We start from the raw sequence: 267,632 nt of genomic DNA on the forward strand, positions 1-267,632 counted from the left end.
TCTGCCTTTTAAAAACGTCCGACCGTGTTAGTGTGAACTGAGAGCGTTTCGTTATAGTGTTAGAAGGTCACAATGAATGTGTGATGTGTAAAATATTCTACAGCACCATAAACTGTAGTAAGGAGAGTGTGTTAAACTTTGTGCCCCTCCTGAAGATTTCACCTGCCTTGAAAGAAAGCAAGGTCTTAAGTTCGAGTCCCGGATTGGCCAGAGAGGGGAAAAATTATACATAATGATGTCATGTTGTACTGCATCGAGCTCTCAAAATGCTACAGACCATTTCTAGAGTTCAGTGGCTTCATATGCACGAGATGCTCTGATTAATAACGATGCTGAGAGTAGTGAGGGTTGGCCTTATGCCACCGTACTGCACCACCTGATCAAACTGAATTAAACATATTTAGGGAATGATTAACGTAATTGTACATTAGGGACAGGAATCACCAGGGACAACACAATACGATATTATCACAATGTCTGCGGCAATTCGATTTATATTGCGATTCTGTAAGTATCACGATTTTATAAATATTACAATTTGATATTACAATTTTTGCGTTTCTGTTACAATTTTAAGACCTTAAACCTGTCCACCGTTACCTTTATCATAATTTCACAACTTAAAAAATAAAATGTAACCCATTCGTCATTGCTTTAGTTTTCTTATTTTAAAAAAAACAAGGGCAGTATAACTTTAAATAACTTTAAATACAAGACATTTGGCTTGTAAGTAAATGAAACACAGAAGCTACATTTTTACTGAGCAGTGCGTATCTCTGTTAAGTCATCCTCCATTGATGTTTCTAAACGTTTCTATGTTAATAAACATGCATGGAGCTGGATCTCCCCGTGATTGGTGGGTTTCCTCCAGGTGCTCCGGTTTCCTTCCACAGTCCAAAGACATGCAGATTAGTCTGATTGGCGTTCCCAAATTGGCTGTAGTGTGTGAATAAGCATGTGTATGACTCCCTGGCACCCTGTCCAGGGTGTCCCCCACCTTGTGCCCCAAGTCTTTATAGGGTCTTTATATTTGAAGGGAATAAAACGGTATAGACGATGAGCGAGTGAGTGGGTATTTTCCCCTCTCTCTCTCTCATTATATATATTATATGTACAACTTTTTCGACTAACAGGGCCTATTATTTTATTTTTGCATTTTTATTGCTGAATTTAACTCTATTTTAATCTTCGTCTTAATCTTTGTTATTGTTAAGGACAACAGATGGAGCATTCTCAGAGAGAGGCCTATATTAAATCAACCAGGCCATTTATTTGACATATTTTTTCACTTTCATGTGGAGCAGCATTTTTTTCAGCAGAGGAAAAAACCCCGTTCTTATGCATATAATACTGGACTTAGATTCTGGTTTAAACATATTTACAGTGAAAATATACATTTTGGCACGACATACTGACTTGATGCTGTTCCTCACTCGAGCTGATCACACACACACACACACACACACACACACACTACAGGCTTAAATTTTAAGGCTGTGAACTGAGACATGCTCATGCTTTCTTCAAACTCCGCCCCGAGTCGCTTCTCGATGCCGCTGTAGTCTGTAAGTATCATTGCTGAATTGCTGTGAACTCAATACACACACTTGACTCTAAACAGATGAATGCGTTGAGACGAAATTATGTGCACCTTAAATGATGCCTATATTAGTGAACATCTATAACTGGGCTTCCTGCAGCTCTACCCCAATCTCCAATCTTCTCTCCTGTTCGTTTTATTGTCGAGCGACAGTGCGAGATTATCTCCATCATTTAAAACAGTGCGTCTCTGATCTTCACATCTTCTTTGATGCCGCCTTGAAGGTTATCTTGTCAATTTTCATACAATCTTTCATTAATATCAAAATAACTTTTAGATTTTTTTTCTCTCCCTCTTCTTCAGAAGGCCGCGTCCCGTTCAGGCTTTTCAAAGGTCCGATTATCATTCATGCAGCAGCGTGAGCAGGAGCGGTCGGATTAATTCTGCCGAATAAATGGACGAATGAATGAATGAATATTGCTATTAAGGCTCGTCCCGTCTCAAGGACAAAAGCCGGGGGGGAATAAGGCCTTCCTCGGTGTTGTCTCGCCCAGACTCCTTGAGATGAAGTCGCATAATCACGGGCGTCCCTTTTCCCTATTCTGTATAACCGTGGTATTTAAATATTCATCCGCACGACCGTCAGGTGAAGGAGGAAATCCTGTGATGGTCGCACTCGCTCATCCTCAGCCCCTAGTTTTTGTTGTGTGTTTTATTTTTCTTGTGAGAAGTCTTGCACCTGAAGAGGTAAGATGCTAAATCGCCAGATGTGCGGCCATCTTGTGGCCTGCATGTTTTTTTTTTAATGTTTAGTTTTGATGAAGCACCCCGGCCACGTGGTGTTTCTGCACTTCACAAACGGCTCGTCGCAGGAAAGATGGTGCAGCGGTGCGGTAGGCTCGGCAGGGCAGCCGACTATAAATCACAGACGGGTAAAGGGTTTTTAATGCAGCACTCTGCGCTCGCAACCTCCATTTTCTGTCATGGCACAGTAAAAGATGAGAGCCCCCGGGGGAACGGCAGCTCCTGACGCGGCTGCGCTTTAAGCTCTGGGTCACGCCGTTCGCTCCTTAACGGATAAATGCAGAAATGCATGCAGGGATGCGACACAAACCCAAGCACAGAGCTCCACGTGAGGACACGAGCATGGCACTCGTCAATAAACATAAGGGCACAAAATATGAGGTGTAAAGTTCAATGCGGCTTGTGTGCCGGTAGCTAAAATAGATTAAATGTAAATAGATATACATATCTGTATATTAATATTTTTTAATCTGTAAAAAAATTATGAATTACAAAGTAAATAAGGCTTTAATTTGTAAAAAAAAAAATGTGTCTAGTGTAGTAAAATTATTTGCAAGAGCAAAATAAAAAAAATAGTAAGATTATATATATATTTGTGTTGAATCATGCACACACAATGTTGAATAGTTCTCTGATTTTTTGTTAGATTTTTAAAAAGTTTTTTCTTTTTTGATTAAATTTTTTATTAAGCTTTATTCCTTTCTTCATAACTTTTATCTTTTTTAAGTGGCTTTATTCAATATAAATATTATTATTAAAATATATTATGATGATTATTATTATTATTAATAATAATAATAATAATAATACAGTATCTCAGAAGATATAAATGAGAGATATCGGAATTGGGTTTTTATTTAAAAATAAAGAAACCTTTAATTATTTAACTAATTAGCAAGTGTAATGTGTAGCTTTGTACCGCTTGCAGTTTTACCAGAAAACACAAGCCGTGATGATTAATGAGAAATAATAAGATTAAAATTAATATAAGATAATTAATATCAAATCTGCTGTCGTTTCAGAAGCAGGAAGTGGTGGAGGTGTGTGAGACGCAGCTGCGGCGCGGAAAGCAATCAGCTGGAGAATATGGAGGGCACTCAGGAGCGAGCGCGGTGTCGCCACACGATAAAAGACGAGTCTACACACGGAGGATTAGAAGACGTTCATCTTTCAGGTACAGCCCTTATGCAGGTGTGTTAATAAACGCCGCAGAGCTCCGGTGATGTGCAGCGGTGTGATCGTCTCAGACAGCGGAGAGAGCTAATAACACAACGTCACACCTGATTTTACTTAATAACAACAACAGAAAATTTTATCATCTTAGCGTCGCTGCACAATATACTAAATAAATAAATAAAAAGGTGACGATGATCACGATTATATAAATAAGAACAGCGTTATTGTTTTCCCTGGTGAAGTTATAAAAATGAAAGAAAAAATTGAACAAAACAAAAAAAATTATCAGTAAAGAAACAGTAATGTCTAATCTATTTAACTGTAATAATCGTGATTATTCTCACCAGAAAGACACTACTACAAATACTACTACTACTACTAAAAAAAAACAAGAAAAATCTAAATCAGACTAGCAAATAATGGGAACAGTGCCATTAGTACTAATATTGAAAAAAAATAAAAAACTGTTATGATCATAATGAGTATTACTTTTCCTCCTAACAACATTACTGCAGAAGACCCGCCCTTCTCTGTGTCTCTTGCACGTTCCCTGTGCATCTCCTGTACGTCAATCGTACACACGTCCTGCGCATCTCGCGCAATTCTACGCGTATCTTACACTTCCTCATCTGCACATCCCTTCATCACCTATGCATCATCTCACAGTCTCCTTGCTTGTCCTTATGTTCCCAGCATGTCTCCTACACGTCTCCCTATCTTCTCCCACATGTCTCCTCTGGCTTTATGGTCCTAGCTGAGTTTTTCTGCTGACTTCATTCGATTCAGTTCAGCGTAATTGAAGGTGAAACGCATGATGTATGGAACATCACATGTGCAGGAGAGCCCCTGGCTCTCGGGTTCATCATTTACTCAGAGACACACACACACACACACACACACACACATATGCTCTTACACTAAATAAATAAATAAATGAATAAATAAATAGCATCGCATCATTTCGGGGCAGGAGATTTATATATAAAAATCAGTTTTTTCTTTCTGGTGCATGTTTTTGCAGGTTGAAAAATTTGCAAACAGAACAGATTTTATTTATTTATTTTTTTCTCCCCTCGGTGTCTCGGGTTAATCTCGTGCAGACGCGTCGACTTCACCGCTTTCCAGCAGGGAGTTCACAAACAGGCACATTTCGCACTATGGTTTCTATGGAAACGGGGAAATGATTTCCTCAGAAAGCCGAAGATTTGGCGTTAAAACATCCAGCGGGATGTTGTCATTATGTTTCAGGTGAACTGCGGGTTAGGAATTTTTTTTCCCTTCTTTTTTTTTTTCCTGGGGCTCACACTGAGCTAGCATCCTGCCACGACATAATATCATCAACCTCCACCGGGGCCGCGCTAATTCTCCGCGCTGTGTACGGACGCCTTGCGTGTTTTTTCTGTACTTCCATTCATACATTTTTCACTAAAAATCAATGCTTAATGTGGGCTAATATTATTTAGGAGTGATGTTTAGGATGATAAAACACACACATGTATATTCGAAACAAAATTTAGGTAAGAGTGGTTTATTATTGTGTGTAACCAGAGACAAAAAAAACAAAATGCTAATTCTGCTAAGATTTGGGAAATATTAAAATGTCAAATTGTTGCTCTATGGTTTGTGTAAGATGGCATGACCGAGAGCGAGAGAAAAAAAGGCCACATTCCTCCACACGCGAAGCTTCAATCGAATTCAGGAAAAGTTATCAAAACTTTCAAAGCACTCGGAATCGTCTTAAGTCGCAGGAAATTCAAGGGGACATCTGGAAGGATGTCGGCAGATTATTCGCAATTTTGTGTGCATTAGACATCAATGAGAGGGCAGCGCCGGCGCTGGCTGGAACCCGTCTCACCTCGGGCTCATTACAGCGCAGACGGACTCGTAAATCCCCCATAATTCCTGCCTGTGGTTTCCCTCCTCGCTGCTATACCATGAGCGCAGGAGACACTGTTCACTCAGGTATGCCATCTCACTTTTTTTCCCCTAGACTGAAAAGAGAAGGGAAAAAAAAATAAACTTAAAACACACACACACACTGACGATGAGGATTAGTGCTGCACAATTCATCTCATAAAAACTGCAAGTAAATAAAAATGCCTTGTAATTATTTAACCGCAAAAGGCTGCAATTTATTACAGGTAACGCGCATAATCATAAACATAAGAATTTATGTAGTAGTTGATAATGTATAATAAGATAATTAATTAAAAAATCATAATTAGTCAATAAAATTATTTTGCGGTAATAAATAAATATTTGCAAACATCTTAAAATGAAATATTTAGTTCAAAATATTTAATAAATACATTTAAGTTAAACATAACTATATTACATCATTTACCATAACTATATTTATATATTAATATGATAATTTACAAGATTATCTATTTCCTGATTTAAACTGCAATAGTTATCGCAGTTTAAATTTTAATATGCATCAAAATAATCTATACTACACTATAATGTGGATTTTCGACCAAAGCGTGCTGCGGCTCAAATCACGTGATGCATTTAGTTAAATCTTTCAGGACGTGTTTATGTTGACGCTCTCATTCCGATTTGTAAACAATAACACGTGCAATCGTTAAAGATGATGTTTGATTTTTTTTTTTTTAAACCACCTCCAGAGGCTTAAAGCTCTTTTCTATCTTCACAGCATTTTCTGGAAGTTTCCAGGTTATTAACTATAACTTCGGAACAGGAATGCCCAGGGCTCAGTCCATCCGATATTATCACGATATCCAGCTGCTGATTAAATTTGTCTTGCGATTCTTTTAGTATCATTATTTTAAAAATAGCAAAAAAAAATTTTTTTAAAAAACTCATACATAAACATTCATTCAGTGTGATAAATAGTGAAACGCTTATATGACTAGCTGTGACCTAAAAAGAAAAAATATTTCTCTACCAGTGAGAGTACAATTAAATTGAAATAGAATTTTCCAATAAAAGTACTAGAGATGAAAAGAATAAGAAAAGAATAAGAATATTTTTTTCTGGTTTATTATTGTAAAATTATAAAGAGTCTGGCTGAAAATTTTTACAACATTTACATTTATATTTATGTATATTAGGTTTGTTCCGAATGTTACAATTCTAAACAAACTTAGTAAATAATTTGCTCCTCCCACACCGATATGTTAATGTGTGAACAGTTTAGTGTTGAAACATAAATCGCAGTTAATTTATGTATTTTAACTCCACCCCCCCCCACCCCACCCCAAATTTTTTATACCTATAAATAGATGAAGTATTCTTTAATAACAAATGAAAGAAATACTTTAAAAATAAAATCACTCTGATTATACTGTATGGGAATAACACACTTGAGGACATGCTGTTACAAGAAAATCATCACCAACGAGTTAGTAACTGCGATCCTGCTTCAGCACTTCGCTCCATTTCTAACACTTTTCCTGTAACAGTACGAGGTGACTTTTACTCCTCACTTTTTGTGTATTTTGTCTGTAGACATATATATATAATTTTTTTTTCTTTCTTTCAATCTGGTGTAAATAGTTTTTGGCATTCAGAAGGTGTAAGGTTTTGCCAAGGCGCTGTAGTGCTTCAGGGTTTGTGCTATGTGTAGAAACTCCAACACCGGAGAAAACGGTGAAAAACCAAGCAAGACATCAAACTTTCAGAGATCCTCACAGGGCATCTATATTTAGTGCAGGTAAAGTCAAAATTCAGTTCAGCTCGGCTACAAAAGCTAAATGCCATCGCTACCAGGACTGAAGCGGATCCTCGTTACTTTTAGCCTCTGAAAGAAATCAGATGAAGAATGTAGGAAGGGATGAACACATTTATTTGTCAAGGTGGTGCTCTTATGAAAACACATTGCTTTTTTTATTTATTATTTTTATTTTAAGAGTTTTTGAATTTTATACTCACATTCGAACGTAACTTTTTTCCTCCCTGTTTTTATCGCTACCTGACATCGTCGTCTCATCAGCCCTGACAAACCGCTGATCCTAAAAATATACAAGTTCTGTCTGAACCCATTCCCTCAATCACTCCGTTATTATGTCGTCTGTTCTGCAGCAATTCCAGCAGTGCATGCATAGGAAAAGTAAGAACCTTCAACCACCGAAGGAACTCTTCAAGGAACAGCATTAACTGTAGGTTCATTACCCGCTGTGAATTATGGGTAGCCCTGTTTTTGGGCACTGTGCTCAGTTTTCCATTTGATTCTTCAGCACTAATTTTGTCTCAAGCAGCTACACAGTATTTCTTATAGATTTTGAAGGATTAAAACCTACTCGAAATATTTAATAAACTCAGAAATGCTGTGTAACTTGTGCAACTAAACAGAATGTCGTGAGCCCTTACAGAAAATATGTAAAGAGGATGGTTGGGGTTGCGGGCGTTCCGATCAACGCTCTACCCTTAGGGATTCCTCGGTTTGGCCTCAAAAAAAACAACAACAACATAAAAACAGGTGTTCAACATTTTTCACAATAATTTGTGCTGCGTTTAATTGCTAAGGATTTTTTTTTTGTATAAAATGTATTTATAAAGGAAACAATCAGATTTTTAATACTTGTGGAAAAAAAATCTCATTACATTCCAAGAGACATTAATAAAAGGTATAACAGAGTGGGGTTCATAAAGGATGTGAGAAGAGGGGAAAAACAATGTATAATTAAAATAAAAAGAAATTTGTGCAATCTTGTAAAAACTTGACCTTTGACCAGATTGGGGTGAGACTTTTATCCGGGTCAGTGTAAGATGCGTCATCCCTAGGCAGTTTTCCAAATAATGTAATATGATTTAGTTGTTTTTAGAAGCATTCTTTATTTTTCTGCCCTCTTTATTTTTTTTAAAGAAAATTACCAAAAAATAACAAGCGGCAATTTGCTCACAAGCTTCAGTTAGATTAGTTATACTTTTTTTTTTTTTGTCTGACAATTTTCACATCGTGTTATAATTGGTTCTAAATATTTGGTCTCCATGTGTGATTGGTTAAATCTTGTGTGAAATGCAAGCCAATCGTAGAGCATGAAGGCGGGATTTAAACACTGTTTCTTTAGCACAGCTTATCAAATGCAATTCTTTTTATTTATTTATTTATTTATTTTTATTAATTATTGAATTTCACTGGTCACTTTAAACCATATTTAGGTATCATTCAAAGTTATTTTTTTAAATAAAGTTTTTGGTTAATGCTAAGGACAATTTTTCAAGTAAAGACTTGTCTATCAAATTAACGAAGGGATCAGATCTTAGAGTGGAGGAAACACCCACTTTGGTGTGGGAAGGTTAGGATTTTCAACAGTGCCATTAAACTTAGAAAGCTACTTTGAGAACCTAAAGAACTGACAAGAAACTTTTTTTGCCCCAACAGGGCATTAAATTTTAAAACAAAAATGTGCACGAATAAAAGCCGATCTGCACGGATTTATCCTGAGTTCTGACGCCCCCATGTCTTACTCACTACTTCTCCCAGTCTCACCTGCAGGATCCTCACCCACACAACACACACTTACCCAACTTAAAAAGAGCTATCATTGTGTAATCAGGTATTATACAAGTATCCGAGAGAAAATAAAAAGAAAGAGGAAGGAAGAAAAGAAAAAAAAAGAGGAAGGAAGTCAAGCGGCATGTGTACATCCTGCGCTGAAAAGAAAGCGAAATGTCAAAGACATTTGTGATTCATCATTATGAGTGTTGAATTACAGTAATCCTTTCACGTCCGGGCTGCATAAATGCGCATTAACGTAATGTACGCAGCGACGAGCGCGCGTTACAGTCAAACCTTTCCCGTTTGTTAAAACATAGCCGCGTGCGTTGCTGAGACAAACCTGCAGTAAGAATATACTGTATATCACTTTTTTTATTATTCTTTTTTATTTTTATTTTATTTATTCCCTACGAGTTTTTTTTTTTTTGGTGGATGTGTTTGGAAATGATGGGAGAAGACATTTCAGTGGAAATCTTTTAATCCTGAATGAAAACAAAGGCTGCAGTGTCGTGTTTGGCGTTCGCGCATTAGCATAACAAGCTCAAAGCAAGACTTCGGCGCTCTCTTTGTCGAGGAACTTCAGGAGAATAATTTCAAAAGATGCACAAAACAGACCACGGGCTCCTTCCCGCCCGGAGTCGTGATTGATTGCCTCCGAAATCAGCAATTAAGGCCATGCGATCAAAACAAGGTGGGAGTTTCCAGCAGGCCTGAGCCCACTTGGGTGCATTTTGCTGGAGGCATGGCTCATTGGAGAAGGTTAACGCCAGAATAAATAACCGTCTTTGCTGTTATTATTGGGATTAGTGCATGGTATGGGTTAAAGGGGAAAAAAAAAAAAAAAAAAGCACAGACCTACTAGGGTTGGTTACAGTTTACTGGCGTCTTAAGAAGGCCAAGGAGATTACGCCGTCAATCCATACACCCAAAAATACTCCCCCTTTCACACACACACACACACCCTGCATCCCACATCCCATCCCATCATGGCCTCTCCTTGATCTTGTGCAAATTTCACACTTCACCGGGGACGCAAACGTGCAGGCGCTCAAGCTGTTTTGATGTTTATTCATTTGCGCCGTCTGCAAACGCTGGAGAGGAAAAGTGGACCTCTGATACCCGAGTCCCCCATCAAACTTTAATGAGCAGGAATAAATTAGCCACTGAAATCGTTTTAATTTGAAACTAAGCATCATCGAGTTCGTCTCTCACGTCGGCCTTTCCTTGCATATTTCATGCCGACAAAAAGGCACAAGCTGGTGTCTTTCATCAGCGACGTCTCCGGGGATTCAAACACAAGTTCAGGATATGGTTACCGTCGACGACTTGTTGTGAAGAAAAAAAGAAATCAAATAAACAATTACTGAAAAAAATATGTAATAAATAATAATAATCATCATCATGTTTGCTGCATGTGCGCCATTTCTATTTGAAATTTGACTGGCTGTACGGCGGAGACCTCGGCGCCACATATGGGACACGTAAAGAAGACGTCGGCGGCCGTATGGCTTTTGATGCAGTAGTAGCAGAAGACGTGGCTGCACCCTATGCGGTGCGGCATGACGGGCCACTCAGAGCAAATCCCGCACTCTGAGCGTCCGGCAGACTCCGCCTCCTGGCTTGAATGATCGGAGGAGGAGAACAGTGCCGACACGCGGGTCTTCAGCTTCCACACGTTGATCAGCGGCAGCAGAAAGATGAGGAACTCTGCAAAGCCGTGCCACAGCAGCTCCCGGTTCATGTACTGGAAGTTGATTCCGCGGGCGCCCTGATCCCGGACGAATACCGGCCTCACTCCGAGCGTCCTCTCCGTAAGGGTGGGGAACGTCCCGCTTTGGAGAAAGAGCATGAAGTTGAGCAGGCTAGCCAGTTTAACCGCGCTGCTAAGGAACGCTAGGGCTTGCCGTGCTTTCTGGAGGCCCGGCTGCGCTCCATGGCTGAGAAACAAGCTGTGAGACCGTTCCTTCAACCACTTCTCGCCCACCGTGAGCAAAGCGTACCACAGTTTCTGCTTCCTGCTCAGGGATCTGTATTTCTGTCCGGCGATAAGCGTGTTGTGGTAGCGGATGTTGAGGAGCGCCTGGCCCACGGTGGCGCTCTGGGAATACACGGTGAACCTCCATACGAGGAGCTGCAGCAGAGCTTTGAGCTCCGGCTCCACGCGGGTCAGCAGGCCCGGTTTAAAATGCTGGAAGCAGCGCGAGAACTGCGTCCAGACGAGCTGCTCCAGGGCGTCGTCCAGCTCGAACGCATCCAGCTGGCTGATTCTCAGGACGCGAGATGGCGCGGTCTCACTTCCGTCTTCGGCTGCAAACAAACGAAGCAGACGAGTTCGGGTTATGTGCTTTCTGCAGTTCACTCGATATCGCTTTTTCATATGTTAAAAAAAAAAAAAAAAAGCCCGTCCTAAATTCATCTTAATACTGTCCCCTCTGGAGCTTCAAGCTGAGGACAAAATCACATCACAGGAGATTATCCCTACAGCGCACGCCTGGCACGCCGGTAAACAGGCGCCGTGTGGAACCGCTTCACTTTGACGGCTTTTCTATACGATCTAAGAACTTTTTAACGGAATATTGGAGCGAGTTTATCTCTTTTAAAAGCAGCGGAAGCACTTGGGCCGGGGCCCAAGGTGGCCACCTCTTCTCTTTGTGTGCATCGATGGATGGGATTAGGACAATCTCAGACATAAATGGGCTTATAGAAATCAGGGAAGCGACTAAATCTTTAAAGAGGGAAAAAAAAGCTTTAACTGAAATGTTGATAAAGTCGTGCATTTACATATTCATGAGTATAGAGTGTGTATAGAAGTGGGGTGGGTGAAAACATGAATATGTGCATTATAACCCTGCATCACTGGTCATATTTCCATAATCCATCCCGTATGAACATGCACAGGGAAAAAACTTAACAAAACTTTAAAATCTTATCATAATTAACTTGAAAAGCTCAGCTATGTTGTGTGACATTCCTGGCAGTATAGAACATTTATAACATGTAACGTGCGTGTAGTTTATTACAATTACAAACAATGTAGTGTACAATGCATTATAAAGGTGTAGCAATGCGCATAAGTAAGCAAAACACTTGAATTGGATCTATGACGCACACATGGTGCCGTAATATCAGGTTACACAGATGCATTATAAAGCATACACAAGTCCTTGGACCTGTACAAGGTCACATAACTTCTTTTTTTTTTTTTTTACGTATAAAACTTTAAAACCCTTGGCAAGTGTTTCAATTCACATAAGACTTGACTAGATGCGTTATAAGCAGTAATAAGCACTTATTTATCCAACACCGTTAGATAAAAGCGTTATACAGACATAACACTGTTATGGATACGCTGATGTCAAAATCAAGATATTTAAACATGCATTATGAGCGCTGCAGCAGCTTATGGTATATTTAGACACTATGCATAAAATAAAATAACAGTAATTACACGTAATGTAATGCATGCCTGGCAAAGCATGAATACACTGTGTGACGTCATGATAGGGTCATCAGAAATAAATAAATGCGTTATAAACACCATATAGCAGAGTTTTTCCCCCTTTGTTATAACATCCTGTTTTTAATGTGGTTTAACAAAAAATACAGAATTTTATACAGAATAATATTTAAATAGATAAAAATGCTCCTAAAGCTTTAAGGGTACAGTAGGTGTAGTATTTATCATGCTTACTACCTGGCAGCTATAGTACACTTTAATCCCTCCTTAACATATTGTGATTCTTTTTTTATTCTTTGTGGCTATTCATGTATCAGCACATTGACTCCAAAATCGATTAAAGACAAACAAAAAATTATTTATATACTATGTTTGCACTTAAAGCACTAAAATGCCGCTCTTTAGTGTGAATAACTTAGAGCGCATCAACAACAGGATTATAGAGGAACAATATACACTACTAATGTATTTGTTTAATTAATTTTTAAATACATGATTAGAGTTACTGTGTTTCATTACTGAAACATGAATAGGTACGAACAAATCATTTGCAATCTTCTAAAGCAAAATCTCCAATATATATATATATATATTATGGCATTGAAATATAAGATTATGATACTGAGCAAATGCACTAATTGAAACTTTCTCGGCTGGTTCAGTTTTTTCCTAAAATAAAGTGCTCCCTGTTACTTTTTCCCTCTGAGACTACGGTATGAATTTTTTTTTTTTTTCTGCTTCTACGAAGCGTCCTGCGACACTCTGAGGATGGCGGTAATGACGTAAGGGTGGAAGTACGCCGCACCTCGCTCTGACAGGTCCGCCAATCTGGTCCCTAAAATCAGCCGGGATTCGACCACGTGACGGACAAACGCTTTCGTGTCGCAGCACTCGGGAGCCCGCGCATGTTAGTTTGACTTTGACGGACCCGAGTCCGATCAGCTGGTTATTAATAGAACCAGAAACCAGCAGACAGATCGGTGCATCTTTACTCTGGCGATGTGGTAGAGCTGTAGTACAGTATAGCCCAATCCCAATTCTACCCCTTACCCCTTCCCCTACCCCGTCCCCTACCCCTCGCCCCTTCCCCTTGTCCCTTAAAACGAAGTGGAAAGGGGAAGGGTTAAAATATTTCCCCTAAGAAATGGGACACCACTACAACACTGTTATACGTCATCATACGTATCCGTTCATTTACATGTACACATACAGTATGGCCGTAAGCAAAACAAACAATGCATTATCAAAACCTCGGCAAACTGCCGTGCTACTGAACTTTCATATTTGTTTGTAGCATGTAGTAAAGTGTATATGACATAAAAATATATTTTTGTAATATTGCGCAATCGGCGCTATCCGCTAGCAAACTTTAGCGGTTTTTTTGCAAACGTTTTTTTACAAAACATCACCATAAACACAAACACAATACTAAAATTAATATACATATAATAAAAACTTGTCATAAAAATCCTTATTAATGGCAAAAAATCGTTAAATTTACGAGTCTGCTTGCTCGAGTGAGCGGCCATCTTGAAAATTTTGTTAGCCCTTCGTTTGAAGTGAGGTCCCGAAAAATCTTCGTTTCGAGGGCTATCTGGCCCTTCCCCTTAGCCCTACCCCTCCAACGAAAAGAGAAATGAGACACCCCTACCCCTTCACGTGAACGCGCCAAACGGAGGGGTAGGGCTAAGTGTAGGGGTAAGGGGTAGAATTGGGATTCACCTTATATGTTATGTTCACGGTATCAAATCTCTTCTTCATAGCCATTTTTAGAGTCTTTAGACAAATTATACAGTCATGTTTTTTTTCCCAGATATTCTGAAAATCAGATAGTGAACCTGGTGTAGTGAATTCAACCAAGTCATAACATTATAACATATTATTATACTTCATGCTTAGGTTTAGCTCTTCACCGCCAGTCCACTCTGAGAGCTCGGGTGTCCCCGTCATCGATGTCCTCGCCTCCTTCTTCTTCTCCCTTCTTCTTCCTTTCAAAGGCTTTTATTAAGCAGTTTACAAGTTATGAATGAATATGTTATATTTGAGAACATATTATTGACAGCGACCTATCAATAGTAATGTGACTATTGTCAAGGGCCTGTCAATATTAATGTAATTATGATTTAGAGGATCACGCAGACGTTAGCTGGGGCCAAGTACCATCTCCTACAGGCCCGCGCTATCAATACCGGGATTACTATTGACCTGTTCGCTCCGACTCAAAAGCGGTTGCCAAATATATAACAACTAGACACTTTTGTCAATGTGCGCTGCCTATAAAAATTAAGCAGTTGAATTTACAGGGCTTCAACTGGAGAGCTGTAGATAGAAAGAGAGAGGGAGAGAGAGAAGAAAAATCCATGTATCGTTATGTAATCATCAAAATTCACAATCGATCTACGTGTTTGCCTCTACTGTAATCAGACGACCTGACCTACATAGGAGAGAGCTGGGATTCAAACACACGCGCTGACCACTGGGGGTGAAAAGGTACAATGGTGGAGAGAGAGAGAGAGAGAGAGAGAGAGAGAGAGGAACAGAGACCCTTGGTTAAAGTGGTGTGAGAGTAAAAGTGCAATTAGGCGTCGCTTTAGAAAAAATTCGCCCCATCTTGTTTCCTTCTGATGCGTGTACTGAGAGGACACAAATCTGAATTGTAGGCAAACCCAGGCTTTAGGTGATGAAACTGATGAGGAGCACGTACTGTATACACTCGATGGCAGGTCAAGGGTGGCGTTAATTGAGACACGACTTGAGCCGCCGCGTCTCGTTTTTTAAAAATTATTAAATTGTATTTTTTTGGTACTGTTTAAGCTTCACTGTGATCCAAAACCCCAGCGTTGGTAAAACCCGCGGCTTTCTGTAGGACGGGACGTAAAATCGTTGATAGAGGAAGTGAAACTTGAATATATGGCGACTTTTTTAGCGATATGACTCCAATTTATATAACGATGCGATATACGAGCAGCGTCATTACACCTTTCATTTCGTGCGCGTGCCGTTAATCAGCACGTTCGTGCCTTTTAATCTGCGATGTGCTCATTTTATTTCGTCTTGGGCTTATGCATCTATGATGACTCCCACGGCAGCATATCAATTCCGTAATGATAAATAGGTCAATTTGAAACTTTTTAGCTGATGTCATCTCTGGTTGGTAAATTACTCCCCGCGTGTCCATACTAATTGTGCCATCATAAAATATGAATGTGAACAAATGTACCGAGGGGGTCCGAGGCGATGCGTCATGCTTTATCGAAGCGGCCCTATTTCCCTAATTCCTAATTGTTCGAGCTCTCGCACAAGCAAAAGTTAATGTTTGAGAAACAGCCTTTAAAGTGAGTCTGACACAAAGATATGAGCTTTGCTTAATCTAGTTTGCGCGGGACATAAATAATTTAAGCGAATTAATTGATTTTGTGAGTACGAAGGTGGAAGATGCAAAGCCTACGTGAGTAATAAGTACAGAAGTTTGCAGGAAAACAACTTAAAATCTCATGAAAGATTTAAAGGCTGAGGCAGCAAGAATGACTGCGAAAGACGGTTAATAAAGGAGAAGACGGCGAGGCCGTGATTTTATGGAGTGAAGACTCTTTATGCTCTGCTGATGCGAAAAAAACAAAGATGGACGTCTAAGGTTTCGTAAGGCTGAATAAAACGTATTTATAACAGTTATAATGAACAATGTGAAATTAAAAGAGAAATATTGCATTGTTTCTTAAAGTTTGAGGAAAAAAGAAAAAATCCACAATGAACCTCAACTTAACGGTTATATTGATGAAAGTGTTGTTCTTACTGGTAAATCATCATATTTTCTTCATAGAATTTAAAATGAAACCTTGTAAGTCACGTGACTTTAATAACTAAATTGAAAATCTGCAATGCTGGAACGCTATGTTATTGAATTTACCTCCATAGATGTGATAACCTGGTGATTCAGTACATTCAGGTGGTCACCTGACTTCATTTTATTTCCACATAATGTTACTGAGTCTAGACCTGAGTAACTGAAGCAACCCCAGATCATAACACTGTCTCCACAGGTTTGTACAGTGGACACTATGCATGATGGGAGCATCGCTTCATGCGCTTCCATTCTTACCCTGACACGCATATCACTCTGGAATAAGGTCAGTCTGGACTCATCGGGTCACATGACCTTTTTCCATCACCCCAAAGTCCAGTCTTGATCTCTTGCAAACTGAAGACTTTTTTCTGATGCGTCTCACTAACAAGTGGATTTTTACGGACACAGCAGTTTATTCCTAATCCTGTTGTGAGTTCTCTTCACATTGTGTGTGTGTGTATGAGAATGCTCATACTCTTAATATTAAACACAGCTCTGATTTCTACTGTTCTCAATGTAATTAATTCCACAAAGTTGAATCCTTCCAGCTTTCAGTAATGTTTGAAGGGTTCTTAACCAAGTTCCTGTCATTTAAAATCTCCTTAGTTGTTTTCTTTGCTTGATACAGCCTAATAATTTTTGTTGTTGTTGGCCAGGCAATGTATAATAAAGGGCAGAACGGTTGCATTTCTAAAAGTTAAGCTACTTAAGCATGTGTATACTAGAATTTTTTCTATTGAGGTACTATTTTAATTCCTCACTCACTGTCTATACCATTTTATCTACACACAAACACGCCAATCAGCCAAATATTATGAGAGGAAACCGGAGTACCCAGAGGAAACCCACCAAGCATGGGGAGAACACACACACACTGAGGCATCGAACCTGGACTGTAGAGGTGCAAGGCGACAGTGCTGAGCACAACGCCATTGTGACGCCTACTATTTTTTATTAATCACAGTTTATTAATATGAATTGTTATAGAGGCATAATTAACCAGGACCACTATGCTCCAAACCCCATTATAGCAATTACAGATATCCATAATTACCTAAGTTAACTAACTGCAAAAAAGAAATAAATTATTAAACTTTAAATCATAATTAACCTTATAAAAAGGTAAAAGCTAAAAGCCAAGCAGTGTAAATCTGTTTCTGACTCAGGGAAGGTAAATTAGCACCTGCAGCAAATTAGGATCTGATTAAAATACAAACGTTAAAACACTGTAACACTCTGTTTACCAGACTTATATTAACAATTATAATATATATATATGTAAAGCATGCGGTGTCGTGTGTGTGTGTGTGTGTGTGTGTGTGTATGAGATTATTTACCCATTTTTAAGACCAAGGACTAAACTCGACACGCTGAAATGATACACCGTCTCCCATTTCCGGGTTGCTTTCCCCGAAACCCCGCCTTGAATCTTAGCAACCAATCGTGGCGCACGCTTTATCCACGTGACCGTTTTTACGCAGCCAATCACGTGTCGCGCCGGAGTCCGCGAGGCAAAGACGAATTTACAGAACACTGATCAGCTTGTGCGTTGGGGGCGGAGCTGAGTTCTCAACCGAACGCGTCATGGTGTTAAGTTAGTTTGTCAGATTGTGTCCAATCAGCGAGATGACCTTCGTGTGTGATGCTTAGCTCAGCCAATCATATTTTACCAGAGGCGGGATTTTTTTTTTTTTTTTTTTTTTTTTTTTTACGAGACCCGGAAGGACGCCGTTGGCAAGCCAACGACAACGACAAATATTGACAGGATTGTAAACAAGCAGTGAAAAATGATTAAATGAAGATGGAGAAAAACACCGGTTCATCAGTGAAATCAGTGAAACGTTTGTTGAATGAGTTCCAGTGTGTGTACGGCGAGAAGCTCAGGCGCCTTGAGTGTGAAAGTAATGGCCCCCAGGAGGAGATTTTGCGGGTAGGTGAAGATCCGAAACCAAAACAACAACAAACAAAGGTTTTGTTTTTTCTCGATTGTTCTTTGGATATTAAAGCTAAGAAATAAACATCTTACACCTAATGTGTGTTAAAAAGTCCGTTTGTTTGTTTATTTTTTTTTTTGTTTAAAAAAACAGTAATATTTCAAACGATTCATTGAAGTGAGTCGACTCTTTGAGTTATTACACTAAATGATTCGAATCTTTTGAGTCTCGGTTCGTTAAAATTGATTCGTTCATTTTTATTTATAATATCTTTATCATAAATAGTTTGTCTTATTTCATGCAAAAGTTAAACATTTTTAGCAGTATTAAAACATGATATTGATTCAATTAAAAAAAAAAAGTTTTTCATTTACATAATTATTTAGATTTGTGTAAGAAGATTTTTTAAAGATGTTTTATTAATCCTAGTTGCAATATATGAATAGCCAAAAAGGTATTGAAAAGTGATTGAGTCCTTACTCAGTACTACTTCTTTCTTTATTTAATCAGATGCTTTTAATCAGATTGGCTTGTAAATGTTTAAAAAATACTGGCATCCTCGATTGCTGAGAACAGAGTATGGCCGGATAATTGATCAGGATATCAGTGTTATATTACAGTGTCATATTGTGAAAAAAATCCCCCAATCCAAGGTAATGTATTATGCTATATGCTTGTTGTGAATCATGGCGATAAATATGCATGTTTAAAAAAAAATAAAGAACTGGATAGAGTCATGAGAACCTTTACCCCCCAAAATGGTTTACTCATGAACATGTGAAGCATTGTTATAAAACATCTACAGTAACTTCTATAAAATCTAACACAAGTCCAACAACCACCAGTGTTTTGGAAATCGCATCTGTAATGGAAACTTCTATGAATTATGGAAAGTAATGGATGTGTAAAAATTCATAAGTATCTAGGATCTCGCGATAATTTTTTAGTAAATACAAATTGCAGTTTTTGTGCAGTTTGTCTATTTAAATGGCCTTTAACAGGTCGTTCACGCTCGAAAGCCATCCAATTGGGCTAAATTAAAACAATTCTGCAAAGAAGAGCGGGCCAAAATTTCTCCACTGCAATGGGAAGGACTCGTTACCAGTTACCTCAATTGACAGTTATTAGGTTTAGGGGGCAATTACTTTTTTACATAGAGCCAGGCAGGTTTGGATATTTTATTTTTCTCCCCGTAATAAATAAAATCAACATTTAAAAATTGCATGTTGTATTTATATATCTTTGTATTTAAATTTGTTTTAATTATCTCAATCGTTTAAGTTTAACAAATATGCAAAGTGAAAAATCAGGAAAGAGTTAATAGCCTATTTAATCTGATGTGATGTGATTGGGTAGTGGGCGGAGTTTAAAGCATTCCTAGTAGAAGTATCAGATAATGAACGAAACGGAAAATTAACGGGTCATGTCAGAGAACTGATAAACAAACAGAATTTCTGTGTTGTATTAAAATTTAAGGTGTGCATCGATTCACAGCATCTTCCTGCTTAAGCAGGTATAACTACAGCTCTGGTCTTTGTTGACGCAAATTCCAACTGTATATCATTTTTATTTATTCTGATTCCAATGTATGTTTCCTCCAAGTATTTTTTTTAAACACGTACCACGGCCATGGCCTTACTTTTAAATGAAGGATCTTTGTGAAAAGATTTTATCCTTGAACTCGGTGTTCCGGTTGTTTGGCGTGAATGAATCTTGGTATACAGGAGCGTCTCAGTTACATGTCTGTCTGTCTGTTTGTAGATGAAGGTCCGGATCCTGCACTCATATGTAAACGACCTGAGCGACCAAAATCGCGTGTTGGTCCACACTGTGGAGGATCTGGAGAAAGAAGCGAGCGAGAAGGTCGCCGACTTGAAAGCGAAACTGCAGACTTCGAAAGAAGGCATTAACGTGAGCCACGTGTTTCGCGTACGCCGTCAGGTTGCAGCCCTTTGTGTGCAAGCTGTGCCCTGACTCGTGCAGGCTTCAGGAAAGAAAATAAAAGCGTTTAAAAATAAATAAATAAATAAAAAATTGCTGTGAGGATTGCATCCATATGTTAAGTGACACGGGCTGTTCATGGGCAGTGGAATAAAGGCTCGCTTGGCCTTCCAGGTAGATTTAATCATACAGAGTGCTCTGTGCATTAATGATGTTTTTTTATTTTTATATTTATTTTTTATCACAGATGTATTGGCCACTTTAACCCGTTACTTCGTGTTTCACCTTTTGTGTTTGTTTTACAAGGTTATAAAGAGCTGTTAGTCTTCTAGTATTTATTAAAGTCAGTCCACATCAATAGTCGGCTATGATCAAAAGCTTCAAATAAAATAATGTAAATTAAAAGTAGTAGCAGTAAAAACTGATGAACCAAAAGAATGAAGAAGAAAAAAACACACAACATTTTTCACTTACATGCTACTGTATAAAGTGAACTTAAAAAAAAATTTTTTTTAATTATTTTTATTTTTTTTATTATTATTATTATTTATTTTTCTTTAGTTCAGGAGTTGCAGATTGATTTCTCTTTATTCATAGAAAGCAGCATTCACACTTTAATTACCAGCGTTTAAATTTTAACCCCTCACTCAGCACAGCGCTAAAACCTGACGGCCTGTCAGCACTGAATAATAACTAATATCGTCATGTGTACTTCATGGTGGTGTAGCTTCGGTGAGCTTTGCTTTCATATTTGCCTAAAAGGTTTACTTTAAAATCGAAACACTGTCTGGCCAAAAAAAAAAATCACTTTTCAGACAGGTATTGAGTTAAGAGCTGTCCAAGACATTATGAAAGCCTGGAAAATGTTGAAGCGTCGAATTTAAGAAACGTGGCCCGAAATATATCATAAATGGGGTGTGACTTAAATGCCTGGTGAAGTAGGTTAAAAAAAAAAAAAACCCACACACACACACCCACACAATGTGATGAGAACTCACAGGATTGCATTCTTCTTAAGTAAGATTCATCAGAAAAAGAAAAAAAACACCCTAATTCGTTAGGGAGCATAAAGGTTGGATTTTGGAGCAATTGGGAGAAGGTCATGTGACCTGATGAGTCCAGATTGAGCCTATTCCATGGAGGCATTGTTATGATCTATGTTATGATCTTCAGTCACTCATGTCTAGACTCAGCAGCATTATGTGGCCATAAAATGAAGTCAGCTGACGACTTGAATGTACTGAATCACCAGGTTATCACGTCTATGGAGGTTTTCTTTTCTGAAGTGCGCAAACGTGTGTTGATGCTGTACTCAAAGTTAAAGGCACTTTTAAGTACTCCTAGAGTGTGTACCAATTTTTTTTATGTCTGTTTTTATTTTATTTGTTAATTTTTTATGATTATCAACACCTCAGCCCTCTTTAATCTTTAGCGCCGCTCCCTCCCCAAAAAATGCACATAACATTTTCTTCTAGTGTCTGACGTTTGTTAGCTCATTTTTTGGACTTGAGCTACATGAGTGAAATTTCTCACCCAGCATTGTTTAAAAAAAAGTCGATACTTAAATATTAAATATATATATTGCATTGTGCGTGCTATTTCATTTTAAGACTTTTTGCTGAAGACTGAAAGGCAAGAGGCAGCTGGTTAAATTTGAGCGTGCACGAAACGTCCTGAATGTTCATAATAAAAGCTTCCAACATCCATTCTTAAGATCTTCACTGTGTTGTGGCCAAATATTCTTTGTTCACTAACAGTGTTTTGATATAAGTTTGATATAAAAGACTTTCCTCCCTTGTAGGCCAGTTCTTTTTTTGAGAGACACGAGAACGTCCTGAGAAGAGGACTTCTTATTTCTTATTCTTATTAAGATCCCCTTATTTGCTCAAAAACATTTATTTTAAATGCCCACTCTGAGCAAAGTGCTATCTGCCGCCTTGTGCATACAAGCTCACGCACCTTCACCTTGGCTAGCACTACGAATATATTTTATTAACACATTCTTTATAACTGAACAATATTTTAATGAAACTTAAAGTTAGATTGTCTTTTTTACAACACTGTAAAGCCAAAAAGATAATAAATGAAGAGCGCAATGTTTTAAAAAAAACTTTTGCTAGTTTGCTCCATTCTCCTCGTAGCTCCAGCGCAACTCGAAAAAAACCCAAAACGTCACTCTCTCCACCATGTCTCTTGTTTATTAATAGCATGACATTCAAGCGACGTCCGTATGTCCAGCGCTTTTAGCCGAAAGTAATCCCGTTCCATGGATTGTAAGATGATAAAGAACTCGGTAGTATTTGCACTCCTGCGAGTTCATTAACTAAACGACTCTGTATCCGCGCGCGTACGGGTGGAATTTATTGTAGACTCTCATATTCATATTGCTCGATGGGCTTTTCTGTTAATCGCTGGAATTAGATTGGAGGAAAAACTGCTGCTCTTCTGTCCCACGAGCACATTAGCCCGGTGTCCCTTGACTGTAGTAACCGTCACTGTAATGTACATAATTGCAAATTGAATAGATTCAGAGGATTAAATGCTGCTTATACGGCTCTCGAAATGTAAAGAAATGCATCGCGCAGTGTAACACGAGAAGCAAAAAAAAAAATGCAGTGATTGAATGCCGCCATTGATTGAATTTCAGATTTATTTGCGCATTTTGCGTGGTTAGGATGTAAAGCAGTGGGGTTTTCACCAGTCAGTGCTGTCATTTTGCATAGAAAATGTACCGAATAGATGCGCTCCTTTTTAAACTTTATTAAAATAAAATTGGACTGTTCATACCCAAGAGATGTTTATTTTGCTTTTACAGCAATCTCAGATGTGTTCCATTCTTCTTATATGCAACAGTGCTTACAATACATTTGGTGTTACAGTAATGGTTATAAAACGTTCGTGACAAGTTCTCGCTTATGTTATAGCAGCTGTAAACATCTGTTTCTTCACCGGCCTCTTTCTTCTCTTCCCCTTTTACTTAAAATTGATGAGAATGTTAACGAGAAACCACAACGACTAAACTCCTCTGTCTTGAAGCACTCGCACTGGAGACTCCTTCCAAATGTTTAATGTCTCCTAACATATCTTCACCGTATCAAAAATTTTATATTTACACCTCATGTTACTATAGAAATAATATTGTATCAAAACTAGTTAATTTATATGATTCTTTCAAAAATTAATTATCAACTTTTGACTAATCAGGTTCTAGAATCCAAAAGCATCGAATGTGATGGCGCCAGAGCTCAGGCAAGCCTGTTTGCTAGGCACGGCCGGATTTACAGCCGTGTGTAATGGATGAAGCAGAGCGTTTCTTTTCCCTCCTGCAGGATCTGGACCATAAGAGGACACGCCTCCAGGATGACAACAAGCGCCTGAGAGCTGAGATTCAGCAGCTGAAGGCTGACACTCGAACCCTTACGCGAGTAATCCAAGAGGCTCAGCGCGCACAAGGCCTGGACGTGAGTCATATATTAACGTTTCTTCATCTGTTTTTTTTTTTTTTTTTTTTTAAGATCCTAAAGTTGTAGGGTGGCCCCTTATTTATTTTTTCAAACCTCATTTTCCTCCCTCGAGCTCAGGGTTCTTTAATTCCGTCCTCACCTTGGCCGGTCTCCTTTGGGCATAAGGGATCAACCGCGGCGAGGCTTTGATCCCTCGAGCCGTCATGGGGCCTCATTTCCAGCCCTGATGCCGCTCGCCGGGCTCCACTTGACCCCCGCGCTCCGGAGGGACCCTCCAGTCCTTATTCCCCCCCCCGCTCCCACTTCTCCACTTTACTCCCTAAAGCCCCTTTCTCCAGAACACCTCCAGAATCTTCTTCCAATCAGGATTCGCTCCAATTCCTCAGCTTTGCCTTTGATCTTTATAGCTCTGCTCCTGCACGCAATCAGGACGGGGCGAAGACGGGATGTCAGTTTAGCATGCTAGCTCCGAGTGCAGGAGGGAATAAGAATCGCTGCTGTCGTTTTAGAGCCTAGTGTCTTTCGTAGAAAGAAGTCTTGGAATAATTTGGAGTGTATGTCGGGTCTGCAGGTCAGTTCAGGATCGTTATTTGGTCAGCCATGCCAAATCATGTCTGATAAAGTTATGAGCGTGCTCAGAGGAGCAGAGGTGCTGTAACGTGATTTGGGGCTGCAAAAGCCAACCTACATTTTTGTAAAGTTGGAGTCGGATGCATCAGTGCTGAGAACAACTAGAGCTGAATTTATAACCCTACATACTTTGGTATGAGCGATCCAATGTTGTTTGCGCTACAAATAAAGTCAGATTCTGTTGCATCACACGACCAGTGTAAAGCCGTGGCTGCTTTTCCATGAGCCTAGGACCGCTGCAGGGGAAAAAAAAGGTCAAGCCAGGTCACTCACTCGTGCTTCGCTAGCACTACCGCGAACGACTTTGAGTGATAATTGATCAGCTTCATTACCATATTAAGTCCTTAATGCAGAGTAGGGCAGCTTTAATTAATGCCGGGTTTGATTTCTGAAATAATGAACTAATTAGGCTAATTAAAATCAATAGAGGCGCCGATACAAGGTTAGGCACGGGCTCCTCGCTGGTCTCTATCAGCGCGCCGGCCGGAATCACCAGCTCAGTAGTAAAAGAACCTAGCGCTGATTTACAGCCACTCGATGGTCGTTAGTCGGAATAAATTGCTCGTAGGAGCCAAGACAGCATTATTCAAGCGCAGGATACTAAGTGCATTGTAAGGTCAGCAATAAGGGCAAACTTACATATGTAGTTGAATGCCCTTGTAAACCCTCGTTAATATATCAGGTCAGAGCGGTTGGGGACGACGTACTGTATCTCCGAATACACATTTCTCTAACCGAGCCACGGAAAGGAGGTCTAATATGCAGTAATAGCAGGATATTAGCGGCACTGGAAACTCACGCACGGCCCAGGAGCTGTTTTTAGGTGCAGGGAATTAATAAGAGCCTTCTATAGTATTGGAGGGGAAAAAAACGTAGTAAAAACATGGACGTGTGTTTGAACTAAAACATTAAAAGGTTTCAGATGAATTGATAATTTAAATGAATCATAACTTTCTTTTTATTGAATTTTTGCATTTTTTTGTGTGTAAATTCAGCAGCCATGGTTATTGGGTCATTATTTTTTTTTTTACTGTGTGTTCTATAAGAAATGAAACACTACATGTTGTGCTATTGTAGAAAAATAACAAAAAATAGTTTTTTTTAATTAAATGAAATGCCGTAAATGACGTTATGACGTCTGTTCACCATGGCCCCGCCCACTTCTGGAAGCCCATGCGAAAGCACACACACAAAACCAGTCACGGAAGCACTTTTATTATGCCTTTTATTTTCACACGCTTGTTTTTCTCTTAAATACGCTACGAAGTCCATGACGACATACTGCATATGAAAACAATCAGCAGAACAGAAGCTTTCGATTACACTTTTATCTGTGTGACAAAGCATCAGGTGACCTTCCTGTTAATATCTTGTCTCCGAAATACACCTAGAACCTAATTATCAATGAAAATACTGTACAAAGTCACATGACTGCAAAAGATCAATCGGGACTTAAATAAACATCTCCTTACAGAAAACTTCACCGCACCAGCGATTAAACACCGTTTTTAATCCGTGTGCCGTACCAGTCCCCCATGAATGAGCTGTTGCTATGGAAACAGAATCAGAGCTGCTGTTACAGAAAATGAATCAAGCCGTCCCGACCAATCAGGAGACAGAATTCACCAGCGCCGCGGTATTACAGAGAGTTATTACGAGGCCACCTCTGAGCTCGGTGCTTGTATTAATCTGACGTGTCAGTCAGCCTCGACGTGCCATTTTCATCCAGACGCCAGACGCTTTCCTGTCGGCTGCCGCTCTGGCCGGTGGCCTGAGCTCTGACGCCTTTTCCCGCTCCTCATTATATTCCCTCTCCGTGTTTCAGCCATATTAATGTTCAAAATGGCCCTGAAAAGTAATTTGCGTGATGCAACATCCATGTTTGGCCCTGTTATATATTAGCACACCCATACCCAGCTGTGTCGTTTTTTTTTTTTTTCTTTCCCTCCTCTGTACGCCAGTTGACCATTACTTTAATAGTATTTTTTTTCTCTCCCTCCTCTTCAGCTTTAATGATTGAGTACTGTTTGTGTGAGCTTTTGCCGTTCCTCTAACAAATTAGTTTACTGTGGTCATAACCTTCAAAAAGCTCATTACCATAAATTGCATGGCCTTTCATAAACCCGAGAACCGCATTGTGACGGATCACGAGCGGGACCTCGCTGCGGACACTGCTAGGGAATTAAAACCTCAGTTTCCTGTACGTTTATTAATCAGCTAATGTTTTTTTTTATTTTTTATTTTTCATTCGTCTTATTAATTTTCGCTCAATTACGGGAAGCAGCTAAATGGGCGAGGGTGTGCACAGGTTTGTGAGGCTTTTTACAGGCCTGCGGGTGTCGTAACTTTAGAGGTAACAGGAATACGCACGTACAGTATGAAATTGTGTCTTTAGTCATGCAGTAGTTAGAGTATACGAGCGCCTCGTCTGACTTTTCTGTTCTTGGAGACGTGACGGCTTGCGTGTAATAGTAGTGCAATAAATCCCGCTATTCAGGTTTTGACATTTTTGGTTAAAAAAAGAAATCGCTCAGTTTTATCAGCATCTTCAGAAAAAGCCTGCAGACTTCAGATTTACAATTTAAAACGTTCATTATGACTTTGAAATTTTTTTTTTTAATAAACTTCCACTTTCTTGATGTTTAAGATTTTCTATAGAACTGAATTCATGGTGTCCAGTGCTGTCTGAAAGGCCACACTCAGAGCCTCATGTTGCAAAGCACTCTTAGTTCCCGCTTGGCCAAACATCTGTCTAATCTCCAGACTGGTTTTGTGCAAAACCAGGAAAAGGTTCGATTATCCTCCCAGACACACAAGCTTCTATCATGTACACTCTCAGTTCCAGAATCAGTGATTCCTCCTAGGCCAAGCATTAAATCTAGAAGTGTAAATGTACAAGGGGCGTTCAGGTCAAACCGGGACTTCAGACTACCCCTGACCCTGTAGATGTAGAACTGATTCACTTTAACAAAAGACTTCTGACCTCTGTCAAAGGTATTTTCATGTGCTTGGATCATTAAGGGAGTTCCTGGGAGGCTGGCGTTCCAGATCATGGCTCAAGCGGCATGAGAAAACGTTCTACCTTGATGATGGTGTCCAAGCCCTAGTGAAACACTGGGATGAGTGCATGAGTCTAAAAGAGGATTATATACTGTAGAAAAATAAGGATTGTTTTTACTGTTATTCTGCACAATCAAATGTCCTGGTTTGACCCTTTTGTTGTTTAAATCCTGTTTGTGTGTGTGTGTGTGTGTGTGTGTGTGTGTGTTAATTGAATCTAGGTTTGACACAGTCTTTGCTATTTGTATGCTATTTTATTAGTGCCGTTAGACGCTTATTGAAGTCACAAGTTGGCTTCAACTACGGAAACTATGGACGACCTGAGTTTAAAAGTCGCGCAACTTCATATACACGCGTTAATATTTCCCCGCAACGTTTTCGGTGAAAGTGCGCGCGTTTATTGGATTAAAGGCGGGTTAGGTCATATCATGGCGCATCGACGCCTCTCAGAAGTGCGTTATTTAAATGACGTTAAGCTTTTTAAGGAGATTCAGAAGGTAAACCACAGAGTCTGCGCTGTTGGTTACGAGCTGCAGATCCACCAACAGGGTTATGGAATTTAATTTCAGTTATTGCCTCTCTGGAGCAGCCAGCTCGATTTTTATAATTTTTATTTTATTTTTTCCCTGGCCGTTTAATTCCCCTCGGTACACGCGGCTTCGTCTACACCGGCTCACTCCTCTAGACACTAATAGCAATTGTGCACCTTCAGTGAACAAGCCTTCCTTCAGCTTAGGCATGCAGCTTAATTAGCCTACACACATACTACACACACACACACACACACACTACACCTGCTGTAGCTGTAATGCTGCATATTTATCAGCTCATATGAAACTGTGATAAGCGTCTCACTTTTGATCTGTCTCTGTTTATGCATCCTTCATCTTTTTTATTTTTTTCATTTTGTCGACCCAGAAAGCAGCCGAGCGCTACGAGCCTTAACAGCGAAGTCTCCGAATCATGCATAAAATATATATCATAAAATGCGCAATGCTGCAACATCCGTGTGTGTGTGTGCGCCCGCGTGTGTGTAGCTGCTAAACGTTTTCGACTGACTGACCGAATCAAGAACGCGCTCCTGTCTGCCTGAGCAGGTCATGAAGGGGGGAGAAAAAATAGACCCGATGGCATGGGGACTTGACCTGCGAGTAATTAACATCCACATTGATTTCCTTCTCCCCCCGCCCAGAGTGACCTCTGTCACCGCACCCCCCGAACACACACTCACATGCCCATATTTCAAGTCCACACAGACACACACACACACACACACACAGAGCCCCATATTTCACTCCCGCACACGCTCCCCTAATATTTCAGCAGCCTCAAATCCCCAGCTCTCCAAAGACAACACCAGGCGAGGCAGCAGAAGACTAATTAGATGTAGTACGCCGCTGACCATGTGAGCCGTCCGTATGTTTTATTCACTGAATTTATTTATACAGTGAAGTCTCTAACATCCGTCTTCCCGTGTTTGGTCAGCGACTTTGTTATTCCGGCAGGAAGTCTTCACGCTCTCTTGCGCCTCGGTTCTCTTCTCTTCTTAAAGACGTGTGGCACAAGGGCGTTTGGCGATACCCCGAAAAATCAACCGTATCACGATAGCGCAACACGTCTCTACTATTAAACGATACTTAACAAGCACAGAAAAAACCTTAACCCTGCTTGGTAATATAGTGTTTATTTTTCGCTTTTCTGTCACATACAGGTTGTTATAATGCGCTCGTAAATGTAAGGAGTCTCCAGTGTCAGAGGAAAATCTGTAACATTGTTGGATCATTGTTGGATCAAAGGAATTTTATGCTTCCTGCGCTTTTATTAACTTAAAAAAAAACGCGTTCTAAGAGAAATAAAAGGCGGTGCATGTGTTTAATGTAAAATAATAAACCCTAATAAATAAAGCAGCAGGTCACAGTGTTTTATTAATTACTTATTAATAAACCAGAACAGGATACATAAATAAATTCCTTTAGATATATGGCTTTAAACAGCAGCTATTTTTTTTCTTCTTATAAGTGATCAAAGTCAATTTATTATATATATAAAAAAAATAAATAAAAAAAAAATATATATATATATAATATGAATAAACATGGTATTCCATAAAATTTTGTATTCAGGATAACAATACTAGTTTAAAGTTTATATAATATGTTAAATCACAAAATATATCCAAATTTACATCCATACATCCTCACTGTTGATTTTAATAGGATATTTTTGCACTTGCACATTTACTGTATGCAAGAAGGTGGCACGGAGGTGTAGTGGTTAGCACTGTCGCCTCGCACCGCCAAGGTTGGGGTTTAACTCCCACCTCGGGTTTGTTTGCATTGTGCTTGGTGGGTTTCCTCCGGGTACTCCGGTTTCCTCCCACAGTCTAATGCACATTGAGTTAATTTTTGTTTTTTAATTGCCTGTAGTGTGTAAGTGACAATCGGGCGTTGAGCTGGAAACTGCCACAAAAACGACAGATATATACAATATCTTCTGTGTGGGGAGTATCGATGGTATGGATGATACGTGGACGGACCAAAATACCAAAAACACAGTAGCGCAGGTATTACAGTATCTTATCTTTGTGACTTTAACCGTGCCATGGCTGCTCATGTCTGATTTGGGCTGATGTGAGTATTTAACAAACAGCTGGATTTGCACATTTCTTCTCTTTTTGTCAGTCTGCATTCAGTTTTTTTCTATGTACAGTAGCATCTAAAATACTGTATTCATTTATATAATGTACAGTTACATTCTGCTCATTTTGTCTCCTTAGGACTGTTTGTGTAACTTGCTGCTGCGGTAACACAATAATGTCCCTCCCGGGATCAATAATGTTTAAATTTACATTTAGGCATTTGGCAGATGCCCTTATCCAAAGCGACTTACACAAGTGCTTAGGTTTCTATCTATCTATCCATCTATCTATCCATCTATCTATCTATCTATCTATCTATCTATCTATCTATCTATCTATCTATCTATCTATCTATCACACACACATGGTTCTGCAAACTGAGACACATTATTCATAAGCGAGATCAGACAAGAAAGTAACTCGAGTAATCATGCTTTACAACTGTGGTAAGCAGAAAAGCAACTCAAAGTGCACACTATATCAGATCTTGAGGTGGGTATGGTACACCAGCCCGAAGAAAACACCAGGTTCCTCTCCGTTCAGCCAAGAACAGGAATCTGAGGCCATTACCGGAATAAGCTCATTGAATCTGAACAACTGAAGACCGGGAAAAGATTTATCTATTTTTTTCTAATCTTTAGTTGTCTATTGGGCGAGCTTAGTGTGTGTGTATGTGTGTGATGGCCTGTAATGGATGGAGAGTGTATACAGTGTTTTTAAAAACCTTTAAGCCTTGCATGGTTAGAAATCAGGCAGTGAACTTGTCCAGTGATGTAGATAAAGGGTCGAGGAGATCGACAAGGGTTTGGTTCATCAGCAGAGAGCACGGCCGTGTCAGTGTCTGAGTCAAAGTCTTGATTAAAACCCCGTTATGGAAATGAGACATAAGAGAATGCAATTATCTTAATTATATTTCATGAAATTGTCTCTTATTACTTCCACATCTGCCTGGAGTTTCTCTCCCTCAGGTCTGCTTTATTTAAGTCTGCTGATCATGGGCACTCGCTGGCAGTCTCATGTTATGTGTGTCTGTGTGTGTGTGTGTGTGTATGTGTGTGATGGGTATTACAGGTCACAGAGCTCACATTAAGGACACAGACACTGGAGAGCACCACAGGCCGAGCAGCTCACAGCGGTCAGCTCTCGTAAGTACCTGTGGTTTTGGTTTTGTTTCGGTTTAAATACACGCTGGAAAGTCTTGCAGAATGAATGAAACTTTTAGTGTGAGCTGCGGTTGGAAAACAATCAACGACTGGGACGTACAAGGAAGCAGAAGTTACTGTTTCCATGGCAACGCCACATCGTTCTATGCTTTTTTTCCCTTTTAAACTAAAACAGGATACTAGCAGTTACACCAAGTCCCCTACATACGAATGAGTTCCGTTATGTGAGCTCGTTCATAAGTCTAATTTGTTTGTAAGTCCAACAAACATTGCCTCAGTACTAGGATACAAACACAATTGCCTATACACAGTATATTACGGTACAGTGTTCTTTAGGATCCTCCGATGGTTGAAGGAGTCATGCTAAATGAACAAGCAATGTCTTTACACCTCACTCTATTCTCTTAATTATTTTAACTTTTGTCTCCATCGTCATTGGCTGGCGATTCTTAGCAGTTCCATCTGCTTCATCGCCGCTGCTTTTACGCCTGATTCTGGACATCCTGGCATGCTCGCTGCACCCACGTGAAAATGTGTTCTAACTTCCGCGATTGCACACGAGGCCGCATGTTTGTATTTTTGAAAGTTCATAACTCGAATGTTTGTATGTAGGGGATCCAGAATTACTGCATTTTGTCTTAACGAAAAAATGTGGCATATGTTTGCTTGTTGCATTTCATGCAACAAAAATGACCCAAATGACGATGAGTTTTTTTTTTAGTCTGGTTCATTCGAGGTTTCTTCCTCATTGCTTCCCAAGAAGTTTCCCTTTACCCCCTTTATTTATTATTATTTTTTTAATTAAAGTCTCCAAAAAAAAAAGTGGACTCCATATTAACTTAAACACATTTCCCCTTATGTACCTTATATTTACGGTCGTGCTATCCGTTATCACCCAGATGAGGATGGGTTCCCCACTGAGTCTGGTTCCTCTCAAGGTTTCTCCTTGTTGCCATCTCAGGGGGTTTTTCCCTCAGGACGGTCGCCCCTTGGCTCGCTTATCAGAGTGTCAAAGTGATTCGTTATAGTTGATATGTTTTCATACTTGTTCTAATTTAGTGCTATAATTTTTTTAAAATTTTGTACATCTGCTTTGCTACAATGACTTTTGTTAAAAGAACTTTACAAACACGATTGAATTAAGTTGAATTAAAATTAACCTTCACCTCCAGCTTGCTCATTAGGCACAAACTAATGAATCTGTCTGTTTATAATCCATATCCATAATTTAAATTTCTGCGAAAGCAAAGTTAAATTGTTCTAGAAACTTCCATTAGAATCGAGACTTTGCAAAACCTCATAGCTTAAAACTAAACCCTGTTTTGTGTAATAACTATCTTTTTTCTTTGGGACTCTGATTATACAGAAATAATGCAACACCAGCACAGTGTTAGTCTATTTGAATAATAAAATTTGACTTTTGAGTAGTAGTGAAAAAGTTTTAAATACATCGTGCAACACCAGCGTAAGAGCAACTCCTTGCAAACTCGAGCACTGCAGGATGAAAAAGAAATCCTTGCTACTGCATCAGTATTATTATTATTATTATTATTACTATAATTATATAATTAATTTTACCTGCAGAAAGTAAAATTCGCCCTTTTCTCATTGTGTACAGTGTTTCAAGCTCTCCTCCTATAACACCTCACTTTTAGTTCTCATTAACCTTTTTTTTTCACCACAAAAAAGTTTTTCACCCCCAAAACTTCTCTCTCTCTCTCTCTCTCCTTCTCGACGAGCCACAGCAGCGCTAAAGCACACGGATAAAAAGGCTTTCGCTAACACCCCCGTCACCCCCCCTCCCCGTCACCCCCTCTTCGAACCCGAGGGACAGACGAGCGCCTTCAAAGAGGAAGGTGTTGTACCAGGAGGCTGCTGTGGCACACCGCTGCCTGAGCCTCGTGTCCCGCGGTTTACGTTCTCACAGCCGGCTCCCAGGAAGAGCCTCGGCGCCTTCAAACATCAGGAAATAAATAAAAAATGATAATACGAATAATAACCGTGGCATCAAATCATGTAAATATGAAATGTAGGCAGCATCCCTGCCACCAGCGTCAACATTAAAAGGAACAGATTGAAATGATCCCCGGCGGTGCTTTCGCTGCGGTGGGTGATGGAATTTCACTGTTTTTTTTTTTTTCTTCTTCTTCTTTTTTTTCCTCCACTTTCCTATTTGTTTTGTTTATCTAGAGAGTTATTTATATATTTACGATAGCTCGGGTAAGTCAAAATAATGATTTATTGATGTCAGGTTCAGTTAAGCTACTCGTCAACGATTTCACTTTTTTATTTATATATTTACTTATTTCATGCTATTTTTTTTTTTGTTCAAAATCTTTGGCCAAGACGTATGCGTGTATGTAAATCAGCATCGTATTTTTATTTGTGTTGTTGAGGAACACCAGTTTTTTTTTTGAAAGGGGTAAAACCTTACATGTTGTGCTGTTTTAGAAAAACAATTAGTGAACAAATTATTGTTTTTTATTTCTCTCATGCCACAACACTTAACTGAGCACTACAACCTTTATTTCTTAAAGAAAACTGAGTCTTTTCTCAAAAATGTTATATATATATATATATATATATAAGTGTATAGGTATATTTAGTGCCTGTTTAAATATCTTGATTATTCACCTCTAACAGCACGTCCTGAATGTTTTTTATTTTTTAAAACTCAAGGTTCAAGGTTTTCTGTATTGTCATTATACAGGTACAGTGAGATTGAACACGATGGCATGATGGGGTGATACTTGTGTAAGCTGACAATGTACAGTCGGACCACTCTTAAAAACAGCAGCACAGAATATTATTTATATTATTTTATATAATTTTATTTTATATATATATATATATATATATATATATATGTATATATATATATATAATTATTATTAAGGTGCTTACCCAACGTGTCATATAAAACTAGTCATATAACTATTAAAACTACTCACTCAAAAACAAAGACTCAAGTGATAATAACACACACACACACACACACACACACACACACAACTTCTAACAACTAAGCAGCAAAACATACTTTTCATACGTTTAATAATTTGGAACATCCGCAATGCAAGTTAGTTCCTGCTCTCAGAGACATTACAGTGGCTATAAACATTTGTTCCTCTATCTCACTTTCTCTCTCTCTCTCTTTCCCTCTTAAGATTAAAGATTCAAAGGTGCTTTATTGGCAAGACAAATGCAGACATTCGTATTGCCAAAGCTCAGAAGAAAGTCAAAAGAAAAAAAAAGGGAATAGATCGATCAAAAAAGGAAGGAAAAAAAGTAGTAATTAAAAAAGGAAAAAAATAGACAGAAAAAAGAAATAAAATATAATAGTTTTTTTCTCTACATCTCTTTTTCTTGATTTCCCTTTCTCTCTTTTTCTCTCTCTTTCCTTTCCTCTCTCTCACTATATCCCTCTCTCTCTTTCAAAGTTACCAAGAGAATAAACACAGAAGTGCAGCGTATGGAGTACACTCCTGTGTCCCGAAGATGTCAGAAAGTTACAGCTGTGCCTCTGACTATTACAAATCCCTGACACTAGAGACTCCTTCCACCGACTCCTTTCACTGACTTCTTCCACTATAGCTGTTAGCACACTGTAGCAATGTTTACGGGTGCATTCACGTAACCCCGCACTGCTGTCAGAAGTGATTAATCATAAGGTATAATAATCATAATGTATAATAATCAGAGTGGTAATAGTAGTAGTAATAATAATAATAATAATAATAATTATAATAATATTGATGATGGTGAATTGATTCCCACTGCAGCAGCACTTTCAGTCCGTCACTTTCAGCCTGAGATGAAGCGGTAAGAATTAATGGTTGTTTTATTTCAGTAACTGTTCGAACACGTCTGCGTGTGAAAGTGAGAGATTTGGCTCTCGCTAACGGCGGCTCTGTGGGCGGACACAAGTTTCTTCTCATTTCTATCGACTTTTACAGGTTCTGGCCTTCTGCTATTAGGGATGCAAACAGATCAATACAGTACAGTGTGGCCAAAGTGCAGACATGAGCGACTCCTGCACACGTGCTCTCTCTCTCTCTCTCTCTCTCTCTCTCTCTATTAGGATTCAAAATGCACGATTCAAGGGTGCTTTATTGGCATGACAAATATGGACATTTGTATTGCCAAAATCCAGAAATAAGTCAGAAGAAAATAACAGGAATAGATAGATTAACAAAAAGAAAAAAGTAGTAATTAAAAAAGGCAATTAAAGAGAAAATCAAAAATATAATAGTATACACTCACTTATTGTCTACACTGCATTATCCCCTATACATGGTCGCTGTGGGCCTGGGGCATGGGGCCTATCCCAGGGGACTTGGGGTACAAGGCGGGGTACACCCTGGACGGGGTGTCAATCCATCACAGGGCCATAATAGTATACAATATAATAATAATAATAATAATAATAATAATAATAAAAATATATTACAGAGTATTAACAATATATACAATACAAAAGCATACATATTTAGCTCTGCAGTCAAAGAAAGCAGGAAGTAGGAATAATAGTAATAATAATAATAATAATAATAATAATCTTTCTTTCCTTCTGTTTGTCTTTATATACCTTTTTTGACTTATCTGTTCATTGCCCTCTCTCTCTATTTCTTTCTGCCTATTTAAATTATTAGTTTTCTTTGAAAATCATAATCATTGTAAGCTTATAATTAATTAATTATAATCTGTCTACATCGCTTGTTGTTTTAATTTGCTTTGCAAAATCGTTAATACAGTCACGCAAAATAAGCCCATTTTAAACTTTGTATCTCTCTCGTTCTCTCTCTCGTTCTCTCTCTTGCTCTTTCTCTCTCTCTCTCTCTCTCAAAGTTTAAAGTTCAAAGTAGGCTTTATTTGCGTGACAGGATTAACAACGTTTCCAAAGCAAATAAAAAAAACAACAATAAAAGGCACTAACAATAAAAGACAATAATAACACTAAAATACATAAACAAGTGTAATGAAAGAAGGATGTTATATTTATGAATTGAAATAAATTACTTAGCGGTAAAAAGTATTAGAATAGATAGTGTTGGATTAGATTTGATTCGATTCGATTAGATCGGGCTCGTTAGTGTTTCTCGTATGATGAAGAGTGGATATAAGCGTAGCCACAGCCGAGCGTGTTCCCTCACGTTCCCCTGAAACACAGCGGAGTTGCTCTCAGTGCTCAGAAAGGAGACGTTTAGGATGACGTTTAGACGTGAATGTATAGAAATATTTGTGTCTGATCTGTTTTGGACATCTGAAGTGTGTCCCAGGTCCTACTTCCTGTAGCTCAGAGTGTGTGCAGAGTCCCTGTCCTGGGGGTTTTATACGTTTTGGTGTGTTTTCCATTCTCAATTTATAAACTGGGATGTTTATAACTGTCTTTTTATATCTCTCTGTGTCTCAGTTTAAACCAACGAGCTTTTGTATCTCGCTCTTTCTCTCTGCCTTTTTCTGTCTCTTTATCTCTCTTTCTCTCTTTTGGCTCTGTCTGTTATTTCCCCTGTCTCTCAATTCAGTTCAGTTCAATGAGCTATCTCTCTCTTTCTCTCTCTGTCTTTTTATATCACTCTGTCTCACTCTTTCTCTCTCTCTTTATGACTTCCTCTTTTTCTCTACTGGCTTTACCTGTTCATTATCCTGTTTCTCTCTCTCTCTCTCTCTCTTTCTGTGACTTTTTTTATTTCCCTTGCTCTATCTGTCTCTCTTTCTCTCTCTCTCATTTAATCCTCTCTCTTTCTCTCTTTTTCTCTTTTATTTCTCTTTCTCTCCCTCTCTCTTTGTCTCTTTACCCCCTCCCTCTCTTATTTTTCTCTGTTCAGAGTAGATAACCAGTATCGTGTCAGTGAACTCTGAGTATGTATACACACACACACACACACACACACACACACACACACACACACACGCACAGGGTTTTATTTATATATTTCTTTTAAATGCTTTTAGTCAGTCGAGTCACATAATTAACTGCGTCTGTGATGCCGCACTCCTCAGGTTCCAGTCTGTAATTAGTACAGTTCGCCATTCATTTATTTACAACTAAGCATGAAGAAATATTACACATATATGATTGAAATGCCATTAAGTTAGAATCATAACAATTTATTAATATTTGTATTTATTTAAACCATACCATTTTGATTTTCACTTTTTATTTATTTAAATAACAACTTAGAATTAGTTTGTTTTTTGTTTGTTTGTTTGTTTGTTTATTTATTCTATTCTATTTGTTTTTCCCAAATTTGTCAAATACTTTCATTGGCAAGTGAATAATAAATATATCTAATGTTATGCCACAAAGTTTTAGAATCGTGAGTTATTTGTTTACTTGTTTATTTGTTGAAACTGGTAAGTGATTACACTTAAAAAAAAAAAAACTTTTTTAACTTTTTATGATGATTTCCAGCCCTGTGCGTCCATCTACTGTATCTCTCTCTCTCTCTCTCTCTCTCTCTCTCTCTCTCTCTCTCTCTCAGATTGTTAGTTTGTTCCTGTGTGTGCCCGGCCAAGCCGTTGTGTTCAAAAGCAACAGTTCTTTTGCTGTGCAGCTGAGCAGTTCCCCCACCCCCATACAAACACACACACTCTCTCTCTCTCTCTCTCTCTCTCTCTCTCTCACACACACACAGGTACACGTACACATATCGCTTATCGAGTGCCTCCCAGCTGTAAAGTTTTGACGTGTGTCGGATGGTTGGAGCGGCGGAGCAGCTGTCAGGCTCGTTCAGCAGCAGTCTGTGCGATGGCACCGTGCCAGCTCGTACCATCTGTGCTCCTGACATTTCCTTCTAATTAACACGAGGGTTAATTGTTGTGGCAGCGTGTGATGTCGTGCCTGACATTACCCCAGGGAGACGCGCACAAGTGGCAGAGCGGCGAAGTGGCGCGATGCGGCGGCGCGGTTAATGCCATGCGCTTAGCAGTTGCAGAACGGTTGCGTACGCTGGCACAACGGCTGGGGGCAGGTGGGGGTAGGGGTGTGCAGCGGGGGGTGTTTCGGGGTTGCTTTTCTTTCCCTTTGTGATGAATTATACCAGGCTGCTGTAATGATGTAGAAAGAATTGGGTTTGGGGAGGCACGGACCTCAGCCCGGGGGCAACTGGTAAGGGGAAATGATTTGCATGTTATTACTGCATATTCATAACTAATTGTGTTAGGCTTCGCTAATAGAGCAGAGTGACAGTATGAAAAATCGCGGCGGCGTTTTCACGGCCAGCGGAGCGCACCGCCGCTACCCTCTCGTCTCGTTTCCTGTAATGCACGACGTCGAGCCAGCGATCATTAAGACACTTAGCTGCTAAATATAACAGGTTGTACCATCTGTCAGGGCGACGCCACGTAATCTATTAAGTGCTCTAATTTTATCCCGCTCCACAGATGCCATTTTTTAAACGCCGCTTTTAGCGTGGCATGTCATAACGGAGAAATTGTGTTTCGCGTTCTTGAGACGTATTAACCGCTAACGTGCGAAAGTGTGCGAATTGCACCAGTAATTGTGAGGCAGTTGTAATTTGTTTGCAGAGCGTTTTTTTTTAAGTTGATTTGTTTTTGTATTTTAAGAACAAGGTCAAATGGGCTGCTTGTTTTCTTTTACTTTATTTTATTTATTTAGTTGAAAAGTTAAAAAAGTTTGAAAGCTGATAAAATGAACAGGAATCTAAATAAAATCCTATTTTATGACTTTTGAGCTTAATTCATTTCCGGGAGTGAACTGCTGATGGCCGGTGTGGTGACTTTTTGGCCGGCTTCAGCTCGTGATGTGATGGATGTGAGCAGATGCATGTCACGATGAATGATTAATTGCGTATCGTGTTGGCATCAGAGGTGGCGTGACCACTGATGTGCTGACATCTCTCTCTCTCTCTCTCTCTCTCTCTCTCTCTCTCTCACTGTCGAACACAAACACACTCACTCACACACACATGCTATACAGATGGGCTAAATGGATGCCCTGTGGGTGCAGGAGTCGATTTGTGTGCCTCCCTCGGCCCCTAAGCTCCACTGGCTGCCTGTCAGGGGTGTGTACTGTGTACTGTGTGCCGTGAAGGCGTCCTGCCCTGTGTACCGAGGCTGGACTTTTTTTTTTTTTTGGTGTTGCACAATCTACTCCCTGGTCCTAACCCTGCCCCTGCTCCTTGCCTGTTCTTCTAACCTTGGTCCTGCTCCTAAGCTTACTCCTACCCTTGTTCCCTGCCCCTGCTTTTACCTCTCCTACCCCTTCATTCCACTTCTACCTCTGTTAACCCTTACTTCCCCCTCCAACCTTTCCTACCCCTGCATCCTTCTTCTATCTCTACTCCCTGCATCTGAATCCTACTGTACCTCTCCTGCCCGTCATTCTCCCCTACTTCTCCTACCCCTGTATTCCACCCCTACCTCTCCTACTACTGCATCTGTTTTCTACCTCTCCTACCCCTGTATTCCACCCCTACCTCTCCCTACCCTGCCATCTCTCTCCTACCTCTTCATCCTTCACTTACCTCACCTTCCCCTGTCATCCACTTCTTATTTCTCATCACGCTATCCTCTCCTACCCCTGCATCCCACTCCGACCATCTTCTGCCGCCCAATACTACCTCTTCTACCCTTGCTTCATTCTTCTCCCACTATCCTGTTTCCTGCATTCCTCTCCTAATCCTTGCTCCATGCAACCATCCCCTAAAAATACCCCCTTCACCCCGCTTCCTGCCCTTGCTCTGTCCCCTGCCCCTCTGCTCCTGCCCTTCGCATTCTGAAATCAGTTGAGAACACTATTGTTACTTTCTTTTTTTTGTTTCTTTACACTTTTTCTTTCCCTCACCTATTCTTCTTTCCATGCAGTCCAGGAGTCCGAGTCCCTGACTACAGAGTCATGAGCATAGACTACAGAGCTGTTTTTTTGTTTTTTTACCCAGCATGCAACAGCCATTCAGTGCCTTACACAGATTTTTTTGTAAAACCTGACTTTTAGAATGTCATATTTTATTTACTGTGCTTTTATATTCTTTCATTTGAACGTAGCAGATTTTTTTGTCTCCTGAGAAACGCTCAGGCCATAATATGAAAGAATGCTAAAAAGAACATTCCGTCCCTACAAACTTTTGTCTTTGATGAAGTCCTCCAGACTCCAGCGTCTGCTCTGAGCAGCACCTGCGATTCCTAAATCCTCAATCCTCAGCTGTTCTTTTCTTCTTCTTCTTCCTGATGAGTGCCGAGCGTCTTCCACGGCGGCGTCCCTCGGCATTTTCTTTGCTTTTTTTGTGACACGTTTATCCATCACCGTCTGATGGCACAGGACGACAGGCAGGTGGGGGGAAAAAAAGGTTTTTCATGTTTTTTTTATAAAGTTAGATTTACATATTCAAATAAAAGCACGGATTAGCGTGGATTTGTTTTAGAAATATAGTTTTTGCAAGAGTGTTTAGACAGGCGTTTTTACAGGCTGTAACTGCTGATGGCACGGTGCTTGACAGCTGTCGCTAGCAGCTCAGCAGATCTCGTCAGGAAAGTCGGGCCGCCTGCCTGCTCTGTCAGAGAAGTTTACGAGCGACTCGAGGGCCGCACGCTACTCAGAACCTCGGCGGGAGATGAGGAACACGGGCTCAGCGGGTTCCTCAACCTTCAACTAGCGCTCCGTCGGTTCATTTCCCTCTCTCCTGCCGCCCGGTCTCGCTGGATCAGCTGTCCAAAACCTGCCAAAACACCCGACAAACCTTCGCCTGTTTATCGCTGCTGATGAGCGTGACATTGTTTTTCGTTTTTTTTTTCTATTTTACTGATTCAGACTGCAGGAGATTTTCTCCATAGAACAAACATGATGAGGGTGACTTCTACATTAAACACAAATGTACACAATTGACAATTAAACTTTGCACGATATGATAAAAATAACAATATTATGATACTTTAACTTTTTCTGCACATTTATCACAATTTTAATCAAGTTTGCTGAAAGTTCATCCAAAAATTTTAAATGATACTTCTATTTTTACTATAAAAATAAGGGCAAATATATAGGAAACTATATAATAATATCAATTTATTTAAATAGACGTATACTAAATATAAAATCTACTGGGGAGAGGAAAAACTACTGTATATAAATTGTAAATTTTTTTAAAGATTTTTATAAATTCATCAAGCAAATATAACAATAAATTAGCTGCTTAGTTAATTAAATATGTGCCCAAGTGGTTAATATCCAAGCAGTAAATGACATAAGACTAAAAAAAGGTTGTTTACTAAAACATTTTTCTTATTAAAAATGACTGCCAATAATAAGCTAAACAAACAAATAAACAAACTAACTAACAAATACAAATTTCATACATAATTCGTAGTTTATTTATATAAGTAAAATGTATTTTACACATCTAAGCCACATCTATGAAGAAAAGCATGAATGAGGATGAATAAGCAAACAAACAAAAACACAAATAAATGAATAGATAAATAAATTAAAACATTTTAGGACTTGAAAAGCTCTGAGCAAAACTTAACATTAAATGCTTTTTTTTTTTAAACAAAGAGTTTGTAATTATGATTTAAAATAAATAAATAATTTAACACTAAAAACAAAGGAAAATTGTAAATCAGTACAAATTAAAAGGATTAAAAATGTGATTACCCGCATCGATCTTAATTGTTAATGAAAATAATTTATTAAACAAATACTGAGGAAAGGGACAAATAAGGACAGTTCTGTGAAATCTTAAATACAATTAATCTTAAATATCTGGAGTTTTTTATGCAAAACTTGTCAATGATTAAAAAAATAAAAATGAGAGAAATCTGTACAAAAAACTAAATTAAATATAATATGTTAAAGCAGAGTTTTAGTAAAACTGGCGAGAAAGGAAAAACTTAATAAAAAAAACACCTATATTTTAACATTAAAAAGTTTTAAGCATAATGAAAACTAAATGTAACTATCTAAAAAATAATTAAACTTTACAAATGATGAAAAATAGCACACAATTTGTGATTTTTAAATTATTTTAATTATTGTAAAAATTTTGTGTGTTTAATATTAAAAAACAGTAAAAAAAAAAAAAAACTTCCTGCCATATTTTAGACAAGTGTATTGTATATTGTAAATATTGCGTGTAATTCATCATAATGTCGTTGTTATATAACGTTCTCGCCCTGACTTACCAGTGCATCAGCTGTCTTTATTTATCGTATCGTGTCGTGTGTTTACTGCATGTCACAGCCACTATTCTGTTTGTGTGTGTGTGTGTGTGTGAGAGAGAGACATTGCGTATGACATTGTGACAGTAATGATGCAGGATGGAGACTGAAGAATTGGAGAACCCACTCAGAATTAGCCTGAGTAAAGTACGCTCCAGCCACTGCATCATATTCGTGGCTCGAGAAAAGAAAAGGAGAGGAAAAAAGAAAAAAATCATCCAGAGTACACAATGCAGATCGGGACATTCATTAGGTTCATTAAGGTTCATTAGGACCTTCTCGTTAGAGGCTCATCACCTTCTGAAACCGCAACCAAGCCGTGAAAGGTGTCATTAGGGAGAAAATAAAATCACATCTGGAACAGTTTCGTTCTTTCCAGGCCAGATAATGGCTTCTGGGTTTTGTTTTGTATTTTTTTTGTTCTCCCTACAGTATAGTCCACGATTAGTAACTGTTTCATAAGGGACACAGATTTTACATTTCATTTTCACCTAATGTAGACTAATAATCATATTATTATTATTTACTGAAAGTAATTTTTTATTATAAAACCATAAGGGTGTATTTACAGTACGTTTTCCTGTATCTGTGTTGTTGGAAGCAAAAATAACATGGAGTGTACGTGTTTATCTTTTAATATTTTAGTATTTAGGCAAACACTAATCTTTACAGAACAGGATGTTCTCGTTTCATGTGGGGGAAGTTTTAAAGCAGTTTTTAGACTTTTTTCATGTATAAATATATACATATATATATACACTTCTTGCAAGTGCTGAAAATGCGAGTGGGAGATATGACAAACATTATGGTGCTTGAAGACATTTCTGTGATCTGTGTGTATTGATGCCCACTGATCAGCCCTGGCAGAACAGACCCGACTGTTAATCTTACTCCACACACTTTCCATAGGTTTGAATCTCTGGTAACTCAAACTTAGTCTGCTTTATCCATTCCACACCAGGCTTGAATGTGTGTTTGTCCTGTTGGAACATCCATTTTGTCCAAGCTGCAACAATCTAGCTGATGATTTGACGTTCTCGGATTCTCCCCCTTCCTCATTGAGGATGGAAAAGCCCTAACGTGTGATGCTCCCACCACCATGCTTAACGGCTGCTTCAAACATACCTCTAGCTTTTTTGTTTTTGCCCATGGGTTTAGTCAAACTTGAAGGTGTCGATTTTGGAGGCTAGGCTTCTTTTTTTACTGGTTGGTTTCAGATAACATAGTTATCTGAAACCAACCAGACAGTCAGTACATTTTCATCAAGCTATAATTAGAGCTCGACTAGGGCATTTAATTGGACTTCTGTCCTCGCCCCGGTAAACATGGAAGGTAAAACGATGTATTGGCCAAAATACAGAGTTCAGAAAACTTCAAGAAACCAGTTTGAGATGATCACTTTGTGACATGCCACGTTATCGTGATCATGATCAGGAACACAACTGGGGTAGGCTGTGACATTTAAATCATGCTCAAGTGGTACTAAGAAGCTCAATGTGTGGCAAAAAAATGTACCACCAACACCAGCCTGAAGCGCTGATACAAAGCAGGATGGATTCATGCTTCATGAGTTTTGCACCAAATTCAGAATGTTGCGGCAGAAATTGGGACTCCTCAACGTTTCCCCCATCTTCTGTTGTCTGAAGTTGGTGAGTCCATGTGAATTGTAGCCTCAGTTTCTTGTTCCCAGCTGACAGGAGTTCCTCGAGTTACCGTTGCCTTTCTATCAGCTTAAACCAGCCTGACGATTCTCCTCTGACCTTTGGGCATCAACAAGCGTTTCTACCTAAAGAACTGCCCTTACTGGGAATTTCTCACTTTTAGTCTATTCTCTGAAATGGTTGGGTTTAAAAATCCCAGTAGATCAGCAGTTTCAGAAATACTCAGACCAGCCCGTCGGGCACCAACAACCACACCACGTTCAGATTCACTTAAATCACCTTTCTCTCTCATTCTGATGCTCAGTTTGAGACGTCAGTGCCGGTTTATCTGAAATCATTAATTACAAAAATGTCAAATCTACAACTGGAGTCTCTTTCCTGGTACAAATCTGTAGTCCAGCTCCACAGAGCTTAACATCACACCCATAATGCCGTGTAGTTCTCAGGATGTAAATTTGAGGATGTGTTTGTTTTTAGCTAAGGACATTCCATTAAAACTAATGCAAATGAATTCACTGATGCTGAGCTCGCCCATGCTCTGAGGCTTTTTGTTTAGTTCAAATGTCACTTTTATAACGCTCTACCCGACTATAACACCATTTCGAGAGGCATGGTTGGTGTTATTTTTAGCCGTTACTGCTTTGTGTGTGTGTGTGTGTGTGTGTATATACAGCGTATATGTACAGTGTCTTCTTAACGTTTTGTTTTTTTTTTAGATCTGAAGGTTGTTTTTAATATTCTCCGTGGCCTTTTCCCTCGCAGGCAGCAGGCAGGCGACCTTATGAAGGCTCAGGTGGAGGATCTGCAGAATCAGCTGAAGACCAAAACCAGGATTATTCAACGTCTGGAAGAGGAAATTAAGATGCTTTTGTCTCACAGAATCCAGGAGAAGAATGAGGTAGAGAAGCTGCTTCACCTTCACCCCCCCCCCCCCCTCTATTAAACAGAAGCACGCTGTAGCAGCGGCGGAGGCGATATTACTCGCTGCGTTGCGCCCTGAGCTTTGCATGTGTTATGTATTACACAACGCCCGCCGCGTGTGACGAATCGCTAACACCGCCTGCCCCGGAGGTTCCAACTTCTGCCTGATTTTTTTTTTTTTTTTTTTTTGGTATTTTTTTATACTCCTTCCCACTCCTCCTTTAAAGTGTCATTAAATTAAACCTCACGGCTGCTTTATTGTCTGCGGCATGTGCCTTTACAAACTCTGGCTTTCTGTTTTTATTATTATTATTTTATTTATTTATTTATTTTTTAGAACGTTGCAATCTGAACCTGTCGATACAGATACAAAGAAACATGGGCATTTCTTTTACATTCCTGAACTTGTGTGTGTTTTGTGTGTGTGTTTTGTTTGTGTGTGTGTGTTTTGTTTGTGTGTGTGTGTGTGTGTGTGTGTGTGTGTGTGTGTGGTTGCAGGGCAGCAGGGTTGCAGGAGCTCTGGAGGAGATGTGTAAAGAGGTGTGTAAGCAAAGCGTGGTACAGAAGCGAACACATATACATACACACACACACACACACACACACACACACACACACTGAGCAGGTTAGTTCGCCTTTTTTCTTCAAGCTTTCTTATATAAATAAAAAAAAGTATTTACACCCACTCTGATCCGCTGTGAGAAACACATACAGTACACCAAGACGCGGGCTGTCTGTCTGTCTGTCTGTCTGTCTGTCTACAGTATCTATCTGTCCATGTTTTTATTTATTGACCTCTCTTTTAATTTGTCTGTCTCAGTCTTATTTTTTCCATCTATCTATCTATCTATCTATCTATCTATCTATCTATCTATCTATCTATCTATCTGTCTATCTGTCTGTCTGTCTGTCTGTCTGTCTGTCTGTCTGTCTATGCCTTCCCTTTTCCCATGCATAGCAGCTATAAACAGTCCATTACACAGTGTAGGACTGTACAGTAATTTTCTATGGATTGAGCGATACACAGCTGGTTAACTTTGTTCCCTCGTTATTTTCTCCATAACGCTCCAAACTTCTTTGTCTTGTGGACAATCCGCGGTAAGTGTAACTGTAAATGGATGAAATGCTTTGCCCTGTTGTGCTTTAATTACTACAGTAAGATGTTGTTACACAAGCGAATCTCTGATGTATGAGAGGAATAAAACACTTCAGTGTTACTGGGACATAACCAGTGTAAAGGCGGTGACTCGGCTTCACACCACCGTCTCGCTGATCACTTTCACATGACTTTTTTTACGATTTATTCCTCATGTCAGGATTTTGTGAACATTTTGCAGCTTGCTTAAAAAATAATAAGAAATGTACAAATTATTGTTTATTTTTTAAAATAACTTTTGTTTTTAATTCTGTCAATGATAAAAGTAATTGTAATAATTATATTAATTATGATATAGTTCTTATAGTATAATGTAATATTTTTCATAATTATATATTTATGATTAGAAGTTATTGCGTTGTTTTGGTTCTTAAAGACTTTAATCCAGTTCAAGCGCTGAGTCCAACAGGTTAATAACTCTAAGAGCTCAGTAATTTAAACACTAACCTAATGAAGACACTCTGCACTCCTGACCTCGCTGTGACAGCTGTGACCTTATAAACACCATGTTTTAGTAATTGGATCATAACGCATCATAGTGTGAGGCGAGGACGAGCCCTGAGTGACACCTGAGTGTAACTCATTACAGTGTAGAGGGAAGTAAAGGCGAGCAGCACAAAGTGTAAAAAGAATAATGAGGGTTAGATGTGATCTAATCGTAAAGAGGGAGTCCTGGGATTCAGAAGGCTATAGGAATACTTTAACTGGGAATACTGGGAATCTTCTGAAGACAAAAACACTGGCAATGTTTAAGTGGGAAAAACCTGCATACAACCAAGACTTTCTTATATTTGTTAATTTCATTTGTTTTTTTTGTTTTTTTATATTTAAAAATGCTTGTCAAATTGTTGTTTGATTCAAACTTCTCTACACTACCCACAATGCCATGTTGCAGGGACGCAGTGGGATTTATACCAACCCTTTCGTGGTTTATATTTTATGCTAACACTGTCTAAGATCGCTAACTAGCTGAGTCAAGTGTCTGCAGTAACTCAACAGAAATGTGGCGTCTAGAAATCTGAAACTTCTGCTTTGTGTGTGTGTTGAAGCCTTTACTTCATACCCTTTTAGTTTATTTCACTCCTCCTCCAAACACCCAAGTTTTTCAGTGTCTATTTAAATGAGCTAATGCTGAGCCACGCCCCTTCTGAGAAGCGACAAGCCGGGGGAGGGGCTCTCTTATATGAGGTCACAATAGGGGGAAAATCTAAACGGCCTGTTTAATCCTCAATATGAAAATTAAAAAAGGAAAGGTTAGACGCACTGTGGAGACCAGTCTTAATGTCTAAACATGTCTAAAAAAAATAAAAAATTTACCCTAATGGCTTCCCATAATCACAGCGCGGTTTCCCAGCGATGTGTGGTTGCGTGTTTAATAATATAACTATAAGACGACCGAGGAAACATCACCAGGTGTGCTGAATGGCATGTTTCATTATTAAAAAGCTTCTAGATGATAGTTTGAATAAAACTAATGTTGTGTGCTCGAGCTTCCTTCAAGAGGAACTTGTTTTACCAGAAGTCATTAAAAGTAAGATCTGAACGTTGGCCCAAGTCCCAGTGGCTCTTAGTCGTTGATTTGGGGTTTGAGCCCCGCCATCGGTGGGTTGCCATGCCCCCGTACTACCCAGCCACTGCATGCAGTGATTAATCACAAACCAGGACTTTAGTTCTTCAGGATGCCTGCGATCCAAACTTCCACTAACTTCTTGTATGTAATGTTTTCACGGCTGTGTTTCCCTTTAAATCCCTTCAAAAAGCTTCCGCTCCTCCCCGAGACGAGCCCCGAGCGCACGTGCTGCAGTTTTACAGTAAATTACGTTTGTGCTCCGATAGAAACAGGATCTGAAATTTTCTCCCGGTTGACAAATTTCTACTGATGTCTCATTTACATTTAAATGTAGTCATTTAGCAGAAGCGTATTTCAGCAGCGAGGAGCCAGGACACTGGAGTAATGAGATCTCGCACTATGAGCGTGCTTAGAGCTCGGAGAAGGACACGACAGTCGCACTGAAGCCGGAGTCATTTATCCCAGCGGACCGCTCATTACTACGCCGTATATCTCACACTTGTAATAAGTGACAAATAAAGCAGAAAGGGAGCGTGTGCTCATAGACGAGTGCGTCGGAGTTGATTATTTTCCTTAACACTGTGTTCCAGAGTGTTTTATTTTACTTGCATCGTAAAGACGTTCAGACTTCATGATTATTAGTTTTTTCCCTTTCCTTCGGTCGTCCCTCCTTTGGGTCTTCACTACACTTTCATACCTGTAATATCACAATAAATTGCATCATGATATCATTTATCACAATATCGATGTTTTAAACATCACATCACCCAGTTTTAAACCGACCCCGTAAGACTGATATACACACTCCGGCTTTTACCCTCACAGCATTTCTTTTATTTAAAACAAAACGGCATAACATTCCTTAAAACGGTTAAAAAGTGTTTTTTTTTTCTCTCTCTAAGCAGCTTTTCTCTCGATGAACGGATCTGCAATACCTGCGGAGTACGAACGCAGTATTACGACCTCTAATTCTATTTCAGTGCTCAGTCTTTGACGCAGAGCCTTTAACCGAGCCTGGATTTATCTGCGCATTTTTAAAGGCCAACAGATAAACATTTTTAATGTTGCCTTCGACCGGTAATGAGAGCAGAAAGAACGGAGTAATGGAGGTGAATAATAGCACCGCATCCTTTATGCAACTTCCTCTGACCTCATCAGCGGCTCCATTCACGGCTCCGAGTAACACGCACAAGGATACAAGTGCTCATAACACAGATTATTACGTGGAACGAACCTGACAGTCCGCACTAATTATCTTATATTATGAGGGGAAGTAAAGAAAACTGTAAAAGTAATGAAAACCCGGTGTGATGAGGATTACTGCGACAAGATGTCATCACAGTACTGCAAATGTTTGCACCTTGAAGACGGGCTAAAAGACAATGTGACACATATTTCTTCACTGCTTGTTTTGTTTTGTATGAGAGATTTAATAATCTGCCATCCGGCCTTTGGCTTGTTCATGCTGACAGGAAAATAAATCCTTGGTTATTTTTCGCATAAAAAAAAAAAAAACTAAAGTGGTTTGAATAAAGCAAACAAACTGAGATGTACCAGTGGTCTACTTCATAAAGCAAGAACTGAAGTGAGTGTCTCTGCTGCTCTTCACCACCGAGCACATGCACATGGTGTTTACATAACATCAACTCAACTTTATAATCAGTTTAGTTACAGGTAGTAACTCGAAACGTAGATTTACAGTCCCGAATTCATTTTTGTAAGAGTTCCTGGTCTTGGTAATGAGACTACACAAAAACAAGCTGTTTTAATTAGTGCTGTCGCCTTGTACCTCCAGGTTCTAGAGTTCGATTCCCACCTTAGGTGTGTGTGTGATTGGAGTTTGCATGTTCTTCCTGTGCTTTATGGGTTTCCTCAGGGTACTTGGTTTTCCTCCCACTTTCTATCCATCATTAAAATCAGCTTAGTTTGTTAGCAGTGCTTGCTAGTTAAGCCTGAACAGGCTAACATTTTTTAATGCATTTTTTTAATAAAAAAACTTTGATAAAGCCAGGAGAACCGCTCACAAATCCATATTTACAAAGTTTGGCGTATTTGTGGTTGTGCTTGGTGCTAGCATTTTTTTGGCACTAGCATTGCCTGGAAAATAGAGACGTATACATACGTATACAGTCACAAAGTGACGTGACTCTCTAGCCCACGAAAAAACAAATCAGTTTTTAGGAGGTTCGCTACTAAACCGGCACTAACACCAGACATGAACTAGCGCCTGGTTCACTTTATTAGAAAAGGGGTGCGAAACATTACATCATAATCTGGATTAAGAGATTTGTATAAGTTAAACATACATAAAAACTATGTAACCAACCCTAACTGTTTCCATATTATTTTAAAGAAAAGGTGTACGGTGTCTTAAATAAATAACATAAAATAGTATTTAATATAAAGTAATATCTTGATTTAATAATAGAATTTATATCTTAAATATATTTAATTGATCTTAATTTATATTAGAGCAAAATAAAAGATCAAGCTTGTATAAATGTTTTTTTTTTATTACACTGATTTTGTTTTTACTTCTCTGGGCACTCACGTCTGACAGGTGAAATGTAAAACCTTTATTTTCCTCCTGCTTCATTTTTATAATATTACACCAGTAGCATCTCCGCCTGGAGTCCAGGCCCTACGGTATTTCTTGAGACTTTGCGTCTCGACTTTTAACCGAATGTTGCACCAGATTTGCCTCATCTGTTAATGCGAACAGGGTCAGCGCTTGAATGGATGAGTTCTATTCCCCACGTGCACCTGAATGCCAATAAAACTTTAAAAATGCATTAAAAACAAATTTGAGTGCCACGAGGTTCAAACCAATCGCAATGCCTTCTGTCGACACCGATCCCTCGAGGTACTTGTGCGTTTTATGATTCCCCGACTTTCAGACTTGCAGTGCAGGGAAAAGGTGATGTTCCTCCTACGTCTTATAAAAAATTAAATCCGAGCCAAAACAAACAAGCTGGCCGGCTCGTACCGCAATCACGTCGTCTGGCAAATTGTCCAAATTAATCAGGAAAGTATTGATCGGGAAGCGGTAGCGCTGCCACGTGTCTGCATATTAATATGAAAAGGCCATTTCGTCCCCCGTGTTTAATTTCTTTATATCTTCATAATTGATTAATGTTCCATTGTGAAGAAGAGATGAATAATTTATAAGTTCAATAGCCTTTGGCTAATGAGAAAATGCTTAATTCCAGACAACGTGTTTTATGAGAGCACCATGCAGCCGATACCGGTGACGTATTAAACGTATCCTCCGCGTCGGCCTCCTGGACCGAGACTCGAGTCAGCTCCTGGATAATTACGCTAAAATGGAATAATGATAATGAAAGATTGAGGAGATCTTGTTGAAAGAAAGCAGCTGATTGTTAGCATCTGTTGTATTGAATTGATGAATGCGTGTTGAGATTAACACCCACCATATTTCTCTCTCTCTCTCTCACACACACACACACACACACACACACATACACACAAACACAATCTTGTTGCCAGTCTGCCTTGTTGAGCCTTATTGAAAATGTGCCAGGAACAAAATGGAGCAAATTGAATAAACAGCACTTATCCTTAACAAGGAACGTAATTAAATATGCAAATAACCGCAATAATATCGTTAACCTTGGCAACGCGTCAGGGACTCTCGAACGCACTCGTGCATCAGGATCAAAGCTTGGAAGTTTGCCAGCACGTTGTCACACGTCTGTTTCCTTGCTTTTATTCCCGCATTTAAATGAACTCATAATACCGCTAATGAATCCCTTTTGTGCTCAGTTTGTGTACCTTGTAATCGTAATGAGGCGCGAATATCATTAGACTCGAACGTCATCAGCTGTTCCACGTCTGCTTGCTTGTTTATTTATTTATTTACCGTAATTCCGGGCTGTCGTGGCGTCCTCAGAGAGGTGCCACTCACTCACCCGCTAATTAATCCATAATGTGGCCTGTTGGGACTCTTTTCCAAGCTTGTCACGGTTCCAGCTTTTCTCTGGCACTGGCACCTCGTGCTCTTCACTTCACTCCATCGCTCTTTTCCCTGCAGGATGTTGAGAGTGGGACGCAGATGCCCTCTTCAGAAGAGACGCTCTTGTTTTTTTTGCCCCGCTAAGAGCTCTCTCTAATCTGCACAACGGCGAGAGCTAATTTGTATTTGCATTTAAATAGACGGCGTAATTTTCATCAAGCTGAAAGATGATTGAGCCACCACGGGCTACCATTCGAGTAATATATTGATCTTATTAGCAAGTGCTCGTTAGCTACTGTTTATGAGAGCTTTTGTTGTTCTTATGTAATACTAAAAAGATTTGTTTAGATTTTGAAAATTTTTCACATTTAAAAAAAAACATGACATAAAAAAAAAGAAAAACAGCTTCATTTGTAATTACATGAAATTATGATATTTCTATGTCAGGTCAAAGTCTATTATGGCATATCACAATATTTATATACACCAAGCAACCACCTGCCTAATGTAAGATTGTTCCCCATGTGCCCCCCAAAGCAGCCCTGACTAGCTGAGACCTGCACTCCGCTAGTCCCCTGATGGTGTGTGTGTGTGGTATCTGGCACCAAGCCTTCAGTAGCAGATCCTAAATCCTGAGTTGTGAGGTCGGGCCTCCATGGATTGGACATGTTTTTCCAGCGCATCTCACAGGTGCTTTATAAGATTGAGATCTGGAGAATTTAGAGGTCTGGTCAACACCTCAAACTCTTTGTCATGTTCCTTAAACCGTGTGCAGTGTGTCAGGGGGTATTATCCTGCTGATAGAGGCCACTGCCATCAGGGAACACCGCCTCCATGATACTTGGTCTGCAGCGATGTTTAGGTAGGTGGTGCGTGTCAAAGTAACATCCAGATGAAAAGCAGGACCCAAGTTTTCTCAGCAGAACCCAAGGCATCACACTGCCTCTGCCGGCTCGCTTTCTTCCCATAGTGCATCCTGGTTTCATCTCTTCCCTAGGTAAGCAATGCACACACACACCTGCCATCCACATGATGTAAAAGAAAATGTGACCCATCAGACCAGGCCTTCTTCTTTTTCCATTGCACTGTGGTCCAGTTCTGATGCTCATGTATGGACTGGAATTTCCTACAGTCTACCTAAGACCCCAATGACGAATTGGACTCCAAATGAACTTAAAGACATCATCTGTTCGTGGACTGAACTTCCAGCCTCCTAACACACAGTATGACTGTAAACAATCCCTACTTTCGGACAAGTCACCCAAATGGGGACGGGTTCTGTTGAGTCTGGTTCCTTTCAAGGTTTCTTCCTATTGTAATCTCAAAAAGGGTTTTCCTTTCCACCTTCGCCCTTGGCTTGCTCATCAGGGACAATATGATTTTTTTGATTCATACACATTTTTCACATTTCATAATTTTCTTTTGATTAAGTAAAGCTGCTCTGCGATATTGACAGTTGTTAAAAGCGCTACACAAATAAAATTAAATTGAATTGTGTCTGTTGTTGGTGCTTCTGGTGATGGGCACAGGTCAGTATTGGCACCCTGACTGGGTGTGCAACAAACTATGCAACAAACTACAATGCACTGTGTGTTTTTGACTCCTATCTTTTGGAGTCATCCACTTTTTTAGCACTTTGTGCTACAGTAACTCTTCTGTGGGATCGGATCAGATGAAGTAGTCTTTGATATCCACACATATAAATGAGCCTTGAACCTGCCTTGAGCCCATGAACTTATCGACTGTCCTTCCTTGAAGCATTTTTTTTCCAGATCCTGACCACTGCAGATCAGGAACATCTCAGAAGACTTGCTGTTTTGGAGATATGCTGATCCAGTCATCTTGACATCACAATTTGGACCATGTCAAAGTCACTAACCTCCTTACACTTGCCTATTTTTCCTTCTTCTAAAACAACTATTTTAAAACCTGACTGTTTACTCGCCACTCCTTGACCGGTGCCAAGATAATCAATATTATTCATTTCATCCTGGCAGCGGTTGGTGGTGTGGTTGATTGGTTGTTGTATATATACTGTATATAAAACAATAGCAATTTGGTTTAATAGTAACAGCCCAAATAGAAAGAGAAAAAAGTATAACTGATGATGCAGATTTTTATTTTTCTCATCTGAAGCACACTGTGTAATTTTATAAAATTATTTCTTGCCTCTTTTCACGAACCATTGCCATACTGTATTTCTGGAGTCAGCAGCCTTAGGAGCAGGGATGTGATAATGGTGATGTCACAAAATAAAGAGGGGCGTGGGAAAACATGGCTTTGTAAAATTTTCAAAGACCAATTTTTCAGAATCTAAGCTTTTCGGAAATGCTAAACAGCCAAAAGTAACAAAAAGAAAGTTTGGAAAGTTGTTAGGTTGTATTATTTGAGGTAAGCAGGTTTTCAGCATCACAGGAACAAACAATATGATTAAGTGACTGCTTTTGAGCACCGCTGTCCTCTCTCAGAGTGAGAGAGAGCGAAAGAGAGAGAGGAAGAGAGAGAGAGAGAAAGAAGCACCGCTGTCTCACTCAAATCTTGAGGAGGTTGCAATATTTTAATCCCATTTCTGCCGTGTCGCCTTCGCTCCTGGCCACTTTGCATAAGAAGTGTCCATTACGCTCACTAATGGCAACGTGCGCTTGGAACCGAGCTGGAGGTCCGTGCATTAGAGGCTAAAAAGCACACCAACATGGCCTAATGGGAGCGCGTCGCCATGAAACGATAATTCATCAGATTTGCTGATTCGTCAATCCTGCGCCCCAGTCTGATTGTGTGTGTAAAATGATCTGGCCTCTAATTACAATCCATCTCATCCGAATTGCAAATGGAGGTGTCCAGCTTAAGTAGAGGGAAAAACAGATTAACTTTAAATATTGTCGCAGGACGGGAAGCAAAAGATGAAATAGCATTCGAAGGCACGCCATTAGTCTAAGTGGTTTACTTTAAAAGTGATCCTAATGTCTCGGAGCAGCCTTACTTAAATCACACTTTGACTTTAACCTGTAAATAAGCGCTAACTGTTTTGCACCTCAGTTGGTAGGCTAACGTTAAAAACAGTCACTATAAGGTTAAAAACATTTAAGAAAATATGGAGCAGGAACCAAAAAGAAACCAAGAACTGTGGTCCTCCCACCCTCTTTGTAGTGAAAACACACCCATGTGATGTTCCTTGTTGTGAGCTCCAGAGAAAGCTTGCTGAGGGAGACGAGAATGGTCCAGAGTTTTTAAGAAGGTGTCTGTGGTGGAAATGTGGCAGCTTTCAGCCTGCTGTCTGAGTTGCACAAGAAGGTTCTTATGGTGAAAATACCCTGGAGCTTCTGCGCTCCTAAGTTTCTGGGCTCCTAGAAGGATTCTTTCATTACAAATAATGTGCAAGTCCCTGAAACTGATAGAAAGCTTTAGTGGAAAAGGATCAATTATAAATTTATCCATTCTTAAACGTTTCCATTTTAGAATTGCACTTGTTTCTGGATTCCTGCAAAAGCCTTCTGAGATAGACATGCTGAATAGTTTTGTGAAATTAAATTAATGTGACTTCCTAAAAAGGGGAACTTGTGGTGGAAAACACCTACTGTCTTGGGTTCTTGAGAACATTCAGAGGCCCTGTGGTGGAAAAATACCTGGATGCCCTATGTTCTTGGGAAGTTTCTGGGCTCCTTTGGTGGAAATATGCCTGTTTTAAGTTTTAGTGTTCTTAAAATGTTCCTACTGTATAGTGGAAATGTAACTACTGTGTAAAATCCTGTAAAAGATGAAAACAGTGGTGGAAATGTTTCTCTTGGAAAGAATTAAACTTAATTGCCATGTAAAAAAAAATCTGAGATAAATATACTGTATGCTGGGCCACTAGGAACATGTGTGGTGGGATCATGCCAGTTTCATGTTTCTGGCTTTGTGAATAGGTTCCTAGATTGACATTACCCCTGCTTGGTGAGTTCTTTAAGAAGGTTCATGAGGTGGAAACATACTGTACCTGGATGTCCTGGGGGTTCTTCAGAATGTTTATAGTTCCTGATGTGAAAACTTACCTGGATGTCCTGGGTTTGTAAAAAGGTTGCTACAGTATGGTGAAAGTGTACAGTACCTGCTGCGTAAGCTCCTAAAAAATATGGAATCCTCTGGTGGAGACGTCTCTTTTTCATCCCTTCATTTGCATCTCTTTTTTCAAGGGTTCATAATGTGGAAACCTACCTGGATGGCTTGGTTTCTTCAGAAGGTTTAGGGTTCTTGATTTGAAACCTACCTGCATGACCTGGGTTTGTGTGAAGGTTGCTATGGTGGAAGTGTCCCTGCTACGTAACCTCCTGAAAAAAAATTCTCTGGTGGAAACATTTTTTTTGGGGGGGAAAAATGGATATCCACTATCAAGTATAACACATTCATACTAACCATCTGGAGTATTAGTGCGTTAAGTTCTTTTTTTCTGCTTTTTATTTCTTTCATTTTTATGCAGAATATTACATTTTAAATCATAAAAAGTGGGATGGGTTATGTTAACGTTGGATAAACATGATGATCAACATCTTCTTTCCACATCACCTTATCATCTCCAGCTTCTCTGGAAAAAAAGACACTCTTATCTCTGCAGCTGAAAAGGTGTGCCTGTTCCACAGAGAACCTGGTTGTTCCTTACATGTGATTAAACCAATCCTGCATTATGAAATGTTTTGAGGATGGGGGAGTTGAGAAAAGATGGAAGAAGGGATGGGATTGGGGGGTGGGCGGGCAACACGTTCGTCTCTGTGCCACATGTGTTATTTTTGAAGAATGACAAGAGAAAGTCTTCAGCGTGCTCATGTTCCAGGAAATGTGGTGTTAAAGCACGAGACATGGCGTACATCAAACCCTCGTCATGTCACACATGTACTCGGAATCATGCTGGAATGAATATTAATGAGAGCGGAAACGATCCCTGGGAAATGTAGCTTAGCGACGTAGCTCAGCTGGCACTGAAGGGGGGAGGATGAAGAGGAGGAAGAATTCCCAGGTCACCAGCTTTGGTTTTTCTATCTAGCTTGTTTATATATATATATATATATATATATATATATATATATATATATATATATAAATATTAGAAATAAAATCAGATAAGCCACGCCTTCTTAGTTATGGGGACAACACAAGATTTAAATCTAATGACAGATTGAAAATTTTTATACTGTATTGTGATGCCATTTTGTAAAACATGTATGTTTAAGGAATTTTTTTGTATATATTTTTTACAATAATATCACAGGTGGGTTTTTTTACCCTAAAATTGTCTAATATTTTATCGTTAATGAAAATAATAATTCATTAAATAATCAGATTTATTAATTGCGGAGCTAAATTTAGATTTAGAGCCTCTACAGAAACATGGCTGATGATCACGGCTCTACCTGGTCGACTTTATCAAATTTTCAGAATTGATTAATCATATTAAAAAAATAAATACACTAATTGGCCTTGATATGTTTACATCTAGCTTTAATTAACTCCGAATTCACTTCCAATTCACGATGTCTTCGTCGCATCGGCAAAGCCTTATTGATTTATGCGATTCTGGGTTTATCTTGTCTTTTGTACATAAAATTCACATCTGCTGTTCAAATGGGAAACGGTGCCATCGATTTCCTTAACTTGAGCCCAAACGCTAAAGATTTTTGGATAAGCTTTCTCATTACTTAAGCCAAAATCAATAAGGAAGAGCATGTTTTAATGAATGAGCAGTTTGAACAGCACGCTGCAGATACGCGCCCCGGCTTCATCCAGCGCTCCACCAATCGATCATCAAGGTTTCTTAAGCGAGCTCCAATTGGTTGACATTGTGGTTTTCTTTTTGTGTCAAAACACTCAGTGTTAAGAAAAAAAAGGAAAAGTCAAAGGAGCTGCAGAGGGGAAAAACAAAACAAAAATAACGTTTCCCATTCAGACTCACGTGAGGCTGAGGACTCGGTTATTAAGACCTGCGTGAAATAAATGTTATTGCAGATTATATGATAAATCTTTATTGATCCTGAGGAAAATTTCTGATTGCAGGTTATACTGTATACCCAATGTCAGGAATTGATGTCAGGTTTGTCAATTTAAATCAAATTCAAATCAAATTCAAATTTTATTTGTCACATACACAAACATTTATGTACATGTTTTTTTTTTTTTTTACTTTTAAGGTAATAAATAAATAAATATTACACTGTAAACCCGAATAAGTTGGCAAAACTCAAAAAAATTGAGGTAATCAGTTACATCAATTTTTTTAAATAATGATGTTTCCAGTTTTAAGTAAATGGAACTATGAGTTTTTGAGTTTGTTGTACTCATTTTTTTGTTGTTGTTGCAAATCAAATTAATTGTTGTTGGTCTTTCGGCTGCTCCTGGCAGTGGGTCGCTACAGCAGACAATCCGTCCCGCACACAAGCTTGGAACAGGTTTTACACCAGATGCCCTTCCTGACGTAACCCTTCCATTTTATCTGGGACGGGCACTTCATCCAGTTGTTGGGAATCGAACCCGGGCCTTTCACATGGCAGGTGAAACACCTACCACTGAGCCACCAGTGCCCCATTGCCCTGATGACGTCAGACACAAAATCGCTAGTCTGAAAGATTTTAAGTTGGTGGAATTTTAAGGTGACAGTTACTGTTACTTAAGTACTTAAAAGATACATAAAATAAAATTTGTTCAGCTAACTTAAAAGGTGTCATTTCTACAAACTCATAAATACCAAAAAGTTCTAAATACTCATAAAGGGCTATTAATTTGAACTAATTGTAATTATTTAAGTTAACAGTACTCAATATGTTTAATTACTTTGAGCATTAGGGTTTACAGTGTAGAAAATTCTTTTAGTGAGAGCACATGTGTTTTGATGTTTAAAATACAAAATGTTATGTTTGAAAACAAAAACAGAACATTTAATATTTAAATATCGCAGTTTAAATCGCAATCACAATATGTATCAAAATAGTTGCAGGGTCATTTTTTTAAATCAAATCACGCAGCTCTAACATACACAGACTTGTCTCTGAATTCTTTCCACCTTCTTAAAGTTGTAGTTGTATGTAAACAAGTGCACTCGCAACCTCAGACCTCGTTAAAAAAGTATTTTACTCCAAATAATCACAATAATCATTTTAATGCCTAAACATTTAAGCGATGATTAAAATATTAATTTGGTTACAAAAAAAAAAATCTTCTAACATGAGAAATCCTCTCAAAATTAATGTTTTAAAATAAGTTTCAATGAGGAGGAAGTAAATTTTACATGCGCACTTTTAACAAGTGTCTCCAAAAGTTGGCTCATTATAATTATTAATGAAGAAACACATTTGACTCAGAGCTGAAAGGAAAGACAAACAACCAAAAAGTAACAGATTTAACAGATAAAAGAAGAAACACAAAGTGGTACTGGACATTTTTTTTTCTTTATAGCACAGCAGTTTGGAAGTTGGACGTCATTTGATTTTAACACATTTCCAAGAAATTTGAATAATTAAATATGATTCATACTCCTACTGTATATGTCTTCATATTTATTTTGTATCTTTACAGTTCCAAAAAGTGTTTGTGTGTCACATTTCATTACACACATATGTGTAAATCTTGCATAAGTCAAAAAAAAAAAATTCTTAAACGGAATCCGTCTTTAAATTTCCTTTTCTATACCAGGGCTGCACAATTTGATTAAAAAAAAAAATCATATTTCGATTGTAATTTCAAACAGGATGTTTACCTATTAAATACATCATTTATTATTTAGTCATATTTATTCAGGCCAACAGAAAATAATGGCAGACATGATCTGTTTATTTATCACTTCAAGAGTTATTTATAAAAATCCTTCTGACAAACTCTACATAAATTCCTGACTATGTAAATATTACCTGTAATAAATTGCACAGGTCCATTTTTATGTGATTAATTACCTGTAACAGGATTTATTCATAAAATAAAAAAATGTCTAGTAGTATTAAATAACTTTTATTCCTACTAATTATTATCCAATATGATTCTTTTGTAATTATTACTATTATTATTATTATTTATTTAAATTCTGGTAAATTGTTCGTCCCCAGATTCAGACCAGGAGTAGCACACCCCGTCATGCTGTTATATCAAAACAATCAGTGACAGAATTGTTGTAATGAAGCGAGCTCACTCTCACACCACCAAAGTTTAACATTCAGAAATGTTTAATCTCTCTTACACTACAGCAGTTTGATAGCAATCATTAAAAACATTTATTAAAAAACACATCATATTTTTTTTTATCTATTTATAGTTGCATTACACAGTTCTCATTTATGTTACAGCTGGTTTATATGCACTCGTTCCCTCACCCGCCTCTCTCTCTCTTTCTCTTCTCTCTCTCACTTGAAGTTATTAAGATGAAAAAAGAGCAGCTTGTCACGTTAGCAAGAAACAATAAGAACAAAACAAAACGTGAACTCATCTCCTAAAATTTTTAACCTTTACCTACAACTAGTACAAAGCTCTGACACTGGAGACTCCTTACAGACTTAATACATGCTTTTATGAAATGTTTTTTATAGAAAATAAACAAATAAACAAATAAAAGCTCCACCTGAGCAAACATACAGAAGAGGATGAGGGCCAGCATGTTTAAAAAAAATTGTTTTCTTTTTTCTCATATAAATGATCTGCATCCTTAGATTAACATTAGAACTTTATTTATTTATTTATTTATTTATTTATTTAATCCTCTTTTGTACTAACATACCAGTTCACACTATGGATGAAATTATAAGTACAATCTATTTCAGGTTGTCATTAATTGATGTTTTAAATGAATTGTAATGAATTAAGTCTTTAATGTTTTGACTTTGCACATGTCATGATTTTTATTTTGTCCTCCAATCTCTCCTACCTGTGTTAGAAGGTTATTAAGAGTTAGTAACTTTGACACGTGATTGAGGTGACCCACATCAAATCAGAGTAATCACCACACACACGCACACACACTTGAGGATCACTAACCATTTCCTAAAATCGTCTCATTTGTGTGTCTCACAATTTCTATTTCTAAGTTCGAATAAACAAAATCGTCGGCGTTAAAGACCGTCTGCGTTCTCAGGTATAAAAGCGAATTTCATGAATATGGAAGAGCTCGAGAAGTTTCACAGCAAGAGGGAGAGAAAAGAAGGAGAAACGAAAAGAATCAAAGCCTTTTGTTGTATGTCCTTTTCTCGTGTAAAGTTTGCTTTAAATGTCATCCATTAGCATATGAACTTTTAAATGAGCTTGTTTGCTCAGTGATCCTGGCATGTAAATACAGATATCGAATGCGTGCGTTCCAGTTATCGGGGCTCCGGCGATGACACCCACGGCCTCCGCGGCTCTAATTAAAGCACAGCCAGGGATATCCCTCCTGTCTAAATACTCCTTTTGTGTCTGTTTTTTTTTTTTTTTTTTTTTTTTTAAATACACCCGATTCTCCAACATGAATATCCGATACTCTGCCAGGGAAATGATCCGAGTCGTCCTGATTTAGGCGGCCGTGATTGACAAGCGTCACTCCCTATATAAAACTCTTCATGCATTATTCACATGCTCACCTTTCCCCTGTTGTGGAGTGTTTTTTTCTTTCTCGCTCTCTGTGTATTCTTCATTTCTTTTTCTTTTTTTTTCTTTCCTCAGTGTTTGGGCCGGTGATTAGAGATGAAGAGACAGAATTTCTCGGTTGCTTATTGCTTACACTCTTTATTTACAGCTTGACAAAATACAATGTGGACAAAATAAATCTGAATATTGAAGATATTTTCAATTCTTATGGAGGTCACAATAATGGTAATGTAATCTCGAGTGTGTACGGAATGATGTCATGTACGCATCTTACACATCTTTCTTTCTTTCCTTAAAAAAAAAAAAAAATCCCAATATGCATCTTGCACGGCGATGTATGAATTTACAGAATGCAAATAAAGTCATCTGTGGTACGAAGCAAAGGGAACAGACCCTGAACTCATGACTTATCGAATTAAATATCCGATTATTTCTCTCTCAAGGAGTGACTGAGTGAGTGAGAGAGAGAGAGAGAGAGAGAGCAGTAAAAAGAGAGAAGGAAATGACATTACATTACCCGTACCTTCACTATATAAAAATGATTTAATGTGCACTCTGCTCTCAGCATCATTGACTTGCGCTCCGGTGCTGCATACTGTACGTACGTCGCTATTTCTTTTTGTTTGTTTCATTCCCGTCATCAGGAAGTGTTCGAAACAAAGACAAGGGGGGGAAAAAACCCTCACCCAGATTACCTGCAGCAGGATGGGGGGGAGGGGGGGGGGTATTTTTGAGATCTCGACATGGCTCAGGCTCACATGATAAACACGGCAATTGATCAAATGCTACAGTGGCATAATCATGTTTGTTGTAGCACCGAATTCTTTAACCTTTGAATGACCCGGCAGAATGCCAGCGCCCCAATCAGAAAACCTAATTGAATCTCCTCCGTGGGCTTCCAGAGTTATGAAAAAAAAAAAAAAGAAATTAAATTGAAGGTGAAATATGTTTGCATTTCCGAAGCTTTGAGTCGTCCTTCTTTTGTGTCTAAAGACGTGGAGTGCGGAGAGGGACAAATAAAAGTACACCCCTGTTTCTTATTAACCCTCGAGTCAGTGGTTAGGAGTTTTTTTTTTTTCAGCAGAAAAATCTGATTCGATTTAATGTTGACTTCTTAGAAAACACAGGGTGACAAACAATCTGGTTCTTGGATAGCATGGAACGAGCAGGGTTCACCCGATTAAATATCATCACCATACCCAGGGGTTAAGTTCCTAGAGCACCCACAAATAAATTCCTATTTTTATAGTTTAAACCCTAAATTTTCCTAATTTACAAATTCAGCTTAATACATTAATACATTATCCTAAAAAAAACAGGATGTAAAGGTAAACCCGTACACTGTACAGTACTGTACTGATGTGTCTCCCGCTGTGCTAGAATGTAAAATTCAGATGTTACCCCTCTATATTCGCACTCATCCTGGACATTCATGGACACTTATGGACACATTTATATTTTCATTTCTGGATCATTGCACAAGTCACCTTAATAAGACACTTTTCTTGCATATTTGCACACACCCCAGTCAGTTTTCTTCATTTTTCTCTTAATTTACACTAAATTTCTATATTTTCTATATGATGCTATATTGTACAGAATGTCCTTATTTGTACAAAATATTTTTATTGTTATCCTAGTTGAATCAATTTTCTATTGTATTTCTTTTTAATTCATAATCATTTCTTATCTATAAGCTTTTATTTTTTAAGGTCACTGGCGGTCGTATAAACATTTCACTGCATGTCGTACTGTGTATGACTGTGAATGTGACAAATAAAATGAAAGAATTTGAATTTATGTACTGTAATTCATGCAAGCGTGTTTTCTTTGGTTCACGCTGTTGTTTTCTTTGGTATCAGTTCTGTAAGGTAAACACAGTAATAATTCACCATCACAAGCCAGGGTTTTTACCTCTTTGGTCGCTTTGTGTTCTTCTTACAGTAATAAAACAGGTACACATTATTATACTTTATAAGTAGCCTATATTTAGCTGAATTTACATTAATATTTAATTTACATTTATATTTATGTAGTTATGTATACAACATTTAAATTATATCGATCTTTTATTGATAGTTTAGCGTTAAAACATATAAAAATTTATAAAATAGCTTGAAAAAATTATGGTGGATATTTGAGGTTCCCGTGAAACTGCGGGGGTTTCGGTGACCAACTATTAGTTAGGTTGTAAGGAAACATCTGCAAACGACTGAGGCCACGTGGGGGTCGACTGTACCTCATCATATGCATTGGTTCAGGAACTAAAAACAAAAAGGGAAAATTGATATAAAGTTTAATATTTACGGAACTATTAATATCCTCCAGTAATTAGGATGGTGGTGATTTTATTTTTTCGATATTGCGTGCTTTAACAGGTAAAGTTTGTCTCCAAGGTGGAAGAAAAGCCCTGAAAGAATATTTCAGACCCGGTAATGAAGCAAAGACGTGATCAATAAAGCGATTAAGACGGGCGCCCGTGCTCGTCTCATCGGCGCATGAGTCTGAAATATGCGTTCAGCGTCGTGTCAGGACTGGATTTCTTAATGAAGGGTCAAGAAACCGCTAGCTGGCGGTTGGAGGGTGGGTTGACCCGACAACCAGTACGCTGACTTTGTTCATGACACCTCTGCATGCTTTTCGATGGTCCAGGCCTGGATGTGATCGACTGTCTTCGTCTTTAGGTCCTCTAGAATTTGCTTAGTCCATGTTTTCTTGTTTTTTCACAAAAAGTTGTCCATTCTTGGTGAAACGGGGGCTTAGTGGTCACTTCACACATCTAGAGCTGGAGGTTTTAATCCCCCCTCCAGTGTGTGTGTGGAGTGTGAGGTTTGTTCTACCCATACGTGGTGTGTTTTTTTTCCAGGTTCTTTGGTTTCCTCCAACAAATCCAAAGACATGCACTGAGTGATGTTTTTTTTCTGATCGAGTGTGTTGCAGTGGTCATGTGACGTCCAGGAGCCGCTCTGCCGTACGATCGGTTTATACGAGCGTCTCAGAGCAGAAACAGCAGTACTTATCCTTTATCCCACACAGCGCTGCTGCATTCTGGATTCCGATTGGTTCAGCTTTATTTATAATTAATGCGCTCTTTCTAACATGTTACCGTTTCTATGGCAACAGCTCCTTCACAATCGCGCATGCATAACAGCATGACACACAAACTTGTTGTCATAGTGAAGTTTCCGTCTTCATCTTTTTCCTTATATTATCTGTAACGTTTATAAAAGCAGCCTGCAGTGTCGACTTGTTTTATGGACCAAAAGGATCAAAGTAATTTATATTTAATAAATAAAAATAACTGTGGTCAAGTTGCTTTGATTTAACGGGAATAAAACCCCTCAGGAGTAAAAAAAAAAAAAAAAAGAAAAAGAATACGAAAGCAACTTTGTCGCTGATTGTTTTCCTTTCACAGCATGGCATTGGTGTGTGAAAAGCCTTTGGTGTAAAAGTGAAGCTTGTTTTTATCTAAATTGAAAAATTAAATATAAACGTTTTTTTTTTTTTCTTTTATTGTTATCGTGCCTCATGTGATGTTTTTTTGTTTTTGTTTGTTTGTTTTGTATCCTTTGTTTGGAAAGTCATCACACATCTTTTTTTTCTCGCTCACATGTCAAGGACAAACACACGAGTGTTTGTGTGAATTATGAAAACAATAATCATGTGTGCAATAAAACTGCTAATGGGCTTTAATTGGGATTGATCTGCAGCTTAATGATTATTAACACCGCCTGACACTGACATTATGACTGCCTCGTCCTCCTCCTCCTCGCTGTGTGTGTGTGTGTGTGTGTGTGTGTGTGAGTGTGAGACAGAGAGGGAGAGCAGCAGGGGCAAGACGCTAGTAAATAGTGAATTGTGAGATGCAGCCAGGCTTGTAGAAAATAACTGTTTGAGGAATGGCGCTCGACGCCAAAGCTGTAATTTTGACAGGTGGCAAGGTGTGGCGTGGCACGCGGCCGCCTCGTCTCTCCGCCACGCTGATGAATGACTCTAATTAAGGGGTGAAATCAAGCGTGTGAGGATGGGGGAGCGCTTTAGCTCGCCGTTTGGGGCTTTTTCTCCTTCTGACGCTGCACTCATCCATCCGAATACCAGAGCTCCTTCCTTCCTTCCTTCCTTGCTTCGTTCCTTCCGGCTGGCTGGAGCTGAAGGCGAGCGGAGGCGGGGCCGAGCGTCACCGACGTGGTCGCATCGTGTCATCCTCATGTGCTTCTGTTTTCTCTGACCTTCATCAGTTTTCATTTACTTCTTTCTTTTTTTTTCCTTAAAGGACACCTATTATGCAAAACTCACTTTTTATGCAAGTTTAGATGTTCAGGTGTGTCTCCAGCTTTGTCCCCTATTGTGTCCCCTTGCTTAATGCTCAGCTCCACCCAGTTCTACCTAGCGCTGCCGTTCTCTGGACGCCACTTTTAATAGCTAAAATAAATACGGCTAGAATATAACGAGAAGCAGCTTACTGCTAAAGGCTAACCTAGCAATTTTTAGCCCTTAAGACGGGCTACGTCAGCTGTCAGCGGCTAACCACTAATGCCTAACGTAGCATTCCTCAGCCTGGGTGTGCTGTAACTTTAATGTCGCTAAATATTACAGATGTCATTGTGAATCAATGATCTTTCACACGTGTTTTTTTTTTTATTTAGTTTATCAGAAATGCAGAAAGGAAATGCTCAATAACGTCCCAAACTCATTGGTTGAGTTCTGATTGCCGAGGACAATGCACTTTTTCAAAAGGGTGTTTAGAGGCAGTTTACTTCACGCTACAGACACTGAAACAGCGGGTTTGGAAAAGGAGTGAAAATCAAGCATCCAGAATAAAGAATCTGAAGTGTAGGTCAGCAGGAACATTAACCTTTTGGAGAGCTCGAAGAATTCGGATACATTGACATTACAAGTCACGTCGTTCAATTCCAAATCTTTGGTCAGATCAGATTTGCATGTCATGAAGGTTCACAATTACAAGTTGTTTTTATCTGACTTTAAAGTAAATGCACCTGTCCTCAGGAAACGTCTTTGCTCGCGCTGTCTGGGTTAAAACATGTCATATTTGTGCGACAACAGATGCAATTTTACAAACAATATCCTTGGGGTGTTGCTCTGAAGGACGGCAAGCAGTTTGTCGGCTGTATCTGTTGAAGTCCAGAAGAAGGAAGAAAGCCAGACGCCTCACTTTAGCTCTTTCAGGGCAGTGGTGGCTCAAAGCGGTTTGGAACAGCTCGGCCTCTTCGTTTTTTCCCCTCATGTTATTTCTGCATTGTTTAATGTCGTATTCAGTTTTTATATTCCTGTTCTCACTTGCGCTACAGCAGCTATAAACAGGCGTTCGCTCACCAGCCAGGCTTCTTTTTTCTCTCTTGTTTTTTTTTCTCCTTCTCCTCCCTCTCATGATATTACTCTCTGTCTTTCTTTTCCTCATCTGGCAAAGCTTAAGCTCTGAATCCCCTACACACACACATACACACACACACACACACACACACACACAGGAGAAGAGAGCCACCAGCTGGAGTCTGGCCGCATGTCATGCCACCGTGTCAGTCCGAGAGACACCTCGCCTCCGTCTGCTCCATCTCTAACAGCGTCTGCGTGTTAAGAATGAATAATTCACGTCTCCAATCAGCACCGAGGCGCTCACTCATTTAGAGGACACATGAAAAATTCACAGCTCGCCCGCGTCCGCTCTAATTTCTCTAATTGTAATCCGGCTCAAGAGCACTGGGGGGGGGGGGGGGGGGGTTTAAGTCAGAATTTAAAACGCACCCTGTTTATGTTAATTCCGTCCCCGAGAGCTGCGTTGCTCTTCATTTGCTCGTGTCCCCCATTTCTCTCTCTCTCTCTCTCTCTCTCTCTCTGTCTGATTTACGTGCGGGTGTGCGCGTGCGTCTTGCTAGGCTAATATTTATAGCGCTGTGTTAGGCACGCAGGACTGAGGAATTAGTTTGTTGATGACTGCTGTATATCACAAATCATGCACACATTACAGGGCTGCTAATGCAAATCCGTCCTCTCTCTCTCTCTCTCTCTCTCTCTCTGTCTGTCTCTCTCTCACACCACAAAATGCCTCCCGTCTCAGTCCCCCCCACCCCCTCACCCCAACCGTGTCCCGGCGGCGTTCCGGAGGCCTGCCTTAATAACGGCGCGCTCGTTTTTGCGAGATAATTTGACGAGAAAAACGTGACGTCTGTCCTGCCCGTGCTTCTTCTTCTTCTTTTTCTTCCCTTCCCGCGTGACGTCTCAGAGGCGAGCTCGTCGCTTTCAAAAATCAAAGCTAAACAGGTCATCGATCATCAGAATTTGTGTCTGGACGAGTTGTCTGAGCACCGGGATGATTTATGGGGCAAATCGACAGAGTCAACCGTGCATGTTTCTGAGATTTTTTTTTTTGCAGTCTTCAATTAAACCACTATAAACACACACGATGAAGCTCTAAAGACAACAAACGTCCTTTTTTTTTTTTTTTTTTGGCATTAAGGAAGTAATGACACTAGAAGTTATGTGACTCGCTCAACACAAGTGCCTGTTTCTGATCAACCACGAGCACTAATTTACTCGTCCTCCACTCCTTTCTAAACGTCTCAGAAAATTAAGACAAGATGTCAACTGTCCTGTATGACTGACATTCCTTGTTATTTCTCTCTTTTTGAATCATTTGCACTTCCTGCTTGTAGAGCACACATACACTGATTTTCTTCTTTGATAAACAGATTTTTTATTTCATCAAGGTGTCTTTCTTTGCATCGCGTGCACCATTGGGGGGATGTTGGCGGTGGGGGGGCCTCGGTTATTAGGCGATCATCTGTCCTCCTCTTCCTCCCTCATCACGCGCAATCGTCTCGCTAACAAACCCGAGCAAGACGCAAGCCGGGACGTTTGATTTCTTTTGTCCCGCTTTATCGACGAAGACGCACCTGAGAGATATCAAATCGAAGAGCCCAATTACCTCCGTGCTGGTCAAGGAAAACTCGCTTTGATGCTTCGCTTAGGAGGATTTAACACGTCAGGAGCGGGCGGCCGCGATTACTCAGAAGGAGAGAGTTTACAAATCATTACGCGATACAGAGATGTTTCATTAGTCTTCAGCATTTTCTTCTTTTTTTTCTGTTTCGACAACAGCAAAGATCTTTAGACATCTTAAAAAAAGTTCTCTGGTGAGAAAAGACGAAGAGGAGGAGGAAGAGGAGAAGGAGTGCGGCGAATGGCACAAGGTTATTCAGAAATTAGAAAAGAAGAACTGATTTGATTTTCACCCTTAAAAAAAACAGGGTGGGAAAGAATGAAGACCTTGGCGTTGGCTGAAGAGAGAGAAAATTAATCAGCGTGCCGTCTCCAACGAGCCCGTAGTTAATCATAGGGTTCAGCATTTTATTCAGAAAATGATATATCTGCTGCAAATTATCATATCACAGCGACTCACTCCCCCTCTCGCCGCATTTTGTCATTCGAAACGGAACCTTGATTAACAATATTTTAGGTGGGGCGGAGCGAGAGGGAGAGAGAGAGAGAGAGATGAAGGGAGGGGGGATAAAAGCAGCATTAATATTACATGCATTGTGTTGAGGGTTCATCTGAAACTGTCTCGACTCAAACTGTTCCTTTATCTATTTATTTATTTGTTTGTTTGTTTATTTGTGGGAAGTCGCATGCAACATTTAAACATGCAACTTCTTTATTCTTTTTTTCACACAATCGATTAGTACAAATTTCTAGAATGCAACGATTAAAGCCATGTAATTTAATCAATACTTTGTTGTTGTTGTTAGCTACTGTAAGTTTTTAAATCAAGAAAACTTAAGAATGTACAAAACCTATAAAAATTCACTGTAGCCTTTGCAGAAAAGAGAAAATTTCAACATCTTAGGCAAATACTCGTGTTTTGCAAGCGTATCGCTTCTTCTTCTTCTTCTGGGTTTTACAAGCTGCTGTTGCAATGCCGCCACCTACTGGACTGGGGTGTGGAGTAAAAGAATAGCAGGAGAAGAAAAAAAAAGATCACAGCTTTGTATGAGACATTTAAACCATCAAGAACACAACTTGTTCCAATGCGCATTAGTTTTTCTATAGGAGCTAAAGTGGTTTATTGCTCTTACACCTCAGCAACTCACATTTAATTGTGTTTATATTCATATATACAGCTCTGGAAACAGATAAGAAAGCACTGCAAAATAATCAGTTTATCATGTTTTTTTTCTTTCTTGTGCATGTGTTGGTTAGATAAACAGTTTATTGTTATTATTATTATTTGTGAACTGCTGACAATATTTCTCCTAAATTTAAAATATAACTATTGTTATTTAGAGTGTATATTTAATAAAGGAAATTACATCATCAAAACACATCAAAATAACCCATCATCATGCAATATTTGCAGTGCTTTAATAGCTCTAATAAAACCAAATGCAAATAATTTGTAAACAAATTGTGTTAATGCTTTGGCTAAATAACATAAAGAAATCAGTATTTGGTGGAATAATAACCCCGATTTGCAGTTACAGCTTTCATGTGTTTTTGGCTTTCCACCAGTTTGTCACATTGCTGTTGGGTAACTTTATACCACTTTTTTTTGTCTTGCAAAAAAGCAAACAGCTCGGCTTTGCATGATGGTTTGTGACCCTCCATCATCCTCTTGATGACGTTCCAGAAGTTTGGAGTAAATTGCAGTGCTTTCTTATTATGTTAGATGTATATATACTGTTCAAAAAAAAAAATGGAACACTTTGGTCCCGGTTTGACTTGAACCATGCATACACATATGAGGGGTGTTCAAGTCAAACTGGGACTAAGCGTTTTCCTGATCTCACGTATATTATAGCATCTGTAGACCCGCTTGTCTTGTGTCTCTGTCTTGAAGTTAATAAAGAAAAATCGCAGCTTGTCGTGTTACCAAGAAACCGTGATGAATCGTGAACTCCTCTGTCAGATAGCACCTGGACATGTGTCTGACTTTCAGCACAGACAGACAGACAGACAGACAGATAAATAGATATTTTAAAATAATTAGACATGCTTGTTTTAGAAGTTTATTTTTGTTGTTTAAAAATAAACAAATAAATTAAAATAACATTGCGGGAGATGACCCATGCTTTTACAGAATCGACTAATAGGAAAACAGAATATAATATTTTAAATGTATGTGAAGGATGAGATAAATGTGCAAATACAGGCAATGAGGATTTATCAGTGGACAAACATGCACTAATTGTTCAGATGTGTGTTTGACCTGCGGGCGGTTTGAGGAACAGATGAACGTGTTCGAAGTGGGCCAGAACTGGGCCGTAATAATTTCTGTATCTGGTTTCTGTTCTGAATTCAACATTGCTGCAGTCATGAACAGCCTCACAGCCAGAACCTGCTGAGTTCTAGCAACCAGGAGGAAATTCTGTAGTCTGAGTATGTGGTTGTAAATTTATTTAAAGTTTCCAAATATTTTGTGTAAATCTTTCCCAGACATGCAGTACTGTAGTAAATGTTTTCATGCTTCACGTCATACAGAAGAAAGCTGAAGTCAGGATTAGTGTGTTTATCACTCATGTCTTAAACATTTTTAATTTTGACACTTTTTGGAAAAAAGAGGATCAGACAAGGCGGGATAGCAGAAGACAGAAAACAGCTGTACAGGATGAGTTACTTTTGCTAACTGGATCAGGACAAAAAATAAATAACTAAAAAATTTCCAAAACAAACCTGTAATGTGTAACAAAAAAAGTTAATATTTTTTTTTAGATGTACAGAATACGACATTTGTAGCGAAGCTCATCTCATGGATCTCAATGCTAAGTTGTATAACGTGAGCAGACGGTCTTGATTAGCATGCTAGAAAACAAACGCGCGTGTGAAAGCTTTCTTGCTCCCTCTGCTGATTTAAAGGTTTGGTGGCTTTAAAAGGAGAAATAAAATAACGTGCCAACCCCCCCAAACCAGACGTCCCTCTTCTCGTACGATCAGATGAAAGATGAGGCCGGTCTCCATCTGGTAACCTGATGAAAAATACAGGTTCTTTTTAGCCTTGATTTACTATCTGCATCACTGCCAGGAGACTGCCCCCCACTGCCTCCCTATTGCCCCCCCCACCCCCCTTCTCCCCCCGTACCCTTCATCGAGCTCCATTCATCTCGCTCATTTTCACCAAATTTGGTTCCAAACCGCTCCTTCCACTCAGATCCCCGCCGAGCCCCCGGTGCATGCTGGGTAGGGGCTGCTAGGGACAGACGGGTTGAGTAGCAGGCCTGCAGCGGGGGGGCGTGACATCCTGAAAGTGCTTTTGTGCCCAGTTCCTCCATTTTATTTTATTTTATTTATTTTCTCCTCTCACTCCGTCATTTTGAATTCTCCTCACGCCTGACGCTGATCACTCTCCCTCTCTCTCTCGACGGACGGTTTGCTTCGTATTGTGGACGTTCGAGTCGTGGTACTCGCCGCCGCCGCACTGTGAAGTCCAGATGTTCGTGCGATCTCATGGGGAAAGGACAGGAAGGAAAATCTGGAGGAATCCTCGGCCTCCCAAATTTCATGCATCACCATTCATGTGTCTGGGAAACGTCGTGTGTGTGTGTGTGTGTGTGTATGTGTGTGTATACGTACGTGATACTCACTCGGCCCTTCCTGGATAAATAAATAGCAGATGTCATTCAGATCTGTTTTTTTTTCTTCTTCTTTCCCTTCTTTCATAGTCATCAGGAGGTCCTGTTTTCTTCTTTTCTCATTTCCTTTATAGTTTGAACACATTTATTTTATGGCTCATGATTGATCATATGCATGTTGTACAGTTAGACAGATTCACAAACATACACAGGATCAATCGAGGTACTTAAACACACGGACGTGGCAGAAAATTAGACAAGAGTTGCGTCAAATCCTGCAGCCTTCGAAAGTCCGGAGAATTTAACCTTTCTGAAGGTTTTTTTTCTGAACTCCTTTTCTGAAGGTTTTTTTTCTGAACTCCTTTTCTGAAGGTTTTTACCCTACGTCTTTTAGTTTATTTAGTTTATAGTATAGTTTCCCCAAAACTATAATATAAATTTATACGCCGATCCTCAGTGAGCTCTCTATCATCTATTGATAATGCAGTATAAATGTTTGAGGATGGATCATTTAAATATTTGGCATTGTTGCCTCATTTTTTCCACATAATCTCCCGTTCGTCCTTTCAACTTGTGGCACTTTAAAGGTTTTTATTTGACTCGCCCTCGTAAGAGAACGTGAACCAGGTGCTACTTCATGTCTGGTGCTACAGTAGTTCAATGCTGGTTCAATAGCGAACCTCTTAAGAACTTGCTTTGTTTTTCCATGGGGTAGAGAGTCATGTCATTACGTCACATCACTCTACGTCTCTACTTTCACAGCAAATACATGCTAGCGGCAAGCACAACAACAACAATGGCGAACTCCAGCATGGATTTGCGAGCAGTTCTCCTGGCTTTATCTTTACTAGAAAGCATTTGACCTGCCCACTGCATTTGAGTCCAAAGATAGTGGTCACAAACGTTAAGTTGATCATGATAATCCCGCCTCCCCAGCCCCTGGTGTAAGCGGTTCTTTGTTTTAGCCCAGCAAAGTGTTGGTCTGGTGCTGCCATGGAACCAGTTTTTGTGTCTGGGGGCCGGTGCTTGGGCACGAGCTCCGAAATACAGTAGTTTTGGAAAAACTTGCACGCCTTGGTGGAAAAAAGGGTATAAGTGTTGTAATGTGAAATATGGTTTAACACCTTTTGAGTTCCTGGTGGTGCAAACATGCAGTAACTTAGATGCAGCTTTTGAATATTGTTTAGTTTCTCTTGTGTCCCAAAAACAGCCCCTGGACTCCATTAGAGCTCTAAAGGTTTGTGTTGTATCCGGCACCAAGCCGTCAGTGGCAGTTCCTTCAAGTTCTGTAAGTTGCAAGGTCGGGCCTCGATGGATCAGATTTGTTTTTCCAGCACTTTCCATAGACACTCAATAGGATTGCGATTTTGAAGAACTTGGAGAGCGAATCAAAACTTTGAATTCCTTATGTTCCTCAAACCGTTCCTGAACAAGTTGTCAGGGAGGACTATCCATGCCATCAGGGAACACCGTCTCCATGATACTTGGTCATTAACAATGTTTAAGGAGGTGGTACATGTCAAAGTCACATCCACATAATCGACAGGCCTGATGGTTTTCCAGCAGAACATCGACCCAGAGCATCATCACTTCCTCCGCCGGCTTGCCTTCTTCCCATAGTGCATCCTGTTTCCTTATGGGGCGACCAATAATTCTGGACCCAGTCACCCAGTCATTTCAGATTGATTAGGATTTGGTCAGATGCAGTGGGTTAACCATTCCCTGATCCACTAGCGAAGTCTTTTTTTCTTCTCCACACACTGGTGCATGGTTGGCGGTATTTTATTGAAGAAGCCATCCAAACTTGGCGATTAGCCGAGAATCCGGATATGGAGGGAGGAGGGGAAGGAGGAGGAGGGAGAAGGAGGAGGGAGGACCTCCGGAGCAGCTGGGAAATTACAACCTGGCTAATTAAATTAGCTGCGTTAATTAATTCATATCTGTAGCCAAAAGAAGAGGGCTTGTGTAAAGAAGTCATTAGCCTAATTACTTAATTAATTGTCTGTAGCAGCATCCCGTATTTCGCTGCGTCTTCATTATCTGATGTCTGGCCTTGGCAGCGCTCCGGCGTGTTTGATGAAGTCTCGGGCGTGCGATAATTCCTCCTTGTCATGCTCTGCTAATGGGGCGTCACAGAGGTGCCATATGGCCATGTTTGCACACGGGTACCTGTTGAAAATGTCACCTGCTGCTGCTACATCAAGTGTGTGTGTGTGTGCGTTGGGGAACATTTCAGTCTGCGTGACGCGACCGTGTGTTAGCGAGACGATTTTCTTAGCATTGCGGTTCTTCTTCTTCCTGGAGAAATAAAGTGTCTCTGAAGTCCTGACGTGTGATCAGGGCAGTGGTTAGCAGATGCATTTGTGTTTCTCTTAAGTAAAACAAAAAAAAAAAAAGAAAAAAAAAGTTTATTGTTGTAACAGTATATCGTGAGGGGTTTTAGTTGTTTGTCCACGAGATAAGTTTGCGCTTTTCTCACCGGCATCTCTTTTGTTTGTCCTTTTAAATTGGAGAAAGAAAAAAATTAGCTTGATATGATGCAAAGGGTAATCTCTGATAAATTCAAACTGCAGCTTTATGTCTGACTGTAATAATGACGTATCAGTGTCTCAGATTTTTTTAAGTTAGAAAGTGGACACTTTCATAACTTCCGATGCACAATTATCGTTACATAGGTTTTAAAGAAGTTTTTTCGCTTACGTGTTTGTTAAACAACACAATTTTTTTTTCTTTCCAAAGTATGTTTATTCACATCTCGAGTTAGCAGGCGCCGGGTACGTATAAACTTATTTAATCTGTTTGCATTGTTCTCGAGCCGGAGGACAGTTTTTCATTGCGGCGGAGCGGAATAAACACGGCACCGCGCTCGTTTAGGACATTAGCATGCCATATTGAGTTGGATGTATTAACGTCCTGGGGACATCGGGCTAACTGCACTTTTACGAGCGGCTGCTAAAAACAGAGCGAGTTGATGTAAGGGAGGGAGGGAGGGAAGGAAGGAGGGGATGCGGGATGGTGTTGCGGCGAGGACGGCAATTGGATAGAAATTGATTAAGATTGCGTGTCCGGTGCAGACTGGGCTCAGGAAACCGAGATACAGGGCCTTAATACCCAGGGCTCTGGTTCCAGTGTCAGCTCAGATTCTATTATATATTCAAGTGATACCTTGTGCTTGTGCTGCTGAAAGCTTAAAAAGCTTCTCTCCGCCTCCCCCCACGCCTCAATCCGAATGCCATCGGCTGTGGTTTCCAGGAAAAAAAGCATTACATTTGTCGTTTATAGAGTCTATGTGTCCAAAATAATCTCCCCCCCCCACCACCACCACCACCAACATCCTCCTTTTATCTCCATCAACACAGGAAGCTAATGGATCGTCAAACTCGATGCGATTGTTTCTGTGGCTCAGGGATTGAAGCTTTTCTGTTGACGCAGGAGGCGTCAGTTTTATTTCACAGCGTAACGGCGGGCGCATAAAGATGCCGGGTTTCAGTCGAGCGATTCGCGTCGCCATCGCCATTTTTGTCCTGAAGCATCCAAGTAAATCTCAGATCGCTCTGGAAAGCGTGACATGAATTGTACTCTGCGTGTGCACTAAGAGTGTTAGCGGTTGTTTATTGGCATATCTGTATGTGCAGAAGAAACACGAGGAGGCGGGGCTTAAAACGGATTTTATTCTTTCATTTATTTATGTCTATAGCGCTTATCCTACAGGGTACAGGGTCACAGGAGGCCTGGAGCTTAAAACAGGAGACTCCAGGCATGAGGCAGAGTCAATTCATCGGAGGACACACACACTCCAGGCAATTTGGGAACGCTAGGAAGGGAGGAAACCTATGAAGCACAGGGAAATCATGCACACTTCACACAGACCCCGAGATGGGAATCGAACCCTCGACCCTGGAGGTGCAAGGCCACAGTATTAACCACCACGTCACCATGCCGCTAAAACGTTTTATTTTTTTATTTTTTTTAAATAAATATATTATATTAAACGTGAACTGGACCACTTTGCCTTCAGAAACACTTTATTAATCCCAACTGGGAAATTTGTCCCATAATACAATAGTAATCAATATCGCAGGAGCTTGAGTGTTACTGAAAATGAGCACGGCTGTGATTTGCCGTGCCGCAGGTAATCACAGGTAATCATTGGTAATCACAGCCGTGCTGATGGTCAGTGCAATACAGACATGATACTGTTTTACGCAACAGTTCTATAAGCCAGACATTAATATCTGGTGACATTTCAGATACAACATAACTAAAAAAAAAAAAAATCATGTTCAATCGTTCCCAAAGAAGCCACAGCTGGATGAAGCATTGTGTGTTGCCATGGTAACCCAAATACTACTGACTAATTGCCTTTTGTAAGTGTAGTAACTAAATGTGAACTTGTGAACCAGAACTGCTGTATTAAAGACAGTACAACAGGAGATGGAAGTGGAAAATGTAAAGCACATACTGGATATTATGTAGGTAAAGAGAACAATCGTGCAGAAAGGAGGTTTATTAAAACTGAAGAACTGAAATTATATTTTCAAGGTAAAAACATATAACATACTATATAAACCATAACCTCCTTTAACTACAGAAAACTTCCTGAAATCCTTCATTCTAAGAGCTCGTGTTAAAGTTTCATGCCTTCATCCTTGTAAAGGAAATTTCTCTCTCTCTCTCTCGCCCGCCGCGTCCATTGTTCCTGCGCCGCTGCCTTCCATTCAGGGCGCTGACCACGTTTAAGCAGGAGCGCAGAAAACACTCTAATGGATTAATTATGTTGAAGGCTGAAGCTCTGTCTGGCTTCAAGCTGGACGTGTTATCAGAGAGCGACTTTATTAAAGCTGAGCTCAATTTGCCTTCAGATTGCGTCCTTCAAGTCTGTAAATACGCACCTTCCCGTCAGAATGACTTTTTTTTTAAACTTTATCTGTAAAAAAACACTCTTGTTTTTGGAAAGCCTGTTAAAGCCTTTTTGTAAAGGAATTAAAAATTCACTCACCTACTTCCTGTCACTTTGGACTACTTAGGACTTTTAAGAATGTCCTTGAAAATCTGTTTAATTTATTACACACACACACTTGGTTTCTGCCAGACGCCGTAAAGGCTGGTCTCATTCACATCGTCCTGCTCTGCCAGATTGACGTCTTGAAAAGACTGAGAGCTTTACCTCGCCGTGGATTTAAGCGATTCTTTCTCCCCGAGTCTCGCTCCGTCTCAGGATTCAGAATGGGGACTCAATCCAGCACCGAGCCGGACGCACAGCCTGAGCAAATTCCCCCAGGGAGACTCTGATTGGCAAAGTAATTAGTTTATTATGCCCTTTGTAGATTCTTCCTCCAGCTGAAGTTCTCCAATATAATATTTAGGATTAAGTTCACTATATTATTATTATTATATTTTTTTGGGAAATGGAGCAATCTGATATTCTATTTCTGAGTTCTCCCTTTCAGCAGGGTCACCTTAAAAGTTGCGTCATCTGAAGGAATTTTTCAGGAATCAGGACTAGAGTACCAGCGTCAAGGGTATTAATAGTTAAAAGTTTTCAGAGTTTCAGACGTGTTTCCTTACCATTCCTGAGATCTTCCTGCTGGTCCAGTGCGAGCTCATCAGGTTGCTGGGTGAACTTCACGGTGGGTAGTTAGTTTACAGAATGTTGCTTGAGGGCCACGCAAATTTTTGTCACCTCATTCCTCAAACAGACTACGCAGGTGGTTTATACTTCCTTGTGCTTCCTTTGTTGTGTGAAGCTTTGTAAAAGTACTTGCTGCTTTTGTAGCTTAGCTAGCGATCCCTCCGTGGTCATCCTCTCTCAACTTTGAAACATTTCTGTATTTCTCTAAAAGTTTTGTCTCCTAGTGAGGCCTTATGTTTTAACACAGCTACGTTTTCGTTGCAGACTAGGCATGCATAATTCTGGTTTATTGTTAAAAGCGCCATACTAATAAAACTGAATTGAATTGATTCATAACTGAATCATTTTGTTCCCCCAGCTCAACTTTTTAATGCTCGTTGTTACAGTAACAGATGACAAGGCTCCCACTCTCACGACCTGCTCTGGATGGTTTTTAGTCCCCTCAGTCCCCTCAGACTCAACAGGTGACACTGCGACCTCAAACCTCACTCGGGTCGATCACATGACAGGATGAAGCACACTCGCACTACACAGGGGTTTCAAAATAAAAGCAAATTCAGATCATTTCATTCTATATAATAAAAATAATAAATAGTAAAATAGTGTGGTTTGTCTTTGACCTCGCAAGCCAGACAGAACCGTACATTAGTGTTATAAGTTTGGACACGCCTTCTCTCATGATGTTCAGTGTTGTTGAACAATGCTGAAGGAACCTGAAGCACCGTTTCCTCTGAACAGTTGAGATGTTGAGATGCTGCTTGAGCTCCATGATGTGTTCCTGACGGCTTTAATCTGATCTGCTGTGTGTTTAATTGGTGCTTTCTGAAGCTGGGAGGACTTCCTCTTGCGCTCTGAGCGTTTGATTATTTTGTTTTTGCGACTGCACCTGATGCTTCTTGTAGTTGTCCAGATTTCCTGAGCTTCCTGTCTTACTGTCATGAGCAACAGCACTAGTGTTTCTCTGGACTTAATTTCACCATTCCGTGTGTGCTATTTCCTAGTTTTGTCTTCAGGACTGTTCTACAAACATATAATGTAATTTTGTTCACAGTAGTTTTTGTTTTAAATATTAGTTGTTTTTCTTGAATTCCATGCACCTGGACTCCGGGCCAATAGTTATAAAAGTGTCTAGTTTTCCCCCCTCTGCATTTAAAAGTGTTTTCTCCGAGCATCACGTTCAATCTTCGCTCTGCATCTTGATGAAACAAGAGACCTCTTTTTTTCCCCTTCTTGACGGAACCCAGTTTTAAATCCTGCCTGTTTTGCGCCGATGAATCCTGCACCATGTTTCAATAATACGCTTGTTTTTTGTTGTTGTTGTTTTTTTTCCTTCTCTCAAACACACTCCCATAAGCATCACTTTAATGGACAGAATGTACGAAAACACTTTAATCTCTCGTTCACACAGATACCGTTGTCACAGAAGCGCAGTTTTACCGTGTCATCGCCGGCTCACGCTGCACAACTTAAAAAGGAGCAGGTGTTCAAAACCCGCCGCTGTTGTCAGAAATGTTTGGCTGTTTTAGCTATCAGAAGAAGCAGGTTTCCGAGCTGGGGGCTGTTTGGAAGTGCAGGGCTTTTTTTTTTTTCTTTTTTTCCTTTTTTAAACTCTTCCCCTATCCTGGAATTCCCAGTTCACCTGCTAGCGTATGAAAGCGGCGCTGATGTTCCTGCGTTCTTTGTTCCATGAGGTCTGTAGACCTGACAGTGATGTGAAGTGATGTGACGAGCGTTGTTTTTGTCAACGGAGCCGATTCCTGACACGTCTAAATATTATTATTATTTCTCATTCTTTTACAGAATCGTGAGAATTACATTACTTAGAAAATAGGTGAGAGATTTCTGGAGAAGGTATTTATAATAATAATAATAATAATAATAATAATAATAATAAATGTTAGCGCTTAACATTGTATTGTTCGCTAATAAATTCAGTTGATATTTCACACATGGGAACTCTCTCTATGAGAGACATTATAATGATGTTTTTTAATAATTAGACTATTTTAGTTGTTAGAACCCAGTTTTTTTGTTCAACTTTTATAATAGACACACATGTCACTTTAAAAAAAACATTGAGATTCTTTTTAATATTCTTTTATAATATTTCTATAGTATTCTATTTAATATATCTATCTATTTATTTATTTGTTTTTTATCCTATTACTTCAATTCCCTGCCAGATGAATAACATTTTAAAGCAGCCGCAACAGAAATCCTTCAGTGTAAAATATTAAAGGTTCAGGGACAAAATGATGAAATGATTATTTGTTTCTGGTAATACACTTGAAATGTAAAAAGTTAGTACTGAAATACGGTGCGGGTGTTGCCCAGGTCGAACAAATGTTTTTGTTTAATTTGGTTATTTAATAAAACACAATAATACAATACACACTTTTGTTGGATAAAAACACAGCAGCACCTGGAATGGACAAATAAACTGGAGGAGGAAATGTTCTGAAATTGGATTGATTATCCATAATTGTAGGCAATGCATGAAAAAGTTAAAGTCATTTTAAAATCATAAATAAAATAAGTGATAAAAGAGAGGATTTTATTATTACAGTGGGTGTTGAAGTCAAACTGTAACATTTGATTGTACAGAATAACAGAACACAGTTCTGAGCATAAAAACTTCCTTTATTTCTCTTTATAATCCCCTGATACACTAATGCACTTATTCCAGTGTTTCACGAGAGCTTGGACATCACCAAGGTGGAACGTTTCCTCAGTACGCCAAGTCATGAACGGACAGCCTGCTATATGTCTGAAACGCCGGCCTCCTGGGAACTCCTTTAATGGCTTTTTCACGCATGTATTTCAGAAATGTCTTGGAGTGAATGTAAACGTCAGTGGTTTTACACCATCATTTACGAGAAAAGTCCTGGTTTGACTTGAACGCCCCTCATCATAGTGTTTTTTTTTTTTTGCTTATTGTTGAAATCTTTAGCAAAACAATAAAAGGCTTCTTCTCTTATTTTTTTACAACAGTAGTTGCCACACACACATATGACCAGCACACACTCCACACCCAGTGAAATGAGGTAAAGCCCCGCCCACTTCCCCCCCACGAGAACACGCCTCATTTTAATCGCAGCAGCGATGCTCGATAACGAGCCGGGCTCTGTCCCGCCGAGGATTCTGGGTTCTCGCGCTTCATTTAAATACGTTTTAGCGTCAACGTGTGAGAAGGATGAATCTAAGTTCTCATGGCTCTCCCTGAATAATAAATGAGAACATTAAGGAAGCATACTAATGATGATTATAATTGGGTTTGGTTTCTTGCTTTAAGCGTTTTCTTTTCCCCTTTCTTAGGGACGTTTCGGTTCTTTTTTTCCGAGCGCTTTGTCCTTGACAAAACAAAGTCGTTTGATTTTAACTGCCGCTGATTGCGTCTCGTAGGCTAACTCTTTTCTTACTCTTTCTGCTTTTTTTTTTTCTTTGAAAGTGCGGTCAGCTCCTTTACTTTAATAGCTTCACCAATGTGTGATGGAAAAGTGACCACAATCACCAGATCAAATTAAATAATAATAATAATAATAATAATAATAATAATAATACCCTTCAATAATTGATGCGTGCGGTATGAATAGCGGAGCGGCCGCCGAGTAATTTTGCGATGAAGTGTGAAAGCGTTGATCGATGGAGTGTGTTACTGCAGGATCGCTCCCAGTATTGAGTTGTGCATCGAAGGCCCGCGTGAAACTGCAGCGGTGGGAAAAAACCCTGCATCTTTATTTACACGGGACCTGAGAACGCGACGCGATGCGTTTATTCTTCTTTCTTTTTTCCTACCTTTTCTTTCTTTTTATTTCGTTATCCATTAACTTTCTTCCCTCTTTACTGTTTTCCTTCTTTCTTTTCTTTCACCTGCCTCATTTCCTTGTTTTTAATTCTTCTTCCAACTTTCTTTCTTTTTCACTTCCAGGCATCTGTCTGTCTCTCTTTATTTATTTATTTCTATCTGTATTTTATTTTGGCCCTTTTCTCTTTTTCCTACTTTTGTTTTTCTTTCGTCCTTTTTTTCCATCTGTAATTTACTGTCATTTAATCGTCTTTGTTCTTTTACACTTTTTTCATTTCTCTATTCATTACTTTCTTCTTTCTTTACATTCTGTTTTCCTTCCACTTTTCTTTCATCTTTCCTCCCAGCTTCATTCTTGTCTTTGATGTTTAATTCCCCTGACCTGCTTGTGTTTTATTTACAGTGTGCGTCTTCCTTCCTACTTTCTTTTTTGCTTTCTTTAGTCCCTACTCTCTTTCCTCCTTCATTCTTTCCTATTATTTTGTCCTGCACTCAGTCATTCTCATCCATACACCTGTCTTTCCTTCTGCCTGCATAGATTTTTTTGCTTGTCTCTTATTTACAGATGTGTTCTCGAAGGATGTTCGACATATTTAAAGACAAGTTTTAGCCTTTAATAAATAAATCCACCTAAAATCTCACTTTTTGAGTTCCTTCATTTTGTCATTCCTTTGTTCTGTCACATTAACAGACTCCTTTGTCCGGAAGATGTAAAAAGATACAGTGTGACTGTTATAAAGCGCTAACACTGGAGACTCCTTCCTTCAGTATTAAGTAAACCTCATCCTGCAATGTGACCTCATAAAGGTGCTTATGGCTGCTACTCGGAGCCTAAATGTTAGAATCAGTGTTATTGGAAAAGGCAGCGTTTTTTTGTTTCACTGTTAAACTTCAAAGCCTTGTTATATTGATTTGTAACGACACTCAGCTCCTATCTCTCTCTCTCTCTCTCTCTCTCTCTCTCTCTCTCTCCCTGTCTCTCTCTCTCTCTGTCTCTCCCTGTCTCTCTCTCTCTGTCTCTCCCTGTCTCTCTCTCTGTCTCTCTCTCTCTCTCTCTCCCTGTCTCTCTCTCTTTCTCTCTCTCTCTCTCTCAGCGGCAGATCAGTGAGGAGAAAGTTAATAGCCCAGGTTTAGACGCCGGCCTGCTCCAGTCCAAATTACAGGAAAGGACAGAACAATCTCAACAGCTGCGAGATCAAATTCTCAAGCAGCAGGAGGGTTTAAGTAGGGCGAGGCAAAGTCTCCGAGACACCAGCAGAGCAGCTGGCAGTGAGGTAAAGACGGCGCTCCGTCCGGCCGTGCCCCTCCTTTTCCTATTTTTCAATCCTTCTCGTTTCTTTTTAATTCTGATCTGCACGAACAAAATAATAATAATAAGTGCAAGTTTCTGAACCTGCTCTCCATCCCTCAGAGCGCAGAGGTGATGACCTCCCAGGACGCGGCTTAGCCGAGCCGATCAGGTTAATTTGACACGATCAGAGGTCGGAGACGCCGCCAATCCGCTTTGGTGTTCCTCTAAAGAGCCAGATTATAGTTATTATTATTATTTCACTCCCGATGGAGCTCAGAGTTTAAGACGGGTTAACTTAATTTTCTCAAATGTTTATCCATACAGATGTTATTCTTCTACAGTTCAAAAAACACATCTGTTTAACCTAATAACCCCTGGAAAAAAATGTAATCCGTCTGAAACAAAGTCTGCCATAGGTCTTGATTAATTAGGTTAATTTTTTTTAAAGCAAGCAGCGCGGTGGTTAGTCTGAACCCCGGCCGCGTTCCAGCCCCGACATCTGCTTCTGCTTTAGAGAGAAAAACCTCGTCTCTGATCTCATATGTTGAACTACTGTAACTTTGCCACTGTCCATTTCCTGTCGGAGGGGTAAAGGACGGGGGCGGGGGGGAACGGGGGGAGCAGGGGGGGTGGGGGCGGTGAACAATAATAGGTTTTGTTTCAGTGAACTTCCTGCATTAGTGCAGCTGAACAAATAGCTTTAACACTTCAGTTTGAAAGAACTCCTCCGTCTGCGGTGTTTAGCGAGCGCTCAGATATTTATTGCTTTGGAGGCTCAGGATCGAGGCACTCCCCGTTCCCCCTCGTCACCGACTCGACCACGTCACTTCATTTATTCATTTAAAAGTTAAAACAAGAGTTTTTATTTTTAAACATTACTTTTTAGCTTAGCTAAAACTTTATCTCTTTGTTTTTGTCTTTTTTTAATGTAAAGTAAGAAGGAGTGTATTGAGTGTATATGAATCATCTAACTGTCACATGTTCTGACTACCTGGGATTCGAACCCACAATCTTCTGGTTACCACAAACACATTAGCTGCATTTATTCATTTGTTTGTTGCATTCACTTCTTTTTTCTTCCTTTTTTTTACTTCCTGAATTTTTGTCTTTTCTTTCTTTCTTTCTTTCTTTCTTTCTTTCTTTCTTTCTTTCTTCTTTCTTTCTTTCTTTCTTTCTTTCGACTTGCCAGCATTTTAGACCCTGGCCTTCCTTTCTTTTTTCTTCTTTTTTTCCTTCCTCTACTATTTACTGTCATTGTTTTCTCTCTCTTTTAAAAAAGTTTTTTTCTTAATTTTGTCCATCTTTATTTTTTCCTGTTCCTTCCTTTGACCTGCTTCAATTTTTCCTCCATTTCCTAGTCATCTTCTGCCATTTTCTTTCTTTCTTTCTTTCTTTCTTTCTTTCTTTCTTTCTTTCTTTCTTTCTTTACCTACTTCATATTTCTTTCTTTTTTTTACTTAAAAAATATATATATATTTCCTTACCTTCTTTGTAGCTTTATCTTTCTTTCTCCTTCCTGACCTGCTTTTATTTGTTTTCCATTTCATCACATCTGTTACTTCCTTCACTTCCTACATTTGACCTGATGAACTTTTGTCCTTGATTTAATAATTTTCATCTTTATTTTTTTTCTTCCTTTCCTCTTTTTTTTTGTATATGTATACTATGTAGTCTCCTTCCTCTTAATACGTTTTTATTTTGTTTATAACATAATCATCTTCCATCTTGCTTTCTTTAATTGCTGCCCTTCATTCATTCATTTATTTATTCTCCTTCATGTTACTGGGTTCTCAGAAGCTCTCAGAAAACGGTTCTTCTTGAAGTAATTAAGCAGATAATAACGAGCAGTGAGTTGGAGTTTGTACTGCACGCCGATCCTGTTAACACTTTCGGGAGGTTCATGTTCTTCATGGGTTCTTCAGGGGTTCTTCAGGGGTTCTTTAAACGATTCATTACGAAATATGGTTTCAATAGGAACACCTGGCTGATAGGAAACACTTTCCTTTTGTGTTTTATATAGAATCTACAGATATTTTTAAATGAAAAGCGTCTGTTCCTGGAGCGTATTAGACGAGAGCAGGCGACAATAAGACGGTTAGTTTCTGTTGAAGTTGTCTTTCTTGTTGTGGACAGAGAGAGGAGTTCCATCCGGTACAGTACAGCAGTACAGCAGCAGCAGCGGTGGCGGCCATGATGGATTCACTACCCACAATGCACCGCACCTGTCTTAGTAACTAGAGTGAGAAGATCAACTTGTTGTGTGTGTGAGAGATGACTTTGCACTTCTTATTTTACACACACACACACACACACCCTTCAGTACTAAATCTCTGCAGTCTAACTGTCGCTACACACTGATATCTCACAGCGAGCTCATGATAAAGGCGCTCTTTTTTTTTTTTTTTTTTTCGGGCATCAATATTGGATGTGTTTGACAGTCGCTCGATTTGTTTGTCGGCTGGTTTCATATCACACTCATTCCCTCTCTTCTCTCTGTTCTCTTTACGGAGCGACTGCACGTCAGTTGGGATTCTCTCTGTCAGCGTTTGAAGCGGGCGGAGACGCACCGGGGAGACGCGTACGCAGCCGATTGATTTTTAAAAATACCTCCTCCTCCTTGATTCCTGTCCGTAATGCTCCTCCAGTCTGCTTATTCCCCTCCGTCTGAAAGCGGGGGGGTGACGGAGCCAGTCGAGCCGCGACTCACTGCTTCCGCTCCTGACACTCCTTTTCCTTTAAGCGGGGGGTAAATAATCAACAAAATCTGGATCCTGTCACGGAATGACAACGGCTCCTGACGAGCGCGGTTCATAAACCTAACCCACGTTTACGTTTATTTGACGGAGAACCCCACTGCTCTGAAGCACGCTCGTACGATCATTCTGCGCTGCCGAGTTCTGGATGCTGATTGGTCAAGAAGGGGTTGATTAGTTTTCTAACACAGCGGCTCTAAGAGTAGTGTATTTGTTTATAATGAATAAGCCTGTATAGTATGTTAGGGTTTCTATAGCAACAGACACACAAATCGTCCATATTGGGAAGTTTACTGTAAAATAAATGTTTATTTATTAAATGTTTGACATTTATAGACAACGGAGTCTTCAGCATCAGTGCTTTTGCAACAATCAGACTTAAAGCTGTGACCTGAAGTATTGAGATAACTTCAGGACAGACGAGTTTACACTTCTTTGTGATTTCTCAGTAACTGCACTTAACAACTAGTGTTTTTTTGTTTGTTTGTGTTTTATTTTTATCAACTCTTATTTGAGGAAACGGCTGTTTATGTTTGCTGTAACCTAACTGTGGATGTAACATGTTTCGTTGATGTTACACAACCTTAAATCTGGCTATAAATTGATAAACAATTATAATGCTCATTAATAAATAGATGACTTGCCTTGTTATGAGAGAAATAAAACACATTAGGAGGTGCGTTTTAGGATGTGGTGAAGCTCGAACCCCTGACCTCACGATCAGCGACCCAGAGCCTCAACCACCCGCGCCACCGCTGCACTTAGCAGGGATGTGCTGTTACAGAAAAATAGTAGCAGTAACTTCATTATTTTACTACAAGGCGTGTTCAAGTCAAACCCGGATTTGTGATTATCAGAAATTTCTGGCATAAAAGCGATTGCCATTTACAGAAGACTTCAAGTACAATACAGTGCACATTGCAAACGTTTTTAAACAGTCCGTGAATGACAATCCCGGCTGAGGAACCCACTGCGGAACTTTCAGCGCCTGATCCTTAAAAAATCGACGGATTACTTGTTACAGAACTTGTTGAACTGTACACGCGATCATTCACCAGCACCACTTGCACGTTACAAGAACTCTGGAAGTTATCACCGCATCTCACCTGCACGTCCCCCTGACCTTTTCCACATGCTATTAAGGGAGTTCCTAGGAGGCCATGTGAATCAGACAGACAGTCCGGTCATGGCTCTGGCATACTGATAAAACTCGTATTAGTGTAGTCATGCGTTTATATATATATAGAGAGAGAAATAAACTGTTCTGTTAATCAGAAGTCCCGGTTTGACTTGAACGCACCTTATATATATGAACGTGAAAATCTCAGCTTCTACTACAGCAGTTTTCCAAATATTGCACATTTGCGTTAATTAAACAGTCCTATATCCTTATTTCTTAATTCTTATATTGTCCGATGTCCATGAAGTTACAAATTACATCCAGTCCTTACTTTTATTCCTTTTTAATATATTACAGAATCACAATATCAGCGTAACGCGATCTCATCTTTCTGTTTTCTTCAGTTTAAAATCCGAATTTGGCTTCATATGCTATTTATCCTTAGCACTTAACAAATTGCGCTGCTTTCCTCTGACATTTCATCTGAGCGTCGTTAAACACAAAGGTGGTATCGAGGTGTGTAACGGCGACCCGACACGCGCGCGCTAGGCTCTCTCCGCCGCTGCGCTCGCATTATTAACAAGCTTTAAAAGCTGCTTTGTTTTAGCGTCCCGCGAGCAGCTGCGCTCGCACCCCGGCGTGTTCGGGGCCCCCATGCAAGGATCCGATGCGGTTAATGTCAGCCGGTGTGCAGCGGCGCGCATCGGATGTCAGCTTTGTGAGATGATGCCGCGATGCGTCCTGTTAAATGTGCTCGGATAGAGTGTAATGCAGTATATTATGCATGCATGAAATGTACAAACACAATGGAATTATGCACTGCTGATATGATGCGCGTCTCTCCAGAGCTCTCTCGTACACGCAAATATTTCACCTGCCGTTATTTATTTATTTTATTTATTTTTTGCCACAGGCCACATTATGCGCGGCTCTAATGTGTCACGTGTTGACACGTGGCATACATCCCGCGCGTGTGTAGGTTAATCTGAGATATTTATTTGTTGACCCACTTTGTGACTGTACTTCACTACATCTTTTAAGCACTTTTGAAGTTTTCACTTTTTCTTTATCCTCGTGTTTATTTGTCCTCTATATATTATTTTTACTTTAAGTAAGTCTTAAGGTTCAAAATGGCTGTAAACAGTTTGATTGAAAATTCACAACGAATCTAATATTTACAGCCAAAACATGGTATCGGTGCTAAAACGTGTCTCACCTACAGTAGGTAAAAAAAATATTGTCACATAGGATCATACTGTATAACACCATTTTTCATGATACTTAATGTTTTTTGCATGCCTCGTTTTTTTGTAAATATGCTACACATTTACATTTTTATCAGATGAAACGAAACACATTTGCTTAATACAATTTTAGGCCCTTTAATGTTGTAGTAACTTTTTTGAATTCAAATCTTTCAATAATCTTAAATGTCATTCAGATGAAATTAGATTTCACATAAGAAAACATAAACCGGATAAAGTGTATTATTCTACAGAAAATGCAAAGACATTACAAAATGAACTTGACATGGTTACGGACACTACAGTTTTTTTGTGGATAAAATCCTTAATTTTGCACAGCAAGTTGAATCAATAAATTGTACAGGTCACACTCTTCTAGAGACTGACACCAATTTTAGTATCAATACTCATAAATAAATAAGAGTAATTTGCATTTTAAATTATTATTGTTTGAAGTGAGACAGTATAACGCTAAAGAATTGACATTTTTGGGGCCACATATAAAATCATCTCAACACATATAAAATCATCTCTCCAAAACGACTGAAATTAGCAACTTGAAATTTTTAGGGAAGCACTTTCATGTTGCATAAACTTCAAATGTAGCACACACACACACACACACACACACACACACTTTCTGTATTAAATGTATAAAATAAAAAAAATAATAAAATCAGCACCAGTACTGTGTTTTTCCCGTGAATGAATGTGAGAAGAAAAACTCGCAGGTGAGGGTATTTGTGAAACACTCTTACAGTAAAAAGGGGGATTTTTGAGGTTTGTGCAGTCGCGATATTTTAAATATTTTTTATTTACTGTATTTATTTTCTATTTTATTTTATTAGAAAATCATTAATGTGTAATTTGAAAAAAAAAATAAACTATTCATTTTGTATCCCATTTTTTAAATGTTTTTTTTTTTTTGTTAGGAATTTTAAGATTTAAAACATTTTAGATTTTAAATTTATATATATACATTTGGTTAAGGCAACACTATATGCTTTAAGGTTCAAGAAGTTTATCACACACACACACACACACACACACAAAAGCTCCTTGTTGAATGAAGCTCTTGACCTTGTGGATGCTGCAGTTGAAAATAAACGATCGTGAACTTTTTTGTTTATCATTAATACATTGTGAAATATGTTGTAGAGTTTTATAGCAAAAGAACATATGACAGTGTTGGTGAATATACTGGACAGGGTGGAACAAAAAGTCTGGATCCATCTGCGAAAAAATAAACTTATTTAAATGTTTATAAGTGAGCAAATGTTCATTTGTAGAACTTTAAACCACTTACTCCTTATTATATCTTCTACATTTCACAACTCTATTCTTTGTGAATTTTTTCTATTATTCACATACGTAATGTATATATATTTGTAGATTTGTATCTATTCATAAAATCTAGGCTTAGAGCACTTGTAGGCTGAACTGCATTTTGTTTCTGTCTGTCTACTTTGGTTGGGCCCTTGAGCGAGGCCCTTAACCCTTAACTGCTCAGATGTATAATGAGATAAAAAATGTAAGTCGCTCTGGATAAGGTCATCTGCCAAATGCCGTAAATGAAATGATAAATGATTTATTAACATTTCTGACCTGGTGATTCCATGAAGAGATGATTTCCTCCTTTAGTATACAGATTGTTCTTCTGATTCGGATTACTGACACTTCAGATCAGCCTGAAGTTCTTTTCCATCTTTGTTTTAAATCTTTTTATTAAAACCATTTATTCTTCTTCTTATTATTATTATTATTATAATTATTATTATGCTTTTCTGTAAATGTATAGATTAATATTGGCAGTGAATATTAATTACAGTCTCGACCTGAAAATTCTGCTGATCGTACAATACTCTAAAATTATGAGCGATTTTTAAAGGAAAATTTCTTCTAAGTTGCTTTGATGTATAAATAATTTAGTTAAAAAAAAAAAAAAAATTTCCGAATTGTGACGTCTACCCTGAACAACAGTGTGGAGTCGGCGTGAGGTGCAGGTCGCACGCCCTCGCTGCTTAGCCCCAGCGTTGAAGGCCTGGGCTCCAGACAGATGGCCAATACAAAAACATTTAGGGCCAGTTTACGATTGATCCTGACCGTGTTTGCATAGGCCACAAAAGCAATTATTCTCTGAATATAGCTCTGCGCGGGCGGCCAAAAGCAGACAGAAACGCCAGGAATTAGCGCAAATTGCAGACTTTGGCGCGTGGTATTGGATGACAGGTTAGCCTTTAATGAAGGAGAAAGCAGGGGTAATTAAATCTGGACGGGGCTTTTGTGTGGCCCCGAGCAGGCACAAGAGGAAAGAAAGTGGCAGAAACGGTCCGGCGTGACGCTGCTCTGTCATTCGAAACCGTTCTTCATGAGCGCGGGGTGAAGGGCGAGAAGCTATCTTAACTCCATCAATCCTGCGGACAGTTACAAACGACCTTTCACTTTCCATAAAGGCGCCACGTGCGCTGAGCGGGAGCGACGTTTTTCTGAGGTTTAGCTGATTTTTAGGGGCGGCATCTGTACACACGCTTCATTCTCCTTTCTCTGATTTAAATGAAATGTGCATGTAAAGAGGCTCAACACGTTAATAAACATTCCTAAACCTAAATTCCTAAAAATGTTTTTTTTTTTTTTTTTTCAGATAGAATGGATTATTTATTTTGTAAAAATTATATGTTTTGTTTTAAAAAGAGATTTTAGTTTTAAAACTTGTTTTCTAAACTTTCTCGGTTTTGTGCCTCCAGGTACACAAGACCACAAGACACAAGACAGAAAGCAGGATGTCTGCAGCTCAGAAGCGACTGCACGAGACCAAAAAGCAGCTTGCAGAGTTGAAAAACGAGGTGGTGATCCCTGTGCATCCATCTGTCCACTTACTACTCGTCCATCTAATTATCCACCCTCCCAACGATCTCACTGCTCATCTGTCCAAACACTACCCATCTCACTGTTCATCCATTCATCCATTAATTTTACTACTGATCCATCCATCCATTAATCTCACTATTTATCCATTTATCCATCCATCCATCCATCCATCCATCCATCTACCCAACCATCTCACTGTTCATCCATTCATCCATTATTTTACTACTGATCCATCCATCCATTCATCTCACTATTGATTCATTCATCCATCCATCCACCCAACCATTTTACTGTTCATCCATCTATCCAATCATCCATACATCTATTCAACTCACTACTCACCCATCCATCAATCCATCCCTCTAGCCACCCAACTATCTTACTATTCATCCATCCTTCTATCCACCCAACTCTCTTACTGTCAATTTATTCAATCATCCATCCATCTATCCATCCACGCAATCATCTCACTATCTGTTCATACATCCATAAATCAATCCACCCAACTATCTCACTACTCATTCATTTATCCATCTATCCATCAATCCATCCTCTAATTTGCACAACCATCTGCCCAACTGTCCATCCATCCATAGTGTGGACACTGCCCGTCCATCCATCCATCCACCCAACCAACCGTCTCACCATCCATCCATTTGCGCAACCATCTGCCCAAATGTCTATCCATTCACCCATCCATCCATCCATCCATCCATCCATCCATCCACCCAACTCACTACTCATTCACCCATCCACTCAGTCCCCTCGGTACTCATACTGTTTAAACTCATCTATAAAATCCTCAGTCAATCAACCCATCTATCCATCCATCCATCCATCCATCAATTATCGTAGTGTTCATTTTGTTGTACAGTTAGAATGAGGCTGTGCATGTTTGTGTATTAAGTGTGAACAAAAACAGAAGGAGGTTGAGAAGCTGACAGAAGAGTCTACAAGGTGTGAAGGGCTGGTGAAGGAGAATGCTGAGGAACTTCAAAAAATGACCTCCGAGAAGAGAAACCTGGAGCTGGAGCTCGCTGTGATCTCTGAGAAACACAAAACGGCTCAACAAGAGGTCTGTCTGCTCACACTACCGAACATTACTGCAGTCTTACACCAACTCATCATCATGACACCTTCCATTACTCAGGTGTCCAGCCGAGATCAGGTGATTCTGCAGCTGAGGGCGGAGCTTCGGGTCTTGGTGGAGAAGAACCAGGGAGTACAGGAGGAGGTGAGAGAGAGGGGGGGGGGGGGTGTTGTATGTGGAGTTTTATATATAGAGGTTTAAATCTTTTAAGCAGTTTTGTCATCATTATACTGATGTCAGCTGTTTATATAGAAAAACCCTGAGCTGGTTGCAGGAGGCGCTCGCAGGAAGAGGAGGAGGAAGGGGAGGAATGTGTGAAGCTCCCCTGACCCTCGTGCAGCTCATCGCCGCCCGCTTGTTTACTGATTTATGAAAAATGCATGAGTGTGTTTGGAAGCTGCAGAATAATTTTCAATATTTAGCCAGGCTATGAATACAGATGATGTTGAACTTTTGTGCATTGCGGTACCATGTGTATGTGTGTTGTGTGTGTGTGTGTGTGTGTGTGTGTGTGTTGTGTGTAGCTGGGGCTGCAGGAGGCTGAGGTCAGCAGGCTTAATGAGAAGGTGAGGAAGCAGCAGGCCCGCTTACAGGAGCTGAGCGAGATGTGTCGCCACGGAAACGCCCGGATGGACCACGAACAGCAAAAGACACAGCAGCTCCAGAGTCAGATACAACTCGCCCAGCAACAGGTCAACACACACCGCTGGTCACCGGGTACACACTCAGCGCACCAAGGGACGCGACTGAGCATTTGTGTAGCAATGAAAAAGAAAGTCTTTATTTTAAAATCGCATCTATTAATTAAATAAATATAAATCCACGACGCCAGGCGATCCTCCTGCTCTCTGTGTCTACAGAAACTGATTTGAAATCATCTGGAGCCGTTTTTATATCATAATTGAACAAACATCTTAATTAACTTAGTCATTAATTATTAGTACTTTATGCTAATACATGCAACAGGATTCTATAATAATATGAATTAAGAGCGTCACCAAATCTGACACAAGCTCCGCCCCTTGTCTATGTTGCATGCTCTTCATTTATATATTAATATAAAATTGGTTCATTTTTTATACCACACTATACTGTATCACAGCAATAAAAAGCATAAGACGAAATGCTAGTTAGAGTTAACTTTTAGATTCGTTTGATTTTTCTAGTTTTGAAGAATGATTTATTTATTTATTTACATTTTTGTAGTTGCTTTAGTTTGTAGTCATCATCATACATAGCTAGTTATAAATTGGTTTAGGGTTTATTTCCCTTTTTTTTTTTTTTAATCGGGAATGTTTTTTGGTTGGTAAGTTGGTTAATGTGAGAGTTATTTTGTTAGTATAAATTGGTATTTTATTTAGTAAAATTTTGTTTGGTCACTTGTTAGATACATGGTTATTTATAGTGGGTTACTTTTAGTTATTTATAATAAAAGTAATCCGTTAAAAAACTATACGTTTAGTTTTAGTTAGAGAGCTGGTTAGTTTATCAGCACTTTGGGCTTGTTAGTTTTTATAAGTTATCAGTTTTTAGTTGGTTTAATTGGTACTTTTTTTTGTTTTTATTATATTTATTTTATGATTCATAATTTTTGTAAGTAATCCAGTTAGTGTTTGACTCACAACATCAGACCAGTACGTAGGTGGAGTCGAACCTGATTCAGCTCATCCAGCCTGGGTAGAGGTGACCCACAAATCCAGCGGGTGGAGACACCAACACACCAGGTGTCTTTTAGGCTGGATAAGAGTGTATTCCATGTTGTGTGTGTAGACCTTCTTTCCAACTAAGCAGAAGCCACACCTGATATGTTAAAAACCAGGAATATCTAATAATGAGCCCACCTGGTCGGAATGAAAGCCTGCACCACAACGTCCTTTTCGTGACCCGGTTTGACACCCCTGTTGTCAAGCATATCATGTGTGTTAGAGTCAGGGTTTTCCGAAGGCATTGGATCAGGTCCAGATCCAGGCCCTGGACTGGACTCATTAAGGTTCAGTTGCATGCATTTAGGTAAAGACTATACTATCTAATATCCACCGATCAGCCATAGTATTATGATCATTAGGTCCCCATTTTTCCACCATAGCAGCGATGCACTGTGTTCTAATACCGTCCTATTGGACCCCACATTAACCTTTTCAACAGTTTGAGCTACAGACGCGCTTTGATTGTGTACTACTACACGGGCCAGGCTTCACCCCCCCCCCCCACGCATCACTGAGCCCTTGGCCATCCATGACTCTTTCGCAGGTTCACCGGTTTTGCTTACTTGAAGCACTTTTGTTATGTCCTGACCACTGCAGACCAGGGACATCCCACAAGAGCTGCAGTCTTGGAGTTGCTCTGAACCATCACTTCACAAATTGTGACTAAACAACTCTAAAACCGCAGCTCTTGTGGGATGCTCCCAGGCTGCAGCGGTCAGGGCATGACATAAAAGTCATGGAAGAAGGAAAACTGGTGCACCAGGGATTGAAGCTACAAGAGCTACGGTAGCCCAAATTGCTGAAAAGGTTAATGCTGGTTCCATAGAAAAGTGTCAGAGCACACAGCACGCCACTGCTTTGGCAGCAAAAGGGTCGGCCTGCTCAATACTATGTGGGTGGGCCTAATGTTAGAGCTGATGGATGTATTGAAACACTAAGTGTGACTTTTGCAGGGCAGTAGTGGCGCAAGCGGCTGAGACCTTGTTTGTAATCGCCGTGGTTATAAGTCTGGTAGAAACTAATTTCTCCGTGTCGCATTAAGCTGAAGCATCAGACCGAGCGTGCAGAGCGTCTCCAGGGCGACCTGACCACCGCACGGCTGGACCACGCCTCCGACGCAGACCGCTGGACTCAGAGGAACCTTCTCCTGCACAAGGAGGTCCAGCAGCTCCAGGAGCAGAACGTCGAGCACACACAGCTTGTCAGCCAACTCCGAGAGAAGCTCAGAGAGGCCGAGCTCACTCAGAACCTCGCTCAGGAGAAGGTACAGTAAACCTATAGATAGACAGACATGTGTACATCAGGAAGTAAAGATTATAGCCCGGAGTGCTCGCTCTGGTTCCTCTTCAGCTACTTATTTTTAAACACTTTTCAGCTTCGGTATAACTCTGCGTGGAATATTTCCCTGCAGGATGAAGACAGCTGGAACCTTTTAACCTACTTTATTTTTTGGGGGGGAAAAAATATCGCTGCTGTTTTTTTTGTTTTTTTTTGACTGGAATTAGGGCAGTTTGGTGCACATTTTGGTTTTAATAGCGACTACTGGAAAATCAGACGCGCCTCGTTCAGTTTCCGGCGCTGGCTCTCAGACAGTCATTAAGCTCACAGCACCATGTGATGAGCACAAAAAGGGAAAAAAAAAAAAGCAGATAAATTTGACACAGCAGCCCCAAGGTCAGCTCGGCGCCCCTCTCCGTTAATCAGCCAATGGAAATTACCATTTTAATCACAGGTTCTTTATTACAGTCACAAGAGGAGCATATCAAAGCCATTATGTACTTTCTGAGTCATTTATCAAAGGAATGAGAAAGGGGGGTTCCAAAAAGCGCCAAAACATTTCAGCGGCGATGTTGTAACATCATCAGGCTGTGAGGTCACGAAAACAGCGTCGACGTCTGGAATGCCAAATATTCCAAATAAAATGAGAAGCAAAAATAAGAATGGTGCGGGTTCGATCAGCGTGGTTACGTTTGACTCGGATAGGCTTTAATTGTGTCTGTTTTGTGTCTGTGTCGTCTCCGCGGCATTCATCTGCTCTGAAAGCACGGTCGCAATGTGTATCGTTTACACCAAAATACCTTTTATTCTCCGCATTCCTTCCAAGGTTTGAAAAAAAAAAAAATAGGTCAAATAACACAGCCAGGACCAGTAATATGTCACAAATGTCTAGGATTCTTGCACAAGTCTGGAAAAAGTTTGGTGCTTCATTTACAGTAATCTGGGAAATGTTTTGGAAATATGATTAATGTCTTGTTAGAAAAAGAATGGAGGAAAAAAAGGCCAGCGCATAATTTTCAAGACACTAAGGTTCTAACTCCTTAAAAGAGCAAACACTCACCAGCCACTTTATTAGTTCACCTGCTCATCCTGGTTTGGACCTAATTTTGCCTTTAGAACTTAACCTAATTCTCTTAGGTTCAATAAGGTGCCTCCTCCCAACTTCTTTAGAGATTTTGCTCCGTATTAACATAAAAGCGTCAAACAGTCGCTGGAAATTTCTTGGCTGCACATCCATGATGCAAATCTCCCGAATAGAGGTGCTCTATTGGGCTGTGACCTCACTGTCATGTTCAAGACATCAATCTGAGATGATTTTACTGACTGTAGCTTCGTGACATGACATGGTCGTAAAGGGATCTACATGATCTGGAACACTACTCAGGTAAGCTGTGGCATTTACCCCCGGGGGTCAGGAGTAGCTCAGTGGTTGAGGCATTGGACTACGGTTTGAAAAGTCCCATGTTCAAATCTCATGACCACCAAGTTGTCCCTGTTGGTCCCTTAACCCTTAACTGCTCAGATGTACATAGGATGATAAGGGCGTCTGACAAATGCCTAAATCAATGTAAACCATGCTCGATTGGTACCAAGAGGACCAAAGTGTGCCAAGAAAATCTCACCCCCACAATATTACACCACCACCAGCCTTGAACCGTTGATACAAGGCAAGATGGATCCATGCTTTTATGTTGTTTAATACCAAATTCTGACCTGATCATCAGAATGTGGCAGCAGAAATCGAGACTCATTGACGTTTTCCCAGTCTACTGTTGTCCAATCTTGGTGAGTCCATGTGACCCATAGCCTCAGTTTTCTGTTTCTAGTTGAGAGGAGCAGAACCCAGTGTGGTCTTCTGCTGCTATAGCACATCTGCTTTAAGGTTCGACGTCCAGAGACGCTCTTCAACATTCCTCAAGTTAATGTTGCCTTTCTATCAGTCTTCCTATAAATTTGCAAAAAATAAACTAGACAGAGGTAAATCACAAATCTAGAATATTGACTGTAGACAGAAACTAAATAAATAAAAGTAATTAAAAAGACTTGATTTTGCGTGACCTTCAGGTCACAGAGTGCGAGGAGTTCCTGAAGAAGCGGGACGCTGAGATCAGAGTCCTGAATCAGCAGCTAAAGGAGATCCAGGACGAAGTGCGGAAGAGCAGGAAGTCGTCTCAGAGCCACCGTTCTGCACTGGAGATCTTCAAACAGAAATACACGACGGCCATGGAGAAGGTCCATCAGCTGCAGGTCCGAGTCCAGAGAGCGGAGGAAGAGGCGTCGCTTTCTCAAAAACAGGTACGGTGTTTATAATGCCAAACAATAGAAAAGGAAAACTAAACTGGTGTTTGTGCTGCAGCGGCATAACATGAAATAAAAATCGAAAGCATCCACACAAAAAAATCCTTCTTAATGTATTTGAGTTTCTGACTAGAGACCTACTTCAAGGCATTAACAGAGACAAGAGGAACGTAGGATTAGTGCAGAGGTTATAAGCACCTCACATGATTATCCCGTGTCAATCGGTTGAGCCTGTGACTGGACATCTAAAAGGAAACGTACTGCAGTTGGACTACAGATTAAAGATTAAAGCATCTGTAGAGAAAACGAAGAAACAGTGTTTAACAAGGATAATATGCAACAATAGAGATGAATGCAATATAAAAAATCAGACATCGTACAAAATAGAACTTAAAATACATTGTGGGTTATTTATAACAAAGCGCTCGAGTCCAAATCCTTGTTAAGACCCAGTGGGTGCAGTGATCCTAAAGTGTGGATCCAAAAAATAATCATTCTGGTATAACTTCCTGTCCACGTTTAGGCTAACAGGTTAGGTTCCCTTTATGGTTAACCAAAATACATGGATCTCTAAGACACTGTAAGGGCTGGAGGGCAAAATAATGTCTAACTGAATAATGTTTTTACCTTTTTAAACACTTTTTCCAACCGATAGGTCAGATCTAGACTTATAAAGTGGTAGAGATAAAGCATTATGGTACGAGTCATCTACATATTGAACCAAATAGACCCTTTCTTAATGAAGTTATCAAATGAATTTCTATAAAATTTGCTTTTAAGTAAACCATTAAGAGTATAAGAGCTCTATTCTGGACAGTGCTGGCTAAAAAAAACTGTTCCTATCGGTTTCCTTTCCTTGCAGCATGGTAAAGAATTTTCCATCGTTTAAGTAAATCAACATATCAATAAGGGATATTAGTTTGAGTCATAACGAACAGAGAATGTTAGATAAAACCATTTAAACAAATTCCAGCAGTTCATCAGATTTGAGTAAATCCGTTATGTTAGCGGTTGTAATTGAGGCTCATGCGCTGCCTCAAGTGCGTACGCTGTATAATCTCCATCACGTATACTGGTATACTGGTTCGGGTATATTCCTGACTTTCCTGTGTGTACACAACCAGTCAAAAGTCTGGACACACCTTCTAATTCAATGTTGTTGTTTCTTTGTTTAGTGATTTATTTTCTCCATTCTAGAACAATACTGGATTCTTTCAAAACTGTGAAATATCACATATGGAATTATTTAATTATTAAACAACAACAACTCTGGAGGAACAGTATCGTGTCGAGTGCATTTGCAAAACCCATCGATGATGAAACTGTTTCTCATGAAGATCTTCCCAGGAAAGCAAGACCCAAACTGAGCTCTGCTGCAGAGAAGAAGTTCATTTAGAGTCACCAGCCTCAGAAATCACCAACTAACAACCAGCACCTCAGATTAGAGCCGTTATGAAGCTTTAGAGAGCAGAAGTAGCAGATATACATCTCAATATCAACTGTTCAGAGGAGATTATTGTGTGTTTTAGAGAAACGCCTTCAGTGTTGTTATATAGAGTGGAGAAGGAAATAAAAACCCGGAAAGATCATGGAGGTCATGGAGAATGGGCGTGCAGAGGTTTCCATGTTGCAGGATTGAATTTTTAAATTGCATCATGATCCCACTTTTCTCATTTGATGACATCACAGTTTCTCCCAACCACACTGTGTCTGCATGGTTCTACGATCCTCATATGAAGATTACTCTGAGTTAAACCTCTTCCCAGAACTTCAGTAGGTATCAGAAGCTAATAAATGAACGGTGAAGAGAAATTACAGCACACACACACGCGCAAACACACACGTTGTTTGATTGAGATTGAGATCTTATAATTCAAACTTGGCATCAGGTTGCAATTTAAATATAAAATAAAAATGAATAATCATTAAGATCGTGTAGTTTTTTCTCCTGGAAGGTACCATCTCATTCTGCTGTTATGTGTTTTATGAGGTGTGTGTGTGTGTGTGTGTTTGTGTTTCAGGTTATAGAGGCCCGAGCAGAAGTTTGCACTTTACGAGCTGAAATATCGAGTCTCGAGTCTCGCTACGAGCACAAAGCGAAGCAAGCGGCGCTCTCGGAGGAGGCGATGGAGCTGCTCACAGACGAGCTTCAGGCAGCGCTGGACAGCCTGAGGAGCCGAGAGGAGAGAAACCTGCGCCGCGAGCAGGAGACTGAGAAACTGCGAGTCACAATGGAGCGTCAGCAAAAACAGGTCTGGACTTTTTCTCTGTCTCTATTATTCTCCCTCTTGGTTATTCAGATCATCCTCACGTCGAGTTCAGCGTCTATATCAGGCTTCATTAAGAGCCGTTAGCGAACGTAATCAAATACGTATTGTTTGAAGGGAAGCATAAGAAAAAAGAAATAAACCCACATTTATTATTTTTTTTAAACATCTTTTTAATCATTCTCATGTCTGGAAATGAACTTTTTTTTTTTTTTTTCTCCAAGTGCACAAATTTAATTTGTACAAACGTAACTGCAACGTACAAGGTCAAGGCAGTGGAATTAAATTTTTAATCAAATAACACAATATGTGTGTGTGTGAGCTGGTGTGTTTTCTGAAAGCAGTTTGAAGGATGACTGTTTTTTTATTCATTATTACGTTCAGTAATGAGTTTGAGTCTCGAGCTGCGGCAGAGGGACGTGAACACGAGTCGCTCGGTACTCGAGTGCCTCTCAGCTCTGCGTCTCCTTTCACTCGAGGGCCCTGTGTGTGTGTGTGTGTGTGTGTGTGTGTGTTTTTTTTAATCCTCAAACTTATACACTTTAAGAGTGAGTTCATATACCAGTGTTAATATTGATATTAAAAACCTTTGTGTTGTTTCAGTTTCCTGACTTTTTTATTAAAGTCGCTTATTATTGGGAAGTGTTTTAAATGACTTGTGAACCTCGCTGTTAATTCACTTACTTGCGTAGAGCTATTGGGTCGATTATACTCCTGAAAATTAATAATAGCGCTGCTGATAGACTTTATAAGCCATGCACTTATTAATGCTACCTTTATCTCTGACTGTAACTGAATACGAACACATTGTGGTAGCAAAGTTGTGACAGGAAACGGGATCCCGCTGGAACACCTTTATAAAAAAACTTTATTCACTCATTTTTAAGTTAATTTTGTGTATTTATTTCAGAATAACCTAAATACAGTATTATGGGGAGGTACTAACATAAATAAGTGTATTATTCTGGAGATAAAAAAATAAAAAAATAGTCTCAGAGCAATTATGGACCGGTGTGATGGAGCCGAGGATGAAAACTGTCTGAGCCTTGTGGGTTAGGCCACGCCCACTTCAGATTTAAATCTGAATTTTAAATCATATTAAATCATATTATAAAGTCTCCTGGACTTAAACAGCTTTATCTCATAACCTTTTAAACGTCTGACTTTTTCAACTCAGAATATAGCTCAGCTATTTATTTATTTATATTGTTTGTTTGTTTGTTTATTTATATACTTTCACCAGGTATTGTTTTTCTAAACTTCCAGGGTTTAGTAATGTGTTGGACAGTTTTTAACCCAATTCCAGTGATTTTACAGTAAATCTTCTTAATTGTTTTATTTGCTTGATCCAGACCCTTTTGAAACAATGCCTATTTTCCACTTTTGTTTTTCAGCCTTTACACCAATTGTTTGTTTTGTGTCCCCTGCTGTCTGTGGTTTTGACCTTTTATGGTGTTTTTCATGTATGTTGAAAAAAAAAAAAAAAACGCAAAAAAACTACCATATAATGTCAGAAACACGCTTTCCATGTTTTGATGGTTCAACATACACACCAAGTATGAAAAAAAATTGTTTACGACAATTTTTGTAAATCCGACCTACAGTAACATTTCAAACTATTGCAATATAAATAAAAAGAACAAATGAGATCCATTCCCTCTAATGGCTCAGCTTTACAGGAACACCTGGACCCTGGACTTGGGTTAACAATATAACCTCATGTCATGGTCATGGTCTGGACACGCCCTCCCGAGCTGTACTAATAATTAAAAGTTTTTGTATCCGATACCTCGACGTGCCTTTGTAACATTTCCCGCTATTCGCTCAGGCTGTAGAGCCGGGATTAAATTTGACAAAAACGTACCGAGTCAATGCGATTGACTCCAATTACGGTATGAAAGGACGCTGAATATTCAAATGAGAGGAGCGAGTGATCGGCAGCCCGACGGAGAATGGAGGTGTGGAGCGATGCCAGAGGAAAGAACCACCCCTTCATTAGCACCTGAGGTGAAATAATAGGCTCTCATTCACCCAGCAGTAGACATGTGTTCTGGTGTGAGAACAAACCCCCCGGTGGGCCATTTTCCTTTTTTTTTTTCTCTCTTGTTGTCAGGTCTCATCAGTAGCCATTGGCACACAGTCAAGGCTTTGAATAACAGGGCCACATTAAGAGGCTTGAATTAACATGATCACGCATAGACCAGCTCAATAACGAGCCACAAGGTTTCACACATCAGCGTAATTAAGCTAATTAAATAATAATGGACACAGATGCAAATTCCAGATTGATAGAAGTGGGCCCTGGGTGTAATTCCTATCTAGTACGTGTTTGCTAAATGCTCAAGGTTTTAAGAGGCAGCCACGGGCTTCTACAAACATCTGCAGCTAAGATATCAGAATCTTCACATCGTAGCCACGTGCCGTGGGCATACAGTACAGTAGCAGACTTCTGGAGACGAAATCTCGTACTCTAAGGCATTCTTTGTTCAGTCTTGAAAAAACAAAACAGAGTTTTTTTTTAAACAGAAGCTGAAATCCTGTTACCCATCATCCTCCTGTTAGCACCCTAAACCCAGGGGTCGTCACCCATCTTGGCCATCATGGAGCTTGGTCTTGACATCTTTCTCTAAATGTGAAATAAATGTCCACAAAGCTTCCTACAACTGTCCTTGATAAACCCTTACCGTTGATCTTGCGGTACCCCTCAGGTTGAGAACAAGGTGGCTCTGGTGGAATCTGAGCTGCAGAACACACTCCTGACTCTCCAAACCAGAGCGCAAGAACTCCAGGAGCTTCATGAGGAGATCCGGAAAGTGACTGAGGAGAAGAACCTGAAGGAAAATGAGAACCAGGTGATGAGGAATGAGCTCAAGGAGCTGGGGCATCAACTTCAGCAGATCCTCTCTTTCTTCACAGATGCAGGTACGTTCTGATCAATCAGAATCAACTAGTTAACATTACAAACCCCCAGTCCTGGGGTTCTAAGTGTGTGTGTGTGTGTGTGTGTGTGTGTGTTGAGCAAGTTGTCCTGGCACTCTAAGTGTGTGATCACATGACAGCGTGATTGGCATGTCTCATTAGCAGCTTGCTAATAAAGTCACTCTGGTGCCATGGCCTGACACCACTCTGCATACAAAACTCACACACACACACACACACACACACACTCCTAAAAACTAACACACGCTGTCTGACACACTGACTGCTACCCTGTCCACCCTTGCGCCGCTGTCGGATCAGCAGCGTTGTACCGAGATAGTGTTGCAGTCTGCATAATAGATCAGACACACAAGTGACCTGGATGTAGAACAGATCTGACTTTAAAGCGCTAAAAAGATGAGACAGACTTTAAATACGCACATCGCTAGCACGGTTACATCTTTCCAGTTAGCCGAAAACTAAATCCAACATGGCCGTTCCAGTTTAGCGCCACCTAGAGGAAATAAAACGTCATAGGTGTTTCAAAATGGCAGCCGACCCGTATGGAACGCTGGAGCTGCGAATCAGAGGCAGACTGTTTGAGTTTTTGGGCATTGTGATTTTATTAATTCGTAATAAAGCCTCTATATTTCTTACAGATTATTATTGTAAAAACTAAAAGCGGCCTATTTAATAAAAAACAACAACGACTGCTAATACAGAAGTCCTGCTGGTGTGTGTCGACAGCGAAGTCTTCAGATATCAATCTGTGCATTTGCGTTGTTCGATGTCAAGTAGAACCAGTGTTATCATTACTTTTAAAACACATCGATTTTACAGGAATAAAGAAATGGCGCAAAAATGTCTAACACACCAAATGCACGTGTTAATTATTATTTATACTTTTGTTCATAGTAACAAGTTAAAACTAGCAAAAACAATCATTAAAAACATGATCATATGCACCTGTTTTATTTCCTCGTCTATACGACCCAGCCATATTTGTATAGTTATTTGTATATTAAAGAGATATTTTGCTGTATTATACACAATCCTGACTCTTACACATATACAGTATTTATTAAAACATAGTGATGCATAGGCTAAGAATGCTCCAACTATTTTCTGTAGTTGAGTGTGTAAATATCACATCCCGTACTAAACGATAATCTGTTCTTCCCGCCAATCTTCTGCTCCACACTCCAGTCCAGTAGGTGGCGATATCGCACCAACTGTGCATGAACTGTGAGGAAGCGGCAATCCTCTCGCAAAACTCTCTTCTCCAAGTTTTCACAGAGTCACAGATTTCACCATAAAAGGGCCGCACTTTTTTTAAGGCCAAAAGAAACTATGCATACTGTAGGTTTATATTTGTAAACAAGTCTAACGTCCACTAGTGGCGCTAAACTAGACTGTAGACTATTATCACTTAACACTTGACACAGCAGGCGACGCCCCAGACTGAATCAAATGGAATATTAAATCGCTGGCTCACAATTTTTCCAATCAAATCTGTCTATTTAAGACGACTTTTTTTTGCATATTTGTTACACTTAAATACTTAATATTTTACTAAAATGATTTAAATGTTATATTATTATATTTATTCTATTATATAGAAATCATGGTTCCATCAACTATGGCAAGTCATCCATCTCCAAACACACACACACACACACACACACAGACCTGAGGTGAGATTTGAACCCTGAACACTGTATGTGTGAGGCGACACTGTGAGCCGACTGTGAGCCGACTGTGAGATGACTGTGAGACGACACTGTGAGACGACACTGTGAGACGACTGTGAGACGACACTGTGAGATGACACTGTGAGACGACACTGTGAGACGACTGTGAGACGACACTGTGAGACGACACTGTGAGACGACACTGTGAGACGACTGTGAGACGACAGCGCTAATCAATAAGCCACAGTGTAGCCACCTGCCATAATTAAGGATAATGGCAAAATTAAATATTAAAATTGTTACCAAGTCACGTTGATGTAAATGATCAAACACGCCTGTCTGATTAATTCAATTAATCACTAATCGACCTTTTGACTGATCACCGTTCTGCTTCATCTCTTCACCCAAACCCGTATCCCTGGTCCCAGTTCCTGCACAGACTCACCTGAACGGGAATGCGGACAAAATAAGAGGATTTGTACCGGCGGACGTAATGTCAAAATCGTGAGGCTCCACTAACGGAAGCCTATAAATATTTTGCATGTGTTGATTGCACCAGCGCTCGCGGGATTGCAGTCGCTCGCGGTCGACGTGTCAGTTCGGAAAGTACCGCGTGAGTAAGTAAGATAAGATTGGGATATATTTACTCTCATCCTGGTTGTACTGAGAGCAGAGGTTACTTAAGGGCATGTCAGGTTTAGGATGCGCCCGTTTCACCTGGCTATGTGTGTATGTGTGTGTGTGTGTGTGTGTGTGTGTGTGTGTGTCTGGCTTTGTGTGTTTGGTTTAGCTGAAGCTGACATGCCCCCACTTGGCTGTACATGTTCAATACACACGCACAGGAACTGTGCAGCTCACCTTAATGATGCTTGTGTGAGTGTGTGTGTGTGTGTGTGTGTGTGTGTGTGTGTGAGGGGTAATGATGCGGTGCCGTGCTGCCTGGCTTGGCTGTCTGTAGAGAACTCCTCATTTGCAGTCTGGGAGGCCTTTGTTGTTGATGCGCACAGTGTTGTTACGCAGCCTGGAATGTCTCATTAAGAATTAACGTGGGCATCCTTAGCAGGCGACAGGCAGAGATCACCCTGCGACATGCACACACACACACACACACACACATAAACGTACGTACACACAGCCCTCCAGCCTGAGCGCTTTAATTATCAGGAGTTATCTGTCCCCCTCCCCTGCCTTTGTCCTCGCAGTGCCGGTTATGATCTGATTCTGAAGCATGCCGAGCTGCCGCGGCCTCACCTGGCACCCTCGCCTCCTCATTACCTTGCAGCTCCCACGCTCGGCTAAACACGCCAGCTGCTTGGGTGCTAGCTTTGGGAGGTTTTTTAAAAAAAAAAAAAAACATTTTAATGGTTCGATTTTTAAAGCTGTGCAAGGATGAAATCTTTTTTCTTGAAAAAAAAAATATTCTCCCCCCTAAAAAAGTCTTTCCTGGGACGAGGCCCTGAGGTTGCCAAAGCAAGGTATCACATCCCAGCTTTTCCAAAGAACAGCTCAGCGTCTTCATTCCTGGGCGCCAAGGCAACAGTTTCACTCATGCACGATCTCTCCATGCTTTCCTCCTCTAACATTAAGGTCTACTCCTCCATACCACATATTGATCTCCGAGGGTGCTTAAAATGTAAAAAGGTATCGGTGCGGTGCAGGGTTTGATTGGAATCGGTGTTGACCATGCATAAGTGATGGATTTCATTTGAACCTTTTTTTTAAAATAAAAAAAAAAGAAAAAGAAAGAAAGATGTTCCGCGAGAGTTCAAGTGGCTGATTGAACCGTACGAAGACAGAAGGACTTAAAAAACGAGGGCGACCTGTCGAGGAACCATGGCAGACTTCAACAACGGGGGGTTAAGAGACCGTCTCGCGCTTCAGCCACTCAGCCGAGCCCTTGGCATGGATGAATGGAGTGCTTAAGAGAACAGAGGTCCTCGCCACGCTTTGTGTCTCCCCCTCATACACATCCTCTCTCCAACGTCACCGCTGGCCGTCCTACGGCTAATCGATGAAGGACGGAGCTTTTCTCATTGCTTAGATTTTTTGAGCTGTCGTTATTTATCTTCATTTTTTTTTTTTTTTGCAAATTCCCGACCTACGTACCGTGATGTACACCACTCCATCGTTTTTATCATTTCTCTCCTGCATCCGATTTGGCCTCGGTGACCTGCGCCGTGGCTGCTCGAGGTGTTTGTTTTGTGCCATTACACACAGCTCTGTGATTTAAAAAAAAAAAAAAAAAAAAAAAAGAAAGAAGACGAGGAGGAATAATGCATTATGCACCAGAATATAACTTAATGCAGCAGAGCTCGGCGTCCGTCCCTGCAGAAGAGAGCCGAGCGCCGATTGGCCGGCGGTGACATGATTTACGAGGCCGGGGTTGTAGAGGTTGCTATGGATAGAACCTTCAGGAAAATGATACATCGCAAAATAATTACAGAATGCTTAGCGCGCTAGTGTAGAATCTTTTTTTTTTTTTTTTTTACATGCAAATGGCGCTAATGCAGAGAAAAGTGAAAAATGGCAGACGGATGGCGAGAGAGGTGTGCTGAATGCTCAAAATACAGGACAGGCCCCACACACACACACACACACACACACACACACACACACACTGTATGTGCAGTTTTTTTCTTTTTTAGATTAGATTTGTACGATCATACAATTCTTTAAAAAAAACAAACAAACAAACATGATTTTCCTGATTAGCAAACCCCTCCTCGTGCTCATACGGAGCGATACAGCAAGGCCATAAATTTTCATTTCTGTTTTTGCCCCGAAATGCCGCCCCCTCCTTCAAGCGAGCAGCGACATCCTATCCCTTTCACTGAGAGGTATACATTTTAAAGATGATGGAATTATCAGTGAGATCTCTCTCTCTCTCTCTCTCTTTCTCTTTCTCTCCGCCTGAAAACCCGGGAGTGGACCCGAGGAAACTCTTTTCCAATACAACTAGATTACTGCGGATAATTGTGTTACACGGAGTATCGATCGAAAAATTGTTGTACTCAGGAAACATCTAAACACACAATTTCTGGGCTCGTTTTATTGCTATCTATCCTACAACGCATCTCCTGTATTTTTTTTTTTTTTTTTGTATTTTATTTTTACTTCTTTTTTTTTTTTGGGGGGGGGAGACGCCGAATGAAAAAGATATGAATCCTATTATTATGAAGAAGTATCGTAATGAAAGAAAATCTCGGGTTGGAACATCAGAGAAATTACTTCTTTACAAGAATCTATTGATCACTTTATATCAAAGGAGTATGTTTGACATAAGATTACCTGCCAGTTTGAACATTAGGTACACTGTGTTATAGCCCGGGGCAGTTGTAAGTCTGCCAAAGGGATTGTAAATAAGGCAGCAGCTGTGTGCGAGCGCCTCTGGCTTCGAATCAAGTCGAGCTCAGAACCCAGGCGAAGGTACGGTACAGTAAACCCGAGCTGATGCGGAGGATTTTTTTTTATTTTTTACGTTCTTTTATATATATATATATTTGGTTCTTTTTTGTTTGTTTTTTTGTTTTAAAATCCTGCTTTTCTCCACGATGACACCTACAGGATGTGACCACTATCCTGTACTCCAGACCTTCCACATGCTTTCCACTGTATAAAAAAAAAACATCCAGAATTAAACACGCTTCTCTCATCCCTTCACGCCTCCTTTATCAGCTTTTAGATTCCAGCCATACATTATTCCATCACGCTAAGCTCTAAACTTTTACCTGCATAATGCAAAAAAAAAAAAAAGCAGAAATAATAAATAAATAAACTAACCATATTTGTTGTCTTTACAACGATTAATTGCTCTTCAGCATCTCTCTGCTCGCTCCCAGGATGCCCCGGTGTTAACGGGGTTATATCGGATTCATACCTTGGATGTGATCTTTATTTTAATTTATTTATTTTCTTAACCGAAGCTGAATTTTAAGCACCTCTCTACTTCATGTTATTGATTTATTTAGATATACTGTATAACTTTTTTTTCTTTCTTTCTTTTTTTTTTTTTTTTTTTTTTTTTTTACCTCGAGGTTCTGTAATCTAGCCGAGGTGGGCTCGGCGTTCTCAGGCTTTGTATGTTGTACGTTGTTAAATATTTAGCGATTTCTGGTTGCCTCTTCAATTTCCTGCGGCTCCAATTTAAACAGTTTGGGCCCTGCAACGCCATAAATAAATCATGTTTGACCGTGGATTTTTTAGCATTCACTTTTAAGCAGCAGTTCTCCCTACCAGCCATATATAACACGCTATTTAGAAGAGACTGAAAGCCCTTAAAGCTGTGCTGCGCTGGATCCATTACACTCAGCAGCTCAAACTAAAGGGAGCTCTACTTACAAAAATAACACAATCATCTCTGCATTCAATAATCCCCAGTCTGAGACTCGGTTCTGACTGGAGTCTGTGTTTTATTAGATCTATTTCAAAAAATTATCCCTCACTTTATATCAAACGTAAAGGTACAACGCTGCTCCGGTTTGTTGGCTGAAAGTAGGTGTTTTAAACACACACTCAGTACACTCACTATAGGAACGCCAGAACAGTGCTTTTTTTTTTTTTCTTCCTCTTCCTCTTCTTCTTCTGCCATGATAGATGTACAAAAGAGAGACAGAGAGAGACAGAGAGAGAGAGAGACTCGGTTGTATTCTTCAGCGTTTAAGGTTTGAGTTCAGGTTCAAAGTAAAGACTGCCATCTATTGTCCGAGACTGGAAGTTATTCCCGCTTTGTGGCAGAGGCACAACAAAAGAACCGGGCTTTGAAAATGTATGAGCGTGGACAAATATAAATCTTAATAATATAGGATTTTTGCAAAACAGCATTCTGGTGGAGGAAAATGTTTTCGTTGAGGTACAAGGATATCATTTCTAGTCTTTGTCCGGAAATACATATCGCTGCTGGCTCGGTGTGGGTTTCGCAGCACGGCCACAAACACTGAAATAAAAGATTTCTGCATGAATCTCAAGTCATGTGTTATATTTGTTATGGATACAGAACTGAATTCAACCACGGATCTACATTTGTGACAATTTCCACAACTCAATATTTATTATTATTATTATGATTATGATTATTATTATTGTTATTATTATGTGTAGCGTATTTTTTAATACTAATAATGGACTACACGTGGCTTCACGTTTCATCTCTCCATTGCTCTTTTTCCTCCTCTCCAGCTGATACTGTACATCAGCAGGACGACAGCGCTGAGTTCTTACCATCATTCATTAAGAAGACGGAGACGCAGCTGAGCAACAGTCCTGAAGAGAAAGAGGACGACCTCCAGCTACAGTAAGACACAGAGACACCACAAAACCACCTGACTCGCCCAACCACAGTAAGATACTGTACAATGACCCGTAAAAACCTCCGACCCGCTCAGCTACAGTAAGATACAGCCACACCATAAACCCGCCAACTTCCCCAGTCACAGTAAGACACAGCGTCCTGCAAAACCATTGACTCTCCAAGTCACAGTTACAGTTACAGTGAGATACAGCGATGCCCATTGTCTCTCCATATATAACATATATAATAATAATTACAGTATGTAATAAGAAATAATACACAGTTTTGTTTTATAACAGTTTTTTATTCCACCTTCCCATCAGAATGAATCCCATGACCCCCGGACCGCCCTGTAACTGGTGGAAATCCGGCGCGGTCGCCGGCGATCTGTAGATTGTTGGCCGGGAGAGCGTCAGGTCCCGCAGCGTGTTTCCTCGTGTCTTTAAACAGCATCTGAGTGTAATCTGTGTACCGTGTGCGTCAGCTCCGAACCAGCATGCGCTCGTGTAACTAGCGCTTTGCCCTTTGGAGTATTTGGTTTGATCTTCGCTTTGCTGCCTGACTTCATCAGTTTTATTTGAAAATTCATTCATGTTCTTTCTGTTTTTTTGGAAGTTGTTAACATGGCGCACCCACAGGTGGCTCGACGGGGTTCCGGGTTCTCCCACCATGAAAAAAACACAGATTATTAGTCCAGATGACTTTCAGCTGTGTGTGCGTGTGTGTGTGTGTGTGTGTGTGTGTGGGAAACCCCTGTTATTTAACCCTCCTGTTCTACTTTGTGTCATCTGATAAACTGTAAACTGCCTTCCTTCAGTTACAGCGTTGTGTTCTTAGCCTGCTTGTCAAGCCGCGCACGTACCGCTCAGTCAGTTTGTAGTAACACAATTTATCTAAAATTTAAACCGGATTAAATCCCTCGCGGTCCTACACATCAAGCCGGCAGTCACGTTTCCGCCCCAAAATGAATCAAACACATCTGTCACAGACAAATAATAAACTAATTAGCAAAAGTAAGCATACAAGTAGCAAGATGTCTGTGTGCTGTGTTATCTTGTTCTTTTTTAAGGAACAGAATATAACTTAAACCTTGCTAGTTAGCTCGTTAGTAATAGCTCGTTAGCTCGTTAATAAGGTTTCGGTCATTATTTGGTCATCTTCTAACAAAAGCTTTTAATGTTGCACATCATGTATGTGTAAGGGTTCACTATGAGACATCACGTTCCCTTCAGACGTCTCACGAAGGAGATATTTTTTCATGAAGGCTGTAACATAAATGACAGATTTGGGGACGTAATCGAAGAAAAGTGTCATTTTTAGTTTTGTTAGAAGGCGTTAATTATGGAAGGAGTCTCCAGTGTCCGCGCCGGTGAAGCTGTTGAGTGAACGAGCGTTTATAGCTGCTATAATTTAACGTTAGAGCATCATGGTGCGATTCATCACTATAAAAAATGTAGCTGCGTCCCAAATAAAGGTAATAAAAACATTAAGTGTCCTAGTCTACTATGAATAAACAGGTGGAGATGAAACCTGCCTCTGATTGGTCCACCGACCCTGAAATATCGTTTAATATTCCCAACCCTCCTCTCCATGCCTTTGACAAAAGCCGACCAAAGTTAGCTCCGAAACCCAAAATTAGCTCCATTTCTGCTCCTGTAATTATTCATACTCTATGATTTAACCTTTCCCCCGTGGCCTTGATTGTGGTTGAATAGGCATTTGCGCCCTGTGTATTTAACTCCTTTTTTTTCCCCCTTCGCTCAGGCGCGTGGTATTTGACTGCACTAATGCAGGCGAGAGGCAGAGGAGCGCGTGTTCGCACCCCACGGAACGTCCAGTGGAGGTTGTGGAAATTGTAATAATTTGTTGTATTGATCCTTTCGCCACGGCAGTCGGTTCCCATTGTGGCGGAGCAGAAATAGACACTTCATCGATTGCCTCTTTACTGCCGCACTTCCCGGCTTGGGAACGAGGCTTCCTGCCACCGCAGGGCCCATTGTCCCTCGCACCTGGAGATTTAAATGACCTCTGATTTAAAAGGGGAAAAAAGGACAGGGGTGAACAGGTTTTAATTCTGTTCTTATGTGCTTATTTATATTCATTTCGTGTACTTGAATTAGTCAGCCAGGTATGAATAGTGATTTTACTACATTACCATAAAGCAAATTATATAGAATATGGAATATTGTAAGCTGGGAACGTTTCTTTTTTTTCTTTTTAATTTAAAAAAGTGAAACTCATGTATAGTCCACTGTATATTCATTACATGTCAAGTGAAATATTTTAAAGCTTGTTTATTTTAATTTTGATGATTGCATCTTACAGCTCATAAAAATAAAAAAATCCACTATCTCAAAATATTTATGACGATTGATCAAAAACCAAAATTATAATAATAATAGATTTGCAGTACTTGGTCGGGGCTCCTTTAGCATGAATTACTGCATCAATGCGGCGATCTGCCCGTGACACTGCTGAGGCGTTACTGAAGACCAGGTTGCTTTGATAGCAGCCTTCAGTTCGCGATCAACAAATCGTTCAGTAAATATTGTACTTTACATGTAATGAATCTAGAATAAATGAAAGATTCACTTTTTTAATTAAATTAAGTTAGGATTTAAAAAAATCATGATATTCTTATTGTTTAAGATTCACGGTTTATCCAAGTATATATTTATAATAATTGTGATGTTTGTCTACAGCTGAACATTAAGGATCAGGATCATCATATTATAATAATCAAATCATAAATAATTTAATTAAAAAAAATAATATTCTGTTTTTATAGTCTGTTTTATAGTTAATTGTGTTTAAAAAGTAAATTTTATTCAGCTTTTCTATTACCATTACCATCATATTTGGTAATAACTTGGTAATAATATTTGGTAACAGCCTTCAGCAAAACGGAGAAACTTGTATCAATTAAATTAAAATATTAAAATGGGCAAATTTCATTATTTTTATTGCATGTAGGCCCTCTATTAACATTTTTCTTTCCTACATTGCATCCCATTTTGATACTTTAAATTTAAAAGATTAATTTCTTTTATCAATACACCATTTAGTCTGTTCTGTTTTAGAAAACTGAATAAGCAGGATACAGTCAAACAGTGTATCTTACTAAAGTAAAAAAAAAACAGTTTATATCTCCCTTTCTGATTAAAAATAAATATTATTTATGATTATTTTATATTATTCAGTAGTTAATTGTGGGACGAATTTGATCCTTAAAACTACAACAGATTGTCAGTACAAGCCTCATGATTAATCTACTTTTAAAACAAACTGTTATTTATAGAAGTTTAAGTCTGATTTCCACTTAAAAACCATTGGAGTGCGCAAACTTTTGCACTTAACAGTACATCAGTGTTCAGAGTAAATCAGACAGAGTCCAGATTTCCTTTGCAGCAGGATGCGGATGTTTAGAAGTCTTTAACGGTGCACACTTTGTAAGGATCCCTGCGTGTCGCAGGTCGACTGTAGAGAAGCTCAGAGCCGAGGCCGGCGTCTTCCTGAGATCTCTGAGGAGCGCTGAAGAAGAAGCAGCACTGCAGCGGAGACTCGCCTGGGAGGCGGCGGGAGAAAGAGACGAGGCCAGAGAGCAGGTGAGCATCTCCTCCTCTCTCTCTCTCACACACACACACACACACACACACACTTGCTTCCGTATAGCCTCTGGCCTCTCACAACACGTGTCACACTATGAACGGGCATAAAGGCCAGAAAAATCATCTCTCACACTTTTCACAAAGGTCAGGCGTGTCTGAAGCCCAGCATTCTCAGAACACACACACACACACACACACACACACACTTGTTTATTTATATATTTATTTATTTATTCCTGTACTCCACGCCGCCCTCCTCTAGCATGAATCACAGAGAGACTTGAGGAAAGACAGAACACCTAATGAATGTTGCGCAGGTGCCAATAATTCTGGTTTAGAAACTTTACTGCAGATTTTCAGTTACGCACACGAAGGGGAATGCGTGAAGTACACTTTTAGGTCTATTCTTGCTTTTTTCCCCCTCCCCACCTTAACTAGCCTGACCTTTGACCTGTGAATTCACAAACGTCGATCCTCTGTAGCTTTAAAGCCGATAAAAAACAGACAGGCGAGGGTTTTGCTCGAGCGTCGATAAGCAGGTTCAGCGCTTAGAGTGCAGGTTAAAATGAAAACAGACGGTTAATATATTTATACTGTACAGTATATTATATAATACTGTCTCAATTCAGACTTGTACACCTCAGACATTCAAGCATCTGCATCTTATTAAATAAAATGTGATAAAATCTGTAGATATTATTAACATACTTTAACGTTGACATTAAAAAAATGATCACATGGAGCCTATTAACCCGGGCAAGATTTCTATTAAGTTCTATTGAAGATTTGATTAATTACAAAGCTTGTAATTAATATGGAGCATCGGTGCTGCAGATTAGGTCATCGTTAATGTGCATAGAAATAGAAATATACATATTGCAATGGTCATTCAAGCCGACCCGGGACTTGGGATGAAATTTCTGGTAAATGAAGGCGTAAAACTGGCGATTAACAGTTACAGAAGAGCGATTGAAGGGTGCAAGCGTGTTAGAGAAGTCCATGAACATCTCCACATCTCCAGTTCATGACCTCGCTCCAAGCTATTTCTACTCCAATGTTTGGAGTTCCTGGGAGGCCGTCGTTTCAGACATGAAGCAGGCAATCCGATCATGGCTTCGTCGTACTGAGAAAACATTCTACCGTGACGGTATCCAAGCACTCGTGAAACGCTACGGTCAGTGCATCAGTGTAGCGGGAGATTATACGGTGATCTGTTTTACTGCATCAAAAGTCCTGGTTTGACCTGAACGCCCCTCGTAAACATCTCTTTTAAACCCAAAGTTGAGAAGCTCTGGCTCATACGCTCAGTCCAAACTTGTACACACTGAACCATACATCATACATCTCGTGTTCGTGACTCACTCTGGGTTTCTGTTATAAAGTTCAGGTTCTCTCCCTCCGCAAGTTTTTTTTTTTTTTTTTCCTCGTTATCAATGTCGGCACGTCCGTTAGCGCGGCGCGTCGTGTGGCGGCACCTCGTTCTAACACACCAGGATTTCGACTTGTAATATTTCAGAACGTCTCGCACGTGGGAATCAGATTGGATAACACGTCGTCAGGTAGGAACCTCACAAAAGCCTGGAGACTTAATTAATCCAGGTCTGAGCGAAGTTCTTTGAAATCATTTAAATTCCTCTCAACTTCCTCTTCATCTTCTCCTCGGCGCGGCAGCGAGGTGAATAATTCAGGCCCGTCTTGGGTCTGTAAGGTGGGTTAAATACGGCGTACGCTTCACAGAGCTAAAGCCCGAGGAGCAGGAGGGAGCTTAAGCACGACTGATGCCCGACATCAGGATCATTTTCATGTGTCGTTTGCTCCCTGACGAGCTCGGGCTAATTACGACAGGTGTCATATCGACCACCCGGCGCTCTGATCAACCCCGTGCTCCGTCACCTCAGAAATAAAGAGCGAGACGGAAGGCTAATCAACTCCCTCACACCTTCACCTCACACCGACACTTACTCCAGTTTGCAGAAGCCCATAGCCTTTCATTTGTGGGTTAAAAGAAGACAAAAATAAAGAAAATTCTCTCTTTTTAGCCAAGACTTTGAGTTTAACTTCACGGGGCAGTCGTCAGATCGAGGCCAGATGAAGCACTTTAATACTCCAGCGCAGGTCAGAGCAGCTCAGGAATCTCCCGTAGACGGCTCAATCGAATGCACGCCGTCCATTTAGTCCTCGTTTATTCCCGAACATGGTCCATAACCGCACTTATTTTAGGCAAAATTGCCGTCTGTGTCGCGAACAAATCGCGCTAGGGAAGCCTTGAAAAAAAAAAAAGATAAAGCACCTCCGTGTGGCCAATCAAAGGTTTTAAATACTAAAAACAGCAGCAGGCGTTGTAGGCGGTAAGAGTAAATCCATATTACAAATTGCTTTTGTGAGCTCCGGATGAGCCGCCGATTTTTCCGTATTGAACTTTTGTCCCATTCAGTGGCCACAGTGGGGAAAAGATACTGATCCTCTACAGGATCAATACAGGACCAGGCTTCAGTGAGCAACACACACACACACACACACACACGCAGGAAGACTGAACACATCACTCTACTGCTGCTCTCAAACCCCGTTTCCACTTATCAAAAAATATTGGCACCCCAAGCCTTGAATTAAAATTTATTTATTTTTCCATCAGCACAAAATGATTAAAGTATTTTATTGTATTTTTTTTTATCAGTACCGCCTGATCCGGAACTAATGGTACTCAAAGGCACCGCTAAGCGTTAACTGGATTACGCAAGCTTGTAAAAACCTAACCATACCCATATGCGGCTCTTCCTTAAACTTGTTCCAGCACGACTGTGAAATCCACAAAACCCATGAGGAGTGAAAGTACGAGTGTCCTACTCAACCCCACTAAACCATCACCTTTAGGTTGAACTGGAACTAGGGTTCAGTATCAGTACAGTATCTGATCTCGATAATGCTCTTGTAGCCGAATGAACAGTCAGCTGACTTCATTTTATTGCCCCATAACGTTACTGAGTCTCGACCTGAGTAACTGATCAACCCCAGATCATAACACTGTCTCCAGAGGCTCGTACAGTGGACACTATGCATGATGGGAGCATCGCTTCATGTCCTTCCCTTCTCACCCTGACACGCCCATCACTCCGGAATAGGCTCAGTCTGGACTCATCAGGTCACATGACCTTTTTAATTGCTCCAAAGTCCAGTCTTTATGCTCTCTAGCAAAATTCTTTGATGCAAAAGTCTCTAGAAGAGTTCAAAATTCTTTTGGTGTATTTTTAGTAATAACATAGGAGTCAGTAAATTAGTATTAGTATTTTTTTTACAGAGCTCCTATAAAATATGTGTAACGTATTCGTGCTGCTGATCGTATAATATAACCTGCACCGGTAACGTTATAATAGCGATAAGAGTACATCTAATATGTCACAATGGGCAAATGTCTAATTTAAGGTCAAGGATTAGATTTCGTTTTGTTTTGTCTATAATGATGATGTCATTACTTTAAAGTTAGTGAAGATCGTGCTAGTACTAAAACCGCTGTTCTGTTGGTTCTTCTTCTTGCCTACTCCCGTTCCTTCATCACTCGCCGTTCGTTCCCGACACGACGCGCCGGTGTAGATGAGCTCATTATGTGTAATTTTCTATAAGATCATCAACATAAGCAGTGATGTACATTTGTTTGTGTCGCCTCATTGCATCGGAGAGCTGAACTTGACGTTGGTGTTAATTGATTAGATTTTCAAGGTTTTTTTTTAAGCATGGGAAACGAAGGGCTGAATGTGTCGCTCTCACATACACACACACACACACACACACTCAGTTCCTCGCTTTATCTTCATGATGGCATCATTACCGTGAAGAGTTCGCGTCAGCCGTCAAATTAGCGCGGCGCGTTTTTAATGATCCGCCTCATGTGCCAAATAAAGCGTGCCCATTGGCTCATTATTGATCTTCATTTGAGCTGATTGGTGCCACTTGTGGAAATCTGAAAATCCTTTGGTAATGCACAGCAGGACTCGGGTAAAAAAAAAAAAAAAGAGACAGAGAGAGGAGGATAGATAGAGAAAAGACGTATGAGCTGAATGTATACATTATTAGGCAGCTGGGGTCCTGCGTCCTTCAGTCTACTATAACACCAAGAGGCCGAGGGGCATCGTAAAAAAAAAAAAAAAAAAACACTTGTCCCAGTGAAACGACCACGACAAGGCCATTATCAGCTTCTCAGCTCCACTCATTACACACACACAAACAGAGCCAGGAAGAAAAGCAACATGGTGCAGCGCTGCTTAGATAAAAAAACAATCTGGATGATTTGAGCAATTAAAGCACACGAAAGTGTTTTCTCGTATCCTCTCTCTCTCTTTCCCTCCAGTCCATCACACTTGCATCGAGGATGTTATTGCGGAGGTGAGCATTAAGAAGGCCCGCAGTTTGAGAGCGCGCTTAACTGCAAATCGACACAGCGAGATCACCACCTGTTTTTAATATACAGTAGCCGCGGAGTGCTTTCTCCTTAATCATCGGCTAACAGCGGCGACATCCTCCTCCGATTTTACTCTCCTCAGATACTTTTAATTAGCTCCTTATATTAAAGCTAACACACACGCGCGTGAATCGTGGAGGCGTACTCGCTCCGGAGGTCGCTCACCGCCCGTAATCCAGAGCAGGGAGGAGTCATGCTAACATCGTGTTCTCTCCCACGCCCACCTCCCTCATCCTCCTCCCCTCCCCCCGCTCGTTTCCATCTTCATTTATATTAATTTCACAAATCTCTGCGGACGAGCAGGAGGTGGCGGCGGCGGCGGCGGCGTCCACCCGCCCTCGTCTCGTTACACACCCCTGGGACTGGTGTTTTAATTTAGCCCGACTTCAGTGTAATAAAATTTTATATCAGTCTTTTATTAGGTGTTAATATTACACCAGCGCTCCCTCCACTACAGCTTTATCTAATTGCTTTCATTAGCACCGCAGGAGACGCCCGGGCGAGGACTCCTTCACTCGCTCGCTCACTCGCCCGCTCACTTTATTCTTACCCTTCCGTGACGAAACACACCTTATGTAAGCCATAAATATATACGATGACGCGCGCGCATGTGTGTGTGTGTGTGTGTGTGTGTGTGTACACCAAGCTGCTTAAAAGCCTGAAAACTCTTACACTTCCGACTCATTCTTTAGGATCGCTAATGTGAATTTTTTTTGCACGGGTAATAAATAAACTAAATTTTCATGATGGTGCTAAAACTACTAATGCACTAAGACCAGTGTGTTTAAAGAAAGAGTCAATATCCAGTGTTTAATAAATAATCACAAATATCATTAATAACTATTTCTCCCATCACACAATTTATCTTGGTTTCCTTTTTTTTTTTTTTTTTTTAATTAAAAGTATGCTTTGGTTGTTAAGCAACATCACGGACCATGCTTGTACGATGGCTGTAGCGTGATGTGTGCTCGGTCTTTGGTCATGGTGGTCATGGCGATGCTCTCGGGTGTCAGGTGTGAATCGTTTATTTATGTTAAATTCTATCATTTTAAAGAACTTTTCCCTCCATCATTTATGAGATTAAGGAGGAGTTTGTATCTCCACTGGTCTCACAATCACGTGGCTCTGATGGTGTCGGGATACCTCACGTCGTTTAGAACGTCTAATGTGACCAGAACTAGAAATTTGGATAAAACTTGAACCTTAAATCTTTTTTTTTTCAGTTTTTCTAATTTTCTAAACATTAATACAATGTTTCATATTTTTTCTCTCTTTCTGTCTCCCTTTCTTATCTTTCTGCACTACCTCTTATAGTCTGTCTCTATCTCTTTCTATATCTCTTCTGTCTTTCTATGCATCTTTCTCTCTCTTTTTGTCTCTATCTCTCCTGCGTCCTCTCTTTATCTTTCCATCTGTCTTTCTCTGTGTATCATTGACTCATTGTCTCTGACTGTCTCTCTCAAACACCATATCTCGTCTTCTCTTTCTTTCTGACTTTCTCTCTCCCTCTCTCTCTATCTTGCTTTTTATCTCTCATTCTCACCCCTAACCTCCCTCTCTATCACCCCACCTCTCTGTTTATCCATGCCACTCTTTCACTCTCTCTCTCTCTCTCTCTTACAGTTTTTTCCTTAGTGTCTGTCTGTCTGTAATTCTCTCTGTCTTTCGTCTCCTTTTCACCTTTCTGTCTTTCTCATTCTCAGTCCTACTCTATCTCTGTCTATATCTCATTCTCTCTCTCTCTGTCCGTCTCCCGGCTCCCTCGATCTAGCTTTCGTCTTTCTGTCTCTTTGACTTTCACTCCTAGCCTCTCTCTCTCTCTCTCTCTCTCTCAGTCTGCCTGTCTGTCTGTTTATCTCTCTTGTCTTTCTGTCTCCCACTTTCCATCACTCACTTTCACATTATGTCTATATCTCGGGCCTTTTGTCTCTCCCTATCGCTCGTCTCCCCCTTTCTCTCCATTTCTCCGTCTCTCTATCTCTTTGTCTTTATCTCATGCCCTCTCTCTCTATTGCTCTTGTCTTTGTGTCTCTCACATTCACTCCTAACCTCTCACACCATCTGCCCCCCCCCCCCCCCCCCTCTCTCTCTCTCTCTGTCTCTCTCTGAGGATGGAAGTGACCTGGCGGTGGACGATTATGGCTGTAGAAATGGTCAGGCTTGATGAATCTGAAGGAAATTGGCTTTGAAATGGCCTCATCTGCTCCGGTCAAAGCCATTACTTGATATATTTTATAAGTGGATTGTGAGTGTGGCTAAATTATTTTAGAATTACCTCGTCCGGCCCGGCGTCTCGGCCGCGTGTCTCTCTGTGTGGTTTAATCACGGTGAAAGCCGTTTCTGAGTAAATTGTCGAAGTAATATTTTAATGATCAGGTCACTTTAACACGAACATTACAGTGCGACTGTAAGTCTGTTTCCATTCAGCATCCTGATTTATATTTAAACACACAACACGACCCAACAGGCTTCTTTACGACAAGACGAAGCCGCGGCCTTGAAACGTGCTTAATATTTCACTGAGTTCTGCTCTCGAGGTAACGCAGCTGGACCAGTTCTGTGATTTGTCGAACAGATTTTTTACAGGATAAAGAAATACAGCGTAGAAAGAGCTGAACTGCGGCGTTTCTCGCAGGGTTCGTATACTGTACACACTTTACAGCAAAGAATCACAGCTCACCGATATCTAGAGCTCGGACACTGAATAACAAACCAGATAAAAGAAATAAATGAAAGGACAAACCAAAGAAAAAATGTTACATTGGCAGCAGAATCCCTTGTGAAATCTTGTTTTTTTTAATGTGTTTGACAAAAATGTTTTAATAAATAAAAAGTCATGTTATTATTATTATTATTTTTTTTACATTTCTAACTACTATTTATTACTTACTTTTTTATTCTTATTAAGTATTTTGGATTTAAAACTATTATTATTATTATTATTATTATTATTATTATTATTAAAACAATAAGCATTTTTTGTTGGACCTTTTGGGATATTTTAATAAAGACATTAATACAATAGCAAAGAAACAACATACAATAAAGTAAATTGTAGCAACAAAAGAAGGGAAATAGACTATTAAATTATTGTGGCAAATGTAATTACTTAATTTATTTATTTTTAAAGATGATGATGGTGATTATTATTATTGTTGTTATTGTTATTATTAAAACAATAATCATGTTATGTCAAACGTCATGGTATGGAAAATGAAATATAAAAAAATACATTCTTAAATAATTTAAAACATTACATTTAATAATATAAAAAAAATAAAAATAAAGTACCTTAAATATATATTGTTTAAAATAAGACTATTAGACTATTGTGGACAATTTTTATTTTTGTTAAAATGTTTTTATTATTATTATTATTATTATTATTATTATTATTATTATTACTGAAACAATAAGCATGTTTGGTTAAAACTCTTGGCATATTTTAATAAAAATATGATATAAAAAGTATAAAAATAAAGTAAAAAGAAGAATAAGACTATTTCTTTATCGTTGCAAATGTAAATAATTTATTTATTTTTTGTAGATTATTATTATTATCACCTACACGGTGTATATATATATATATATATATATATATATATATTTTTTTTTTTTTTTTTTTTTTTTTTGAGGATGATTAATCCTGCACGTTGTCCTCACACCTTATTGTCCTTGTTAGTGGATGCCTTTATATTCACCTCTTACTGTACGGTTCAGTTAATTACATCACAGCGTCTCTCACACACGTCAAATCAATAACAATGTTCTGTTTGGCGTAATAACAGCCATGTGACATTGAACTGAAGTGTAGTTTCAATGTCCTTCATGACCAGACGAACAAAACCTGATGTTTACGTCTCCATAGAGCTACAAACACCGATCAGCCAGAACACTGAAAGCAGTGAGAGGTGAAGTGAAGAACATTGATTATCTCGCTACAGCAGCACCTGTCAGGGAGTGGGACACAGTATACTAAACACCAAGAGAGCAGTCAGGTTTAAAGTTGATAAGTTGGAAGCGGGAAAAATGGGCAAGCGTGAGGACCCGAGTGGCAAGAAGGGTCTCCAAAACAGCGGGTCTGGTGGGGCGTTCCCGATGTGCAGTGGTTAGTACCTGCCAAAAAAAGTGCCTATAGAAAGCACAACAACATGGTGATGGGCAGCAAAGGCTCATGTAATGATGCAGAACCAGATCATGGAGAAATGGAAGAGATGGCACCAGGATGCATTATGAGAAGAACCACAAGGTTGTGAGTCCAAACCTACAATGTCAAGGCACATAAGAACGCAAGCACTATTTCCTATTTTATGATGTTGTGGTTTTTCATAAAACTGCATGGCGAAACAAGTTCTTACGCACAGAAGTTGAACTAAAACCAAATTTCAATGAAGACAAATTCGGTTTGTGTCCAAAATTCAGGGCTAAATAAGAAACACCGCCCCCTTGTGGTGTGGAGAAAGATTTCCTCTAAACAGGTGCAGAGCGTTCCCGCGTACATGCCGACCATCAGTTCTCATCCTTGTGGGTGACTTTGGACTAAAGAAGTCACGTGACATGATGTGATGCGACGTGGTCCTCAGCCAGCCTTGACAGGCACGATTCATCGGCGTGGGTTTGGCGTGTCAGGACCGTAACCCTGGATTGCGCTCTTCTTTGCTTTCAAGTGGCTTCACTTCTTGAAGCGCGCTCCGAAGGAATACAGCTTAAGCGTTCGTTATACCTTTTCACCCTTCACCTCCGAACACTCCTACACTCACTCGATCTTGACTTTTTTTTTCCCCTTTTCTTTTTTTTCTAAAGTACTGCGACATTTTTTTTTCTTACTTCACAGCGTGAAGGTCGTGTCTTAAGTTTGAATGTGACACGCTGGAGTCCTGTATAGAACATTCTCCATCATCTTCACTGGCTTCCTCATCCTTGAGTCTTATCAATTGAATGGAATGGAATGAAACCTTTATTATTCGTCAATATGACATGATTCACTCTGTAGACTTTTTTCGTCTCTGTCTCTCTCTGTTCACCAACACCATCTGCGCTCCGAGGGTCAGCGTGTGACACAAACCGCTACCGTATTGATGAGGTGCGAAGTTCCACTGGTAGTTTGAACACAATCCTGTTTTTCTCATCTAGAGAAATCCTATTGTCGTGCGGTTCTTTATGCATCCTTCAGCAATCAGGAAGCAGCTTTTACCGTAGCCTGTTTACTGTGAGCTCCTGATTGAAAAACACTCATCTCACAGTGATTGAAAAAAAAAAGAAAAAAAGAAGCCGTATGTATGAAAGCGGAAGGGCTGATTGGAGAGCCGGGCCCCGAGGAGAGCACTCTGGGAAGGGCATGCTGGACTTTGGGTAAGTAGAGGGTGCTTAATTACTTTTCCCCAACGTCCTCCAAGCCATACCTTATCCCCCCATCTCGGTACGAGCCATTAGTCATCGGAGAAGTGCCGTTATTAAGGCATTAGACGACTCGTTGCGGCTGCTCTGGAAATTGTTGCCGGTACCGATGCAATTAAAGAATCCATTAGTATTATTAATAAGGACTCACGTGTGCGCCGGTGGACGGTGGTTTAATATGTAATTACGCTGCCGTTATAAGAGACACACACAGAAAGTGGAATAGGCCTTGCCTTGTTCAATCACGTTTCCTACTCGTCAAACTCGCATATTTAATTCAAAGCCCTTTTTAAATAAATATACATATTTAACCGATACATCATCCAGAGGACATGTTAATTAGTGCGATGATGAATTCTTAATGCCAGCTTTAACAATATATGTGAGCGTTATTATTACTAATTCCGGGCTAGTACACGTGGCACGTTTTTTACACGAGCACCGCAGGCTCTTATTTTCGTTCAAGCGATTAGAGAACGCAGGGCTGTGGTGTTAACGCGCTTTCCGTTAGCTTCGTTTATTAATTTTTAATGTTACTTTTATTAAGCGCAAATTGCAACACACTTCACTGGACAAAATCCGCTAACAGGTTCCGTATTAGTCCGTAACTATGGGGTGTTACAGTAGTATGTACAGTCGTTTGATGGGGAAAAAAGGCAGAATGTTTTGCGGAGAGACTGCGATGGACAGCGACTGTAACCGTGAAAACGAGTCACTAAGGAACAAGTTTTTCTTAGTTAAGAAAATGAAAAGAAGTGAAGAAGTTTACACACTCAGTTTATTGTGTTGTACGACGGCAGTGGGTCCATTAGGATCAGCGTCCAAACACTCCAAGACGTTAAATCAGAAGTGTTTCAGCCCCGTTTGCTCCAAATTCATTAAAGGAATCTAATCGTTAGCGAGTGCAAATGTCATTCCAATTCTCAAGACGTAGAAAATGTGAAATTGACTCGTCCAAACCTCATCTTTCTGGAAAAGCCTTAAATACCGTAGTCGGAAGTGTTTCAGCTTAATTTATTTCCTTCTAGCCATCGTAACATTACTGTTAAAGAACCCAGAGAACCCTAAAGACGATCCGCTACGCAACGAGACGGTTATTTCTACGAGTGTAGACTCTTATGTTGTACATACAGCTATTTCTCTGATTTGCATTTTGAGTGTTTTAAATCCAGGTATTTCGCTTCAATAAAACACAAACCCTGTGTATATAAATATGAACAGCTCTACGCTCTGAAGGAAAAAAACTAAATCAATAAATAAAACCTCCTGCTTGTGTCTCTTTCCTGATCTGTCCCCTGCGTCTCCATCAGTCTCCTGGAGTGAGACTATAAGAAGTGCAGCAGCAGCAGCAGCGTCTCCTCGACCTGACGGGGAAGACATCGCTTAGTCGCTGATCTCAGAGGACGTGTTATATGATACACGATGCATGTTTATTTTGGGGGGATAAACTAAAATTTCCCCTAATGTTTGTCTGAGCTTTTTCATCATCAGTTTGGGACGTGTGTTTTGTGTGTATGTGCTTTTAGTTCCCATAATGCACTGGGATGTTTACTGTACAGAAAGATACTGAGGCGGTGGCTCCACTGACGCACTTGGCGGAACCTCGGGAGGAGCTTGGGTGTGTGATGGAGCAGCTTGGATTGTGATGGAGGAGTTTTTGTGGTGAAGGAATGTACTGGATGGATTATACAGTACTGAGGTGCTGGGATACTACAGTGTGCCAATTAGTAGCTTAATTTGAAGATGATTATTAAATCCAGCACATAACTACATACCATACAGTAATGTCTTATATAACATTTTGATTTTACTTACAGTATGTATCATATGTGTGAGTTGACTCATAAATGATTCGAATCGTTTGCAAAATGACTCAAGTTAAATTTAGAAAGATTTTACACATGAAACACAGCTTGCTTTTTTTTCTTTGATGATACCTGCAAAATGTCTCGGACTCTGATATCAATTTTGTAACACACACACACACACACACACACACACGAAAATCAGTCTACTTCCTATTAGGAGAAACAATCTAAATGTTAAGTAATGAGCGTCTCGGCTGGTAACGAGGCCCGCGGCACTCCGGCTCAGGGAAATTATTCCCGCTGAGGTTTTGTAAAAACTTCCATTGTTCACTCTGACATACACACACACACACACACACACACACACACACACACACACACACACACACTACACACACACATAGAGAAACAAGGCAAGCCTGTGCAATTTAAAGCATTTGCAGGTCTCTGCATTTCTTACCATTTCACGTTTTCTTAATCACAGCCAAGAGATTATTATTTTTTTTTTTTACATTCCTTAATGACAGGTAATTAATGTCGTTAAGATCGCCCAGAGAGTGCTGCGAGAGTGCAGCATCAGACTGAAATGCCACTTTTTGAAAAATTACACTTTTTTGTTCTTTCTCATCTTCCTTGATTGACTTAATGTACTTTTATTCCATTCCTTTTTCCAGCGCCATTAGTTTCTTCTACTTTCTTCTTTTTCCTTATCTTTCTTTCCTTTTCTTTCTTGCATTTTCTTCTTTTTTCTTCTTTCTTTCTTTACCTTTTCCTTTTTTACCCTTCTTTTTCTTTCCTTTCCTTTCTTTTTCTTACCTTCTTTTTCTTTTTTTCTTTCTTTCTTTCTTTCTTTCTTTCTTTCTTTTTTTACCTTTTCCTTTTTTACCCTTCTCTTTCTTTTCTTTTCTTTCTTTTCTTTTTTTCTTCAGTTTCTTTCCTTTTCCCCTTCTTTCTTTCTTTCTTTTTTTGCTTTTCTTACCTTTGTTTTCTCTTTCTTTCTTTCTTTCTTTCTTTTTTCTGTCTTTCTTTTCTTACTTTCTTTCTTTCTTTCTTTTCTTACCTTTTCCTTTTTACCCTTCTCTTTCTTTCCTTTACTTTCCTTTCTTTTCTTTAGTTTCTTTCCTTTTCCCCTTCTTTCTTTCTTTCTTTCCTTTTTTGCTTTCCTTACCTTTGTTTTCTCTTTCTTTCTTTCTTTTTTTCTTTTTTCTGTCTTTCTTTTCTTACCTTCTTTTTCCCTTTCTTTCTTTCTTTCCTTCTTTCTTTCTTTCTTTTTCATTTCCTTTCCTTGTTTTTATCACTCGAATTCTCCCTCACTCCTTCTCTCTATTCTCTCTCAATCAGCTAGTAATGTATTGTCCTCCCTCTCTCTGGTGCGTTACTATTTACATCTCGCCGATGTGTTTGCATTCATCCGTCTCACGCTCTGCTCGTTCTCTCCAGCGCTCACGTTGCGTTTTTATGCCTGTATTTATTTCGGCTTCTCGGCCGCTCATAAACACCATCCTGAGCTCCGCGGCCTGCAGACGCATTCGTAACACATTAGTGCGAGCGATCTGAGAGGCCTGGTTTTGGTTTAGTGTCTCGCTCCCTGTCTTTTTCTTTTCTTTTTTTTTTTGAGTGAGAGAGGGAAAGAAAAAGAAAACCCTCTATTTAATGTTATGTGAGTAAAAACTTGGATTCCAGAAAAATAAAGGGGGCTGAAGGAGCGTGTAATTGAAGTCACCTGATTAGAGGTGTGTCCCCCCCGAGAGCAGCGTAAAGCCTGGTGAAGGAGTAAACATGAGACGTGGGAAAGCTGCAGGCGTCTCTCTCAGCATACTGAACCAATTAATCACGTGTAGAGGGAAGGAGCGATCGTAGGGAGGGAGAGAAAGACGAGAGCGGATTCCTCACACAGGTGGGTGGTGACTCTCTGTGTGTGTGTGTGTGTATGAGAGAGAGGAATTTGGTTTACTTTTATAATTAAATAAAAATAAAACACACAAATTGCACCACTTTTTGTTTCAATCATCTGCAAGAGTTTTAGAAATTTTCAGAATTTTTTAAGTTAAAATATATATATATTTTTATTTATTTATTTTGTTTTTTTTTTTACACTAAAATGATACTTAAGGAACCCAAAACTATTCCTTGACATTGATTACATGAAACATTGAGCTCAAATCTGTCTCTTTTTCCGCCCGTCATTCTCTGCAGTGTCTAAACGTCAGGATAAATCAAACATCCAACAACAATAAACGACAGCACGGTCTGATAAAGTGATGTCACTGTTAGCACATGGATGATTATTTGAACATTTTATTTCTCTTATACCACAACAAGTCAACTGAAATTACAATTAAATCATATTAATGATATTCGTTTTGCTGAGTGCCATCAGCTTGGCGACAAATAAGATGACTTTTGCCGATGCAGGTGGCCGACGGTGGTTCATTGTTGTGTGACTCAGACAGCGATATCCAACCCAGCTAAAGCTACAGGGGAAAGATCCGATAGATCGCAACAACATGAGCAGGTGGTGGGAGTATTTCTCATAGAAAGAGTCACAGAGAAAGACCAGAGATACGCAGTTTGTAAGATGCTTTAAGAACACATTATATAAGAAAGAAGTTTATACTTTGTTTATCCAATTAGTTTTGCATTTCATTTACAAAATCTAAAAAATTATTTTGTTGGGCTGTGTAAGTACTGAAGACTTCTTTTTGTGTAGTTAGCTGCATAGGAGGCTGAAAAGACCCGAGCTTTAATTTTGCATAGTTATAATTTTTGTGACCTGATAAGTATAAACTCTAAGCATTGTCTTTAACCATGAAACTGTGTTTTGGTTTCTACTAACTAGTGTATTGCACTTTTGCTACCATAGATAATGCCATAAAGTGTCTAAGTTAGACAGAATAAAGTAAAAGGTGCTGCAAAACCCAAAAAATGAAGAGGACGCAAAAAAAATATCTGTCATGTAAAACACAGTTTCTCTTGGAAATGGAAAAAAATGCACAATATTTTTAGCAAACATTGATGCATAGTTACTTCTCATGGCATAAATTGAACAAAAAAAAAAAAAAAACATTATTATGGCAATGTGCAAAAGTTTGGAGAAAAAAAGAAGCACTTTTTTTGAAAACTATTAAGCACGGCGGTGGATCTGTCATGCGTTGGTGTTGTGTTGCAGTCAGTGGCACAGGAAGTATTGCACAGGTGGAGGGAAGAATGGATTCCACTAAATACCAGCAAATTCTGGCAGCAATCATCACACCATCTTTAAAAAGCTGAAGCTGAAAAGATGATGGCTTCTACAACAATAATCCTAAAAATACCTCGAAATCCACGATGGAGAACCTCAAGAGACGCAAGCTGAAGGTTTTGGAAGGGCCATCACAATCCCCTGATTTAAACATCATTGAAAATTTGTGGGTGGATCTTAAAAGAGCTGTGCGTGCAAGACGACCAAAGAATACTACAGAACTTGAAACCTTTTGCAAGGAAGATTGGGAGAAAATTCCAAGTAGAAGAATTGAAAGGCTTTTAGCTGGCTATAAAAAGCGATTGCTGGCTGTGATATCTGCCAGAGGAGGTGTTACTAAGTACTGATTATGTAGGGTGCCCAAACTTTTGCACCGTGCCACAATAATGTTTTTACTTTTTATCTTTGTTTAATTTATGACATAAAAAGTAACTATGCATCAATGTTTGCTAAAAAATATTGTGCATTTTTTCCATTTCCAAGAGAGACTGTGTTATAATCTTTTCAATTAAAAAAAATCACCAAAATCTGTTGTTTAGGGTGCCCAAACTTTTGCATAAGACTGTTTATGTATATATATATATATATATATATATATATATATATATCCTGGGGACCTGAAGCCTATCCCAGGAGGCTTAGGGCACAAGGCAGGGTACACACTGGACAGGGTGCCAATTCATCAAAGGGCACACACACTTATTCACACACAACGGGCAATTTTGAGAACACACACACAATTCATCTTAAAAGAAGCAAACTTTATGAATAAATTGCATAATTATTCTTTACTTGCACTTTGTAAAAACAACAAAATACTAAAATTATAATTGAATGTGTGTGTGTGTGTGTGTGTGTGTGTGTGTGTGTGTGTGTGTGTGTGTGTGTGTGTGTGTTGTTCCTCTCTCACACACAGCTGCAGCTGCTAAAACAAAATCTAGAGGAAACCCAGACAGAAAACTCTCACCTCCATCAGGAGAGAGAACAGCTGGTGACCAACATCAACCTCTGGATCACTGAGCACAGGTAAACACAATGACTGTACACACACACACACACACACACACACGCACACAATAGCTCAATGGTTATGGCACTGAACTACGGTTCAGAAGGTCCCAGGTTCAAATCCCACAGCCACCAAATTGTCCCTGTTTGGCCCTTAAACGAGGCCCCTAACCTTCAAAAGTTTAATGAGATAAAAATGTACTGTAAGTTGCTCTGGATAAGGGTGTCTGCCAAATGCCTAAATGTATGTAGTGTATGTACGAGGCTCTCAGTCTGTATAAACGCTTCTGCCAAATGCCATAAAATGTGAATGTAAGCACAAACGGATAGAAAGTATGACTCCCTTTTATAATCAGTGTTGGAGGAAGTTACTTTTTAAAGTAACTAATTACATTACAATATTACAGTTATTAAAAAGTAATCAGTTACATTACAGCGTTATCTTCTGATAAAAGTAACTAGTTCGAGTACTTTTTTATTGCAGAAAAAAAAACTCCTTTGTGATTCCTCATGCATGTTGTTTTAGTCAAGACCTTTATAATTATTCTACCATCATCACTCAGCCAAGTTTGACCCATAATCTGATAACTACTAATACCCCTATCTCACCTACTAATACCCCTATCTCACCTACTAATACCCCTATCTCACCTACTAATACCCCTATCTCACCTACTAATACCCCTATCTCACCTACTAATACCCCTATCTCACCTACTAATACCCCTATCTCACCTACTAATACCCCCATCTCACCTACTAATACCCCTTTCTCATCTACTAATACCCCTATCTCACCTACGCGGTTTCTGTGTGTGTTCCTATTGTGTTTGTGTGTGTGTTAGAAGGTCGTCCTACAAGCCCCGCCTCCGATGACCCGATCCGATGCGTGGAAAGATGGAGACCTCGTCACCTAATAAAAAAGCCCCATAACTCGCGGTGAATCATGCATGAACCGTACTTACAGCCACCGCGAGTTTTGGCGCTTTTTTATTAGGTGACGAGGTCTCCATCTTTCCACGCATCGGATCGGGTCATCGGAGGCGGGGCTTGTAGGACGACCTTCTAACACACACACAAACACAATAATGGATTGGGAATGACGGATTGCATAAATTGTCGGAATAACAGATTACATTTTTAAAAAGTAACTTAATAACTGAGAACTTAAATGGCGTTAGATTACTCGTTACATCAAAAAAGTTACCCGAGTACGTCACAGCCAACACTGTTTAGAATGAATTAAAAGTAGTAATTCTCGTCAAATCACTGCGGTGTGAGAGGAATAAAACACTCTACAGGACGTGCGGTTACAGGACAGTAAACCTGAGGTTATTTTACTGTAACTGCACCGCACACACAGGGTTTTATTCCCAGCTACAGGTCAGATCTCTCTCTCTCTCATTTATTAACATTCCTTTGTCTCTATCTGGCCTTCTCCAACACCTCCCTCTCTCTCTCTCTCTCTCTCTCTCTCTCTCTCTCTCTCTCTCTCATACCTTATTACTTGTTTGTCTCTCATTCTATAAATTCTCTCTCATTTTTCAAGTTCCCTCTCAAGTTTTCTCTCCCTCTCTCTTATTGTTCGAATTCTCTCTGTCTCTCTCATTCATTAAATTCCATTCCTTCTTCTCTTCCTCTCTTCATTTACCACACACACTTATTTTTCTCGCTCACTCTCAGTAATTTTTACTTTTTCTTTTTGTTGTCTCTCTTATTCAGTTCTCTCTCTCTCTCTCATTCATTAATTTCTTGGTTTTTCCAGGATTCTTTACATTTCCTCCCATTCTTTTGGTTCTCTTTATCACCCTTCCTCCCTCTCTTCTTCTTCTTCAAGTTCCCCATCTTCATCTCGGTTGTTCTCCCTCTTTCTTTACCATCTCTCTCTCTCTCATTCATTAACTTCTCTCGTTCTTCAAGTTCTCTTTGCTTCCTTCTCATTATTCGGGTTTTCTCTCTTCGTCTCTCTCTTTTTCTCTCTTCGTCTCTTTCTCTCTTTCTCTCTTCGTCTCTCTCTCTCTGATTACAGCTGCAGTATTTGATTTGTAATTTAAACTCAATCAGGACACAATCAGTTGGGTTGAAAGCAACGGAGGCGGTGACGGCTGTTGTTTCGTGCTGTTTAGCCGAGCCTCATCGCGGCTGGGTTAGCGTCCTCGCGTTCTCCTTCTGACCTGAACACCGTTCACTCGCACGTCTTCAGGAACTCAATCGTGCTGGAGTTTATTGATACAGTCAGAGCCGAGTGAAAACCCCTCTGTGCCGCTCTACGTAACGCGGAACGAACGTGATCCGAGAAGACGCGGGCCGCGACACACTCCACCACTCCGCTCAGTCACGGTTTCTCGTCTTCAGGTTTTTCCGCGAGACCGCTCCATCGCCGGTTCTTCACGCAGAGCCTTGTTTAGATGTGCACTTTGAGACGTGTGTTGTTCTTGTGATCGTGGCTCTGTCACGGAAAGTAATCATTTTATTTTTGTCTTTCTCAGGGCTGCTAACGAGAGTCTGGCTGGACGGATCAAACAGCAGAACGAGCTTTTGGCCAGCGTCAGTCTGGAGACAGAGTAGGTGTTTAATCACCTGTTTAACAGCTTCAGCTCCTCTTCATCCTGCGGCGCGGTCCCTCAGCCGTTTCTGCTCTTCACCACATTCACAACACACGATTTAACGACTTTCTCTCGTTTAGACTTTTAACGAGGGGCCGTTTATGACAGGAAGTTGTTCTTCCATTCCGATTTTTTTTTCTTTAACAGCTTAAACGAACTGCAGGCAGAAACGTCAGGACACACGCTAGAGCTATGAAGGCGTTCCGGCTAATCGTCGGGATTTATCACTCGTTATACATAATCTCTGCTTAAACGTCACGTGAAAATCACGGCTCCGTTTCAGGGGCGAACATTAAAAATGAGTCGTGGCAATACTCAGTACTCATTACTCAGTGGTTACATTAAAGTGCAGTGTGAGGCATGGTGTGAAGTGATCAGGCACTGAGGAACTTCCTGTGAGCCTTAGTGAAGGCAAAAGAAAAAAGGCATAAAAGTTATAAATAAATAAACAACGGCCTACAATTGGTAGAGCGTGGCAACTGTGCCACAAAACCAGCCAATCAGAGCTTACATTGTTCCACTCTTGTTGCCAGATTGAGCCATTTCTAAAGCAACTTTTCATCATGTTTGGCTCAGTAGAAAAATGTGTGTTAAAGGGTGACAAATTAAGCTACACTATGAGTTCTAGTGCTGATATTTTATGACTTATTTTATATTTTATGAATTATTATTAAAGTGGGTGGATTTTCAGCACTGTCTGGGGGGAATTATTAGTGTGATCTGGCAACCCTGATGAGTCCAGCGCAGTGATCTTAAACAAGAAAAAACTGGACTTAAAAATTGGTTATTAATTCTTCCTCAGAAATGAGGCTCAAATAAAACGGCATACAAGATTAGTAAAACTGTGCTTCACTCTACACGTGCGCTAAACCGCGAGGAGTGATCTCTACGCATCACGATTTGTTACACACGGTTTGTTTGTTGCGTCTGTTAACCTGCAGTATTTCCTTCACTGGTATTATCTCATTACCGTTGCAGATTGAGTGTAGCAATCTGGACGAGGGCTACAACAAATATATGGCCTTTATAAAGATCGTTTAAAAAAATATTTAAAAACAATAAATATCATTAGCATTATCACTATATCCATGGAACGGCATAATTTACCCCAACATTGATATTACACTGTGATAGCACCCAGCAGTAGATGTACGATATTGGACGTAGGATTGGTATAGAATAGTACGGAAAGGGAAATTTTTTAGTAACTGATATAATTGCATAGAATTATGGCTGAGAACTGATTCCTCTGTCACGTCCTACCTTCTTTTCTTTTCACCTGGATTAACTTTTGTCGAGGTACAGTACAGTGAAACCTTGGATTGCGAGTACCTGGATCCGCAAGCATTTTGCAAGACGAGAGAATTTTTTAAAATAAATAAAAAAACTTGATACACGAGTGAGGTCTTGTATGCATCCACGTTTGTCTGCCAAGCATCGCATGATTACAACAATTGTCTCCCATGCTCGGTCTCACTCCTCTCTTGTCTTACTTTAGCCACAATTCTTTTGAAAGTTAAAGTACAGGTTAATTTGTTGCATTTTTTCTTTATATTTTGTATTCATTATTTTTCTTTATTATCTATATTTTTGGGTTGTGGAACAAATTGTCAGAGTTTCCATTATTTCTTATAGGGAAATTCACTTTGATATACAAGCACACTTCCAGAACGAATGATGCTGGCAATCCAAGGTTTAACTGTATATCGTTGTACATGCACTGTAGCAGTAACTATACATTTATCTGTAATAATTCCTTCATTATAACTTCCTTCTCCCCACCGCAGAGATGTGAGCGAGCGTGATGAGCATCACTGTTTGATCCCCAACTCTCTGACCTTACTACTGTACCTGCCTCACGCGCTACTGTAGGAGAGAAAATTAAAGTAATCTGTCTACAATACGTGCAGCCATAAGCATTCCCAGAGGCGTGTGTGTGTATGTGTGTGTGTGTGTGTGTTCACATGTAAAGTAAGAAGTAAAGGAAGTCTCAGGGAGAGTGATTTTGTGTGATGATCACTGTGCTGATTTTTAGCTCACAGCGCCTGCATGCCACGTGAATTTCATTGTCTCTTGCGGGCCACGTGATAAAAACCGCGCTATAAAGTGTTCCCCTGCAAGTCGAGTTATTAGAACATGGCTGAATTGTCATTAAATGGCCGCCTGTGCTGTGAATCTTTCTCTCTCTCTCTCTCTCTCTCTCTCTCTGTTATTTCATCAGCTCTCGCTTGTCTCTCCGTAACACTTGTCATCCCGACTGCTTTGCATGATGAAGAAATCCCAGCGCGACGTGATGTAGAACATAATCGCTTTTTATCCAGAGCTGATTTGAGACAAGAACTCGTTCACTTCTCTTCTCAACTCCAGCAAGGAGAACCATCGCTGGCAGAGCACCAAAAGATAATTATACCTCAGAGAGAAAGAAGGGGGGGGGGGGGGTGGAGGGAGGTTAGTGAGGGAGGGAGGGAGGGAGGGGGAGTCTGCGTGCTCGTCTTGTCAATCGGTATGGCCTTCCTACCTACAGCTTTCAAAAGCCCGGCGCCGACACGCAGCCGTTTCCGAACCTCCCCTCTCATCCCTAATGGACATGTTTGTAAGGAAATGAATAGCTCTTGTTTTCCATTAAGAGCATTGGAAGAAATGGCACTTTGTATGTTGGCATGGTGGACGACGTATGGATTGAAGTTCAAAGGGTTCACCGAGGACGCACTCTGTATGCCTGCAGTAATGACAGTCTTCTCTCTGATGTGTCTGATGCATTTTTTTTCATTTTTTTTCATTTCCCTTCATCATGAAATGCCATTAATTGCTTCCAAATGGTTCTGAAACTCAGCTTAAAGACAGATGGAGGTCTTGCAGTAATTGTTGCTGGTTTCACGAACGAAACGTCCCCTAATGTCTCAAGTCAACGGCTACCGTCCCTAAAGCTCCGAGAACTGTTTGTTATCCCGAGACTATTTTTGTCCCGGTTCTCCGAAGGGAATCAGAGATGAGTTTTTTTTTCATGCACATCTTTGACATGTTTAGTCATCAAGTGTATGAAAAAAAAGGACAGCTTACTTTTTGTCCTATTAATAAATCGAAGGTTGAGAGATTCAGAAAGATTCAGGAATCATCGGAGCAAAGGTGAACACCAAAACTGAATGTCTGAATGTCCTACTTACTTATTAAACGTGCCATTTTTGTTATGCTAATACCTGCTATGCTAATACAGCCGTCTACCAACTAGGTCAGTGCTCTCGCTTCATGAATCTATACTGGCTTTATTCACATCACAGTTCAGTTGAAATGCTTTTTTTCTCCTTTCGGCAATTATTTGCATATTTCCAAGATTGGTGTTCACCAAAAAGCAATCCTCGACCCCTCAGAAATAAGGAATAACACGGATATAAAAGGTTTAAGAGCTTAAGAAGTGATTAAAGCCTAGATGTAGAGCCAACAGTCCACTAGATTACACCAGGTTTGTTTATATTGAAGGGTTTATTAAAGGGATCTAAATGTACTACAAAACAATTGTCTACAGTTACCTAAAGTCTTTCTAGTTTTTCCTTAAGACACAAATGATTTTCCACAATGAAAGTCATTCCGTTAGTTTAATTATAACACTGATACACACATCCTCACTTTAGTGTCAAGCACATGGCAAATAAAAAAAGGCAGTCTTAGTAGGGGAAATATCTTAAATCTAGTCACTGTTTCACTGTGCCCCTACTATTATGTTTGTGCTTTTGTTTTTAGCACAAAAACGTTGGACCTGGAAATGCAGATCGTATCAGTGGAGTGATTGGACCCTGGAACCGAGTGCCACTGTATTACTTTTCTAAGAAATCAGCCTGACGGTTTTTAAAAAAATTTTGTTTTTCCATTTGAGGACCAGGCAGTCTATCTCCTTCAATTTTACCCGGACTGCCACAAAAACTTATACAAAAAAGTTCAGCCAGTTTCAGAGCATTGACATAAAAAAAGCCTCGACATAAAAATGCCTAATTTTCAAGTTTCATTTGCACCAAACCCCCCTTACTCACTTGATTCCTAGCTCAGTCATTTTGGGTCCAATCAAGTCCAATCAAATAGCTTGAAAAGCCATCAGTCAGTCAATCAAAAATGCAGAATCCCTTTAAATTCGCTCCGTAGAAACTGAGCTGCCATTTATAGTGTACAGGGAGTAAATCCCATATACAGTACATATACATTTTTATTGTCAATTTTCATAGATTCCCAAAACAAAATTCTTTTAACAAAACCTTCAGCCTGCTCCCAAAAATAATGGACAAGATTCGTCAAGCCATGAGGGAATTATGAGGGTATGTTTGGGACACAAAATGGATTTTCTCATACAAAACTATTGATTTCTTGCCCTAAAGATTGTGTCTAAAATCTGTCTAATAAACATCTTTGGTAAAACTGCCCACAATTTTTGCAGCACACACACCAAACTTGACATCATACGAACTCACGACCCAGACCTTCAAAACAAACAACCCATAAAGCTCGAGCCTCAAAGGTTTCCAAGATATCCGCCTTAGTTGCACCCCTACTTTGAGGTTTCTTTAGGAACTGCCTTTAGTTTTTGTTAAAAGATTACTGTATGCTATATATACATATATTATTAATCCTATTACTAGACATATTTTATTATTGATTGGCAGATAATTTAGCTTTTATCAAGTAATGAATGCTCTATAAATAGTCATAGCTTAAGATATTTCATTTTTGTTCAGTACAGTGATTAGAGCCTAATTATTAAGATCTCTCCTTTAAGGGTAACTATAGAAAAAAAAGTTTTTTTCTACTGAACAAGAATAATAAACTTTTGAAAATAAAACTTTACTGGAACATCATTTAAAAAAGTAAGGATTGTAGTGATTTTTATGCAGAACCAGTTACAGGCCAGACCTGCCACGTTGACTTACTGTACGATCCAGCGAGTAACATGGCGTCGACGTATTGATGTCTGTGGTTGCTTGTAGTCATGTGGCTTTACCGTGTCACAGCTAATTTGCAAACAACAGAAAAATTTTTCAGGTAACAGCTATGTATCGTGCATGTACATGTTTTTAAAGTTCACTTTAAGGCACATGTAGTCACAGGTCACCTCCTGTCATTGTATTTATTATCAAATCGATGTTACTTTTATTTTATAATATTGTATATTATTAGATTAATCCTTTGCATCCCATAAAAACAGACCAAAACAAATCCATCCAAGTCTGTAACCCATTTTTTTTCTAAATGAATCACAGAGATTTTTTTTTTTTACTACACAAAATCTACACAATCCGTTCCTCGCATGAATAGATAAGATATGATTATACACTCCTGTGTGAGATGTACAGTAGCGCTCAGTATAAGTGTGTGTTCTCACCCCGATCATGTCCTGATTCAAGTCTTTATGACGGACTGCTCATCTCCCGCTCCGATTGGTCTGGAAGGATTCACGAGCCTTGTATTGCACTTTATCGCTGTTTATGCGCCGAGAGCTAACGATTGTCTCCGCTCTCGCGTCTCTCTCTCTCGCTCTCAGCACTCAGGTCTGCAGTCATGCCGCTAATCAGCGAGCGCTTGTTAATCAGCTAAGAGGTCGTCTAGAGGTGGAGGAGTGACCACTAAGTGTGTGAGAGAGAGAAAGACAGAGAGAGAGAGAGAGAGAGAGAGAGAGATTGCTATGGAATAAAATGACCTAAATGCACAGCAGTAGAATATAAACCGAACCGGAGCTGTTGGTCACATCACTTTAAATCTGCATTCTGATTGGTCAGAAGGTGCTGATTAGCTTTTAATTACCTCTAGGTTGAAAAGTAGACACTTTAAGCTTTCTATAGATATCTTTCTCATGTGTGTCAAAGATTTGCTGAGTTTCAGTTCAGTTTAGCAGCGCGTTCCAGAAAGATATCGGCGGAGACGCAGCCACCTGAAGGCGCACCCTGTTTATTTTATTTATTTTACAAAAGCACAATGCTGTGTTGATATTGTAAGCATACACATATTAAAGTAGACTCTGTACAGATTCAAATGATGAACTACACTTAACAAAACAAAAATTAGTGTTTTTTTTTTTTTCTGTTATCAGCAAAATAATGCAAGTGATCCCGCTGGCGGGTTTGTGGACCTCAGGGGTTTAGTAAAGGCCCATTTCTTTTTCAATAGGCCGCTTCCTCGACTTACTCAGAATCTCCTCTTTTGTTTCACTTAAATATTTTACAAATCATGAAATTACTAGCACGCTGTGTCTCAGATCAAATATTTATCAAGCAGTAATATTAACCAAATTTCCTGTTAAAGTTAGTGCTTGCATTTTAAAAAACTCCCAACAGTACACTGTGTTTTTTGTAACAGCTTCAAAACTTCTAGATTTTCCAGTTCATAAAATACTTTAGTTCGTAAGGTCAGAGATCACGATTTGAAACAGTTCATGACAAGAGTCAAGATGAAAGGTCTGAGAGAGATAGAGCTCATCGACCTGTCGTCTAGCAGATGTCTGGTTTAAATCTTGTACATACTTTAAGATAGTCAGTGTGTGTGTGTGTGTGTGTGTGTGCGTGTGTGTAAGAGAGCATTAAGAATCGTTTATGAAATGCAGTCAATCTATTTTTGGTCAATTTGAATCTTTGGGTCTTTGGGAATTAATAAAAAAAAAAAAAAATTCAAACCGAGCTTAAACGATAAATGGTCTAAAATTGATCCTTAAAAATATACAACAGGTTTATTGCGTCATAGTCTTTTAAATTTATGGAAGGCTGTTATACTGCCATCTAATGGACTGGAGTGTGGCACAAAAGCTTGACATAAAAGACTAGGCAAAAAAAAAAAAAACACTACTCTAGCTTTGTGTGAGACGAGACATTTATGCATTCAACCACACAGTATTTTTGTTTTTATTAGATACTTTTATTAGCTTTTAATACTTCAAAACCTGTAAGAAATATAGCTGCTTAAGACAAATCAGCCAAACATTAGCGGTGTCAAATCAAAAGTACCAAAATCCAATCAACCGACAGTCTACCCATGATTCATAGCTCCACCTGAAGTAATGAGTAAGTCACAATTAGGAGTTAATAAGTTGTAATAATAGGTGAATTGTAATAATTTAGGAAGTAATAATAAGTTGCAAAGTGGGTAATTAAGAGTTAGTAGGTTTTAAGATATTGTGAAATAAAAGTTGGTAATTCAATTATGATTTAACTTAAGTTAAAAACGCATGATAATGGGCCAGTTGTAAAATGAGATACCTTTAAAACGACAACAATATAACAGACTACCAAAAAAAGACTAGCAAAAGAGATTTTTAATCTCAATGGGCTTCTCCTGGTTAAATAAAGGATTAATAATAATAAAAAAAACTACCAATATAGTCCAAATACATGTGCAAATAATATATTTTATTTTATGAATTAAAAATAAAAATGCTTCATAAATAAATATATAAATAAAAAATAAAAAGAAATTCATAAATTTATAAAAGGTATTAAAATGAATACATTTCATTAATTATTTAAAACAATAATAAAAAATGGACTTATAAGTTAATTGATAAATGCACCTTGTGGTTCAGGGCCTCTGTTGGTAACTCAGTCAAACCTACAGTCATAAATTTTATTTCACATTAATTGCCCAAGACAAAAAGCAAGACTTCCATGTGAAAAAAAATGAAAGGAGGAGGCGTGGCTTCCATGAGTGCTGGTTAATATCAGGGATTTGATCAATTTGGATTACCGTGCCGACTGGCTTATTGAGGGACAAAAAGCTTTTGGACTTTTGGAATTGAGGAATACAGTAGATGTTTCTCAGAAGTCATTAGGAGAATAAAATGCTGAAGAAAGATCAGGAGCGGTTAAAGAACCTGTCTCTGTGTAACCCTGACCCTCATTACACTCCACACTCTCATCTCTGTGCCTCGTGTCAGAGTGGGTGTGTCGACCATAAAGACTAGAAAACTCAGCTGCAGCTTCTCCACTGACGCTGGAGACTCCTTACAGAGTGGTTCAATAAGGGTAATAAGGTTCTCTTTACAGAAAACCGCATGTTTCACTTGTGTATGTAATGTACACGTCTCTGTGAATGAACACAACGCTTCAGAACGAGCACATTCCTAAAAATCTACACTACGATCAGCGCTGCTGCCATAGAAAATCCATCAATATTTTCGGACTAATCACAATTCATTTGTTCATTTAAAGAAAAACTTTCACACTCCTGTTCATCTGCTTCTCTCTTTCTCTCTCTCTCTCTCTCTCTGTCTGTCCTGCTGATTTCTCTCTAACACTCCGTCAGCTCTCACCACACGCTCGTTAAATCAAGCCACAATTATCTGCTCTCAATTAGCAAATGGCGAGCGATTACGGCTGTGGATTACCCTAAACACACAGCGACAGCGACGGGGGCTCTGACACCAGAACGCACCGGCCGCCCCATGTTTCAGTCAAGTCGTCAACACATTTCTGGCTAATTAGTGGAATTAAAGGCTTCTGATGGGAAAGTAAACGAACGAGAGGCGCATGGGAGCGTCCCAGCATTTTGTTTAGGGAGAACTGACCTGTGTTGCTTCAGATGTTTCCTCTGGATCACAGTGTCTCAGAAATTAATTCCTTAATTTATTTCCACCTACAGATGGAGCCACGCCAAATAGCCGCGGAAGTGTGAATGGCGTACGAATGGCGTACGGCTGCCTTATGCACGCCGTAATCCCCCCTCCTTTTTCTTCGAGAAAGGCGTGTCAAGATTTCACAGTAAACACGCCCATTCAAGCCCTATTTATGCATTTACCTGGTTCCACCACTAGATGGCGCTTCGTTCTCAAGGACACGTTAACACAAGCCAGCAATTTAGCTGCGCTGAGTTGCAATCACGTGATTTTAACAATCCGCTCCCACCCCCACCGAACTGACGCTGCCAAACTGCACTAGAGATGAAGATGGCGGCTTAATGGACTATTCGCGGTAAGTGGTGTTTTTATTTATAAAATTTGTTTGGGATTAGTTTACAGTTTATTTTCCAGTTTAGTTTTTTTACCGGCCGTTTTGAAAATCACTGGCAGCACCAGCAGCGGTCAGATGTAACTTTAGATAACTTAATGATCTGTTTACCAAGTCTGGAGTTAACATTACAGCTTACTGTCAGTGTCACAAACTCACAATGTCACTCCTCTTTAACTAAAAAAGACACTAAAGCTTCGAAAATACTATTAATGTCCCTATTACAAAAGCTGCACTACCGGATGAAGAGTGTTTGTGCTCTATAAAAATGCCTTTAGAATCTGACCGCGTGCTGTCTGGATAAATTCAGCATTTATTTATTCTTTGGGTAAGAGTTAATCTGCAGGTTATATCTGTGAATATAATGTGATGCAGTTCATGAGGAACACGAGCTGAGGATAGATGTACAGGAGCTCGCGAGCTAAACGCTCATAACCGGGTTTATATTTTTCTCAATTTGGCCGTGACTTTGCGCGGTAGCGCGAGCGCTTAGTTACCGAGATGGATAAAAACTCTGAAGTGTTTATCAGTTAAGGAGTGTGAGGAGGGGGAGGTGTGTGTGTGGGGAGGTGTGGGGGGCTTCAGTACTGGGTAAGTTATAGTTTGGCTTCAGAGATTAACTAATATATAGGAGTGTTATATCGCCTAACTTATTTGTATGAAAAGCGCATTTTAATTTAATGCAGACGATAATACAGACAGACCGGGGTTAACACTAATAAAGTTCAATGGTTAAAGTTATCCCAGTTTATTTACATTCCAGAATTCCCCAAAACAGTATTTTACACACTCTGTGGTGTAGGTTTACTAATATCTTTTATATTTATTACAACTAGATATTCTGTAAAGTTTATTTATCTTTGTCTTCACTAAATTCTCCTGTTGTCTTTAAGCAGAGCTCCGCCCTGGAGGATTGGGGGGTCAGACGGATGACGGTTGGCCTTTTGGAGCTACTGGAGGAGCCTGAACAAGCTGTTAAAGGGAGCTGTAGGAGGGATGACGTCACAGTGCAACAGCTTTAGAATAATGTTTGGTCAAGTCTACTGTATATTCTGAACATAGAATTGCAAAACCTCTGATACTTTAGGGGGGAAACAAAGAATTAAACAGTTCCATCTTTAATATTTTTAAAAAATTATATTTTAATATAAAAGAACCAGATAGAGACTGATAAGCAGCTGGTGTTATCCGGGTATTTTAATGACCTTTAAGCAAAAATTAAACATGTTTTCACCTGTTTTATACAAATTATTTGTTTTTACTTTTACTTTTGACTAGTTTTGAAAGAATAAATTTTATTTTTAAAGTCATGTGTGCGTGTTTTAATTGTTGGGGGATTGTTTGTGTATTTAAAAATACATTTACTTAAACCAACAACTTCAATGTGCAAAAAATGGGACCCGACGTTGTTTTAAATAGTCAAAGAGTTGGGCTAATAATAATGATAATAATAATAATTATTATTATTACTGGTTATAGAAACGAATGAAAACAACAGTTAAACACTTGATCATATGTATCTGTGCTAGTTTGTGTTTGTGAATCCATTAAAAGAGCAAAGACAAACTTGGAAGGTAAGAAACCTCAGTGGAGAATACTGACTATGACATGGTGCTAATTGCTCTGTGTGTGTGTTTTTGGCGGGGGGAGGGGTACTTCAGACTTACTTGTCTGTGCGCAAAATGTTTGTGTTAAACCAACGGAGAAATGCAGGAGCGCGCGCGCGCACACACACACACCTCTCATCCACAACCGCTTTAACTGTTGTCTTGTAAATCGTTGATTAAACCTATGAACACAGCTGTTCAGCATCAGTCCTAAACACAAGCGCAGGGTCTGTTTTTGTCCTTAATTAAAATACACCAATATGTTAATTTACACAATGATAACATGTTGTTTATGTTTAATGTTTATTTTGCGGGAAAAGGTAATAAGCAATATTTAAAATAAAACAAACCAGGAAGTAAGTGTTTCATACATTAAGGTGCTGTGTATAACTAAGTGCCCCAACAGACATAGTAACAGTGTAGAGAGTGTGTGCGCTGTGGGGGATTGGAAGGTGAACGAAGATAATCATTTACAAGACAAAGGACGTTCAGAGGTGTGTTATACCCCCCTGCCACGGATTGCCGCCCATTACGCAATCGCTATCTTCAAAGAAAAGCCGCCGCCCCTTTTCATTCAAACGCGTTAGCGAGTGTTTTTTCTTTCCCTCCGCTCGGTTTTGTGAACACAGTTGCGTTCAGTAACACGGTGGAACCAATTACATAAACAGCAGCAACAACAACCATTATGATCACACTTTGTTGAATTTATATTGCTTAAATATTTCGCAGCTCTGTCCTCTTTGCATTGCTACGTATTTATTTACTTCCTTTTCGCATCGTATAATGCACTCTAAAATCGACACTATCAAACTTGGAAATTATATAATATTCAATCAAACATCAAGTTATTAAAAGTAACGAATTTGTCACTACTCTTCTCTCATGCAGCACGGCTAAAAAGATAATAAAAATTACACCAAAGTGCTGCAGGTTTGGTGTCTGTGAGCTTTTCCTAATCAGAGTTACACGGGGGGCATTTTGTGGCTGCTCCAGTTACACTCTACTTAGATAGTACACAGAGGGGAGTTCACTTCTGTCCTCTTCATCCTAGCTTAATTTCATCTCATGAAATAATAGTAAGTTTTGGAAAGTCTGAGTTCATCTCCCCAGCCAGTGTTGTGTATGGACAGGGTAGCATCATGGCAGGATTGGTGTCATTTTTATTATCTTTTTAGCCGTGCTGCGTAAGAGAAGAGTAGTGACGAATTCGTTACTTTCGTTACTAGACTATTTTGTCTGCAAGTGAAATACATCGATACGTTAATAATTTACACCACGATAACATTACTGCAGACGGATCTAGAGACGTGACTTTGAGACGTTCACAGTATATTCGAACCGTAGACAGTGTTTATATCGCGGAACATTACAAAACAGCCATGTCCAATAAAACAGTGCATCTTTAATAAGCCACATTGGTTTTCAGTCAGTAGTAAAATTAACGAAAGACTGAGAAGCCCCGTAATATATATATCACATTTAAAAAAAAAAAATATATATATATATATATATATATATATATATTTTTTTTTTTTTTTTAATGTTCAAATTAACGTTTCAGAGTAGCCTATATAATTTGTCTTGTCATCTGTTTACAGCGTTGGCTGATTTTGTGATTAAGACCCATGGGTTACATTGAAATATTTTATTAGTAGTAGTAAGCCAGTCTTTAGTAACCTTGAATAAATCACAATATAAGCCCTCTCCCGCGCGCACGCTCTCTCTCACTCTCTCTCTCTCTCTCTCTCACACACACACACGTACACACAAACAAATAAAACATGAAATCGCGTAAAACCAAATGAAACTATGGCAAAAATATATATAAGCAGTAAAAATTACAGTAGTATCCTGTAGGTGATCCCTGTCCTGATAACAGGCGCTGACCCTCTGGAACTGTTTAGTTCTGTTACTATTGTGTTCAAGTGTGAATGTTTATGGGGATTTAATCTGTCTCTGCTGCCGCATCTATTTACCGTAGTGATAAGTGATTAATGTCCCATCAGATCTTTAATGGGAGACGTTATACTGGTTAAATGACTAAAGACATACTGATCCGTATGGACAGATATTTGTTTCATATATTATGCGTTATTAATCGATTTGTTTTGCCAATTTTTGACTATCAGCGAAAAAAAACATTAGCGAAAACATAAAAAATATAACGAAAACAAACTCAAGCAGAAGTTAAATTTTAAGCTTTACTTTGCAGCAAAATATTATCTACCAGTGTATTAAACGGAAATAGATAAAATACACCGTAATGTAAAATACTGTACATAGCCCGCATTGTATTCCGTACCTACAACGACCGGTATAGATAAATTACAGATGTTACCGTGTCTTTAAGTATTATTAAGGATGTCGTGAAAAATATTGCAATAAGTAGTTTTATTAATAAATTTAATCATTAATTAAAAATAGCATAAGCATCATGGATTGTGTATTGAGGGATTTAAATCTGTTTTATGAATCGTTTTTTACCCCTCTTTTTTACCACATGATCTATTTATGAAACTATGTTGACGTAAGTTATGTTATATATATATCAAATATAGTAACCGGCTGCTTGGACACTGCAGTTAACTGAAGCAGTCAATGCTCCATCTGGCGGAATTATACAGCATTGCAACCATCTTTTTAGAAAGCGCATGGGGGCGTTTATGGGGCGGGGCATCGTTAACTACGTCATCGCGGGGGATCACATTCCGTGCACGGATCGATCATGGTCCTGTCACGGTCCTGTCATGGACCTATCATGCTCCAAGCGGCTGTTTGACGTGGCTCCCACTGTAAGAACTCGTTTAGGTGTAAAGAAGAAAAATATAAACGGCACTCATTAATACAAAAACGATCTCAAATGTATTTTACCTTTCAACTCCTTTTATAGTTATTATAAAGCATTTTTAAACTGAAGCTGAAATGAAGTTCATTCATTTAATATTTTTCAATAGATGTGACGTTTCAAATTTACTAAGAAAAACAAAACTTCTTGAAAGTTCTTGACTTCTGATTGGTTGAAACACCTAATCATCAATTATGGCTTTATTTTATTATTGTATCTTTACCGCAGAATTGTATGTAAACTTTAATTAGTTTAAAATGGGACTTAATTTTTTGGGTTTTGCATATCATGTTAAATTGTTAAACAACATCTGATTAGAATTCAAGTTCGAAAACAAAACCTATAATTCCAAAATAAACTATAAAGAATAAGAAACAATGTATGAGAATTTAACATTAAAATAAACAGCGCGCTCTTTAGACTACGGAGGGAAGTACAGGATGAGGGCGGAGGTTGTCTGAAACAGAGAAGCGTCTCAGCTGTGCTTAATTGTGTCGTTGAACTTGGGCACATTTCTCTTTCATGCGTTACCTAGAGTGAGAAGCATTATTAGATCCAGCGCCCCTATCTGACCGGTTGATGCAATGACACTAGGGTTGGTAATGCTGATGTTCTTTGTCTTGCCATAAACCCGCACAGCAATCTATGAAAATATTTTAAATTCATTATTGCTAATTTTTGGGGCAGTAGTGGTTTAAAGGGCTGATGCTTTGGGCTCAGGGGTTCGAGCCCTGCCACTGCCAGGTCACCACCATTGCGCCCTTGAGCAAGACTTTTAACACTAAATGTTTAAATGTATAGCCAGTGAGAGCCAGTCCCGATCCCAAGCCTGGAAAATTGGGCAGGGAAAGTTGTGACAAGAAGGACATCCTGGTAAAACAATCAAAGAACCAATTTACATGAATTAAAATATAAAATAAATAGATATTAAACCTTACTTAAGCTTAATTTATGATTGCTCCCAATTTATGGCACCAGCTGCTTTCCACTGACACAAACAAGTGTTTGCGGGACTTCTACGCCGAAAATGTTTAATATGCCGGGGCAATTTTTCTGCAAAAGTTATTGAGTAGAAAATTCTTTAGGCATGGCATTTATAAGCACAGGTACGACTGTAGAGCTAAAGAAGGGTAGGTTAGCAAGCCCTTAAAGCACTGACTGCAAACCGCTAACCTAGCGTCCATTTATGGTAGAAAGTCTCCTGGAGGATCTGTTTCTTAATAGCTAAAGCGTTCTGTTTGAAATTGATTGGAAATGAATAAAAATTGGTGAAACAATGTACAGTACTTAAGATTCAGTTACTTGTCGCATGTACCTTAAAGCAAAGTGAGACAATTTTCCCACATATCCCAGTAAGGAAGCTGGGGTCAGAGTGCAGAGTCAGCCAGGATACAGCGCCCCCTGGAGCACACAGAGTTAAGGGCCATGCTCAAGGGCTCAACAGTTACATTTTGGTGGTGCTGAGGTTCAACCTGCAACCTTCCGATCAGCAACAACAACAACCAAAAAAAAAAAAAAAAAAAATCTTATGACCCTTTTTAAAACCATATGTATGAAGATGAAGAGAATCGCCACGTCCTCGAGGTGGACATTAGATCTTACTTAGCATCAATGAATAAAATGATGAATTCCCATAAAGTGAGTGTTAACTACAGCAGATAAAGGGCTAGGGTCGACGCCCCGAGCAGTGAGACACCCAAGCCTGTGCAGAAACCAACTCTGAATATAAAGAACTTCCCCCAAAATAAATATTGACCTTTTTTTTTTTTTTTTACTTTTTTTTTTTATAAATAAAGAGAAGTAGAAAAGGGAAATATCTGTAGTAACAAAATGATGGTCCTGTTATTTGTTCAGCCTAGCTGTTCCTTGTCAATTCTGGGGCATTAAATACATTAATTACAGATTATAAACATATCAGTATGGCCTAAGTTCATGTCTCCGATTGGTTCCCTCTGTCATAAATGAAGAAGATGGTTTGAATTAAAAGCTACTTCGGCTCGTTTATCATCGCTCGGGTCTTTGGCTGCCGAGACGTTTCGCCGTCTTAACGGATGGATGAATCGTACTTTCAAACGGCTGCACGTTTCCTCCAGCTCCAGTAACGAGAGAAGGTGTAATTAAACATAGCGTATCTTCCAACTTCATATTTTACAATCATGTCTGGCGCAGTCGCTGGCGATATTTAATATTCGGTTGATGAGGAGTTGGAACAGGGTACCGATCCTCACCGAATACCTCCCTCTTCTTCTTCTTCTTCTTCTTTTCTTTTAATTTCCAGAGCCCGCGTACGATTTGTATGCTGGGGAAGAAGAGCTCATTACAGTGCGCTGTGGATTACGGGGTTATACAGGCCTAGCTGAACCTCGCGCTCTTTATTAAGAAAAAGCTCTTGTTGATCTTTCAGATTTTTTTCCCTTTCTCTCCCTTTTTTCCCCCGCTGGCCCACGGTCTTTAATATTGACTGATAAGAAGCAGTGGGATGAAAATTAGCGAACAAGTCTTATTATTCCCGAATGGATCTGTTATGACTTGTCAGACAGGATCTTTTATATGTAAATCTTCATAATGGGCACGTAACATCTTGAATTTTTTTCCCCCATCCCTTTCTTTTTTCTTTTTGTAAGTCTTCATCACTAATAGGGTGGAAAAGTTTCTATGTGTGTGTGTGGAATTCATTAAAGATAAATCTGCAACTGAAGCATGATGGACCTCTTCCTATCCATTGCTTTTTATTTAAACTTCATAAAAGACTTGGGTTTTTCTTTACAGGCAAATTAGCCTGAGAAATGGTTTAATAAGCGATAAAGTCTGGCACTGATGTTGCTCATAAAGCGGCGTTTAGAAAAGTTACACGAGAATCCGCTTTTTAACTGGACTGGACGAGTTCATCTGTGCAGAAAATGGGCTGTTTTCCGGAGAAATGGAAGAGAAGCCGGCGTTACGTGATGCACGCTACAGTACAGATCGTTAATTAGATGGCCGTTTCTTTTAAAGAGATCTTTCAGGGAGCCGGCCATCATAAAACGCGAAAGCACTTTAATAGACGGTGAATTCGAATTCTTCTATTCCCGGGCTTGTTATGTTCGTCCTTATTTATGTCTCTGGCTGTGTTAATATTATTCGTGGGTCTGGCGTCTGGTTTTACCTCTTCCAGTATTTCTTAACAACTTCACTGCCCTTTGAATTAAAGAGAAGAAAATGTTAATTTAAAATTTCTTTTTTCCTCTCTCTCCCGCACACAAACAAGGTCATGATATATCTCGGTGCAGCGTCCCTTTCAGGAGACGATGAATCACCGCTTGGCTGTTTGAAAGCCGTCATTAACACATCTGGTGTTTCGCGCGCTCTCAGTCGTCCCTTTTTGCTCTCTTCTGTCTTTTATGTGCAGGAATGCGCACGGGAAGCAACTAGCCGATAGCTTGAGCAGAATAGACGACATCCAATCAAGGCTGAGGTCCAACATGCGGTCGGTCGAGCTGCTAAATCAACAGGTAAGAATCGCGAGTGCCGCGCGTGAATCCGCTCACTTCTCCACGAGAGCCTGATAAGATGTGTTTTCACTATTTATCTTCCCTTTTTTTCAGATTCTTTAAAGGAAAATAACAAGCATGCTTGTGCACCCACTTGGCCTTGTTGTAGCTATAGGAATATTTCAGATTATTTATTTTTTTATTATGATTACAAAAAAATACAATATTAAAGAACACAAGAACAAGTTTTAATCTAAAAAGTGTTTCAGGAATGTAAAAACTAACCGAGAGGTGAATTTTCTCTCTGGGTCAAGGCTTCATGAATAGAACCCTATAATCGATTGTTTTGTTTCTTTTCCATCAGTCCTATAATAGTGTCACTATTTTTTACTTTAAAAAAAAAAAAAGTTTTTTTACTTTATAAAAAAATAATGAAGATACACTTTATACCACAGCCCACACTTATACAGTAGCTGTTACTTCATACAAAACTCATAAATTCCTTTTAAGATTAAAAAAGTACTCTCTCTCTCTCTCTCTCTCTCTCTCTCTCTCTCTCTCTTTATCACAAAGTCATGAAACTGTTTAGGATTTTACATTAAAAAGAGCTGAAGATTGGTAGGTTAGTAGTTAACCTAGCCTTCTTCACCTGTTAGTTGTGTTTTTTCATACTTGACAACGAGAATGTCATTGTAGACCAAATTTTTAAATATACACACAAAAAATTAGTTCCTACTGAAAAACTTGTTCGGCAAAACCTCATAATTTTCTATAAAATGGGTGGACATTTTTTCCCAAACATGTTCCCACCCACCCCCCAGCCGTTTCCGGTCTCTGTGTTCTGATTGGCTAGGAAAAAGCATTTTCACAAAGGGACGTTCATGGGCAGATAATTTAAAGTTCTAGACACTGAAACAGCGTGTTTGGGAAAGGAGTGAAACATCAAAATCAAGCAGCTAGAATTCAACATCTGGGGTGTACATCCATGCAGGAGCCATTTCTTCACACTAAAAACCATGTCTTAGTAAATGTACAGATTTTTGCTGAACATGATGGGATGGAAAGGATAACACGTGAGTATGATGACTGACAGTATGGGGTGAGGTCATGTCATCATGAGGTACAACATCTTTCCAGTGTCTGAGAATGAAACTGTAGACTCCTTCCATAAATATTTTGAGGGTCGCTCAGGCCAAAGTGGGACGTTTGATTGTCCAGAATAACAGAACACAGTTCAGAGAGTAAAAACTCACTTTATTTCTCTATATAATCTTCTGCTACACTAATGCACTTGTCCCAGTGTTTCACTACTGCTTGGACACCATCAAGAGAGAAAGTTTTCTCATTACGCAGGAGCCACGATCGAACTGCCCGTCTCATTCACGTCTGAAACTCTGGCCTCCCAGGAACTCCTCTAATGGCCTTTCCAAACATGTGGAAATGGCTTAAAGTGAGGTCAGGACTGTACGGGGGATGTGGCAATAACTCACTTTACGTTCACATGTTGTACTGCGGCTAAGAGTCTCCTCAGCGTACAGTTTTACGTCTTCATTCACCAGAAATTTCTCCAGATAAGTCCTGGTTTGACTTGAACATTACAAAAAATTGCCACCATAAGGACTAATATGAAACTGTATTATTATTATCAATCACTATAATTATTATTAGTATAATTAAATGACAATAAAAATAATAGATTTAAAATGACACGTCACTAAAATCGTATACTTTTAGACTATTTTAGACTTCAAGTAACTTACTTATTATTACTGTATTATTATCATTAGAATAAAGAAAAACTCTAGTACCTATTAAATATTTGTAAACGTCTGAGTAGTTAGATTAGTAATTTTTTTTTTATTCGAGAAGGATTTATAGGATTTATTTCTTACTGTAAAAAATTAATCAGCTATCGGACTTTAGAATAATTAATTAAACTGACTAGGAATCCACCTACTGTAAGGCAAGTTGATTGGATCAGGCACGAATTCCGGATGTTCAGGACACACAGTGATGAATAGAGCACGTACTGTGGAGGCTAAGTGTAGAAGTGAGGCACTCTGGGAAATATTCCCATTATCCGGTAGGTCACGGCGATCCGTACCTGAGACCTAAGGAGGGACTCGTCCCTTAATCAAAAGCACGAATCGCCGCTGATGTTGATTCAACCTGAAATTATTGACGTAATGACTGCGGTGGCAGGGAAGATGGAAGGGAAAGTATTTCAAGGTAATTTTCGGCGACTTCCCCCACGCAGTTCTTGGCAGTCTAAATAATAATGGGATGTCCTCCTTCATTTGGGTGTAATGGTGAGAAAATGAGCGTGGCAGCAGAGGCTAAATTGCCCCTGTCTAATCTGCATAGATTGCTGGGCTGGAATAAAGTCAGACAGGATTTGATTTCTAATTTCTTTACTCGCTGCTCATAAAAGGCTATAATTCACGTCCTCCTGTAAATGAAGTGAGCGCCGGCGAACGGTTTTTGGATGAACAATATCGCACCGTTTGCTTCGCTGCAATCCATTGATTGGGATTTTTATTATTGTACGTGGAATCTGCTACAATTCATTAAGGCTGGAATTCAATTTAAGTTTGCGCTCGAGTTATGACAGCTATGTGCTTAATAAATACTGACTTTTCAGATATTACAAGAGAGACACATATCTCATTAAAGCTCTACGTTCTAATTGAACGCCGAGCCTGTGTGGTATTTCTAGAATATTGCTTCATTATTTCTCAGATAAATATGTTGTTGATGGTGAATTTATTTATTTAGCCTTTTTTTTTTTTTTACTTGTCTGTATTTGAGATTAAGAGAAAACGCATTCCACTCTCTGAGCATCCATCTCGCTCGTTCAGGCTGACGGAAGATGAGCCCCGGCCTGATTAGTTAGTCGGAGGCTTTTTAAAGAGCCGGGTTAATATTTGAGAACGTCATTAGCCTCTTCATAATTAAATGATGGCTGTGATCCTCTTAAGCTGACGAACATTAGAGTGTCTTCCAGAACGCAAAGTTAATTAGAAATTCAACAAGACCAGATGTCTCGTGCGACAGAGGATCTCTAATGGCCAGTGGGCTAAAGTAAATTGCAAATATTTGAAGTCATACCATGGCCTCTTTAGTGGTGAGACTGAGAAAACTCTACAGAGGCTTTTTTTTTAAATTAATGTTTAGCATGAGAAATGAGAATTAATCCATATTTATACATATACAGTGGGTCAAAAAAGTATTTAGTCAGACACCAATTGTACAAGTTCTCCCACTTAAAAGGATGAGCGAGGCCTGTAATTCTCATCATAGATATACATCAACTATAAGAGACCAAAAAAATATATAAAATAACATCCAGAAAATCACATTGTAGGATTTAAAAAAAAATTTTTTTGCAAATTATGGTGGAAAATAAGTGTTTGGTCAATAACAAAATTCCTCTCAATACTTTGTTATATATTTTTTGTTGGCAATGACAGATGTCAAAAGTTTTCTGTAAGTCTTTCACACACTGTTGCTGGTATTTTGGCCCGTTCCTCCATGCAGAACTCCTCTAGAGCAGTGATGTTTTGGGGCCGTCTCTGGGCAACACAGACTTTTTCTGGAACTCCCTCCAAAGATTTTCTATGGGGTTGAGATCTGGAGACTGGCTAGGCCACTCCAGGACCTTGAAATACTTCTTATGAAGCCACTCCTTCGTTGCCCGGACGGTGTGTTTGGGATCATTGTCATGCTGAAAGACCCAGCCACGTTTCATCTTCAATGCCCTTGCTGATGGAAGGAGGTTTTCACTCAAAATCTTATGATACATGGCCTCATTAATTTTTTCCTTTACATGGATCAGTCGTCCTGGTCCCTTTGCAGAAATACAGCCCCAAAGTATGATGTTTCCACCCCCATGCTTCACAGTAAGTTTGGTGTTCTTTGGATGCAACTCAGCATACTTTCCCCTCCAAACACAAAGTTCTATTTTGGTTTCATCTGACCATATGACATTCTCCCAATCCTCTTCTGGATCATCCAAATGCTTTTTAACGAACTTCAGACAGGCCTGGACATGTACTGCCTTAAGCAGGGGGACACATCTGGCACTGCAGGATTTGAGTCCCTGGCAGCGCAGTGTGTTACTGATGGTAGTCTTTGTTACTTTGGTCCCAGCTCTCTGCAGGTCATTCACTAGGTCCCCTCGTGTGGTTCTGGGGTTTTTGCTCACAGTTCTTGTGATCATTTTGACCCCACGGGGTGAGATCTTGCGTGGAGTCCCAGATCGCAGGAGATTATCAGTGGTCTTGTGTGTCTTCCAATAATTGCTCCCACAGTTGATTTCTTCACACCAAGCTGCTTACCTACTGCAGATTCAGTCTTCCCAGCCTGGTGCAGGTCTACAATCTTTGACAGCTCTTTGTTCTTGGCCATAGTGGAGTTTGGAGTATGACTGTTTGAGGTTGTGGACAGGTGTCTTTTATACTGATAACAGATGCCATTAGTACAGGTAACGAGTGGAGGACAGAGGAGCCTCTTAAAGAAGGAGTTACAGGTCTGTGAGAGACAGAAATGTTGTTTGTTTGTAGGTGGACAAATAATTATTTTCCACCATAATTTCCAAATAAATTCTTTAAAATCCTACAATGTGATTTTCTGGATTTTTTCCCCTTATTTTATCACTTATAGTTGAGGTATACCTATGATGAAAATTACAGTTCAATTACAATTTAAAATTAAATTCTCATCTTTTTAAGTTGGAGAACTTGCACAATTGGTGGCTGACTAAATACTTTTTTTTCCCCACTGTATTTTAGTTGATATACTTGGTTAGGGAATTGGCAGCTTAGCGGTTATGAGTCAAAAGAAGTTCAAACTGAAATAAGACAACGACCCAGATTGCAAAGAAATCTAGGTGTACTGTATATAGTACACACAGAGTGTTTCCATTAAGTTGAAAAGGGCCGGCTGTGACATCAGGGTTTGAGGTTCATCTTTTTAGTCTTCAAGTTCAGCCGATCCTTTATTGCACCTTCTAAGACAGCCTGCCGTATCCGACGTATTTCCAGATCAATAAACAGAATGTGGTGGAAGTTTTAAAAGAAAACCAGAAATAAAGTTGCTGAACTAAAAGCTGTTAGTTGCTGTAGGTGAAATGCTATATATATTGCTTAAACCATTGGTGTTATTTGTTGAAGGAAAGGAAAAGGTTTTTTTCCTCCACAACATCCAGCACCATTTAATGAACAAAGAGAGATATAGTGAACCATCAGTGTATAAAGCCACTCTATACTTAAGCAGGTCTGAATAGCCAATTAAGTGAACAGGTCAGATACCTTGCAAAGGAGCTTGAGAACTGCTGCCAAGCTGTGGCTTTCAAAGCACCGAGCTCAGGAGAGAACAATCAGAAAGAAGACTCTGCGATCACGAAAGCTTTAAAAGATACAGAAGCCATCGGTCACTTTGTAAATGCAAATGCATTCACTGCAGAATCCTTGTCGCAGGATTTGTAAAGCTGTTTGATTTTTTTTTTTTAATACACTGCTTAACCAAAAAGAAGTCACCTTTACAGAAGGGTCAAATGATTGAGCTGCATCAAGCAAAGAAAACAACTTAAAGAGATTTGAAATGACTGAAACTGGGTTAAAAAGCCAAAGGATAGTGCTAAACGTTCATAAACGGAGATCACTTAAACGCTCGGTGAAGCTTCAACCGAAAATCAACCGTAGAAATCAGAGCCGTGTTTAATAGTGAAAGTAAGAGCATTTCCATACTGTACACACACAATGTGACAAGAAACAGCTGTGTGTCCATAAGAAAAACACTTGTTAGTGAGACTCATCAGAGAAAAAGGCTTAAGTTTGCTAGGGAGAATAAAGATTGGATTTTGGAGCGATGGGAAAAGGTCATGTGATCTGTTGAGTCCAGACTGAGCCTATTCCAGAGTGATGGGCGTGTCAGGGTAAGAAGAGAAGCACATAAAGCGATGCTCCCATCATGCGTAGTGTCCACTGTACAAGCCTCTGGAGACAGTGTTATGATCTGGAGTTGCTTTAGTTACTCAGGTCTAGACTTAACAACGTTATGTGGCAATAAAATGAAGTCAGCTGACGACCTGAATGTACTGAATCACCAGGTTAACACATCTATGGAGGTTTTCCTTTCTGATGGCACATGCTGTATTCCAGGAATCAGAGTGTGAAAGAGTTGTTCTGGGAGCATTCAGGAAGTGTACAGTATAATGGTGAGATGCCACGATAAGAGTATATACTGTATATAAACACACTACTGTTCAACGGTTTGGAGTCACTTGCAAATTTCTTTGTTTTTGTTTAGTGGTTTATTTTCTACATTCTACAACAATACTGGGGATTTCAAAACTAATAATGAAACCATAATGAAACTGGCTCTCATGAAGGCCGTCCCAGGAGGGCGAGACCAAAACCTACCTCTGCCGCAGACGAGAAGTTCATTTAGAGTTATCAGCCTGAAAAATGACCAATTAACAGCACCTCAGATTAGAGGTGTTATGAAGTCTTTACAGAGCAGAAGTAGCAGAAACATCTCACCATTAACTGTTCAAAAGAGGTTTAATGCATTTTTTGGACGCCTTCAGCCTTCCTTTACAATGTAAAAAGAAATAAAAATCAGGAACCATCATGGAGTAGAAACTTTTGAACAGTAGTGTATATGTACAGTGGGTACGGAAAGTATTCAGACCCCCTTCAATTTTTCACTCTTTGTTATACAGTATCGCAGCTTAAATCATTTAAGTTCATTTTTTCTTATTAATGTACACACAGCACCCCATTTTTACAGAAAAACACAGAATTGTTGCCATTTTTGCAGATTTATTAAAAAAGAAAAACTGAAATATCACATGGTCCTAAGTATTCAGACCCTTTGCTCAGTATTTAGCAGAAGCACATTTTGATCTAATACAGCCAGGAGTCTTTTTGGGAAAGATGCGGCAAGTTTTTCACACCTTGATTTGGGGATCCTCTGCCGTTCCTCCTTGTAGATCCTCTCCAGTTCTGTCAGGTTGGATTTACATTTAGGCATTTAGCAGACGCTCTTATCCAGAGCGACTTACATTTTTATCTCATTACACATCTGAGCAGTTGAGGGTTAAGGGCCTTGGTCTTAACTTGGTGGTTGTGGGGTTTGAACCTGGGATCTTCCGAACCGTAGTCCAATGCCTTAACCACTGAGCTACCCCTGGCCAGTTGGATGGTAAACGTTGGTGGACAGCCATTTTTGGGTCCCTCCAGCTCAATTGGGTTTAAGTCAGGGCTCTGGCTGGGCCATTTAAGAACAGTCACTCCTTTGTTATTTTAGCTGTGTGCTTAGGGTCATTGTCTTGTTGGAAGGTACTGTAAACCTTCGACCCAGTTTGAGGTCCTGAGCACTCTGGATAAGGTTTAAGTCCAGGATATCCCTGTACTTGGCCGCATTCATCTTTCCCTTGATTGCAACCAGTAGTCCTGCCCCTGCAGGTGAAAAACACCCCCACAGCATGATGCTGCCACCACCATGCTTCACTGTTGGAACTGTATTGGTGTATTGGACAAGTGATGAGCAGTGCCTGGTTTTCTCCACACATACAATTTAGAATTAAGGCCAAAAAGTTTTATCTTAGTCTCATCCGACCAGAGAATCATATTTCTCACCATCTTGGAGTCCTTCAGGTGTTTTTTAATGTGTCTTGCACTGAGGAGAGGCTTCCGTCGGGCCAGTCTGCCGTAAGGCCCCGACTGGTGGAGTGCTGCAGTGATGGGTGACTTTCTACAACTTCCCCCATCTCCCAACTGCATCTCTGGAGCTCAGCCACAGTGATCTTTGGGTTCTTCTTTACCTCTCTCACCAAGGCTCTTCTCCCCCGATAGCTCAGTTTGGCTGGATGGCCAGCTCTCGGAAGGGTTGTCCCAAATGTCTTCCATTTAAGGATTATGGAGGCCACTGTGCTCTTAGGAACCTTAAGTGTAGCCTTGCCACAGTTTTGTTTCTGAGCTCTGCAGGCGGTTCCTTTGGCCTCATGATTCTCATCTGCTCTGACATGCATTGTATAAGCTGTAATGTCTTATTTAGACAGGTGTGTGTCTCTCCTAATCAAGTCCAATTAGTATAAACAAACACAGCTGGACTGAATTGAAGGTGTAGAACCATCTCAAGGATGATCAGAAGTAATGGACAGCACCTGAGTTAAATATATGTATGAGTGTCACAGCAAAGGGTCTGAATACTTAGGACCATGTGATATTTCAGTTTTTCTTTAGTAAATCTGCAAAAATGTCAACAATTCTGTGTTTTCCTGTCAATATGGGGTGCTGTGTGTACATTAATGAGGAAAAAAATGAACTTAAATGATTTGAGCAAATGGCCGCAATATAACTAAGAGTAAAAAATTTAAATTGGACTGAATACTTTCCATACCCACTGTATACACACAGACACACACAGTAAATAAACCATATGCCTCTTAAACATGGTTCGGTGAATGTAAGGAATGAATTAAGAGACTGAGGGGTAATGAGAGAATTTGAGAAGCACAGCCCTGACACTCAGGGATTTCCCGGCAAACAGACTACAGTAGAAAGGTCTACCTCCTCAAACATGTGCTCGGCAGCTTTGTGAAAGTCGTGATTCATAACACTCCCGGACATGTGTGAAAGAGCTACGTAAAGAGCCAGGGAGTGCGGAGGAAGCAGACAGAAAGAGCAACAAGGACACGAAGAATCGTTCGCACTGCTACTGAAGTACTATAACGCATACTCATATGTTTCTGTGTGTTTGCTCTGAGGTTGAATAGAGTCAACAGCGAATACACATCTGTGCTGAGCACCAAACCAAAACATGTGCTCGACAGCCTTCTGGAAGCCACGGTTCATAAAAACAGCAGCATTCAGACAAATGCTGGTCATGGAGGAGTGTTGAACTGGTATCAACAGATCGTTTGCTCTTACTGAATCATGCTACACAACAAGCCTGAGAACGGCTGCTTTCTCAATGATCTACTAAACCGTCTCTAAAGAGATCTGTTGTGTGTCCTGAACAGGCATTTAGTGTTCTCCTCATTCATGGTTGCTTCACCATGGGTCCAAATAGTATTTCAATGGCCAAATATAGTGGAAAGCAACGATGACAGGCCTGCATTGGTGTGTGTGTGTGTGTGTGTGTGTGTGTGTGTGTGTGTGTGTGTGTGTGAGGGTTAATGTGTGTGAGAGAGAGACAGAGGTGTGTGTGTGTGTTAGACAAGTAAAAGTGTGTGTGTGTGTGTGTGTGTGTGGTTTGTGTCAACATTTGTGACGTGTGTGTTAGTATGTGTGTAATGTGTGTGTGAGATGTGACTTGTTAGTGTGTGTGTGTGAGAGATATGTGAGTGTTAACATTTGTGATGTGTGTGTGTGTATGTGTGTGATACACTATATAAGCGTGTTTGTGCGTGTACAGTATGTGTGTATGAGAGTGTACATGTGTGTGCTTCTGTGGGTGTGTGTGAGTGTTAACATTTGTGATGTGTTCGTGTGTACAATAGGCCACAGATGATGGAAGGAAAGCATCGCACTATGATGTCACTCAATGTGATGTCACTGAACGTGTCACTCAATATAATACCACACAGAATGTTATTAATCACTTTTCAGCATAAGTTTAAGACATCATGAGTGTCTTAAGTTTAAGACGCGTCACGGGTGACGTTTGAGATATTAAAAATCTTTCAACTATTTTGCATCGTCAACGTCTTTAAATCGCATCAGCCCAGTTTGATGGCGATCGTATAAACTCCCTAGGAGGAGTATATCAAAATCCATCAGGTTTGTTTTGGCAAACGACCCAAAATAACTGACTACCTGTTGAGTTGAGCCCAGGACAGTTGTTCAGCTCAATGAGCTCTAAATGTGTAGCGAGTTTCAGGTGCAAACATGCAAATGTGTCCGAGCTATGCAGCAAAATCTCATGTGGGGGCCCCTGAGGGTCCCGGGCCCCGGGGCACAAAACTCTCAGGCATCCTAATGGCAGCAGATTCCAACGTGTCTGTCAATTTTCATGAATTTTTGAGCATGTTTAGACCCCAAAAAGCCCAAAAAGGGTGAAAAAAAAAGCTTAAAAAGGTTTCTTCTATGAATCAGTATGTTATATTTTACCACCAGGGCTTAGTTGGTTTTTAAACCTGTATTCCATGTCACAAGTAAACAACTAATAAACCAGGTCAGTTATGTTTTAATTCTGGTTTAAACAGAGAAATGTCCAAGTGAATTAAAGCTACAAATCATGTGAGATCGTTCTCTTTGCTCACTGGTTAAATTGCCTGTCCACACGGAGACGCGTTTCGCTGTATACGTATACATTTTTTATCGTATTGGCGTTTCGTCCACACGGATAAGGCGTTTTATGAGACTGAAACCGCTATTTTTCGAAACCGGGTTCCAAAGTGGATAAATCTGAAAACGACACCCTTGCGGTTTCGTGTGTACAGCCACATGACGTGTCGGCTGCGTCAAACGTAACAGCAACAACAATAATGGCGGACTACATGATTGTGTTCGTGTTGCTACAAAGCCTGCTAGCTTTATTACAGCAAAATCTATTGCTTCTATGCAACTGTTATGAGCAACAAGCGATAATGGACAACACAATCTTGGTTCGTATACAGCGTGCAAGGTTACGCGCATGCTCAAAGTCTTCTTCTCCGTGTATAGTGTATCTCTATGGCAGAATTACAGCGCCCCATACGGGTCTGGCATATATACTACACCGTTTTCAGTGGTTTCGGGTGTACGCAGATATTTCTGGAGACGACGCCGTGTTTACGCAATTTTTTTTTAGAACGAGGAAAAATAATTATTGGATAGGGAACGCACCGGCTTCGTGTGGACAGAGTCTCAGCATTCTGTATCAGTGAATACTCACATGAGAGATATTTGCTTTGCACCATAGAGTGATGGTGCAACTGGCATTTGATCAACAGTGGCCTTTATCAGGGAAAAGCACCAAAGAAAACCAGACCAAGAAAACACCAAAGGAACAAATATTAATCATGTTTAATCACATGTTGAACCTCAACATTATTATCCCAAAGACGTGTTCGCTAAAGATTCAAACCATCAATGCACACCTGACTACAGCAGGCCCCCATGGATTTGGTCTGAATCGAGGTTGGATTAAAATCCCACCTCAAACAAAACATGTTCACATTTCTGGTATCTCTAGGTCACCATAACCACATGTACAGGATACAATAATCTTGCAGAACTAATTTGTTGCTTTACTTACAATTACCTTTAAGTTAAGAATTCCTAAAATGTGAGAATTTCAGCAGGACGTGTGCTTTAAAAGACCTATAAATTGGCAAAATTCAAACAATTGTCTGTACACTTGGATTATAAATAAGTTTGAAGTAACTGTGTTTTCTTTCTCCCTGGTTCAGAGAAACATGTTGGAATTCTTGTCTGTAGTAATTACACATGTAACTGATGCAATAAGCCAGAAGTGGTTTAGTTACATGGCTGATTGTTAACAGAACACTTTTGTGTGTGTGTGTGTGTGTGTGTGTGTGTGTGTTGATAAAGCTGAGCAGCATGAGCGAACAGAACAAGAGGATCAGGAAACTGCTGGAGAACGAGAGGAAAAGGTGCTCACATCTGGAGCTGTTACTGGGCTTCAGGGTCGACCAGAGCTCGGCCGCTCTCTGCTCTCCTCCGTCCCTCGAGCCCTCAGACCTGGAGCTTGAGAAGATCGAAAGCGGTTCTCTAGGCGGCTCAGAGGAACATGTGAGAAGAGATCAAAGTCTGCCGTACTGCTGTGTCAGGGGTCTCTTCATCCAGTAATTACATTACCAAGAACCTACAACTTTTTCACCCCGAAAGGTCTTACACACAGCAGACGCATCAAACAGCCAATCGAGACTCTTTCTGTAGCACACTGGCAAACACACGAGGGTTGGACGCTTACTTTTCTCGAACTGCATCAAACCAAAGCTTATTGTTGAGCTACAGTAGTTGTTACTTAAAAGCCAGTTCGATCAGTGTAAATACACTACAAACAGGAACATGGACACCTTCATGAAAAATTGTCTTCTGATTCTGTCCAAAAGCTAACCAGCTAGTTTTATTAACCGTCTCATTTATATATGGTATGTGTACGTAGATAAATCCACACCAAATAAAACTATAATCTCATTTAAAAGTGTGTACTGCTGAAATGACGTCATGTATAAAGTTAGAAATGCCTTCATGAATGTCTGAGTAGGAGTTTGAAAGTTAAGGGGGCATTAATCAGATGTTTTGTACACGGAGACTCTGAGCCTGAGCTATACACTCATACTAGTGAATGACGTGATTTCAGTAACGGTAACAAGAAACATTTCAATTGTATGTAAATCATCTAAGACGCATTAAAGTGACAAATCTAAATGATCCCCCACCATCAAGGAAGGTTCTCACTCACCAAATTATACTCTCCATTTAGTGTGTAAAGAACAAAAACAAAAGATCTATAGATTATACAGTGGGGCAAAAAATTTATTTAGTCAGCCACCAATTGTACAAGTTCTCCCAGTTAAAAAGATGAGCGAGGCCAGTAATTTTCAAAATGGGTATACCTCAACTATAAGAGATGAAATAAGAAACGAAATCCAGAAAATCACATTGTAAGATTTTTTAAGATTTTATTTGCATTATGATGGAAAATAAGTATTTGGTCAATAACTAAATTTCATCTCAATACTTTGTTATATCGCCTTTGTTGGCAGTGACGGAGGTCAAACGTTTTCTGTAAGTCTTCACAAGGCTTTCACACACTGTTGCTGGTATGTTGGCCCGTTCCTCCATGCAGATCTCCTCTAGAGCAGTGATGTTTTGGGGCTGTCGCTGGGCAACACGGACTTTAAACTCCCTCCAAAGATTTTCTATGGGGTTGAGATCTGGAGACTGGCTAGGCCACTCCAGGACCTGGAAATGCTTCTTACGAAGCCACTCCTTCGTTGCCCGGACGGTGTGTTTGGGATCATTGTCATGCTGAAAGACCCAGCCACGTTTCATCTTCAATGCCCTTGCTGATGGAAGGAGGTTTTCACTCAAAATCTCACGATACATGGCCCCATTCATTCTTTCCTTTACATGGATCAGTCGTCCTGGTCCCTTTGCAGAAATACAGCCCCAAAGTGTGATGTTTCCACCCCCATGCTTCACAGTAGGTATGGTGTCCTTTGGATGCAACTCAGCATTCTTTCTCCTCCACACACAAAGTTCTATTTTGGTTTTGGTTGACCATATGACATTCTCCCAATCCTCTTCTAGATCATCCAAATGCTCTCTAACAAACTTCAGACGGGCCTGGACATGTACTGGCTTAAGCAGGGGGACACGTCTGGCACTGCAGGATTTAAGTCCCTGACGGCGCAGTGTGTTACTGATGGTAGCCTTTGTTACTTTGGTCCCAGCTCTCTGCAGGTCATTCACTAGGTCCCCTCGTGTGGTTCTGGGGTTTTTGCTCACAGTTCTTGTGATCATTTTGGAGCCCCAGATCGAGGGAGATTATCAGTGGTCTTGTGTGTCTTTCATTTTCTAATAATTGCTCTCACAGTTGATTTCTTCACACCAAGCTACTTACCTACTGCAGATTCAGTCTTCCCAGCCTGGTGCAGGTCTACCATTTTGTTTCTGGTGTCCTTTGACAGCTCTTTGGTCTCAGCCATAGTGGAGTTTGGAGTGAGACTGTTTGAGGTTGTGGACAGGTGTCTTTTATACTGATAACAGATGCCATTAATACAGGTAACAAGTGGAGGACAGAGGAGCCTCTTAAAGAAGAAGTTACAGGTTTGTGAAAGACAGAAATGTTTGTCGTTTGTCCACCATAATTTCCAAATACATTTTTTACCATCCTACAATGTGATTTTCTGGAATTTTTTTTCTTATTTTCTCTTTCATAGTTGAGGTATACCTATGATGAAAATTACAGTTTAATTACAACTTAAAATTAAATTCTCATCTTTTTAAGTTGGAGAACTTGCACAATTGGTGGCTGACTAAATACTTTTTTGTACATTTTTATTTTGTAAATTACATAAAAATTTGTAAAAGTTAGTGTCCCCTCTTTTAATTCTATGTTTTTTGTGTAAAAACATCATAAAAATCATCTAATCATATCAAGTCTCAGTATTCAACAAATACAAACTCTTTTTCTTTTTCCTTACCATTATTTAACAAATGAAGCCAAAATGAAAAAGTTCCAGCTGTTGGTTAGACGGCCTCACATTTGCATATTTCTAAAATATTCTGATATGCAGAGGAGTTCATGGTCAAATCAAGGTCTAGTCAGTACAATAAGCTCCCTTTAGTACTCTGCTAAAAAAAAAAAAAGCCTATCACTTAGCTCGTCAAGCAAACATGAAAAACTAATAAAAGAACTGCTAATTAGTAACCATTAGAAGGTAGACCGCTGCAGTTTAAGTTTAAATAAGCAAATACTTTAGAGGCTTTGATTGGATAATGACTGCCGTGATTAATGTCTTTCAGCTGCAACAGTTCTTGTGAACCGAACCGATGAAGTGAGTCACTTTTCTTTTCTTAAACAAATATATGGGAAGACGTGTCCTGCTGTTGTGGGAAAGATGTCAGTGTGTTTCAGACGAGTCAAATTATTGTCCTGCATCAAGCAAAGACAACAACTAAGGAGATTTACTGCAAAGATTTTTAACAAAAACAGCATGATTAGAGACGGCTTAAAAAAAATCAACAGTGGAAACCAGAGCTGTGTTTAATGGTAAAAGTAAGAGCATTTCCGTAAACACACACACACACACACACACACACACATACTGTGACATGTAAACAGCTGTGTATCTATAAGAAAACCACTTCTCAGTGAGGATAATCAGGGGGAAAAAAACATAAATTTACTAGAGAGCATAAAGACTTCGGATCGATGGAAAAGGGTCATGTGACCTCAGCCTCGTTACGTAGCAATAAAATGACATCGTCTGAGTCCTGCGCAACCACAAACCAAGTAAATAAATAAATAACACAAGCGAGCACATAAGCCCAGACAGAACGTATACAATGTAGAAAAATGTTCTTGAACTTTCCACTGAGCGTTCCATCACTTTGTCGTTGATTTATAATGACGTGCAGCACTCGCGCAGACGTGCCGTGTTACTTTTTTCTTTTCACCTGGAAATCCAGAGCGGAGAGGCATTTATAATTCATGAGTTAGCGGTCAGCGAGGTGTGTTTTCCACCCCTGTTTGGGTGTTTATTTGTGCGCGGGTGTGTGTGTGTGTGTGTGTGAGAGAGAGAGTAGCGAGGGGCCCAGGGCCGTATATTTTACACTGAAAATGAGCTCTCATCTGTGTGCGGTGATTGCGCTCATAAATAAGTGAGGGGATGAATCACCTGCTGTCTGTGCCGTGCATGTTGATAATGTATTGTTATTTTGGGTCCATTTGTACAGCGCTGCCGGTCGCACCGCGCTCCCCAGGCTTCACTCTTCACACACTCGCTCGGCTCAGAGAGAATCTGTCTAATCGCACACACTCGCGAGCAAAGAAGATCATTTTTCCCACGCACACTTATTTTTCGAGGATACGGGTGAGAGATGGCATGAGTGTGGAGACAGAATAGTATCAATCAAGTGATAAATTCATCATAAAAGTCTTTTCTGATACACATTTTTGAAATAATTGAAACTGACTAGGAGGAGCTGATTTGATCTAACAATTTTGCACTTAATCTTTAAAAACCACTAAGAACTAAATATGGACATACAGTACAGGTGAGGATGGGAATGCCGCAGACTTTTAATTCGAACCAGCGTAAGTACCTTTCATACTGTAGATGGTTAAAGAGTTTGTAGAAATAGTTAAAAGGTTAAAGCTAAAACTAATCTGATGATCTTTAATGTAATCAGTGATATTATTATTATTATTATTATTATTATTATTATTACTAATTCCACAATCGCTTCTGCTCCCAGCCCTTTTGACGTAGCAACACCGCTCCAACATACTGTAAATACAATCATGGTGATCCCGTGTACTGCAGTTGTACAAACGTTAGCCATTTTTCTTTACTGTTGTTTAACAGTAGGTTACATTACTGCAGGTCTCACTCTCCATCATCTCCCCAGCCTCTTAAAGATGATGTTCCAGTCCAGTCTTCCAAAAGAAAAAGAAAAAACCCCTCAAATGCTTCCTTCCCTGATCTTGTCTCATCTTGTTCTGTGTCTCAAACTCTTTGTCTGCTTTTATCCGGCACTTTCACATACTCTATGTTCTCTACATGTCCCCTCTTAGTAGCGCTCTGCGCCTTTAGTTGGAGTTCTGTACAGTAAGTTGCATCAGCGCCACCCAAAGATCTCACCCTCCCTCAACTTCCCCGTCCTTTAAAGACGATTTTCCTGTCCAGTCTTTTCCAGTCAGACCTCCATGGCATTTCTCACACACCCCCATGAGACTGTGTGTGTGTGTGTGTGTGTGTGTGTGTGTGTGTGTGTGTGTGTGTGTGTGTTAATGCCCCAGCTGAAATACTCCTTAGATTCTGCAGGTTTTCATACCTTAAATACCCTTTGCTTCGTTCCTCCTCCGAATACGCAGTTTCAGTGTCTATGCAAATAAGCCGCTCCTAAGCCACGCCCCTCCAGAGAGCTGAGCAACAGGCCAGGGGAGGAGATCTTAGGAGGAAAATCTAATTGGCCAGGCCAATTAAAAATGGAAAAAAACACGATAGAAGTTTTTTTTTTAATTATGTCTACATGCACACTGGAGACGTATGCAAATAATTAAATATGAGTAAAAAAAAAAAAAAAGGTGAATTCTGCATGACATGTCCCCTTTAACTGGAGGATTTTCTGCTCTGTCTTATCCTTCATTCTAAACAGGTGATCTCGGTCGGTACTGGAGAATTTTATTAGACATTTTGGATAAAGAAGGAAAGCACCTATAGCGCCCTCTCTGTTGCGGTCGAGCATTCACACTTTGCATTTTTTTGCAGTAATGCATCTCTAGTTGTCACTCCACTCTGACAACCGCTATTCTGGGGAAAGGAAAGAAAAAAATTATAATACACACTGGCTAGACAGCAGCCTTCAATAACATCCAGCTTCTCTTTTTACTGTTTCTTGTAAATATTTAGACACTTTACCAGGAACAGGTTTTGTATGTAGTGGCTTAGCGGTTAGCACTGTGGCCTCGCACCTTCAGGGTCGAGGATTCGAATTCCCCTTCTCGGGGTCTGCATGCATGGAGTTTGCATGTGCTTGGTGGGTTTCCTCTGGGTACTCTGGTTTTCTCCCACAGTCCAAAGATTAGGCTAAATGGTGTAGTGTGTAAGTGAGCGTGTGAGTGTTTGTCCTGCGGTGGATTGGCACCCTGTCCAGGATGTACCCCGCCCCGTGCCCTACTGTAAGTCCCCTGGGATAGACTCCAGACCCCCGCGACCCTGAATACAGGATAAAGTGGCATAGACGATAAGTGAGTGAGGGAAGTTTTGTTCTGAAATTCTAAGGAAAAAAAATCTGAAAAATGTGGCAACTTTTTTTTTTTTTTTTAAATAAACTAAAGCTTAAACCATTAGCCAAATGTTTACATTGACGTCTCACTGGCGTGTACAGTTTGCAAGGTTCAGATGCGGTAAACTTCCTGCGCAGCGTGAACACAAGCCAGGAACGACCGGCATCATCATAAAACAAATGTTTAAGACGGAAAAGTACAAAAAGAAAGGCAAGAAATTGCTGTCACGTGTTCTCCACATGCTTTGAACTTCTGCTATCAGATTTGTATTCCCTCCAGGTTTGTAGCCGTTTATTATAATGCCGTGAACGTTATGCAGTTTTGTTTTTTTAATCTAGATTTTTTTTTGAAGCATGTGGTGGAACAACCTCTATAGATGTAGAGAAGGTTATAAGCAATAGATGGACGCAGGGACGCAGGTACTCAGGCCGGGTTCAAACGCCTCTGTGTTCGGATTTGACGGATGACGCAGTGTTTCTCGTGTCTGCTGCACATTTCGGTGCGGAAACGATTAAACAAACGAGCGATAATCAGCGGCGTGATGTTCTGTAGGGCACGAGCAATCAGACGTGGCATCTCTCCTCCGTAATGAGCTTTTCTTCAACGAGCTGATTGTTCTCGTCTGCCATTTCATCCAGTCGATGAACTTAACGTCAGCGCTTAGCGACTTGACTCCGGCGTTCAGACATCTCCCTCTCTCTCTCTCTCTTCGACAATGAAGCCGTGTGTCTGAAATGCCAGCGAGGGGCCTGTGAGTTAAAACACACACACACACACACACACACACACACAGAAGCATGGAGCATGTGTGTTGGCTAAACAAGGAGAGCTCTAAGGCCGCTCTTTGAAATGGCTCTTCGCCGGAGAAAGAGGGTCTGTTTCTCCGTGTTAATGAGAGAATGTTAGTAGACGCACGTGTCAAAGCGCGACGTTCTCTCTCATCTACGAAATGTGCTGCAACATGATTTTTTTTCCTCCTTTTTACTTCATCCACGGATTATACATTTTAATGAGGGAAGGCAGGGCTTGTTAGCGGTATTAGTCATTTGCACTGTCACAGTTAAAAATACTTCCTTTTTAATGCGTGCACGCAATGCACATCTTAGCCTCACATAACATGCATGGCACAGTCATTAAAAAATAAAACCGCAGGCTTTTAAGACTCCGAGCCTGAGCCAAAAGCACTGCAAAGAGGGAAGAAGAAGAAAAAAAACACGCTCCCTTGGAAACAATGATGAGGAATCATCATTTGTTGTCAAGAAGCCGATGATTTTTTTTTTTTTGTCTTTTTTTTTTTTTTTGCAGAGGTTAAGAAGGCATTTGATCTGCTTTTAACTCGGTTGAGCTCGGCGTGGGGATTAATCCGAGACTGCACTCCTCCAACAGGAGCACAAATCCTAATTTTTTTATTTTGGTACAAAAGGAATATGGAGCTTGGTTGTTGCTTCTCCTCCCTTTCCAACATCCTCCCATAATTGGAGTTAATGAACGTGGTTTTGGGTGTGTGTGTGTGTGTGTGTGTGTGTGGTCTCACCATGCACGATGGCACCCCGAGTCTTGTTTTTCAGCGTGCTTGAGAAACCCAGTACCCCGAACCGCAGGCCTTCAGCAGCTACGGCCTGACAATTACCCGTGTGATTATTGCTGAATTAGTTTATTTTCCGTGTTGAAAATGAGAATAACTCCGGGGCTCTTGCTCCAGACGGCCCGGTGCAAATTGCATTACACACGTGCGTTTTCTCACCTCGGGTGTGCCTGTTTCAAATGAGATTAAGACAAGACGTGTGGATGGCGTGTTTTTAAGATTTTGTTTTGTCTTGTTTTTTTTGTTGTTTTTTTCCACCGTGTGTTTCCCTCCAGTCCAATCCATTTCTGTGAGTTAAATAGACTGCTTCTGGCCATTGATAGAAAGTGTGACGAGGTATCAGGCTCATTGAGTTTGAGTGTCAGGCATTTCCATAAACATCAAACTTTCACAACAAACAAAACAACCCGACCAGCGCCCATAACCTGGGGAACGCAAACCCGACAAAGCACTTTGGCAGACTGGACTTCCAACAGGGGTGATGGTGACAACTCTGCTTCAACACACTAAATCTTGTTTGATACTAATATATATTTTCTTAAAATACACCAATCAGCCATAACACATGAGCACCCAAAGCTCCACATGGACCAAAGGCTAGTCTGTCTGTCTGTCTGTCTGTCTGTCCAGAAAAACCAATGCAGCAGGAATCACCAACAAAAATGTCAATGCTGGCAACAATAGAAGGGCAACAGAACACCCAGTGCACAAGAGCACACCACACACAGGAACCAGCAGGCAATGAGCCCAAGCCCTCACCGAGCCAACCTCAAAACTCCCCAGATCCTGATCCGAACAAGCACCAATGGGACGCACGAGGGAAAGTCTGATCCCAAACAATCCGGTGCCAATGTCCTGATGCCAGACACTATATGTTCCAGAGTAAACCTTCACTATGGAATATGTTTGGAATTATGTTTGGAATGTAGAACCGTGTGATTAAAGCATCTGTCAGATTGGCCGGTTTCTATTCACACTTTTTTGCAATTATTTAAGTAAAGCTATGAACATTACAAGGTCAATTTTAGACCATTTATAGTAAATATACCAAAGTTTTTATTTTTTTTTTAGAGTAAAGTATTTACAAAAATGTTGACTAATGAGATTAGCACTTCTTCTGCAGTTGAGTTTGTAAGCAGTTGGTGCATTACCGCCTCCTGCTGGGCTGGAGTGTGGAGCAGATGATGTTTGACGGTTGAGAAAAATCGAGTATCGCTTTGTACGAGACATGACATTAAGCAAACAAAGACACAAGTTACTCATCAAAGACACAAGCATTTTTAGTAGTCTGTTATGTAGCAGTTTGTAATGTGGTTCTTTAAATTATAATTTAAAGATAATTTAATTAAAAAAAATTACTATTAATTATCGAGGCGAGTTACAGTTAGTGTCAATAAATAAATAACGTACTTTTCTTAATTGTTTGAGATCCAATCAAGAGATCTTGACGGTTGACGGTTTTTCATTTTATTTATCCTCCCTGATCTGATTAGTGGCAACATAACTTGTGTGACAACAGACAGAAAAGTTGATAATAAAAAGCAAAGCAGCTAAGCATTTATAGTTTTAAAAAATATATTATTAGCAATAAAAATGTAAACGTCATCGCTTGGTCCATCATGTTATCCATAGAGCCTGTGGATAACATGAGGCTCTGTGGATAACATTTGAGACTCCGGAGATATATATTAAGTACAGTGGAATTATTTTTAACAACTTGTAGAGACCAGGGGGCGCTGAAGCTCATTCCGTCAACTCCTTCGTTACGTGAATACATAATATCTGATCAACTTAAATTGTTTGGGGAAGAAACAAAAATAAAACAGAATGTTAATAAAAAGTTTTTTGTGTTTTTTAGTGTTACGTTATCACGCGCTGGCGAGCCCGGACGCTGAACCATGTTTCAGCAAAATCCATTAGCAGGCTTTTTAAATTGGGTTTATTTTTAAAGGTTTTAAAGGGGCATAGGGGTGAACAGACATGGAGCGCGGGGAGCGCACGCACCCGACGGGATTGTTAATGCGACTGCAGAGATGCATCTCAAACCCCCCCGCCCCCGCCCACCCCATCTCCGCATCTGTGCTGCGTTTCTCCTCTTTCGACGTGACTTCATAGACCGGGTCACTGACCCCGCCCGGTTTTGAGGCGTACAAGGAGACGCTGTCTGAGGTTGATTAGCGGAGGGAGACGCTCCAGTTGCCTGCTCAGGTCACATCCATGCTTTTGTGGAGTGGAGGATGGACTCTTCCTCCTCGTCTTTCTTCCCTTCTGGAGGTAAACTCAAGCTCTTAACGTGATCACGTGTTAAGATCAAGTTCATTTGGAGAGTCTGGAAATCGGCATGGTTGCCCGAGAGAGACGCGAATCCGAGGGACTCGGGGTGATGTGCGAGCCATTAAGCAGAAGAAGTTTAACCCTTGGGTTTCCACAGGAAAACACACGGCTTCCTCACAGAGTGGAACAGAACGCGTTAGATGGTGTGTTTGACAGAAAAGGGTTAAACGTGAAAGAGAGGTGACCTTTCTCTTCTCATGCACCCCCCCCATCCTTTTTTTTTTTTTTTTTTTATCAAGCCTCTCCAAAGGGACTCATCATACGTGGGGCTCTATGAACGGGAGAAGGAGAGCATTGTCCTTATCACCTCCTTGCAGAAAGTGGCCGAGTAATAGGACTTTGTAAGGAGAAATGAAGCCCCGGTCTGATGCGGCCTGATTAAAAATTGACTCTGCCACATCAAAGAGGAGTTTGAAGGTGAATGCGATGATCACTTCCCCTCGCTCGGGGACCCACCGCCATTTCTTTTATTCAACCTTGAAAGATTTGTTCTGAATACGGAAATCTCCCAGGAGCCCGCTCTGAGGAGAGGAAGGCGGCCTGATGGAGATGAAGATCGCAGGATGTCCTGTTCCTTTTCGCGTTATTAAAATCATAAAATTCAATTTGGAGCTAATGACGGGCTGAGAGCGGCTCGGTTCGGCCGTGTGCAGATATTTATCTCAGTCACACCTAATTGGGGTTAGTCAGGAATGGGGACGGTGTGTGTTTAACTCTGTGTGTGTGCGATTCCAAACTGTTCTTTAAATAAGATTTCTTACCATCATCATCATCATCATCATCATCACCACCATCATCACCGTCTAAACTGCGGCCCCCGATGTAGACGTCGGCGTCGGGAGCCATCGTTTCAGCTCCTCTCGGTTTGCATTAGCATACAGAGTGGCATCAGTGGTGGAGTAATCTCTGTGCGGCGAGCGACAAAATAAAGGTGTCACACCGGGTCACGAGCGCCTGATGTCACTATCTGACGACGGAGAAAGCGGGCTCGGCGTTTAGCGCCCTTTGGTATGGAGTCACTGGGACGTGAAAAGATTTTGGCTGGAGTCTCAGTAGCTTAAAGATCTCACAGGCTTCTGTACAGCTTCATTTCTGGTTATTTCACCTGACTAAGGAAAAAAAAAAAACACCGCTCTGTTTGGAGAAGCATCAGCACCTTATCCCAGAGTACACATACTGAAACGAGTAACTTACTCCATATGAAATAATCAGGGACGTCCTGGAACTGTTTGTTTCTGCTCTGTTTATTGCTACTGTTTATTGTTTATTGCTGTTGAACTCCTAAGGTTCACGTTTAAGATGTTACAGCGTAAACAGACAAGGTGAGGACGGCCATATCGAAGGGGCAGAGCAGCACCAGCAAATGATTTCTTTGCCTAGTTGACTTGCACTTTTCTCAGCTCGCTTGCAAATATCTCTGCAATCACAGGAGCTTTTGCTCATTTGGAATCTCCTGGGATCAACTGATACACTATCGTTACGATACCCACGTAGCGATTTGATTTAAATTGTATTATGGAGGCGGTATCGGTAGGAGGCGGTACTGCACCAACTGAAGAAGTTTTTTTTCCAAAAATCAGATTTTTTTTTTGTTTATGAAAAGGAAGCGGTTTATGTTTATGTTTTATGTTTAGGTTGTGGTGTATTTATTTATGGAATACGTCAATTAGAGCTGTTTGTTAATTTACTGAAATAATTGAAGAAGTGTGAATGGTTTCTGAATGAAATGTTTTTTTTTCTATTCATGAATAGAATTGATTTCATAATAGTTTAAATCGACTTTGATCGTTAATTGTAATATTCATCTAGATCATCTGTTCATCAGGTTCATCCACACAGGTCACACTCTATCAGATGTTGGTATCAAAACCACCAGATGAACCTGATACCAGTATGAGTAACTCTACAAGTGAATCAAACGAAACTGAACAAACCCCCCCCCCTCCCCCCCCCACTCACATATACACCATATCATCAGACGTACACACCGTCTCAGTCCTGCATTATCGCTTCCATCAAGTTCGCCCAGGGGTTAGTTACACGTGGCTCCAGGTGTGAGGTGAGAACAGAAGCTTTCTGATCAGACCTGTCCAAATGAGGGCTGTAAACCTCAGAAAGCAGTCGCGGTGTAGAAAGGTGTCTTGTATTTACAAATGCAATTACGCATCTCTCGCTCCCTCACTTCATTATTTGACAATCAAAGCAATCCGCCGTGACGCCGTGCGGAATTTGAATTCTTTGAAAGTTTACACAAATAAAGCTTTCTTCTGAGCCGCGATGAGAATTTTCACACCTATTAAAGCCGTATCTGAGCTTTAACACACTGATTGCGTGTCGTCTGATGAGCCTCGGGGTTGTTTAAATGGATTTATGAGCTATAACGCCAGAGACGGGGAAGAAACAAGCTGAAGTGATGTCAACTATAAGTCTGTAAATATACAGTATTTAAGCTTTCTTTAGATAAACATCACAATGCGGTGTGCAACTCGGCAATCTGGGAGGGAAATTAAAATATTATGACATTTAAGAAGTCATAAATGTGCATTTTAAAAACTGAATAAATGAACAGATATTTTGCATTTCTGGATCAAATGAGATGTTCATTAATAATAAAAGTGTATAGACGAGTCTGATCTGCTACAGGGTCACTGATATTTGTTTTCAATATTTATGCTTTTTTATTTTTTATGTGGCCAGGTTTGTTTTTGTCATTAGAGGGTTTTTGTTGTTGATGTTGTTGTTGAAGTTTACAAACAGTAATTATTTTTCATTTTAGATGCATTCAGTCTATTATTACCCACAGCACCTATTATGGACTGAACCGCTACCTGGAGTGCACTTGTGAAATTATTGAATACAATAAGCTTATACACTCTCTGGCCAAAAACAAATCACCATTTTATTAAGGTGAAATTATTGGCCTGCATCACGCAATAAAAAAACAACTACTGTAAGTCTCCTCAGATTAAGGAGACTGAATCTGAAATGACTAGAATTGGGTCTAGAACTGTCTCAAGACATTATTAAACCCTGGAATGAAGAAATGTGTTTAGAAAAACATCATGAACAGAGATCACTTAAACGCTTGGTGAAGTTGGAGGCAGTGTTATGATCCGGGTTACGATCTTCAGTCGCTCAGGACTAGGCTCAGCAACGTTGTGTGGCAATAAAATGAACTCAGCTGACGACCTGAATGTACTGAATCACCAGGTTATCACATCTATGGAGTTTCTCTTCCCAGATGGCACGGACATGTTCCAGGACTCTGGGAGCATGAGGAATCATTTACACCACAATGTACGCTATAATCAAAGCTAAAGGCACTCAAACAAAATAATAACGTTTGACTTAGTTTTGGCCAGGACATGTACAGTACAAAGACCTGGTTTCTATTAGCATGAAACCGGCTGTCCCTCATGGCAAAGCGTCAGGTCTTGTCAGTTCCTTAGAGATCCAGCAGCCACAGCAACTTGCATATGCAACCAAGTAGATAAATGATCTCAATTCTTCTATAGAGTTGATGCTTCCGAACTATCCTACCAGGGTTTACTGTAATAATGTGTGAATGTATAATTTTCTGTAGGCATAGTCATGACCTTCCGTAGTCAATCATGACTGGCCGAGGTGGCTACAGAAACCCATGGAGGTCTATAGCAGGGCTGCGGCTAACAGCAAGTAAACAGGAACAATTCAAACAGAAATGCAAAGCAACACAAAAGTCCCAATAAAAGTCTAAAAGCTTTCAGCTCCCAGCGGACTGCCATGAGCCTAAATGATGTACGTTTCTTCATTCTAAAGGTATGAAAGCATCCACTTATGCCCTTAACTTAAATGCAAATTGACATTATTTTTATTTATTTATCTGTTTATTTCAGCATTACTGTATTCTGTACCCCAGCTGGCTCTGATTCGGCAGCGTTCAGCTCTAATCTCAGGGAACCCCAAGCGATCACTATCTCATCGAGCTCCTCTCCGTATCTGATGCTCTCGAGTGGTGATAGTCGGCTCTTGGAGCCCTTTCTGCACTGAGGGTAAATGCAGACAGAGTGGACTTCACTTACCACCAAAACCACCCCCACCCCCTCCTCGTGCACTTTTAAAGACGGTTAACTCCAGCAGTACCGGCTATTAGAGCAGACTGCTCTGAAATTGCCTCTGACCTCTTCAAACACTCCGGTGCATTCGAGAAGAAAAAATAAATGATGGCTCGAAAGTTCATTTGGACTGATCCATCAAAAATAAATAAATAAATAAATAACAGGGGGCGCGCAGGTTGCGCTCGGCGGGCCCCGACCGAGAACTCCATCAGTGACTCGGAGAGTTATCACGAGCCCCGCCGAGGCCCCCGTGCGTTCCCATTTCCACGCGGCCTCCTCATCCCTGTGGCCTGTTTACCATCTGTATCTTTCTGCATGTTTAAGGTTCATGAGGTGGCGCGCCGCAGACATCTTCATATGAATGAGGCTGAGGAGGAGTGCCAGGCTGCAGATAGCCCCTGCTGAATGATGGGAGTTTAGTGGACCCTGTTAAAGCCCTCCCTGGTTTCTGCACAACATATCAGGGGGGGACGGGGGGAAGGAAAGGAAAAAAAAAAACTGGGGCATTAGATTCTGGCACGCTCGAGAAGTTTGGCTTGGCAGGAAACCAGGACTTAATAGTCGGGGATGTGTAGGTTATGAATAAGGTGCACTCGCACCGCCAGGAGAGCTGAAGGGAGCGGCGGTCGGTGCTGGCGGGATGCCTGACCACAACCTCGGCTATCAAATCTCTCTCCTCCATCCACATGCGTCCCTCCCTCCTCTCTTTCTTCCCTCTCTTTCTTTTTCATGACTATTTCGTTCACACGAGGCATCCGAATACAGAAATCTCGTCACAGTTCATCAGGGCCAAGAGTAGGGGGCCAAGCAGCAAGTTTGCAAACCTCAGGCGATTTCAATCTTTCTTTCTTTGTGTCCTTTTTGTCATCATGTTGTCTATTTATCTGGTTTGCTTCTGTCCTTTCTTCCCGGTTTTCTTGTTTTTCTTGTTTTCTTCCAAATCCAGTTGTGTCTATCTGTCTGTTTGTCTATCTTTCTTATTATTTCTTGTCTTTTCTTCTGCTTTCAGGCTCTTTCTCTATTTCTTGCATGCTTCACTCATTCTTTCTTCCTTGCTTTTGTCTCTTTGTTCATTCACTCTTTCTTTACTTTATTGCTTTCTTTCTTGCTCATTTCATTTTGTTCTATTTCTTTTCCATTCCATGGCTCATGTCATCTTTACTTCCTTTACCCAATCTTTTCGCTGCTTTCCTAATAGCATGACATGTTGTCTATCTATCTGTCTTGCTTCTGTCCTTTCTTTTTTGCTTGATTTCCTTTTTTTCATTATCCACTTGTCTGTCTGGTTTGCATCCATCCTTTCTTTCTTTCTTTCTTTCTTTCTTTCTTTCTTTCATGTTTGCTTATTTCCTTTCAGGCTTCATTTTCTTCCTTTCTTTCTCGCTTTACTTGTTATTCCTTGATTTTCTTTCTCTTTTCTTTCTTTATGCCTCTCTCTTTCTTACATGCTTCAATCATTCTTTCTTGCCTTTTTTTCTTTTTCAATTTTGCTTCTTTCTTTTCTTTTTTCTTATTTCCTGCTTGCTTTCTTTTTCCTTCCTTCATCCCAACTTTTAGTTTCTATTCTAATAGCAATGCAGTCAAAGCTGCTAAGTTTGTTCTATCTATCTATCTATCTATCTATCTATCTATCTATCTATCTATCTTTGATGGTTGTTTATTTCCTTACTTCATTTATTTTTTCTAGCCTCTTTTTTGCATGCTTCACTCATTGTTCCTTGCTTTTTTTCTTTCTTTCCTTCCGTCTTTCCTTTCTTCACTTTTCATTGCATGTCTTTGTTGCTCTTCTAACCCCGGATGCCAGTCAGAACTGCTAATTTTAACCGTTCTGTTCGTTTTAATTAGCTGGCCAGGACTCGTAGTCGTTATCCGTCTGGGATTAGCGCACGCTGTTTTGCTACGTGTGTGTGTCTCGAGTCTGCGCTCTTTGTGCTTGAGGAGCTCCAGGTAGAGGAGCCTCTTTAATTACTGCAACATGTGCGAGCAATATTGAATTTTTAATCAACAACGCAGCGTGCATGCTGCGCTCCCGCACGATCCTCACACACACAACATGCAGGAAGTGTTTAATATGCATCTGCATAAGTATTATTAAAACAAACATCACTATTTTTTTTCCAAATAAAGTTCTGGAATTAAAATGTGACCCCTGATTAAAGGTCACAGAGCTGCAGCGTTGTGGATATAAAGATGGACAAAGATTCAAAGCTACATCAGATTTCTGACAAATTGCATTGAGGGATGAACATCAATCCATGATGCTGCGGTTCACCTGAAGTCTAAACAGCACGACATCATTTCCTGTTTGTGCGGCGTTTCATGGCTGCGGTTCTCAGCAGCACACGTGACTGTAACGTCACAACCTTCTCAGGACGTTTCTGCTTCACTATGTTTAAAAGACTATTTGCTTTTCCATCTTGTGTTTTTTTTTTCCACTTCCTTTTATGACGCTTCACTTCCTGTTGAGGACTTTACATTTCCGTTGTCAACCTTTACTTCCTTTGCAGTTGTTTTTTTCTAGGAAATTCTCACTTCCTGTTCACTTTCTTTTGTGTTTTCATGTCTCTTTATGGACGTCAAACTTCCTTTTATGGACACTTCACTTCCTGTTTATGACTTCCTGCTTTCCTTTTTCAGGTTTGAGAATGTTCAATTTTTTACTACACTTTTTAGGAGTTTTTTTTTTTTTTTTTACTTATTTTTTAAAAATGTATATATTTTTCAGGTACTTTCAGCTTTACTCTTGACTCACATGATAAAGAAAAGAAAAACATATTACCCTTGATAACAAGATGTTCTGTCTAATTTTGTCTCTCGTAGTGACGTTGCAACACGGACTTCCTGTTGCACGAGGTCTTTTTCATGGAATTGCACCCTTGTTCATGTCATCTCACACAAACGCCACGGGTCCTTCTTTCACATCTACTCATCTGCTGCCCTCTATTGGTGAGAGGCAAAACCCTGGCGTAAACCCGATGCCCTTCCCGCAGCACTTCATTGGACCCCAGAGCCCCCACGCTGCCATTCCGCTGTCTGAATTAGACCTCATCTCATCTCGCAGATTGAATGCTTTGTTTTCTTTATGACGTTCCAGATTGAATAGAAGGAAAGAAATGGTAAACATTAAGCATGCAGATAAAAAGCGCATTACTGTAAATGTGCTCCGAGACGCCGTTTATCCTGCGGATCTTGATGAAAGCTTTGACAACCATCATATTACGGTGCATAATGGAGGATAATGAGTTACTGTTCAGCCTTTTTCTTTCTTTCCTTCTTTCCTTTCAATCTATCCACCTTTAACTAATAGTCGCCCAAACAACTTGGCGTTCCTTTATTCATGCAATTTAATACTGGGTGTTTAACGTTTCATCATAAATCATATTTGGTAATGACGTCCATGCGATACGATGGTGGGATATTCTGTCAGAAGTCATAACGTTACAGTTAGACTCCCTTCTTCTTCTTCGAGACTGTGTTTATCGTCTGAATCATTCTGGACGACCACCTGCCCTGCACAATTTAATGTTTTACTCATTTCACTAATCAGCCAGCCTTTTTTGAAACGAACTGCGTGTGACGAGCAGGAAAAAACACTAACGTCCACAGTGTAGGAGGTTCTCCTGGAGCAGGCCTGAGAACCACTGTTCTAGGCAACGTCCATAAACATTTCATTTTTTCCACCGTCATATCTCTAATGATGCAGAACCAGCATTAGCTCACACACCGAGACTCATCACATAATTGATTCAGACTTTTATTCTCCAGTTCTACATGTTTATTAGGGTTTAATTTCGAATAAAATGATGGCGTCCTGACTGGGAGAAGTCTCTATGAGACATGTTCAGTAATAACGCAGAGTGTGAGCAGAGAGACAGGCTCATGCAGGAACTGTGTCGATCTGATGTCTGGATAAAATTACTCCAGACACGCGCCAGACACGAGGTGAAGGTTAGAGAAATCTTTCAACAAACTCGGTGACATCGTTCTTATCATTTTGAACATTTTAGGAAAAAAGGGACGATTTGTCCCTCGTTTTACTCTCCTGTATATTTTAATACAAAGATGGAGGATGGGATAGTGAAATAATAATAATAATAATAATTTAAAAAATTAAACCTGTTTTTCATCACCTACATCTCAAAACTGAGGTCTTATTATAATTTTTTTTTTTTAATCAAATTTGTATTATAGTGTATATTTTTAGTTAGTGAAATCAGTTTTTTTTAAACTGGGTGTAAATATGAAAAAAAGTAGGTCATATTTACAGTAACCCTTAATCAGATGAAAAACCGTATTCCATTGCATTTATACATTTTTATTTATTTATTTGTATTTTAGCATTTTTGCACATGTTTACATTATAAATAAATGCCTTTAACAGTATGTGATTTTTATAAACACTTACTCATTTAGGAAAAATCATTACCTTAGACAATGGAAGAACAAAATCCCTTTATAGGACACTCATTAAAAAACTTTACATTTTTATTTTTTATCACAATGTTTCATGCTTGTCATTTTTATGTTGCTAATTAAGGTCAGTGAAGTTACCCTTTATGGTTACTCATCCAGTAATAAGATCTTAGGCTAATAACTAATAACAAAAAGTTTATATATACAAAATATAAAACAAAATACATAATTTATTTACACGTAAAAATGTGCATAAATATAAACATTTTTAAAAATGTGGTTCCAAAATGTGATTCTTTGACCAATCAAATAATATATATTATATGGTAACTTCATTGACCTTGATGAATTGAAATTATGGCAATTAACATTTTAAATATCTAAGATTTTCAATTAGTGCCCAATAAAGGCTAAAATAAAAACACACATGGTATTGTTTATTGTTGCTATTTTTAAACTATGTTTTATTATTCATTTATTTATCTTTATTTATTTTTACTTTTAACATTACATTAAAATGCATTTTTCTTATTATTTAATATATATCTCAAATCACTTTTTTTTTTTTTACATTACCCACATTTGTTTTTATAATCTGGCATACACTTTAACACAAGTCTGTGTGGATATAAATATGTTAAACTGTATGCCAGGTTTTTAAAAAATTAATAAAAATGGCGTGCAGGTTTATTTTTAGTTTTTTATTATTTTTATTATTATTTGCTACTAAAATATTTGAATTAATATTACAGATTTGTCATTCATCGTGTACAAATTGGTTAAAAAATTCCTTATTTTTCACTTTCTTGTTTGTTTATTTAGAAATAACAGTTCTAATAAAATTAATTAATTGTATTTCTCTTTGTCTCTTTCTCTATTTTATAATTTAAATCATGGACACATTAGAAAAAAGTCTTTTTTATTATTATTATTATTATTATTATTATTATTATCTTTTATTTTTAATGTCATTTTGGCATTATTGAACACTGTGATTGAAATCTTGTCTTTAACCAAAAAAACTTTAATTTTTTTGACCAAATAAAACTACTTTGCGCCCATCATCAACTATCATCATCAGTTCTACTAATGAACGTCTGCAAGCTCACAGAATCTCGCCCAGCTTCCTGAGTAAAAGTAAAAACTGATCAAATTAAACAGCATTGAATTTCCTTTTCCTAATTTTTCTTTCATGTGTCCAAACTATTATGTTCATACACGGCATTTGTTTTAATTCATACAAAAACATCACATCAAAAAAAAAAAGAGAAAAGTTACACCCGGGCAGGGAAAGTGGTAAAGCACGTTAAGCCCTGTGAATGTAGGCGGAGCCATCCTATACGATGCCCCGCCCATCAGGACAGAGTGATTTCATCACAGGATAAAGGTGATCAGTCAGGAGACCTCCGTATTGATTTGCAGTGATGCATCACTCTAAAGAGACGAAGAGACTCGATTCATGCCAGGAAGAATAAATAAACGCCCCCCTACAGCATAACAGAGCAGAGCCACCGGTTTTCCTTTAATTTGTCACTCGTCTGTATCCCAGCCTCAAGTCATTTTTCTTCTCCCCATGGCATCGCCTGACAGGGACCCGAGAGACAAGCGTAATTATGAACGTGAATATGCTAGCAGGCTGTAATCAGCTGTGTTTTAGACAGATCTCTCTCCACACTGTCATCCATCCTGGAAAATTACAGTACATATGATGGCTATATATTGAGGAACTACGTCACTCGCTTGCAATTTTCAGGCCATGTCAGATTTCATCTATTTCCCTTTAATACTACGGACATTGCTTTTTAATAAAATACCGCCTCCGATATACATTTCTGGGCACGTCTCAGGGAGCAGGGTGTGCCGCTCAATTCCATGTTTAAATATTTACCTCGGCTGAATGACAATAAGAGCTGAGGAAAATAAGTCCAAACGGCGAGTCTCTCACCGGTGCTTTTAGTCATAAGCAGGCACGCGGGTTTCAGCAAAATGGAATTTCCTATCGGCCGATCACAATGCCGACGTGCCGGCGGTGTCTATAATTCAGCCTCCACACTGCTGGATTGTTTAAGGGACCTTAAATTAAGAGAGAGAGGGAGAGAGGGAGAGAGAGAGAGAGAGATTGATAGGCAGGCAGAAAAGCAATTCCGCCATCAGAAATGGAGCCTGGAGTCAAGTGTCCGTCAGGAAAAAGCAGCTGGTCACGGTGGGTCAATTGTGACGGCGTGAGATTTGTGTGGCGGAACGTGTTGGGGTCAGATAATGAAAGACAAATCAACAAATCCCTGAAAAATGCACAGCTCCCAGTGAGAGGAATGTGGAACAAATAAACAAAAATTACAGGCGCAGGCACCAATAATAGACTAATGACTGAAATGAATCAAACACATTTCCGTGCTCGTTAGATCTATTGTTGTCTCAATCATCACGCTTAATGTGTCCCAGTAGGTCATTTAAATTGAGGCTTTTGAGGCCTCCAGTGAATTCTAATGCACCTTTCATTTATTGTCAAGTTGGGTGGTAAACAACACACGACAACACACACACACACACACACACACTCTCTCTCTAATACACGGCGCATTACCCAGTCCTTGTCTAATGGCCTCGGATTGCACTTAAAAGTCTGATTTGGGCACGGTCACTGCGATTAGTGCCATATTAAAGCAATCAGTAGCCGTCGGTTCATATTTGAAAGATCTCTAAATGCATTATTTGGACATCCTTCAGCAGCGCTTTGACGTCGGCGGCCAGGCAAGTAAGATCCCGTGGCCAGGAGAAGTCTGCTTTCCATCGGTTTTCCGCTTGCACAAGAACATATGGTGTTTAATAGGCCCTAATCCTGTCGTGCTCGAGCCCGAGGCTCTGACTCCTCAGACGTTCAGCCCTGTTCCAGCATGTTTATCAGAACTGGAGCTGGTGAATCATCAGGGTTTGACCTGCTCTCTTGGACAACTCGTACTCCTTCCTCCTCCAGATTCCCGAAGTTCTGCGAGTGCACATATGATGAGCGAACATGCTCTCGTCTCCTAGCGTGTTTATTTGCAGCACAATTTAAGACTATTTTCAGATGCCGAGAAGCGGCAGAGTTTTAACGATTATCCCACATGTTCAAATGATCTGTTGTTTCAATTAGAACACTGTCAGGTGCGTTAACGTCTCTCCTGCGCCTCCTCTTCTTCTCCGGTGGGAGTTTACTCAAAGACCCGCCGGAAAAACAGAAGCAGCATCGCGAGAGGAATTTGACAGCGGTTTTTTTAAGTGAGTCAGGGAGAACCTACACAAGAAGAGGGCAAGCCTTCGCTTAAAGGGGTCACAATTAAAGCCAATCACACTCCGGGAGATGAGGAAAAAGAAGAAGGGGGACCGAAGAATAATAATAATAAGTAGCCAAGTGTGTATTCTTAAATATGTTTATTTATATTTTTCACACAGAGGTTTCTCCAGAGGTGGGGATTTGCAGACTTCGCCTTTACTGTACATGGATGGATCCAGCTGTTGAGTCACCCTTTGAAGATTTGACTTGTCTCTGATCTTACCTCTTTTGGAAAATTTCCTTATGTGGATTTGGATGGATGGATTGAAAGACAGAATGAAACAAATGGATGACATGGAATAGAGAGGACAGGATGTAAAGGAATGGGATTGATAGATGGATTGGAATGCAAGAATGAATGGATGACTAAAGGGGCAGAGTGGAATGTATAGGATGGGGGATAAATGGTTGGATGTTTGGATGGATGGATGGATAGATGGATTGGTGGCATCATATGCATGTGTACAGGGACTTGATGTAGTGGAATCTGTAATATGAAATGGGATGGATGGATGGATGGATGGATGAGATGGACAGACTCCAATGAAGTTTAAAGTTTTCCAGATTTTCTTGACCCATTTTTATCTTCCTCCATACTCCTGCTACAGTATGTATTATCCTGACCCTGCAGACTAAAAAAAAATAAATAAATAAATCCTCCCTGTTATGATTACTAATTATAAACCGAACGAGACTTATCGAGAGAGCGTCTGCCTCGGTTTTCAGCCTGCCCCATTTGTCTGAGATATATATATATATATATATATATATATTAGTGTACACATTCTTTAGTCTGATTTTTGAGTTCGCTAAATGAGATCCAGCAGAAAATCTGTTTCATGTTAGCCATATCATTGGTGCTATCTACATCTCTCCCCCCCTCCCTCCTTCTCCGTCTCCATCTCTCTCTCTCTCTCTCTTTCTCTCTCTCTCTTACTCATTGTGTTTCGAGTTCAGTTCACAATGAATTTTTTTCCTCCTTTTTGGCAGACGCTATGTAGATGGAACAGACTTTTTCACGAATGTTATGCGGTGTGCTTTCTTAACAACTGTTATGTGAAACGTAACTGTTTCTTAACCTTGAAAAACCTTTAGGCGGAGGACAAAAAAAAAAGGAAAAAAAAGGGGGGGGGGGGTTGGGGAGGTTTGGTTTGAGCGTCTGAGCGGAGTAGAACATTTACAGATTCATTACTATAGTCTCTCCGGATTCAGATTTTCTAACATTAAAAAGCAATTTAATACCGGAGATGATTAAAGCACACTACATATCTATAGGACACTTCAAAGAATAATTGCATTACTGTTTACTTTTCCTTCCTCATCTCCATCCTCGCCTACAGGTATATATGTGTGTGTGTGTGTGTGTGTGTGTGTGTCGTTCTCTGATGGAGCTCCATCTCCTTTCTCACTTCACTAATAGAAAGGCAGCTGAAGTGCAGGTGTATAAGCAGAGATGTGAATGCAGGTGATCTATCAGACGTCTTTTATTCTGCAGTAAGGGGGAGTGACGTACGCGCTGTGGCCCACTTTAAACAACCCATGTGAAATGAAACGCCTAATGACATGCTGATGTATTTTACTCAGGTTCTTCCAAACCCACAGCACCTACGTCCCCCCCCCCACCCCCCCAAAGCACCATTAGAAAAACCAGTTGATATGTGACCACAATTTCTTAACAGACAGACGGAATTGACAAAATGCCATTTTTATAAAGATGTACTGAAATTCATAGTCGTCGTCCCTATCTTTTTGGAATTTGAAATGCCCCAGGGTGGGCCCTCGGTACAATCTATCTCTCAGGAATAAATGACCAACTTGTACCTTTCTAAGTGTCACTCAAAGCTCTTTTTTTTTTCTTCCACCACCAGATGTGGTGCAGGAACAAATCTATAATTTTAAAAAGCAAATGTCGAGCTGTTTATTGTCATGTATTGGGAACAAAAAAATAATTAATAAAAAAATAATAATAATAATAATTCACCATCTCTTAACCTTTCAGAGGACTTCATCGTTCCCTTATTGTTATGCTTCTGTAAACGAAAATGGACTCAACATCATACCAGGATGTACCTCATCACTGTTTGAAGCCCACATAGTTGTACGTTTTTTATCTTTGTAATGCAGAATTCACAGAAAAAAAAAACAGTAAGTATGTACACTCGGAGAACATAGTGTGAGAACGTAACTTGACCTTAGGTAGCACCTTCAAAAAACTCCTCAGAAGAACGAAAGGTTATATTCAAGAAAACCATTTAATGTTATTTATTTATTTGTTTGTTTGTTTGTTTATAGATATTTAATGGTTCTTAGCACCCTTTGTAAATCTATAAGAACCCAAGTCATCTGTAGTGGAGAATTAGATTTTGTAAAATCCACGTGGGACGTTTTAAGTTGCCTTAGGAAACAAAACAACACATAAAAACACATACTGGTGGGAGATTGAGCTTTTTTACTTCCTACGTGGTTAAACTTGGAACCTTCGCTGAAAGTGAAATCATCTCTTATAAGGTTTCAAATAAAATATAATAAGTGTACCTTAAAACTGTGGTAACTGTGGTACCTTTTAAAGGGCCTTGGAAACAAAGAAAATGGTCTCATAAAAAGGAAAAAAGTATCTAAGTTCTTAGGAAAGTTAAGATTTATTCCATTAAAAAAATTTAAAAAACTTCCAAGTTGTCCATTACATGGCTTTACTTACAACATTCTCTGGACCAGGCTTCTTGGCTTCCCAAGAGGTTCTGCTTTTGTAGGGTTTTACAGAGAACAAAACTGGACCTTAGGAACCACTGTGGTTCGAACTACTGGGATCAAAAAAAAAAAAAAAAAAAAAATATATAACAAATATGTATTATTAAAATGTTAATTGAGGTTTCTTAGTTTCTGGGTGCTTTTCCACTAGTAAGTTGTCTATGGTACTTACCTAAACCTTAGGAAACTTAATGGTACCTTCTGAAGAGGCCATAAAGAACAAGATTTTACTTACAGAAAATAGAGTTTCTTATAGTTTATATGGATAGTTGAGGGTTCTTAGATTCTTTTGAGGTCCTGCTTGTGGCCCTTGTGCTCATATTTATGACGAGAGACTAAACAAGACTGCAGACCATTAATAGGTGCTATCTTTAGACTTAACTCTTCTCTATCTCCAGTGAAGGCTTTATGGACAGACAGATACATCTTGTGTGTCCATCCGCGTCATGAAAACTAATGGATCATCTCTGAACCATCTAAATGCTCCTCTGTCAGACTTGGTGAGGGCCCTAGAAGCCTGCCGTGTCCATGGAGCGAGGAGGTTGCAGTGTTTCTTTTCAGGGATAAAGCTCCATGTCTTGTACGATAATATAAACAAACGTCTGGACTTTAGGAATCGCTAGAGTTCCACTGATGGTACATTACACCGGGGAACTAAACATAAATGTACAGTCCTTTGTTTCTAAGTTAGATATTCTATTACTGTAGATTCTCAACTACAAGGACCAGTGAATTTATGCTGAAAATAAATATCTGTATTTCTGCATTCCTACCAGGCTTTAAATGTCTCACCTGTCCCCTTTCTCACTGTTATTTTTTTAACATTTTTTACCTCCACTATGTTTGTCATTTTGTCCCATTTATTAAATTTCCTCTGGTAGTCAATCACCTTTTCTATTGAAAGCATTTTGTGCAAATTGCATCCAAGCGAGCGTTCACGCTGCCAGATGCTTTCATCCTGTAATCCGCTTTCGTTTTGGTCAGACTTAACATCCTGCATTCACTGCTCCTAATATATGTAAATATTTCAGGTAATGCGCATCTTCCCTGCCATAAACTGTTTCTACAGCTGGTGAAAATACCCAGAATCTGGGATTTCCACTTCTGCAGCCAAGCAGCACTGATGCCTCAGAGTAAATACCTGCTAAGCAACATTAGCAGGTGTAAACAGAGAGTTTGTCGAAGCTAAGCTCGGCGCAATGCTTAGGTAAATGTCATTTCATTTGAGAAGCCGTCAGCTTTAGTTGGGGCCGGCATCCGTATCGCTGTCTCCTCTCCTTGCCAGGGTTTTCGCTGCTCCTCTGGGAGAGCAGTGTGCATGATTGCAGGCCTGCCTTGTCAAAAATCTGCCCGGTGTTTCTATATTTCTTTGTGAAATGTCCTCCCCTGCCTGAATAATGCATGAGAAGTGCACTCATTACATTCTCTGTCTCCTTCTCCCTCTCTCTCTCTCTCTTCTCGTCTACCTCTCTCTCCGTGTCGAAGTTGTCGGTGTTAGCCAGAACTCGGGCAGCGGTGGCCCATCGTGGCTCCCAGCAGCATCCTTTTCCCCTCCCATCAATGCCCCTGCCCACTGCTGACAAAACGGGCTTATTTGACTTCTCACCCCTTGGCACAGATGAATAATTCAGCCTGGCGCTGCCCAGCTGGGGAGGCGCAGGCAGGTTTGCATTTGACAGAGCGTGGACGGTGGATTATAGGATTGTGTGGAGGTGTCCTCCGCCTCTCACTCCGTTGCTCGCTCAGGAACTTCAATGCACATCCTTTTGAAGCCGGGTTCCTGGTAGACACACTCAATGCTCTGAGTCCTGCGGCCACACTGTGTCTCTTTATGTCACACAATCAAAAAGGCACCAGACCCAGTGAATTTTAATAATACAGAAGTCTTCTGATGCAGATACTGTCATCCGTCTACGGTAATTTCAGACAAAAGAACACACACACACGAAAGAACTTCTGAACGACAGAGAACAATCCACAATGAACCAGGTTCATCAATGTGCTCCGCGATTAATCTTAAGTAATTAAAAGTCTGTTTTGACCACCGACTCTGTACACTCATTACTCTTCTGTCTCCAGTTCCCTTTTATAGAAAGTGTAAAAATAAAAAGTTGCAAAAAAATCCTTTCTGAAGTCGACTTTGCTTGTCCAAACAAGTCCTGGCCAGTTCTTCCTTTCAATATGGAAGGACACTGTAAGGACACATTTTCTAGCACGCTCTGTTTTTTTTTTTTCACCTTTCTGAGTTTTTTTTTTTTTTTGCAAGTCCATGCTCTAATTTCCACCGGCCCTTGGCAGACGAGTCTAGGCCTGCCTTATCTGTCTTGTTAAACACCGACAAAGGGCTGAATCCTTTTCTGTCTTTTCTCCAACAGAGACAATAGCTGAAGTCGATAACCTAGTACTCTGGAATTAATTATCAGGCCCTTTAATTCACGACCGCGCTGATTAGCCTACAGTGGAAGGATGGGGGAGCATTAGCATAATATTTTTTTGCTATCTTTTCTTAGCTGGTTCTCCTGGACCTCGTCTTGTCCCCCTGGCTGCTCCTCAGGTACGCATCGGTCCCAGGCTATGAATGTGATTTGGGGTGGGGGGGGGATGGGGGGGGGGGGGATAGGGGGATGAGATTTCTCCTTGATGTGAGATGTATTAATGGCAGTTCATTGCAAGCGGGATAATTATGCATGGTTTTTATATATCATTTACTGCCGTGATGGGGGGAAGTGATATGACGTGTTAATATAGATCTTTAGGCCCATTATGCTCTCAGGCAGTAATAAGCCCACCAGCTACGCCGCTGATTACATCCTGCACAAATGTGTCAGCTTTGCCAAGCCGGACATCTCCACCTGAGACAAGGAGGTATGGAGGACAGAGACCCGCCTATACGACTAGCGCAGAACTCTGTAATGAATTACCTGTCATTTGAAATGACAGTGAAATGGGGAGGAATTTGTCAAAACGCTCATGGCCTCTCTACTCCCCACCTTTCCTCCAAGCTTGAACGATAACCAAAGGCCTGCATTTGGTTCAGTTCTTCCATCCCGGCTTCTGTCACTTGTGTGTCCTCTTGTTCTCGGGTGGCCGGTGAAGCTGAGCATCCAGGTTTGACCCGCTGCCCTTTTTCCTCCTCTTTCCTTGGTAACACTGCAGACAGGTCACGCAGTGAATGTCACTGGACTAAGTTCTCATAAATGCAGCTCCATCACCGGAAGCCTAACCGGTGGCAGTGACAGATGAAATCCAAAGTGTCTGCGTACACCCGGGAGCGACGCAGGCAAGCATTTTCACACTGAATACCAACGCTTAATACCAGAAGACAAAAAGGAGACAGGAGTCAGCCGTTATCAACTTAACAATCACGCTAATCAGCTCGTTTAAAAAGAAGCTCAAATACGTCCCCAAGGGTTGACACGCTTCCTGCTACAACAAGACAAAAAGCCTAAATTGTTTCCTATTTAAGTAAGTGGATTATATCATTAGAACACATGTTTTAAAGGATTAAGTGAGGACTTGGGTGGAGTTGGGTATATGTGTGTGAGGATATTCTCCATCCCAACAGAGGGAAATGGAAGAGAATGAAATTGTGACCTTTAAAATAGGACTTCCTGAAGCATATTCACAAAAACCACAAATCAAACCACAAAACCACAGAAAGTGAAGTAAATGTAGTCTGATTTTGATTGACAATGTATAATAGTATTTTATTACGGAAGCTAGAACATGAAACCCAACTTCAAGGGTTTTTTATTCACATATTCATTCCTCTTTTGTAAGGACTTTATCCTGGTCAGGGTTACAGAAGGTCTGGAGAACTTTGTGATTAAAGCAGGAATATATCTGTAAGATAACGTGATAACTCTGATCAAACGACCGAAATTAAATACTTAGGGATCGTATGTAGGGATCTGAGTAACACTGACAAGGGATTATGATTTTCCTGGTGTGCAGTGGTTAGTACCTACCAAAAGTGCTCCAAGGAAGGACAACCGATGAACCAGCAACAGGGTCACGGGTGGCCAAGACTCACTGACTCACGTGGGGAGAGAAGGCTAGTCCGTCTGATCCAGTCCCACAGAAGAGCTACTGTACCACAAACTGCTGAAAAAGTGAATGTTGGCTCTGATAGAAAGGAGTCATAACTCACAGTGTATCGCAGTTTGTTATGTAAGGAGTTGAGTAGATGCAGACTGGTCAGGCAACATGAGCATTAGAACTGGACCATGGACCAACTGAAGAAGGTGGCCTGGTCTGATGGATGAGCCTGGTCTGCTGGGCCAGGGGTAGCTCAGTGGTTAAGGCATTGAACTACGGTTCGGAAGATCCCAGGTTCAAACCCCACAACCACCATGTTGCCACTGTTGGGCCCTTGAGCAAGGCCCTTAACCCTCAACTGCTTAGATGTGTAATGAGATAAAAATGTAAGACGCTCTGGATAAGAGCGTCTCCCAAATGTAAATGTAAATGTCTTACCTGGAAAAGACACAGCACCAGGATGCATTATGGGAAGAAGACAAGCCAGTGGATGCAGTGTGATGTGATAGGCAATGTTCTGCTGGGAAACCTTGGGTCCTCAATTCTTCTGGATGTAACATTTTTTTTAGTCCATGTTATACCCCTTTAAAGAAATGGTGTTCCCTGATGGCAGTGGTCTCTTTCAGCAGCATGATGCATCCTGCAACGCTGCGCAAATTGTTCAGGAACGGTTTGAGGAACATGACAAAGGTGTTGACTCTGCCACAGAATCCCTCAGACCTTGCATCAAGCATCTGCGAGTCGTGCTGGACAAAACATGTCCTTCCACACAGGCTCGATCTCACAGCTTACAAGATTTAAAGGATCTACCGGATACCACAGCACACTTTCAAAGGTCTTGTGGAGTCCAGGCCTGACAGGTCAGGGTTGTTTTGATGGCACAAAATGGAGCTACTCAGTATTAGGCAGACAAATTTAATGTTCTGGCTGATCAGTGTATGTGCTAACCTATTTTTATTCAGTAGCTGATTGACCATAGTGGACAGCTTGTGAGTAAAAAAAAAAAAAACAATTAAAAAACCCCAGAAGGATATTAAAGGATCTTGTCCTAACCTGTTTAATTCACAAGATTCATAAACTTCATCATGATGTATTGTGTACATGGCTGACATTTTCTTTTCCCGAAAGTTTGTTTGCACATAAATTTAAGCAGCCATGTCTATTTTGGCCCAGCTCGTTTTTGGATTTCATTCCACTTCTGGGATGCATCAGCGCCGATGTCACGACTCAACTGAGACCGGTAGATGTTCAGCGTTTTTATGCACTGTGAAAGGTCAAGCCATAATCACTCCTCTTTAGCCCGGCTTTACAATTTAATTGACTGTCTCCAACACATAAAATTCCCACGTCTCCATCTCTGATTATTGGAGCTGATGGATTTTACATGAATTCCTGAGATGCTATCTTGCTCCCCTTTGGGGAAAATGAAAAAATAAGTAAATAAATAAAAAAATGCAACCACATAACACGTCTGAACCAGAATTTCTTGCTTGTCTTTCCATCTCTCTTCGACTTACAGAGTAAAAGCGAGTTTGTTTTGCAGGCTTTGTCTGTGTACCAGCATAGAGCGCACAAAAGGTTATTGTCCTCCCTGCAATGCTGGAAATATTTCCTCTTGCTCACCTCAGAGTAGACAATCTCTATTTTTCCCCCTCTCCAGCTTTTGTTTAAGAGACAGTGAAAATGCCAGGCGGACAGCAGAGCAGAATGAAGTGTGTCATTTTTTCTCTCAGCAGGTGTGACGCCCGGGGCCCGGTGTGAGCTCCGAGCCATTGTCCTGACACACATGGCCGTTCCTCGGAGAATAGCCGCGTCTCTCTGGCCGCGCCAATCCCAGGACAGAGCAACACTTGCAACAAAAAGGTGAAAATGAGTGTAAATTGCAGTTATTTCTCCTTCCCTCCTTTTGCAATCTGAACACTTTTTCGAGCTCGCCGAACAACAACGCCGTTTTGATTGGAGCTCACAGAAACATTATTTGCACAGTCTTGTCTCGGCACAGGTCTCTGATTACCTCCAAATGGTGTTGCGCTGAAAATCTTGAACCTTGACCTCTCCTGGAAGTTATGATTGACTGTGGTGTGAAAGGTTTTTTTTCTTTCTCCATCACTGGAACCGGTCTCGTCGCTCCGCCGTCATTAGAGGGTTGATTTAATTTCCATCTTAACACCTCGCTTAAAATGTCCACACGGCAGAACATACAGTGGGTTATGCAAATCAAGTCACACTTCTAAAAAGCCCAGGAAATGATGGAAATGAGTCAATGATTGGCTGTGTGTTAAAACACATTTTGCTAATAGCGGCTTAATTGTCATAACTGACAGTTCACACCTCACGGTTTCTGGCACTTAGCGGCACAAAGCTCACGGTTTACACTGCGTTTTTCAGAGCATGGCAGGCCGTTTGATCCGCCTGAACACTTGTCATTATGTTTTAAATGAATCTGCATGGATTAATGGCAGGATGAAAGCCTGGATGATGATGATGTATTCTGTATTTAACATTGCACACAATTGTACAGGATTTGAACTAAGACGACCAAACCCTTATCCAGCATGACAGTGTGCCTGTAAGTGTAAAGTTTGGAGTAGAGGAACTTAAGCGTCCTGCACAGAGCTCTGAATGAACTCAACCCCACTGAACCGATAACTTTGGGATGAACTGGAACTGGAGTTTTTCTTGACATCTCAACATCAGAGCATACCGAAACGCTGCGTATGGCTGAACAGAATGAACACGAAACCCTACAGCCATTCCAGAAAATCTGGTGTAAAGCCTTCCCAGAAGAGAAGAATAGAGGTTGATATCAGGGCAAAAGGAAATAAATCTGAAATTGAGTGCTCAACAGGCAGTCAGGGGTGCATTTTAGCCATATAGTGGAAGTTTGTTCTTCTATTGATTGATCTTCTATCCCCATTATCCTATGTATAGGGTCGCGGGGCCAGGAGCCTATCCCAGGACACTTGGGGCACAAGGCAGGGTACACACAGGGTGCCGCTCCATTGCAGGATAGCGGAAGTTTAAAATTGGCCAAAACATGGTATTAGTGCTAAAAAGTGGCATTTTCAGGTAGGACCATATTGTTTGACATCATTTAGCATGATACTCAATTCTTCTCGTTCATGGTTCCTTTTTTGTAAATATGCATACACATTTATATTTTTATCAGATACAAAAACTACACATCAGCTAAATACAACTTCAAGCCTTTTATGTAGTGTCTGTAACTTTTTAAAATTCAAATCTTTCAATGATCTTAATTTTTAAAAATTGTCATTCAGATGAAACATTAGATTTAGATTTCACATGAAAAGACATTAACCTGAAAAAGTGTATTATTCTAAAATGCTAAATTGTTAAAAAAAAAACAGGTCATAAGCTTCTAAAAGGGTACACCAATTTTAGTATCAATACTCATAAAGAAATATGAATAATTTGTATTTTAAATGATTATTGTTTAAAGCGAGACAGTATAACTCTAAAACATGGCCATTTTTGAGGCACAAATAAAATCATCTCACCAAAACGTATAAAGTTAGCAACTTGAAATTTTTGGGTAAGCAAGTTTGGTCACTTCCATGGTGCACAAACTTTAGAAGAAGCTTCTTTGGCCACATATATTTTCGGTATTAAAAAAATGGATATTGCCAAATAGGAAAAACATTAGTTGCAACAGACGCAGCATTCCAGTTAAAGCAGAGTGAAGATGATCAATCACGTCATGCAGATATAAAGTACCGCTGTGATATATATATATATAGAATATGGATTCGATTATAATATTGAACCTGGAGAGGAGGATAGTTTGGTCCTGCCGAGCCTGATGCTTTTAGAAGCAGATGGACACCAAGAGCAGGTTATAGACCAGACTCTACTCACTACTAACACTATTGCCTCCCACATATACAAGACCAATCCAAATAAACAGCAGCATGTACAAACCTATCCTCTGCTGTTACGTTAGAGAAATCACATGCTCTTCAGACCCAGTTTACTCGAAATGCTGATTTTCTTTCAGAAATAATCTTCGATATCTGAGTGGATTTTAAACCTTCCCCCCATTCCAGTTTTCATATTCAGTTCAAATCTTGACAGGACTGAAAGACTCTCCATTTTATATCCCTCGTTCAGCTTCAGCCGTGTATGAACCTTCCATTAACCTTGAAGCTGGTGGAGCTGTCGTTCCAAATCTAGAGTTTATTAACAGACCGAGGAAGAGCCAAGAGAGTCCGTGTGTCATCCCCAAACATGGTGTTCGTGATCTCATTCAATCAACACGGATCTGCAGCGGCTCGGCCACTTTCGTTGTACACTTTCGTCTGGTTACAAATTAAAATGCTGCACCGCTATCGGAGGACGAAGGGAATGAAAAAAGTCATCATGGAAATCTAATTGTTCTCATGACATTTTTCTCCAGCGGGACAATTACATTCCATCAATCTGCATAACCTTTTCCGTAAAGTACTGCGCGCTGGCGTTTTTACTGTTCGGAATGAATGGATCCGGAGCGAAAATACGCTTATGTGATAATTATACTGTTTAGCTAATATATTTAATTGGATTCGACACCGGGCAAGAGACGGCAAGAGCATCGACGTTATCCTTGATAATTCACTACAGCGGATTCCGCCATCATTACCGCATCACGATGCTCGATGGAGCCTTACAGTACACACATGGCTCATGGAGTCCGGTGTGGATACCCGGCTCCTTTTTCACCGCCTTCTGTCTGGCTCACGGCTTCGCGTTTTAATGAAAGTCAGGGGGTGAATTCTGTTTCAACCCAAGTGAATTTGCAAACGCAATTTGGAGAAAAACGTCTCTGCTGGACTTGTCGAGAGCTCAACTCCTCACTTTAGCCGAATTAGAGCCTCCATCAGGCCACGCTCCTTAGGGATCGGGAAGGTGCTTAACACCCATGTCTTAAACTGAGGTGAAAATCATAATTTATTAAGTATTGATCACTACAAATGACCGTAAGTGCTACAACATTTAGTGAGCAAATAACCGACAAATTGACAGACAATTTTCTTACATTTCAACTCTTTAATGGCTTAAGTACACAAGAAAAGACTGTAAAAATATTAGCAGCCTTGGACCGTGAGCGAAACAAAAATCCATCAAAGCCATTATACTTTCCACTTGACATTGGTAAATTACCTTAATGCCTTAAACGGCAGACGTTTCTGGCCATAATGATGCATTTGGTGAGTGTTTCTTACTTTTTGGACAAAAATTACATGGTTTTATTTGATTTTTTAAATGCAGCTTGTAATGGGAGATGCATTATGCATTGTGCAATGCCATTATGTGGTGCTAGAAGAAAAGTACCTGAGCAAGGATTGGAGTAAATGTGCTTAATCTAGGAAGGCCTAATCTAATTTTGATCAACAGTCGTCTTGTTCCAGGCTATGAGGTGAATGTTAATATGACCTCATTAATCTATAAGCTGGCCTGGCAGACTCTGAGTGGACGTGGCAGATTGGAATAAATAATGCATTATTTTCACTCGGCTGAGCCCTCCGTAGCGCTCGCACCTTTGGGGCAATTAAAAGGGGTTAGAATGTGTCAGACGGTACTGTTGAGTGATCGAGGTATGTCTCAGAGGACCGCGGTAGCAAATATGCCGTATTTACACCTGAAATTGTACTTCCTATTTCCTGGTGGTTGTGAATCTCGTGCTGTCCTTCAGTGTTCGACACTTTATTATTCATGGTGGAAAATCTAGATCGAGTAAATATTTTATGGCTAAGATCTCTGTTTAACTTCACACGGACCTATTTGATCTCTGTTTGTTGCTTTTTGCATTGATATCTACTAGAGCCTCGAGCCTATAGTCGGAATTCCTCCGTATTGTAGGCTTGTTCCACAGGACTTATCATCTCCGTGTGTTTTTTTTTGCAACATTGCACAGAAATGGACACTCATGGACATTATTCATCTGTGCACACACCCAAATACACTGTAGACCGGACAATCATGGACATAGCACATTTGCACACACATTGCAACATTTGCACAAATATTGCACATTTGCACACACAATGCTCATTTGCACACTTCTGGACATTTTTTATTCATTTTTTTATTCAGTCCACTTTTTATTTGCATTTAAATTAATTTTGTCCGGTACAGATAGGTTTTATATTTCTTATATATTTTTGAAAATTTGTATATTTTGGCCTACCCTCTTACAGTTAATCTTTTTTTTTTTTTTTTGCTTTATTTCTATTTTTCTCTTATTTCTTGTTAATTGTTTTAAAAAAAAATACTTTAAGGTCACAGGTGGTCGTTTAAGCATTTCACTACATATCGTACTGTGTATGACTGTGTATGTGACAAGTAAAATTTGAATTTAAATTAAAATTTAAAAATGTACAGTAGGAAGAGTCAAATATTTTGGGCATTTTATTCCTAAAGGCTTTAAGGTATTCAAAACTAATAAAAATATTAAATGCTGTGTTTTTCACATCACATACAAAGCTGTATTCTTTTTCCCGTCGATCTTCTGCTCCATGCTCCAGTCCTGTAGGTGGCAGTATTGCACAAACTGCACACTTAAACTTAAAAGAAGAAGAAGCAGCAGCTGCAGCATTGATACTCTTACAAAATATGAGTATTTGCAAAAGATGCAAGTGGTTTCTATAATATATAACAACTGAACTGACCAATAAAAGATTGATTCAAATGCATATCAATTAAATTAGACTTTAGTACTTACTATAGACATTAGAGTATTAGACAATGTATATAGTCTAATACTCTAATATATACATATGATATACATAATATTATATACCATATTATATTATACTATTATATATTATATAATACAATTTATTAAAGATATAGTGTGAACACCCAGGTCACTATAGCTGCGTTCATGAGCTACTAAAAAAGTAGTTAAAACATTAAAATATAATAGAAAATCTTTTACCTAGCTATTAATTTAAGTATCGCCGTATTAAAGTAATGTCGCTTTTTTCTTTATTATCCTACAGGTGTTGCGCTCAACTATTCACGTAGCACAGCATCCACAGTTATAAATTGTTCAGAAATGTAACCAAATCTAAAAAACACTATATGAAACATGGATATTTATGAAATTGTGATATAGAATCAGCACATTGTGACGATTCCTATCCCTAATCTCTTGTAAATAAATTTCCTCTCTAAATGTGTTCCAAGTAAAAAAGTTTAAATGTTTCTGCGAAAAGTCGAAAGAGTTTAGAACGACTTTATTTGAGAAGTATTTCTGCAATCTATAATCACCAGAAGTGACAGCCTCAGTGAAATATACTGCAAATATGATCGTAAGGGATCATACTGTAGCAATAAAAAAAATAAAAAAATCGTTTAGGAACAAGAGGTACATCATAAAATATATAAAATTAAATATTTTTTCGTTAATGTAATATATTTTATTTCCATCATGACTCAAATGCAAATTAATTTCTTAGTGTTTTTCATCATCATCATCATCATCTTTTCCCGCTCTGGGTCGTTAATAAAGTGCCCCTGTTGCCTGAGAGCCCAAGCAGAAGAACCGCAGAATGGATTACTTGAGTCACCACTTTCTTGAAAAGCACGTCTCTCTGGAGTTTGTAAAAAGGGCTCAAGAAACTCAATAGTAGTTTGTGTTAATATCAGATCCTGTTCGTGACTGGCTGCTCATGTTTTGCGACGTTTCATCAATAATCTCTGTTTGCACATAGTTATTACAACTAATTATTAGAAATAATTATTATTTACATTGTGCAATAGAAATCCTAAACCTTGTTAGTTTTAAGCAAACTCTTTTCACCATGTGGTTTTGGATTGACTTTGTCTAACAAACTACAGAATCACTGCCGAGGTTCTGAGAGTTAAACTGTCCGAATTCTTATAAACTTCAATAATAGTTATTGTGACTAGACTTTATGCTAGTAGCTGATTCCTAGTGCCAGCTAAACCACAGAGAGGAGCTGTCTTGTATGTGTCTTTGTACTGTAAATTCTTAATAATTAAAACTTAAAATAAGTGAATAAGATAGGATTAAAAACAACAAAGGAAGAAGTTGGTTGGGGTCAAAGTTAACACCATTAAAAACAAAAACACTTTCTCCTTTTCCAGCTGCAATTATTCAAAAATGAATAAATCTCAAGCTTTAACATTTATAGGTATTATGGGCTTTTGTGCCTTTAAAATAAATAAATAAATAAATAAATAAATAAATAATAATAAAAATAATAATAATAATATTTTTCTTTCTCCTTCATGTACTTACTAGGGAAAATACAACATAGTTATTTATTCTTCAGAAATATTTTGGGAATTTGTTTTTCTCTGCAGTTTAATAAAGCACAAGTCTGATTAATGTATTCAACAATTTAATAGATACAGTAGGAATACTTTTAATTCATACTGTATATGCATCTACATATTTGCCTGTAAATCCAACCTGTAATTATGAGTTGCTATGTGTATGTATTTGCAATAAATGTCAAATTCAGAGTTGTTATTTATAAAATATAAACTCATTAACACATTAATCCTGGGCTTTTTTGTTTTGTTTTCAGAATAGAGCACATTTTCAAGCTTTCTCTCTCTCTCTCTCTCTCTCTCTTTCTCTCTGCTCTGATAGCACTTACTGTAATGGACAGTATGCGCTGAAAATATCACTCAACCCCAAATTTGCATTGAACATAGAAATCCAGGACGTGACGATAATGCCCTTGACTGGAACAGAAGCAGCTCTGGTCTTTTTGTGCGCGGGTCGATCCGTTGGAATAACATTAAAAAGCACAGAGCTTTGTACTTGACTTTTTTTTTTTTTTTTACTTTAAATTACCTCGGGCAAATTTCATCTCCAATAATGAATATTAATTCATTTATCTTCACGATAAGCACTTGCTGTCTTGCTAAAAATGTTCAAACTAACCATTCTGTTCTTAGCCTGGGAAAACCAGAGTGCTTTTTCAGTTTCCCCTTTATTTTATATTCGCTTCAAGAACTTCTTTTTAAAAGCAAAAGTCCAAAAAAAAAAAGAAAACCTCTTAAAAAATCATATTGGCTAAATGGTCTTCATATGGAACGCCGCCACAGGCGTCTCTCTCGTTAGCTACACTAAGCTAAGTCGAGCCGTGGCCTCCGGCCCCGCGAGGTGATGATGAAGATCGAGCAGAGGGACACGGCGCTCAGAGGAAATGGTTTGAATAATTGGAAATGGAGAGTTAGGCTGTGTTTCTGAGAGGAAGGAGGTGGACTATAAGGGGGGAGGAAAAAAGAAGGGGAAAAAAGGGCATTTCGTGCTAGCTAAACATATTACACAGCTAATGGGTTATTTCGATGCACGCCCGAGTCAAGGGATCATGAGGGAATGCACTTAGATTTTCAGACCATCTGCCCTGTCAGAGCGTAAACTGTCCTTTAGATTAGATACAAAATCATATGCATGAAGTCTCTCACCTGAAAGTGTACAGATTCTGCTTCTGTTATTCCACAGCGCTGTCAAATTCCGGATTCTGATTGGTCAGGGGATTACAGCTCTCGTTCTAAAACTTTAATTTCTATAACCAGATATTTTTTTAACATTTACAGAAGGAGTCTCCAGTGTCAGGGCACGTGTCAGTTAAAGCTGTAAATGAGTTTCCTGATTCGCTTCGTGGTTTCTTGGTCACATGACAAGTTACAGGACTTGTTTTTTTCTTGCCTCTTATAACGTAAGCAAGTAAACTAGATATGCACATAAAAAGCTAAAATGTCACTCTTTAATGAGTGCAAAAATGTAACGGTGGACAGTAGAGATTTGGAGAAAAAAATGTAATTCAGTTGCATATCATTATTCATATAGTAGCAATTCATGTATCATTATACTGACTCCAAAATGTGTGTTTTTCTTTCTTTAATGCATCCATGTTTGCATTTGATGTGGATAAACTATTCACATATTTGCACTTTTTTAAAGAAATGTATAATATATACAGTAAACTACATATATGCACACAGTGGTACCTCTGCATTTGGACACGAGTTCTTAAAGCAAAAACTTGTATTGTGAAACATATTGTCCCATAGGAAAAAATGTAAATGCAGCTAATCCGTTCCAGCTACCAAAAAATATTACCATTATTACCAATTTCCAACACTATAATCATATTTTCGCATATAAAAACAATCAAAACATTTAGACGAGACATTTAAATAAAGTAAAATGTAAAATAAATAGCCATTAAATCTCACCTGATCTTAATTTATGATTCCTTTTGGCACAAGTGGCTCCCTTTTTTTCTTGCTACCGTCCTTGCTTACATTCTTGGGACTTATAATGCTATGTCCTCACTAAATCTTGCACAAAAATATCGACAAAAAATATGTAAACTTGCTTCGCTTTGCTTACAACTGATGCAAACAAGTTTTGAACAGCTCTCCAGTTTGGTTCAGTCGGATGCCGAGGTACCAATGTATATATATATACATATATATCATAATTTAATTCATATCCATATACTAACATTATCATTACCATTATCCTGCCGAAACAGAATCGCAATATATCAATATGTATCATGTCGTAATATCGTACGGAGTGGCCGTTTGTGATTCCCATCCCTTGTGCACAGGTTATAGTGGTTTAAGAATAAAACGCTTAGTGGTGTGCACAGTTTACAAACTTGTCATCTTCCTGCTAGAAACAGCAACTCTGCTTTATCATCCCTTCATGTTTGTTGATTATTTTCCTAGGACAGCCCAACATAGACCGTTCTATTCCGTAATCATTCCCACTACATATAAACGGTTCGTGTTTAATATCGAAGTATGAAATACAAGACGTCGTTTGATGTAAATTCCTTCTTTTAGCGTCCACAAATCTGAGCTAATCTTAGATATAATGAGATTCTTTATGCCCTGAGTCTCAGTGTTTGTTCGGGGTATAATTTAGCCACCCTAAGTGTCACAATTTGTAGCCCCCCCCCTCTCGATGGCCCGTGCAGCTGTATTAAGTGCTGCAGGCGCTGCATTGTATTCGCCGGCACGACCGAGATTTCGTTTTTTTTTTTTATTATTATTATTATCATTTTCAAAGCATCAAAGGTTTTCTCCATCCAAGCTTAAAGAGATGAAAGTTTGCCTTTGTTCCATCGCCTCCACATTACTGCCATGCATTAGAGTCCCTTTTATCCGTGAAATTACCTTTTAGATTTCTCACTGAAAGAGCAGTCTATGACACACTAGCTCCCTTTTACTTTTTTATCTCATGATATTTTATTATTGTATATATATATTTTTTCCTCCCACCATCTCCGAAGATAGCTTTTAATATTAATATTTTTAGTTGATGCACACGGTGATGCATTTTGTTGGTCTTTGATTTCCTCAGTATTGATGGAAAAACATGGCCTTGTTTGTCCACGTGTCAAAAGAATCGTGATGCGAGCTTTGACAATTTGATGATGCACTTTGCATAGACTGTAGCTCGGAAAAAACACAACGTGGCGAAGATAAAAAAAAAAAAGGCTTTACCTACTCTTGAGAATTTTATCTCTCTGTTGAGTTTATTGTTCTTATGTTTAGGGTTTGGAAGGCTTTAGTAATTGCATTAAACATAATACACTTGGTATAACTACGGCGGAAACGGACAGACGTTTACGTGCGCATTCTGTTCAGAATCCGGTTAATGTTCTCGACGTCTCAACATCCTGTTATCCTTATTAACATTGTTCTTTCTTGTATGTCCTCCGGCTAAAATTACAACAAGAAAGGAATAAACAACTTGGGAAAATCATTCCCTGTGTAATGGAATTAATTGCCTTTTATCCGTGCAGAATTTTAAATGAATAACACAGCCATAGGATTCAAAAAGCCGTGCTGTCGAACTCAATTAACGCTCTCGTGAACAAAGACCCAATCAACATATGTGCTGAATTAGTTAGGGTGTGTGTGTGTGTGTGTGTGTTCTCGCTGGAGGTGATGGAAGGAGATTATCCACTGGTTAAATCCCCTCCTTGTCTGTGAAGCATTCCTCATTTACCCTGGTGTCTGGTAATTACAGATCTCTGTCTTGTTTTTTCGGACGCAAACACGCTGGAATCTCGTCTTATTGTTTATTCTCCCTTGGCGTTGCCGAGGCTACAGTTCGCAAACGAGCTACACACAGACAGGATGCTTAATTAAGACACAGACTGCACGAGTTCAGACAGTGATGACGGGCTTATGGTCGGAACTCAGGACCTCATCTTTCATTTCTGTCACCTGGGTTCATGTAATGTACCTGTTCTGGACTCTGTATGAATCAGATGAATGCAGCATTCATAAAGCATCATAAACACCTTCGTAAACATCTTATGTAGCATCAGACATAACGTTTACTCTAACCATGAGTAGTTCCTCCTTCAAGATCCTTTAAGTCCTGTAAGGTCGGGCCTCCATGGATCAAAGTTGTTTGTCCAGGACATTTTTGCAGTGTGTTATGGTGCTTGGATATTCAGACAGCAACAATGTTCAGGTAGGTGGTTTGTGTCAAAGTAACATCCATATGGGATGGACGGAAGGTTTCCCAGCAGAGCATCAGCCAGAGCATCACACTGTGTCCTCTGGTTTACCTTCATCCCATAGTGCATCCTGGTGCCACCTTTTCTTCAGGTCAGCTGTGCACACACACACACACACACACACACACACAGCCATCTACATGATGTAAAAGAAAACGTGATCCATCAGACCAGGCCTCTTTCTTCCAATGCGCCGTGGTCCGAGTTCTGATGTTCGCGTGTCTCTTATAGGGACCTCAGTGACCCCTGGGAGCCCATGACCCTGTCACAAGTTAACGGGTTTTCTTTTCTTGGACCAGTTTTAGTCGGTCCTAACCACTACATACTGGGAACACCCCACTTAAGATGCTCTGACCCATTCATCTAGACTTCACAGTTAGGCCCAAATCCATATGCTTGCCCATTTTTCCAACAAACAAACTTTGACACCTGACTCTTCACATGTTGCTTTATAATATAAGAGCTGACATTTTGCAACGGATTTGCCTCGGCATACAAAGCATTTTTAGCGAACAAGCACACGAACCTTAAAAGCAGCGACAGGTGCATGTATGTCCGGAAACCGTGCAGAACTTGCTTGCGTCAGTGGAAAGCCAAGTGACGTGAGTTTACGTGTTTATTTGTAGATTTGTGAGGTTTAATGTCTATTTATTCTGTATTTTGGCACTCAGTGGTTGGCACTGTCACCTTGCACCTCTCGGTCTGGGGTTCAATTCCCACGTTGGGTCCGTGTGCATGGAGTTTGCATGTTCTCCCTGTGCTTGGTGGGTTTCCTTTGGGTACTCCAGGTTCCTCCCACAGTTTAAAAGACAAGCACCCTATCATCCGGAGATCGCTGGTTCGAACCCCGGGTGATGCTGTTTTCCTCTCACAGCCGGAGGCACAGAGAGAGCTGATTGGCCGAGCTCTCTCAGGGAGGAGGGATGAGAGGTACTCACGCTACCACATTAATCACGGCTCTACAGCCAATCAGGGGCGTCTGTGAGCTCGGGCACGCGGAAGAAGTGAGTGTGTTACTCCGCCCCTAAGGGTGCGTGAGCAAGCAGTTCTATAAGATGCAGTCGGCTGGCGTCAAGCGGTTCGGAGGAAACATGTGATAGTCTTTGCCCTCCCGGCTGAATGGTAGTAGTAGCCTTAATGTGGGAGCCCCCTAGTGACGGGGAGGAATTGGTCACGACTAGATTGGGGAGAAAATTGGATTCCCCCCCCCCCCCAAAAAAAAAAAAAAAAACACATGCAGATTAGGCTAATTGGAGTTCCTAAATTGCCCGTTGTGTGAGAATGTGTGTGTGAATGTTGACCGGAGGTCCTACCACGGTCTTACAAAATGGGAATAAATAGAGTGGCCTCGACGGTCCCCAGTTGGACTACAGAGGTTCCTTGATGGATGGATAGGTGGATATTTAATATTTTACATTATTTACATACTTTTCTAAACATTTTGATTTTTTTATATGCAAATATATAATTATATTGTTAAAAAATTGGTAGTATTGGTAATATTTTTGGGTGGCTGGATCGGATTATCTGCAATACAAAATTTTAACCTTAGCAACTCGCCTGCAGAACGGATTTAATTTATATGCCGAGGTACCGCTGTTATGGCTGAATGGTGAATATTTGTATAAATGTTGAAAAGTTATTAAAGTTACATGCATAGCACTTTATAACGTAAGATCGATGGTAGATCGATGGCAAGTACTATCGTCATTGATCGTTTCTGGAAGAGTACATTTCTGCATGTTCAAATCTCCACAAATATCATCTCATTCAGGGAGAACGACCACGAGTCCTCGGGAAATAAATTTCTGAATTAAAAAGCCAGCCAGACCTGAGCTGAAGGATCTCCTGGATCCACCTCCTCACACTTTAATATTAATAATATCAGGAATATTTTATGTGCACTCCTACATCAATTTTTTTTTTCTGTATAATTCTAAATTTTAAAATGCTTATTGATTAATTTAAGAAAATTTTTTCTCTTCATTTCTACTTTGAAGAGCCTTTTGCGTCCCCACGCGGTGTTGACCTTTAGGTAATCACGCGAGCACCGATCTCTCATTCATCTTCGAGTGAGTGTCGCAGAGTAAGTGGCAGTAATGCTGACACAACTTCACCGTAATAAACCAGTTATTTCAGTTTAACTTTCCTTGTCGGTGGCGTGTTTTTGCTGCTGCAGCCTCACAGGGGTTCAGTGGCTCATTAAAGCAATACATTTTAGCAACAAGTCATCAGCGCTTTCTCACACTTGCGTCCCCCTGCACCGGAGCACAGTTTATTCTCCACTTTCCAAAGGAGGCTTTTTTTTATTATTATTTTTTTTTGTAATGGGGGGGCGTAAACATAAAACTTTGTCTCGTTAATGTTATTCCAAATAGTTGAACGTTGAGTCTGCGTTCGTGCTGCTTTCGCCAAATGAAGTCAGTCGAGTGAGCGAGCCGTGCTCTTCATTTGCATGGAAAGCCATTTGTAATTCTGGACTTCGGCGCTCATGTGCAGTGATTTGAGACCTTCAAAAACAACGTAGCTCATTTGAATAATAATGATCATAAAACATCGCCCACAGTGCCCCGCGCATACATCAAACACCGCCTCGCCGACGTAGTAAACAAGAAAACAATCATGGCAGGCCACTTAATTTATGGAAAGAAGTGTTGTTTTGTTATGTCACCCTGCTTTTAATTGGCTCTAAAGCCAGCGCCTTTCCTTTCGCTCGTTGTTTGTGATTGATTTAGTCTTTCATGGATAACATCGTTTTGGACAGCGATACTCAGACCTCCATTAACCCGCTGATGTCTCAGCCACTCGTCTATGACCGCATTTGCATTTCTCTTTGGTTTGAAAAGCAGCTAAGGCAACTTAGATGGCCTCATTTCAATAAGTACACCAGCGCTTGTGCTTTTCTCCCCCCTTCTCTCTCGCGCTGCCACTGATGAATCAAATCAATCCAGATTGCTTTGATGGCATCATAATTGTCTGACATCAAAAATATTGGCACTTAAGGAAAGGAAAAGTCATCTGCCATGCACTTGTTGGCTTTTTTGATGTAGAATAATATGTTTTGATGTATTTTACCCGTAAGCAGGAAATACACTTAGTGCCCTAATTCGCCCCTAGACACGCCACTACTTCCTGAATCCTTCTGTGTTTAGAGCTTTAATCTTGAGCATTTGATCCACGTTGGCTCTTTATGCAAAGACTTAGCTAAAAATAATAATAATTTTTATCATTACAATAGTAATGATATTAATAATAAAAACATTTAACAGTATTATTATTATTATTATTATTATTATTAGTTCTGCAAATGTTTGAGCATTATATTAGGTTTCACAAAAAATAAAAAAGAATCAAGCAAGTATTAAAAATATATGAAAGAAAATAAAAATATATGTTTTTCTACAAAAAATATGTAATGGTAAACAAATTTATAGAGTTTGTAGAATAACAAAAATTAAAAGTATAAAAAATTAGAGTTTGTATAATAAAAATAAAAATTTTTTATTTTGATACAACTTAAAAAGTGGGAAAAATACAAAAAGAGTATAATTCCTTTTTTTTATTAATTAATTAATTAATAAACGAAAAAATGTAAATGATATAAAAAACAAGAACAAATGAGACATAAAAAAGATTTTAAAAATGAGATAAAATAAGAAGTTAAACAATCTGAACAAATTATATTGGCAGATAAAAATTTAAATAAATATCCATCAAATTTATAAATAAAAAGGTTTTATTGTGTAATAAGTTGCATGATCCAGATGGATTTCTCCCCACAACTCAGCACGCATGTGAACTGCACATAAACTGCAATATTTAACTTCTATAGTGTAAAATAAAATGTTACTGGTGCACTACAGTGTTATATTATATTCTTGAGCAAAAAAAAACTTCTGCAGGTGCATAAATTATATTTGCACTCACTTAACATTTGTTTTATGCTCACTAATGAATTGTGTTGTATGTCTTGCGAGATTTTTTTTGTGCTTGCTTTGTGCCATGGTTGCCAGATTACACATATGCAAACTCTAATAAAAAAAGCATTTGTACTAAAATTTATACTGTTGCTCAATTATACAAACAGTATGTGCACATATATTGTTTCACTAAATTTAGTTTCACTTTTACAAAAATTATAAAACTAATTATAAATTTTTTTCAAAGGTAAAAAAATCCTTATGCCTCTAATTGTGCTTTAATTTAATATTTGAGTATTGAGGGTTTTATTTTAAGATTTTATTTAAACATCTTTAATGTAAGACAAAGGGCAAAAGTTTTTTGTTTAAGTGTTTTTAATTACATATTCTTCGCTTTTTACTGCTAGCGTGAAATCAAAAATGCGATACAATTGTGAGTTAGTTGATCCACTTGCACCCCTTCGGGTCTAATTTTAGACCAAATAAAGGTTGAAAATGAGGCCATGATAATCTACTTACAGTATCAGTAGAGGAGTATTTATTAACTAGTATAAAGCTAGTTTATTAGTGATATACTGCCGAGGTTTTCTTGAGTCTGTTAGAAAAATCGAGCCTGATGTCAAAAAGTTGAGATGCAAATCAGAAAAAGAGAGAGAGAGAGGGGAAAAAAAACACAACCGAGCATAACACTAATATCTAATAAGCATCTTTTCAGCAGAACATTTTGAAACATATTTCATACATGTTGCAGAGCGAGAGCAAGGTACCGGTTTACGCCCGGACAATTCAGTATGCATGACAGTGCGAGGCGTAGCTGAAGATTTTAGACGCGTCTCTGTTCGTTGCACTGGCGAGCTTATCAATCACAGACGGGATGACAAGCAGAACCGCTTCCACCCGTCCACACCGCTGTGTATCTCTTTGAATACATAAAAATCACCATTTTATGCACCGGCATAGAAATCTGAATCTGATATTCAAACCTTACTGTTGTTAGAGCTGAAACGTCACAGCTGAGTGCAAAAAAAGTTTCCAATCCAATCCTCTGGGTCTGGAATAGAAAACTAAAACATGAAAATGTGACTCATACAGACTAACGCAGAGTTTGAAGAACTTTCCTCATCAAGCTTCTGTATATGGTTTTATAAACAGACTCACTTATGTGAAAAAACCCTGTTATTTCTTTATATTCTGCTTCCAAAGAGACAGATTTATTTATTTTTAATGTAGTTTTAAAGGAATAGTTCTCCAGGCTTCCTGTAGGACATTTTGTCTCTTATGTTCAGTCCAGTCCCTGTACCTGTGCACTTTCAGAGGGATGTTTTTTTTTTGTTTGTTAAGCCACACAGTGAAATGTGAATCATTCACGCATTAAAAAAACAAAAAAACATCTAACTTAAGGCATGAACCAGCGAGAAACAGCGGATACTGAATGCTGAGTGTTTGAAACAGACGTGAGGGTAAATGAGGTCGCTGCTGAGGTTGGTACATACAAACATCCAGTTTTTAAATTGCATCTTTATGCGCTTTGCAGCCTGTTGCAGTAAAACACTTGTTCACGTTTCGTTAAATTAGTCTACATCTATATAATCACAACTACTTTGGTTAATATTGAGATCATGATTATTTAAATATAATTATTCACCGTTTTTTGAAACATCATGCATTTATTCATTTAAAAAACTGCGATATGTTCCAAACCATGAGTTCCTCACACTTGATAACATGGTGTACAGTACAGACTGGAACGTACTGTTGCACAAACCATTTTTGTTTTTTCACTCAAACTAATCGTAATCTCTTCACATTCTCAGAATAAATGAACAAGTAAACGTTTAAAAACCCTACACAGAACCGTTTTTTTTTTTTTTCAGTGTGCTTTCCTAAATTTCCTCTGCTTCGTCCGTTGAGCTTCTGCGTCGGAAACATCTTCCTCCCTCAGGCTTACGCAACACGTCCTAATGCAAATGCATGGTTCTCCTTGACAGAATGACTCGCAGCAATCTCTGTAAAGCGATGTGGATTAATATTTAAGGAGATCATTTGCAAGATTGCTATAATTAGAGGGACAGATTCATGAATTCCGACTCTGAGGCAGATCCGCTCCTCGGAGGAAAGACGTAACCTGTCATTAGCGCGGATCGTACATATACAGCTGATAATTATAGAAAAATATGGCCAGGTCACTTCTTGCTGAAGGAACTTTGCTTGCTGGAGGCAGCCGAAAAATTAGGAATCATCAAAAATTTTTAAATGTAACTCGACACTTGCTTCGTGACGATCCGGCTCAGGGACGCGGCGGGCACGGAAAAAAATACAATTTCAAAATCCATATTTTGGTCTTTTTTTAAAACTGAATGTCTGATGTTGCACGTTGACGTGATATAAATAAACATGAAAGAATTGTCCATTTCCTTGCCTAATGTATAAGCTACAATAGAGAATGTACAACACTCACACACACACACACACACACACACACACTCACACTAAAGGTAATGATTTCCAGTCCATTGCACACAGCTGTGCTGACTGTCGAGGCCTCGACTGTCCTTCCGTCTGCTGCTTTTTTTTTTCTTCCCCTCCTCCTGAAAGGCGCTCCTTTCATTAACGTGGAGTGCACACAGACACACACTCCGAGGTTCTTGACAGCTAGGCTTCCCGTCGAGCTGCACAAGACCTCAGACTTTGTCATCGCTGCTGCTTTTGTCATGTTCTTGCCCTCCACAGTCACGGCAGTCACTCAGTCAGATCTCAGACACAGAAAGAGAGAAAGAAAGAAAGAAGGAGAGGGAAGAAGGATGGGATACTGGAAAGGACGCTCGAGCTTAGCTGTATGGACTAGGCACTAATGACTGTATTTATTTGACTGTGCTAGCCTAGCGTATTTCAGTCCGGCACACATCTTTAATGCATTAAAAGAACCGGTACACAGCCAATTAGCTCTCGGGTTTTCCTTGGCTCTCGCCAGAAATGGTTGTAAAATAAAAGGTGAGTGCAAGAAGAAGAGAACCGAGCTTTGGTAATTACAGGATTTTGTGCGGAGGCGGCGACGGCCACATCCTCCCAGAATTCTGTTGTGCCTGGGTCTCTTCCAGCACCACACGTCTCACCGCTGGTAATTATTATCTACGCCTGCTAAATAATTTGGAATCAGGTTTGTTTGTTTAAGCTGCTGAAGCTTTATATATCTCTTGGCCATCTTGGGCTGACAGGCTCTCTCAACGCCTTGATGCTCGCCCCCTCACAATCTGGTCAGTCGAGTTTTATTTTGGTCTGTTTTGATGATCGGGTGAGGCTAAGCAGACAACCCGGCGGCGTTTCCACCGAGAGATTCAAATCCCTTCCTCGTGTGCATGAGGACCACCCAGGTTCTCATTTCCCTGATAGGAATACACGCACATCAGAAATATCCCTGACCTCCTTTAGCTCTTTGGGATCTTAATTAAAGCAACCGAGCAAAAAGAAACCAAAAGCAAATCAATGAAATGGAGGAATAGTAGGCATACATTTCTCTTGGGAGGAAAAAAAGAGAGAAACGCATTCCTTTTTTTTTTTTTTTTTTAATTACACGCATTGTAGCTCTAATTACGGAGACCCTATCAGACACTCCAAAAGTGAGTATTATTCCTGGCACTGCTGCACTTATCAGCAAGGCTCGGTGCTGGGTCCCCTTTTTTTTTTTTTTTTTTCGTCTAATGCTGCCCCCCACAGCTTCCATCCTGTACATTTATTATGTCATAATTACACTAGGTCCCTTTGAAAGAGCGCTGGGATTGTTTGTGGGGGGGTGTTGATAGGGGGGCACTGCTTCTCATCAATTATCTTCACCTGTTAATACACTCTGTGTGAGGTAATAACCTCGGCGTAATAACAAATGGGCCGGTGCTCAGCTCTGGCAATTAAAAACAGCGGGGGTCCCCCGTTTTGATGGCCCTGATTGCGACATTCATCATAAGACACAATCGGCAGCACAGCGGGACAGCAGATGCCACCGTGATAGCTGGACTAACTAACCCACTGTCCCGCTGAAATAATTGTCTCCCTTCCCGCAACAAAAGCCTGCAGCTGCAACTTAGCTCATAGAGACCGAGTACTCGGAGGGAAGTGAGAAGAAGAAAAAAAGAAAAGAAAAAAATCACTGGTGTGTGTCAATCTCTATTAAGGCATGTTTTATTGTCCATATACATCTGATCCATATTTAATTTTAGATTCTTTTATGAATGTCTGCAGTTCCAGCAATTCTTGACCTTTTAAAGTATTTACAAATATTAAAAGAAAGGAAAAAAAAACTGACTAAAAAATTAAAGATTAAGATAATTTTCTTTAGTTTTTACAGTATTCTAGTGAAAAAAAGTTTTCTAAACCTCTGAATTGATACCTCACACCAGGGGACTGAATAAATGCATGTTATTTATAGTTTACTTTATATTTGTAATTATAAACACTATTTTTAACGTGATGTAAAACATGCAACTAAAATGAATCATGCCAGATTTATTTCTTATTTTTTAAAGCCTTTTTTAACTTTGTTATTTGTCATTAATCAAGTGATAAACAGATAGAAAAAAAAAATATACATACTCTGTAGCAACTTGGTCGCTAAAGTCTTAGAGCTCTAAATCGAAAGCAGACTTTGTGTTCAATGTTTGCGGAGTTGTAATTCTTACCAGTTTAAAAGTGTTATAAATGACTAATTGTTGTTTTTCTTACAGCGGTAGCTCAGTGGTTAAGGTGTTGGACTACTGACCTTAAGGTCATCGGTTCAAATCCCAGCACCACCAGGTTTTCACTGTTGAGCAAGGCCCTTAATCCATAATTTTTTTAAATGTATTATAAGATAAAAATGTACAGTAAGTCACTTTTGATAAGGCCTTTACCAAATGTTTAAAAGATAATTAAACATAATTTAAAAGTTTCTTTAAAAGGTGTTTCATATTTACAAGGAATCCCCTGAAATTGTATACTGTTTAGCATTTAAAAGTTTACCCAAATAATATTAAGAAAAGTTATTTAATTCTGAATCAAATACAGTAAACACACACAGCCATTTACTAACGCTTCACTAAAGCACTAAGCATTGTGTTCTGGGCTCAAAGTCTCCCAACCTGGCACATCCTGATTTCACATTTTATTCCTCTCTTCTATGCAAAAATGCTCCAAACCTCCAGTATCGATAGGATTGTGAAAGGATTTCCAGCACTTTTCAGGTCATTCCATGGGCTTCTGATAGGATTTAGATCAAGGATCTAAATAAACTGTTCCTAAACACTTTGTTGTGCGTTTGTTGTGTTTGTTGTTGTTTTTTTTAACATTCTGGAAGATCAAATTTATCGTGCCAAAATGGTTCAGTATTTAGTGCGGCCCATGTTTCTCTTTATCCTGACTAGACCCCAGTCCCAGCTGAAGTGAATCAGAACCATAGCATGACGCTTCCACCACCATGCTTCACCATGAGTATGCTGCTCTTTGGGTGGTGAGCTCCCGTGGTTTCGTTCCAAAAGTCTGTTTTCAAATCATGTCCAAAACGCTCTAACACATTGTGTCACATGATTTGGAGTGATGTAGTCTTTCCCCTTGAGAAAGAGCTTCTGTCCAGCCACCCTACCCCATCATCCATTGTACATTTGTACTTCTGTACTTCACTTGTACATCCAGAAAAGTAAAGAACAGAAGAGACTGCTGTCACATACAGGGAGACACCACTACTTCCCAGGTACTCCTATAGCTGCTTTAATATTGCTGCAGGTCTCTCAGCACCCCTCCTGATCTTGTCAGTTTGGAGGGGCTTTGTACGTCACTGTGGTGCCTCCACTTGTTGCTAATGATGGCCTTCATGCTGTTCCAGTTCATCTAACATTTTGAAATTCTTTTGTAGCTCCTAGTTAATGCTTATTGCTTTCCCTAAAGCCCCTTGTAGCTTTTTATTTGCTTTCTAGCCTCTCAGATCAGAATTACTGAATCTTACAGTGGCCGAGAAGTGCAAAACAAAATAACAAAACAGAAAACAAAATGAAAAACCTGAAAACAAAATAACCAATCCAAAAACAAAATAATAACATGGAAAACAACATAACCAATCAGAAAACACAACAACATATCCAGAAACAAATTAGCTCATAAGAAAACACAAGGACAATACTGTAAAAAAAATAAAAGGTGGATAAAGTTTGCAAATAAATTCTATCACTGATTGGAAGAGACATCTGCCACTCAAGATATACAAGAAGTACTGCAGCCTCATGACATTTAAATGTCAGCGAGGCTGCAGTACTTCTCGTATATTTTGAGTGACAGATGTCTCGTCTAATCAGCGATAAGAATCAACAAACCAAAAAAGTTACATGTGGTTTGCGAATGAAATTCATGAAACAAAAATTTCATTGGCAATCTTTTTCAGTTGATTTCTAGCGCTAATTGGACGTTATTTTGTTTTACTTTTGTTATTTTGTTTTGCACTTCTCAGCCGCCATAGGATCTCTATGTAATAAAACTAAATAATTTAAATTAATAAACAAAAAATAATTTGTAACTGTGAACTAAAGGGACTACTTATTCTTTTAAATATTACATGCAAATATATGGCTTTAAATGGTGATCTATGTAGTAAGTCAATATAGTATGAAGTTGTTTGGGACTCAATCTTATTAAAGGCTTCAAGTTAAAAATTACACTTAAAAAAAGGAATTACTTCCAAGTCGTTCTGAATCGTCTCTGAACCGTCCATGTTGTTCTGTTCATGGCTAACGCCAGCTACAAAGCTAACTAGCTTCTAACGCAAGGCTGAATCCCAAATTCCTCTCTAACCCTTGATCAAGGGTATTCATTAAAGTGTGGAACAAAAGATTGTACACCCTACATAGCGTACTAGCTTTCTTTAACACTATTTGGGATTCGACCCCAGAACCTGGAAGTTAACGGAGCTGATATTCTAAAGTGGAATAATGAGAAATATAAAGTAAATCTGCTGAGGATTCTGGATTCTGATTGGTCAAAATGTTTTTTGTTTGTTTGTTTGTTTGTTTGTTTGTTTTTGTTTGTTTTAAATAACAGCAGCTCCGAGAGAAGTGCAGCTGCAAATCACAGCTGTATCATTAAGGCACTCTTTCTTAAGTTATTGTTTCCATAGCAACAGCTCATTCATGGGGACCTGTACTGCAGATGCTCCACATAAACAAATTCTAAAAAAAGATGTGTAATTGTTAACATTCATGAGAAACGTTTATAAAACGTTTTGCCATTTTTAGGACAAAGGAGGTCTTGCGATTTTGCTTTAGCTTCTGTAACAAAACGTAAAAACAAGAACAAACTTGTGTTACATAACCATTCGAATAATTTTGTGATATAAAAGAGATAAAACACATCCTATTATATAAAACTTCTTTCAAGTGGTAACAGTACAGTTGATTAATTTCCCTACAACATTTGAATTAAATACACACACTTCTGGTCCGGATGGACAGCGTTGGGAAGCCGGAGGTAGGGAGCGGCCCAGCCGTCATCGCGTCTCACCGAAGCCTTTGTGCGTAACCCAGCTGCCCACATTTACGAGCGCGATAATATATAATCTCATTGTTTGTGTGCTAATGGCTTGTTTTACCACACGCCACACTGAAGCATGATTTCTCCTGTAATGAGCTGTGTTTTGCGGCTGTGAAAAAGACATCGCCAGTCTCGGCAGTCTCTGAGGGGGAAAGACAAAAAAGAAGACTAAAAAGTAAACATTTTTTTTCATCAGACATGAAACAGATGTTACACATTTTTTTTTTTTTTTTTTTTGGCATGCCTGCATTTCTGTGTGTACATGGATCAGCATGTTATGGTATGCCTTGCATTTCAATAATTCACTTCTACACATAATATACATTTTATGTTATAATCAAAAAGAAGAAAAAGAAAAAAAAAAGGAGTGTGCTTTTTTTTTTTTTAAAGATTATTTGTGACCTGTAGCAAAAACAGGAAATGAGCTTTAGCAATCGTCGAGCTCGTAATGACGCTCCGGCAGCCCCCAAGTCCAAAGGACAAGGGAACAATTTAATATGTCTGGCATAAGCAATAAATGCCACTTTGATTAATTGCACGGAACATCATCATAAAGTGCGGCGACCGAGCCTCGGAGGTGCATTAGGGTGGCCTGACTTTGCGAGGATGTTCACCTTCCTCATCATTAAGATCATTAATGTATGGGGGGGGGGGTAGTCTGAGGGGTAAATAAGGCCTTTGCATGCGCCTTGGTGTCCTCAGTCGCTCACGCTGTTAAAGCCTGGCAATAAGCGAGACCTGCATGAGCACAATTTATGGCTCGGTTACTAAATTGTTCTTGTTATTGCTCTTAGAGTTGGAAAGGGATACAGCAGCAGCGGTGGCCGCGCAGGAAGAAACTAAAAGTGTTTTATTTGCCAATAATTACATTTTTGTTAATAATTTGAAGAATATCATCATTTACAGTCAGGGACATAAATATTGTAACTTTTTTTTTATTTTTTTTACTTTTGGCCTCTGTACACCACCACATTGGATTTGCACTCAAACACTCAAGATGTGAACAAAGTAAAGACAAGATAAGAAAAAATGATTTGGCCCAAATGCTGCAGCTTGATAAACCTTAAACACGAACCTCTGCTTAGATACAGTAAAATAAAAGTATGAATCAACTTGGCTTATGGATTTTCAGCCTAAGCTTTTTTGTGCATAATGTCTAAAGATGTGGCATTTTAATACAAAATACAGTACCTAAATCTAGCACACATCTTTTATTTATTTCAGGCTTTTTCTTACAACACACATCAGGAATAAAAGGTCTCAAAAGTATTGCCCCCACCACTGGGTCAATAACAGAGCCATGCGATTCAATCGATCTTCTGTAGGTAGGTTCGATTCACTGGATCCATGGGTCAGTTTTCAATTCACACTTTTTCAATTAATTATGAAAACTTGCAAATGTTAAATGCTCAAAAATCAACAGAATCCATAAAGATATATATAAACGACTCTCACTGTATGCAAAGTACTTAAAAATACTGTTGGTTTAGTGAAATGATCAGCTTCTTTCTTTGAGTTTCTGTGTGGTTGGTGGAACACTGCCACCTACTGGAATGGAGTGTGGAGCAGAAGACTGGAAGGAGACAAATATGACGGTGTACGAGAACGACACACCAAGTCAAACAGCATTTTAATGTTTATTAGACACTTTAATTTCAAATCGGACAATAAACATTTATGCTATCGAATCGAACATCGTAATGTCCAAAAATTAAATCGAATCCACAGTCTACCTAGGATTCGCATAATAATAATAATAATAATAATAATAATAATTTAATATTCCAAACAAGTTTTATCCTGAAGGAACAGCTTAACTACTTTTTCGACACTGGAGACTCCTTCCATAAACCCCTCACAGACAGCTGTAGCCTATTAATCAGTAGCCCATTAGAACAGAGAAAGTTAATCAAACCCTTCGAACGGATCGGAATCCAGAAACCTGATCACGCACCCCAGAACCTTGTTTTTTTTTGCCTCCTCCCCCATTGATCTATGGTTGATGTGGGGGAATTTATCACACCTTCTTTTCTCAATTAAATAATTCCAGGCAATGCTATTTCCATTCTTATTTCCTCCTCTTCCTCTTATCTCTCCGCCGAGCCTCAAATGATTTTCATAACCTGAAACTGATTTCCTCCCCTTTCCCTGCTTTGCAATTTCATCTCCTTTTTGTTTCTGCCTTTTTCCTGCGCAACCCATAAAACCTTCCTGCGCACCCATCCATCATATTGGTTAGTGTTGTCCCAGTGCCCTGTGGACATAATCATCATTTGTATTCTTTAATATGCAGTTTTCTGCATATTGTGTTTATCATAAAGATGTCAGCGCACCTAGCACGACTTGCTGATGGTGTTTGGGTTGTGTTTGCACAGGCTCGTGTGTGTGTGTGTGTGTGTGTGTGTATGCGCAGGCCCCTCTGGGCCAGGCTGTCAGCTCTCTCTGATGGATAGGGGATAAAAGGAGTGTGCTGAGCTCTGGGGGATCAGGTCCAGGCCCAGGCTGTGGAGCAGGAGACGGGGCATCACTATGCCCGCTTAGGAAATGTGTCAGTTATTGTCTCCACTGCCTCGGGGCACTGCTGAGGCCCAACAGCCAGAGAGACGAGCTTCAACCCGCCTCTCTAGATCTCTCTCTCTCTCTTATTCATCTCTCCTTTCCTTTCCCCCCTTCCCATCACTGCCTAAAAACTTCACCAAACTAATTGCTAAACAAGAAGCGTCTGTTACAGAAAGCGAGAGAGAGAGAGAGAGAGAAGTTTTAATAGGCGTTGGCGAAGGTTTTACTCATTTTCTTTCATTACAGAAACGTTTAGGAGCTCTAAAGTTAGCATCGTGACCGTCTGGTGCTCACTGGATGGGGACGTGTTTTGGCATTGACCTTGTGAGAAAACAATAGGAGCTTCATGCTGGTTTCGTGTGAACGTGGAAGAGATGCCAGGTCTCGTCGTAAACATGGGAGATTTATTTACTTCCTGGCAAAAGTGTTTAATTAAACAATTGCTCTGCAGGGCTTTTCTTACAATAATGACGATTTATGTATTTAAGGTCATTGTGGTAAAAGGTTTTTTTGTAGAAACAGAGTTGAAACTAAAATTCAAAGAACTTTCCAAAGGGGGAAAATAAATCAGTGCTATAAAATTTTCTGCAAATCCGATGAAAGATTTTAGCTCACTCTGTCCAACCTCGAGAAATAAAATGTATAGACTTTAGGCTCCGCCCCCAAAATATAAAAACATAAAGAGTTCTAAAAATCTTTATTTTTTCACAAAAATGCAAGTGATGTTCAAGTCAAACTGAGACTTTTGATTGTGCAGAAAAATAGAACCCAGAATTTTTCTGAGAGTAAAATATTTCTCTGCTACATTAATGCACTTACAGTATCCCAGTGTGTTACTAGGGCCTGGACACCATCAAGGTAGAAAGTTTACCCAGAATCGGACTGCCTGCTTTATATCTGAAAACGCTGGCCTCCCAGGAACTCTTTTAATAGCCCAAACATGTGGAAATGTCTTGGAGTCTTGGAGTGAGGTCAGGACTGTACAGGGGACGTGGTGATTGTGTGTACACAAGTTATCTGCACGGATCACACGTTTTAGCACGTTTAGTCGGACTGGGAGAAGATAAAAACTCAATTTCACACTTTAAAAGTAATTTTGCATTTAGCAGAGTAGATCGCCAGGTCCAACGTAATTCCGGAACTGCACTAATAAACGCACATACAAAAATACCCCAGTAACATGGAATTAAATTAAATGTGATCAGATTATTGGTCAAATGTTATTTATCAGTTCAACTTTTACCGCTTTTGACCCTTTTTCTTTTCTCCAAACAGAAATATACTAAAGAACAGTATAGAATGTAAAAGATTTAGCTTCATTTGCTTCGAGCATAAGACTCCGAGGAGGAGGAGGAGGAGGGAGAGGTGGGAGCGCTGTACAAGGCCAAGGTCTTCTCCTTTTATGCCTCCACATTGAAGCTCCTCGAGCATGTGCAGCGATTAACCCGAGCAAACAGGAGAAATTATTCAATTAGCGAATGCCACGGCTTTACGTTCCAGTGCCCCCGTTCTCTCGAACTCCAGACGCGTGCAATTAACGCCCTCGTTTGCACCGACAGCTGGGATCATCTCTTTGCTGTGAATTTGTCTGCGTGTGCTCCATTTGTCACTCTGAACATTGCTGAAATCATTTTCAGATCTTTCCCCCACCTGCTGGATTTAGCTGCTGCAGATTTACATGATGATCTGCTTCTTTCGTTGAGCAGCGTGCGCACGTGCCGTCCGTCACGCTGGTATCATCTTCATCAGGGAGGATGAGAAGACCGAACCATAAATATACCAGTATATAATAATCATCAGAAGACGTTAAAGCTCACACCTTTGAGATTTGCCTGCTTAAAAAGAAAGTGTTTTTCCGAAACACAGATCTGCGACATCCTGAACGGCTAGCAACTAATTAGCGGCTAGCAAATTGACCTCGATATTGAGAGTGCTTTCCGTACAACCGCCATATTGTTTTTTTCTTACTAGCTAGCTAAGCATGCATGTCCTGTGGATAAACACGCCCAGGTATGACATCATCAGCTGCATATTTGCATATAACATGTGATTGGTTCAGTGGATTTTGTGACATCACAAAAAAAATCTTTATGTAAATCTAAATATGTAATGCCATCCTTTTTCAGTCCAACTTTTTCTAACTAAACTTGTTTGTTTGTTTGTTTTGCATTGATTATAATTGGTGAGTTAGCTATGTCGCTAATCAATCAATTGCTAATTTGTGGTTAACTCACTAACAGGATTATCTGCAAAATAGAAGGGTTTTTTTTTATTTGTATTTTTTTTTAAGTATCAAAAAATTTTTGCGCTGTTGGTGATATCGAAAAAAGTTTTACATCATGTTAATGTTTCACACACTCTGGGCCACGCCCACTGTGAGGTTAAAAGGGCACTCAGCTGACGGTCATGAAGCAAAAATAATGGCACCCTTTCGCTGTTTAAATTAATCACCGTTCCTGTGATTACAGTTATTTTTGCGGTTCACTTCGGCCACTGATATTTTTTTTTCTGAACATACGTGCATGTAGTGTTTGAAAGGGCTGACGTTTTGCGTGTGTGTGTGTGTGTGTGTGTGGTCCATGACAGCCTGTGATGTTTTGTTGCATATTACGTGTGTGGGCTACAGTGTATGTGCATGACATTTCGTGTGTGTGTGTGTGTGTGTGTGTGTGTGTGTGTGTGTGTGTGTGTGTGTGTGTAATAAAAGCACTGCTGAGCTCTATAGATGCTGCCCTTTCCACACATATCAAGCCTCGGGCTCCGACACTCCATCACCCTCCACTGACAGCCTCCAAATTGGAATCACAGGCCCAATGTAGGAAGATATATCATTAACACACTCTCCCTCTCTCGTCCACTTTCTCGTTCCCTCTCTCTCTCTCTCTCTCTCTCTATCATACACACACACACACATAATATTTTTATGTCTTTCTCCCAGCTGGATCTTGTACACACACGCACACACTTCATACATTTGGACAAACATGTAACATGAGCGCTCAGAAACTCGTCTGGATTAGTGGCTGTGTTCCAGACTTGTGCATTATGCACACGTGTCTAATAGACATACATTAAAGGTTTTTTTTTTTTTTTTAATAGAGAGTGTGTGTGTGAGAGAGAGAGAGAGAGAGAGAGAGAGAGAGAGAGAGAACATCATTTAAGTTGTTCAAAAAAGTGAAAAATAGGTGAAAGCCTTAGGTAGCATGCGGCAGCTCTGCACAGCTCTCTAATCACCGTCTCCAACTCGTCTTCCCGTCTTTCACATACAGTATTTATCATTTTTAATGAAAACCCTGCATTTTTACTCCACACTTAAAACCTCTGGCTTTTTATTTTTAAAGCGATAAGTGATGAGACGGTGCGCTCGGGCCCGGCTAGAAAGAAGCAGCACATTTCTTTTAAGATTTAAGTTTTTTCTTTCCTCCCATCTCTCTCTCTCTCTCTCTCTCTCTCTCTCTCTCTTTCTGAGTCTCTCTCTCCCCTTGACATGTGTCACACGTCGGAATTCTGCTCCCGTGGGATAAGTGCCAGATTACACGCTGCCGTATTTTTATCCTCTGTACATTATATAAAAAAAATCTTACAACATCAAAGAGAAGGCAGATCTCTCTCTCTCTCTCTCTTTTTCTCTCTCTCGCTCCTTCTCTCATACACACACACACATAAGCAAGCTAAAAAGATTAGAAATCATAAAATAGTGCTTTTCATCACAATCATCATCATCATCATCATCATCATCTCATTCTGGTTAATAATCATCACAGCTACTGTACTGTATAATCATGTGTGTAGAGTTGGATTCAATTTGCATGAATGAGTTAGTTAGCGTAAACCGCTGCTGTTTAGCCTCTCCACACTATTTCGCATCGATTAGAAATGCTTTAGGGGTGGAGCTACGTAAGAGCATGGTCTTTGATGTCAGTAAACAATTATAATCAATATGCTAATAACTAAATGAAGTTATAACTGGTATACCAAAAACAACACATGTAATGCTGTAATGGGAACTGTATTAAGATCAAGGCTAGTTAACTAGCTGGCTAGCTTCTTGGGAGGTCAGGTGACCATTTCAGTGGGCGTGAGTTTTTTTTTTCCATAATTTACATTCATAAATGTAAACTACATTCTTGAGTCATAATAAATCGTGATTATTTTTCCAGACCTGCACTTGTTTTAGTAATATTTCAGATCGAGTCACATGGGATAAGAGATCTCGAACAGCTTTACAAACTCACTGCTTTGTCCTGTGATTAATACGAGGGGCGTTCAAGTCAAACCAGGACTTGTGATAAAAATTTCTTGTGCATAAAGGCATAAAAGCGACTGGCGTTAACAGAACGTACGGTGGTGATGAGACTCTTAGCCACAGTAAAACTTTTGAATGGCGAAATTTTTTTAAAGAAGGCCGCACGTCCAGGAATGACAATCCCGGCTAAGTTGGCTCGGAGCTCACTGCAATCGTTCACGTGAACATTCAGTGAGTGAAATGCCTGATCGATGAAAAGTGACTTTACCAGCTTGCAGAAGGGATGCGTCAATCTGTGTGAACTGTACACACAATCCTTCACCAACACCACTTGCATGGTCACGTATCAGGAAAAGTAATTAAATTACAGTAATGCATTATTCCCGACTCAATGTAAATAAACATCTGCACCAATAGATATTATTTAAAAAAGATAAAGTGAATATTTTTACTGGGATTAGTTCATATTTTCACTTTGGCTGAAATAACAGCGCTGAAGTGGTATAAGTGAATTTTAACACGCTGGAGTGGTTTTAAGACAAAACTTCATCTTTATCCGATCTACAAGGCAGAAGAATGTGATTTCTTTCTGTATGTGGGCTTCAACCTGAAATAATAATAATAATAATAATAATAATAATAATAATATCACTGATTACATTAAAGTTCAGCAGATTATTTTTAGCTTTAACTTTTTAACTATTTATACAAACTCCTTAACTGTCAACAACGCGTATTTATGCTAGTTAGGCAAATAAAATAAAATAAATAATTCCTTAATTCTCTAAATAAAAGGATTCCTGGAGAACCCCAGTGTGGTAAGGCATGTGACACAACAGGCTTCCTCCAGATTTTGGCTCGCTCGTGTTTGGGAACTTTTTTGCACCGCACGCCTGGTTATGGCAAGGAAAAAAAAACTGATGATGGAAAACTGTCTGGTTATTGTGTAAACGTGTGATTAAGCAGCGCGGCTCCAGTACGGTGACGTGTAGAGGAGAACCCGACCATACTGCGTGCAGTCGTCTGCGTGTTCGAGTCTCACAGGCTTTGTGATTGATCAGGTTTGTGGTTCGACTGGCTGAATTCATGCTGTGGTTTAATCCCTGAAAAGTGGCACGAGCATGGAGGGATGATATAAAAATGATTTAGCATGTCTCCGGATCTCACGCTGCTTGCCAAATAAGCCAGACAGCAGCACGTTCGTCTGAAAGCTTGTGTTTAAACTCCAGGGATAAATAATGAATCCTATTTAAACTGTGATTCTGATTTCCTGAATGAATTATACAGGATTATCTGCACTCTTGCTGAGCTTAGGCAAAGAGAGCTAATTGGTTAATGTTTCAGATTGGATTTTGTTGACTTTGGTGCACTACATCACACGTTTACACAAGTGGGACCTTAGTTTTTTTTTTTTTTCACAAAATCATCCTTTGAAGCCTGAAGGTTGGACCTCTGGAAACTTTCAACAGTTTTTAATCTGTCAGCTTTACAAGGCTTCTCCCTTTATAGAAGCAAAAAGCATTTTATTGTCCACAGAACTCTTTATAGCGCGCGCACACACACACACACACACACACACACACACACACACACACACACTATGGAAAATTTGGGAATGTCAATTAGTACAATAATCTGCATGTCTTTGGACTGTGGAAGAAAACCGGAGAACCCGGAGGAAACCCACCAAGCACAAGGAGAGAACATGCAAACTCCACATACACAGGCCCAAAATGGGAATCAAACTATTTGATCCTGGTGTTGCCACGTGCGCTAACCACTGCATTACTGTGGCGGCCCAAAAAGAAAACTTTGTTTAAATTCCAGTGTGCTGAGAAATAGCAAGAAAGTGAAATTAGGTATATAAAAAAATATATAAATTTAACGGATCTTCAAAGGTTATTTAGAAAACGGTTCTACCTTGAACCTAATTCAATAAAGGACAAACAAAGAAGATCTTCAAAAAAAGTTCTAAACCAAAAAAATAAAAATAAAATAATAATAAATATATATATATTTCGTATTTTGTATTGTGAAACGCATTGTCCCATAGGAAATCATGTAAATGCAGATAATCCGTTCCAGACTCTCAAAAATTTTTACCAAATTCCAACACTATAATCATATTTTGGCGTATAAAAACATTTAAAATATTTAGAAAAGACATGTAAATTAAGTAAAATATGAAATAAATAGACATTAAACCTCACTTAACCTTAACCAAACTGAAAGCGGCTCCATTTTCTTCTGGCTAACATTCCCGTCCTCACTAAATCCTGCAAATGCAAAAAAATGAAATAAATATATGTAAACTCACTTTGCTTTGCTTCCCACTGACGCAACCAAAGTTATGAGCCGCTCCCGGACGTACCGGTAACTTAGCCGGCGATCGGTTCGGTCGCTCATACTGTATGCCAAAAATGCTTCGTATGCCGAGTCAAATGCCGAGTTCTTTAAAAATTTCAGGGTGAATATTTGTGAGGCTGGCGTTCGCATGCCAAGTTTCCACTGTGATCAAATATACAAATTTCTGTAAAATTTTATTAAAAGTCACATTTTTGGTGGTTTTTTTTCTTATATTTGTAAATCCCTAACTTCTCACATGATTTAATTCATTCGAACAATAATGGACTGACTCAGAAATGTGATTTCTGTTGGAACTTTTTTTTTATCTGCATACTGTACAATCAAATAAAACTCAACCTCATCACACTGGTTCAGTAACATGTTATTAAAATTATGAATTAACTTCACTGTAACGTATGAAAAACAAGTGAGATTAGTGCAGATTATTTACTGTTATTTGTGCTTATTACAGTACAGGTGACACATAGCCTACTGTACTATAGTTACCTGCACGACCTTACCTTATGTACATCTGTTACAAACTCAGAAATCTTTTCCCTTTTGTCTTTATTAAATCTGTAATAGTTTTTGAATGTTGTGTACTTACTGTATACTGTCTCTTGTCAGAATTGAATTCCTTGTGTGTGTCAGCGTACTTGGTGAATAAAACCCTGATTCTGATTCTGAATCGTCCTTAAGCCAAGAGACCGACTAAGAAATCTAAAATAGAAATTATTATGGACTTTATTTGATATTTTTAAACAGTTACCAAATAGCAGATTTAAAATGTTATGTAAATGAATATGTAACTAAATAAACCTCAAATTATGCTTTCAGGTACCAAAATGCCCCTAAACTATTTGGGCGTTTATTTGGCGTCTTGATTTCTGACTCTAACTCTAATAAATACATTTATTATTTAAAATCCCAAATAATTCACACTTGATTCATTTGACTCTTTTGACACAAAGATTTAAATAAAAATCCTTAAAGACAAATCTGTCCATTTTTGATTTGTGCACTTAAACTATTTTAGTTTTTAAAAAATATACATACAGTATGTGAATGAAAAGATCTAAACCGAGACCATTTCTTCCTCTCAAAATATTAAACTGGAGCAGATTCTGGATTCTGCAGTCGTAAAAAATAACCTGACAAACAGCAGGTGAGCTGTGAACCATCCTTAACTGTTAAGAGCCTCATTAGGACTTCCTGTGTGTGTGTGTGTGTGTGTGTTGGAGCAGAACCAGGCTAATGCTCTTCCTGCCCTGCTGGAAGAAAAGAGAATCGATCCGGTCTTGCTTTCAGGCCCGGCTTCTGACCCGCCTCGAATCCGAGTGTGTAGACGAGGCTTTAAAGGTGTGTGTGGCCGAGTCACTCTGGGCTGAAAGCTTATCCGAGAAGCCGTTCCGTATTTTATGGACTCGCTCAATGTGTTCTGTAAATGTAAAGCATCAAGAACTCGGGCTTTTAATGCCAAATTCATGTACACCATCAGATCCCTAAGACGTTTCACTTCCTGTTGAAGGGTCGCCACGGTCGCAGTGTTTCCTTTTTCTGTTGAAATTAACTTTTCTAGATCAGATAAACAAGTCTGACAGAACAGGACTTAGGGGCGACTTCTCTAACAGTAAAATCAGTTCGGGTGACGTGTGCACTGTAACCATGACAACGCTCTTACCCATCCTAGCTAGTATTGGTTCTTTGAAGTTTTTGTCTTAAGCCTTGTTATCGTTCCCATAAAAGCCTACACTGTAAGTACAGGATGTACTTGTGATGGCATCTGTCTCTCTGATATGCAAACGATTCCGGTTGGACAAGTTCGTTGGCTTAAGCTGTGGTTTGCCAATGGTTCGCTCGTTGTATTTAAGTAGATAAACAAACATATAAATAAAAATAATAAATAAATAAATAATTAAAAATATAAATAATAATATACAAAAATTAATAAATAAATAAATAAATAAATAAATAACTTCAAATGAGCCATGTATAGAAATTATGAGAAATTCGAAAGCTTAATAGCAGTTAGCATAGCAAAGTATTCAGCTAGCTTTTTGGGATGTCAGGAGGATATAAGGAAATATTTTAGCATTTTTAATAAGTTTTTTTACACTAATTTCATTAGCTTCTTAAACTGATTTAAAATGGCGACTAACATAAGAACATCAAATTTAAAATTAAAATTAAAATTTTATTTGTCACATACACAGTCATACACGGTACGATATGCAGTGAAATGCTTGTACGACCGCCAGTGACCTTAAAAAGAAAATAAAAACTATATATAAAGAATAAATATTAATAAAAAGTAATACGAAAGAAAATAAATTTAACTAGTAAAATAAACTGTACAAATAAGGGCATAATAAAAATATTACAAAATATAGAAATATAGGAATATAGGGGGGGGGGGGGGGGAATATATATAAACATTTTAAAGTGGCAATGGCTGTGCAAATAAGCATAAAAGGTGACTTATAAAAGTGTCATGTGCAATGGTCAGATATATAAATTTGTATTGCATGAATGTGTCCATGATTGTCCAGTCAATAACCATGACTAATAAACAGAGACTAACATAAGAACATCAAATAAACATGGCTGATTTGTTTATAAAGTGTACATTGGAAAGAAATTTGCATTGTAGGAGCACAAAAGGACAAGCTGAGATCCTCCAACGCTACAGTTTTGGAGTCTCACTTTCTTCCTTCCACCGTCACTTACACTCACGTTTATTGCTTTCGATGATCCCGGGCGTGTCCATACGATCAGTCGTGTTCAGAGTTCACATTTCTAAAAAAAACCCTGGTCGTTTTGTTTGTTTTTAGCCACATACTGTATATGAAGCGATGTCGGGATGGCCGATAGACTCGCTCTCATCCAGAGGTGATGTTCAGGTTGCGGGTCTCCAGCTGTGCTGCTCCATCAAAAATTCAGTCTTTGTAGTCGGGAGCAGGAAGAGCGGGAGGCTTTGGAGACCGGGCCGAAACGTACGGGTTCAAAGTGAGGCGAGAGGATGAGAGGGACTTTCAAAATCCTGCGTGTGTCCTTGCACGTGTGCTGGAGTTAGTGCAAACAAAACAGGCTTCTGAAACGCCTCTGAACAACGACACAGGGAGCATGCGGCTAACCGGATTACGTGAGCCGGGCAGTAGTTGACCTTTTGAGCCGATCAGTGTAAAGATATCGGCCATGATGACAGCTGGAGCTTCGCCTGTTCCGCTCACATCGGTAACGACCTGCTCGTCGAGTCTCTTCGGCACAGCGTGGCCAGACTTCTCCGGTACAAAGCGCCAGATTTTGAACACAACCCTGAGCTGCGTTGTAATTAAAGACACGGTTTCTGAACAGCGACTGTTCTCGGCTTAGAGCAGGAAGTGGGATACGAGCGCTTACAGCTGACCCCGGGTCCTCCGGGAGTCGCCTCAGTCGATGCTCAGCTTTACACACGGCTCCGGGAGACGAACACTCACCCGCCTGATACACTTAACCTCGCTTTACACCAACATCCAGCTCAATAACAAATCCATTTACTTTCAAGCTCTGGCAAAGGAGCCTAATGAGCGAATTAGCTTGTGTGGATAGATTTGTGTTGTTTATACTTATTTGCACGTGGCAGGAAAATAATTGAAAAGGTCTGGTGTCACTGAAAGACACTTTGACTCGACCGCTTGGTGTAAATTTGATTTCCTGTCTGATGCACCTACTTTAATGCAAAATTATTATAAACTGAAACGGGAATAAAAACAGAAATGACACTTAATTATCTACAGTAAAGGGGAAAAACAAGCACATGGTAAAACTACAATAAAAAAAAGTAATCTCCCTAAGAGATAGAAATATTACCTATGGAATTAACTAAGGCGTGACCTGGGCCTTCTTTGCTCTTGGGTACTGACGTCGTCTTGAGTCTTTTGGGCTCGACATGGCCACCAGGACGCCTGTATTTTCTACGAAGGATTATAAATCCAAGAGAGATGCATTAATTAAACCCAACAACTCTGCTGGATTTTTTAATAGGAAGTACGAATTAAACTTAATTACTTCGACTAATTGCAAACAGACACCAGCTTGATTCTTCTTCCTAACGCAGATCATCAAAGGCACTCTGGGAAAAAGAAAAAAAGATGAATTCAATATAGTTGCCGCTGTCTCGCGTTAGCGTTTTAGTGGCGTTTAGAGGAGAGGCGGCGGGGTCTGAGCCTCGATAAGGAGCTGCGGTGATGACGAGCCGTAATTGCATGCATAATTGCAAATAAACAGAACACAGCATTGATTTATGCAGCGTGGAAGTCTTAGGGAAGTCGGGTCCAGAGCGGCGCATTATCATCACTCAAAACATTTCCACTGACTAGCGGAGCCTCCAAATTATGCCGTAATTACGGGGAGTCTTTATGTATAGACAATTTTGTTTATTGCTCTTCGGCGTAATGTTGCGAGGAATCATCTGCTTCTGCATTTCATTAACGTTCCATAGATGAATGCTGTTTTTTTTTTTTTTGTCTGTAAGATGTGGCTTCATCGCTTTGATCTTGTTAAAAGTATAAAAAGAAGCTAGCGACGGTCAGGCTTTGCATGAGTTTCATTTCTATGAATTGAATGCGAGAAAATTGCAGAAATAAAGGATCATGCCATCGTGATCATGTCACACTTATTTGCTTTTTTTCTTTTGTTTGCGCTGGTGGTCTGGTGAGGAAATTCCTGCTTCGTCCTCGTTACGGTCGTCCGTTCTGCAATTATCGTCTCACAATGCGCCGAGCCTGCATCCCGGTGACATTGGGAAGGGGTGGCATCGCTGGTGTCCTCTCGGAGACACAAGACGTGGTTGAATAGCGAGCGATATTCGCGCGTGACCCCAAAAATCGGCCCGGCCTCGCGTTCCCCAGACTCTCTTTTCATCCGTATCTGGGGAGGAATGTGTATTCAATGAAGAATAAAAAAATAGATATATTCCATTACTCAGTGTGAAAGCATTTCAGGCGCACATGCCATTAACCCGTGTGCTCAGTTAACACTTCATCTGTTGGTCAGCCCGCTGGTCGGGGCAGCATGAGAACCCATTTTAGGAGTTTTATAATGATGCTGCTGGTGATGCAGAGATGAGGTCCAGGGTTTGTTTATCTGCAAGTTTGGGTTCGATAAAAAGAAGGATGAAGACGAGAAGGAGGAGAGGAAGATGAAGGAAAATCACACGTGATGAAAGCACACCACCAGTGGGACGCCATTAGCCCCTCGGCTGGGTTGATGAGCCGCTTGGCTTATTAAGAGAGTCATTTTCTAGCAGTGATGTCCAGCCTGCAGCTCTGTGTGGGGATAATCAGCAGTGCCACTGTGGCCGTGGCCGAACTGTGACTTGCTGCAGACTGCTAATGAGCCTGGCCCTGACTCCATCTCTCTCTCTCTCTCTCTCTCTCTTTCTCTCTCTCACTTTTACACCCTCATTTGCTCATAATCTCAACGCTTCCATTTGCAACCGTACTCGTAACTCAGGCCCACTCACACTCCTACGTCCTTCACACGCAGCCTGACAAACGTATCTGAACGTGAATTTCAGATATTTTAATCGTATACACATCAATAATACATACAATCGATTCATTCTGTGGTGGATGTAGCACTTAAAAATCTGAGTATTTTAGCCATGTATTTTTTTATTTATTTAAATACACATATAGGGCTCGGGATTGTGTAGTATAGAGTAACACATCCTTTTTTTGCACAATATACAGGAGGCAGTATGATAAACTGAATTTAATTTAATTTTAACCAATTATCCAAACTTGATTAGCAAAAAATAAAAACTGGGTCACAAAGGCAAAGGAATAGTACAGATACACGTGATCACATGTTTTAAGGTTGTTTTCACTTGTCTTTTTGCCCCCCAAAGTAATAATACACGAATTTGCCCTGCGATGGATTGGCACCCTGTCCGGGGTGTACCCTGCCTCGTGCCCTAAGTCTCCCGGGATAGGCTCCAGGTCCCCGTGACCCTGAATATAGGATAAAGCGGTATAGACGCGAGTGAGTAAGTGAGAACATTTAGGTATTCTGCAGGAACTGAAACTTATTTGTATATTCTGAAAAGGTTGTGCAATAGTTTAAAAAAATCTCTTAGTCTACCTAAATAAATTAAAAGCATCATTTTAAACTGAAACCTGATCCATCGATTTAGGGATTTATACTGTATTAAGCTACGAAAAAATGGAGTAAATTACATTACTGATTTAATTGCACATGCACACTTTTTAGGCAACAGTCTAGCTACAGTAGTTATGCTATGGTAATATTCATCATTTTTAGTATGGATGAATTCTGGGAAATGGCGCAAATATTATGGTTTAAAAAAAAAAAAAAAAGTTTTGTCCAAAATGTTGTTTTTCAACCTGGTGTATACCTTTAAACCTAAAGAAAATACATTTGCATGTTATTTAGCAGTGATGAGTGATGGGACGAGGACTAATAACATCTTTTTAAAATCCCAACATTGACTGGACAATCATGGACACATTCATACACACTTGCACTACATATTTATATTTTCACTTCTGGACCATTGCACATGACACTTTAATAAGTCACTTTTTATGCAGATTTGCACAACGACTGTCAATTTCAAATTTAATATATATACTTTTTTTTCTTTTATATTTCTATATTTTGTAATATCTTTATTATGCCCTTATTTGTACAGTTTATTTTACTAGTTAAATTTATTTTCTTTGGTATTTCTTTTTATTCATATTTATTTCTTTACGTATACGTTTTTATTTATTTATTTTTTTTAAGGTCACTGGCGGTCGTATAAGCAAACTACTTAAAGTACAGATAAATGTACTTATGTACAGTAATAAACTATATATAAGTACATTTATCTGTACTTTAAGTAGTTTTATTAGAGAATACATTGAATATTTGTACCTGTACTTAACTAGATTTCTGTCTAGTGTTGTGCTACCTATCCACAGCCTAGGGAATCTCTATACCTTTATTTATACAGGATTTGTGTATCTTGCCCAACTCGGTGGAAGGTCAAACTCCATAAGAAGGTCAGAGAAACACATTTCAGCTTAAACTGAATAGTGTTTACGAAAGAATTGCCCATGTATGGAGTCAACGCAACTATCAGTAATTTCTTAAAACGATGTGGTGGCAAGAAGTCCATCAGAATAGACAATGTAAATTCTCCATTTTAAATGTTTATATGTTTGTTTTTATTTGCTTAAAGTTATTTATAATACTAACACTAACCTAGAAACTGATTTAAACAGTTTAGCAAACCAGGTTGACGACCAACAGAACACTTAGCACATTAAAATTAATCCAAAGTGGTAACAAGACGTACAGTATAAAAGCCAAACCTGCTAAAGTGTTTCATAAGGAAACACAAACTGCACATTTCTACATGATGATGAATATTGAGGTTTCACGCAGCGTAGTCTCAGTGCTAGCTCTATAACGCTAGCTCTGGGATTTTTCAGCTCCGCTCCAGGCCACTGTCTGCACCACAGATAACGCTCGTGTCTCCGCTGGCTTCCTCTGCATGGCGGCTGCTAGAAATGCGCTCTTTGCTCTGACACGCTGATCGATAGCTTCACTGGACTGCTGCCCCCTGGAGAGCTGCAGGATTCTGTGGCTACGAGCGCTCGGGTCTCATTCTCTAAGCACTTGAGAAGCTCTCAGCTCAGTTACAGATTATGAAAATATATTCATGTTAAAAAAAAAAAAAAAAGATTCTTGACCGGGGAAGTTAATTTGTTTTAACACAGTGAAGTGTTTACAAGGTTTTAAAGTCGCCTTAGAGACATTTAAGATCTTGCTAAAAAAAAAAAAAAAAACAAGCAAAGGAAATTATGCTAATATTCCAAAGTTGTTTAGCTCCACCAAATCCCGGATAAATAGATCAATACATGTCATTGGGAATAGGAATTTTCTTATTAAATTACTTTTGATCGTTTTCCATCAGATATTTCTTTATATCAGCGTTCTCGTGGCAGCGCCCCCTGGTGGCTCGGAGGTCCCTGAATGAAACTGCAACTGCTCGTAAAGCTTTTAACTAGAAACAGCCTTGATGCACAGCCTCTTGACTATCAACACCAATCAGCACTCAGGTAGAGACCATCTGCAGAAATAAAAAGAGACTGCATTTAACCAGAAGACATCCTTTCATTCTGTAGAGATCTATATCAAAACGCACTTGTGCTGCGTTCAAAGGACCATGAGCAGAGAACATCACATCTCTATTATCTACTGATCTAATGAAGAAATAAACATGGGCTCTCCAGATTCGGGGATGCATTTATTTACGGAAGGGCGGCGCAGCAGACGGGTCACAAGAAAGAACAAAACAAAAATGTATATATACACACACTCGAGTGCAAAAACCATATCCTGCCACGCGCTCGGGATTCCTCCTGGGCTCCTGCAAATGAAACCTTACACCAGCATGATGAGGGATGAAGCTGCCCCGATGTCTCCGAGCCTCACTGCGGAGGCATCGCCGTCCTCTCCAGCCGCTCCCACGTGAAGCGCGCCTTCTGTTAGACTGATGCACTTGATCTGCATAATGAGGAGAGCAATCCTGAGCAATAGCTTGATCTAAAGATATTTTCCACTCTGACAAAATAAAATCATTTACAAGGACACGCGTATGAAGTATAATGCAAGGATCAAAGCTGAAGCAGAGAGCTGAAGTAATGTCAATACACGAGCCGTGTTCTCAGATAGATTTCAGGCTTCCTGTTTAGCTTAAGAGCATTTTCTTTTTTTTTTTGTCATTGTTTGATTCATTGCTTTGCTTTGAAAGTGACAGAGACTAATAGTCACCCCGAAGACGAGAGTCATGTACAAAATAAAAAAAGAAAGAGAGAGGGAGAGAGGGGAGAACTGATGAAAGCAGGTACACAAGATGATCCTTTTCATTCGTCCGGACTCGGGTTCATTTACACCGCTTTTGAACAAAACGCTGCACGTCTCCGAGTGCCATTTGCCATGCATGATGCTTTATGCTAATTATAGTTATAGGTACAGTGGTATCTAGGTATAAAGTTTTATATCAGTTTCTAAGACAAAATTTTGTATTGTGGAACACATTGTCTCATAGAAAATAATGTAAATGCAGCTAATCCGTTCCAGCCACTCAAAAATATTAGCAATATTATCAATTTCCAACATTTTAATCATATTTTTGCATATAAAACCAATCGAAACATTTCAAAAAGACATGTAAATGAAGTAAAATATGAAATAAATAGACATTTAACCTTTATTTATGATTCCTCTCTGTAACGGCGGCTTTAAAAAATATATCTGAAAGCGGCTCCCTTTTCTTTTTGCTACCGTCCTTGCTAACATTATTGGGACGCATAGTGCTACGTTTACTTGATCTTGCACAAAAAGAAAAAAAAACATTTTAAAAAATCTGTTATATTATGAAATTATATTATACTTGTAATGTTTTCACAGTGACAGGGACCCCCAGGGAAACATGGCAGACGTTCCGCATAACTGTAGAGAAAAAATCTTTCATGGTTCATATAGTTTTCTTCAGGTAACAAGATAACAACAAGTAACAACTTCAAGCCATAAAATAAAAGGCTGTTGAGGGAATAACTGTCTACAGCTGCTATAACATAAATAAGAACAGGAAGTTACTGGAATGCGAGAAAAATAAAATAATCTTTTGTTCTTTATATATAACATAAAAAAGCACTTTATTCCTTGCTTAATTAATACAGAAATGTTAGAAAATTGTTTACTGACTGCTGTGTTGGAATAAGCTCACATTAATTTAGAGATAAAATCTTTCTTACTCTAATTAGGCACCGTATTGGGGGGGGGGGGTGTTTGGGGGGCAGTCGCCATTTCAAAAGGGTCAAAGTCCCAATATCAAGCAAAGGAAGCAACTAAGAAGTTTTAAATTGACTGGAGTTGAGTTTAGAGCTGTCCAACAGATTATTAAAACCTAAAAGGATAGGGCTAAAGTGGCAAAAAAAATTTAATGATAAATGGAGATCACTTAAACGCTTGCCGAAGTTGCATGGAACAAAATTTTCAGCAGAAACCAGAGCTTTGTTTAATAGTGAAAGTAAACTACTTTTCTTATGGTTAAACACACTGTTGATGATGTTTCCAGTTTTAAGTAAATGGAACTATAAGTTTTTGAGTTTGTTGTACTCAATGTTTGTTTGAACCAATTGTAATTATTTAATATCTTTAATTACTTTAAGCATAAGAGTTTCAGTGCAGCTGTGTGTCCATAAGAAAACCACTTGTTAGTGAGACTCATCAGGAAAAAGGCTTCAGTTTGCTAAGGAGCATAAAGATTGGACTTTGGAGTGATGGACAAAGGTCATGTGGTCCAGACTGAGTCTATTCCAGAGTGATGGGCGTGTCAGGGTGAGAAGGGAAGGACATGAAGCGATGCTCCCATCATGCATAGTGTCCACTGTACAAGCCTCTGGAGACAGTGTTATGATCTGGGGTTGATCAGTTACTCAGGTCTAGACTCAGTAACGTTATGGGGCAATAAAATGAAGTCAGCTGACCACCTGAATGTACTGAATCACCGGAGGATCACATCTATGGAAGTAAAAAAAAAAATTCAGGACTCATGAAAGAGTGCGTCTGTGCGCATAAGGAATCAATTCACACATGAACTGGACACCACAGTGTGCTCCATAATCAGTGTAACATTTAATTTTTTGCCAGACAATCTATTCATGTTTTATTATGCGTAATATTAGCGTTGTGTATTTACGTACAGGCTTAAAGGCTTTACGCTGTCCTGCGGGTGCAGCCATCTTTATAGAAAATCTCTCATTTAAAAGTTGGATTAGAAGCTGAAAGCAAGCAGGTAATAGGGTCCAGACAGATTTACATTCTTTATCCTTTGTTATATGGAAATAATTAGGATTACACTGTAATACGCCATCAGAAACGCAAAAGGTTGAAAACACACATGTAGCTACTTCCTAGGAGGTTGAGAACCTTTGAACAAACCCTTAGAGAACCCAAGTACTGATAAATAAATGTCCTGACAGGTTCACGACAAGGTATTATGGAGATATTGATGATTGGTTAGTCACATACTATTATTCGCAAACATTTTGTAAAGTTCATACCTTAAACAAAGCTATTCTGTTGCTTGTACCGTGTATATAACTTTCAAGGAAAACTTTCCCACAAAAGGTGCATCCAAAAAAAAAAAAAAAAGAAAGGGATTTTTTTCAGGGTCTGATTATGCACTGATTTCATTTTTACATCCAGATGTGTCAGAAGAGCCAGGGTTAAAGTTTATAGCATGTGTAATCATCTCAGGAGGTTTCACTCCATCCAAAAAATGAGCATTGCTGGATTTGATATTAAACCTAAGAGACAACAAATTATGTACATTCTTTTTTTTTCCCCTTTAACTCAAGCTACGACAGAAAAACTAATATTTGCTGACATTTTCAGGGCACGTTAAGTTGCACAATGCTATGGAAATGCATATTACCATACATCACGATTTATGAAGATATGCAAATGAGCTGCCATAATTAAAGAGAAAAACCGTAATCTTCTGCGAGTTCCTAAGCAGCTCTGTCAGGAGGGAATTAGCGAAACACAAGCACTGAAGTTGAACATTTTTTTTTTCTGAATTTCAAACACGGTCTATTAATGGAATATGCATTAATTAACTGCTTAAAGCTCGACTGTGTAGTCTCGGATTTTTTAAGGAAAATATATAAGACTGGCTTGATTTGCAAACACAGAGTCACGGTTGCGATGATTTCTGAACTAATGTCCGAGTCTAAATGGATAACCTGTCAGTCATTAGAGCCTGATGCTGACGGGAGAATGGAAGCGTGCTGGCTCCTGAGCAGACACACCTCGCCCGTCTCTGCAAGTCACTCAAGAGCCTTCAAACCTGCTTATATTGTGCTTTCTTCAATTTACTGTCATCTGGGCTGACGCTGCTCACAGCTGAGCCCCTCTCTTAATCTCTCGCTCTCTTTCTTTCTTTCCCTCTCGCGCTGCTTCGTTTTTTATTGCATCTCTTCATTCTTCGCTCATGCATTTACGTTATGTTTTTTCAACACGAATGCTACAAATGGTCACCGATGTAATAGATGCTTTAGGGGAAAAACAAAATACGTACAAAGTCATACTTACATAAAACAAAAGCTTTGATGAACAGATTTGTTACATTCAATAGGTTTCGTATGATCGAGACCCTCACTTTATCTAATTATCTAAAATCTCCTTAAATCATAAGAAAAGAATCCACACTCATAATCATAACCCTTATAACATTTGCTCTGAGCTGCCACAGAGACCAAAGCTGATTTTTTTTTAAAGCTAATTAAGCTATATTATTATTATTATTATTATTATTATTATTATTATTATTATTAATAGCAGTAGAAATAGAAAGCAGGATTGTATCATAATTGTAAAAAGTTACTGTATAAGGTGTGCAAATCTGATTTGAATGTGATGCATGTACGTATGCATGCACTTGCATATTTGCTTTTTTTCAAGTGTGTGTGTGTGTGTGTGCATGTCTGCATCTTGCTGAACATGTGTATCTGCATGAGCTAAGGGCCATGCAGTGAACAGAGCTTTTACAGATTTGAGGCTTGGCCAAGAACCTCCTTGTGAATTCAGACATGAAATGGCTCCAGCCTGCTCCCTGTGGTCGGCTGTGGCTTGAGGCTGCGCGAGGCCTGAACTCTGTAATTGCCTCTTTCAGCTAAGATATTCAACATTTCTGGAACGCTTCATCTGTTTATCAGAGTTTCCAACCCCAGGCCTGCTTTCCTCCAATGATGCCTTGTTACCTTCAAGACCATGTTAGCATGGAAGTCTTGCTGGCTACAGCGGACTGTTTTGTTTTGTTTTGTTTTGTTAGGTTTTTTTTTATGCACCACAGATTACAGCCAATTTCGTATCTTACAGTAAACACTTTCATTTAATTGTAAATGCCCCGTGTCTTCGCTTGGGGCGCAGAAACTTAAATACTAAGGTTTTGCACCAGCAACCAGAATGTTGTGAGTTTAAATCCTACTATGAATAAATAAATAAATAAATAAATAAATAAATAAATCGCTCAGCCATAAGCTTCACTTGGATTCCATATTATCTGTAGTGCCATTTAGAAGAGAGCGTTTGCCACATAAATGAATAAATGAATAAATTATCGTCCTTCACACATAAGTGCAACATTCGACACCATTTGCTATTGTATGTTAAAGGACATCCTTGAGAACACGGAAGATTTGAAGAGACAGGTGTGTGTCGTCCCCACTTTATCAGTGTTCATGCTGATTTTTCTGCGAGACTAAAAGAGCATCAAACAGGCTTTAATACAATATGGTGCTCTCCATGTTTCTGTTTTGAGACCCTGAAGTATGATATCACCCTAAAAGAGCAATATGGTTCTACAAGGTTCTTATTTATGTCCTATAAAATGGTTATTTCAGTATTCCACAAGGTTCTGATTTAAGCCCCTTATAGACTGCAATAAGGTGTTCTACAAGGTTCTGGTTTATGTCCACTTAAACAATAAGGTGTTCCACAGAGTTCTGGTTTAGGCCCCCTTAGACTGCAATAAGGTGTTCTACAAGTTTCTGCTTTACGTCCACCTAAAGAATATTTGCTGAGTTTGTCTAGTGTTTTGACAAAATCTGAAATAAAATATATTAATTAAGATATTTAAAAAATTGTGATACTTAAAGAATCTCAATAGAAATTGAATCAGCATCTCCTGATATCGTATTGGGTGAACCCAGGAGAGTCTCATCTCTACTCAAGAGTGAAATATGGTGCTACAGTATACAAGGTTCTGGTTTACTGTAAGTGCACTTAATAAACAATAAGGTGTTTTATACTGATTTGGTTTCAGGTCTTTATAGAATGCAGTATGGTGTTTTCCAGGATTTTGGTTTAAAGCAATCCCAGTAACAATTTCACATCATGTCAAGCCAGTAGCCCAGATTACCCAAACTCCAATCTCAGTCTTTATCTGGCTCGATTGGTGACAGTGTTTATGTATTTATTTATGCAATAATTTCCATAAACTGGTTTAATCATACCTTAATCAAAGCGTGCCAAAGAGCGGCCTTCAGACGAGGAATATTTGAGCTTTTCTCATTAACTCTGCATGAGCAGCGTGGTGGTGGTGGGTGGGTGGGTGTTGGGGGGGGGGGGTCGATTCAGAAAAGAAATGAAATGGAACATTTTTAATTATGATAGGTTTGATCTCAGCAAACATGCATCTCCTGGAATTAGACGGAGCAATTAAAATGTAATTTATGTCCTTTTTAGCACACTCCGAGTGTTAATTTAAGGCTCGGCTTCCGTGGGCTGTTTGCACCAGCACTGCTTTATGGGAACTAATTAGTGGCGGTTACCCAAGACTGCTAGCTATCCAAACAAGCTAAACGATGTAGGCCAATAAACATGTTATGATGTGTTCAAGTCAGGCTCTAAACATGGATCTCTAAAACAACCCGTCTCGGAGGTTAACTTTTATTGCGTTATTGTTGTTCTTTTTTTTCCCTGTCTTTCATTATGACATTTTAGGTTTTAAATTATGCGTAGACAGTCTGTTCTTTTTCTTTTTCTGTCTTTCTGCTTCTTTTTTTATACAAATCTATATGTGTACAGTACGTGCAAAAAATGGATGATCTTAAGAAAGATGAATAACAAAAAAAAAGAGAGAGAGAGCGAGAGAGAGAGAGAGAGAGAGGAAATTCTTCGTCTTGGAAACCAAGTTCTGTGTAATTATCTACACGCACTGGATCAAGTTTCTCTTTAAAAAGCAACCAATTATCATAATGTGTGCGGTTGAAAACAAAATCCAGCAGACGAGATGGATTTTTCTTATAAACACAAACACTTAACCGGCGGCGAACGGAACGGTTGCAGTGTATTATTGGAAAGCCTGGTGAGCTTTGGCAATGTTAAGTATTAGAATTATAGACATGTCAAGGGTTTAATATGGTAATATATGCGTGTCTAAATGCAAAATTAGACACTGTAAAGCTTTTATGGTGGTTTTCACCAAACGTCTCTGAGATATGACGGTTGAAAGCTTAACCAGTTGACAGCTTGATCGAGTCCTGTTATTCAGGAGCACTGTAGGGTGTTCGGTTTAGGAGTGATGAATCCAGAAAACGCCAAAGTGTCTTCACAAGCAAACATTTAAAGAAATAATAATACGGAGACGCATTAAGAGACGTAGAGAGACAGCTCTGTTCTCAGAACACACTCCATTGAATTCTGAGTTCCTGGACTTTACACTCGAACTCTGTGAATGTAAACATGTAAAAAAAAAAAAAAAAGAAAAAGAAAAGATCCCGGATTTGCACATGTAATGTGTGTGTGTGTTTGAGCCGATGATTCGCTCGTATAAGAGACGCAATAAATCAGCGGTGGCTCGGTCAGATCCGAGTCGTGCTTTAAACCATGTGTGCATGTGTTGTGGCATTGAAAATGTAAAACATCCAGCTGTGGTCAGGAGATGGGACTCACACAGGGAGCAGGAAGTCTGCTTTTTATTGTGCAACAGTGCAACCTGGTGGAGAGATGCTGAAATGCAGGTTCTGTTTATAGAGGAACACACTTGGCCCAGTTTTCCAAAGCAGGTTGACATCTCAGAGACAGACAGAGAGAGACAGAGAGAGAGAGAGAGCACTGTGGTGCTTGCTCTACCGTTTAAAGGGACCTTTAGTGTACAGCAAAAAGTTGAAGATTTTATGGAAAACATATTTAAATTGAATATTGTTATTAGTAGTAGTATTAGTAATAAACAATACTGTATGTAGTGGATCTTTATGTTCATTTATTGATATGTTTGTTCATTCATTGTTTATTGTTCATATTTTTCCTTGATAAAAATAAATAAATAAATAAATAAATAAATAAATAATAATAAAATGAATAAAAAAAATTAAAAACTGATTCGATTATGTATTACAATTGTTTTGTGTCCCAATTGATGTATCACCACACTGACTCCTTAAACCATTTGTTTAATGTATATATGTTTTCATTTGAGATGGAAATCACTCTATGGATAATGACTCTAATTACACTACTCTAAAAAATGTTTGACATTGCTCTGTAATCCTACAGGTGATAAGTTCTAACCCATTCACACATAAGCAGGCAGCACAGCATGTAAAACATCCAGCTGGGGGCAAATTACTTGTATACTAGTGTGTTTCCAACTGTTACAAAATCTTAATAAATATCAAAGCAGGATATTTATAAAACCGTGATTCTTACAGTATCGCAAAACAAATTGCATCGGCAGCTGGGTATATGATGATATCATATTGGGTGGTCCCTATAGGCGCCACGGTCATGTAGTGGTTAGCACTGTTGCCTTGCACCTCCAGGGTCCGGGTTCGATTCCCATGGAGTTTGGTTGGGTTTCCTCCGGGTATTCCAGGTTTCCTCCCACAGTCTAAAGACATGCAGATTAGGCTAAGTGCCATTCCTAAATATAGCCCATACCGTGTGTGTGTGTGTGTGTGTGTGTGCCCTGTGATGGATTGGCACCCTGTCCAGGGTGTACCTCACCTTGTATCACACTAAGTCTCCTGGGATTGGCTCCAGGCCCCATGTGACACTGTATACAGAATAAAGTGGTATAGACTGTGAGTGAGTGAGTGAGTAAGTGGTCCCTGGAGAATGTGTAGTAATAATAATTATTTATATTTTTCATTATTATTATTATTATCATTACTATTATTATTATAAGAAAAATATGAATAACAGTGTGATTGCAGTTATGAGTCATGTTCACTTATCTCACATTGAAACGCATTAAAGGAAGAGAGCATGGTTATTTTAAAGTTTTTAAAGTTTTTAATGTGAAAATTTTTAAATGTGTAGTTTAGCTGTAGTTTAGGTGCATTATGAATGTGTTATTTTTATTAAGTCTTTCTTCCCTTCTTTTGGTACTCTAATTACTTTTAATATTTTGAGTGTTAATTCAATTCAATTCAATTCAATTTTATTTATATAGCGCTTTTAATATATATATATATATATATATATATATATATATATATATATATATATATATAAAATAATAATAATAATAATAATAAATTGTGTATGTGTGAAAAAAAACGTGTCTAGATAATAACGAGATGAATGAATGAAATTTCTCTGATGAGCAAGCCAAGGGTGACGGCGACAGTTAATATTGGAGAATTTTTTTTTTTTTTTGCATTTTTAATCACAATTATTATCCATCTCTCCATCTATCCATGTTTTTAATGTACCTGGGTTTTAAATGAAAGTATTTTCAGGAACGTCTCTTAAACAGGTGAGGTTCAGTACACTAGTGTCTATAACCAGGGAGATATTTAAACTTGCTATACTAAAGGCAGAAGACCATTATCCAGAGAACATGTCTAAATCACACCTTCTTCATAATAAACCCTCTAAAGGTGGCAGATCTCCCAGGACTTTAAGCATCACCACCAGAAATCATCATCACAGGAACTCTGATGACTAAACCCATGCAAAATCACTCCAGATGTTCACTTTCGTTATCACGTTGGAACCTGAACGTGGCCTTAACGTACAGTATCTTCACATTGGTATATGTAGACTTCCTTAAAGGTTAAAGCTACTTTTCTTTATGGTTTGTTTTTCTCCCTGGTTTCCCGCTATGATGTAGAGAATTACAGAAGCCAAACAAGCACGCGAGCTCGGCACGAGGCGTACGAAACCTTCGCCACGAGAAGCATTTCAATCACGCAGCCGGCTGAATTTTCTCCCAGAGCAGAGGTTAATAGCATGAACTGCCCCTCGGAGTGTGGTGTGAGAGCGCCTCCGCTGTGGCCGTAGATCTGTTTCATATGTCACCAGCTGCCTCGTGTTATCCTCATGATCCACGACGAGAACAGGCTGGTCATAATATCACAGGATTCCTCAGTGCTATGGACAGCTTTGTGTTGTTCCCGTCTATACGTTCGACCCCGTATGAGCAGGACACACCGGAGAGCTTCGCGTCGCGTACGATAGCGGGGTTCATTCTCACACGAGCTTCAATAAAAGTGGATAAAAAACGACTGAAAGGCAAAAGATGGCGGCGTAACGGCCCTATAACGTGGGGATGTCACCGAAGACTTGGCGATTTAGACGCAGTATGAGTGTGAAAATCATAAAAAGCTGCCAAGCCATGAAGTGTGACCTAATATGAACAATATGCTTCATGATAATTGCATTTATTAGCAGCTCAGCCAGACACTGTGGTAATTACATATAGTTACAGTCTGCATCCACATATTTTTGATTTATGTATTTTCGCGCTTGCTGACAGATAAATAAGAAAAAATGTTGTATTAAACAGCAATAAATATGAATTATTCCGCAATCTGCCCGGAAATAATATTGTAATGTGTGAGGCGCCGGCCTGAACCCGTGCCTCTATTTCAGCACAATGTGATGCTGCGCTTCTGAAGGAGCTCTTGATCAAAGCGTGGACGTTTCACCCCGGCCACGCACCTGCTCTCGCGCAACAAGTCTCATTTTCTTTAAATTATTTTGATCATTTTTACCCATGCTCTATTCTGAATTATTCTGTGGACTGAATTTATTTGCCTGTGTGTAAAGGGGAACTCTTAGTCAGAGGACACACGCGAGGCCAAGACTGATCTGGACAAGCACACAAAGAGCGAAGAAAAAAATGAGGATATTTCTTTATATTTCTCAATTAGAGGTGCAAATCCTAGTTACGTGATTCGATTCAATTTTGGGTCAAATGTTGCTTTTTGAAGAGATTCAACAGGACTAGTGTTTGTTGCCTGATTTGTCTTAAGCAACCGGGTTTCTCTGGTTTCCTTCCCCAAACCAAAGACACGCAGTTAAGACAAGAACTGTACTAAAACGACAAGTAGTTTCCAAAAGATAGATTCAGTTTGTATTTTTTGCAAATTCTGTGCCATATTTTAAAAGTAATTTGTCAATTTCACCTAAATTAATGTTAGTATGTTTATCTAAATAATAAAATAAATGTAAATTATTCCTGAATCGAAAAACTGACCTACCGAGCCATACAAATTTATTGAAACTACAGAAGATCAAAGATAAGCTCTAATCCTAATTATTATTTACAGTTACTTTTAAATACTCAAACTAAACAATAATGCACTCTAGTGTTACACAATTAATCACATGAAAATCTAAATTGTGATTTCTTATACGATTATTTAATCACAAAAGCTTCCAATTTATTACAGGTAAAACACACATAGTTGGGAATTTATGAAGAGTTTGACGATCTTACATATTTGTTTATTCTTTTAAATAATTTTGGTGGGATAAATAAATATTGGCAAATATCCTCTTAATGAAATCATTTTATTTTTATTGTTACTTGCCGTTAGTCTCAATAAATAAACTTTTGAGAACCCCCCCCCCCAAAAAAAAAAAAACACATTGCGATTATTTTGACACATTCAAATAAATTACAATTCAAACTGTGATATTTAACTACTAAATGTGTCCCAGTACATTTAATAGTTACTGTACATATCGCAGTTTAAATCGTAGTTTATGTCGAATGTGTAAAAATAATCGCAAGTGTTATATTTTATTTATTTTTTACCAAACCATACAGCTGTAATACATACACAACTTTAACAACCGACCCAAGATCAGGTATTGGTTGTGCAGTTAGCAATAAAAAATAAAAAAAACCTCTGAGAGGTGTGATGAAGCAGAGCTACTGTATTGTAGCCACGCTGACGTTGATTAGTTTCCTCTAACAGAAAGACATTTTCATCCCACAGCAACAAACAGGTGATTTTATTTTGAGTTAAAGATCGACTCACCATAAAATAGAAAGAAAGAAAGAAAGAAAGAAAGAAAGAAAGAAAGAAAATTTTTTTTGAGTTTTAGTTTTGACATTTCACAAGTAAGAAAAATGGTTAAATAAGTAAAAAAATTGTTTAAGATGTAAAATTAGGGTATTTTTTAATTATCCTCTGAATCACGGCGCCATGTGTTTTATTTCAATTATAATTTTAAGAAAATCATCTAGTATTTTATAAATATTCTCCAAACAATTAAAGAATTCTAAAATTGTATAAATTTATTATAAATAGATTTTTTAAAGAAAACACAGTGATTTGAAATCTAATCATTTTTATTTATAACAATTTTTCACATTTTATACAAATCTTAATATTTTTCGTGCTATACAAATAATATTTAATTGAATTGAATTTGTTTAGCATCCATTGGAAAACTGATGAGACAAAACACATTTTTGCAAAAAATTCTCCATAATTTTTTAATTATTTTACATTACTCTCTTATCTTGACAGATTATTACATTTAATTCAGTTAAACCACAGTTAATACTGTATAAACCACAAATATCTCAACCTTTCAAAGTCACGCTCTCGCTCAGGTTCTCCATGTTCTGTCAAACCTCATTCGAAACTTTCCTCCAGACCTCCGTCTCTGTCTCCTCATTACCCGTTACTTCCTGCATGTCCTTGTTACACTCGTCTCATCCTCACCTGATGTCGCTGTCTAATTACCGCCTGAGGAGGCGCCGCACGGCCTCTGGGCCCGCCGCCGCTCCTCGTTTCTACAGGCTGAAGAGCCCGAGGTTTGATGAAGAGCACTCACACCTCGCTTGCTGCTGGGTCCTTATTTAGCCGGCGGTTAACGAGGAAGCATCAGAAACACTAATCATCGCTTCCTGTGTGATGCACGATGGCCTGGTGGTGTCGGAAGTGGAGGGGTGTGATGTTGAACAGAGTTTATGAGCGTAGCGTTTTCAGTAGTGGTGTAACTGACCGCTGTTGATCCCTGAACTACGAATAAATTGTTTATTAACCATCGTGGTGTGAAATAAAATGTATATTTGGGCCCATTTCTGAGTGGAAAAATTATAATTTGTATGCATGCAAAAAAAAAAAACCAAGCTTTATGCTCACCAAGGTTGCCAAATTACACTAACAAAATCCCGCCTATGCAGCGCTGCAAACCCTCTCTGTTTGCCAAAAACCACCAAATAACACTAGACTAGAACGCAATTGTTATTAAGATAATGCAAAGTATTATTATTATTATTATTATTATTATTATTATTATTATTATTTAAACCTTAATATATTGAATGATGTTTTCCTTTAAGATAATAAATATTTTTTGTTTTGTTTTAAGCGTTCTTTAAATGTTCCTTTAGGTAAATTCCAATTAGCACCGTTTTTAAACACAATAGGACAAACAAATGCAGTTCTTACAGCTTTACCTGTGACACTGGAGACTCCTTTCATACATTTATATGAATAAAAAAAATAATAGTTTGTCTGGTCAGAACTCTAACTTTCAATGATATCTTTACATTTCATCCATTGGAGGCCCTGAAACTAGTCTCAGTTTGTCCAGTTAGATTTTGTCACAGCATCACGCAAAACTGGTTGGACAGAATTTAATGAATGAAATGAAAATTGCTAAAAGCGCTATACAAATAAAATTGAATTGAATTGAATTGAATTAATGAAACCTTGCTTGTCCTTAGGTATTTGATTAAAGTTGAAAATCAAAATGTTATAATAAAAGTGATGTTATGAACAGTTATGTGTGGGATTTAATAATCTACTTTAAAATAATCTACTAATGCGCTCCTGTCTCAATGTAAACAAACACCTGCACCAACAGATATTAATTAGAAAAGATAAAGTGAATATTTTGACTGGGATTAGTTCATATTTTCACTTTGGCTGAAATAACAGCGCTGAAGTGGTATAAGTGAATTTTAACACGCTGGAGTGGTTTTAAGACAAAACTTCATCTTTATCCTTTGATCTACTTTTTCCATTTCTCATCTGTGATTCACTCTCCGATTACCGAACAGGGAGTGTATTTGTCTGACCACCAAAGAAGGACAACTTAGTGTAAACAAGGCGTAAGATACTCAACCTTACAGAATGGGATTTCTTTGTATTAATAAGTTAGACAGAGAGTTCTGCTGTACAGAGAGACACACAGACATGGACGTGGGCTTCAACCTCAAATAATAATAATAATAATAATAATAATAATAATAATAACAATATCACTGTTTACATTAAAGATCATCAGATTATTATTAGCTTTAACATTTTAACTATTTCTACGAATTCGAACCCTTTAACGAAGGTGTTGCATATACAGTAATAATGCAATGTAATGTAAGGATGTAATAATACTTATAAGAGGCCTTACACAGGGCTAATGAGGGGATGAATGAAATAAGAGGGTGTGTGAGTACCTGTGATAGAACTTCCTGTTTGCAGATTTGATAATTGGGAAATTAAAAAAAGAAATGAAGGAAAAATGAAAGCACGAAACAAACAAAGCTCCTGGAGACCAGACGGGGCTCTGAAAAATAAAAATAAACTCTTGTCGTCACTGGACATTTCAACCCTTTCTCTAAGGACTTAGGTATTATTTATATGTGTGTGTTTGACTTTTAACTGAGACTCAGAGCACATGCTTGACTGATGCCGTCTCTCTCTCTCTCTCTCTCTCTCTCTCTCTTTCTCTTCAATCATGTCGGCTGCTTCTGTAGACTTTTCTGGATCTTTTTCTTTTAAGGTCTGATACCATACCAGGTGCTACCTAAGGAGCCCTAAATAAGTGCGCCGATAGGTGCAGCGGTTCACGCTGATTGCCTTTATGACGCCGTCGCCTGGCAACCGCGTGTCTACTGTAGATGTCTCTTCAGAACTCTACAGGGTAGCCTGAGCTCTTCTGGGTAGATTCCAAATTAAAAAGAGCTTTATTTATTTATTTATTTATTTATTTATTCATTTTTTTATTTTATTTTATTTTTTGTATTAGGACAACATAGTGGACTTTATTTATCACTCATAAATTAAAGACAGAAATATTTATCCTGCAACATGGTGGTCATAAAGACATAAATCCTAAAAATTCATGAAAAATGTTCTACAAGCATTCCCGAGCTTCACTGATGAAACCGTAAATTATTTAGCTTTTGTGTAACTGGTGAGGAATTACAGTGATTTTATACAGAACGTTTCGGAGCATTTTACTCTTCCTATACTGCCATTTTTTTATTTATTTATTTAAGAAAATATGTTTTCTGTCATGTATTATTAAATTTAATGTAGTGGACTTTGCTCAAAACCAGTTAAACTCCGCTCTCACTTACATTATAGCAGCTCTAAACACAAGCATCAGAATGCAGCTTGTTACATTCTGACCAATCATCGTTAAAAATCAACAGTATACTAAATACTTATCATGCTGTAAAATGAAGAAATATTGATCTTCTGTAACACAAAAGAAATGAGTGACCAATGAAACGTCGAGGTGCCTGAGGTGAAGTGACAGAAGGAAAAAGGAACGAGAAGTGACGGCACGTGTGCAGGAGTGTATCTGCGTGAATATGAAAGAGAGAAGATGGTGAGATTAGGAAGGATGGCGCGACACTGTCCTGTCAGGACCGAATCCGTCACTGTCACGCAGGAGCTGGAGTGGAGTGTTAGTGGAGCTCAATTTCACTCCCCAGAGCCTCCCCGTCCTCCCCGGAGTCCTCGCACGGAGACACAGATGCATCGCTGCGACTGAACCGTGGCGGAACCGTCGCTGTCCATCCAAACCCGGTGGGACGATTCTTACTGCAACTTCACATCCAGCCTCAGCTCAGGTCACGGGTTCTCCAATATAGTCTCCGAGCCAGAACTGAGAACGTTTAGCAAAAAGTCTTACTCATCAGATCTGACAGTTTCTACAATATTAAAGTGTACGTACATGCACAGGGACATGCACATGTTTTTTTTTTCTCTGTCCACTGTCTAATTATAATTTATTGGGTTTTTTTTTTTTTAAACTGATGTTTAAAAAAAATAATTGCATGTAAGATGATTCGACTCAACCAATCACTGTGAGCGTATTATGCAAGTAAGTCACCCCCTGTCAACATAAACAAGCATCTTCCAAAATAATCTGATAAAACATTGGACTTCATCATACATAATGTTCATATCTTGGATGCAACTGTGTCTAATGAGTACAGTAGCAGATATGACAAAATCAAGTGTATACATTTAATAGAGATTTCAGTGGGGAAAAATCACATAGCGTGATTCTTTTTTGTGGCACTTTACAGTAAGAATCACCACACTGACTCCAAAAAGGTTTAAAATTTTAATTTATATAGGTATGTTTGTATTGGAAGTTGCAAAAATGTTGCTGTTCCTCTATGATCCTACAGGAGGTGCACTTCAAACTATTTACGCAGCACACGATCCTGTGTGGTAGGAGCAAAGTTCATTTAGAATTGTGACAAAATCTAAAAATAATTTGTAACACAAAAAAATTAATGAATTAATTAATCAGAACACAGCGGGACCTCGGCATACGAATTTAATCAGTTCCAAAGGCGCGTTCTTATAGTGAAATTTTGTATTTGTATTGTGAAACACAATGTCCCATAGGAAATAATGTAAATGCAGCTAATCCGCTTCAGCCACCCACAAATATTACTAATTTCCAACACTTTAATCATATATTTGCATATAAAAACAATCAAAACATTTGGAAAAGATATGTAAATGAAATAAAATATAAAATAAATAGCCATTAAACTTCACTTAACCTTAATTTATGATTCCTCTCGGAATGGTGAATATTTCTGAACAGCTATTTTTTCAGACATGTAGAACATGAACTGGTGTCTCAGTAGTGGACTTCTTGCCTGCCAATCAGAAAGCCCAGATCTGCCTCCCGGCCCACGCTCCAAGTACAGCTCAGCCATTGGAGGAAGCCCATCCTTAGCGCTGGTCTCAAGCCAGGCTAAAAATGGGAGGGTTGTGTCAGGAAGGGCATCTGGTGCCAAAAACCGGAGCCAAGGTAAATGTGTGGATTGGACAATCCTCTGTGGCAGCCTTTTAACGGGAGCAGAATTTTTTGGTACATCCAGAAAAAAGGTCTTACATTTCAGAAGGTCAGCTTCAGGACAGAGGAATTCACACGTTGCAGATGACAAGCTGCATTTATGTCTAATAAAATACAAAAAGGGTTAAAAAAAAAAAAGGTTCTATAATGTCATAGAGTCATTGGGAACACGAACTAACCGGGGCTGCTTGATGAAGGCAAAAAAATATAATCATAATTATTTATTTTAATCAATACTTTTTATCAGGATATTTTAAAATAAACCTGGACATTCAGTTTAGGATTTTAGGTCTAATTCAAAAAACAAAAGAGAAAGAGAGAGATCAATGCTACTGAATGACAGAGTGAGTTTGGGCGTTGAGCACACTGATGTAAAGCAAATTTATTATTTAATTGATCAATTATTGTGTTTTTTATCATCAGAAGAAGCCACAATCATAATTGAAAATAAAATGTCATTAACTTTACAGCTCTAAAGGTAACTTACACACATTAAAACTAACTACAAAAGTTATCACTTGATTTCTTTCATGAATAAATTGTAAAAGTTGACAAACTGCTGTTGTAGTTAAGAAATAAAAATTTTAGGATATACCGTTAAAGAAAAGTAATCATCTTTGTAGTGGTAACAGTGTGTGGCTTCATCACCGCACTGAGTCGTTGATTATTTTCCTGTAACAGCATGACATGAAGTGCTTTATTCCTTAAATGGAGCTGTACTTGTAAATGCTTAGTCAAATCAACTTTTAACATCTAAAACCTATACTATTTTTTATATATCATTTAAAATAAAATAAAAGAAAAACTTTAAAAGACAAAAGTCAACATTTCATTCAAGTCTAAAAATTATTCTTAAATCTGTCTGATCCTTTAATCTGCATGGAAAGAGTTTAGTCATGTATAAGAATAAAAGAACCAGCTTTTTATTCTCAGCCTGGTGCAAGCAGAGGGTGAAGAAGAAGTGCAGTGTGCGCTGATGAATGATTCATGTACGGCTCGCTCTGTCCGGCGGCCGTGAAAAGGTCAGTGCTTCTGAGTGTTACAGTTAAACCTAACGAGGAAATGTCACACGGTGAAAAGCTCAGGACGACTTTATAACCTCAGCTGACATGAAACGCCTCCGACCTGAGATCCCTCACTCGGTCAAATCTGTAGCCTCGGCCTGCACACTGTACTGCATTCATTATTAACACATCAGTTAAAAAACGCTGCAAGTCATCAGTGCAGCAACAATGTTAATCACATGTTGTTGTTGTTTTTTTTATTGTTTTTTCATATTTTTTTATGTTTTATGTATTTTATTTAAACTGTACTTCTGTAAATCTTTTTTAAAAAATACTTAAAATAAATGTATTTATTTATTTATTTATTGAATACAGATTTTTTAAAATTACAACAAAAACTACTACTACATAAAACTTTTAAAACTATAACTTTTTTTTCACCATGCGGGTTTACATTGTAACTTCTAAAACCTTGACTTCTTTAGTGTTTTTCAGATTATTTTTCATTTATGTTTATTTTCAGTCCACAAACATTTAAATGCACTTCATAATTACCTGCATTATTTTTCAAATGTTTTAAATCAATTAATAAAGATGATTCCTGCTTATTCATTGTATGAGGGTGGGTGGGTGGGGGGGATTAGTTTAGATATGACTGGACTGAAATGATTTCAGAATCACTTGTACTCACTCCTTATCAACAATCTATGTAAAATAAATTAATATCTTTTTAAAGTTATGGCAAAAACTTTGTGCCACACTGTAGTAAATTTTAAAAATGTTAAAGCATTAAAAAAGTTACAATATCATGGATAAAAAGTTGTATTTTAAATCTTTTTTTATTCATGGACAATATTAAAAATTCACTTTTTAATATAAATCATATTTAAATCAAATCCAAATTTAATCTTGCAATTTTATGTTAAAACAATCAATAAATAATTTATAGTCACTAAATCATTTATGCATAAAAGGATAAAAACAAAATCCAATATACATGCAGACAAACCAGTTGTGAATATTTCCAACAATGTCAACTCACTGGTGTTTCACTAGTGTCACTGTCTCTAAGCTGTAGAGCATCGCTGGTCTCACCACGGTCCTGTACACCTTTCCTTTCATTCTCGCTGATACTCTTTTATTACACAACACACCTGACACTTTTCTCCACCCGTCCCAACCTGCCTGTACCCGCCTCTTCACCTCCTTTCCACACTCTCCGTTGCTCTGCACCGTTGACCCTAAGTACTTAAAGTCCTGCACCTTCTTTACCTCTGCTCCCTGTATCCTCACTGTTCCACTTGGGTCGCTCTAATTCACATACAATATTCAAGATGTATTCCGTCTTGCTTTGGCTAACTTTATTCCTCTGCTTTCCAGAGCGTACCTCCACCTCTCCAAATTTTTCTCCACTTCTCTGTACTTCTCCATCAGCATCCTCAAAGCAAATACTGCATCTGATGTACTCTTTCTAGGAATAAAACCATATTGCTGCTGACAAATACTCACCTCTGCCCTTAACCTAGCTTCCACTACTCTTTCCCACAGCTTCATTGTCTGGCTCATTAGCTTTATACCTCTGTTATTGCCACAGCTTTGCACATCTCCCTTGTTCTTAAAAACAGCACCAATACACTTCCTCTTTCTTCTGGAATCCTGTCACTCTCCAAGATCTTGTTAAACAGATTGGTCAGAAACTCTACTGCCACCTCTCCTAAGCACTTCCAGACCTCCACAGGTATGTCATCAGGACCAACAGCCTTTCCACTCTTCATCCTCTTCAACGCCCTTCTCACCTCACTTCTACTAATATTTGCTACTTCCTGTTCCACAACAGTCACCTCTTCTACTCTTTGTTCTCTTTCGTTTTCCTCATTCATCAACTCCTTAAAGTACTCCTTCCATCTTCCCATCACCCTCCTGGCATCTGTCAGTACATTTCCATCTCTATCTTTAATCACTCTAACCTGCTGCACATCCTTCCCATCTCTATCTTTCTGCCTCGCCAACCTGTACAGATCCCCCTCTCCCTCCTTACTGTCTAGCCTAGCGTACAAGTCCTCATATGCTCTTTGTTTGGCCTTTGCCACCTCTACCTTCACCTTACTCTGCATCTCCCTGTACTCATGTCTACTCTCTTCAGTCCTCTTGTTGTCCCAATTCTTCTTTACTAACCTCTTCCTCTGTATACACTTCTGTACTTCCTTGTCCACTTTGCCCTTACCTGTTGATACATCAAATCCCCTCCTACCCGACTCCCTGGCTGTAGTTGTCGAGTCAACTGGAAGCCCCTCCTGACCACCCATAGCCTGTCTCAACTCCTCCCTGAAGACTACACAACATTCTTCCTTTTTCTACTTCCTCCACTTTGTCCTCTGCTCTGCCTTTGTCCTCTTCACCTTCCTCACCACCAGAGTTGGTTTTACACACCACCATTCTACAACCAAGATGTAGTCCACCTGAGTGCTTCTGCCTCCACTCTTATATGTCACCCTATGTTCCTGCCTCTTCTGGAAGAAAGTATTCACCACTGCCATTTCCATCCTCTTTGCAAAGTCCACCACCATCTGTCCTTCTACATTCCTGTCCTGAAGACCAAACCTGCCCATCACATTTTCATCACCTCTGTTCCCTTCCCCAACATGTCCATTGAAGTCTGCACCAATCACCACTCTCTCACCTCTGGGGATGCTCTGCATCACTTCATCTAACTCACTCCAGAATTCTCCTTCTCTTCCAAATCACATCCTACCTGTGGGGCATAACCACTAACAACAGTGAACATTATCCCTTTAATTTCCAGCTTCAGACTCATCACCCTATCTGATACTCTCTTCACCTCTAGAACCTTACAAACTCCTCTTTTAGAATAACTCCCACTCCATTTCTTTTCCTATCCACACCATGGTAAAACAACTTGAACCCTGATCCTAAGCTTCTAGCCTTGCTACCTTTCCACCTGGTCTTCAGACACACAGTATATCCACCTCCCTTCTTTGCATCATATCAACTAACTCGATCCGGTATGGAAGTGATATTTGTGATTTGTATCATTAATTTGGCAAATGTTTTACACTGGTTGTATATATATATATAATAATCTGTAATATAATAATTTCTATATAATTCATTTTCTTTTAACCTTCTTTACCATATAAGCACATAACAAATCTTATAATAAATCCCCCAACATGGCTTTATAAATAAAATGTTAGAAGTGCTAAAATGTATGAGACCCCAAGGAGGAGCAACCGACCCTAAAACGTACACGGGTAAGACTTTATAATAAATCCCAAGGCCATATGATATACAGAATTTAAACGTATAAATTAATGGCAAGGTGTGTTTATGTACATAAGATCTCTATAATTCAGTGCAGACAGCAATGGCAAAAACCAACCTTTTATGCTATATGTCTCCCTGGCCACATGAGGGCGCTGGTACAGCTCTGAGGCAGGTGGAGCACATTATGAGAATTATTTTCCCCTAAGAGATGCCTCTGGTCACCTGTGATTTATGTAACCACACTTTCTTTAAAAATCTATTTAAAGTGGTTAAAGAACATTGTGAATGTAATGAATCGTGTTGAAAAGTTAATGTGTGTACGTACTGTAGAGATGAATTTGTGTCCTTTATTTATTCATTCTCAATCGACCCTTTCAGGATAATACATTAGAGGGTTTATAGTAGTACGAGTGTAAAAACGATTAATACTTGAGCTTCTAGTGTAGATCAGCCCATCGCTTTTATAATAATAATTATTATTATTATTATTATTTCACTTACTAAATAACCTTTATCAATTAAACAAACCTTCAGAGGAGCCTGATCCATGTGAACACATTCGGACGTTTTTAAATCAATTCACTTGAAAGGTTCAGAATTTACCAGTTAATGAGTAAACTGATCCTAAACTGCTGGTAATTTCAATTTCATATTTTCTTTTATAGTTATTCTTATACAAAACACACACATATTGTTCCAAGGCCTCGAGACTTCATTCAGTTAGAAACTAAAACAATAAAGCTCTCTACTGTATTCCCTAATCATACAGACACTGTAATTAAAAGTGTGACATCAGTACTGCACACCAACGTCTCCCAGAAATACATCACAAACCAACATGTAGCAAAAAAATAAATAAATAAAATAAAATTTGAGTTATATCTTTCATTTAAAAAGATGTATTCAGCTAAAAAAAAATTTTTACCTATAAAGTTTTTTATACACATGCATACATACTAGAGAAATAAAATGCTTTGGGGGATTCTAAATGTACTAAATAAATAAGATGCATGCAAATAAAAGTTATATTTTTGTTTTAAAATGTGAATGATAAATCAGAAGTAATGCCAAGGATTTATTTATGCGAAATGTGTAAATATCAGCTAATGAATTTTATTAAAACATCTTGCTTATACGTATATGTAGGAAAAACTGTTTTGGTTTTTTTTGTTTGTTTGTTTTTTGCAGAATCTGTTACTGTTTACTTCTGTCTTTTTAAAACTCTGGCTCGATCATGTCTTCAGATATACAGCACCCCAGATTAGAGCTGTTATAAAGCTTTACAAATGTTCAAAGGAGATTATTGTGTATATTTTTGATGCCTCCAGCATTGTTTTACTGTATAGAAAGAAATAAACATCAGGAAAGATCTTGGAATTAGAATGGGTGTCTAAACTTTTGACTGGTAGTGTATATATACTGTAGCATGAATGCAGGAACTAACATAGATAGTTTCTTGTTATTTTCTCATTGTTCATCAACACGAATGAATATGAAGTCGTTTCTGTGTATTAATGCATATTTATCTCATATTTACAGGATGAAACAAAAACATGTTATAATGATGACACAAACGTCCTCCATTAACGTTTATTACCAAATCTGTCACACTAAGCAACAAACCGAACAAGTGAGAAAGACATACGTATTGAAAAATAATAATAATAATAATAATAATAATAATAATAATAACAGGGCAGTGTTGATCAAAAAGGTGTTTAATTCATTTTTTTAAATTAAAAATAAAATCACAACCTCCAAGAAAAAAAGAACTTCATCTCACTTTTACACAGCTGCATATTTGCACATGTATATTCTCTGAATATATTGAATATAATCACGGTGTCATGCATCACGTTTGTTCACCTCTTTTTCAGGGACATCTGACTCGTCCGACAGTCACGGAGCAGAAACGTGTGAAACTTGGTTTCTTGCTTGTGCTCAATACTCAATAATAACATCAGCTTAAAGATTCATTGAAAAAAAAAAAAAACCTAATTAAAGTACCAAATGAATACTAAAATATTTAAAAACGTAGGCTAATACAACAACACCACTACTACGTATAAGTATTAAGAACAACGGAACAGATTAGCATGGCTAACTTGGCAGTGGACCTGCGGATCATAAAATGTTTCCCTCTGTGACTCCGTGACGGAAAGTCAGACGCTGAGAAGATCCTAAAAATCCCCACCTACAGATGTTTATCAGCTCTGGGACGGAGGGTCTGAAAGCTCCATTTCAACCGCTAACAGCTAAGAGTGATTAGCTACTGTAGAAGAGTGCCTATATCAGCTATGGTATCGGTACTGAAGTGACTAACGCATCATCCGGTGCTGAAGCTACAAGTCCAGGCTTTTCCTCTGGATGCTGTAAAGGCAGAGCCTCGGCTGAGTCTAGGGCCGAACAGCAGGGGGCGCCGGTGCATCTGCTCAGCCATGTCCAGTCCTCAAATCACCACAGGATGGAGCTGATGAGCAGTTTCTCTTCCTAATCACACAGGAGGCCGCTACCCCTGCGCTTTGCTCCCCTCTGGTTTGGGATCGGAGTCTGACGAGCTCGAGCTTTTCTCACCATCATTCCCTTCATCTTCACAGAAACAAATTACAAAGAAAGCATGAGTAAGATTATTTTATTGTCCTCCTAAAGCAGCCAGAGACAGGAGGACCATGCTGTAAGTGATGAAAATAATTTCCACAGTAACAGGTAATTCACAGAACGTGAGACGCTCCCCGTGAATTTAATGATATGTTGCGGAGTCCTGTACGATAACGTTAATGAAAAGAGTCTTCACTCCCTCACTCATTTTCACCACTTTGTCCTCCATGTTTGTTTTTAACACATGATTGTTACAACTAAAGCTCTAGATTGTGAACACTATCATTTTGAAACATCACTTTCACAAGCCTTTCCCACATTCCTGTGCGACTCTGCTGAATTGAAATTCTTGACGGTTCTTGGTCACGTGACATATCACACTTTATATCAACTACAAATAGCCTGCACCTTATCTTTGAATATGATGTGATGTAACAGCCTCCATCACCAACCACTCATGCCGTACTCATGACAAACTGTCACAAAATGTTGACAAGTGCATTACCTTACCATTACTATCTACTACACCTTATGATTTGCTATGAATTGTCAAGAACTTCATTAATTTAACATCAACCTGGACACGTGTGACTACAGAAGCTATAAATCCCCCACACACATCAATAATAAACGTCACTATACTGTATGCAGTGTGCAGTATCTGTTAAAACTGTTACTACGAGAGGATTGTAATCAAGATTACAAATTGTCGGATGACTTGTCGCCAACTTGTTGAAGGAAGAGATGCATCTTTGTGTGGGAGGTATACACACCATCGTTCACCAACAACATACTGCACGTTACAGGAACTCAGCTGGGAGTTATTGCCACATCCTCCGTACAGTCCTGACCTCGCCTTCCATATGTTTGGACCGTAAAAGGGGTTCCTGGGAGGCCAGAGTTTCAGAGTTCAGAGTTTCACAGACAAACTGTGTTCTGTTATTCTGCACAATTAAAGTCCCGCTTTGACTTGAACACCCCTTGTATTAACTAGTTTAGTGCAAGGTGGGATTTAGTCATGGATGTAGTATCTATTTAATAGTTTAGTGCACTAAGACAAATAAAATTTTCGAGCATGGGTAAAATATTATTATCTTCTTTTTTTTTTTTTAATGGCTTTGATTTTAACTAACTGTAGCACCAAATCTGTACTCTGACAGTGTTTCTGACAAAAGCCCTTGATTTTTTCGCAGTCTGAAAATCGCACTGGTTCACAATCAAATTTGGGAAAAGCGCTTTAGCGTCTACGTTAAACACCTTTGCTTGGGCAAATGAAGGAGTTTGGCAATAAAACATGGACAGATTTCTCTGCCTCCTCCTCGACTAGTTTCTTAACACTCAGTGGAAAAACAGAAACCAAAAAAACAAACCTGAAAATTAAATTATAAATCTGAATTAAAAAATAATAAAAAACATAAGCATGGACTTGTTCAGAAAGGTCATGGTCAACTTCCACGTGGACAGAGTCTGGAGAGCTGTGCTGTAGTAATGTTATTACCTCTCATCAGAATGAGCTGTTTGCTTTTTGTTGTAATCATTTTTTGCAAAAAAACAAAAAAAAACAACAGACTTACTAAAAATGTAAACTTTTTGTCTGTGTCTTGCACCCAGGGTTGCCACATCCCAGGTAAATTCCCAAGCCTACTTTGTATACCTTAAAACAAAAAAAAAACCTGCAGCACTGGCAACCCCGGCTATATGGTACATAAGATTTTCAGACATGTTTATTTTAAATATCTAAACAATTCATTTAAAATCATATTAAAACAAATTGCTTTTCAAGCATTCGCTGGGATTAATAACTCCGAGGATATCAGCACCAGGACGGTGGTATTAGTTCCTGCTGTACTTGCCTGTTTTGTTAACGTTAAGCCCTGAAAGTGTCTGTGAGAGTCCGCTAGCGTCCAGGCCTCCGGATTCCCCCAGGATGTCATGCACTGCATTCCTTCTGCCGGTCCTTCCAGAGGCTATGAAGTCTTCATACGTTGCCTCCACATCAGTCATATCTAATTTATTTCAACATAGCAGAGTCTGGGAAAGACACATCGACAAGCAGAGAGGAATACAGATCAGTCATTCTTCAATTCTAGCTGACGTTATCTTGCTAGCATGAAAAAAAAAATTATTTGTATACAGCACATAAGCACATGATCAGACTGTGATCATTACATCACCAAACGTAGCTCTCTGGTTCAGTTTTATCCAAAAGGGCTAAAAATGTTTGGGTTTTTTCCCCGTAATCAACAGTGTCTCACCATTTCATCATCACATCTATCTACTTCCAATTATTACAAATTCTTCCAAATATACAGATATTTTTGCTAGCTCTGTGGAAACTTGATTGACATTTCTGAAGCATTCAGGTGGAATGGGGACTGCAGTGCTCCAGTAAGCCACTGGTCTAATCCACATGGATTTGCAGGGATAAGAAGTAGCTTACACTGTGACCTTAGGAAGACATTAAAGTGAAACCATCCTCTGTTCCAGGGCCGTGGAGTATCAGTGTCAGGACCGAAGCTCTCTGCAACATCTCGTCAGGAAACGTTCTTCATACAAAAGCAATGAAATAAGTCTGTTAAAACTATAGTCCAGTGTTCTTCAAGACCAGAGTTAGTGTTGTTGCTACAGTACGTTGAAATAGAGTTAAAGGTAAGAGAGGCGTGGCCTTGGAGGTAAAGGTAAGAGGGGCGTGGCCCTGGAGGTAAAGCTGAGAGTTGTGGCCGTGGAGTTAAAAGTGAGGGGCGTGGCCGTGGAGTTAAATGTGAGGGGCGTGGCCGTTGAGTTAAAAGTAAGGGGCGTGGCCGTGGAGTTAAAAGTGAGGGGCGTGGCCGTGGAGTTAAATGTGAGGGGCGTGGCCGTGGAGTTAAATGTGAGGGGCGTGGCCGTGGAGTTAAATGTGAGGGGCGTGGCCGTAGAGTTAAATGTGAGGGGCGTGGCCATGGAGTTTAACGTAAGGGACGTGGTCGTGGAGTTAAAGGTGAGAGTTGTGGTTATAGAGATATTTTTGACAGATTTTGCTTAAATGTAGAGCCTCATTTATAAACACAGAAAGTTTCATTAAAATGAATGTTTTGCAAAATATTTACTCATAGTTATTAACAGCTGCTCTTAGACTGTCATTATACATGAGTTGTGTAAACAGATTCTCAGTGCAGACAAGCAAGTCATAATACTCTCTCTCTCTCGCTCACAAACACACACACACACACACACACTACAATACATAAAGATTAGGATTAAAAAAAAACTAAAATATTCATTTAAATTGACAAAAACTGGACGGAGTAGCTGGCAACACTCTCACCTCATGACATCACGTCTTAGCAAATAAAAATATCTGTAATATTCATCTAGTATTTGTTATTGCACGATTACAAGAAACCATTTGAACCAGAATATTAAAATGCACAGCTAAAATGTATAAAAGTTATATTTATAATAATAATATAGTAAGAAACAGGAGATACTTTATGTTTGTTTAAAACGTATAATCAAAGAAATTATCCAGGAATTACTAAAACAATGTCTTTGCCTTTCTGTGACCAGGACGATACTATTTTTCTTTTTAAATAAATGAATGACGATCCGTTTCTGCAGAATCATCTGGTCTTTACTAGAAGGTTCGGGCCGCAGCCGTGCCGCACCCTGACGAGCTCCGCTGCTATAATTAGTGCGTGTCATCATCACAGCACGCTCGTTCTCAGCTGTTCAGTTCTGAAAGAGTGTCACGGGGCAGAGAAACACTGGGAAAGAGATCGGCAGTGTGTATCAGTGGGCATGCTGAGACAGAGAGAAATCCTGCTTGATTATGGACTTTACTTACAGATGAAACTAACGCTATGTAAATAACCATCCTCCTACCCCCAACTGTGGCTCCAGGAGTCTCGGTTGAGAAAATATCAGCGTGATGAAGCTGAACAGGACTCATGACTCAGACTCATCCTCTCAAACATCAATAATAAGATGAATAACATGGTAATAATACTGTACGGCTTCATCCATACATCTAGGAAACTCTGGAGTCCAACTAGGGACCGTGGAGGCCGCTGGTGATTATTTCCATTCCCATTACAACACCGTACAGGCCTCTGGAGACAGTGTTATGATCTGGGGTTGCTTCAGTCACTCAGGTCTAGATTCAGTAACGTTATGGGGCAATAAAATGACAACCTGAATGTATTGAATGACCAGGTTACTACATCTATGGAGCTTTTCTTCCCTGGTGGTACGAGTATATTCCAGGACTGTTCCAGGATTGTGACAGAGTGGTTTCTGGGAATCTTTTTCCTGTGTCCTTTAACCCTAGTGATGTACTGGAGATGATTTTATGGAGCTCAGCTCTCAAGATCTCAGGCACAAATTAATGCAACTCTGGATGGAAATACATGTTATGGCATTGGTCTGACAAGGTAGTACAAAAACTACCTTATTTATTTATTTATTTATTTCTGGGCCAAGGCGGGTTTATTCACTATCAGGGTGGTCCCTGTAAAGCTGCTTCATCCACTTCAACTGAACCTGCTCTCAGTTGGACAAAGGGGTGGCATATTTTCTTTGCCAATGTCAGTCACAGTGGCACTAGCCAGTGAGGGGCGTCTGTGAGCTCACCCAGGTAGAAGTGGGTGGATAGCGCTTTCCATCGAGTGTGTTGCAACAACGTCGGATGAGCGGCAGTTTGAGAAAATGTGGACGGCTGATGTCACTTGTTCATAGCTACTGGCTGCCCGGGGAGAGAACACGGAAAGGCTCTCACTAAATTTAGTAGAAAAACACAGAAAAATAACCAAACTAACTAAAAAAAAACGTATTCAATTAATAGCACGTGCGTAAAGCGCAAACTTATTTTAATTTGTTGTTTAAAATGCTGCAGGGTGAAAGATGATCTGATGAAATGTCAGCACTGAAATCCATCTGATACGGCGAGCACCTGTCCATGACCCGCGCCAGATCCTAATCTCAGGCATGACTCTTCTCTTTCACTCTCTCAACCAATCTGTCTCTCTCTCCATCCATCAGGATTCTATCTCATCCTCTTTCTGTCTCTCTCTCCCTCCATATCTGTCTAATTCTCTTCCTGTCTCACCCTTTCTCTCTATCTATCTGCCTTGTTCTCTGACTCCTCTCTCTCTCTCTCTCTCTCTCTCCCTCTCTCTTTTTCATCCATTCAAGTTCATGTTTTAAAACATCAATATGCTCTGTTGGTTTGTCAACCATTCCTCTATTCCTTTAGGCTGGAGTGACAGCTATACAGAAGGCCCAGTGCACATGCCCAGTGTGTGTTTGTGTCTGTACAGTATGTGTTTGTGTGTGTGTGTGTGTGTGTGTGTGTGTGTGTGTGTGTGTGTGTGTGTGTGTGTGTCTATGTCAAAGCGAGCCACAGTAGCATCTGCCAAGTCACCCACACACAGACAGCTTGTGCAACAGCTTCACCAAAAAAAAACACACTGAATGAATTGACAGATTGTATCATTCAACAAGAAGGACGCATTCAAGTTCCGCACAGCTGAATGTCAGGATTGTGCTCTAATCGAAAATAAATAAATAGGGAAATAAGTAGATAAATAAATAAATAAATAAATAAATAACTACATTTATTTGAAGGGGAAAAAATCAGCTCTGCTGTTCTCTGGTGGGCGTGGCTCTGCACTAGTTCATTTACATACTGTAGACACTAAAATGGTACGTCTGGAGGAGGAGTGAAACACGGGGAGTATTTTAAAAAATGCTTTATTTGCGAGATATTTCAGCTGGAGCATTAACACACACACACACACACACACACACACACACAGTTAACTAGTACTTTTGTATTTTTAAAGCAAACTTACACAGTTCTGGTTTAAAGCCTGAGCGAGAGGTGGTGTGATTAGACGTACTCGTTACGACCCTGCTTGGATCCAGCAATCTGGAGATGAGTGTGATGTGATGTGATGCAAGTGTAGAAAATAAACACTCGGAAAATGAATGTGTGAAGAACATTCGCAGCACAGAACAGCGAACAAAAAAGACACAGTAGCATCATTGTTCAAACCACACACACACACACACACACACAGTTATATCATCTGTTATATTTAATGACGAATAAGAGAAGAATGATAATATTTGATAGCTGTGTTACTTTACATTACAGTTTCTGTGTACAGGATAACTTTAAAGGTCACACTGTAGCACTTTAACTCACAATTATTAGACAAAAACAGTAAAAAAAGGAATAAAAGCTAAGAGTGATCCAGCAAAATATAATCATATTGTAATATTTTATGAATTTAATAAAATAATAGCTAAAATATATTGCGATATATAATGTTATAGCCACACATGCTAGAATACTTTTTGGTCATTTTTTGGTCATAAGCTTTAGCGTGTTAAAGGCTACAATCTCATCGGCTCTCTCCAACAAAACCTTACAGAAACCGGACACAACGAGCTTCTTCAAACAATACAGTAATTACTTGTCTGGAAAACGTTTGGGAACGCCAGTTAACCCAATCTGCATGTCTTTGAACTGTGGGAGGAAACCAGAGTAACCGGAGGAAACCCACTAATCACAGGGAGAACATGCAAACTCCACGCACGCAGACGGACAGGAATCGGGACTCAACCCCTCGACCCTGGAGGTGTATAATTACTTGGAGATAATCACTTTTTTTAGTCCCATAGTCACATTTTTGAAACCGAATATTTTACAATTTAGTGAAGCAATGATGAAGCTGGGAACGTTGGTCTGCCAGTTTAACCAGCTTAGCTCAGCCTGCGAATGGGAACCAAACAGGAAACAAACATACTTCACTGTCCATGTAGTTAAGAGAAAATGTGATTCTAAAACATGGAATAAATCGACATTTAGCCACACTTACTGTAGCACTACAGATATTCTGAACAAGACAGAGAGAACGCTGTGGGACTAATGTGGTGTGTATGTCAAAGGGGTGACCTCATGTTTAATGTCCTCACCACGCATGCACGCTTAACGCATCACCTTCATGTGTTCATGCTAGTTTTAGTATCTCTGGATGATATGGTGGTATAAATGAGATTTTTGTGAACAATGTAAGTGAATTATTATTATTATTATTTTTTTTTTTTTTACAAATTTAATCTGTTCTTAACTCAAAATTACGTGCTGAGAAACGCATGTTCCTATAGGAAATAATGTAAATGCAGACAATCCGTTCCAGCCACCCAAAATAATTACCAATATTACTAATTCTCAACACTATAATCATAATTATGCATATAAAAACAAAAAAAACATGTAAATAAAGTAAAATATAAAATAAATAGACATTAAACCTCACTTAACCTTCATTTATGATTCCTCTTAGCACCGACTGCTTTAAAAAACAAACTGAAAACGGCTGCCTTTTCTTCTTGCTACCATCCTTGATAACATTCTTGAGATGTCTTTACTAAGTCTTGCACAAAAAAAAAAAGTAAACTCATTTCACTGCCTTCCACTGACGCAAAAAAGATTTTAATGGCTCCCAGACGCAGCCAGCGTGGCCAGCGTTCGGTTCGGCTTTCGCTCGTATGCTGAAAATGCTTCGTATGCCAAGGCCAATTTTTAAAAAGATTTCAGTTCTTAGGGCGACATTTCCTAAGGTCGTACGCCGAGTGACTGCTGTATTGTCTGGAAGCAACTGACTTGAATCTTTGCTAATTTATTTTGTTTTTTCCTGGATTTTTTCTTTTAATTTTTGGTCTGTTTGTTTGTTTATTTGTTTGTTTTCCTACAAAACACTACAGTCTTGCTGGCAACTTGACTATATACTGTATATATCGTAATATGTATTAAAAAAGTCTTTCAAAAAAGAATAATATTTGTATCATCTCAACTGGCTCTTGTTTTAGCGCTGATGAAAATTTACATATCACAATATGATTACTGATTGTTTTTTCCATGGGCTAGACAGTCATGTCATCAGATCACCATATATATCCAGGGGTAGCTCAGTGGTTAAGGCATTGGACTACGGTTTGGAAGATCCTAGGTTCAAACCCCACAACCACCAAGTTGCCACTGTTGGGCCCTTGAGCAAGGCCCTTAACCCTCAACTGCTCAGATGTGTAATGAGATAAAAATGTAAGTCACTCTGGATAAGAGCATCTGCCAAATGCCTAAATGTAAATATCCATATACTGTACATCTCTATTAGCGGCAAAGCTAGCAGCAATGACAGTGGTAATGCTAGCACTATGCTAGCCAATGACAAAGAAAAAAGGAGCAACAAAAAACTGTTAGTGGCAAGCACAACAACAATAGCGAATTTCAACATGGCTTTGTGAGCATTTATACTGGCTTTATTATTCCTAGAAAGCATCTTACCTGCCTATTGAGTCATTTTTTTAAAGATGCTAATCACAAAATTTTTGGGCATCAGCTCCGAACTAGCTCCGGAACATCCTTGGTGGAAAAAGAGTATTTAAAAACTACTGAAAATTGAAGAATAAATCCCTAATCCTTAAAAAAGATATGCAAACATTCATTCACTTTCCGTAACACTTTACTGTGTAGGGTTGCAGGAGGCCCAGAGCCAATCCCAGGCATCTCAGAGCACAAGGTGGAGGAAACCCTGGATGAGGCACCAACCAATCATACACTAATCAACCGGCAGCACATGTGGGAGGAAACCGGAGTACCCAGAAGGAAACCCACCAGGGTTCTTTAAGCATGGCATAAGCTACTGTATAAGCCATGCACACAGACCGGTTTGAACCCCCGACCCTGAAGGTGTGATTTGACTGTAATAATAACCAGTAATAACACCGTGGCCCTAAATTCCAAACCAGACGTGTTACAGGATGTGATATCAGGAGATGATTTTATACAAAATCCAGTCCACTTCTTTATTTTTTCTTTATTTTTTGTACAGAACTAGAATCAGTAGTTGGTTGTGTCACTATTTGATAATGATATAATGGTCATGTTACGCACACCTAATGAATAGATATTCGAGCTCTTGGTTCTTCCCATGAGAAGACTTAAATATGATAAACAACAACAACAAAAGCAGGACATGCATGGTGTGATGAGGCTTTAACAATATGAACACACACTCATCTGAGCTCATGAATAAACGCCTCTGGAACTGGTTTACATTGTGTGTTTTATCATCAACGACAAGCAGTTTCAGTGAGGACAATGCACAATGCACTGTTAATACTGATATCATCAGAAGCCTTTATTATATCAGGAAGCCTTTGATCTCGGGCCTCCGCAGTCACAGCGCGCGCGCTCGAGCGCCATCTCAATGCGCTTATAAATTACGCAAATTGGGGTAGCGCTTCATGCAACACAAAGCCTTCATATGTATCTGTGTGTGTGTGTGTGTGTGCGTGCTTGGGAAGACACACACACACACACACACACTGAGAGAGCTCAACTATTTCACACCCATGCTGCGTCTCACAATAAACCTGGTGTCTGTGCATGGCTCCGGAATGTGCAGGACCTGTCCAATCATCTGTACATTACTGAAACACACACACACACACACACACACACACAGAGAGAGAGAGAGGTCTGTATCCTACCTGTTTTAGGCGTTGCTTGGTCTCCCTGAACGCTTCTCTCAGTACAGTAACAGTGTTGCGCGGTGCCGTCAGTGCGCCTGCCCGGGATGGGATGCCAGATTGAACGGATGTACCCTCACTTTAGGCTATTTTTATCCACACTGCGCTGGAGTAATGCCCTCATACTGATCGAATCAGAATTTCCATAATAATAATAATAATAATAATAATAATATCTCCATCATCTATTAAATTATTTAATTTTATATTATATATTTAATTATATATATATATATATATATATATATATATATATATATATATATAGTGTGTATACTACATTTCTTTGCCTGACTCTCATCTATCTATATAGGAACCTCTGTAGTCCAGCTAGGGACTGTGGAGGCCACTGGTGATAACCAATTGTGGTTGCTGTTAGTCCTTCCGCTGCTCCCGTTGAGGGGTCGCCACAGGGGACCATTCGATCCGCACAACAACTTGGCACAGGTTTTACGCCCTGACACAACCCTCTCATTTTGTTCTGGGCTTGGGACCGGCTCTGCATCCAATGGCTGGGGTTTGGACATTGACTGGGAATTAAAGCCGTCCTTTTCCATATGGCAGACAAGAGACCTACCACTGAGCCACCAATGCCCTTGGTGATTACCATTGTATTTATTCCCATTGTTAACAACCGTGGTAGGACCTCTGGTCAACATTCACACACTATAGCAGTTTGGGAACACCAGTAGCCTAATCTGCATGTCTTTGGACTGTGGGAGGAAACCGGAGTACCCGGAGGAAACCAACCAAGCACAGGGAGAACATGCAAACTCCATGCACTCAGACACCGAGGAGGGAATCAAGCCCAGGCATAATAAAATTACCACTCCCTGGCCAAAAAAAAAAAAAAGGTCATCATCAGTATAAAACTAAGCAAATAGTTAAGAGCCTTAAGTTTACCCTGTTCCAGAGTGATGGGCGTGTCAGGGAAAAGAGGAGAGTTGAAGGAAGTGATGCACCCATCATTAATACAAGATCTTGAGTGAAATTAATGCGACTCTGGACTAAAATAAATGTTGTGACATTGCATAAGCTCATCAAAATTATGCCATGGCCGTAGGCGGTCAAGTAAAAAATTAAAGTGTGTGACTTTTTAATTTTTTTGACTGGGCAGTGTACTGTATTAGCAACACTGTCTCTTTGTCTGTGCAAGCTGCTCAAACAAAAATTCACTTCCAAAGATAAAAATTTCATGCTTATACCAAAACCTAAGATCGCTAGCTACATGAGTCAGGTCTCGGCTAACTAGCCGTGGTGTGTTGTGGGACTTCAATTTCACTACATCTAGAGGCTAAAGTTCTCACTAATAGTGAACATCACTGGAAAATGATAAACAACAAAATGATCTCTGGATCTTTTGGTTTTACGAGCTAACAGTAATCATTTTGTTTGAAATCATTTAATTTAACTTTAAATAAACTGCTCCGTAACGGCGCTACTGATCGATTGGATAACGTCCAATCGACACGCAGCCACTAAGAACTGTACGGAAGGTAGGGTATGCCTAGAAAGAGTACATCAGATGCAGTATTTGCTTTAATGATAATGGTGAAGTACAGAGAAGGTAATAAAGAGTTGCGTTGTGTCTTTGTAGATTTAGAGGAAGCGTACGACAGGGTGCCGAGAAAGGAGCTGTGGTGTTGTATGGGGAAGTCTGGAGTGGCAGAGAAGTATGTTAGAGTGCTGCAGGACATGTATGAGAGCTGTATGACAGTGGTGAGATGTGCTGTAGGTGTGACAGAAGAGTTCAAGGTGGAAGTGGGTCTGCATCAAGGATCGGCTCTAAGCCCCTTTTTGTTTGCTCTGGTGATGGACAGGATGACAGATAAGGTAAGACAGGAGTCTCCATGGACAATGATGTTTGCAGATGACATTGTGCTTTGTAGCGAGAGCAGGGAACAGGTGGAGGAAAATTTGGAGAGGTGGAGGTACACTCTGGAAAGCAGAGGAATGAAGGTTAGCCGCAGCAAGACGAAATACATGTGTGTGAATGAGAGGAACCCAAGAGGAACGGTGAGGCTACAGGGAGCAGAGGTAAAGAAGATGCAGGACTTTAAGTACTTAGGGTCAACGGTGCAGAGCAACGGAGAGTGTGGAAAGGAGGTGAAGAGGCGGGTACAGGCAGGTTGGAATGGGTGGAGAAAAGTGCCAGGTGTGTTGTGCGATAAAAGAGTATCAGTGAGAATGAAAGGAAAGGTGTTCAAGTACGTAGTGAGACCAGCGATGCTCTACGGCTTAGAGACAGTGGCACTGAAGAAAAGACAGGAGGCAGAGTTGGAGGTAGCAGAGCTGAAGATGTTGCGGTTCTCTTTGGGAGTGACAAGGATGGATAGGATCAAGAATGAGTTCATCAGAGGGACAACCCATGTTAGATGTTTTGGACATAAAGTCAGAGAGACCAGATTGAGGTGGTTTGGACATGTTCAGAGGAGAGATGGTGAATATATCGGTAGAAGGATGCTGAGGTTGAAACTGCCAGGCAGGAGGTCTAGAGGAAGACCAAAGAGGAGATTTATGGACTCGTGAGAGAGGACATGAAGTTAGTTGGTGTGAGAGAAGAGGATGCAGAGGATAGGGTTAGATGGAGGCAAATGATTCGCTGTGGCGACCTCTAAGAGGGAACAGCCGAAAGACAAAGAAGAAGACCCCTGCTTTAGGGTCTCAATACTGCTGGAAGCAATAAGCAGATCACTTTAACATGTGTGGAAGGAGATGCATCTTTGGTTTAAGTAACACACCTTGCTGTAGATTATTTTACTGTAACAGAACGAGACGCCATGTTTTATTCTTATTAATTGATTACATTTTAAGGCCATTGGTGGCTCAGTGGCAGAAGCCCTGGGTTTGATTCCCAGCCACTAGATGAAGTGCTGCTCCCAAGTCTGATTAAAAAATGATAGGGTTGTGTCAGGAAGGTCTAAAAAAACATCTGCCATGTTGTGTGTGGATCGGATGGTCTACTATATGGCAAGGGGCCGCAGGAGCAGTCAAAAAAAATATATAATGTTTTTTTATTTAATTTATGCTATTTTCTGGTGTTTTATTCAGTTTGTAAATATTGGTATTTAATGAATGATTAGCATTTTGATTCCAGGTTCAGGGTTCGATTCCCGCCTTGGGTCTGTTGTGCATGGGGTTTGCATGTTCTCTCCATGCTTGAATGGGTTTCCTCTGGGTATTTCAGGTTCCTCCAACATTCCAAAGACATACAGATTCCCTGTAATGTGTGAGTGCGTATGTGATGTAACTGCTTCCTATTGGCCTGAGCATGTACCTGCATGGTGGGTTCTACACACACACACACACACACACGCACACACAGGATGCAGTGAGACACTACAAAGGATATTAATTTAATAAGACGAACAGATGGCTTGTCATCCTCTTAGCCTTATTGCTGCAGTTCCTCTAACAGACAGCTGAGCTTTGTTACATGAGTGAAGAGGTTTACATTAGGTCCAGATGTCACTCCATAACATAGTGACTTCCTTGTTTCCTTAAAAAGACACACACACAGACACTCTTAATGCTTCTTCGTCGCCTGCAGAGAGCATGTGTGAACAATATGGCGGCCTTAAAAGAGCTGAGCTTTGATTTCAACAGATGGCGTGACATGAGGAGCGCGGGGTTCAACTTAAGGGAAAATCTGAACCGTGTAACTTTTGAGCTTTTAAAGTATGTACAAATTGAAAGAAAAAACTATACCGCAATTAATGAATGTGTTTTCTTAGCAACGAGCTAACATTAGCCATCATACTCTGAGGAGTTTTGAAAAAGGCTGGGCTAGCTCAGTAGTGAGGGTGTTGGACTTTTGCTCAGAAGGTTTCGGGTTCAAACACCATCACCTTTAAGCTGCCAGGTGGGTGTCTACCAAATGCTGTAAATGAAATTTTAAGAGGGGTGTTCGAGTCAAACCAGGATTTTTGATTGTGCAAAATAACATAAAACAGTTTTGAAAGTTTTAAACACCCTTTATTTTTCTATATAATCCCCTGCTACACTAATGCTCTTGCCCCAATGTTTCACCATTACTCAAATCAGCTTTTATACTGTACACTGGGAGGACTATTTGTTTTTAAATTGCTTGGAGCTCCCTCTAGTGGTTAAATGAAACAAGTGCAATACAGCTGGTTTGATGCTGCACATCTATACTCCACCTTTTGTGTTAAGACCAGAATAAAGATGAATGAATAATTATGTTACTGTTTTTGCTTTATATAAATAAGTGAAAAACACCTGTAGGGCTTTCTCTTTAATTACCTTTTTTCTGTCACATTTAAAAAAAAATATTTTGAAAATATGTAATATAAATAAGAAAAATCAAAGTAAAATAGTAGAATAAGATAGAAATATAAAGAAGTTAAAGAATATATATTAAATATATATAAATTATATTCTATTATATATTAAAAATAGAAATATATATTAAAAATATTTAAAATACATAAGTATATATATAGTAAAATGAAATATAATAGGAATGTGATATTGTGTAGAGCCGAGTCCGGTTATTGGCAATGTATAAAATTATACATTTTTAAAAAGTGACATAGCTCATGATGCAAAAATGATTATCATTATAAATTCTAACATACAATAATCATGAATAAGTTGATGCTACAGGATATGAAGCAATATTTGGTCTTGCATCCCTCTTATACTTGTGCTTTTTCTGCTGAAAATTCAGGATCCCCAATGATGCTTCAAAATGACCAAACAAAATAAAGAGGAAATGAAATGTGAGTGAATTTTACTAATTTAGTTATATAAGCCCTGCTGGGTCACACAGGAATGGGTGTGTATGTGTCTGTGCTGTTCTGATGGAGACACTGTTCACATTGCATTGTGCAAAAGTTAGAGAAAAAGACTCAAATGACTTATTGCACAATTGTATTACCTAATAAATATTACATCCTGGAAATGTAAGATAAAGCAAGAGAACAAGATTTGGGAGGAATCATTTCTCAGTAGTGGTGTGTGTGTGTGTGTGTGTGTGTGTGTGTGTGTGTGTGTGTGTGTGTGTGTGTGTCTGTGTGTGTGTTTCCTAAACTGGCTCTATATAGATTCAGTTCACAAAAAAAAAATAGTATGAC

At 39.4% G+C, this 267,632-nt stretch overlaps 3 protein-coding genes across 5 annotated transcripts; 1 reads left to right on the top strand and 2 right to left on the bottom strand.

The window, feature by feature from the left end:
- Positions 1 to 8,769: 8,769 nt before the first annotated feature.
- On the bottom strand, positions 8,770 to 17,696 carry pex2 (peroxisomal biogenesis factor 2). The gene is made up of 2 exons (XM_053487351.1): positions 17,626 to 17,696; positions 8,770 to 11,294 (listed from the first exon to the last, which is right to left on the bottom strand). Exons 1-2 carry the CDS (start codon positions 17,627 to 17,629, stop codon positions 10,387 to 10,389), a joined length of 912 nt encoding a protein of 303 aa, XP_053343326.1. The 5' UTR covers positions 17,630 to 17,696; the 3' UTR covers positions 8,770 to 10,386.
- A 316-nt stretch (positions 17,697 to 18,012) lies between these two features.
- LOC128513951 (myosin heavy chain, striated muscle-like) lies at positions 18,013 to 160,208 on the top strand. Of its 3 annotated transcripts, XM_053487528.1 has the most exons (21): positions 18,013 to 18,218; positions 19,984 to 20,133; positions 23,493 to 23,624; positions 31,027 to 31,100; positions 44,720 to 44,855; positions 45,377 to 45,418; positions 82,265 to 82,438; positions 90,317 to 90,415; positions 91,348 to 91,515; positions 91,591 to 91,674; positions 92,055 to 92,222; positions 94,279 to 94,500; positions 96,579 to 96,809; positions 98,834 to 99,064; positions 101,788 to 102,001; positions 108,865 to 108,979; positions 112,449 to 112,581; positions 128,403 to 128,512; positions 130,984 to 131,058; positions 147,913 to 148,015; positions 159,538 to 160,208. In XM_053487528.1, the coding sequence occupies exons 1-21, from the start codon at positions 18,084 to 18,086 to the stop codon at positions 159,793 to 159,795; spliced, it is 3,054 nt and encodes a 1,017-aa protein (XP_053343503.1). In that variant the 5' UTR covers positions 18,013 to 18,083; the 3' UTR covers positions 159,796 to 160,208. The 3 variants fall into 3 exon arrangements, with proteins under 3 accessions (XP_053343503.1, XP_053343504.1, XP_053343505.1); XM_053487529.1 differs by lacking the exon at positions 82,265 to 82,438; XM_053487530.1 differs by lacking the exons at positions 18,013 to 18,218; positions 19,984 to 20,133; positions 31,027 to 31,100 and having other exon boundaries at positions 23,567 to 23,624.
- A 91,930-nt stretch (positions 160,209 to 252,138) lies between these two features.
- Positions 252,139 to 262,578, bottom strand: pkia (cAMP-dependent protein kinase inhibitor alpha). The gene is made up of 3 exons (XM_053488146.1): positions 262,498 to 262,578; positions 254,814 to 254,991; positions 252,139 to 252,951 (listed from the first exon to the last, which is right to left on the bottom strand). Exons 2-3 carry the CDS (start codon positions 254,962 to 254,964, stop codon positions 252,872 to 252,874), a joined length of 231 nt encoding a protein of 76 aa, XP_053344121.1. The 5' UTR covers positions 254,965 to 254,991; positions 262,498 to 262,578; the 3' UTR covers positions 252,139 to 252,871.
- Between the last annotated feature and the right edge of the window lie 5,054 nt (positions 262,579 to 267,632).

This window comes from Clarias gariepinus, chromosome 26, assembly GCF_024256425.1.
Source record: "Clarias gariepinus isolate MV-2021 ecotype Netherlands chromosome 26, CGAR_prim_01v2, whole genome shotgun sequence".
In the NCBI taxonomy this organism is placed as follows: domain Eukaryota; kingdom Metazoa; phylum Chordata; class Actinopteri; order Siluriformes; family Clariidae; genus Clarias; species Clarias gariepinus.

What these genes read in the sequence shown, in the direction of transcription:
- pkia (XM_053488146.1), bottom strand. Translation starts at nt 254,964, where the DNA reads ATGACTGATGTGGAGGCAACGTATGAAGACTTCATAGCCTCTGGAAGG. An exon ending in GCTTAACGTTAACAAAACAG is followed by an intron (nt 252,952 to 254,813) that starts GCAAGTACAGCA and finishes GTTTCTGTGAAG; the next exon opens with ATGAAGGGAATGATGGTGAG.
- LOC128513951 (XM_053487528.1), top strand. Translation starts at nt 18,084, where the DNA reads ATGAAGATGGAGAAAAACACCGGTTCATCAGTGAAATCAGTGAAACGT. An exon ending in GAATCCAGGAGAAGAATGAG is followed by an intron (nt 44,856 to 45,376) that starts GTAGAGAAGCTG and finishes GTGTGGTTGCAG; the next exon opens with GGCAGCAGGGTTGCAGGAGC. An exon ending in ACAAAACGGCTCAACAAGAG is followed by an intron (nt 91,516 to 91,590) that starts GTCTGTCTGCTC and finishes TCCATTACTCAG; the next exon opens with GTGTCCAGCCGAGATCAGGT.